The sequence below is a fragment of the Zootoca vivipara genome, chromosome 17 (assembly GCF_963506605.1).
Source record: "Zootoca vivipara chromosome 17, rZooViv1.1, whole genome shotgun sequence".
Lineage (NCBI taxonomy): Eukaryota > Metazoa > Chordata > Lepidosauria > Squamata > Lacertidae > Zootoca > Zootoca vivipara.
This window is the reverse complement of record NC_083292.1, coordinates 243577-508766: the sequence shown is the minus strand read 5'-3', so window position 1 is coordinate 508766 and position 265190 is coordinate 243577. Positions and strand designations below refer to the sequence as shown.

General features: G+C 49.6%; 7 protein-coding genes across 11 annotated transcripts in view; 3 read left to right on the top strand and 4 right to left on the bottom strand.

Annotated features, from left to right (window-relative positions):
• Positions 1-9247: 9247 nt before the first annotated feature.
• TPST2 (tyrosylprotein sulfotransferase 2) lies at positions 9248-25851 on the top strand. Its single transcript, XM_060269459.1, has 7 exons — positions 9248-9334; positions 20457-20547; positions 21239-22164; positions 23313-23511; positions 24248-24298; positions 24808-24856; positions 25099-25851. The coding sequence occupies exons 3-6, from the start codon at positions 21326-21328 to the stop codon at positions 24835-24837; spliced, it is 1119 nt and encodes a 372-aa protein (XP_060125442.1). The 5' UTR covers positions 9248-9334; positions 20457-20547; positions 21239-21325; the 3' UTR covers positions 24838-24856; positions 25099-25851.
• A 6669-nt stretch (positions 25852-32520) lies between these two features.
• On the top strand, positions 32521-51072 carry TFIP11 (tuftelin interacting protein 11). 3 transcript variants are annotated; one of them, XM_035097723.2, is made up of 14 exons: positions 32521-32638; positions 33669-33737; positions 37506-37724; positions 37984-38140; positions 38522-38678; positions 39658-39785; positions 40385-40537; positions 41714-42229; positions 43436-43542; positions 45310-45478; positions 47056-47299; positions 48325-48467; positions 49381-49546; positions 50472-51072. In XM_035097723.2, exons 3-14 carry the CDS (start codon positions 37519-37521, stop codon positions 50825-50827), a joined length of 2502 nt encoding a protein of 833 aa, XP_034953614.2. In that variant the 5' UTR covers positions 32521-32638; positions 33669-33737; positions 37506-37518; the 3' UTR covers positions 50828-51072. The 3 variants fall into 3 exon arrangements, with proteins under 3 accessions (XP_034953614.2, XP_034953615.2, XP_060125722.1); XM_035097724.2 differs by lacking the exon at positions 33669-33737 and having other exon boundaries at positions 32578-32638; XM_060269739.1 differs by lacking the exon at positions 32521-32638 and having other exon boundaries at positions 33173-33737.
• Positions 51073-51346: 274 nt separating this feature from the next.
• Positions 51347-55655, bottom strand: SRRD (SRR1 domain containing). Its single transcript, XM_035098732.2, has 7 exons — positions 55430-55655; positions 54333-54373; positions 53892-54163; positions 53713-53811; positions 53367-53518; positions 52830-52875; positions 51347-52110 (listed from the first exon to the last, which is right to left on the bottom strand). The coding sequence occupies exons 1-7, from the start codon at positions 55642-55644 to the stop codon at positions 51922-51924; spliced, it is 1014 nt and encodes a 337-aa protein (XP_034954623.2). The 5' UTR covers positions 55645-55655; the 3' UTR covers positions 51347-51921.
• Positions 55656-56043: 388 nt separating this feature from the next.
• HPS4 (HPS4 biogenesis of lysosomal organelles complex 3 subunit 2) lies at positions 56044-68673 on the top strand. 3 transcript variants are annotated; one of them, XM_035097726.2, is made up of 14 exons: positions 56044-56536; positions 56807-57333; positions 58131-58221; positions 58504-58647; positions 59175-59282; positions 59845-59961; positions 60064-60158; positions 60973-61045; positions 61857-61893; positions 64435-64531; positions 65179-65356; positions 66246-66378; positions 66668-66776; positions 67505-68377. In XM_035097726.2, the coding sequence occupies exons 2-14, from the start codon at positions 57293-57295 to the stop codon at positions 67620-67622; spliced, it is 1341 nt and encodes a 446-aa protein (XP_034953617.1). In that variant the 5' UTR covers positions 56044-56536; positions 56807-57292; the 3' UTR covers positions 67623-68377. The 3 variants fall into 3 exon arrangements, with proteins under 3 accessions (XP_034953617.1, XP_034953618.1, XP_034953616.1); XM_035097725.2 differs by lacking the exon at positions 67505-68377 and adding an exon at positions 68502-68673 and having other exon boundaries at positions 56045-56536; XM_035097727.2 differs by lacking the exons at positions 58131-58221; positions 67505-68377 and adding an exon at positions 68502-68673.
• Positions 68674-70297: 1624 nt separating this feature from the next.
• On the bottom strand, positions 70298-79000 carry ASPHD2 (aspartate beta-hydroxylase domain containing 2). The gene is made up of 4 exons (XM_035097728.2): positions 78877-79000; positions 73992-75332; positions 72216-72329; positions 70298-71400 (listed from the first exon to the last, which is right to left on the bottom strand). The coding sequence occupies exons 2-4, from the start codon at positions 74797-74799 to the stop codon at positions 71291-71293; spliced, it is 1032 nt and encodes a 343-aa protein (XP_034953619.1). The 5' UTR covers positions 74800-75332; positions 78877-79000; the 3' UTR covers positions 70298-71290.
• Positions 79001-96126: 17126 nt separating this feature from the next.
• On the bottom strand, positions 96127-199566 carry SEZ6L (seizure related 6 homolog like). The gene is made up of 17 exons (XM_035099185.2): positions 199385-199566; positions 146764-147459; positions 145619-145752; positions 131957-132149; positions 129417-129602; positions 129141-129306; positions 125913-126079; positions 117251-117445; positions 116246-116384; positions 105366-105562; positions 103206-103400; positions 102197-102388; positions 100979-101173; positions 100832-100864; positions 99247-99361; positions 98749-98851; positions 96127-97847 (listed from the first exon to the last, which is right to left on the bottom strand). Exons 1-17 carry the CDS (start codon positions 199458-199460, stop codon positions 97818-97820), a joined length of 3012 nt encoding a protein of 1003 aa, XP_034955076.1. The 5' UTR covers positions 199461-199566; the 3' UTR covers positions 96127-97817.
• A 39187-nt stretch (positions 199567-238753) lies between these two features.
• Positions 238754-265190, bottom strand: part of MYO18B (myosin XVIIIB) — a 248228-nt gene continuing 221791 nt past the window's right edge. The window contains exons 41-43 of the mRNA XM_060269663.1: positions 262822-262989; positions 242275-243557; positions 238754-238969 (exon numbers count right to left, since the gene is read on the bottom strand). Coding sequence (XP_060125646.1) covers positions 242276-243557; positions 262822-262989 — 1450 coding nt within the window. The 3' untranslated portion in view covers positions 238754-238969; position 242275. The remainder of the gene's footprint in view (positions 238970-242274; positions 243558-262821; positions 262990-265190) is intronic.

Below are 265190 nucleotides of genomic sequence, written 5' to 3'. Positions count from 1 at the left end.
CACCCTCTGCTAGCGTCTTATCTGCATTCCTTTCGGTGTCAGGGGGAGGGGGAGTAGGCAGCCGACTGCTCCCAGCTGTCTGAGAGAAATGTAAGCTTTCCTGCTGCTGGCTGCTTCCTACCGTAACTCATGCTGTGCCTGTCTCTCTACTTTGGGCAGATGTGTTCATGACAATATATTTAAAAAGTGCTGATCTGTTGTGGAACAACCCCCTTGAAGATTTGATGGAATAAAATGACAAAAAATCACATTTAATTATTTCAAAATAATGGATCAATGTGCCCCAATAGTGGGGCACATTGATCCTTCATTTGGGGCACATTGAGCCATTCCAATTTAAGAGCAAAGAAGGCATTTTTACTACACAGTATAAACTTCCAAAAGAGTTTCAAAAATATCTCAAAGTTCAGAGTCAGCATCACTTCAACTTGCACTCATTAAGTAAACATGGAAATGTTACCATCTTAGAAGCACGAGCAGTTCCTCCGAAGCAGAGTGGTTTAGGCAACAATTTTACAATATCCTCAAAAGGAATCAAAGCTTCAGAAGAGGGAGTGAACTTGGGCCACTCATTCACTTTGGACAGAACACGTTTTAGAAATTTTACAATGAAGTACCCATATTCATCAGTTCCGATAACTTCAGCAACATACAGTAATGGGAAACTGGTTTTTCCTAAAATCTTCATGATAACAAAGTTTCCCTCTTTAACTTATTTAACTATTGTTACGAGACATATACATTTATTAATTTACACATTTGAAGAATTGTAAACTAACAGAATATAACACAAAAACTAATAAACTATGAATGGTATTTTCCATGGGGTACATTGATCCATGCTCAATGTACCCCATTTCCAATTGGATCAATGTGCCCCACATCACCATTTAAGACATAAATCTATTTTAAGCAAAACAGGCTGGCAGCCATGACAAATATTTAGGACATACTACAGCTATCTTAACTATGATCACATAAATGAAAAGATATTTCAGCTACCTTTACAACTTTTAGAGCTGGTTGACAATACATATAATGGTTGACAATACATATAATTTTTTTACTAAAGCTTACCTAATTTAACAAATCTGGATTTTTGTTTAAACTTCTTTGAAAACCCAAACCCAAACACAATGACAGTATGTAGTATCACTGTTGTTGTTGTAGTGTTGCCACAAACTTTGTATAAAAGCTAAAGTACGGTTTTAAAATGGAAAGGATCAATGTGCCCCATGGCTCAACGTGCCCCACTTTCCCCTACTGTGTCCAGTTCTGGGCACCACAGTTCAAGAAGGATACTGACAAGCTGGAACGTGTCCAGAGGAGGGCAACCAAAATGGTCAAAGGCCTGGAAACAATGCCTTATGAGGAACGGCTTAGGGAGCTGGGCATGTTTAGCCGGGAGAAGAGAAGGTTAAGGGGTGATATGATAGTAGGGTTGCCAGGTCTGCTTCCAAAAAATAGCAGGCAAGCATGTCGGCTGAGCAAGCAGGATCAGCAGCGCTGGCAAGAAGCCACGCGGGCCATGCCGTGACTGGTGCTCCCCTTCGCCGACAAGCGCCGGAAGGTGGGCACTGCAGAGCAGAACAGGGTCCTAGTGCTCCTGCTCAGCTCGCTTACCTCCCTGCTCTCCCCTGAGCGGCGCGGCTGGCAGAGGGAAAAGGGAGGCTGCCGCGCAGCTCCCCCACTTCCTGGGGCGCCCCTCAGCGCCCCCTGAGCGCCCCGCACCACTAGAATCAATGGGCGAGCCGGCCCTGTGGGGAGGCTCTGTCCAGTTCCCCCGGCAGATTCCGGTGGGTGAGAGCCTGGCTTTCGAGGCCCGGCGTGGCTCTCGAGGCGGCGTGGATAGCAGTGGAGGGGTCTGGCGGAGGCGGCTTGGGGCCTGGCCTGGCTTTCGAGGCAGCGGAGGAGGTGGCAGAGCTGGGTTCAGGGCACAGGCTGACTCCGGAGACAACGGTGGTGGTGGTGGTGCGGTAGTGGCGGCGGGGCCCGGCCTGGCTCTCCTGTCGTTGCCGGAGTCGGCGGAGGTGACTTCGGGGCCTAGCCTAGCTTTCGAGGCCCAGCCTGGTGAGGGAGGAGGAGGAGGAGGAAGGGGTGGGTGGGGTGGGGTGATACTACACAAATGGCATCTGTTCCTTTGACTTCCACTGGAGGGCGCTATTATTTTTTCACAAAATCATGTTTTTACCTGTGACAGGTGTCACATCTGTGTAATCTAAGTTTATGCAAACACTCACATGTTGGACTGGAACGTTGTGTCCAAATTTGAATGTAATTGGTCAAGTGGTTTCGGACATGGACATCAGGAATCACAAGACAGAGAAACCAGTAGGAGAACACTTCAATCTCCCAGGACATTCTATACAAGATCTCAAAGTAGCTGTCTTATTACAGAAAAATTTCAGAAACAGACTGGAAAGAGAAGTTGCTGAATTGCAACTCATTACCAGGCTTAAAACCATGGAGAGACCAGGTCTGAATAAAGACATTGGATTCTTATCTGAAAAAGTATCTGAAAAAGTGTGCATGCACACAAAAGCTCATACCAATGACAAACTTAGTTGGTCTCTACGGTGCTGCTGGAAGGAATTTTTTTATTTTGTTTCAACTACGTCAGACCAAAACGGCTACCTACCTGTAACTAGAACATGGACATGTTACATTTATATACAGTATATATGTATATATAGATGTACGTGTTTGCCTCGTACATTTATGACCATTTATTATATATCAGAGACCTTAAAATTCTTATAACACAGGCCACCCAGGGCATGCAGAGTGCAGAGCTGCAACAGAGACCTTGTTCCAGCAGCTTTTCCAGGCCAGAACTGCAGGTGTCTGAGCTGGAGGCCAAGAAGCAAGGCCGGTGCTAGGATTTTTGGCGCCCTAGGCGAGATCACCTTCTGCCCCCCCCCGGCCTAGACAGCGGTTTTGCGAGAGGTGGACGGCGGGGGGACCAGGCAGCGGCGAGAAAGGGCTCCTTTCTCGCACTCGTCCCTCTCCCGCCACCTCTGCAGCTGACAGCAAGGACAGGACCCGGGGTTTGGAGAGGAGCAGCGAAGTGCTTCTCCGAACCCCGGGTGACAAGCAGCAGGCTGCGGAGCTGGAGGCGCGCAGCTGAGCCTGCCGCCTCCACCGCAGAGCCCCCGGCGCTGCGCCTCTGCCCGGCCGCCTCGTGCGCCCTTGCGGGGCTTTCTCTGGCAAGAGGGCGAGGCTGCACTCGGAGGACCCCCGGCCTGTCATCGCCACCGTTGTGACTGGGGAGGGGGGGTGCCACCGCCGCCCCCTCAGCTCTCCTCCTCGCGGCGTAAGCCATGGCGCCCAGGGGAGGGCAAAGGCGCCGGTGCCTGGGTCGCGGGGTGCGCGGGGTGCGCCTCTTCCTGGGCACACCTTGTGGAAAGGGAGCGAGCACCGGGGAGCGGGCTCATGGTGCTCTGGCGGCAGGGCGGCGCTGTCATTGCTGCGCAGGGCGCGCGCTCAGGTTTCCCCACCTGCTCCATCGTGCGGCGCGGCCCTGCGCCCCCTGCAGGGCATTGCAGGGAAGTGCCTCTGCAGCAAGCAGCAGCAGGAGGGAAAGCAGTGAGCAGCGGGTGAGCGGGGGGCGGGGGGCAGGCTGGCAGTGCCCCAGATGATGGCGCCCTAGGCAGCTGCCTAGCTCGCCTCTATGGACACTCCGGCCCTGCCAAGAAGACCTTGATTCCTGGGGAGTCCTTGCCTGAGGAGTCAAGCATTTTTCCATGTGGGCCAGGTTCCCATCAGGTGTTTAATGTGCTGCCTGTCCAACCTCAGTGTCAGAAACCCTGAGAGCTTTTAGCAGGGGGGTGCAGTGATCGTAAAGCCTTGACTAAAGTCTCTCCTCTCTGGAATGGTATGGGAAAATGTGCAAAACAGAGTGGAACCCTGGCAAACCTCACCCAGGAGACTGATTTAAAAAGCCCTGGGAAGGAGACCAGGAGAACAGGCTCTGGCATGTTTAGGAGTGGAAAAGCCTCCATCTCTAGGAGCTGAAAGATTAGTAGTATGCCCTCAGTTATTATTTGAGACGTTCCACATAGATGTGGAGAAATATTTCTTTGTCGTTGTTGTTGCTCTGCTGCTTTTTCAAGCTGTTTCTCTACTTGGAATGAGGCCCTTTTGACTTCTAAGTACTCTCAAGGGTTCTTGCATCTGTGGGTGTTGCCAGCGCCTGCTCTCCTCTGGCTCTTGTTCATTGCAGGGGCCTCTCGAAAAGCCCGGGGACCATAACTGACTGCCCATAGGAGTCAAATCCTGGGGGCTGAGGGGTCTTTGGCCCCCATAATAAAATATTTGAGACCCCCCCCCAATTGATGGGCATTGCTGTGTGCACACCGCATCATGTGGTCGATTATGCAGGGCGGGGCTTACCTGAAACCTCCCCTCCTCCACCCCCTGGAAAGATAGGGTCCAATTTAGTTTCTAATGCCAGGTTCAGGCAAGCTGTGGTGATGCCCACCAGCGTAAATGGGTTCATAAGAGAAATAGACCAGTCCATGGAATAGAAGCTTGTGAAAAGCAATCACCACAAGGCTGTGCACTCTTCCCAGTACAGGAGGCAGACGGACCTTGAATACCAGTTGCCTGGGGGGGCTCTGAAGACCACTTTTCTTCTTTGTCCAGCATTGAGGTCAATGGCCTTTCACCCTCCCTCAAGAAAAACAGAGTACAGTACCTGATCATTTAAAGTCCTCAGGGATCAGCCTGAGATGCAAACCGTGTGTGTGTGTGTGTGTGTGTGTGTGTGTGTGTGTGTGTGTGTGTTTGTTTGTTTATTTATTTATTTAAAAAACCTTCAGGTCTGATTGTGATGCTACAACTCAGGGCTCATCTACACTGATTTTTTGCCCTGCTCTTTCCAGGCACAAGTCTGTGCCTTAAAGGTCCATTTCCGAGCACCCTGCTCCCTCTCTTTTTTTCTTTTTCTTTTGCTCCAGAGCTTTCCCTGTGAAAACCTGCTTTTTAAAGCTCAATTGAAACAAACAGCAATCTTGGTTTTCTGCAATTGCTATTTGTTCCAGTTGAGAGCTAAAGAGTAGGTTTTCGCTGAGAAAGGTGTAGAGCAGGGGTCAGCAAACTTTTTCAGCAGGGGGCTGGTCCACTGTCCCTCAGACCTTGTGGGGGGCCGCACTAAATTTTGGGGAAAAAATATGAACGAATTCCTATGCCCCACAAATAACCCAGAGATGCATTTTAAATAAAAGGACATATTATACTCATGTAAAAACATGCTGATTCCCGGACCGTCCACAGGCCCGATTTAAAAGGCGATTGGGCCGCATCCGGCTCCCGGGCCTTATTTTGGGGACCCTGGTCCAGGGGAAGGGGCCAGTAAATTGTGGGGTTTGTTGCCACCCATGAGGCAGAAGGAAGACGAAGAGTCTGGGCAGTCAGAGATAGGAGAAGGGGAGGCAGGGGTAGAGTTGCACGAAGGTGCAGAGGGGGAAGAGACAGAGTCTGGCCATTAGAATCTCCTCCACCCCCTACCCCACTGTCTCCAAAGATGAGGAGGGGTTTAACATGGCAAGAGCTACACACGAGAAGTTGCCAGTTTCCTGTGCACACTATGCCAGAAGGGAGGGTTTAAATGTGCTGATGGAGCTGTTGGTCCAACTGCCTGGGTCAGAGCACAAGTATAAAAAAAAGATGCCTAGCTAGCTATTTAGCAGGAGCAGTGCATGTAATTCTTGCACCTTAGGAACTGATGTAGTCAAGTGCTTTGCCAATAAAGGAATAAACTTCCAATTGTGTATCTCAGTGGTTTTCAACCAGTGTGCCGTGGCCCCCTGGGGTGCCTTGAATGATGGTGAGGGGTGCTGTGGCCAACACTGGCCTCTAACCCTCTTTCTTTCCCTCCCTCCCTCCCTCCTCTGATGCCCTCTTGCATCTCTGCCTCCCAAAAGCTTGCACAGCTTGCAAAGCAGTGTTTTCCTCCACCATATGCAAACTGTGGATCTGTGTGGTAGTGAAGAGTTAGAAGTTGCACTGCGTGTGTTACTACTGTGTAACTTTTATACTGACAAAAGAACCAGATTTACCGGTATTAGTCTTTGGATTGTGTCCTTTGTGGGGAGATCTTTAGAATAGCATATGAAGTGGGGGTGGGTTCATGCATGACCCAAGACTGAGATTCAGCTCAAAAAGGATTAATTGGAACATCAAGAAGAGTAAGGATGGCAAACGGGGCACTCAGCCCACGCCTAAGGTACAAACTCTGTGCTATTTTTCTAGAAAAAGAAGTGCTGGAACTCACAACGATCGTCTTCCTTGCTCTCTTATAATGGCAACAGTGCCAACCTGAGAAGTGCTGGAACTAAGTTCCAGTTTTTATTGCTGCCATAAATACAATTCTGCCCCTTACAGTTTTCCCACAGTGATTTACAGCTAGGAATGACTTTGACAGAAGACCACAGGTATTTAGTAACAGATTTCCCTGTACAACACTGCAAAATTGTTATCCATACAGAGGGGCGGTGGGTTGGGTGCCCGCATCTTCCGCACTGCCCCAAACAGTCCATCCGCCACCTCTCCCTCAGCTGTAGGGTGGCTAAGTGGGAGGAGGCAGGCAGACGCCCCGGAGGCCCCACGGAGCGTCCTGCCTCCCGCCCCGCAAGCAGCTGGCCCCGTCCCCATGGGCAGCTGGCCCTACCCCTGGGTGCAGGGCACGCTCACCGCCCCAGGCGCCCAATCGGCTTGCTCCGCCGCTGAGGGCGGTCTCCCATTCAGGGGTTTGGATTGGGATTGCTGGATATTTCCAGTCCCACGTTTTACAAGGGAAGAAATCCCTATGAGCATGTTCATTATTTCACAGTACTAGACGTCTCCACACCTCTGCCAGACTAATATGGAGATAATACTTGCCTGTCCCCATAGAGGTTTTATAAAACTTTTCATTTTTAGAAAAGGGAAACTGGACTAGTCAGATCCACCAGTACTATTGAATAAAGTTGCTGTAATTCAAAGTGGTGTTCAAACCCAATGGAAACAACTAAATATTTGTTTATTTGTGTATTAGTTTATTTCAAATCTTGCTTGCTCATTCCTTTGGAACTGGCAGCTGGGGTGTTTATTTCCACATTTTGTATTCAATCTTTGCATAAGCTTACATCTCACAAAAAAGTGTCTTTTAAAGGTTGCAGAATCGCACTGGTATTTGAATGCATACTGCCTCCAAGCAGTTGCCAAATGTTCCAAACGACCAGTACCCTGGAGTTATGATTTGTGTTGTTCCGAGCGTTCAAAGCAAGCTGCATTCTAACTGCCTCAGAACTCCAAGGAGCAGTTGCTACGGCGCTCAGAGCAGCCTCACTCTTCTCTTACGTCAGACACTGGAAGAGAGAGACCTGGAGAAATTCCTTGCCCTGGAAAAAAACTGATTGAAGAACTGATTTATTTGACGTAGTTGCATATATGCAGCGCTCCTCAGTTCCCCACCAACATAGCAGAGTTTTCTCAGATAGGAACAAATAGACTTTTTAAAATTTCCTTTTGTCCTGCTGCACCAAACTTTCTTTCCAGGGTAGAATGCATAACTTTGGTGGGATCATGCCTGACATCACTATTAGCTCAAACTTTAGGAGATGTCCATATGATACTGTGCCTAAGTATCTAACGGTTATCTTTTGTCTGTGTTTTTCTCCAGCATGCATTCCATCGCAAGACTTCCTACTAGTGAAGCTGAAATTCCACCCCAGGGGCATCACGGCTCCTTCCCAGTCCGACTGCTGTGCAGGGTCTCCTGCATGCAACTAGGTGCCTTTGTCCTGGCTGTTCTGGGCTGCGTAATGAGCATCTGGTCATCTGCCAACCCTGAATGGAGAGTCTGGCAGGTCATGGGCAGCAACCAACAGGGCACTGTGGTCATTGGCATCTGGAGCTCCTGTTCCATGCAAAGCATTACAAAAGAGAAAATTAACACGGTATGCGTACGCTTAAATGATGAGGAGACCCTACCAGCTGAAATCCTCATGGCCCAGGACTTGATGCCCTTGGCCTCAGTTGCCAATGCAGCGACCGTTCTGTGCATGGCCTTTGCGCTATTTAAATACATATTTGAGCCGGGAAAAGCCGAGAATTTCATTGCTACCTTCTTTTCAATTGGAGCAATGATGATCTTTGGAGCGGGTACATGCGTACTTATTTCCATTTTGTGGAATCTTCGTTCTATATTAACAAACGAAGGAATTCAGTTTCCTGAGGTTTGGGGGGTGCCTCCCCTTCCAACAGAACAACGGGCTGGAATTTCTATCTATATTGGATTTATAGCGGCAGCTTCCCAGCTGATAAGTGGAACACTGGTTCTGGGTGAAAAATATTTTTGGAAAATGAGGGAAATAAACACTTCCAAGCAAAAAGTTGAAAATGACCCAGAAAGTGTTACAGACACTGAATACCCAAAACTGAGGATGAAGACTTGCAGGCAGTACTTCTCTCTTGAGTGTGAAGAAGAAAAACCCACTATTTGGTGGCGATACCAAAGTCATATTAAAATGGAAACCATGCCAGAGTCGTTAGGAATATGGCTAAGGAATGGTTCCAGGCCTGTGACTGGCTTTTTTAAAATAGTAGCATGGGACGTTGTGAATGTTTCTGTATCCCACCATAGGGTTAACTATAAATAGGGGGGAATAAATGAAAAGTATAAAACTGTTATATTTAGGTATTTATTTTATGCTATGTCTCTTTTAGCAATAAAAAGAATGTTATCTCATCGCACACTTATGCTGGAGTGCTTATTTCGCTGCAGATTCTACTGACAGTTTATTTAATATTTTTTATTAAATCTTCTACTTCCTTACATTTTAAGGCCTCCACCACTGTGGGGAAGTATGGTGTGTCCCTCTGCCACCATGGGGAGGCGTGGCAAGGTTTGCCGTAGCTGCAGATATATATCGGGATATATCGTGATATTTGGCGGTGATATATCGCAATGTTGAAAACCAGGTATCGCCCAGCCCTAATCCTGCTGAGTTCCTTGGAGGAAAAGGGGGGCTCTCCCGGCAGGCGGCTTGCCATCTTCCGAAGAGCAAAAAAGAGGAGTCCTTTGCCGACTTCTCCTTTCGGGACGACCCTCCCCGGGAAGAAGAGGGCCAAGGGACCCTGAAGCGGCGCCGCCCGTGGGCTCCCCGCGACGGAGGTTGGCCGGGCTGCCCGGCGGCGGCGGCGGGGGCGGGCGTGTTCCTGGTCCCGGTTGCGCGTGACGTGGGTCTCGGGGCGGGCAGCGGGAGGAGCGAAGGAGGCGCCGCCAAAGCCGCCCGCCGCCCAAGCCGCCCGCCCGCGCTCCTCTGGCCTCGCCCGGCGCCCCATCCCGGCGGTGAGTGCTCTGGGGTCCCTCGCAGAAGGGGAGTTTGGGAGGGAGGGGGCCGCCTGCCTGCCTGCCCGTCTCGTCCCGTCTCGTCCCGTCCCGTCCCGTCTCGCGGCTTCGGGCCCCGCAGGATCAGAACATGGCGGGGGCGAGATAGGAACCCCCGCGTCCCGCCAGCTCTGTCTGTTTGGCGAGGCACATGGCGGCCCTGATGGGGGAACTGTCCAGCAGCGGGGGGGGGAGCGGGAGGGGGCGCCTTGTGCGCGGAGAGATGCGCTGCCAGAAGTTGAGTCGAGAGCAGAGGCCTTTTGCCTGGTCAGGCCGGCCAAAGCCCCCCCCCCACCTTAGACCGTTTGGCATCTCCGACCTGGGGCGGGTGTGTGTGTGTGTGTGTGTGTGTGTGTGTGTGTGTGGCAGACACGACTGTGCTTCGCTCGAGCTGCTCCTACCCTCGAGGCTGTTGGTTCCTGCACTGGTGGGGATGCGATGCGGGGGGGGAGAACCCTGGAACCCAGTTGCTCTAGGCCCCCCTCCCCACCACACGGGTGTCCCTCCCCAACCTGGACACCTTCCCTCTCTCCTGCCTGGCCTTTGGCTTCCTCCTGAGCCCCCCAGCTTTGAGGAGAGTGGCTTGTGGGGCCAGGGGGATGGCTTGGACTCCCCCCTAGGGGTCTGGTGTGTGCAGCTTTCAGGCCCTGCTCTCATCCTGGGCTTTGTCCAGCTTGAAGAAGAGGGTTTTTCTCTGGCTACACAAATGAGGGCTCTTTGTGGGCTAGGAGCTTGCGGTGGCCTTATGTAGGCAACTTCCTCTCTCTCTTCCCCTGCAGTTGGGCAGGAACAGGGTGTGCTGCTGTGCAGCCTGAATGGGACATCCGACTTCCTGTGTGAGAGCATGAGGCTCCAGTCCCTTGTGGTGTGACAGCTGAAGGTGGTCGCCAATGCGCCAAGGGAGCGAAGGTTGCTTGTTTGTGCCCATGACCCTGAGGCCATTGCATGCTGCGGTCTCCCTGCTAGCTGATCAGCAGAGGGTGAGGAAAGTCACAGGACAATGGCCTGGGGCTAAAGGAGGAGCTCTGGCTGGAGCAGAGGTTCCTAACCCACCATGGCCAGCCAGGTGCCCCAGGGAGAAGCCCACCAACAGGGCTTCCCTCACCTGCTGGTCTCTCAGCACCTGCTCTTTCCCAGGTAGGCTGCCATTGTGGGTGGCAGGCATGGAGAGACCTCTCCTTTTCAGAAGCCACCCAAGGCAGAGCCACCAACACATCAAGTGACAGGGAGGCTCTGCTAGGTAATTCTGTGTAGGGGCACATGTTTTAAGGGCTAGGATACAGTTTTAAGCAGCTCTGGCTTCCCCCCCCCAATGATTTCTGGGAGCTGTGAAGGGTGCTGAGAGTTGTGAGGAGACCCCCATTCCCCTCCCAGAGCTACAATTTGCAGAGTGGTTTAACAGCCTCTCCCCCCTTCATAGGGAATTTTAGATGGCAAAATAGTGTTTAAGTAGCATTTTTGTAGTGTTATCCCAGTGCTTCAAATGTATGGCATGAAAGTGGCACGCCTCTGTCTTGAATTTCCATAGGATTGTGAGAGGGAGATAATCTCTCTCTCTCTCTCTCTCTCTCTCTCTCTCTCTCTCTCTCTCTCTCTCTCTCTCCCCATAGCTGCACTACAGGCAATTTAAATTTATTTTAAATTTAGGAGTGGACGGAGCAGCCGAGTAATTGGGCAATGACAATAAAGATTATATTATCTTAACACCATCTTTTTCTTTGCTAAGAAGTCCCAAATTCTTTTGTTTTCCCTTGAAGGCAAGGAGCTTTTTCAATGTTTCTTCCAGCTTTGCAATATCCTCTGTTTTGTTAGACTCTGGGATTATCTCTCTCTCTTTCTCTACCCCCCCCCCCCACCTCGCTCTGTTTCTTAAAACTATTTTCCATAACATAGTGTATATGGGACGTTTTGATTTCATAGCCAGTATGCTCACGATTAGCAATGTGCTCTATGAGAATTTGAATGAGAAAAACATTTTCCTTTCTACTCCATATCTCCAAATGATTTTCATTGTTTGGGACAATCCCATTAAACAAGAGCAGGTTAAATCTTATTATTTTTTCAACTTAAGAGTCATGATCCTAGTCATGATCCGTGGGTTCAGGGCAACCCAAGTGGCTGTGGTGGTGGAAATAAGTGCCTGACAAGCTGCTGTTGGTGAGGTGAGGGTGCTGCTGGGAGGAAATGGGGTACAGTATAGATCAGGCGTCAGCAACTTTTTCTGCCCGTGGGCCGGAGGATTCCATTTCCGGTGCTGGCTGCCCATTTCCAAAATGTCCACAGTACCAGTAATCGCTTCTGCATTTGCGTAGACGCAATTTCCGGTGTCGCTCGGCGAGTCGCCACGCTGGTTTCCGCAGCGCACGGGGGACTTGCCAAGCGGGTGGCTCGGTTGACGGGCGGCCCGTGGACCGGATAAACAGCCTCCATGGGCTGTATCCTGCCCATGGGCCGGAGGTTGCTGATGCCTGGTATAGATAAGTGGAGAGGAAGCAAACCCTGTGCCAGGATTGTACTTTCCTGATGAAAGATCATAGAATCATAGAATCATAGAGTTGGAAGAGACCACGAGGGCCATCCAGTCCAACCCCCTGCCAAGCAGGAAACACCATCAAAGCATTCCTGACAGATGGCTGTCAAGCCTCTGCTTAAAGACCTCCAAAGAAGGAGACTCCACCACACTCCTTGGCAGCAAATTCCACTGCCGAACAGCTCTTACTGTCAGGAAGTTCTTCCTAATGTTTAGGTGGAATTTTCTTTCTTGTAGTTTGAATCCGTTGCTCCGTGTCCGCTTCTCTGGAGCAGCAGAAAACAACCTTTCTCCCTCCTCTATATGACATCCTTTTATATATTTGAACATGGTTATCATATCACCCCTTAACCTTCTCTTCTCCAGGCTAAACATACCCAGCTCCCTAAGCCGTTCCTCATAAGGCATCATTTCCAGGCCTTTGACCATTTTGGTTGCCCTCTTCTGGACACGTTCCAGCTTATCAGTATCATTCTTGAACTGTGGTGCCCAGAACTGGACACAGTACTCCAGGTGAGGTCTGACCAGAGCAGAATACAGTGGTGCTATTACTTCCCTTGATCTAGATGCTATACTCCTATTGATGCAGCCCAGAATTGCATTGGCTTTTTTAGCTGCTGCATCACACTGCTGACTCATGTCAAGTTTGTGGTCTACCAAGACTCCTAGATCCTTTTCATATGTACTGCTCTCAAGCCAGGTGTCTCCCATCCTGTATTTGTGCCTTTCATTTTTTTTGCCCAAGTGTAGTACTTTACATTTCTCCTTGTTAAAATTCATCTTGTTTGCTTTGGCCCAGTTGTCTAATCTGTTAAGGTCATTCTGAAGTGTGATCCTGTCCTCTGGGGTGTTAGCCACCCCTCCCAATTTGGTGTCATCTGCAAACTTGCTCAGGATGCCCTCAAGCCCATCATCCAAGTCATTGATAAAGATGTTGAACAAGACTGGGCCCAAGACAGAACCCTGTGGCACCCCACTAGTCACTACTCTCCAGGATGAGGAGGAGCCATTGATGAGCACCCTTTGGGTTCGGTCAGTAAGCCAGTTACAAATCCACTGAATGGTAGCATTGTCTAGCCCACATTTTACCAGCTTCTTTACAAGAATATCATGGGGCACGTTGTCAAAGGCCTTGCTGAAATCAAGATAGGCTACATCCACAGCGTTCCCTTCATCTACCAGGATTGTAATTCTGTCAAAAAATGAGATCAGATTAGTCTGACATGACTTATTTTTCAGGAACCCATGCTGACTTTTAGTGATCACAGAGTTTCTTTCTAGGTGCTCACAGACTGTTTGCTTAATGATCTGCTCTAGAATCTTTCCTGGTATTGATGTCAGGCTGACTGGGCGGTAATTGTTTGGGTCCTCTCTTTTCCCCTTTTTGAAAATAGGGACAACATTTGCCCTCCTCCAGTCTGCTGGAACTTCGCCTGTTCTCCAGGAATTTTCAAAGATTATTGCCAGTGGTTCTGAAATCACCTCTGCCAGTTCTTTTAATACTCTTGGATGTAGTTCATCTGGCCCTGGAGACTTGAATACATCTAAACTAGCCAAGTATTCTTGTACTACCTCCTTACTTATTCTGGGCTGTGTTTCCCCTGCTGAATCATCTGCTCCATATTCTTCAGGTCGGGCGTTGTTTTCTTTCTTGGAGAAGACTGAGGCAAAGAAGGCATTGAGGAGTTCTGCCCTTTCTCTGTCCCCTGTTTGCATTTCACCATCTTCTCCTCTGAGTGACCCCACTGTTTCCTTGTTTTTCATTTTGCTACGGACATACCCATAAAAGCCCTTTTTGTTGCTTTTAACCTCTCTAGCGAGCCTGAGTTCATTCTGTGCTTTAGCTTTTCTGACTTTGTCTCTACACGTGCTGGCTATATGTTTGAATTCCTCTCTGGAGATTTCCCCCCTTTTCCATTTTTTGTACATATCCCTTTTAAATCTTAACTCAGTCAAAAGTTCTTTAGATAGCCAGCCTGGCTTCTTTAGGCACCTTCCATGTTTCCGTCTCATTGGTATTGCCTGAAGTTGTGCTTTTAATATCTCCCTTTTAACAAACTCCCAGATGCCTGGGACCTTCTCCTCTCCTGTCTTCACATCACCTGCCCCCCCCCCTTTGCTGTGATGCTGTTCCTCAATTCTGTGGCTGCCTTGTTTCAGGCCATGCTCTTGGCCCAGCCAGCCAATACAGCTTACAGGGTCTCCATTTCTGATGGAAACACTGTTAGCCCTGGGAGCTCCCAAAGCCTTCTGCTCTTTTTGTCTTTCAAAGAAGGTGAGGCTGTGACCTCAGCCCTACAGGGCGCAGGACACCCATCACTTTCATTTTAATTGCTGCTCTGAAACTTGCATCCTTTGGGAAACAGCCCTGTGCAACCCAGAATCTTGCTCCCTGGATTTTGACCGCTTGCCGTGCAAAAAGGGGCCGTGATGGGGGAGGAGCTGATGCTTTAGCTCCACGATGCTGCACTTCCTCTGCCTTGCGGATATGCTGTTTGGGCTTGGCTGGCTTCCAGAGGAAGCCTCTCTGAAGCTCTTCTGAGTGTGCAGCGCCTGCCTTGGCACTCTTGTACGGGAGGCCAGATAGCAAAAGTGGTGTCTTGGATGGAGTGAGCTCCATGAAGCCAGGGGGCTTGCGGAGAGTGAGTGAGCAGCTGGCGGGGGGGGGGGGCTGTGGTGGGGCAAGCCACTTGCACAGCAGACATGCCTGGCGGGGCCTCCCTGGCTTCATCTCAAGCTGTTCCATGTTGTCACTTGTGTGCCCAGGTGAGCAGGCAGGTGATGTGTTGCTGGGCTGGCACACTTGATAACAGCAGTTCAGCTTGCAACATTGCTCTTTTGTGAGGCCAGGCACCATGGAAATTCCAATAGCAAACTCTACACAACCATTTCCAATTGATGTAGAGTTATATTGCCCCAACTCTCTTGATAATGGGGGATTTAAATGCAATTGAGCCTCTGTTTGCATTTCTGCAATTTGCTCTAGTGATTTCAAAGCCTGGTTTTTGTCATAGATGGATACGGGCCTGAGGAGGTGGGGTGTCTTTGTATGCTGTGCTGCATTTTCCCAAACCTTCATAATCAGCAGTTGCACCAAATCCAAACTGTTCCACCAGTGAAACACTGTGAGCTTTGGAAAGCAACTCTTTGTTCACAAGGGATTTGGAATAACTGTTGTACTGTGGGTGGATTAAATGCTGCAGCATCAGCAGATTATCTCCTGAGCTTGTGTGATTTTTTGGTCATTTTGCAGTGGAAGAGACATGGCTTCCAGCAGAGACTCTTGGCTGCTGGACAGGAAGACGACTTTGCCCAATGTTCTGTCCATAACACAAGCAATAAGAAAACAGGGAATGACCTGCACACAGCAAGCAGGACTTTCAGCTTGTGTATTTATTTTTTAAGTAATGTACCGGTAGCAGCTTATTTGCAGGTGGATATTTTGAAACTCATGACCACTTTCTCTCTGGTGTCTCTTGGGAAGTCACCGATAGCCATGTGCCAGTGTTTTAATTGCCTGGGATAGTGATGGCCAATCTTGGTATTGTTCACCTGACCAGTTTTGTTGGGGGTTGGGATGCCTCCATCATGAAATCAGAGCTATCCACCAGTGAATGCTTCATAAATATGGAGCATGTGCATTTGCAGATGTGCATCAACTTATGGCAAACCCAGCCCAAGAGAGAGCTGCAACACTTGCACTAAGTGTGGACTCTCACACAGACTTACAAACAGAACTTGAAAATATTTTTGAGGAGGCCAGCAGGTGCCACATAAAATTGCTCTGGGGGCCAAAGCCAGGCCCTTTCCTGGTCCAGGTCTCCTATTTCTATGTCAGATTGGGTTCATGCCCATCCTCTGGCCAACTCCATCACTGGCAAAGTGCCACAATAGCTGGTTGTCCCAGTTCCACTGCAGCTGTGTTGGCATCCCTTCACCCTCATGCTTCCTCTTGGTGTTCCCTAATTTAGAGTCAAGGAGGGAAGCAGCAGGTATTGCTGCCCTCTCTGTCTCTGTCTGGCTGTAGCAGCGATGAAGGCATCAAAGAAAGGGCTCAACAGGTCACGGTGTGGCCTGCCCCATCCAAGGGTTGCAGCCCTGAAAATTAGCAGATACACTTACCTTTCCTCCACACTTTCCAGGCACAGCACACACTTTGAGGCTCCAGGTCTGAGTGCTCTTTTTTTTGCCCCAGAGCTTTCCACGTGAAAAACACAGAAATGGAGCAAATGGCAATCTTTGGAAAACCTGAATTGGTCTTTGTTGTGCTTCAGCTTCGGACAGTGGGTTTTTGAGGGGAAGGCTCCAAGGCAAAAGTGAGACCAAGGCTGGTTGATGGAGGGGGCAGGCTTGGTGGTGTGCAGAACAATTGCAATCGAAGGCAAGCTTCCTGCTGTCGTTTCCCACCCCACCCTGGGACACAAAACCTCAAAGTGCGGACCATGCAGGAAATGGTGAACTGAAGGAGGAGCTCCCCAGATAGCCCAGAGATGGAGAAGACGTTGGCCCTCTGTATGCTGTGAGACTTAACTCCCATCAGCCCCAGTCCAGAGGATGATGGGCGTTGTAGCCCATCAAGATCTGGAGAGCCACAATTGCTCAGCCCATCTGTAGGCCAGTTCCCATGGGGGTCCATAATGGGAGTTCATTGCCAACTGGTTTTTTCCTACCCTCTTTCTGTGAGTGGGAGGTAACTCTCATTGTTGGGTTTCTGCTCTGTGAAGTAGGACACTTGGAATATGCTGAGGAGGGGTCTCTGATGGGCTCGGATTAGACTTTAACTGTCCTCTCACTCCATAAGCCAAGAGGCCTTAACTTGGACCTTGCATGGCAAACACCTTGCCTGCATCATGGATGGTTCTCCTGTGGGCAGAGAGCAATTTCTCATCAGCAGATGCTCTGGGTTGCTGCCCACCCACCTTCGACTGGTGCCAGTAGTTTGGATTGCCTTGCATGTTGTTGGCTGGAGGGTGCTGCCTTGAAGCAGAAGGTTACAAAGGCAGGGCAGCCTGGAGCTTGGAGGGAAAGCTGTGCCCACAAAAAGTTCCAATCTTGATCTCCAGGAAGGACTGGAAACATATCCCGTCTGAAACGCTGGAGCCCCGGCCTCTGTCCTTGTAGACACTATGGAGCTAGGCAAGTCCAGGGATAATTGGTTATAAGGCAGTGAGGGCCTTTGGCCCTTTCCTGCTTGTGGGATCTCTGCCTTCCCTCAGCAATCCCAGAGTGCCTGGCCTCGTCTCATGGGGGGCAGAGCAAGTGGTGTATTCCACCTTCCAGGTTTACAAAGCAGGCCCCGCCGGCTGGTTGATGGAGGGGGCAGGCTTGGTGGTGTGCAGAACAATTGCAATCAAAGGCAAGCTTCCTGCTGTCGTTTCCCACCCCACCATCTCACTCGCTCCTTCTGGAACAGGAGACTTTTTATTAAAGGGAAAAAGCCTTGCACCAATTTATTACTTCCAAAATGCTCTGGAGTTTAAGCCGGATAATGAAATGCCCTTCCGATCACAAAAACTCCCCAAGGCAGTCCACAACTGAGTGCATTTGCACTCAGCAGCATCTGTTGAATCATTGCTGATTTTATTTAAACCTTGCTGACGAAGAAGCTGGCTTTTGTTCTGCCATCCCTGGTGAGGCGCTTTGTAGGAGTGGAAGGAGAACGTCCAAAGAGTCCTCTCCTATGAATATCTCTCTTGGCAGTGAGCTGCACGGCTCAGAATTTCCTTAGCAACATGCACATGTGACGGTTCTAGATTATCTCCATCCATTTGAACTACTTTTTGTGAAGTCTGTAAGGCCAGGGTTTAAGCAGATGGATTTGGAGACTTGCTGGACTGCACAGTCAGCCCTTCTGCTCCTCCAGCTCTTGGTAAAGGAGCCTAGTTGGGACGGATCTTGTGTTAATGTTCTCTCTTCCGGGAGGGGGGGGCAATTGCAGGAGAGAGTCAGCAAGAGCGAGCTTATGCTTTTCCACTTTCCCTAGTCTGCATCTTCTCCCAAGGAACTTGCCCACCTGCCCTTCTCCCCAGCTAAGCTCCATGATCAGAACCAAGGCCAGCCTGCAGGGCATGAGGGACTCAGAAACAGCAATTATGGGGGAGAATTGGTGGCAGGATGTAAGGTGACATACCTCTCCCTTTCTGCCCTCTGAGTCTCCCCTGAGTTGGGAACATAGCTCAGGGGCAGAACTTCCCAGGTTCATTTGGTAAGTAGGTTTAAGACTGCAGCCTCAGTTTATTTTTGTTTCTCTCTGTGTGTGTAACCAGGAAAGTGAAGTTGAATCACTCATGAGTGTGCATCAACTAAACATGTGAACTATCCCCTTAGAAAAGCATTGTGATCTGAGTTTCTGGGAGGAAATGAAATGCAGAGTAAATAAGCTAACATGTCTTCTGCTTTTTAACTTTTCTTAAGTTTCTTCCAGTGGTGGTGCAGGGCTGAACAATGCTCCCTGTGTAGCATTTGATCAGTGATGGCTGTTGCAAATACACAAGTCCTGTGTGTGTTTAAGTGTAAGTGAGTGCGTGAACTCACCCCAAAGATTGCCTTAGGACCCAAACTAGGTTCAGTGTCAAATGTTTCTTTGCAGCATGCAGGTTAAAATTGCTCCCCTGACGCTGCTGTTTGTATTGGGAAGAAAGCTCCCATGGGCACCAATTTTGTGTTTTTATATTGTAAACCACCCTGTGATCCTCAGATGAAGGGCAGTATAGAAAATATAATAATAATAATAATAATAATAATAATAATAATGCCCCAGTTGCATCTCTAGTTAAAAGGAGGAGCAAGGAAGCAGCAAGTGATGGGGAATTGGGAGTAGGGGATAGAGGGGGACACAACAGAAGGTGCCTTTGGGCAACTTTCCCCCCTGGGTCTTCCAGGGGGTCCCACCACTTTCCACCTGCGCCCTTTGTGCTTTTCTATGTGTTGTGGTTCTTGCCACCTTTGTCTGCTCAACCTGTGCAGGTCCCTTGAGAGCGAGGCTGTTAGCCAAGGCTTCCTTCTTTCTGAGCTGAACACATGCTTGGTTGCTGTCGCATTGGGACGACCTCCTGTGCTTCAGAGCGAGTTTGTTATCATCAAGATGCTGATGCTGCTTTGAAGATTGCCAGGCAGGCCATCAGGGTGCGAGTCTGGCCTTCGCCAAAATGGTGCCCTCCAGACACTTACTATGGCAGTTGGTTCAATGTATCTTTAGGAAATTAATAATAAGCCTTTGTTGAGCATTCCACTTTGATTTTTTTATTTATTAAATTTGTGTACCCCCATGCCCTTAGATCTCAGGGTGATTCACAACATAAAATGACAGTTAAAAACCCCCACTTTTGAGCATAATCCACATGTATTCCCAACATTTAGTGAAACAAACAACACCAAATGTAGCTGCTTTGTGCTATTCTAAACACAATGGCTAAGTGGATGAGAGTAGGTTTCTCAGAGCTTGCAAAGAGGAAGTTTTTACTTTGAACTGCTGACAGGCCTCCCCCCCCCCAGTCATATTATACATATTTGTGTGCGTGTGCGAATCTATAAATAAGAGGAGGGAAGGCTGCTCATGGCTGAAGCCCTTGAAGGGATGTTGATGTCCCTCGTTGTGCTTCCCTTTGTACAACATGGCTGCCCCAGGTTGCCATGGTGACAGGCTTATTCTGTGGGCTGCACATTTGAAGGGTCCCTTCTTTAAGATGGGGACAAGTCAGTGCCTGGCAACAGCACACTTTAACCTGGGGGAGCTTCCACCAAAAACATTTAGGTTGCCTTGGGCCATTTGGAGTGAATCTGTAGTTGTTAAAGATGATGAACCATTTAGACAATAGTTCTTTGCCTCCCGTTCTAACTCAAGTGGAAATTTGATGTGTGTTTTTAAAAACTGCCTCTTGTAAGATAAAGACACTTTATGCTACACTTTGCCACACATTGCTACTCCTTGGCCGGCCGCCTAGCATGTGGTAACATCCGCCTGGTCACTTGCCAAGCGACCGAGGGCATCATGGAGGAATCTGGCCTTCAGAATGACCTCTAGCGAGATGAGGGGCTCTTATCTCGTGTCCTTCTTCCAGCTCGAGAGAGAAATGATCACATAAACAGCAGCAGGGTATTGATGTCTCTTCGACTGGATGCATAATTTTCATAGCTGCCAAGTTTTCCCTTTTCTCGCGAGGAAGCCTATTCAGCATAAGGGAAAATCCCTTAAAAAAAGGGATAACTTGGCAGCTATGATAATTTTGTGGAACTGGGATGTGGAACCTCTGTAGCTCTCAGGATCTTGGGAGCTGCAGTCCTGCCAATCTTTGACGTCCTCCATCCCTGAACTACAGTGTTAAGCTATGTATAAATGGTTCAACAACATGGCTGCTTGTTTGCACACCCAGCGCTGCTTTTGTGTGGGCTTGTGTCATAACTGCATGTCTTGGGGTTGGGTGGAGGAGGAGCCCGGCTGACCACTGCTGAGAAACGGCACCCATGCTGCCGAGAAGGGGAATCTCTTGCTCCTTGTGGCTCCCTGCTCAGCAACTGACTGACCTTGTCCTTCTTCCCTTCCTCCCTCCCCAGCGCAGAGAATCTCTCTCCCGCCTGGGTGTTTTTGGAGAGCAAGGAGCAGCTAGCAAGCCAGCCAGCCGCAAAATGAACTTCCCAGACCAAGGTGAGCGCCTGGCCACCGTAATGGATGTGCTACCATGTGCTGGCAGTGGGCGCATGAATCTTTGATGGCTCTGCCGGCGTGTTCCCCCTGTTCTCCCCCCACCCCACATTTTGTGAGATTAATATTTGATTACGCTCAAAAGCTACCAGAAGCCATTTGGAGCTGGCTTGGTTATTGGCACAGAGGCCCAGCAGTGCATTGAGAGGGAGGCTGCTGTGCCGGGGGGGGGGCATTGGCTGTGAGCCAGAGGGCCTGGCTGGGCAGAGCTATTTGAGTGGGGGTCCCACTTTCTCACGCAGGAGGCTCTAGTCTTGGCTCAGACGGGGGCTCCAGGAGTGGTTTCCTCCAAGGGAACAGAGTTCAAGGGGTCTATCAGCAGTCAGCCTTGTAAGAACTGGATGAGGAGGAAGTCCAGAAGGTTCAAAGTGGTCGAGCACCTGCTTTGCATACAAAATGTCCCATGTTCAATTCTGGCATCTTCTGGTAGTACTGGGGGAAAATGCTCTTCTGAAAATGTGGATGGCCACTGCCAGTCAGTGTAGACAAAACTAAAGTAGATGGACCGCTACTAAGCAGTTTGGCTCCCCTGTTCTCCCCATAAAGTAATACAATGCAATGAAAATATTGAGCTAAATGCCCAAAGAACAAGTATCCATCGCTGTCTTGAATGGTTGGCTTCTGTCCTTTCCAGGGAGTCTGTGGCTTGGCCTTCCATCCTCCGAATGCTGAAAGTGGGGAGAGCACCTCCGGATCCTGGGCCCATGTGGATGGGGAGAGGATGCGGGTGACCATGAGGCGGGTGCTTATGGGGGTGGGCTTTGCCATTGCCCTGATGGTCTCTGCCCACCTGGGCCAACAGATGCTGCAATGCCAGCACATACTGGGCCAAGGCGCCAACCGGGGACTGATGCGCCCAGAGAACGAGGAGCTGGTGATGTTGGACTCCAACCGGGTGGAATACCGTTACAGCAAGGAGATGCCCCTGATCTTCATCGGTGGCGTCCCCCGGAGTGGGACTACACTGATGCGTGCCATGCTGGACGCTCACCCGGAGGTACGCTGTGGGGAGGAGACGCGCATCATCCCGCGCGTGCTAGCCATGCGCCAAGCCTGGTCCAAATCTGGCCGGGAGAAGATGCGCTTGGACGAGGCTGGGGTGACTGACCAAGTCTTGGATGCCGCCATGCAGGCCTTCATCCTGGAGGTGATTGCCAAGCACGGAGAGCCAGCCAGGTACCTCTGCAACAAAGACCCCTTCACGCTCAAGTCCTCCCTGTACCTCTCCCGCATCTTCCCAAACTCCAAGTTCCTCTTGATGGTGCGTGACGGCCGGGCCTCCGTCCACTCCATGATCACCAGGAAAGTCACCATTGCCGGCTTTGACCTCCGCAGCTACCGGGACTGCTTGATCAAGTGGAACAAAGCCATTGAGGTGATGCACTCCCAGTGCTTGGAGATTGGGCTCTCACGATGCCTCCCCATCTACTATGAGCAGCTTGTCCTGCACCCCCAGAAAACGATGCAGGCCATCATGGAATTCCTGGACATCGCCTGGAGCGATGCCGTCCTGCACCACGAGGAGCTGATTGGGAAGCCAGGCGGAGTCTCCCTTTCCAAGTGAGTGTCTGTGCTGCAGCCTCGCTGCAGTGCTTGGAATGTGGGGAGGAGATGTGTGCATTCCTGGCACACCGGCTGTCATCTCTGGAATTGTCACGCCTTAGTTCACACAAAATATGGGATAGGGTGCAGCTGAGTCTTAAGAGCATCTCCTTGCGTGCAGAAGATCCTAGGTTCCGTCTCTGCTGATGGCATCTCCAGAGAGGGCAGAGAAAGTCCCCCAGGTGGAACCCTGGAGAGCCGCCACCAGCCAGCAGAGGCAGCACTGAGTTAGATTTTGCAACGGATCATTAAAACGTGATTGGAGGGCTCTCCTGCCCATTGAGAATCTGGCATGGGAGGGACGGAGAGCTCCGTCTGTCTTCCAGGCAAGCTGCTTTGCTACAGCTGCAGGAGGGGGCTGCAAATTTAGCTCTGGTAACTGAAACTCGCACACAAGGAGCTGTGGGAGGCAAAGTCCCCCTCAAAGCCTCTCTGTATTGACTTACTTAATTTATATCCTACTTTTCCTCCAGCCCTGCTGCTTTTCTAGCTTCATAGCTGTTTCCCGTCCCTCCAGGGCTCTGTGTGGAGTTTATGATCTGACCTCCTCATCTGTTGCTAAACTCACTCAAGTGCTTATGGTAATTCACCTGGCCATTTTTCCTGGGTGCTTCCCTGCCTGGGACAGCGTCTTGCTTTGTAGAGCTGGGCTTCCTTGCAAACCAACTTTAAACTTCTATAGCTATGGGGATTAAGAGAGCCTTGTTGCAACAAGGGCACGTGGCTCAGCTGTGGACCAGAGACAGTGGTGATGACAGGAGGGTTCAGATAGTTAAGCACCTCCTATGAATGCAAGCTTGTTAAAATTAGCTCTTGCCTAAACCTATGCTAAAAACTTTTAAATTGAACTGATGAACTGCATTTAAAGCTTAAACTGAGCACTAGGCTTAAACTTCCGTTTGTACACTGAATGCTGTCCTGGCTCAATTGCTGTGGTCTTCTACGGTCATTGAGCAATGGCTGCAGTAATGAGAAGCAGATCAAGGGGCTCACAACGAAAACTAGGGACTTTGGAAGGTTGAAGAAATCAAGAGAGAATGGGAGCAGGTGCCACCCCTTGCCTCTCTGCTCTAGCCGGTTCTTACTGTTTTCTTGCCATTGTGCAGGATTGAGCGATCCACGGACCAGGTGATCAAGCCAGTGAACACAGAGGCCTTGACGAAGTGGCTGGGGCACATCCCAGCAGATGTGCTGCAGGACATGGCTCAGATTGCCCCCATGCTGGCCAGGCTGGGCTACGACCCCTATGCAAATCCACCCAACTATGGGAATCCAGACCCCCTGGTGATCAACAACACACACAGGGTGAGTGCCACTAAGCCTGTCATCCTTCAGGTGACAGGAGCTGGGTTGTGTGGTTTCCACCAGATCTGTGCCATGCGATAAAAGATCCTGCAGCAGATAAACTTGTCTGACTTTTAGCATTACTAAAGTTTGCCTTTATGGTGCAGCAGTTCAGTGATAATGAATTCTGCTCGAGAATGTGATTTTGTTAAAAAAGAGCACGAAGCCTTCATTGTTCAAGGAAAGGGAAACAACTAGTACAATATCAAAAAAGGCAGCAAAAGTTCTTACTCTCCTTAGGGCTGTAAGATAATGTTCTGGTGAAGATTTGTGATCAGATCTACTGTTTAAATAAATAAGTAATTAAGCAGCTGCTACGGCAGGGAAAGGTTTTCTGAATGTGATCAGAGCAGCCAAAGGTGTCTTCCTAGAGCTCAAGAAGAGCCTCTTGCCACTTTTCCCATTTCTCCAGTTCACTTCTTTTCCATTCTGTGATTTGCAGCATTTATTGTCCTAATTGCAGTCAGTCATTGCATTGCATAATATTGAATAGAATCCAGAATGGGCCAGCCTTATTGAGGATAGCCAGCTTCCCAACTGCACAGAGACATTCTGCAGGAGTAATCAATCACTCATGCCGTGGCCAAAGAGCAGCATTCAAAGTGGAGGTGGGCTCCGTGAGAGTTGAATGTGAAATCAGAGGTGTGGAAATATTGGGTGGGCAGGGGCCTCACCTGACCTTTTGCTCTTTGCGCAGGTTCTTAATGGGGATTTTAAAACGCCTGCCAATCTGAAAGGACACCTCCAGGTGAGTTCCCCTTTCCCAGTCACCTTTCTTCATCTGTTCTGCTCTATGCTTGTCCCCGCCCCCAAAGACCCAGGAATGTTTTGGGTCCTCCCTCCCAGGCCAGCTACTGAAGAGAAGCTGCAAATGTCCTCTTTCCCCCTTGCCTCGATCTTGAGGTTCTGCACTTTGGAACTGAATTGCAGCCATGTTTAGGGGATCATCTGGGACTCAGAAATGTTCTTCCCATGGAGATTCCTCTTCCCCTTCATTCTCTTCTAATTACAAATATTTGTAGAAAGAAAAGAAAAAAGCTCCATCATGGTCAAATGTATAATTCTTCACATTTTTAGGCAGCTTTGACTTTTTCTAATTGAGATATCAATTCTGCAGCACATGATATATAGAGGGTTGATTTAATATTTTGGCCAACCAACTTTGCTCCTCCTTGGCCAAGTCTAGAAAGGCAGAGTTCCCAGTGTAAAAAGAGCACAAATAATATGCTATTTTTTCTGCCTTGTGTCTTTTTGCAGGGTGCACAAAATACTACTGCTTTTCACTAACAAAGCTAGTGATTTCCAGGTACGTATTTGAGAAGGTGAGCAGATCTTTTTGCCAGGGTAGTAGAACTTATTTCTCTCAATTCTCAGCTTCCCTAAGTTTATAAAAATTAGGAGTGGGGGGATATGTTTGAAACCTTTGCCTTGTAATCCTAAACTTATATATTTTGGGTGGCAGCAGTGGCCTCAATATAATAAATATCAATACTTTGGCATTGAGTTCCAGGAGTAACTTTTTACTGCCTTCCTCTTTACCTCCTTTAGATGCAAATTGCTTCCCGTTGCTCTGAGGAGAAGAAAATTTGCAACCAGCAACAGTGGAGCTCTGTTATCCAAGCATATTGCTTGCTACTGATATTGCCAAATCAAGTGCTCTCCGTGAAACACTTTTTGTGTGTGTATGTGTGTGTGTGCGCATTTATTTGCCAGGTTTGGACAATTCTGACTCCCTTGTTTGAACACTCCCTGTGGTAAAAGGGTGAAATCTGTGGAAATAAAAGAGAACCACAAAGTATATTGGAGAAGATTTTATAGTGGTCTACTGGGGACCTTTTAAAAGTGTCTTGTAATTTTTGTTCTCTAATTTACAGACCTCAGATAGCTCCATTAATATAACCTCGTTAGAGCACTTTTGTCTTATAGGCAACAATCCCGAACTTGCCTCCTTTTAATTATCTCATTTGTAATTTACAAAAATGAAATAGATTTATTTATTAATTCTTAAATAAATATATGAGGCTGTCTCCTTCACATCTTGCCTTCCTTTATTTCACCTGCACTAAGAATGGTTCAGATACAGGATTAAAGTGCTGTAACCACAAAGCCACTCTTTACATAGAAGATTGTTCCTGTTGTCATCATATCGAAATTAACCCCCTCCCCAAATGTTTGTAGAAGAAGAAAAATGTGTGAATGTCTCTGTAGGCACAAGTGCCGGCACAGAACTGGGAATGATAGGCAGGGACATTTGTATAAAGCTAGAGCTGCAGGACTTGGTGACTTTCCTGGTTACTTTGAACTCCTCTTCTTACTTGCAGACATAGGGAGAGTGGGGCAGAGAGAGAGAGAGGGAGGGAGGGAGGGAGGGGGGCTCCAGACTAGGGTGGTCAGGAGGGCCATTTGTTAGGGGCCCAAAGCAGCCAAGGGCCCCTTGCTCTGAGAATGCTGCCCTTTCTACTTTGCACAAGGTACTAAGAAGCTCAGGTGCTGCCAAAGATTTGTGTGTCCTGGCTCTTCCAGGTTAAGAGGCCCACTCAAGGTGCTCTGGAGCCAGCATTGCCCAAGAAGGTGTGCACACATGGGGAGCACAGCCCTATTAAAAAGGGCAAAATAGTGCCGCTACATGGGGGTCACCACCACCAAAGGCTGTGCCAGCATGAAAGGTACTCCAATACACTAACACCATCCTCTCCCTGCACAGCTCTGCTTCTTTGCCACTGAACATGGGGTGGGGTGGGGTGGGGTGGGGGGATTCCCTCTGCAATGAGGGACAAACCCTACCAAGACCCCAAACGGCCTCTCCATCCCTTCCCATCCAGCAATCCCTCCTCACCCCCTTGCCTTCTACTATCCACCAGCGCACCTTGCTAAGCATCTCAGAAGTCTCTCCATGTCCCCTGTGTGATGCACCAAAGCAAGGGCTGCAGCTGTTTCATCCTTTAAGATCCTGCTGTGCCAATGCCAATATTTTTATGGCCTGCAGAGTGATGCCAGATTGAGCAGGAAATGTAGCACCAAGGCTTATCCATGTGATTCCCCCTCCCCCTCCCCCATCCCTGTGAATCCCCCAACTCTGTCCTGATCCATGACCTATTATGCCCCCTCTTCCCCCACCCCCGCTTATCCCTGTGATTTCCCACCTCTCCTCCCCCTAACCCCCCACTTACCCCTGTGACCCGTTAATTTTGCACACAATCACTCCCCCAATGCGAGTGTTCTGTAAAAGTTTGCCCTGTCCCAACCCTGACTCCCCTAACCACGTGTGATATGTGAAATAACACACGTTTATTCTACCGAAAGGCACGGCCCTGTAAAAGGCCCATATTCAGTTGATTCTATGTTGCGGCCTATTTGGGCCCCCCCAACCCCCCCCCACTGGGCAGGCCCCTAAATCCACTCAGCCTAGTCTGCAAAGCCAAGGCGAGATACTGTGAAGACTCACCCCACTCCTGCTCTGTCCCAATCTAAATTTTGCTCAACCCTTTCTCTCCCCTGCTGTATTCCCAACATTTTATCATCAATCTCTTTCTCTTTCTGCCCCCACCTGCTTCCTCCTCCCCCTCTCTCACTGGGGTAACAACCTTTTTGTTTTTCCCCTTGGGGGGGGGGGCTTTTGGATCGAGTCCCTTCCCTGTTCCACCCCTCCCACTGCTGAAACAGTGATTTCTTCTTCATCCTCTTCTGTCTCAAAAATCAGTTCTGTTGAATCAGCAATCTTCTCTCTTCCTTCAGGATTGCGGTTCTCTGTCATTTCCAGAATTTTTCCCAAAGTCAAATCACAGCATACGGCGTCTTCTAGTCCATCCCCTGGTCCTTCTTCATCTTCTCCCTCTTCTTCCTCTCTGAATTAATATGGATCCTCTGCTTCAAAATTCATTTCTATTAGTTCATCAGTCCTCCCATCCATGCTTGTTGCAACACCTTTGGGATTATGAATCTCCTCTGTCATTTCCAAAATTGTTATCAAAATCAAGTCCCACTGTGTACTGTTCTTCTCACAGTCCAGAACCTTCTCTTCCTTCCTGTTGATGCTTTCCGCCTCCATCCGTGGTATTGTTGTTGTCCTTATTTTATATTTTCCAAATATAAAAAGAATAAAGTCCCATCTGAACTGGATCCAACCTCTATTTCTTTACTTTTTCTCTTATTATTCAGTCTCAAATTCAACACTGAGTAGCCTTCAAGTCTATTTTTTAAAACTTCCTCTTTTGCTTATCTGCAGCTCTCAGTCTCAGTCTCATACAAACAAGCACATTCTTTTCTATTGTGATGTCATAAAGGTGGCTAGCCGATCCTTCCTTTGACCCGGCTCCAAGTTCACGGGGGTTTACCCTTGTCAGATCACAGTCTTTTGCAGAGATTTATACACACTTTATCTTTTCCCCTTACTCTGCATCAGGAAAAAGTTCTTAAAAGCAAATTTCTGGGCTTTCCCCAGCTTTACTGCATCGTCCATAACTCAAGTGGGGGGGGGCTGACTTCCCTTTTAAGCCTCCTCCCAGCGCCAATTATCCAGTCCAAATTCACAAATTTTAACTAACTTGGTCCAAATCTCTTCTTTTTAAGGGAAGAATCTGCTGCTTGCAGGCTGTAGGCTTGGAGCTTTGCTTCTTGGAGATAATGTTGGTGCTCAAAATGGCTCCCACGACTGCAACTCCGCTGGCTCTCGGGGCTCTTACGAGCTTACCGGGCAGCAGAGGAGTCACTCCTGGAGCTCCGCTGAGCTTTTTTGCCCCCGGGACGCTCTACCCGGGGTTCTACGGGGGTCCGTGTCGCCCCTGCGGAATTCCCCCCCTCGGAGCTCGAGGTTTCTGCGCCTCTCAGCCAGCGCGGCAGACCGGAAGGCGCTCATCTTGTGTTATTGGCCGAGGGAGCCAGCGTACAGCTTCCAGGTCATGTGGCCAGCATGACAAAGTTACTTCTGGCAAACCAGAGCAGCACACGGAAACGCCATTTACCTTCCCACTGGAGCGGTACCTATTTATCTACTTGCACTTTGACGTGCTTTCGAACCGCTAGGTTGGCAGGAGCTGGGACCGAACAACAGGAGCTCACCCCGTCGTGGGGATTCGAACCGCCAACCTTCTGATCGGCAAGCCCTAGGTTCTGTGGTTTAACTCATAGCACCACCCGCGTCCCTTCCAACATATATAAAAACATAATATAACATTGAAAATTAAAAAAAACCTTCCCTATGGAGGGCTGTCTTCAGATGGCTCAAGGTTTGGATAACTGCATACACTCCAACATTTCTCCCATGAAAATAGGGTCGTCCTAAGGAAAAGTGGGACATTCCGGGATAAAATAAGAAACTGGGACAGCTTCTGTAAATCTGGGGCTATCCCTGGAAATAGGGACACTGGGAGGGTCTGCAATGGCTGTGCACTTCCTCCAGTTTGCCTCTGGACACTAGTTCCTGGGAAATCACAAGTGGGGAGGGGGCTGCAGCTCTTGCACGCAGGCCCTGCTTGCCAGAAAAGACATCACCCCACGGCTGTGACTACCCCCCCTACCTATATATATATATATATATATATATATATATATATATATACACACACGCACACACACACACACACACTCACACTCACACACAGCACCGGGGGACTGGTGGTGGGGAAGGCAGGCAGGCAGGCAGGCGCTTGCTCTCTTGCCTGCCTGCATTCCCCACCGCCTGTCACACGAAGATCGGCGGCCGCTGCTTGCCGGGGCTTGTCAACCCCGGCAAACAGCGCCCGCCAATCTTCGGCTCTGTCCCCCGATGCGCTACGGCTCGGGGAAGCAGGCAGCTTCCCGGGCTGTTGCCGTCTCCCTGCCTGCTTCCCCAAACCAAAGCGTGTGGGGGACTGAGCCAAATTGCGGCGCGGGGGGGGGGGGCTTTTCGCCGTTTGCATTCCCCCCAGGGGGAGGCAAACGGCGGAAAACCCCACCACGCCGCACTTCGGCTCGGGGACTGGCTTGGCGGTGGGGGGAAGAAGGGGAGGAATTTCTCCCCTTCTTCCCGCCACCGCCAAGCCAGTCCGCAGCGGGGGCTTTTCGCCGTTTGCCTTCCCCCCGGGGGGAGGCAAACGGCGAAAAACCCCGCCGCGCCGCAATTTGGCTTGGGGACTGGCTTGGCGGTGGGGGGAAGACTTCCCGTCACCGCCAAGCCAGTCCGCAGCGGGGGCTTTTCGCCATTTGCCTTCCCCCCAGGGGGAGGCAAACGGCGAAAACCCCCGCCACGCCGCAATTCAGCTCGGGGACTGGCTTGGCGGTGGGGGGAAGACTTCCCGCCACCGCCAAGCCAGTCCGCAGCGGGGGCTTTTCGCCGTTTGCCTTCCCTCCAGGGGGAGGCAAACGGCGAAAAACCCCGCCGCGCCGCAATTCGGCTCCGGGACTGGCTTGTTGGTGGCAGGTCTTTCCGCCACCGCCAAGCCAGTCTGCAGCAGGGGCTTTTCGCCGTTTGCCTTCCCCCGAGGGGGAGGCAAACGGCGAAAAACCCCGCCGCGCCGCAATTCGGCTCCGGGACTGGCTTGGCAGTGGCGGGTCTTCCCGCCACCGCCAAGCCAGTCCGCAGCGGGGGCTTTTCGCCGTTTGCCTTCCCCCCAGGGGGAGGCAAACGGCGAAAAGCACCCGCCACGCTGCACTTCGACTCGGGGACTGGCTTGGCGGCGGCGGGAAAAAGGGAGGAATTCCTCCCCTTCTTCCCGCCGCCGCCAAGCCAAAGCCGGCTTCCCTCGGCGCCCGCTGCCGCTTTGGCTTCCTCGGGGAAGGCAAGCAGGCGGGCTGTCTGCCTGCTTGCGTTCGCCGAGGAAGCACCGTCCCATGCCGGCGGTGTGCGGCAAGGCTGCCGGGGGGGAGCGCTTCTCTCCCCCGCCGCCTCACCGCGCACCTCCAGCATGAGACTGGGCTTCGGAGCGGGGGTTGGCGGAGCGGCGGTTGTCTGACAGAGGGGTTGGGGGGGGAGCGCGCGCGTCCAATCCCTGTGTCCGCTTGTCTCTCCGTCCAATCCCTGTGTCCCTGGCGCACATGCGCAGTACCCCAGGGACACACGGGACACACTTGGACGCAGGGACAACTTGGACTTTATATATATAGATATGCTGACACCATCAAAATGTGGGGGGTCTTGTTCAGACAGCAGAAGAATTAGCTTAGAATGCTGTTTCCAATGCCCTCAGACTGGGACTTTTATTAAGTTTTTCATTCCATGGCCCAGTTTAGTATTGAAGAGCTACAAATATAAATGTAAAAAGTACTATTTGTGTGTGTTTGGGGTTCTTGCAGGAGACAAAAAAACCCAGCTTTTCACTCGTTGGGGAACTGATCTCCACTGTATCTGAGTACAGTGGTACCTCGAGTTACAAATGCCTCAGGTTACAAACGCTTCAGGTTACAAACTCCGCTAACCTGGAAGAGTTACCTCGAGTTGAGAACTTTGGCCCAGGATGAGAACGGAAATTGTGTACCTGCGGTGCAGCGGCAGCAAGAGAAAGCACGCCTCTAGTTCAGAAGTTTCAGGTTAAGAACGGACCTCCGGAATGAATTAAGTTCGTAACTAGAGGTACCACTGTACAGAAGCAGATTTTTCCACCTTTGCCTCCCCATCACAGCTCCAAACGTGCCCTGCCTGCAGAAGTGCCCCAAGGCATCATCTGCTCGATTTTTTCGATGAGGCAGTGCAAGGATTGCATTGCAATCTGCTTTCAAAAGTTGTTTTTGTTGTCAGTGGGAAGCTGAGCCAGGGGTGACACATATCTTCCTTTATGCTTTCTGCTCTCCAGAAATCTATTTCAAATTTATTAAAAAGAGGGTGTCAGGAATGAGCCTCCTGTTTTGCAACCCAGGGGGGTGGAAATTAATCAGTGGCTCAATTAATTCAGTTGCATTCAACATTGTATTCCAGGAGTAATGTTGGCTTCTTCTTTCCACACCCCGATGCAAATTGCTTCCAATCCCTTCAAGAAAATTTGCAAACCACAAAAATGGAAATCTATTAGAGTCAATTTGTCCAATCAGTGCCCTGCCTGCCTGCCTGCCTCTCTCTCCACTCCCCCCCCCCCCGGCCTTCCATAGTTTGGATTCCCAAAGACTGTCTGAAGATAGCATAATAGAAGAAAAATGTGTGTGCAACCTAGAACCTGTCTAGATCTTCAGGAAGAGCAGGTGCTATTCCCCAGTACATAATCAAGCTGGAAGGGGTTGACTCTCCCTCAAGGAACATTTTAAAGCAGAGGCTGGAGGGCCATCTGTCAGAGACTCTCTAACTATGCAATAGGATGGACTAGATCAGGCATCCCCAAACTGCGGCCCTCCAGATGTTTTGGACTACAATTCCCATCTTCCCCGACCACTGGTCCTGTTAGCTAGGGATCATGGGAGTTGTAGGCCAAAACATCTGGAGGGCCGCAGTTTGGGGATGCCTGGACTAGATGAACATACTTGGCAGCAATTACTAGCTAGGAAACTTTCTGGTGTTTATTTCATAAAATTTATATACCTCTTGATTGGAAAAAGAAAAATCTAAAAAGTGTTGTTGAAAGGAGGATTATAAACTTGGCCAAATAAACCAAAATCTACTGGCTCATTTATAAGTTACAGTATTCTAAACCCACAAGCCAGGCAAGTAAGAAGCATAAAAAGCCCACAAAACAAGGGGCTCGGTGGAGGGTTCGGGGGCCGCTTGTCTGCTCCTTCAGCTGGAGCCTTGCCTGCTTTGGCAAAGACTTCCCTCCCGGACACGCCTCTGGGACCCGCGTGCTGCCGGCGCCACGTGTGAATGGGAGTCTGCAAAGGTCTCGCCGCCAAAAACCAAACAAAAGCGGCCTCCGAATTGGGTAGCGGGCGGGGCACACACAGTCTGCCTTGGCAGCCCAATGCCCTGGAAGGAAGGGCATTCTGCCCATGGTCAGGGGCTCCTCTATCCCCCACTTTCTTTCCGAGAGGACTCCGTCCTCCGCCGGGACCACCGAGTCTGCGGGAAGGAGAGGCCTTTTCCCTCCCGGCGCCCTTCCTTCCGCCTCTATGGTTCCTGGTTCCGGCGGAAGCGTCCGGTTGCGCATGCGCGTCCCTTTCCCCAGGCCTAGGGCGAGAGGCGGGCGAGCCGGTGAGTGAGGTTGGGGTGGCCCGGAGCGGAAGGGGCCCGCCAGGCGCAGCCCCTCCCGAGGAGTCCCGGGTAGTCTGCCGCAGACTCCGAGGAGCGCCGCCCGCCCCCGGTGGTGCTGCGGAGGGAGGCCGACTGCCCCTGGTCGTGAAGGTTCAGCTGTGGCCCCGGGCTCCTGGAGGAGAGCCTCGCAGCAGCCGGATGAGGCCGGCATGCTATGTTTCCGGGGACCAGCCAGGCGCTCGCCATGGGAGAGCCGAGCGGAAGAGCCACTCTCCCGGGTCGCCATCCCCTTTTATTGATTTCCAGTTTTATACATTTCAATAATTTTACAATCATTTTAACATTTCAAAACTCGACTTCCTTCCCCCTCTTTCTGCGTTTCCTTAAATTTATTTTTAATATTTTCTGCATATTCCAAACTAATTTACTCATTTATTCATCTACTTTAAATACATACTCTTTTAAAACTGCAGGATATTACAGTAATCCTGCCAATGTTCTTATCTGTTTAGTTTGTTTGTAAATATTCAATAAACCAATTCTATTATTTTATAAAAGTTTATTATTTTGATTTCTTTTCCCCCGATTGGTTTTTGTATCCATTCTTCTTTTGCTGGGATTTCTTCTTTCCATTTTTGGGCAAGTAACATTCTTGCCGCTGTAGTCTCAGCAGTTTGGGTTTGTGTAGTTCTGTCCCTATAATTCCCAAAAGAAGGCTTCTGGTTGTTGTTTTTACAAGTTTGTTATTGTAAACATCTTTTTCAAGTCATTCTATATTGTTTCCCACGAAGCTTCAACCCTACTACAAGACCAGCACATATGATAAGAACCTGCCTGGTCACCATTGCTAGCCCTATCACTCTTTGTGAGTTTCCCCAGTCCTCTCCGGAGGCCATGCGAGTTAATGGCCACCGCTGCCTCCTACGGGAGGGAGTTCTGTCACTTAACAATGCACTTCCTTGGGTCTGTCCCAAATCTTCCAACGCTCACCTCACTTGTCATCATTATTATATTTCTTTGTTGCATTTAGACACCACCTTTCCTCTCAAGAGCTCAAGCTGATTCTCCCCCTCCTGGGTCCCCACAACAGCCCTGTGAGGTAAGCTTCGGATGCGGCAGTGACTCCCCCAAGATCACCCAGTGAGCTTTATGGCTAGTTGGGGGATTCAAACCCTGAGCTCCCAGGCCCTCGTCTTAACCCCAATGTCATGTGCCAAGAGAGGGAGAAGAGCCTCTATTCACTTACTCGTATCTTGTCATACCTCTTGCTAATCTTTTCTCTTAATTAAAAACTCCCAAAATTGGGGAGGCAAATATACCTTTAATCATTTTATATTGGGGTAATTGTAGGACTAAACAGGAGGGAGAGTGGCAGCAGCAAAGGTTAAGATTGTAGAGGAAGCTGGGGTAGAGGCAAGGTAGAATCATAGAGTTGGAAGAGACCACAAGGGCCATCCAGTCCAACCCCCTGCCAAGCAGGAAACACCATCAAAGCATTCCTGACATATGGCTGTCAGGCCTCCGCTTAAAGACCTCCAAAGAAGGAGACTCCACCACACTTATTGGCAGCAAATTCCACTGTTGAACAGCTCTTACTGTCAGGAAGTTCTTCCTAATGTTGAGGTGGAAACTTCTTTCTTGTAGTTTGAATCCATTGCTCCGTGTTCGCTTCTCTGGAGCAGCAGAAAACATCCTCTTCCCCCTCCTCTATAAGACATCTTTAATATATTTGAACATGGCTATCATATCACCCCTTAACCTTCTCTTCTCCAGGCTAAACATACCCAGCTCCCTAAGCCGTTCCTCATAAGGCATTGTTTCCAGGCCTTTGACCATTTTGGTTGCCCTCCTCTGGACATGTTCCAGCTTGTCCAAATCCTTCTTGAACTGTGGTGCCCAGAACTGGACACAGTACTCCAGGTGAGGTCTGACCAGAGCAGAATACAGTGGTACTATTACTTCCCTTGATCTAAATGCTATGCTCCTATCGATGCAGCCCAGAATTGCATTGGCTTTTTTAGCTGCTGCATCACACTGCTGACTCATGTCAAGTCTGTGGTCTACCAAGACTCCTAGGTCCTTTTCACATGTACTGCTCTCAAGCCAGGTGTCACCCATCCTGTATTTGTGCCTTTCATTTTTTTGCCCAAGTGTAGTACCTTACATTTCTCCTTGTTAAAATTCATCTTGTTTGCTTTGGCCCAGTTGTCTAATCTGTTAAGGTCATTTTGAAGTGTGATCCTGTCCTCTGGGGTGTTAGCCACCCCTCCCAATTTGGTGTCATCTGCAAACTTGCTCAGGATGCCCTCAAGTTCACCATCCAAGTCATTGATAAAGATGTTGAATAAGACTGGGCCCAAGACAAAACCCTCTGGCACCCCACTAGTCACTTCTCTCCAGGATGAAGAGGAGCCATTGATGAGCACCCTTTGGGTTCGGTCAGTCAGCCAGTTACAAATCCACTGAATGGTAGCATTGTCTAGCCCGCATTTTACCAGCTTCTTTACAAGAATATAATGGGGCACCTTGTCAAAGGCCTTGCTGAAATCAAAAAAGGCTATATCCACAGCGTTCCCTTCATCTACCAGGCTTGTAATTCTGTCAAAAATGAGATCAGATTAGTCTGGCATGACCTATTTTTGAGAAACCCATTCTGACTTTTAGTGATCACAGAGTTTCTTTCTAGGTGCTCACAGACTGTTTGCTTAATGATCTGCTCTAGAATCTTTCCTGGTATTGATGTCATGCTGACTGGGCGGTAATTGTTTGGGTCCTCTCTTTCCCCCTTTTTGAAAATAGGGACAACATTTGCCCTCCTCCGGTCTGCTGGAACTTCACCTGTTCTCCAGGAATTCTCAAAGATTACTGCCAGTGGTTCTGAAATCACCTCTGCCAGTTCTTTTAATACTCTTGGATGTAGTTCAACTGGCCCTGGAGGCTTGAATACATCTAAACTAGCAAAGTATTCTTGTATTACCTCCTTACTTATTCTGGGCTGTGTTTCCCCTGCTGAATCATCTGCTCCATATTCTTCAGGTTGGGCATTGTTTTCTTTCTTGGAGAAGACTGAGGCAAATAAGGTATTGAGGAGTTCTGCCCTTTCTCTACCCCCTGTTCGCATTTCACCATCTTCTTCTCTAAGTGACCCCACTGTTTCCTTGTTCTTCCTTTTGCTATGGACATACCCATAAAAGCCCTTTTTGTTGCTTTTAACCTCTCTAGCAAGCCCGAGTTCATTCTGTGCTTTAGCTTTTCTGACTTTGTCTCTACACGTGCTGGCTATTTGTTTGAATTCCTCTCTGGTGGTTTTCCCCTTTTTCCTTTTTTGGTACATATCCCTTTTAAATCTTAACTCAGTTAAAAGTTCTTTAGATAGCCACCCCGGCTTCTTTAGGCACCTTCCATGTTTCTGTCTCATTGGTATTGCCTGAAGTTGTGCTTTTAATATCTCCCTTTTAACAAACTCCTAACCATCATGAACTCTCTTCCTTTTTAGTATTTCTGTCCATGGGATTTCACCCAGCATTCCCCTAAGTTTTATGAAGTAGTTTTCTGAAGGTAGTTTGTGTGTGTGCCAGAAGACAGTATTTTGGGAGATGAGGGGCATCACATGGGCAGGGGATCACATGATAAACGGTATGGGAATTACAGAATAGGAATTGTAGAATAGACAATTTTCGTTCCTTGGTTCTGTAGCAATGCATGTTGGGAGAGAGCAATGCAGACCTGGCTTTTAAACACCAGCCTGTGCCTTCTCTACTCCCTCCAGTATGGTAGCTGTCTGTAGAGAATGTGTTAATTGTCTCTGGTCCTGAAAAGAGGCCCAAGTTTTATCCATTTCACTGATTTACATTTGAATGGCCGGGCTGTGGCATGTGATGGGAGGATGGACAATAGATCAAGAAATCTCTTTTCACCTGAAGGTCTGCTTTCCATCAATTAGGCTGGGAAGACTAGGGGAGTATTGGAGACATTCCAATACCCAATTAAGGTACCCAACTTTGGACAGCTGAGAGTTATGCCTCACACCTAACATCATTGGTGACAGCTAATGTAATATTTTCATTGGTTTAATTCCGGAACCCCTTGTGGGGTATTTTGGGATAAATATGGAACCTCCAGGAACAGAACTTTGCACTTTGCTAACCCTGCCATAGTTGCAACTATGATCTACTGACATAGAGCAACTATGCTTTTGTTATTATTTTCTATGATTGTAATCTTCCTAAGAAATGTGCACCAATATTTTAAGCTGTCTTGTTTTATATTTTAAATCCTGGAAAAGGAATGCCGTTGGGTCTTATGTGCTTTGTTGAGGGTGGAGGAACCAATCTAGTCCCTTTAAGCCATTTGGTCGCTTACCGCTTGTTTGAGTCCTGTTGGTGCCACAGTAATAGTGGGCCAGGGTCTGACAATATACCTTTTGGAAGTTAATCCTTCCGTAGGCTGCACAAGAGAGTGGGCCTGGGTTTGAGTTAAGGAAAACCAAACCGGTTGGATTCCTGTCTGCTTCATAAGAAGAGACTAAGAGCCTTTCAGCCTAGTAAAAGGCAGAGAGATTTCGCTTTCGGTCTCTCTTCCCAGGTGCAAGTGTGGGGGAGAATGGATGGTGGCAGCTTCTACTGAAGTTTGTTTTGTCTAAGTTTCACACATACGTGACTGGGTTTTGCTATTCCCACCAATCTGTCCGAAATCAGGAGAGAGGGTTGGGAGAAGCGACAGGTGCCACAACCTTACACATGAGGTGGGGAAAGGAAAGGTCAGAGGGAGAGAGCTAGGTCAGGGAGCAGGTTGAGGAGATTGGGAGTGTGCACAGGGAGCTTCCTGGGCTATTTCTTCATCTTCTGCTTCCTCTCCCCATACCTAGGCCAGTTTCCATCATGTCGCTGTCCCATTTGTACGGCAAAAATGACGCTGCTGCTGATGACGATGTGGAGATGGAGAAATTTGAGATCACCGACTGGGACCTTCAGAATGAGTTCAACCCCAACCGGCAGCGCCACTGGCAGACCAAGGAGGAGGCCACCTATGGCATGTGGGCTGAGCACGATTCTGATGATGAGAGGCCCAGCTTTGGGGGCAAACGGTACTGGTCCCCCAAGGAAGTGATCAGGAATGTTGTGATTAGTGAGGCTGTTCTCAAAAGTTCTGCACCCATTTCCAAACCCTTGATTAACACCTCCCTTGATAGTATATGTCAGCTTCTGATTATGCAATATTAACTTGACAATAGCATAGATATCATTCAACAGTGAATTTAATCGGGGAAGAGCTATCTCATGTCTAAATGCATTTTTTAAAACTACAGAAACATCTGTGAATAAATGTATTTTTTCTTAACCCAGGTCTAAAGATTACTCGGCGCCTGTTAACTTTATCAGTGCTGGGCTGAAGAAGCCAGCAGCTGATGAGATAACAGATGAAGATTCCGATGAGGATGAGAAGCCTCTGAAGCTGGAAGAAATCCCCCCCAAAGAGTTTCTGCCAAAGAAGTTAAAGACAGTGAGTTCTTAGTTAATTGGGCCATAAATCACTGCATTTTAATTGTAGTTCTGGAGTGTCTTAAAGAACCTCAGGAAGCACTAACGACAACAGGATGAACCACACAATCTGGATTTTGTTGGTGTGGAATGTGCACAGTCTCAACTATAAACACCCCAAATAGATGTCTGGACTGAGACACACCAGTGCTTTAGTAATACAGCTGTCAATACAGTCAGGCACTGGATGAACTCGGACAGGGGTCAGCAACCTTTTCCAGCAGGGGGCCGGTCCACTGTCCCTCAGACCTTGTGGGGGGCCAGACTATATTTTGGGGGGGATTGGGGCTTATTTTGCCTACCCACGAACTATGATATTTATTTCATCTTTGTGTTTTAACAGGGTGGCAATTTCAAACCAAGCCAGAAGGGCTTCATAGGAGGAACCAAATCTTTTATGGACTTTGGTAGCTGGGAGAGGCATACAAAAGGAATTGGGCAGAAACTTCTTCAAAAAATGGGCTACGTGCCTGGAAGGGGCCTTGGAAAGAATGCTCAAGGTATGGCCCAGCACCCCACTTGATTTGTTGTACAGGCTTTTAAGAAGACCACAGGAAAACAAAAACCAAGTTGGTATCTGCCTTTCTTTCTCCTTCAAGCAGAATCAGCCTATCAGTTAATTTTGATCTGTCTGTAAAACCGGCACAGAAGTTGTAAACCAGCCTTGCCCAACCTGACCTTCGGTTGTGCTGGCAGAGGCTGATGGGACTTGTAGTTAACACATCTGGAAGGCATTCAACAGTGGCTACTTGCAAAGATTCTGGTTAACAGATCCAGGATGAACAGCAGCACTCCTTTCCCAGAGTGCCACAGGGCTAGTTAACTACCTGGCCCTTTAAGACCAAGAGATGCAACCCCATCAGCTCTTTTTGATATGGGTGGGGAAATCTATTGGGGCAGGCTTTCTGAAAATAGAAGAGCAAACCTGGGCTCAAGCACAGGGAAGAGTAGAGCTGCTGCTGTGCTATTTTGCCTCCCTCTCCAGCTTAGCTGCAAACTATCCCGTTTTTCGTGGGAAACCCCCGGATTTTAATCCGTTTCCCGCTGTTCTCCCAAATGGAGAAAAATCTCAGATTTCCTACCTGCCAGGGAGCCTCCATTTTGGGTGCCGCTCCGCCCATGTGTGGGCACCGGAAATCGGGCAGAGCGGCACCGGAAGTCACTTCTACGCATGCTTGGCGGTCATCTTGGTGCTGGCCGCATGGCAGCTGCCGTCACCAAGATGGCCACCGCCATGCAGCAACCACCAAGATAGCTGCCGGGCATGTGTAGAAGCAACTTCCGGTGCCTCTCTGCCCGATTTCCGGTGCCCACACATGGGCGGAGCAGCCCCAGAAGTTGCTTCTACGCAACTCCCAGTGCCGCGCCACTGCTGATCCTGCATTTTTCAGCGGGAGACTTGGCAGGTATGCTCTCCAGGCAGCTCTGATCGTTCTGTGTTCTTATATTCACTTCACTAACAGCTGTGAATTTTTCTAGGTATCATCAACCCTATTGAAGCTAAGCAGAGGAAAGGCAAGGCAGCCATAGGGGCGTATGGCTCTGAGCGAACCACACAGTCCTTGCAGGACTTCCCTGTTGTTGACTCAGACGAAGAGGCAGAGGAGGTATTCCCCCACCCCAAGCCGTCCCTCTCCTCATCTCCCCCCCTCCCAATTCTCATTTCCACATTTTGGGACCTGTGTGGAAGAAATGTGGTGGTTTCTTACAATGGTGTTTACGTCCTAACGAAAACTGCCTTCTGCATTTGACTGTTGTATCTGGCTCTGTGTCTGAGAGCAGCTGTGATTCCTGCATTGCAGAGGGTTGGATTAGATGATGCCTTGGGTCCCTTCCAACTCTGCAATTCTGTGATTCTTTCTTCCCTTGGGAAACATTTAAACGGAGTTCTTGGAACCTGGATTCGCAGTTCATTTCTGTACACATAATCACTTATGTTAGCAACTGGTAGGACCGAGAGAGTTAAAGCCTTGCTTTTTGTTTTCAGGCATGTCCTGTAGAAGACCATATTGTGGACTAGGGCTAGGGTTGGTTGGTGCCTGTTGGCGCAGACCTTTAAAAGAGTGAACCCCCCCCCCTGGACATAGTCCACTGGCAATATTCCCTGCTCAGCCCCAGGCCAAGGAAAGGGTTTGGTGCTCTGCAGTCCCCAGTGGAGTGTTTCCTCCTCCATCTTGCACTTCTCCCATCTCTTCTTTCATCCCAGGAGTTCCAAAAGGAGCTCAGCCAGTGGCGGAAGGACCCAGGTGGGGGCAAGAAGAAGCCAAAGTACACCTACAAGACTGTGGAGGAACTGAAAGCCAAAGGCCGGGCTGGGAAGCAACTGTCGGCACCTCAGAAGGAGCTGGCACAAGTGAAGGTGAGGCTGATTGTCCAAAGGAAGGTGGGGCAGGTTTCAGGCTTAAGGTCAGAAAAACTTGGGAAGAGCCTGCTGGATAAGGCCAAGGGGGGCCCATGTAGTTCATCCTCTTCTCACAGTGGCCAACCAGCTGCATGTGGGAAACCCACAAGCAGGGTCCAAGCATGAGAGCCCTTGCTCCTCCTGCAGTTTCCAGAAACTGGTCTTTGGGAGCGTGGCTGCCTCTGACAGTGGAAGCAGAGCCGTCCTGGCTAGTTGGCTAGTAACTACCCAGAGCGCTCTCCTCCTGGCTCGTTCTCTGACCTTTGTCCTCAGCTAGGGGGAGCTTTGACTGTCTTGTAACAGGTCCCTCTGCTTAGGGAAATACAGAAGATGATGAGCCAGGGAAGCTTTTCTCCCAGGTTCAAGAGTTCTTTTCCCTTAATATTCCTCCATCGGTTTTAAGCCGATGACTGGCGTAACTTATTCTGGCCTGTTAGCTCTTGTGCCCTTTCATGCTGGCAAGTCCAAGCCTGCTTTTGTATGGTATGTAATGCTTGAAGAGCAACAGAGAGCTCTGCTGCATTCTGGAACAATTGCCTGGCTTGATTTAAACTGGAAAGAAAAGTCAAGAGCCCACGTGCTTCCTAGAAGCCCAAATCCTTGACATACAGAAGTACAGCTCTTAAAAATGGCCGCTTGGCATTGGGTGTCTGTGGTTAACTTTAATGTTGGCTCATGAGCCCTAGGGCTAAGTCCTCACCCTGTCCTCTGGAATAAATGGTGGTCAGCCCTTGGGTTTCCCAGGAGAAGAGGGCAGTGGTGGAGCCAAGGTCACACTGGGGTTAGTGGGGGTGCGGAGACATGCCCTGACCCTTGTGAACCATTCCCTTGGAGCCTGCACACAGTCCCATCACTGCAAATGGCAAAAAGTGTTGGGCCATTTGAAGATGCAAAGTAATTTTGCAGTGGACCAAACTTAGGTTTGCATCTGGAATATGCAAGCTTTCGAATTTGAATTGACTGGACTTTGAAAGGTTGCCTACTGCTTCAGCAGCCCAAATTGGCCCTCTGAAAAGTATTGTTTGACCCCCTTTGTATAGATTCTGCCCACCAGGACACCACAAAGCAGCACTTGCTGTTGGTTGAAAGTGGCCTTGTAACTTGTTGGGGTTTTTCTGTTTGCTTCTTTGGAAGGTGATTGACATGACCGGCCGGGAGCAGAAAGTCTATTACAGCTACAGCCAGATCAGCCAGAAGCACAACATCCCTGATGACAACCCCCAGCTGCCTCCACCGCTGGGCAAGGACTCCAAGGCGCAGGCCTTCAGTCTGCCCGAACTGGAGCACAACCTGCAGCTCCTCATTGACTTGACGGAGCAGGAGATCATCCAGAATGACCGGCAGCTGCAGTACGAGAGGGACATGGTGGTCAACCTGACCCATGAGATCGACAAGATGGCGGAGGTCCTGGAGCAGGAGGAGGCAGACACGCGCAACCTCAGCGAGGTCCTGGAGCTGGTGGAGGAGTGTGAGAGGCGGATGCAGCCCAACTGCAAGGACCCGCTGACCCTGCCTGAGTGCGCCAGGATCTTTGAGACCCTCCAGGACAAATACTACGAAGAGTATCGGATGTCCGACCGTGTCGACCTGGCTGTGGCCATTGTCTTCCCTCTCGTCAAGGACTACTTCAAAAACTGGGACCCTCTGAAGGTGGGCCGGGGGGGGGGGGGGAAGAGCAGCTCTCAGAGGCCAAGAGCAGCAAAAGGGCCATGCCAATTGGGTGGCCAAACACCCACATTTGCTGGCCAAGCTCAGTTTCCCAAACCCCAATTGTCCTTCTGCCTCTAAAGGGTTTCTTAATGACTTTTTCCTTGCTCTCCCTCCAAGGAGTTTAGCAGGGGAGTGTAAACAATTTATTCTTTTTATCCTCACAACCAGTGGCAGAGGAAGGGGTGTGTGGTGGGTGCAGTCTGCCCCGGGTGTCATCACTGGGGGGGGGGGTGACAAAATGACAAAAATACGAGTTTTTTTAATATAAAAAATAAATAAGCCAAGTTGCAGGGAACCAGGCAGAGGGCCTTCTTGGTAGTGGCGCCCGCCCTGTGGAACGCCTTCCCATCAGATGTCAAAGAGAAAAACAGCTACCAGATTTTTAGAAGACATCTGAAGGCAGCCCTGTTTAGGGAGGCTTTTAATCTTTAATCGATCATTTTATTCTTTTGTTGGAAGCCGCCCAGAGTGGCTGGGGAAACCCAGCCAGATGGGCGGGGTATAAATTATTATTATTATTATTGGGTTCACTAAACCTTTTAGCTCAGTCAACAAACGTAAAGAAATGTGGCTGGCACTGGGCGCATCGCAGGGGCCTGCACTTACCATGAGGCCTGCAGCGTGCCTGAGCCACACTTCTTTCCTGGGAGTGACATGGTGGCTTGAGTGCCTGCAGGCTCGGCGCTGCCTGAAATGTGGGGGGCTTGTGTCTGCCCACTGCCTCTCCCTCAGCCTCCCTACAGCTGAGGGGGAGGCTGCGGAGAGGCTCCACGCAGCGTGCCCTGCTCCCATGGGTGGCTCACCCTGTCCCCTAGCTATGTCGCTGCTCACAACAACCCTGTGAGGTAGGCCAGGCTGAGAGAGAGTGACTGGCGCATGGTCACCCTGTGAACTTTGTAAGTGCATCTCCCTAGCCAAGAGTCCTACACTCTGGCCATCACACCCCAAAAGCATCCAGGGTGAGGAAGAATGCCTTCCAAATAGAAAGCCTTCCGAATAAATCCAATAAGCCATGCCAGCCTTGGGGAAAGAGCTGTTCCCTTGCTCCAAATAGGACTTCCCCCTTTTTAGGTTGACTCTCAGTTGCCTTGTGCACCTAACACACTGCCTCTCCTCTCCTCTCCTCTCCTCTCCTCTCCTCTCCAGGATCACATGTATGGCACTGATATCCTAGCCAAGTGGAAGAGCTTGCTGGAAAACGACCAGTTGCTGTCCCACGGTGGGCAGGACCTCGCCTCGGATGCTTTTCACAGGTGAATGCAGCGCCTGTGCAGGTTTGGCAGGGAAGTTTCTCTCCAAGGGAGGAGGAGCCCTGTGCTGGTCAAACAGGCGTGGCTGCTAATCCCCTTTCTTCTTTAATGTTGCGGAGATTATTTTGCTAATAATAATTATACATTGCACTTGTTAGTTGCTTTTTTATAGATACAAAAAGGAACTCAAAATGGCTTACAAAAAAGGGAGCACATAAATTAAAGCCAACATGCATTCTTAATTATAAAAAGGCATTGAAGCAGGCCACATATATAAAAACCCTCCAAATCAAAGGCTGAAGGTAGGGTTGCCAGACTCAATAGAGGGCAGGACTTCTGTGCCTTTAATTGCCCCGCTCTCTATTGAGTCTGGAAACTTTAAAGAGAAACCAGCAGACCCTTTCTTTAATTTCCAAGCAAAGGGTCTGCTGGTTTCTCTTTAAGGTTTCCAGACTCAAAAGAGAGCAGGGCAATTAAAGGCACAGAAGTCCCGTCCTCTATTGAGTCTGGCAACCCTAGCTGAAGGCCTGATGGAAAAAAAGTGTTTTTTGCCTGGCACTTAAAAATACTGTAGATACAGGCAACTCCCACTATGTTGTCCAGTGCCAAATCTGGAAGTGACCCAAAAATATTATAAAAGATGTCACTAACAGGGCAGGGTGGAGGGGGGGCGGCGGCGGCGGAAAAGGGTGTTTCAGTTACACACAGTTTCCTACAAGCACACAATGACCCGGAACCCAACCCCCATGCAACTTGGGGGCTGCCTGTAGTGATGGTGCCAGGTGTGCCTCCCTGGGGAGACAATTCTATAATTGGGGAGCTACCACTGAGAATGAAACCCTTCCTGCCTCCCTCAGAGGAAACACATGGAGAAGGGCCTCGGGTGACTAACACAGGGTGCAGGTTGGTTCATGCAGGAGGGGGGGAGGCGGTGCTTGAGTTATTGGGGTCCTGAGCCACGAAAGGTTTCATAGGTCAAAGCCAGCGCCTTGAATTGCACTCAGAAGTGAATTGCAAGCCAGTTGTGCCAGAAGTGGTATTATGTGGTTCAGACTACCCCTGCACTGGTCAATAAAATTTTATTTCAGAATTTTTCAAATTTTATAAGCATCAGTTAAAAAGAAAAGCAAAACAATAAACTTATCCCTTTGGACTTCCTTCTCCCCCTTTTGTGGATCCTTATATTATAGTTTCTCCCCCTGCATCTTCTTAAAAATTCCAATTTTTACTGAATTTTTACTGTGCTGGTCAATAAGATGGCTGTTGATTTCTGCACCAGCTGCAGTTTCCAAATTGTCTTCAAAGGCAGCTACACACATCACGCATTGCAGCAATCTAACCTGAAGGTGACCACAGCATAGGCAACAACCTACTTCATCCTTGACGTCAGCCTTGCAGGCTGGGTCTGATGGGAGTTGGGAGTCCAGCGAAAGCTTTGGTGCAGCCCATGCCCCTCCTTTCTCTGGCTATATTGTAGTAACGCATAGGCTTGAAATCCAAAAGCCGATGACGTGGAAACGCATTTTGCTGCCTATGTACCCTTGAGTTTGTTCCACTTGCTCAGGCATGTGTACCTCATGAGAGAGATTTCAGACTTTCCCTAAGCCCGAGAGAGAAGCTGGGAAAAGAGGTTTTGAAGGCGCAGTAGCTGCATTTGCACTGTCCATCAAGGAAATCTCTTAAAGCACCCCTAGTTCCTACTGAAGAAGCAAAGCGGGTGGTTTGTATCTGCCCCTGGCACCGCTCAATTTTAGATTTTTAATCCTTCAGGTTGATGTGGGAGACTTGGATGCCGTACGTGCGGAACGTGGTAGCACAGTGGCAGCCCCGGAACTGCATCCCGATGGTGGACTTCCTAGACAGCTGGGGGCACATCATTCCTGTTTGGATCCTAGACAACATTCTGGACCAGCTGATCTGCCCCAAGTTGCAGAAAGAGGTAGATGAGGGGCTCTTGGGGCTGCTCTCAGGCGCAGTGGGTGTTGAAGCTTCAGCAGGGCTTGTTGCGCGGGGCAGGAGGCTTAATCAGAAAGCCCTTGTTCCGACGGAAGCATGGTGTAGAGCAGGCATCCCCAAACTTCGGCCCTCCAGATGTTTTGGACTGCAATTCCCATCATCCCTGACCACTGGTCCTCTTAGCTAGGGATCATGGGAGTTGTAGGCCAAAACATCTGGAGGGCTGCAGTTTGGGGATGCCTGGTGTAGAGGTTAGAGCAGGGGTCAGCAACCTTTTTCAGCCGTGGGCCAGTCCACTGTCCCTCAGACCATGTGGTGGGCCGGACTATATTTTGAGAAAAATAAGTAAATGAATTAATTCCTATGCCCCACAAATAACCCAGAGATGCATCTTATATATATATATAAATGTAAAAAGGGCATGTTTGTGTGTCCGGACTTTTCTCCGAAACTGCTGGACCGATTGAGTTCAAATTTGGAGACAACGTCACATGCCAATATGTGAGTGTTTATATGCACTTTGCGTAGGCAGATGACACACCTGTGTCAGGTAAAGGTTATTTTTTTGGGGGGGAACCTCAACACAGCGCCATCTATTGACTGCTTTACTTACAACATACCTCAGACTGCACAGACTGCTGGGGGCCTGATTCTGACGTCAGCCTAACCGCCAGCCACAGGCAAAGCAGGCCCTGCTGACGGCAGAGACAGGCCGAACCCCGCCGCGCCATCGGAGGCAGGCCGCCCCTCACCGCCTCTGGGTGCAGGAATTTTACAGAACACGCGTGGGTGGGGGAGTCAGGGTTAGTATGGGATGGGATTTTACAGAACACGCGTATTAGGGGGAATGAACAGATGGAGGGCGGAAACGGAGGGCGAAAGACAGCCCGGGAGGGAGACTGGCCCTCGCCGCTCCACACCTCCCACCACCGGGCGGCGAACAGGGTGTGGAGATGCTGAGGGGGCACACTCACTCCCTGGGGACAACAGAGGGAGGGGTGTCGCCTGCGTTGGGGGTGGGGGCAGGACGGGGTCGGGATGGCTCATGGTTCGGGACGGGGTGGGGGGAGTCACAGGGATGAGCCACAGCAACGTGTGGCCGGGCCAACTAGTTTTAAATAAAAGCACACATTCTACTCATGTAAAAACACCAGGCAGGCCCCACAAATAACCCAGAGATGCATTTTAAATAAAAGGACACACTCTACTCATGTAAAAACATGCTGATCCCTGGACCATCCACGGGCTGGATTAAGAAGGCGATTGGGCCGGATCCAGCCCCCAGGCCTTAGGTTGCCTACCCCTGGGTTAGAGGAACAGACTAGAACCTGGGAGACCCAGGTTCCAATCCCTATATGGCTGCAAAGCTCCCTGGGTGACCTTGGACCAATCACTGCCTCTCAGTCTGCCTACCTCACAGAGTTGTTGTGAAGGATTAAATGAGGGAGGAAAGAACTACATATGCCACCTTGAGCTCCTTGGAGAAAAAAGTGGGATAGAAAGGCAGTAAGTTAATGCCTCTGGGCGTTCTGTGATGCTTACCGCTACTCTTGCGTCAAGGTGGAAAGCTGGAACCCCCTGACAGACACGGTCCCCATCCACTCGTGGATCCACCCCTGGCTGCCCTTCATGCACACCCGGCTTGAACCGCTCTACTCGCCCATCCGCAACAAGCTGTCCAACGCCCTCCAGAAATGGCACCCCAGCGACTCCTCGGCCAAGCTGATCCTGCAGCCCTGGAAGGAGGTCTTCACACCAGGATCCTGGGAGGCCTTCATGATCAAGAACATTGTGCCCAAGCTGGGTGAGTTGGTCCCCCCCAGGGCTGCCTTTGCAGCAGAGCAGGAGGCGGGCGACTGGGGTTGGAGGCCTTGCAGGAAGCAGCCTTCTTCTAAAACAGACCACGGGTCCATTTAGCTCCGCATTGCCTGCACACACAGTGACTGGCTCTCCGGGATTTCAGGCAAGGCACATTTCCTGTCCTGCCTGGAGGCGGAGACGGGTTGAACCTGGACCTTCTCACATGCATAATGGGTGCCCTGCCTCTCAAGAAACCCTTCTGGGGTTAAGGAAGCAGGACTGTCCCACAGAAGCACATGCAAGAGGGGCAGAGACCAAAGCACAGGCATGCAGAGTTTGCACATGGCTTAAACTCACAATAATTTTTCCTGATCCAGTGATTTGGGTTTGTTTGTTTGTTTGTTTGGCTGGCAGGGTGTCGGTTTGAGGCAGGGTAGACAGTGGGGTCAGGCAGGTAGCAGCCTCCGGAGCTGATTTTGGCTCTGGAACACCTTTCCTATTGGCTTGCTGTCTTGCTGAGTTCCGTGCAGAGTTGATGCTTTGCAGCTGCCAGCTATACTCCATCCCCTTCTCCCCATTTGGGCTGCTCTTGGGGGCAGAAAATGTTTGGGGTTGGAGGCAGCATAACATAGATCAGCACAATGTTTTCTCCACTGTAGGAATCTAGGCCAGCCACCTCCAACCTGGCACTTCCCATTGTCCTCAGTCACCACAATTGTACTCTAGTGGGGTAGACGGAAAGTGCTTGGCTGGGGAAGGCTGGTCCAGCTGATGATCCGTGGCAGAGCTCAGGGGGAAGTGTATCCAAGTGAGGAAAGAACAGGGACTTCAGCAGTTGGAAGAGCTTTTGGGATCCTCACTAGAGAAAGTTGTTTCAACGTTTATCTTGGTTGCAGCTTTGCTGGTTTCCCTGAGGGGAGAACATCAATAATTTGGGGGTGGGGGTGGGGTGTGTGCACGTGAAGAAGCCCCTCTGCTCTCTAGGCTGAGCTGGTCTAAGGTTGCTGTCATCTCCACTTTCCTCCACAGGCTTGTGTCTGAATGAGCTGATGATCAACCCCCACCAGCAGCACATGGATTCCTTCTTCTGGGTGATGGACTGGGAAGGGATGATCTCCGTCTCTAGCCTGGTGGGGATCCTGGAGAAGCACTTCTTCCCCAAGTGGTTGCAGGTGTGTGACTCCAGCAGTGTCCGGCTGGGTTCAGCCCTGAGGTTACCACAAACAGCAGCGTTGGGTTTTGTGAACTTCCCTTCAGTTCCACTTTTGCTTAAGGGCAGCTGCAGGGAATAAGCAGTAAGGAATCCCCACCCTGCCCCCGATGCCCCTGCTGAAATAGATTGGAGCCCTGCAGCTTGCAGGCTCACCTGATTTATCTGTTTGCCACAAAAAAAACTATTATGACTGTTTTTGGAACAACAAGAAGAAGCGAAGTCCTCTCTTAAAGGCAGCTCTTCACCCATGTCTCACACAGAAGGGGCCTGGGAGCTTCCCTTTCCTCTCCCAGCCTCCCACCCTGGGAGGTCTTCCTTTCCTTGCCTCTCACACTGGGTCTTTCACCAGGCAGCCATCACCTTCATGCATATACAATCCAGAGTAGAGGAGTAGAGAGATGTGATAACCAAGATTTACAGCTTAGTTATCATTAATCACCACATGATTATCTTTGTCAAGGGACAGTTGACAAGAAACGTCTTGTGCCATCTTTCCTCCCTTTCCCTTCCTGCTCACCTGATCTCTCTGGACCTAATTGGTTTGCTGGCTCCTCTGCTCTCTGCTAGCAGCAGTGGACTGGTGTTGCTGGAACTTGTTTTCCCCCCCTTTTGAGCAGCGGCCCCCTTTACAGTTCCACGTGAACTGCCAGACTTCAGCAGGGGCTTGGCTGTGCTGCCCTCTCCTTTGGAAGTTGGGTGGCTTCTGGTTTTCCCTTGAAATTCTTGTCCCTGGATCAGAAATGCACCAGACGCTGCTTCCTCGTGAGCCTGTCCCGTCTGCAGCCCAAGTGAAGCCTTGAGCCCCTGATCTTGGGTGGGGTGGGGTGTTTGTGGCCTCGCTGCTGCTGACCCTCCTCCTCCTCCTCCTGCAGGTGTTGTGCTCCTGGCTCAGCAACAACCCCAATTACGAAGAGATCACCAAGTGGTACCTGGGCTGGAAGTCGATGTTCTCTGACCAGGTGCTGGCCCATCCCTCCATCAAGGAAAAATTCAACGAGGCTCTGGACATCATGAACAGAGCGGTTTCTTCCAGTGTCGGTGCGTGAGTGATGGTTGCCAACACAAATGTCGCATTGGAAACAATCACTCAAAACAATAGTGTCCCTTTTCATATAGGAGGGAAATGGAAGAGACTGAGGCTGAAGAACCCTGTAGAAGGGCCACGATTGTCACCAGCCTCAAGCGGCCATGGGGGAGGGTGGTTGTCCACATTTAGAGATCACTGTTTGGGCTACCCTTGCTTTGCACACTTACTCATGAGTAAATCCCACTGAATCGTCCTTCTGAAGAGACACACCATGTTTCTGCCCTATGAGCTCACCATCTTTCTTATACTGTACTCCTTTCCAGCTCTCCAGAGCAGTTGGTTCTCTTGCTCGTTGCCCCCATTTCAGAAGGTCTGCAATTCCTTACCTCCTCAAAATCAGCAAACAGTGGGAGAAGAAACAGGGGCTGCACTGAGAGTGTATAGTTTATTAAACTATGGAATTTGCTCCCCAGGAGGCCCTGATCTCCCCCAACTTGGATGGCTTTCAAGGAGGATTAGGCAGGTTCATGGAGGAGGAAAGGGTTATCAAAGGCTACCAGCCAGGATGTCTGTGCTCAGTTTCCCCCATCAGAGTCAGTGATGCTTCTGAATACCAGTTGCTAGAAGCTACAGGAGGGAGAGGGCTCTTGTGCATGGGTTCTCCTTGCGGGTTTCCCACTCGAGCATCTGATTGGCCACCGAGAACACAGGATGCTGGACCAGATGGGCCCACTTGGGCATGATCCAGCTGAGGGCTCCTCTTCTGCTTTTCGTCCCCTCACTCCACCTTTCCAGCTGGGAGAGCTCATTGTGGCAGCCTCGCAGGCTGTGTGACCCATGGCACCCTCTTCCCTTGGGCTCTGGCTGCGTGCTAGGAGGGCGCTGCAAAATTTTGCCAGCTGCCATATCATCTCTCTCCCTTTACTCCTCTGGCAGGTGGCTACATGCAACCCGGGGCCCGTGAGAACATTGCCTACCTCACACACACAGAACGCCGGAAGGACTTCCAGTACGAGGCGATGCAGGAGCGCCGGGAGGCTGAGAACATGGCACAGCGTGGGATCGGCATGGCTGCAGGCTCCGTGCCCATGAACTTCAAGGACCTCATCCAGACCAAGGCAGAGGAGCACAACATCGTCTTCATGCCAGTCATTGGAAAACGGCATGAAGGGAAGCAGCTCTACACATTTGGCCGCATCGTCATCTACATTGACCGGGGTGTGGTCTTTGTGCAGGGGGAGAAGACCTGGGTCCCCACCTCCCTGCAGAGCCTCATAGACATGGCAAAGTGAGGACAAGGTGCTGGGACTCGGGGCACAGCACTGCCATGCGGGTTGCCTTGCCTCATTCACTGGGGACCGGGAGGTGCAGGAAGGCAGTCCCTGAGTGGGATCTGCCCCAGTGTGTGGGGGGGTTGAGGGCTATTCTCAAACTCTCCTGCCAGGCTGCAGGAAGACCAGTGCATACCAAGAGGTGTCTAGCCCACCTGTATCTGGGGCTGGGGGCCAAGTACCACAACCACTAAATCTGATTGGAAGCCCCTCAGCTTTAGTGCACCTGAGCTTCCAATCAGTGCATCTAGAAAATGCTGAAGCCCTGAGACAGAATCAAAATGTCAACGTTTCCCCCCCCCCCCTTAAGAGCTGTTTTGAGATGCAGCAGCCAGAGTGAGACAGTAGTTCCAAGTGTGAGATCACAGCACTGTTGGTGCAGTTTGACCTGGCAGCAGTCGGGGCTTGCTCACATTGTTGAACAGGGGGAGTCAGAACAGGGGAGGAGATAACTATGGCAATAAGAAATGACCACAAAAGTTCAGTGTGTGTTGCTTTTAATTAAAAACATTATTGGAAATACAAGGTTTGTGGAGAAGTTTGGTTTTCTGAAAAGTTGCTGCATTAATCATGAAGCAGCAGCAGCAGCAGCAAGGAGTATGAATGGCTCTCTCCCTACTGGGCAGCTTGCCTAGCACCACCCGATCTCTGCCCCCTTTTCCATCCCATGAGGGAACTCTCATAGGAGGTACCGGACCAGAGTTGAACAGAGATGGTGGTGAAGCCCAGAAGCAGATGCTTGGGTTTGCCCCATTGATCCTCCCAAGCTCTGCCGCTCAGTGAGCAAGCGAGAGACACAAGGAGAGCTTTGGCACCTTGTGCATGCTGTGCATGTCTTGTTTGTCCCATGGAAATGCTATAGACTAGAGCCACACACAAATAGACAGTGTGGCTAATCTTCTGCTTTAGGGTGGGTGGGTGGGGGGGGGGGCGAGTAGCTTGACATGAACATGAACTCTTTGCAACACCAGAAGTAACTCAAGCCCCTCTCCAAAGAAGGAAACCCAGACCCGGCCCTGCACCTCCAGGCCATAGTCTCTGGAATGGGAACAATTTCATTTCTTGTTTCTGATGATCTCTGGCTGATCCTCATCTGGGTAAACTGGCGGCTCCTGGAGCTTCCAGATCTCTGGGGGAAGGTCCCTCAGTTTCTCCAGCGGAAAGCAGTGGACAGAGGTGTCGTTAAATATGTCCAAGTACCGAGGGTGAGAAGGAAGGGCTTCTTCATCTGTTGCTATTAAAACCTGGAAATGGTCAAGCACAGCAAAGAGGCAGTTAATGGGGGCGACTCGGCTACTGAACTGGCCCTTGAGAAGGGAGGAGAGCAACAGGCTCAGATCCACTGCTAGCTATTGCCACATTTATGAAAGCCCCTGCAGCAGATATTTTGACTCCTCAGAATTCATCCCCTATGGCTGTTGTCAGCACCTGACATCTCCCTCCAGGGTGGAAAGGTGAAGGGTGACAGGTCCTTAGCTTTTCCATTACCTATCTTAACCACTGATCTCAGTATTTGTGTGACATGCTTAAGTTTTACAGTGCCCAATAAGACTAAAATGGATGTGCCAATTCCAAAGCCCACTCACATCAAAGGCTACCCAAGCAACCCAGCAGGTTCCGTTTCTGCCGGTTCCAGAGCAGCTCCACTCTTGTGCAAGAGCTCTGCTGCTCCCTGACCTACCAGATGCCTGTTTTCCACTGAGTGGGGCTTGATAGAAGGGCAGTTTCAGCTTGTTTATGAGGAAGTTAGCTTGTAAAGAGAATTGCCTTTGAAGCTGGGTGCTCAGCTCTTGGAACACACTCTTGGAACCCAGCAAAAGCAAAGCTGCTTAGAACACAGCCAAGCGGGAATAAGGGAGAAGAACTGACAAGCGTGGATCCTGTTCCCCCGTTAGGAGCTGACACATTAAGGGCTTCTGCTGGATGGTGAACAGTCGCTGTTATTCAAGCAACAAAGCCGTACCTTTGCAATGTAACTGTAGTCCTTTTGGAATATCCTGCTCAGCACCCTAGAAGCAAAGGGCATTAGAAAACCATTGGCAGTTGCAATAAAAGGCAACACCACTGCCTACTAAGCAGAGGGTGCTGCTAAGCTAAGAACACCCAAAGGGTTTGCTGGGTCTGGCCAAAAGCTCATCTAATCCAGCATCCTGTTCCCACATGGACCAGCCACATGCCTGTGGGAAACTTGCAAGCCAGTTCAGAGCATAAGAGCGCTCTCCCTCTGGTGGGGAGAAGCATCCCTCCCTCCAACTGGAGGCAGAGCAAAGCCTTTCCCATTCTGTGGTTAAATGCCTTCAGAGACTACCGTACTTGCAAAAATTATTAGGAAATCACTGCAAAAAGGAGTTAAAATTTTCAAAACCCAGATTTTCTGGGGAAAACAAGTGGAAAATGCCAAATCTGTTCTTGTATAGACACTGGGAGATCCAGAGCAGCAGCAGCAAAGAGGCCCAGCCCTGCCTGCTCTTGGGCTGGGTGATGCAGAAGGGCCCCCTACCTGTCTTCAATGCCCTTGAAGCTGTTCCCTATGATGACCGTTTTGGAAAGGGCCTCTATGGACCAGTTGCTCCAGAGCAGGTTGTTATAGAGAGCTTTTCCACAGTGGACCATGTAGAAGATGGTAGGATTGTGGATGCAGCGTTTTCCCTCCTGGGTGCAAGGAAGAGTGGGGTGTTATCCTCCAAAACTGCAACCATCCCCCACCCCACAAGAACTAAAAGAGTTAAACAGCTGTGAACTTTGGGTATCAATCATTTTGAGAAAGGCCACAGTCCTCAGCTGTGTGTTCTGATCTCTGGACACGTTTCTCCCTGAGTTTGTGCTCCTCTCTCCCTGGAGCTCACCTCGTTCTCCAGGAGCACCGTGAGCCCAAGACGGGCAAGGACTTTGATTTCCAGCGTGGAAAAGACAGGGTCAAATATGTAACACATATCTTCAGGGATCTGCAAGGGGAGAGAGGGAATGTTGCCTGGGTGCTTCTGGCTAGCTCTGCTCCCAAGTCTGCCACAACTGTGACCCTCACCTTCAGCTTCTCAAGCAGCAGCAGGAGGAAGGCCAGCTGGTATCGCGCTTGGATGCAAGAGGAGAACTTCCCAATGCCATAACACACACACTGCAAGCCCTGGGCTCTGCTGCAGCTGGGCTCCTCCTGCAGCTGCAAGCTGGGCTCAAGAATTGACTCAGCTGGTGGTGTGAGCTGCAGCTTCTCAAAGGCAGAGAGGGCTTTCTCCACGGAAGGCCTGGTTGCCCCCTTCCCTGCTGCCGGGTGCTTGGGGAGGGATTTTAAGATGGTTCCTGAGCAAGGAAAGAGGGTGGAATATAGACTAATGCCACTTCAGCCATGGCTGCATCTTGCCTCCCCACCACCTTCACCCCTGGATAGATTTGCTTACAAACAGGCACAAATCCAGAGCTGTAGGTACAAAATAAAAATCCAAGGTCTCTCTTGAGACGCAAGACTTACCGAGGCTTGAATCCCAGAATTCTGAGCTCTGCAGTTCTGAACTGTCACAGAAAGGCAGGGAGAAGAGGAAGATGTTATTTTACGGAAGGTGGGATTTAGGGCTGGAAGGATCTTGTGGGATCAGCAGGCTGGACAAGTTGGACCCTTGGTCTGATCCAGTAATCCTCTTTATGATGGTTTTGAGGATAGTAGCAGAGACTTATCAGGATTTAATCCCAGAACCTGATTTAAATGCCAAGTGGATATGTGAAGTAATAAGGGGGCAGCATCCTTGAGCATACACAGGGTTCCCTGTTGGCCAACTGCAGCCAAATTGCCAACCCACATGTAACATAGAAGTCTTAAGTTGCTACTGGACAATTTTTTATTTTATTTATATATATTTCTACTGTAACTTAGAACAGATCACAGTTTGCCGTGTGGCATCCTTTGCCAACCTTTTCTGCAGCTGGTTTGGACTACAGTTCCCATCAGCTGCAGCTATCACAGCTGTGATGCTACAGGTGATGGAAAGACAATAAAGAGGATAATGGGAATTATCCTGAGGATAATGTGAATTGTAGTCCAAAACATCTGAGGAAAGCAGATCCACGAAGACCGACAGACCAAGGCGCCATTTCCAACAGCAGCCAGTCAGATACTTCACAGCTATGAGCCTCTGGGAAGCTCAGAAGCAGAGCAGGAATGCGGCACATTTTCCTTGGGATTTGCCCTGCAGCAGCTGGGCATTCAGAGGTAGTCTGCCCTTGCCCAGGGGAAACCTCAGGCCCACCTGGAAGCTGCATGTGGCCCTCTTGGCAGGCCGGGGCCGCACCTTCTCCTGCCCCCTCTCCTAAGGGCGAAAATGCCCCGGTTGCCCTCCTGCTGGGATCTCAGACTGGCTGGAATGCAGAAAGTCACAAGTCACGCCCACTGGCCCCGCCCGCTCCTAGCATGTGGCCCCCGAAAGCTCGTCCACGACGCAATGCGCCCCCCCCCCCGACTTAAAAACGTCCCCGCTCTCCCAAGAAGGGTTTCTGCTTTAGGGCTAATCGCCTCCCCCAGAAGCCTCCCGGCGGCCCACGAGGCTGCCCTTCTCCTCTGCCCCCGCCCCTCACCACGCCTCCCGCAGCCGCCGCCTCTGCCTTTCTCCCGCGTCCTCGGGGCTCTCGGCCTCCCCGCCGCCCCGTTCCTGTCTCCGCCGCAGGCGCCGCCGCCTCCTGCTCCCTCCCGGGGCGTCCCAGGCTTCGCCCGCTCGGCAGCGCTCCATGCAAAGCCAGGGGCGAGCGCAATTCCACCAGGAGGGTCCCTCCGCGGCACCCGTAGAGACCATAGAGGAAAGGCGCGCGACAGACACACCACTTCCGTTACCCTCACCCGCTCGGGAGCCGCCATATGCGGGGCACGAGAGACGCTACGACCACGACTCCGCAACGAACAGTGCACAATATATTGGGCTGGGAGGGCTCAGAGTTGGAGCCAGAGCAGAGGCATCCGGGCTCTGCGGGGAAAGCCCTCAGGGTTGCAGAGGCAACCCTTGGAGTGTCTCTGAGGGCGCCTTTGGTGCTAGCGGGCCCGCCTCTCTTTGGTCCTCTCCTTCCCCAAACCCGCCCATTCATTCCCTTTCTCCCCCGACCCCGTTCGATCGCAAACCGGATGTGTTCATTGCACATTTCGCGCTAGGCCTCGGTCCTCCCCCTTCTCTGAGCGTCACGTGCGGGCGGGGCCAGTCATGTGACCGTTGAGCGCGTGGCGGTGGAACGCGGAAGAGGCCGCGCCCCCTTGGCTGCTTCTCTCTCTGTCTCTCACGTTAGGGAAGTGGGCAGGCCTGGCCTCTGAGCATGGACAGAGCGCCTCTTTTCCCGCAGGGTGGGGGGCTGTTGGGAGGCGAGGGGATGGGGACTTCTGCGTTCTGCCGTCTCACACGCCGCCCTCTCCTCGCCGGACTTTAACTCGAGCGGGAGGGTCCTCGGTCTCTTCGCGGGGGAGTTTTCTCACACGGCCTGGGGGAGCCTCGTTCCTTGGGTTAGGCTGCAGAGGCGCCTCGCCGAGAGCCCGAGCGCCGGTGGAGAGTTGGGCCCCGTGAGCTGAATGGAATTGGGGCGGCCACTACACGCAAGCAGTTACTTGGCTGTGTTTCTTCTCGTTTCCTTTTAAAAATCTCGCCCTTCCTTCAAGACACAGTGCCGTGTTCAAGGGACAGGACCTCACAACAAATCTGCGAGGTAGGCTAGCCTTGTCCGATCTTTAAGCCATGTCAAGAATGCTTTGATGGTGTTTCCTGCTTGGCAGGGGGTTGGACTGGATGGCCCTTGTGGTCTCTTCTTACTCTATGATTCTATGATTCTAAGTCCTACTCTGACCCCCTTCAACACTGCACCATCCTGGCTCTCTTGTTAAAATTAGATGCTGTGCTCTTATCAGCTGCTGTGGGTCACATGACTTGGGCAGCAGACTTCATACCTTAATCCAGTTCTTGATTTTCTTGATTTTAGGGTGAAGGAAGCCACGCCTGGAGCAGGAATCACAAGACATTCCAGAGAGAGAGAGAGAGAGAGAAAGAGCTTCAAAGAATCTTGGTTTGGAGGCTTCAGCTAAAACGTTCTTCAGTCCCCAAACTGGCATCCAAATGGCTGCTGAGATGCTAAATAAGGTCTCTGTTGTTTCTCTTGTCCTGACTGACTGAGCATCCATATTTAGTGAACATCCACATTCCCTTGCTTTGGAGTGCTGATTTTTGGATGAATGTGCTTGGCATGAAAATGAGGCTGAGGGGGACTTGTTGGCATCAGCATCTGTAAGAAAGCCACCCATTGAGGGGATTGGGCCATCCCTATTCAGAACCCACTCAGGACCCAAGTATGTGATGGGTTCTTGGAGCTATCAACCACTTCCTGGAATATGAATCTAGTCCTCTTCTCCCTTGTTCTGATAAGCGCTTTATGAAGACAATGAGATGTGGTGAAGAGAATCTGAGTTAAATGGCGGACTGTGTGCAGTCTGAGCCAACCTCCAGGGCCTGGTAAGTACCATTACAGCATCCTGGGGGCTGCTTCCTACAATCTTTGGGTTTTTTTAAAAAGAGAAACAATTGAAACTCCAACATTGAGCAAATAAGAGTGAGAGTTTCAAGAAGGACACAAGGAAGTGTTTCTTTACACAGTGCATCATTAAACTGTGGAGTGTGCTACCACAAGATGTGATGGCCTCCAATATCAAATTCATGGAGGAGAAGGCTATCTGCAGCTACTTGCTGCAGTGATTGTCTGCTATCTCTGACATCAGAGGGAATATGGCCCTGAAGAAGTGTCAGCAGGGAATGGCAGCAGGAGATGACTCTACTGCTCAGTCTCCTGTCCTGCTTGTGGGTTTCCCAGGGGCATTTGGCCACTGTAAGAAACAGGATGCTGGACTGCATGGCTCTTGGGTTATGTCCTCCTTATTTAAATAAGGGTGGGCTGGTGGTTTCATTTGCTTTGTACTGGGGCAGTGCCCTTCCTTAGTTTCTGTGGCAGCTTCTTTTAGCCTTCTTCAGTCCCTGTGTGTTCCTTTGAGATGCAGGGAGCAGAGAAGTGAAGACTCTCTGACACACTTGAAACCCACCTCTTAAGAAGCGTCAAGGTCACCTGGAAAGTCAGTAGCTGTGCTTTGAATCTCTTCCCTTCTAAACATGCCTTCAAGAATTATGGAGTATAGCTTCCCCACATCACCATGTACAGATCCCCCTGGCCTGGGGAAAAACTAGGTTGCCCCCTGGAGAATATTGACTGCTCCCATGAGATGATGCATCCTGAACGCCAAGGCGCTGATGTTTTGCAGGTGGAACTACTTTTTCCTCTATGACGGCTCAAAGGTGAAGGAAGAAGGAGATCCTATGCAGGCTGGGATCTGCTATTTCAACCCCCGCCAGGTAGGGCTGGCTTATTTCCCCACAAAATTTGCATGCGTAGAATTTAATTTGCTCTCAGCTGGCCCCATAGCCCTCTCCTCCATCCCTCTGTGCTGGCAAACATTGTACTGTTTGCTCCTTGGGGCAGGGACCTAGTAAGACTGGGGGTAGAGCTCTGTACTGATGCAGTCGTTTGTCACTGGTGGTTTTGGCCGTTCATGCTCCAAGCTCGGCAGATCTCTGTAGCCTGGGATGTGACATGGCTAATCCATTTTGTGGCTCTTCATTCCCCACATCTCTCAGACTCCTCTGGATCATCAAGAGCTTCTGTGTGGGCAGATAGCTGGCATGGTTCGCTGCATGGAGGAGATTTTGGGCTCGCCACCTGGCCTCATACGGTTGAGGAAGCTCAAGCTCTCCGTGAAAGTGGATGGAAGCTACATCTGGGTGAGTCAGTGCAAGGCGCCACAGGTTGTTGCTGCTCTTCTGGGCACGGGAATAAAGCCCGAGGAAGGAATAAGGCTGGCGATGGTGAAATCTTGGAAGATGGGTGTGGGTGGGCAGGCAGGCTGCATGATGGGAAGCTGCTGCTAGCCATGCTAGCTGAATGGAACAGAGGCAGCCTACCTTGGAGTGCCAGTTGCCGGGAGCAGACATGGGAGAGGGCACTGGCCTGCCATCCCTGCTTGTGGGCTCCTTGGAGCTTCTGGGATGGAAGCAACATGTTCATCCAGGTGATTCTCCAGCTCTGTTCTTGTGCTCCTCTATATAACATAGGGAGCTCTTTGCTCTGATAGCTGAATGGAAGGCCCATGTTGTTCAGAGGCAGCCTTCCTCCTGAGGGCCACCGATTGCCCTCCCGCCTTGCTTGTGGGCTTCTCAGAGGGATGTTCTTGGCTGTCATAGGGGATCTGAGTGCCCTGATTAGATCCACGGGGCTCACCAAGAGTCTCCCTCCCTCCTCTCTGCCGCAGGTGCTGGGCTGCACTACTGACCTCCCTGACATCAGCTGCAGGCGGTTCCTGGAGCAGCTGGTGGGACTCTTCTGCTTCTACAATGGGCCTGTTCGCCAGGCTTACATGGTGATTGCTGGTCCAAGGGGACAACGGGGCCTTGCTGAGCAGATGCTGCCTTGACTCCCAGCCATTTCCCTCCTGTTTCCTGTTGTGTTCTGACCCCCAAGCCTTTGCCCACAGCCTTGAGCCACACCTCTTAGTCTTGCCTTGGCTGACCTGCAGGCTGGCCTGCTGCACCCTTCCATCCCATGTGGGGCTTCTCTAAGCAAAGGCTTTTGTGTGACCTGGAAGTTGTGTGGTTCTCTCAAGGCAATCCAGACCTACCTCTCCTCCCTACCCCCCAAATCCAAGATGCTCAGAGGCTGGCCGTGGGGGGAAAGCCCTTTGCAAGGGCTTGGGCACATTTCCACCTTGAGTGCTCCTTTTATTTGTCCTCCAGAACAGAGTCCTGATGTGCAAATCTGCTTCCCGGACTGAAATCTTGAGTCCTCTGGAATCCTAGGGACCTCTTCTCCTGTTTTGCTGCCCTGGCTTCTGTTGGACAGGTTCCTGCAGCCCATGAGCAGCCTGTAACTCACCCACCACGGATAAACTCTCCAGTGACGTGGCCTCTTGTGTCCTTTCCCAGGAACGTGCCCAGGAGGAGCTGGACCAGGCATGGGATCGCTACGTGGAGCACCTGCAGCAAAACACCACTGACCTACACCGGATCTTCAACTCCCTCTGGGCCTTGGACAAAACCAAAGTAACTTGCTGCAGACCTTGTTGCTTCTTTGGGGCTTCTCACCCCCCCTCCCCACAGGGTGGCAGGAAGGCCTGATGGCCTCATTTGTGCTCCTCTCTCCAGGTGGACCCTTTGCTCCTGCTGAAAGCAGCCCTCATCCTGCAGACCTGCCAGCGCACCCTCCATGTCCGGGCTGGATGCATTTCCTACCAGGGGCTGTGAGTATCATGGCTGAGGGCTTGTTGTGTGGACTCTCCTGCACTCTCCATTGGAGAAAGGCTGGAGCACCTGCTCTGCATGCAGAAGGTCCCCAGTTCAGTCCCTGGTGGCATCTCCAAGGTGGGCTGGAAAAAACAGTGCACAGCTGAATGGACTAAGGACCTGACTTGCTCCAGGTTAAATGAGCCCTTCATTCAGAAAGCTGAGGACTGGAAGCTTGGCTTTTTAGAGAAGGACTGTAGCTCAGTGCTGGAGCACCTGCTTTGCATCCCCAATAGCATCTGCTGGGAGAGAGACCCCCCCCCCCCTTGCCTAGAACCCTGGAGAGCCACTGCCAGCCAGTGTGGACAGTACTGTAATGAGGAAGGTGAATGCAAATGGCCTGACTTTGTCTAAGGCAGCCTCCTGCACTCCAGAGCAAGTGTGTTTGGGGCACATGTCGTTCAGCCCTGCTACTTGCTCTGTACTGTCCTCACATTTGTCCACAGAGGCCATAATCCACATTTTCACCCACTATTTTCTATGTCTGCTTCTATAGACTCACCCCTTGGGCCTCCCAGATGGTGAGATTGACAGGGTGACCAAAGGACTTGCCTGCATGCAGGGATCTGTCTTGTGGCTGGGCCCTGGGAAGGATTGGGCCACACAGCCCACTCCGGGTAAATCAAGCCACGACTGTCCGAATGTTTCTGAGCAGCATTGGCAGCTCTCCCTCGGTCACCTTGCTCAGCTGAGAGCCAGGAGGGAACACAGCACCCAGCCTCAAGAAACCAGTTAATACTTGTCATCTCTCCTTTCCCCATCCCTGCCCAGGGTTGTCAGCAGTCAGCTGCCGCCAGACCTCACTGCCCGAGTTCTGCTGCAGGAGGTGGATGTAGCCTCAGAGGTGAGCTTCAGCTCAGCCAAGGGAGGGGCAGGGGTGGCTCAGGGCTGGCTCAGCGCCCGAGGAAAACATAGTGCATGGGTTCCTTACTGAGCAAGGGTGGAATCTGAAAGCTAATGTTAAAAGTCAGGTTTCTGGTCCTCATGATTGCTGAAGAAAGTCTAAAAAGGCTTCACTAGATCTTCCCAGCTTCTCATGGCCTTCCTTACCCACCACCTGCCTCAAATGTCCAGGTTTTCTCTTGAGGCAACCACAGCCTCAGGAGGCAGGAATGGCCACCAACTGGGATGGCTTTAAAAGAGGATCAGACAGATCATGGAGGGGGGGGGAGGAAAGGGCTATCTGTGGCTCCTCGCCACAATGCTCAACCTGCACAGTTGGAGGTGAATTGCATTTGCTGGAAGCCATAGGAGGAGAGAGTTGCTCTTGTGCTCAGGTCCTGCTTCCTGGTTTGTGGCTTGCCACAGGCATCTGGCTGGCCACTCTGAGAACTAGATGGGCCTCCTTTGGCCTGATCCAGCAGGCCCCTCTTCTTCTTCTTCTTAAAATATTTTTTATTGGTTTTATATATAAACAAATAAACACATAAAACTTTGACCATAAACCACTGATTTCCGGATCTTGTAAAGTCAAAACTAAATCATCCGCAAAGGCTTTTAAGTCCAATAATACAGCATTGTGGTCAGAACAAGTTTTTGGGCAAACAGCAGGCTCTTCTTCTGTCCTTAACTCCAGTCTGGAACCCTTGCCGGCATCTGCCTTGGCTTTTTTATTATCAAGCTCACCCAGTGCCACTCTCTGCCTTCCCTTTCAGGGCGAGACGGGAAACGGGGCTCTGCTGCAGACTCAGGGTAAGTGTCGGGATGGAGGGGAGATTACCTTGGTGGGTGGGTCTGCCAGGGACTGCTTGCATGAGAGGCCACACGGAGCCCTCCTGCGTCTCTGGGTGCTGGGCCTTCATGCCCTTTCCTCTGGAGGTACATCACAGTGAGGGGGAAATGGCCCCCACATATGCTCAGAGGCTGAGCTCTGATGCCCACAACGTATTGCAGAGCAGACTCCTGCGGAGGCTGGTCTGCACCCAAAGGGTGCTCAGGTGGGGGGTTCGGAGAGGGCTGCATCTTTAGGCAGCAGGCATTGCGCCTTCTCCCATCTTGCAGATTCCTTGGCGCTACTCAGAGAGCTTCCCCCATCCCAGTTTTCCCCGGTGCTGGAGACCTTTGCATTCTCACCCCTCCGCTTGCTTGACCATGGAGGTCTTGACACATGGCTGGCTCCTAGACCTCCATGCTGCTCACCCTCTCCTCTCCCCGGAGTTGGTGGTTCACAAGGCCCTGCCTTGTTCACACAGTCTGGAGGCTGTTTAACGTAGGGTAGTGATCCCAAGGAAGGAATTTCAGGTGAGCTCAAGTCCATTCCCTGGCCGGCTGTTTTGCATTATCCTATGGAACAGCAAGGAAGCTTTGCTCTTGGTACGGTTTGTGGGATCTGCTGAAAAAAGAAAGCATCTCATCTGCAGGAGCCTTGTTGATTGTTCCCCAGGTTGGCGAGGCTCACTGGATCCTTTAGTGCCATTGGCCCAGACTCTCTGCCACTAGAAATTCAGCAGGCACCTTTGGTGCCAGGTTTTAAACACCTGCTGAAAACTTTTGTATTCTGGCAAACTTTTGTATTATGCCAGCAATTAACACATATTTTCACAACAGCTACTTGATGTCCATTTTTAACTTTTTATATGCTTTTATAGTGTTGTTTTATGAAATAGCAGTCTATAAGCATTTTTATAAATAAATATTAATAAAGTGACTTGACAAGATAAAATACCATGCATAAAACAATTAAATCCAGAAAATTTTAAACAATAAATTCAAAAATGCATTAAATGTGCACCAAATAACATACCGGTATTAACAGGGTTACTGTCTACCCAGCTCTGCTAAAAGAGGAGCAGTGCCTCAGGGGGCAACTGAATTACCGAAGGCCTGAGTAAAGAAAAAGGTCTTATCTTAGCCTGGCACCTAAAGCCTGATGATGATGATGATGGCGCCAGGCAGGTTTCCCTGGGAAGAGCATTCCATGAATGGGGCCACCACTGAAAAGGCCCTGGTCACCCTTCACTTGCCTGGTGAGGCTTCTCTGATGAAGAGGAGTGCAGGGTCTGAGCTGGTTCATATTGGAGACAGACAAAATTATCACTTTGTAGAACAGAATAACTTTTATTGCAGTAATCTTTGGACCATAGCAGTACAAAGGAAGGTGACAAAATTTAAGCCAGAAACAAAATTTAAATAAACTTATATTGAAAAAAAGAAAATAGTCAGTGCTTACTACTTAAAATTAGTAATTAGTAAAATTAGTGATTAATAGTAATAAATTTGAAAGGATTCATAGTACAGTGGTACCTCGCAAGATGAATGCATTGCGCAACGAAAAACTCGCTAGACGAAAGCGTCTAGCGATTCTTTGTTGTCTCGCAAGACGAAGCTTTCTATGGCCGTGTCTCGCAAGACAAAAAAAAAATTGCCGCTTTTTTTTTTTTTGCCCTCTGCCGTTTGTTTCCACAAGACAAAAAATTTCGTAAGGCGGCACAACCCGCGGAACGAATTATTTCTGCCTTGCGAGGTACCACTGTAAAGCATAAAATGTATTAAAAGCATTTGTCTCATAATATGCTTTACTCTTTTAATAAAAAAACTTCAAGTGTGTTTCTCATGTTTTCCGCTCTCCAGGGCAAGGCTACATGCCTTCCTGCTATGCAGAGAGCCTTTCCTCCCAAGGAGAAAACAGTGGCCTGTAGCAGGAAACCCAGCTTCCTTTTAGCACCCCAATTTTCATTTTCTTTAAAAGGGGATCAAAATAACAACCCCTAATATTCCCTCATTACGAGAAGCCAAGTTACAGGGAACCAGGCAGAGGGCCTTCTCGGTAGTGGCACCCACCCTGTGGAATGCCCTCCCACTAGAGGTCAAAGAGAACTATTACCAGACCTTTAGAAGGCATCTCAAGGCAGCCCTGTTTAGGGAAGCTTTTAATGTTTGATGGATTTCTGTATTTTAGAATTTGTTTTTTTGGAAGCCGCCCAGAGTGGCTGGGGGAACCTGGCCAGATGGGCGGGGTATAAATAATAAATTATTATTATTATTATTGTATCATCTGCATTCAAGGATATAATTCCCTAGAACTGCTTTCCCACAAAGCCGCCCTCTCTCTTGAGCTGCCTGATTTCATCATTGAATCCATTTTTCCAGTTTGTAATTGTGTGCAAGCCCTTTGATGCTCCAACATCATGGCTATCAGAAGGTACCCTTTGCATTGGGGCTGCGCTTTATAGGTCCAGTCTACCCAGGACTCGTTCTTCCTTTCCCTAAGAAGTACTCTGACCCCTTTTGCAGAGCCCCCTTTACCTCCAGGGGTCCGGATCACCCCTGTTTACCTTTGGGATGATGAAGCAGCCGCCCTCCGGGACTTCCCCGTGGAGTGGGTGAGCAGGTAAGACAGGAGCTGCTGTCCAAGGGCCTCTCGCCAGCCCTGGCTTGGGTTCCTCCTTTCCTCCTTTGCACCCTGGATCTGTTATGTGTGATCTGTCAGACAGGGAAGCCAGCAGGGAAGCCTTGCTGTTCAACACACTTCCATCTTTTTTTGTGAATCCCCTGAACCCCAACAGTATCCATCCCTGGGACTGTGAGTAAAGGCAGGGTATTTTCCTTGCTAAACTAGGGCTGCCCTGCAGGTCCTAACTTATTTATTTAAGAAAATGTTTATACTGCTTGATTGTAAGTAAACCTCTAAATAGCACAAAGCAAACACCTCCCCCCCCCCAGCTCCCTTGGAGGGCTTCCCTATTGAAAAGAGATTCAGAGGAGGAAGAAACTGTCTCTCTGAGGAAGCCCTGAGTGGGGCTGTTCCACATCCATTCCTTTACAAAAGGAGCATGTAGGTGACTCTGGAATCACTCCGCAGTCCTTGGATCTGGCGAAGGAGCAGAGGGAGTAGAAGGGGGCTTTCCCCGTCCCCAAGTGTGAAGAAGGGCTTCCTTTGGTCTGTCCCCAAATCACCTGCCAGCCACTTTTACTGGGGGATCCTGAGTTGGAGAATTACAGGAGAGAGAGAGAGGAGTCCCTTTCTCTTTCTCTCAGGTCCCAGGGAGGCCCAGGCAGCTGCAAAGACGGCCTGATTTCTGCTGGAGCAACTGGTGGGCCAGGTGGCACCACTTCGGTAAGGATGGTCTTGTATGTCCACCATGTTCGAGGCTTGGTGCTCTCCCTCCTGGCTGAAGAGCACTTTGCACACACCAAAACCTCCGTTGAGGATGTGGTAAGAGACTCTTTTGTTCATCTTGCTGCCAAAGGACCCCTGTCCCCCCCCCCCCTTGAGCCTTGGTTGCCACCAAGCAAAGTGGCTCAGCCTCTGGGGAGTGCCAGCCTGCAGCATGGCCTTCCTGCCAGCAGGGGGCCCTTGTCTCTCGCAGGATCCCTGTGGAGGAAGAGGAGAAGGGAGCTTTGCAAAGGGAGCTGAGTGGAGAAGCCAAGGGATTGCAAGGGCCCTTTTCCATGGCTCTCTGGCAGGGCTGATGGGAGGAGAGGGGGAGAGGGAGGAAATGTGGGACCTGCCTTATACCTAGTCAGACCACTGGACCAACTAGCTCAGTATCAATTGCTCTGACTGTCAGCTGCTCTTCAGGATTTCAGGCAGGGACATTCCCAGCCGTGCCCTAGAGGTGTTGCCAGGATTTGACCCTGGGAGCTTCTGCATGCCAGGGGTATGTTCTGAGCTGCAGTCCTTAGCCAGAGTAGGAACCCCCTTCCCCTGACATGGCTTTCTTATCGCTGTGCTCAAGTGGAAAGAGCGTGGTCAGAAGAGGGCTTTCACTACCCCCCTGCGATGCTACCCGTATAGAGCGGCCAGAAGGGATGGAGCCCAGCGACCTTCTGTCACTGAGTGTGCAGTCAGGTGCGCTCTGCTCTGGGATTCCTAGGTCAGCCTTCTTAGGAGTCGCAAGCTCTGCCTTGATCCCAAGGGTGTGGAGGAGGATGTTTTGGGGAGACGAGGCCAATGGGCATGGGGCTGGGGAAGCGTGTGGCCCTGCCGCGGCTCAGCAAGCGCTGTCCTGTGTGAGCTGGCCCTGGCCGGGTGTGGGACTGTTGTGGGCAGGGCAGGTGCCTTCCCCAGGCATACGGAGCTCATTTTCTCCCTTGGCCTGCAGTATCACAGCAGCCTGGCCTCCCTGAACGGCCTGGAGGTTCACCTGAAGGAGACCCTCCCAAAGGACAGCCTCTCCGCAGCCAAGGTCACCTACGGCTTTGCGCACTATGATGCCGTGCAGAAGGTTCTGGCCAGTAAGTGCTGAGGGGGCGGCTGGGGGGGAGGCTCAGAGAGAGCCTGCTCTGTGGGAGTCCGTGGCCAGGATCCGTCAAGCTGCTCTTAGGGACTCTTAGGTCCTTCTTGGCTTCCAGCTATTGCGGCAGTGTGGAAGGGACATGGGCAGAGGACCCCTGAATGCTGGAAGCTCTTATTCAACCCCCCAAGTCTTGCATTTCTGGTCCACATTGCATTGCCGAGGGTTGGACTTCCAGCTCTGCCGTTCTGAGATTCTAACCCCTGGCTCCTCCTTCCTTCATGTTGCAGCCAACTTCTTGCCTGCTAATAGCCCCCCGGACCGTTCCTTCCTGAGGGCAGCCAGCCTGATCCATGCCAATTTCCACCAGCTGCCCACGGCTTCAGAAATGATGGTCAGGTAAGACGAGGGAGGGGGAGGCCCCTGTGCGCGTGCAGAAGACAGACAGCGCTCCCACCTGGCTTTTCCTCCCGCCTGTGAGCCTCATGAGCATGCAGGGCAGGAATAAGCACGGGGGGCAGGTGGGCATGCAGAAGGAGCTGCCAGTTGTCTCTGGAGCCAGAATGGGATCTGGGCCTCAGAGTAAGGAGCAGCCCTTGGAAGGTTTAGAAGCAGCGTCTTTCTGCGGCGGCTGCTCAGGGGCTGTGAGAGCTGCTGGTTGGCTGGGCACCAGCAGGGCTCCTAATTGGCCAGGGAAGAAGGTGGTTTTGCTGCTGGGCCCTGGTCACTCAGGCGGAAGCAAGCTGTGACGCTGGCAAGCAGATGGTGGCGTTCCAGCAGGCAGAGCAAGGCAGCTTCCCTCCTGGCTCGAGGGCCCAAGGCCGCATTGGTCGCTTATTTCCACTCCTCATCAACTACTGCCCTGCACATGTGCTTCCCCCCCTCACCCCCCTTTCCTCTCAGCTGAAGGAAAGATAACAGCACACCAAATCCACACCCTGGTCTAACTAGAACAAATACTGTACATTTATGTTGAAAGGAAAGACTGCAAGCTTTGAAAGATTAGCCATGCCCATTAACCAGCCCAATCCCTGCTTGTTCATCACTTGCGTTGACCAAGCAAGTTGCTTGCTTTTTTCAGTTCTCCTTGAGGCTCCAGTTCATTATGCTTGTTTGTGTCTTTTCAGCAAAAGTGGGGTTTTCTTTTGCTTGCTGAAGAGGACCCCGCTGCCCCTCCTCCTCTTGCATTCAGCACAGCTGTTATTGTGCCCAAGCCATGGCCAGGCTTGCCTCTGCCACTCTTGACACCCAGTGTAGGCCTTCAAGAAGGCCAGCTGAGGCTCTCTTGCAAATCGCCAGAGAAATTCATGAGACTTAAGAGTCATTTTGCCCTCCGGCTGTTGCGGGACTCCCCCTGACCATTGGCCATGCTGGCATCCCCTGCAGAGCACCAGGTAGGGAAAGGCTCATGCTGGCTGCCTGTCTTTGGACTGAGCTTCCACCTTGCCGGGGGGGGGGGTGTCCCCCTATAAAACCACCTTTTACTGAGCAGTCTCCATCTGCAGGCGCATGTCTATCTCTGGAGAGTTACTTCACACAATCTGCATAAAAGTGCTTCTATGGGGATCCCAAGTGAAGCAGACAAGGTGTAACTTTCTTGCCTGAAAGAATGCTGATCAAAAAACAGCTGTTCTCTTTTGTGTGTCTCCTAAAAATCTGCTTATAATTGAATGGTGTCCTTTAAGTGCCTACTAGTGGTGTTCCAGAAAATAGAGATGACCTTGTTGGCTTCCAGTTTTCTCCTTGTTTTTTCTCTACACCATCTGTGATTTCATGAACCTTCATCTCCTCTCTCTCCCTATCACCTGTAAACTAAAAAGGTCCAGCAGATTTAGGCTTTCCTCACAGAGAAGTTTCTGCTGTGGAGGAGAGGGCAGCCAATGGCTCCTCTCCATGATGGCTCTGCTCTGCCTCCCCAGTTGGTGGAGAAGAGGGCTCTGGTGCTTGCAAGAAAGGGGCACCTGGCTGGCTGCTATGAAGATGCTGGACCTGGGGGGCGGGTGGGTGGGCATTGGCCTGATCCAGCAGGCTCTTCTTTAGACTTGATCCCTGTTTGTAGCAGCAGAACTGCCAGGATGGGGTCAAGCACCACCCCACTGGCACAGTTTGTGTCTCACCCCACAGGAACGCCTCGACTGCTGTGTACGCCTGTCGGAGTGCCGTCCAGGAGACCTATTTCCAGCAGGTGGGCTCCCCTCTGCGCAACTCAGGAATGCCCAACCCTCACGACAGCGCCTTTGGCCTGGCCAGCAAGGCGAAGCAGAAGCTGCTCAAGCATGGAGTGAACCTCCTCTGAGACCCTCCTTGCATGGGCTGCGATCCTCCGGAACTTCTTACAGCGTTACCAGAGTTTTTGTTGGTTCGGTTCCATGAAATGGGTTGAAGGTCGTCAGGACTTCAGAGCCCCACCGTGTGGCTGGAAGAAGCCCCATCAGCCAGGCCCTCAACCCAGACCCTCAGCAAGGCTTGGCCAAAGAGAGCAGCCGCTGCCTCACCGCCTCTCTGCCCCATCTCTCTCCCCCCTTGGCTCAGTTCTAGCTGGGAGAGCACACGGAGGCCCACCCCCACCTTGCCAAGGGACAAGATCACAGCTCCCCCCTTTCTTGGGAGAGCTCCTCTGAGGGAACATGTCCCTCCCAAAAGCACATCATTGGACGTGCGTCGTCTATGGACTCTTGCCTGCCTTTGGAGAGCTAGCTTCTCAGGAAAGATTTTGTTGCTCCTTGCCCTGCTCATTTTTTCTGTGGAGCTCAGTGTAGCTTCAAACCCCTTTATTGGAGGGCTTTTTCTAAACCAGGCCGCCCTCCCCTCTCCAAATTTGATGCCCTCCAGATGTTTCTGTCTTTGCTTTCTCTTGAAGGCTGTTTGATGCTTTAGATGAGCTCTGAAACTGGGGGGGGGGGGAAGCCTGGAGCTCCTCCCCCCTGGCAACTGAGCCTCCTGCTGTGTGCATGCACCCCCACCCCTGCCTGCAGGAGGCTCAGCTGTTGCCTTTTCAGCCTCCTCCCTGGGGCCTGCCTGGCTCTTGCACATGGGCACATTGACTCCTCCGCCAAACATGGCCCGCTGCACACACCCCTCGTGACGCTGGCCCACCTTCTTCATGGGCCCATGCATTCCTCTCCCCCTGCCTTCTGAGGTGGTGGGTCCGGCACTTTGGTACTCCTTCAGGGCAAGTGGGAACAGATGCACAGCTCTCAGCCAGTTCCGCTTTGTATCAAGTGTCCTGGATTGTGTCCCAGATGTTTGCGAAGGGAAAGCGAACAGCTGCCTTCCTTGAGAGGGTTTTTTTTGGAAGCTTGGAGCTCCCGCCATCTGCTCTGTAAGTCCCCCAGCACAGCAATAAAGTTGCCACCCAGAAAAGCCCCTCTTGTTCCTGCCCCACTGGCACCCCAGCCCCCCTCTCCTGCCAGAAGGCGAGTCACAAGAGCGCAGGGCTGTGGGTGGCTTGGTCTTGGGCCAGAAAGGGAGGCTTGCAAGAGCAACAAAGGCAGGGAACCAAAACAGCTTCTGCGCTGCTGCCTGCAGAGAAGGGCCACTTGCTGCCATCTGTGAGCGCCATATGCTGCTAGCAGCTGGTGGGAAGGCTGCCCCCCCCCACAGACTGGAAGGAGCACTTTGCAGAGGGAGCCTTGGGTCATGCTCCACCCTGGACCCACATGTTCAACCTGCACTTGCTCAAATGCACCACTTCTGAGACGGAATTCATAGTCCTGCCCTCCCTCCTTACAGCAAGTTCCTAGTCCTTATGGGGGTAAAGCATTGGAAGGAATCCCAAGGGCCACCCCACCCACCCAACCCCCTGCAATGCCCAGAGTCCTGCCAGGCCCAGCCAGCCCCCAAGGGCAAGAGGTGGAGGCCCTAAGGCAGCCTCCCCTGTGCTCACCTCAGCCAGGAGGGGCTCCACAGCCGCCTCCCACAAACCAACTGCATCTTTCAGCACAACTTCTTTTTATTGGATAGCCTTTGTGGTTTTCACCGGCACAAATATCCCCAGCCATAGCACAATGCACTTTAAGACTCCCTTCAGCCACTCTGATGGGAGGGGAGCATCAAATAAGTCTTCCTCTTCTGCCCCCACCCTGCACCTCCCAGATACATGACAGGCTGCTCAGCCTCCCCTTGGCAGCTGGGGGGGGGGTCCAGGAGGCCAACCCACCCCCCTCGACCTCTGCAGCCGCCTCTTCCTTGCAGGAAGGTGCAGCAAGTGCTCAAGGCCGGGACAGAAAGCAGCAGGGGCCAAAAGGAAGGAGAAGGCACAAAGGAAGCTGATGCAAAGCTTGAGAGAAAGGGGGGCTGGGGGTCCCACACCACTGCTCTATGCTTGGGGAAGGACAGTTTGTGCCCCCCCCACCCTCTGCTCTCACCTGCTGCACATAGAGATGTTGGAAGGGGCCTGTTTTCTTGCAGGTGGGGGGAAGAATGGACCCCAGGCCACCCAAGCCCCCATGAAAAGCTACAGCAAGAAGAGCCCCCGCCCACCTCTGAGTTAGACCAATTGGGGGTGCTTTACTTTAAAGATGACAAGGTGACACAGACATGGCTACATTCATCAATAACACCCAGGGTTGATAGCTTCTAAGGTCAGGACACTTCAAAACACAGTTAGCAACGTTAACACACTACAGTGGCACAGTGCCCAACCAGAGGAAAAGGGGGGGGGCAGGGGGGAGTGGGAAGGAGGACTTTGGGAGCCTCTCCCCCCCCCCAAAGCAAAGAATAGGAAAGCGAAAACTGCAAGGTGAGTTTCCACCACCAAAAACCTGGTGCAAAGGAGCTACACATGGAGTGTTTTGTGTGTGTGTGAGACCCTCGCACAGGCAGGCCAACTGGGGAGGGGGCTCCAAGCTCAGGGCCACCCCGCATGGCACCCTCTGCCTGCCCTCTAGCCTGCTGCACCCAAGGAAGCGGCGTCATCGTCCGGGAGCAAAGATGAAGTCAAGGGCCTGGCGCTCTGCAGCAGCGACATTCGGGTGCCAGAGGTCCACCATGAATACGGCTCGGGGTCCTTCCTCGGGGGCACCTGGAAGCAAGCAGTTCAGTGGGTGAGTTTGGTCACCAGGTCCCACCTCTCTTACTGCCATACCTTTAGGGCACTACGATGCCACCGTAAGCGGTTCTGGCAGAGCCTCATGACAACTCGGCACCCTTCACAAACTACAGCTCCCAGCCATGACAGTTTAATGAAGTCTCCTAGGGCTGTGAATGTATGATTGAATGCCCCCTCTGTAGCTCAAGGGAGGTACAGGAGCAGCAGCCCCAGGAAGGCCAGCTGGAACCACGATGTGTTTTCTGGGTCTTGCAGGACAAAGCTCTGGTCAGAGGATTGCTAGGATGCGCCCCCTTTGTGCTCTGCTGAAAAGGGTCCCCAGGTGAGTCCCCAGGATTCTGTGCACCCTGTGGTTAATCGGCATGCAAGAGGGAACAGGACTAGGGAGCACTTCACAGGACCATGCACTCAGGCCTGGTGTTATCTTTATTCTTTTAAAAAATCAAGCTGCCAGCCCTCAAGGCAGTGGGAAGAAACGCTTGAAAGTGTCTCCCTGCCCTCTATATTTCTCCCATGCTCATGTACACAAGTACCTTTTCCAACAACCTGAAATGTCAGACCTGCAGAAGCTGACTGCAAAGGTCAGAAGCTTCATGGGACGTACTGAGGCAGCGTTGCAAGGAGTCAGGCAGAGAGAGGGTTTTCCCTTCTCAGCTCTTGGGAATCAAGTGGAGCTAGGGGGACACACACACCTGTTTCCAGCAAAGCCCTCCCTCCCCAATCAGGCCCTTGGGGAAACCCCTCGGGGCCCACTCCAGCTTCTGGGTGTGTCGGGGCTCCAGACTTACCTCCATGGAATGCCGTGTGCAGGAACGAGTCGTCAAAGAGCAGGCAGCGCCCTTCCGCCCAGCACTGGGGCTCCCCTCCCACAACAAGCTCACAATTGCTGGGGGTCTTCAGTCCTGCAGGAAGAAAGAAGATGTATGATGGGCAGAGCCAAGGAGGAACGGCAACGGAAGCAGCCCAACACCAGCCAGCCAAAACATTTGCATCTCCTTGTTCCCTGAAGGTGGGTGGATTTTACAATCTCGCCCTCTACCTTTTGCAGTCCTGGGGGGCCTGCTACAGAGGGGCTGCTTTGCCAGGTTGGATCCAGAGCCCACCAGGTCTAGCGTACTCTTTCCGCCAGGAAGAGGTCTTGATGATCATCACCCTCTGCTATTATTATTAGGCACCTTTTTTCTTCCAAGGAGCTCAAGGTGGCCTATATGGCGCTCTGCATATCATTTAATCCCCACAACAACCCTGTGAGGAAGGCTAGACTGGCCCAAGGTCACCCAGTGAGTCATGGCTGACTGGGGTTTCAACCCCTGGTGTCCCCCAGGACCTAGTCCAGCTCTCCAACCACTACACCGCTTTGCCTCTCTGGCACCTGGGATGGCATCGGAACAGGGAGGCTTTGAATAGCCTGGCATGGCAACAGCCCCAGAGCTCTCCTTCACAAACCTGTCCAATCCTTTTTTCGACTCACCCCGCTAAGCCCAGTCCTACCTGGCTGAACAAGAGCAGCCGTTGTGGCACTTTTAATGGGAGGCAGGGAAGCATCCGCCAGGCTTCAGCCTCAGATTGGCCGGCCGGCTGGCCGGCTGGAAGCACGCAAGGCCCCCTCAGGGGTTGCTATGGCAGCAGCCCAGCCTGGCAGCACGAGTTGCACCCAGCAAACAATGAGAGCTGCGTTTGCTATTTGCTTGAAAGCAAGGCAGGGAGTGCAGTCAGGTGCAGACTTTTGCATGGAAAAAAGGAAAGGAAAGCACAGAATCCTGACATTGTAGAGTCTAGAAATGTAGGGGACCCCAAGGGGCACCTGGTCCAATGAAGGAAGACTCCTCTCTGCCGCCATCTCTAGCGCAGGAGACCTTTGGAGGGAGCCCATTCCCAAGACCCCCTTGCATTCCAAGTGTCTGTTCTAACTCTTAGGGGGCTGCCCATCAATTACTTGGGAAACAGAGGACATGAAAAGTAAAATCTTCACCCTGAAGAATTTGCAGAGGACCATTGACGTCTGGAGGAAACTCACGTCAGTTTTAAAGGACCTATAGAATTTATCCCTCCTTTAAGGAACAGATCCATGGACCACACCACCCTACAAAATATGGAGTGTGTGTGTGTGTGTGTGTGTGTGTGTGCACTTTGCACCTGTAAGGTGCAGGGCTCACACACCTCAAGAGAAAATCCACACACACACACACCCCCCCCGGAGGAGTAGTGAGGCTTCCTTTTCAGGACTCAACTTCTGCAAAGTCCACAGTAAGGCAGGGATGGGGTAGCTGTGGGGCCTCTCCAAATGCAGACCCCAAGGCCTGCCCTCTGACAGGCTGGCCGCTGGGAGCTGGAGTCCAGCAGCAGATGGAGGGCCAAAGGTCAGCCTCGCTTTCATGATGCTCCCCAGAGCTGCCCCCCAGAATCATTTGCCCCCCAGCAGGTAAGGGGGCTGAGCTGCCCTCCAAGCTGCTGTGCTTCCCCCCCCCCCCCCGGGACGGTTGCTCCATCTGTGCCCAGAGCCCCTGACTGCTAAGGGCCCAGTCAAAGGACGCTCTCCTGAAAGGTAAACTGAAGGGGCCTACCAAGGTGGCAGCGGATGCGGATGTTGGTTGGTCCGTAGTGCTCGGTGATAACGGCCCCCGGGGTCAGGAGGGAGATGCAGGCATTCCCAAAAACGTTGTTGCCAATGCAGGTGCGCAGGCTGCCCAGCAGGCGATAGGTCCGGGGGCACTTGCGGCAGTTCCGGGGCACGCAGGTGCCCTGGTTGACCAGGTAGAAGGTCAGCCACTCGCCACTGGGCGTGCTGTTGGCCTTCCAGCCCTGGGGCAAGTTGCAGTTGGAGAAGGCCTTATAGAGGGCCTCAAACTCGCAGGCAATGGTCTGGAAGTTGCGCTCCAGCAGCTCCACGTCGTGCTTCTGGGCATCGCGGGGGAAGTAGGGCATGGTGGGCAGGTCGGGCAGGAAGAAGACCTCTGGCTTCTGGATGGAGGGGCGGCTGCTGAGATAGCGGCCCTGCTCACGGATGCCCTTGCGGATGCGGCCCATCCCAGACCACGAGTAGCGCTTGGCGTACTCCTGCAGGTTGTGGTAGAGCTTCTGGTTCAGGCCGTCGCTGTGGGCGCAGCGGACACACTCCGGGGAGTGGCAGTGGGTGTAGCCGTTCTGCAGGCCATTGGTGTCCACCCCCTGCAGGAGAGAGTTCCCCAGGGTGTACGTCCGGGGCTGCTCCCGCCCAACGTGGTAGCAGTACCACACAAACATGGCCAGCAGGAAGGCCACGGTGCCCAGGGCGGTGGTGTCGCAGTCCCGCACAGACTGGATCCCACTGGCGATCAAGTCCCTCAGCCGGTCTAGAGACCCGCTCCATCCCGCCAGCCATTCCAGAGACATCTTGGGGCTGCAGAAGGGGCAGCGGGTTCTAGCACATGCAAGGGAGAGTCAGTTCTCAAGATCCCCACAGGCACCTCCACCACGCAGGCTGTCGGGGGCAAGTGGGGAGAGGCCAGCCATGGGCAAGCAGTGCCAGGGGGTCCCGGAGGGGGGAAGGCTGCATCTGTGGTGGCTCGCCAGCTCCGGCGTCAGGGCCGTAGACCCGGGAAAGCTTCAGGGGCAGCCATCCTGAAAGGCAGGTTGCCAGGATTCAAGAAGCCAGGGGCACAGCGGAGAAGCTGCTCAGCTCAGGCGCTGCCTTTCCACAGATCCGCCCCACATCGCTTCCGAGCCAATGGGCGCCATGGAGCCCCATGAGATCCGGGATCTGTGGAGCAACTTCACTTCTGCAATGCCGCCGTCACCCACATCAGAGTCCTCTGCTCTCTGGGGCTTCCTTCATTTGTTGCCCAGGTTAAAGAGATGGGCAAGTGGCGTCTGCTCCCTCCATAAGCGCCCAGTCCAGGTCCCAGTTTCTGCTCCCCTTGAAGGATCTGCAAGAAAACAGGAAGCAACATTGAGAAAACCGGTCCCTCTTGCTTCAGAGCCCCCTTGCCTGTCCAGCCTGTTTCCCACTTGTGTGTGGAGGCTGCAGAGGAGGAGGACTCCCAAAAGCAGGGAAGGTGGCTGTCCGGAGCGCTGCACACCCTGCGAGGCTCCAACTTCCAGCAGCCGGCCTGGCCAGTGACTCTGAGGGAAGATGGCAGTTGGAAAGCAGCAAAGTCTGAATTGCCCCTGGAGGCTTCCCATCTTGGCCCTTGTGCAGAATTGTGCCCCCCCCCTTCTCTCTCAAGTGGGATGCAGGCCAGAGTCTTCAAGGGAGGCCAACTGCACTGCATGGGCCCACCTTTCTTCTGTCCTGCCATCACCTTCTGGCACACAGAGCAAAGCTGAGATGAGCTCCCATGTGGCTCCAGAAGCAGCAACACCCCTCTGTTAAATAACAACAACCCACCCCCACATCTCCCATGTCATTTTGCCACCAGGGTTGGGCTACTGCAATTTTTTTAAAAAATATTTGTTTGCTGCATACTACCTTTCTCTCCATGGAGCTCCAGGTGTTGCACAGGGTTCTACTCCTCCTCCTCTTAATTCCTCACAACAACCCTGTGGGCTAGGCTAGGCTGAGAGAGACTGTGAGCGGCTCAAGGTCACCCAGTGAGCTTCATGGCCAAGTGGGGATTTGAACACTGGTCTCCCAGGCCCTAGCCTGACACTCTAACCACTAGACCACGCTGGCTCTCTAGGTGAGCAGGGTGCTCTAGCTGCACTGCTCCCAATCACTGGATGCCTCAAGCTGGGCCAGGAGCGGGGGGCGGGATGGGGTGGACCTGCAGGCTGGCTTCCCTCCCCCTCCCTCCCTCCCTCCCAGCCACCCCCTGTGCAGCTCCCAGAGATGGTTCTGCCGGCTTCGCTTGCCTGCCCTGTGCTCCATCTCTCTAGATTCGAATCAGCAGCACCAGACTCAGCCCTCCCACCCTCTCAGCAGGCACCTTCTCCACTCCCCCCCCCACGCATGCACATGTCAATCACCCTTGACAATGCGTCCCACCTACTCACCACAAACGCGGCAATTGGCACCTGAGTCAGCCGCCTGCCCCTTCTGGAGCGCTGCTGCAAACAGCATCAGCTCCCAGAGTGGTTCCATTTACTCTGCAAGGAAGGCCTGCTCCCCTGGCGGAAGTACCTTGCTGGGTCAGGCCGAGGGCCCATCCAGTCTGTACAGGGGCCAGGGAAACGTCAGCAGGAGGAGGCTGCCTTGCGCAGCACAGCTCTCCTTACCCAAAGCCAGACTCCCCTCAAAGAGCATTCAGGCTCAGCGCCCACCCGATTCACAAGGCTTCTCCTGCTTACCTGGCATGGCAGAGATTGCCTTGCTGTGCTGCGAAAAAGCAGAGGCAGACTTTGGGAGAGAACTTCTCCATTCCAAACCAGCCGGGAACAGAGGCAATATCCAGTGATCCCTTAGTACTTGGGCCATGCAGCCTAATTCCCCAGAAAGGGGGATGGGCCAGGACTCCCCCCAACCCAGGACCCTGTCCTGAGCAGAGGGCACACCTGGCAGAGTCCACCTCATGGAGAAATCCGGCCCCTGTTTTGCTGCTACCCTTCCACTGCTCCATTTAAACAGGGGGCTTTTGGAGCAGCCTCAGTGAGAGCAAAATGCAGGACGTGAGAGCCCACCACCACAGCATTTCTTCAACTCAAGCCCCAAATGATGGTCCTGAGACTTGGGAGACCCCCAGAGACTACTTGCCTGACCGTGTTCTGGATGCCCAGGCACTTGGTGAAGTTCCAGAATGAGCCCCACAGAAGTCCATGGGCGCTGCAAAAATAACCCCAATGAAATAAGGCAACTCACCCAATCCAACCAAGCAGGCAATATAAAGCTTCCTCATTGCTGGGAGACACCCGCCCCACATTACTTTGCTCCCCCGCCCCCGAAATTTAATCAACTCTGTCTCCATCTCCATGCTACAACACACCCTGAGGCCCCAAAGGAAAGTGAGCCAGAGTTGGGCTCACTTTCTGCTCATGCTGAGATCGCTGCAGCCTCCTGAGAGTTGGGTCCTGTGGCAAGACCCAGAGCCCTTTCCTTCCTGCCTCTGGCTGGCCCACCTTGGAGCCCAGGCCTGGTACTGGTGCTGAAAGGCTCGGGGAGACAGGGACACCAAGCAGGGGCCAGCGCTGCCACATGGCAAATGGAAGTGCAAAGACTGTGACACAGCAGCAAACCAGTTTATGATGGCATTTCCTGCCTCCAGTCTGGACGTGCCCCCCCCCCCCCGGACCTGCTCAGGCTGCTTTCAGCTTGTTTGCATGAACAGCCCTGGAATTGAGGGCAACAGGAAAGGGGGGGGGAAGAGGGGGGAAGAGGATCCATTTCCAAACTGCACTTGTATAGCACATTCCAAAGCGGCAAGCGGAGAAACTCCTAGGCAGGAAAAGATGTTATGTAAGGACTGAGGTGCAGAAGCAGCAGGAAAAGTGTCATGCACAGGAGGTGTAGGGGTGTGTGAAGCAAGAATATTGGGGGTGGGGTGGGGTGGAGAGCCCTCCCCTGCTCTCAAGGAATCTCCTGGCAGGCAAGGAGGGAAACCTCCCAGGATGATAAGCTGCTGGGGTGAAGCAGATGGTTCCTAAAGCATTGGAGAGCAGCCTAAGCCATCGCCTGTTAGGGCACCCAAGCCAAAGCAATTGCCCCAGGATCCCAGTCCGTGGGCCTGGGCTGCCTGGAGCACTTGGGGGCAGGCGATGGGGTGCCTGGAGGTCCTCTTCCCCACTTCTCCTGTCCTGTGGAGCCTTGGAGTGCCAGTAAGTCACTTTGCAGTGGGTACTCCTGAGCATGAGCAGAGGTGTTTAAGAGGAGCAACTCAGAGCGCCTCCCCCCGCTTCCCGCCCCCCCCATCAGCTCCTGTCCACATTCTCTGGAAGTCCAGGTTCAGTTGCAACGGCTGATAAGCCCAGAACACGTTTAAAGAGGGCCTCCAGAGCATGTGCAGAGTACTTTCCTGCCCTGCTCAGAGTCAGGAGGGGCACGGCTGTGAGTCGCTGGCCCGCTCGCTCCGGCTGGCCTGCCCTTCTTCACGGCCGCGTGGCTCCTCGCACCCACGGCCAAGCCCAACACCCCGCAGCCTCCGCGGGGCACCAGGCGTGGAAGCTCCTTAGGGCCCCAGGGGCTCGGCACGTGACGGGAGTCCCCCCCCCACTTGGCCCCGGGGGGCTCTCCGGCTTGCAAAGCCACAGAGTCGGCCGCTTGCCTGCCCCGGCGCCGGCGCCTCCCAAGGCCCAGCCAGCCCGAGATCGCGCGAAAGGGACCGCCTCCGAGCATGTGCAGAGCGCCGCCCTCCCGTCCCCAGGCGGGCGGGATCGGGGCCACGCGCTCTTGGCGGAGGCAGGGGACGCTTTTGCTGGCTGCGCCCGCCGCCCAGACCGGAGCGCCCGGCTCCCGCGCGAAGCCGAGGCGGGCGGGCCACCCAGGGAGACGCGCCTCGCCTGCCCTCCGGCGCCCACCTGCCCGCCCAGCGGCCCACCTACCTGATGCTGCTGCTTCCCGCTGACGCGCCCGCCCGGCCGGCCGTCCTCGGCGCTCCAGGCACGGCCAGGCTCTCCGGCGGCGGCGGCGGCGGCGGCGGCTCGGCAGCGCGGACCACAACTCCCAGCAGCCCGACGTAGGCGCCGCGCGGGAGGGGCCGCCGAGCCAGCGCCGCCCCAGCGGGAAGGAAGACCGCGCCGCTCAAAGCACCACAGGCGGGGCAGGCGGAGCGGCTGCCTTTGCTTTGCGAAAGGATCCTCTTCGCCATAATGTCACACTGCTTTTATTATTTGTCCCCCAGCCATCTGTATGGGCTATTTCCCCAGCCCCAGCCACTTTGCGCGGCTTCCAGCATCTAGGCGCGGGGAGGGCATTGCAGTGCACAGGGCGGGGCCATCACGGAGAAGGCCCTGTGCCTGGTTCCCTGCAGCCTCTCTCCTCCCAGGACAGAGCCACCGTCAGACCCTCGAGGTGGACCTCAGTGTCCGGCCTGGATGAGCGGGTCATAGGAGCCAACTCTAATATGCCTACAATCAAGTCACACTCAGGACTACGGTAATCACTCAGTGGCCTCAGAATAGATCCTGGGGGTCACAGGCCTACTGTTTGACAGTGGAATGGACTCTCTCAGAAGGTGATCGATTCTTCCTTACGAGATATTTTTAAGCAGATGTCGTATAGCCACCTCTCATGGATTCTTCCAGTGTGGTTCCTGCATTGCTTGGGGTTGGACCAGATGACTCTTGGGTCCCTTCCAACTCTACAATTCTCAGGTAAAGCGGACAAAGATTTCCAGGAGAGCAGGCTGAACTCCACCCCCACTGGCACGAGCCACCTACGGTCTCTTCCAAGTCTCTACAAAGTATGAAGGTGGAGTTACCCTTTCATGGGCTTCTGGCATGCTTGCCCTGTAATGGGGAACCCCAGGTCAGCCTGGCTCGTCCTCCTGCATGTTTCCCAGGGCTGCCTGCTCTTCTGGGGTCAGCCAGCTTGGCATCCCAAAGGCTTTTGGCTCCAGTCTGGTGAGCAATGAGTTAAGCCCTCTAGGAGATTAAACTTCCTGCTGCTTTTGTTGTATTTGCAGCCAAAGTGGGTCAGGCAGCTGAAATGCAGCAGGAATAAGATCCTCCTTGGCTACAGTTGGCTCTGCTAGTTGTGAGCTCTCCTCCTTGCAAGTTGAGGTCAGGCCTCCCCAAAGATACCTGATTCCTCCCAAATGCGTGTGTGAGATCAGCTCTGCCCCCATCTCCCTTTCCTAATAATTATTAAAAGGACTTTGGCTTTGAGCTGCTACCTGCCTTCCCTGGAAAGGACTCGCATGCCTTGTTAAATGCTGCTTCATGTTATATGCAAGAGGTACTGGGGGAAAGTGTGGTGTAGTGGTTACAGTGTTGGACTAGGACCCAGGAGACCAGGGTTCAGATCCCCAGTCGGCCATGAACTTTGGATGCCAGTCACTGCCTCTCTCAGCCTAACCTGCCACACAGGGTTGTTGTTGGGGAGGGGAAGAACTGTGTTTGCCACCTTGAGCTCTTCGGAGAAGAATCATAGAATGATAGAGTTGGAAGAGACCACAAGGGCCATCCAGTCCAACCCCCTGCCAAGCAGGAAACACCATCAAAGCATTCTTGACATATGCCTGTCAAGCCTCTGCTTAAAGACCTCCAAAGAAGGAGACTCCACCACACTCCTTGGTAGCAAATTCCACTGTCGAACAGCTCTTACTGTCAGGAAGTTCTTCCTAATGTTTAGGTGGAATCTTCTTTCTTGAAGTTTGAATCCATTGCTCCGTGTCCGCTTCTCTGGAGCAGCAGAAAACAATCTTTCTCCCTCCTCCATATGACATCCTTTCATAGGTGGGATAGAAATCCAATAAATGATGGAATGAATGAACAGAAGCTGCAATATGTAATATCAAACACTGGATGTTATGAGTCACAGGACCTTGCTTTTTGTGGTAAGACCGGGACCACAGGCAACAGAATAGACCAGGGGTTCCCAACAAAATTTTCTCGAGGACCCCTCATCGAGCCGCTATTGTGACAAGGACCCCCATTAATTCCTAATCCTAAAATTAAAAAGTGAGAGCCAAATTAAGAGTCTTTTTATATTTTATATTTATACGTTTTTTACAGTTACAACAGAGTACTCCATCAGTATACAGTTAGTTTTAATTTTCAGTTCTTAATGAGATGAACCACTTTTTAACCAACGGTCCATTTTTAACTACGCGAACTGTAGCTTCCGCGAAAAACAACGCTTTGTTTACAAACACTACTGTTTTGCAAAGAGGCAGCGCGCGCCAGGTAGGAGGGAGGGGAATGGAGAAGACAGGGTACCTGCGCAATAGCGCACAAATGAAGCTGACGCGCGCAAAGCTTCTTGGGGAGGTGAGCGTTAGTAGAATGTGCGCGCTGCCTCTTTGCAAAACAGTAGTGTTTGTAAAGCGCCACCTAACGGCATACAGCAGAACTACTGCCTAGTAATTCTAATTTTGCGCTAGACTCTGCTCATGCAGGAAGCGGCCAAAACAAAAAAATCTGTTATCATACAAAATATATTTAATATATTTTTTATTCTAATAGCATCTTGCGGACCCCTCTGGCATAGCTCGCGGACCCCTGGGGGTCCACGGACCACCTGTTGGGAACCACTGGAATAGACATTTTGCAGGGGATGCAAGAACGCAGAGCAATAAAGTTGTGTGGCATGATTTTGAGAGACACTATTGTGGCACTGTGGGTTAAACCACAGAGCCCTAGGGCTTGCCGATCAGAAGGTCAGCGGTTTGAATCCCCATGACTGGGTGAGCTCCCGTTGCTCGGTCCCAGCTCCTGCCAACCTAGCAGTTTGAAAGCACGTCAAAGTGCAAGCAGATAAATAGGTACTGCTACAGTAGGAAGGTAAACAGCGTTTCCGTGTGCTGCTCTGGTTCGACAGAAGCGGCTTTGTCATGCTGGCCACATGACCTGGAAGCTGTACGCCGGCTCCCTCGGCCAATAATGCGAGATGAGCGTGCAACCCCAGAGTCGGTCATGACTGTATGGACCTAATGGTCAGGGGTCCCTAAAGGGGTTGCGCCGCTCATCTTGCGTTATTGGCCGAGGGAGCTGGTGTACAGCTTCCAGGTCATGTGGCCAGCATGACTAAGCCCAGGGGTCCCCAGACTTACCCGGCTTTGGGCCGGAGGGCAGGGGAGTGTGCGCGCAGTGGGCCGGAGGGCGGGGGAGTGCGCGCCCGTGTGCACGCGCACACACACTTACTGGCGCGCTGGTGCGCTTCCAGGTCGGAAAATCGCCGAAAATCGTTTGTGCGCATGCGTATGGGCCTCCCCCGACCCGGAAGTGCACCGGAAATTACCTCTTCTGGGTCGGGAGAGGCCCATACGCATGCGCAGAAACGATTTTCGGCGCTTTTTTCCGATCTGGAAGTGCGCTGCCATGCTGCGCGCCGTAGGAGCAGTGGGCGGCGGGGGGCGTCACGGGCCGGATTGGGAGGCCAATTGGGCCGCATCATGCCCTCGGGCCATAGTCTGGGGACCCCTGACTAAGCCGCTTCTGGCAAACCAGAGCAGCACACAGAAGTGCTGTTTATCTTACCTATTTATCTACTTGCTAGGTGGGCAAGGAGCTGGGACCGAGCAATGGGAGCTCACCCCACCGTGGGGATTCGAACCGCCGACCTTCTGATCAGCAAGCCCTAGACCAGGCATCCCCAAACTGCGGCCCTCCAGATGTTTTGGCCTACAACTCCCATGATCCCTAGCTAACAGGACCAGTGGTCAGGGATGATGGGAATTGTAGTCCAAAACATTTGGAGGGCCGAAGTTTGGGGATGCCTGCCCTAGACTCTGTGGTTTAACCCACAGCGCCACCCACGTCCCACTACCTTTATTGTTGTGAAGGCCTGCTATTTCCTGAGATTCTCAGTTGTAGCAGATGAAACAGTAAGTATTTCTGTCATATAACAACTGTCTCTAGGTGCAAGATTCATGGAAGGAAGTGATGGGAATGTGGAATTCCCTTCTGCACACGAAGAGTTGCTTGGGTTTGTTTCCATCTCAGGCCAAACTGTAACATACTTTTACCTGCTTGTTCTGATTTTGGACCAGGTCTCAATAATGTTAGTTGGGCAAGGATAGGACGGTTGTTTAACTATGGCAGGAAAATCATAGAAATCATAAAACTGGAGAGTTGGAAGGGACCCAGAGGGTAAAAGAGAGTCTAACACCTTCCGAGGAAGACTGTTCACTGTCAAGCAGCTCCCTGCACCCCTAGAGGAAAAAGGTGGCATAGAAGTGCAATAAAATGAATAAACTATGAGCCCCCAAGGTAGTTATGAGGTCTTAAACACTGCTGAGAGGCCACTGCAGCTCCTGGGAAATGCACTGGAACCGAGGTCTAGGCGAGCACCAATTGCACATGATCATCAAGAGACGCGCGCACTGACTCCCTTTGCCCATATTTCCCACATGCAGCAGTTGCCCTTTAATAGCTCTAGAAGGAGGGTTATCTTGTGGCATGATCCAGCTTCCTGGCACTGGAGTGTGGGATCGTTTTAGTGGCGGGGGAAGAGATGTATGTGTGGGAGATCAGATCAGGGAGAGGAAACAGCAGCTGCCCTTGGGAGGAACAGGGATTGAGAAGCCCCCACCCATAGGTTGACTGGCCTGGCTGTGAAGACGCAGAGGACCCTCGTCTGGGAAGCAAATAAAAAAGGGCTTAGAAACGCCAACTGCCGGCCCCAAGAGCTGCAGCCAGGCTGTTGACTCGGGCTGGTTTTAGGGAGCAGGGACTCCCTTGGCTGCTGGTCTGTTTCCAGGCACAATTCAGAGAGCCCTCAGTCCAGGCCATCTGAAAGACCGTGTCCCCCCCCCCCCCCGTACAAAGCTGCCTGGGCTCTGAGATCTATGGGGGAAATACTGCCCCCCTCAAGGGCATGCTTGGTGTGGACAAAGGAGGGGGCCTTCTCAGCCAGGCAGCTTTGGAGCTCCCTCCGCCCTGAGAGAAGCCAGACTGTCTTCTTCCTTCAGTGCCCCAAGGCTTTGAATGAAAGGGCTGGTGCACTGCTGTTTTTATTATAAAGATTGGTATGGTTTTAACAGATTTTATATGTGTATATAGTTTTAATCTTATCAATGTTTAATTGCTTTTTAATTACTGTTCTTTCTATGTTTTTAGCTGTAAGCTGTCTTGAGTCCCATCAGGGGAAAAAGTGGGGTACTGACTGACTGACTGACTGACTGACTGACTAACTGAATGAAGCGGGGGACTCCACTTTGTGGGGTTCCTGAGTCAGGAATCCCTCTTTGGTGCGGCTCCACAGGGTTTGTCCTGGGGTTGGCATTCAGCTCTGAATTGCCATTGGTCACCTAAGCTTTGGTGAGTTGCTGGGTTTCTGGAGCTGGGCTCTTTGCAGGATGCCGTTCTCCGCTAGCAAAGGCTTCCCTTGTCCATGCATTCTTTGCCCCAAGAATACTGGAGAAACAGCCTTATCTCCTGCAAGCTCCTGTTCAGGCTGCCTCTCCCCCCCCCCAAAAAAAAATGCTCGACTGAAAGCAGAGGAAGCCTTGGGTAAGGGGGCAGTGGGGAGGAAAGGGGCTGGGCATTTTATACCTGAGGCCTTATTCTGAGTCAAAGCAGCATTTGTCAGTATTGCTGCTCCCACCCAGGAGGACTCCCCCCCCCTGCTCAGCACCTGAGGGCCCCAGTCCTGCCCCTCACCCCCTGGCCCAGGGCGGGGGCTGATGGGCTCTATAAAAGACTGCTCTTTTCTGTTTTGGGGTGTGGGAGTGGGAAGGAAGGAAATTAATCCTTTTGATTATGTTTATGTGTAAATCTTGTCATGTTGTAAGCCGCCTTGAGCATTGTTTTTAACTCTGGAAAGGCAGCATACAAATAAAAAAATGAAATGAAATGAAAAAAATTGCCTACACTGTCTGGTAGCAATGGCTCTTGGGGATTTCTGGCCGGAGTCTCTCTCTCCCAGCCCTCCCCGGAGATGCTGACCTTCTGCAGGCCAAGAGGATGCTCTTCCCCAACTCCAGTCCAGAGGAAGCCCCACTTCTGGACCACAGGGTTGCCAGATGTGCCTGGATGTGTTCCTATGTGTGTGCCAAGGGAGAAAAGCAGGGCTCTCCTGTGATGCCACCATCAAATTCACTGCCATTGTTTATTTTGCTGAAACTTATAAGAATTCTAAGGCCCCAAATATAAAATAAATGTTCATAAATGTACAAGGCAGACACCTACATAAGTATATAAACCACGTGTCTAAAATAGTACAGGAGAGCAATCCTGAAGCCATTTTGACTCTCCCAGTGACCTCAATGATTCCTTTGCAGTAAGGGAGGCAAATGGGGGAAACCTCCCCATTGTCTCTTTGCTCACAAACCCTGTCTGAAGGGCTTATTTGTGTATGAATAGGGTGAGGTGAGTCTATGACCTGGACTCAGAAACTGAGTATTTACCATCCCAAAAGAATGGCCAGGCTGCCCAGGTAGCCATTATTAGGTATCCTGACAAACAGGATTTCTGTGGGGAGGGGCACCTCTTTCTGTGATGTATGTATGATATTTTGGGGGGTGGTCTTGAGCTACAGGGTGGGCAATTTCAAAAGTATACAGTATAAGGGCTTGCACACCATTGTTTGGGGTTTCTCTCCTCCCTTCCTGTGTGTGTGGGGTGGGGTGGGGTGGGGGGACCCTTTTGCAACAGTTTAATAAAGATCATGCTTACTAGCTGCTTTGCTTCTCAATATTCTCTGGTTGGCCTCTGTTATTTTCTCCTTCTGATAGACGGGCTCTTGGATATCCCATAAGGAAAAATGAAACGGGGGGGGGGGGGGGATGCCACAGCAAATCACAGCACAACCAAGCACAACCAAACACAGTGGTACCTCTACTTACGAATAACTCTACCTACGAATGTTTCTACTTACGAATGGAGCTCCGTCCGCCATCTTGGATGCGGTTTATATAGGATTTTTTCTACTTACGAATTTTTAGATAGGGTTGCTTCTACTTACGAATTTTTTCTCCCAATGCATTCCTATGGGATTCGACTTACAATTTTTTTCAAGTTACAAATGTGCGTTCGGAACGCATTAAATTCGTAAGTAGAGGTACCACTGCAAAACCATTCTCAAAGGAAAAGAAGAGGCAGCCAAAGCCACAGAACATAAACTGACCAGCATAAAGAGTTTTCAATGCCTGGTCCCCAAAGATGGCCAGGAGGGGTCCAGGGGCTACAGCTAAAGGGAGGTCCAGTTCTACCTCCTTGCCAGCAGAGCATGGGAGATTCTACTGAACGCCTGAAGGAGCGGGCAGCTTGGCAGAGCAAGAGATTCTCCTTCTTCAGGTCTTTGGGTCCCCAGCCGTTGAGGCCTAGAAGCTGAGGCCTTGTGCCCTCAGGTGGCTTCTAGAAAGGGGAGACAAATCCACAGCTGAGAGATCTTTCTGTAGCTAAATGAGAGCCCTCTCCCAACCCAGGTGGCCTCCAGATCTTTTGCACTACAACTTACAACTCAGCACAGACCCACATCCCAGCAGGGTTCCAGATGTAGGAGACACAGCACTGACCCAGCCACCTGCCTTCTGGGCTTTGCTTGCCAGCCCCTCACAGCAGCGTCCAGTGGACTGGGGGCCGTTTTCTGTGGCCCAGAAGGCAGATCCAATACTGTAGTCTGACGAATTCAGGGTATGACCACAGGCCACAGAGAAATAGCCACAGAGAAAATGCTGGGTCCAACATGCAGGGGCAATATGCTTCTGAGCCCCAGGTTCCATGTGGGTCTGGGTGGGGGTGGGACAAACAGCGGGTGATGGCTGCTGCCTCTGGTGTCCTGCTGGGGGTCTCCATGGAGACACAGGGGGAATCTAAACACTGGACCCAATGGAGCCTCAGCCTAATTCATGGAGTTCTGAGACGCTTGCCATTAAGAGCATAAAGCAGGCTGAAGGGGCCGCTCTAGTCCAGCCTCCTGCTCTCACAGTGGCCAACCAGGTGTTCATTGTGGGAAACCTGCAAGCAGGATTCGAGCGCCGGAGCCCTCTCCCGTCCAGCGCTTTCCAGAAACTGGGGTTCAGAAGCGTCGCTGCCTCTGACTTTGGGGGCAGAGCACAGCCATCGTGGCCAAGAGCTATTGATAGCCTTAGCCTAGAATCATAGATTTCCCCAGTCCTCTTTTTAAGCCACCCCAGTTGGTGGACATCGCTGCCTCCTCGGCGCGTTCCCTGGTTTGACTCTGCGCTGCATGAAGAGGGACTTTCCTTTCTGTTTCCCAAATCTTCCAGCAGCCTGCTTCCTTGAATGCCCACGGCATAGACAGCAGAGGATGTGTGCATGCACGAGAGAGAGAGAGAGAGAGAGAGAGAGAGAGAGAGAGAGAGAGAGAGAGAGAGAGAGATTTCAACTTGCCAGGCACAGCTCCCTATGCTTCTGGGTGGTGGGGGCAGGGAAAGAGAGACTGAGAGAGGAAAAATGCAGTTTATTTCCTCTTATCCCCTGTGAGTTAGGAAGAGGATTAAGGGTACAGTAATTAGAAAAGGGACTTGTTTGGGAAGGCCTTTCTCTTTCCCTCTGGCAACACTGAACCCCAGCAAAGAAGCCACAGCCTCCCGATGCCTTTGCCTTCCGCAAGGTGGGGAACTTCGACATCATCCTCCCCAGCTTCACAGCAGCCTAGTTTCTAGTGGGGGAAATGGGTGTGGGGCCTGAAGCCCACTGGGGAGTGTGTCACCTGCCACATTTCCTGATCCTAGATCTGTAGAGGTTGGCTATAGTTATTCAGTGGTAGGTGGGAAGGGTCTTTCTGCACATGCTAAGAGAAGCTCTCTCTGGGACTATTGGTGTACTTCTAGTACAGTGGTACCTCTACTTACAAATAACTCTACTTACGAATTTTTCTACTTACAAATGGAGCTCCATCCGCCATCTTGGATGCGGTTTAGATAGAATTTTTTCTACTTACGAATTTTTAGATAGGGTTGCTTCGACTTACAATTTTTTCTCCCAATGCATTCCTATGGGATTCGACTTACAATTTTTTTCAACTTACAAATGTGTGTTCGGAACGCATTAAATTCGTAAGTAGAGGTACCACTGTATTCAGGCAGCCCTGACTGTTGGCAACTGTGTGACAGGCAGAAATTCATTAGGTGAAGCAAATCCCCCCCCCCTCCCGCAAAATCAGAGGAGTCAGATGCCAGGGAAAGAAGGGAAGCAACAGCTTCCACCAGTCAGGATTCCCTATCCAGCAAGAAGCCTGGCTGAAGAGGAGGCAAGTTAGTGTCCAGAGAAAAGGGATCTTCTAAATTCTCTCCACAGCTCCTGATAAGAGTCCTCCACTCACACTCAAAGGGTCAAGGGGATTAATTGTGGCATGCTGGCAACCCGTAGCCTGTGCTGTCGTAGTTTATCACAACTGGGGCAAGAGCTCCGACTATGTCCACTTCCGGGTGACAGCATGGAGATTGGGACCCCCCTCAGGCTGCAATTGACATGCTCCCAAACCGAGTGCCTGATGCCATCTGGTGGCTGTGGAGGGGTACAGCCACCAAGAATATCTCACCCCTTACAATCTTGATTTGGGGGGTAAAGGAGTGAAATATCCTTTGATATTTATAACAACAACAACAACAACAACAACAACAACAACAACAACAACAACAACAACAACAACAACAACAACAACATTATACCTGCTATCACAGGAGCGGCCTCTGAATAGCAGTTGCTGGAAAACACAGGCAGGGAGAAGGCTCTTAGGCCCTGCTCCTGCTTGCAGGCTTCCCATGGAGGCATCTGGCTGGCCAGGCTGAGAACAGGATTCGGGACCAGTTGGGGCCACTGGCCTGAGCCTGCAAGCTTGCCTTACCTTTTCATGACTGAGGGAGGGTATTCACAGGATAAATACTAAGTCCCCCTGGTGACATTTGGGGGGGGGTCATAAACATTTACTGTATTTGAAATTGCCAGGGAGAAACCTGGTTGAATGGAACTTCCTTGTTATAGAAGGATCTTGGCCATGGGGATGTCTCAAGGTAACAGCCACACAGAACCTCTCCTTCCATGCTAGCTGGGCTAAAGGGATGTGTGGCAATTGAGAAATGAGACTTTTAGCCTGTGGCACAGCCTTGGAGGGCCCCAAGGAAGAGGCCTCTTTGGCTGAGTTTGATGGCAAGGCAGCATCTAACCCCCCCCCCCCGCCTCCTCAGCACATCAGGCACAACTGCACCAGTGGAGACGTGCTCCAGTACACAACCCCTGATCCCTGGGGGTTGCCCCTCATGGCAGAGAGGTGATGGCCCAAGCAATGGGGTGGCCAGCAGCCCCCAGATTTCAGGCCAAAAAGAAGATGAGTCAAACAGATTTCAGTACCAGAGCCAGTGATCCTCCCAGCAGAGCCCTGCAGGAAGTGACGGATAATAGAAGCCCAGAATTGTAGAGCTGGAAGGGACCCCAAGAGTCATCTAGCCCAACTTCTTGCAATGCAGGAATCTCAGCTCAGGCATCCATGGCAGATGGCCACCCAACCTCAGTTTAAAAACCACCAGGGAAGGAAAGTCCACCATCAAATGAATTAATTCTGAATTAATTAGGTCCAACTAAGTGAAAAACTGTGGTTTATTTGAGTAAACGGGGGTTGTTATTATTTTCCTAAATACGGAATTTGGATTTTGAAAAAGATGACATATGATTCTATGTTCCAGCACAGAGCAACTGAAGGGCAGGGAGCTGCTGCTACAGAGATGGCGAGACTTGCAATGTTTCAACAGCCCCTGGAGTTCCCAGAGCCTAAGGGCAGTGGAAGCAGACTGCAGCTCCAGGGGTTCTTTTTTTAAGAGCAGGAGCAAATATATCCTCTGCCATAGCACCAGTCAGGGCAGTCGATGGCTCCTCTTTGTTCTGGCATATAAGAGAGGTGGAAAAGAGTGTTTATTATTAATAATAACAGTACTTAATTTGCCTGGTTGTTTACATTTCTACTTAAAAGCTGAATTTTGCATTTTGGTTGGCTGAAGGCGGCCTTTTGCAATAGCTCGGGGTGTTTTTCTGCAGTCAGAGGTCGGGTCAGCATCGCACAGGAGGAAGGCAGTCATGTGTTCAGTCTCTTCTGGAGGTGTGGTTGATGTGTGTGTCATGATGAGATCCTGCACTTCCAAATCTACTATTACACCTCTGGCCATAAGCTGACCACCAGTGCTCTGCAAGCTTCATTCAGCTGGCCTGTGGTATACCTGAAAAGTGCCATTGAAAACTGTTATGTACTGAGCTGAATCCTAGAACAATAGGATTCAGAAACAGCGGGAGCTACCCAATCCAACTCCAGGTGGAAGTGAATCCGCAACCTGATTGGCCTGCTGGAGCAGCCAATCAGGCGGCGGGCAGAAGTGAATCTGCTACCTGATTGGCCTGTAGGAGCAGCCAATCAGGCTGCAGGCAGAAGTCAATTCACAATATAATTGGCCCACAGGTGTAGCCCTGAAGTAGCCAATCACGCAAGGCCCATTGTGTAAATAATGTATATAAGCAGATGGTTTTGGGAAAAGAGCCATTCTTCTTCTCCTCTTCTCCTTGATGACTATGAGCTGAATAAAGAGCATGAAATTCACTCTCGACTCCGAGTACATTTCACTGGCGACGAGGATGGGATCCTGCTGAGCTGACCGCCACCACGCACTGCACCGCAGCACCGCCACCTGCTGCACCGCTGCATCGCACCGTGCATCCAGGCTTCAGCTCCAGGACCCAAGGAACCCAGAATGGCAACCGACAGCAGCTTCTCGCCATTCAAACCAGCATCAGGAGACTGGGAAGGGTACGCTGCCCGTTTCAACTTCCTCCTGCAAGCGAAAGAAGTCACCAACGATGCCATGAAGAGGGCGACATTCTTCAGCGTCTGTGGAGAGGAGACGTTTGAAATCGCCCGGGCTCTCCTTGCACCTAGAGATGTCGCTACCGTCTCGTACAAAACAATAATGGAACGGCTGAAGGAGCACTTCTCACCGCAGCCCTCGGTGGTAGCTTGCCGAAATGCCTTCTACGCAAAGCGGCAAGCCCCGGGGGAAACCATAACTGGGTTTGTGACCTCCCTCCGCCAAGCCGCCCGGCTATGCAACTTCTCAGAGTTGGAGAACATGCTTCGTGACCGCCTCGTCGGTGGCCTGAGGGACGAGATGTTGCAACGACGCCTCTACGCCAAAAAAGACCTCACGTTCCAGATTGCTCTGGAGGAAGCCCTGGCAACCGAAGCCGCCGAGAGGTCAACGCAAGAGGCACGACCGGCCCCGCCATCCCAACCGAGGGTCTACCACGAAGACCTCACCGACGAATCCGAATCTGACAGGGAGGAAGTACACCGAGTACAGCGGCGCACTCAAGCAGCACACACACCACAGCAGCCTCGACGAGAAGGAGGGAACTGTGCAAGCTGCGGGGAGAACCACGAGAGGAGGACCTGTCGTTTCCGCAGCGCAGAGTGCAGGCAGTGCAGAAAATTGGGACACATCGCCCGGGTGTGTCGGGCTCGACTCACCCGTCGACAAGCATCAGATGACCGACCCAGGAGCCCCAGGTCACACGGCACCATGCACCAAGGCAACTCGACGGAGATCACGGACTACCAGGTATTCCAGTTGCCCCATCCCAGCACAGAGAAAATTTATATAGAGGTACAGATAGAGGGAGCCCCATGCCGCATGGAGCTGGACACGGGTTCAACTCTATCCATAATCTCGGCCCGAACATTAAGGGAACTGTGCCCTAATGGGGGTCCCAAACTAAGGCCGGCCCCATTCACCCTCCGGGACTTCCAGAAACGTAAGGTCCCTACAATGGGGGTGGGGACCTTCAGGGTGCAATATCGAGGGCGAAAGCAACAATTGGACTTGCTGGTAGTTAAGGGCCCCTACGTTAGCTTACTGGGACTGGCATGGTTTGGACCTCTGGGGCTAGCCGTTACCGGGGTGAACCGCACTAGCTTACAAGTGGACGTGGACGCCATATGCAAAGAGTTTCCAGGGGTTTTTGATGGGGCATTGGGACGATATACAGGACCCCCCATTGCCCTACAGCTAGACCCCGCTGTACGACCCATCAGGCACAAGGCCCGCCGGGTCCCGTTCGCCCTGAAACCCCGCATAGACGAGGAATTGGACCGACTCGTGGAGCAAGGAGTGCTGGAGCCGGTGCCCAACGCCCCCTGGGAAACTCCAATTGTCACACCCGTCAAGCCTAACGGTTCGGTCCGCATCTGTGCAGACTACAAATGCACCATAAACAAGGCTCTCACGGCCCATGCATACCCAGTGCCAGTGGTCAGCCATGTCCTCGCCACCCTGGCTGGGTCAAAAATCTTTGGCAAACTGGACTTGGCCCAAGCGTATCAACAGTTGCCTGTGGACGAAGCCACAGCAGAGGCTCAGACGATTGTGACGCACAGAGGGGCATTCAGAGTAAAGCGGCTGCAATTTGGCGTTAGCGTGGCACCAGGCATATTCCAGAATCTAATGGACTCTCTCCTTAAAGGGATTCCTGGCGTCACCCCCTTCTTCGATGATGTACTGATCGCCGGGCCCACACCAGAGGAATTTGAGGACCGCCTCCGCTCCGTCCTGCACCGTTTCCAGACGGCGGGCCTCAAGGTGAAGCGGGAAAAGTGTTTACTGGGAGTGCCGCAGGTGGACTTTCTGGGATTTAAGGTGGACGCAGAAGGGGTCCATCCAACTGGTGACAAGGTACGGGCCATTTGTGAGGCCCCAGCGCCCAAGAGCAAGCCCGAACTTCAGTCATTCTTGGGACTATTGAACTTTTACCATGCCTTTCTTCCGCATAAGGCAGCGGTAGCGGAGCCCCTACACAGACTCCTAGATAAAAGGGCCCCTTGGGTGTGGGGCCAGCGACAAAGGGCCGCATTCCAGGCAGTCAAGGACTTGCTCGTCTCGAACTCGGTCTTGGCACACTTCGACGAGAGGCTGCCAGTGGTGCTGGCATGCGACGCCTCTCCCTATGGCATCGGCGCTGTCCTGGGACACCAACTCCCGGATGGAAGAGAGGTGCCGGTGGCATACTTCTCCCAGACGCTTGCTGCAGCCGAACGAAACTACTCACAGATTGACAAGGAGGGTCTGGCAATCGTGAAGGGCGTAAAAAAATTCCATGATTTCTTGTACGGGCGGCCCTTTACCATAGTGACTGACCACAAGCCGTTGCTTGGCCTGTTTGCCCCCGAGAAGCAGACCCCCCAAGTGTTGTCTCCACGTGTCCTCAGGTGGTCAATTTTCCTTGCCGGCTACCAGTATGCACTAATCCACCGCCCTGGGAAGGCGATGGGCCACGCAGACGCCCTCAGCAGGCTACCACTACCAGAAACAGGCCCCGACCCAGCGCCTGCGCAAGAGGTTATGACCCTGGAGCTGCTTCCCGACCGACCCATTCAGGCACAAGAAGTTGCGCACCATTCCACAAAAGATAGGGTCATCTCCCGGGTCCTGGACTGGGTGTGGCGAGGATGGCCCAGCAGCAGCCCCGGGCCAGAATTCGCTGGCTACACAAACCGCAAACATGAACTGTCGGCCCACAAGGGGTGCCTGTTATGGGGAAGCAGGGTTGTTGTTCCCCAGCCCCTCCGCAAAAGGGTCCTCACAGCCCTACACGAGACACACCCAGGGGTAGTGAGGATGAAGGCCCTTGCCAGGAGTTATGTGTGGTGGCCGGGGATTGACAGAGAGATAGAGGCCTGGGTCCAACACTGCCAGACCTGCCAAGAATCCCGCCCGGATCCCCCAAGGGCCCCAGTCCAGCCCTGGGAGTCCGCCCGACATCCATGGTCACGCTTGCACGTGGACTTCGCTGGCCCCTTCCAGGGAAAAACATTCTTCATAGTGGTGGATTCCTACACCAAATGGCTGGAGGTCGCACTGGTACCGTCCACTTCTACGGCGGCAGCCATCTGGGTACTACGTAAGCTTTTTGCAACCCACGGGCTCCCTGACACCCTCGTCTCGGACAATGGAACCGCATTCACGTCAGAGGAGTTCCAGACCTTCACAGCGCAGAACGCCATCCGCCACATCCGCTCAGCACCATTCCACCCTGCCACCAATGGCCAAGCGGAGCGCATGGTGCGGACCACCAAGGACAGCCTCCGCCGCATGACACAAGGGGACTGGGAATACCGCCTTGCCGCATTTCTTCTAGCACAGCACAGCACCCCAAGCACAACGACGGGCCGGAGCCCAGCTGAACTACTAATGGGCCGGCGCCTTGCAACTAGACTGGACCGACTTCACCCCGACAGAGCTCAGGATGAGGTAGTGGTGGGGAAAGGCAGGAACCCCCGGACATTTGTGGCCCAGGACGCAGTGTACGCAAAGAATTTTGGGGCAGGCCCAGCATGGGTACCCGCCACAGTCACCAAGGTGACCGGTCCCGTGTCGTACGAGGTACTAACGGAAGGGGGGCAATGTTGGCGCCGCCACTGCGACCAGCTACGGCGACGATTCCCAGGAGGAACCCGGGAGGAGAGCGGGACAGAGGGGTCCCAAGGGGACAGCAGGGCAGTGAGGCCTGTAGAGCGAGAGGGGTGGGCAGGGGAAGCAGAAGCAGAAGCAGTAGGCACAGAGGGGCGCCCCGAGGCTGGAAGGACACCGGAACCAGAGCCACAACCTAGTGGTTCAGTGGCGCCAGACCAGACAGCCCCGGCACAGCCAGCAGCCTCGGAACACGAGCCAGAACCAGAACCCCTGACCAAGGAACACCCCAGGCCACAACGCACACGGAGGCGGCCAGCAGACCTTGGGGACTACGAATGCAACTTCCCGGGCAGGACTGGAACTTAGAGGGGAGGGGTGTTATGTACTGAGCTGAATCCTAGAACAATAGGATTCAGAAACAGCGGGAGCTACCCAATCCAACTCCAGGTGGAAGTGAATCCGCAACCTGATTGGCCTGCTGGAGCAGCCAATCAGGCGGCGGGCAGAAGTGAATCTGCTACCTGATTGGCCTGTAGGAGCAGCCAATCAGGCTGCAGGCAGAAGTCAATTCACAATATAATTGGCCCACAGGTGTAGCCCTGAAGTAGCCAATCACGCAAGGCCCATTGTGTAAATAATGTATATAAGCAGATGGTTTTGGGAAAAGAGCCATTCTTCTTCTCCTCTTCTCCTTGATGACTATGAGCTGAATAAAGAGCATGAAATTCACTCTCGACTCCGAGTACATTTCAAAAACCATGCAAAGATGTGACCGTGGGTGCACAAGGGGGGAAAGGCGTTTGGGGTACAGACAAAGTGTGTGAGGCAAGTCATAAGAAAACTGAAGTGGATTGCAGTGAAATGAATATCTTCCCCTGCCAGGACGGGCAAAGTTCAGAGAAGGTCTAGCATGATTTCAAAGGATTGGATAGGCACATTTTGGGGAAAACACAAACAATTTGTCAAAGAGATGAAATAGTTTTGAATCCTCTCTTGAGAGGGATCCAGAAGTCTGATTTGAGCCCAATGACCTGAAATGCAGCAACTCTGCAGCCCCATTCCCACTTGCCCCTGGTTCTCCAACTTAAGTTGCACAGGGCACCCCAAGAGAAACAGCTTGGGAAGAAGCCTTCAATGCCTCCTGTGGCTCTTGCTTGTGGAAATTGACAGGCCCCCTCCTCACACCATTTAGAAAGAGGAAAGATTGGACTATGTGTAGCCATTATGCATGGCAGCTAAGAATGGATCCTCCCTCATTAGAGGGAGTCTACCTGAGGTGCCAGGGGACACAAACAGGATAAAAAGAGAAGCCTGGGGGGTTTTCCTCAGCATTTTCAGGGCAGTTGGAGACTATGGAAATGGGAAATGGATGTGTGGATGAACTGAGCAGGCAGATTTTGTCATATTCCCAATGCCAGGTAGCCAACTACACAGAAAGAAGTCCACACAATTTGGGTCCCATGCAGTAAGGAACCGCAGTGCTGGGATAACTATGCCTTAGGCATGTGCAGGGAGACTTGGGCTGCAGCTGGCACCTGCCAGTCAGAAATCCATCTGGGAGCCCATGGCGCTGCCACCCAGGCCATGTGGCAGCAGCACCCTCTGTGCTCCCAAACTCTGAGGCAGAGCAGTACAATTTCTATTAAGGTGACTTACACCAAGTTCTGCCACCTCCCATTGAAGTTTAAGCTTAAAAATATTTAATCCCAACAATTTTATAAAAAGAGACCTGTAAGAATGGAAACAGAAATCTGGGTACATTTTTTCTTTTTTTGGCACTTTCCCCCTCCCTCCTCTTACCACTGCAAATTACAAATAGACATTCTTCTTTTTTGCTGTAATTTTTTTTTGGGGGGGGGGGAGGAAAAAGTAAATTACTAAATAGCCCCAAACACCTTACTCTTGACAACTGCAGAGACGCACAAACCAGGTTTCTAAACTAAAACAGACGTTTAAAAAACATTGCCATGGTTACAGTTTCACCATTTTTACAAAGATGCCTCTCCAGTTACCCATTAATAACAGGGATGGTCTGAGAGGGGACAGGCTGGGTGGAGGTAGGAAGGGGCGGCCAAAGGGGCAGAGTTTCTCTGCAGTCCAACTAGTGCTCTTCCCATCTTCAGGTTCCTGTGGAAAGGCTGCAGGTTTGAGTTTCCTTTCTTTCCCCAATCGCCCAGGAGCAAAGGCAGCCCACACTGCAGGGCCTTCCGGTGGGGAGGGGAATCGGGGTGCATTTGCCCTGTGCCCCAAGGCAAGTGGTGTTTTGCAGACCACTCCTTTCTCCTGATCTAGCTCATCTAAAGCAGTTGTTCCAGGTGGCTTTAAAAAAAATAAGGCCCAACAGTGCAAAATCTCAATGATTCAGAATTGCAATGTTTCTCGCGCACAAACATGATGTATGAATGAGGGGGCTTTTGCTATACCCTGCTTTGCGAACTGAAGATGTTGGGGGACCAAACAGTTGCCAGTATGATCACCTGCCTGCTTCCTGTCATATTCCAGACAAAAAAGACTGGATGCAGCCCTCCATGTTCAGAAGCCACTAATCCAATACACCCACAGACCATTCCTTCACACGCCTTTCAGGGAGCCAAAAGAGTCACAATTTTCTTATGTTGTTGGCTCCAATGTGTGCACCAGAAACACCAAAACATGTCCAAAGAGCCTGGAACTGCCATTTTTGCCCTGAGGTACAGTAAAAGTTGGCAGGCAGCATACTTAAGCAGCAGCCACAGAATTCTTTAAAGGCAGGTAAGACCAGCTGGGAGTAATTCACCAATCTGCTGTCCAGCTTCCAGAGATATTTTTCTCTGCTTTCCCTAGCCAAGCCATCCCCTAGCTGGCCATTTTACACGGGTTCACATCCATGATTCAAGACAAAAATGGGATGAGATTTCAACACACGATTTTCATCATTTGGTCACTGTTGCTCTTCAGGCAGTCACCAGCGGCTTTCCAAGCTCCTCTACAAGTTGGCACCACTTTCTCTTCCAGCAGCTCAAACAGAGGAAAACACAGCACCAAGTTCCGGGGTTTTTTTTGGGGGGGGGGAGTGGCTGCCATGAGAAGAGATCCCTCTGCCCGCTGTCCTCCTGGCAAACAGCTGAACCTGGCGTTGCCCAGCTTGCTCAGGGACCCAAAGCAGCTTCATTTTTCAGTGACAGTAAGGAAAACCCCAACTCACAATACACAACGAATGCACCACAGTGTTATTTTTTATGCAGCCATACAGGAGGTTGCCTTGGTGAGCAAGGATTAGCTCCAGAGCCTGCAAATCCAGTGCAGCACCCAATCGTGATACTACCGGGAACATAACTGGAGAAGACTTCAAGATGGAGAGGAAGGTGGCAAAAGGAGAAGGAGCGACATGGTCAAGCTCTCAGCCAAACTCCACTGGACATTTATCACTTGAGCAGGTTCTGGGAGAAGAAATCAAGGCTGTGTCTGGAGAGTTCCACGAGGTCAGCTTCATATGGATACTTCATATTCTCGTGTTTCCTGGGGAAAGAAAGCAGACTGGTCAACGGCTGCCTTTGCCCCCAAAAGGGTGCCAGCTATGTCTTTTCAACAGGGGAAATTGCTTAGAGTTTCAGACACCTGGTCAGAACTATTTTATTTCAGGGGGCCTCTGCACTCTGATTACTTCTCAGGGGTTTTATTTTTTAAAACAACAACAACAACAACAACAACAACACCAAAAAAAATCATTGTTGGGCATAATGTTTTGTTGTTGTTGAGATTTTACATTCTTGAGGTTTTAAATTCATGTTAACTTCAAAAGGTTTGGGGCAGGCGGAAGGAGTCGCACAGCTTCACTCTCCATAAAAGGCAACCCCTTTAGGGTATGGCAGCTCCTCCATTGGCTGGCCTGCTCTGATGTCATGGTACATTCACAGACATGCTAAGCACGGAGAGAAAACTGCCTGCCATCGTTGACAGAATGCTGGCAACCAGGATGAGGGATGGGGACCCCTCACTGAAGGCTGAAAGAGAGGAAGGTGGTTGTGGACTGCTGCTGCTGCTGCTGCGGCAGATGCCATGAGTAGGACCACAGTCCGGAAGCAGGCAGTGAGGCTGGACATCATGCCTTGTTCTCAGACTACCAACTGCAAATAAACCCAAGTTGTAACCTTAGAAAGGGCAGCTCATTTCATCCAGTGACTCTGCTTCCCCTGTGGCCACTATGGAGAGGCTCAGAAACTACTCTGATGGCACATGGGGCAAGACAAGGGAGCATCATTGTGGTTCTTCGAGGCAGTTGAATGAGGACAACATTCAGGACTGTCCCGAGACATTTCACTGCCTCTGTCTGCCTCACAATTGCCTCCACGGGGACTTGTGTGTTCCACATGGAGCCAAATCAAGATGCTGCTTTCAATCCAGGAATCCGTCAACTCACCCCTGTCTCATAAATCGGGTTGTCAAACTCTGTCTCCACTGTGATCTGGCTATATGGGTGAGAGTACATGAGGGGCAGGCGCAGGCTGGAGTAGTAGCGGCACCTGAGAGTCGGGGAGAGAGAGACAGAAGAGTCAAGAGAGCAGAGTCCAAAGGGATCCACTGAGCAACACTTTCCAAGCCCTTCCAGCAGCACCTTTCATGGGAGATGATGCATTGATGGCCCAGGACATTGAGACCATTGGAAGGGGGCTGAACACCAGCTGCCCCAGGGCCCCTCCTCCCACCCCATTAGTTGCCCACAGATTGACATGTACCTCTCAGAGCACAGACTGCCCCAAATACAGAGCAGGGTGCTGAGGAAAGGTCCCGGAGAAGCCAAGAGCTACAGGTGGGCTGGCAGAAGCAGGCAAGCTGGCTCAGAAGCTGAGCCCTTTCCCAAACGCCCCAAACGCCTCCCAAACCAGAGAGGGCACCTGCCGCCCCCCTGCCTTCCTACCTGGTGATGTAGACGTATGCTCCCCCCAGCAGCAAGGAGACCACAAGCACTGGGATGAAGATGGCCAGCGCCATGTTCCCCCCTTCCAAGGATGTTTCTGCGGCAGCTTCGGCTACTGAAGAGAGAAGTGTCGGGGTGAGATCCTAGACAGGTAAGCACCTCATGGGATTCCCCAAGACTGACACCCCAAAGCACCCATTGGAAGCTGCAGAATGGAGATCAGCCTTGAAATGGATTTCCCTCCAAGGGCATTGCTAGGTGCTTAAGAGGCTTTGAACAGGCACAGGAAACAAATGGGTGTCCATGTTCCATGCAAAGTGTCCACACAAGCCGTCTGGGAGCAGCCTCATTCCAGGGGGGAATGCAAGCAAGGTGAGGGGTAAGGCTGCCTTCCAACTCTGCCCTTCTAGGACTGGCACCTGAGCGAGTGTGAGAGTTTCTGCAGCTCCACCCACCCTGGAGATGGATGGCTAACACTCAAGACAGATCTTCAGATATCAGAAGACAATCTTTCCCACCATTAGCTGGCACTGAAGAAACATTGACTGCCTGTTAAGCAACGGAGCTTTCCCCTGCAGAAAAGAGCCCTTCTCTCTTGCCCTCCATTTAGCCAGAGCAAAGTAGGCCTGCTCTCCAAGCCGGTTCCTGAATCCACAAGCTCAAGGATACAGTTCTGTCGGCCAGGAAGGCGGAGAAAACCCTGGTGGTAATTTCCAAGAGCAAACATCTTCTTTGCCATCTCCCTGACTCCTGCTTACTGGGCCATGGCTGGGAGAGTGTCAGCTGTCACCCATCCCAATGTAGGCAGGCTGTGAAGGAATGAGATCTTGTATGCATATTACATGGAATGCATATTTTCTGTGTTCGTTCATTGGGAATTAAAGGGTTACTTGGGAAACCTAGCAATTGCCCTGGGTCTGGAATCCACAGCTGCAGTCAGTCCATGGCAGGATATAAGGCATGCATATCTCAGAGGAGAGGCAAATTGAAAGCTCCCTGATTCTTTGATCCTGGGGCCTCTGCGAGGAGCATTTGATGGACAAGGAGATGCTATAAGAACAGGTGGCTGGCCAGGAGGCCAATGACTGGAGGACAGCAAAGGAGCTTGTGGAAGATTCTGTCTCTAGAACACATGAAGAGCCTGCTGGATCAGGCCAGTGGCCCATCTAGTCCAGTACCCTGTTCCTACAGTGGCCTGCCAGAGGTAAGCCTACATGCAGGATCCAAGCACAAGAGCACTCTCCCCACCTGTGGAGGCAGAGCACAGTCACGGCAGCTGGTAACCATTGAGAGCCATCTTTAGGGAAGTGGGAATCTTTGGGGAATGGGCTTAGAGATGGGCGCAAAGGACTGCATTTAATCTTTGCTCCCTTGCTCTGTTGGGGAATTTGCTGATTTCCTGTAATTTTTTATTTGCAATATCTTTTTCTTAAAAGGTCTTACTTTTTTTTTTTGCATCTTAATAAACTTTTTGTTTCCTAATGGATTTGCCAATAAAGCACACATGGCAGAAACTCCAAATGAAAACTAATCTGGGTCCTGTTGACTCTGGAACTCGGGGCATCCATGAAAATAGTCTGCTCACCTTCTAAGGCATGCTCAAAGCTGTCTTGATTCACTGAAAGAGAAAGGCAGGTAGGTTAGCTTGGGGCTGCTGGATCCAGGGGCTGCCCCAGAGAAGATGAGGCAAGCATCTGCACCCTGGCCCCTCTCTCTTTCCAGGGGAGAGTACCTTTGCAAACAGGGAGCGGCCCACTCCAGCGGGAGGGCTGACCCAGAATGCACTTGATGGTGACCTCTCCGATGAGCTCAAAACCCTCATAGCACATGAATGTCAGGGACTCCCCAGGCAGGTAAAGGCGCTTGTAGAGGATCTGGTATCCGTTTTCTGGTAGGCCTGGGTTCTCACAGGCGAGGGATTCTTCAGCTAGGAGGAAACACACAGAGGAGGAAGCCTATGAACATTCTTTCCCCCTCCAAATCAGGTCTGCATGAAGATTCTTTGGTTCAGGGTGCGTAGATTTATTTCTTGCACTTATCTCCCATCTGTGAGGCAGGTTAGGCTGAGAGAGGCAATGGCTGGCCCAAGGCTCATGGCGAAATGCGGGATTTGAACTCTGGTCTCCCAGGTCCTCATGCCACACTGCATGAGACAGAGAGTGTTTTTTCCCAGCAGCTCAAGCAAGACTGGCGCCACATAAGAAGTGCTGCTCTGCCCCTCCTGCCCCACAAATGTGTTAGAAGTATTGCTTTGCTACCTTCCCTGTGAAGAAAGAGGGTTTTCTCACAGCAAAGGCCACAAATTAACCTGTGGGCTTGGCGCACCTTTTGGCAGCTGTTTGCAGGTGTCAGCCAAGTGCTTCTCCACCTGTCTTTTGGAGGTTTCATCCAACTACTTGCTGGCAACAAATATTGATTGGATGCTATAATTTAGCTCAGTTCCTGGCATATCCAGGGGAAAAAGATTTCTGGCGCCATATTTGAAGATCACCATCTTCAAATATATGAAGGGCTGTCACACAGAAGACAGAGCAAGGGTACCCTTGAGGGTAGGGCCTAAAACCAATGGATTCAAATGACAAAAAAGGAAACACAGTATTTAAGCAGAGGTCATATGGCCATCTGCCAGGGATGCCTTAGCTGAGATTCCTGCATTGCTGGGGGTTGGATTAGATAACCCCAGTCCCCTCAAACTCTTCAATTTTATGATTCTAGATGATATGGAAGAGCCTTCTCCATCCGAGGCCCTGAAGAGAGCCCCTGCTGGTTAAAAGAGACCTTTTTGAGCCCAATCTATCAAACCTGGACCTGTTGAAGGCAGCTTCATATGGTATTTGTATTTATATTCAAATGCCAGCCACAGGGGTTGCAGTCCACCACAACTCAACCATGGCTTCTCATTTCCAGGAAGTGTGTGAGTTTTGCATTCAGAGGGGGGAGCCCAACGTACAAACACAGTGGGGCAGCCTTGAGGTCCAGATGGGCGTCCCCGTCTCCCGGCTGTAACAGGTCAGGAGAGAACTTCCTTCAAGAACGAAGCCCGGATTGCAGGTGTACTGGATTGTGGTCCCTACCAAGAGCACGGGGTCAGAAATCAAACGGGTTGAGTGCTCCACCTCCCCAGGGTCTGTGCAGTACATAACTAGAGGAAAGAAAGGAACAGAGTTAGATGAGAATCCATGGCAATAGTTGGTCTCTCTAGCTTGCAGTGTTGTAGGATGTGGAGGATTTCAGGTTTGAAATGCTTGGAGTCCTCATGAAAGCTTTGAAATCTGATGCCTTTTCACCCTTCAGTTTGAAAGGTTTCAAGTATTTGTGACCTCATTTAATGTTGTGGGGTGTGTAAGAACTGCCATTTATCTGTAGAGCTGTATTTTCAGGTTTTTATTGGTTGGGTTGCTATGCTTGCTAGGCTTCTGGACCTCGTGTGCTGAGAGGGCCTTGATAGTTATTTACTGCACCCCACATTTTCTCTCCAAGGAGTTCCAGGTGGCATACACAGTCCCCCTCCCCCATCTCATTTAATCCTCAGAGCAACCCTGCAAGGTAGGCTAGGCTGAGAGGCAGGGACCAGCACCCAAGGTCAACCAGCGAGTTCCATATGGCTGAGTGGGGATTCAAACCCTGGCCTCCCAGGTCCTATTCTGACACACTGGCCTTGACCTCCAAGCAAGGCAGAGGCCTTAAAAACTCCCTTTGGGCTGGTTCCTCTTGAGTCACCTGCTGCAAAAGGAGCTTTTAAGCTCTCCCCCTGGGCAGCTCCAAAGGACTTGGGCAAACCTCTGTGTAAGATGAGACCATACTATATAAACGGAGGGAGCCCCCTCAGCTCTGCTCTGTAAGGTGCAAGGCTCTCTCTTACATGGCAGATGCAGGGAGGGTTCCTCAAACCACAAGGAAAGACGTGTTAAGAGTCAGCACAGGTCACGCCACCCCTGCCTACATTGCGAGACCCATACTTTTCTCACAGAAGGGTGGGTCGCTGCTCCAGCTGAGGTCCCACTGGCAGGTGAGGGTGTCACTCCCGACAATGTCGTAGCCCGGGTCACACTGGTAGGTGATCTTGGCTTCACGAACAAGCTCTGTGTGAGATGTGGTCTTCCAGCCGTTCTGGATTTCAGGCAAGTCTGAACAGGAGTCATTCCGCGACACTTCTGTACCAGGAAAGCGAACTTGCAGTTAAGAAGCAGCTGGGTACACAGCTGGACTCTGCTCCTCAAGCACCTCAAATACCCCCTTGACAACTATTTGACAGCTGCAGGAAACATCAGGTTCTAGAGAAGCTGGAGGTGGAACTCTCAAAATCTGGGCTGCAGCAACCTGGGCTTCATCTGACAGAACATTTTGCCTCCTTTAAGGAGCTTGGATGGCACCGTCTCCAGAAGAGCTGCCCCTCTGATGGGATGCGCCCTGCTTAGAGCATTCTGTGACATCACAGAGAGCTTGCAACAGGGGTGCCAACTTGAATAAAATATGGGGGGGGCAAGCCCCACCCCACATAATCGATCACAAGATGCAGCACACACCATTTGAATGGCAATGCCCATCAACTCTGGCAGCCCCTCAAATATTTTAGGGGCCCCCGGAAGGGACCTTGGCCCTTAGGAGTTGACTCCTGTGGCTTGCAACACCCTCCCTGGTGAGAGGGAGGGGCAAAGTCAGAAGAGGCAGAAATCAGCGCTGTTGCTCTAAGGGAAATGGGAGGTAGGTTTGGCTGGAAGATGAAGGCCACGTGCCGGAGGGGTGGGGCTGGAGATGGAAAGGGCTCTATGCTGTCAAGGTCTTGAGGCTGCCAAGACCTTGAGAAGTGGGAAATGCAGATTTTTTTGGGGGGGGGGGAGGAGCAGGCTGACAAAGGCCCATAGGACCAGCCAGGGGAACTCTGGGTCTCAGTTTGCATAGGGCCAGAGAGCATGTGAGGACCATCAAGGTGCACCTGACCTCTGGTCACAGTGCCTGGGGAAGATGCAGGTCAGAGCCCAGAAACACAGCAGATTCCATGTCCCTGACTGAGGTGGGAGGAGTTCCAAGTCAAGGATTTGGCAGCAGCCCCCTAAATCAGCACTGTGGGTGGCCAGGCAGGATCCCAAGGGCCATGGATCAAGTTTGCACCACCATCCTCTGCGTTTTTGCTCTGGAGCAAGTCACCGTGTGTTTAGTGGGGCTTGCAGTCCCCCCCAATAAGCCTATCAGCGTTGCACAAGGCTGGCCTGCCTGCCTGCCGATCTCTATCTTTATCTATCTATCTATCTATCTATCTATCTATCTATCTATCTATCTATCTATCTATATCTAATCTATCATCTATCTATATCTATCATCTATCTATCTATCATCTATCATCTCTCTCTCTCTCTCTCTATCTATCTATCTATCTATCTATCTATCTATCTATCTATCTATCTGTCTATCATCTATCTATATCATCTATCTAATCTATCATCTCGGTCTACTGACAGAGTCATCTCAGGACACTTGCACATCACACAGTGAAAGCCCTTTGATAGTCACCTCCCAGAGCTACATGGTTTAGCAACCCACCCCTCTTCACAAGGAGCTCTGGGAATTGTAGCTTGGGTGTGTGTGTGTGGGGGGGAGTGTTGCCTAAGAAACTAGAGCTGCCAGAATTCTTGGGGAGGAACTGAAGCCATGACTGTTTAAAGTGTTATTGTGGCACTTTAAAGGGAGGGTGTGAAGGGGTTTCAGGCACAGAGAGGTCCCTTTCTCCATGGGCTCTTCCTGATCTTCTCCCATAGAGATGCAGGGAGTGGGCATTCTGTGCTCAGAGAAGCTGCTCTGCCACGCCCCCCCCAAGCACCCCAGGAAGACTTTCTTTCTCTCTCCTCCCCAGTTAAAGGACAAATGGGGGGAGCTGCCCCCAAACACATTTCCTTAAAGGTTAGAGAGCGGGGAGCAGGGAGCTGTTGCCCTTCCAATGTTGCTGAAATACACCTCCCAGCTCCCTCTCTGGCTGCGAAGGCTGAAAGCCTGGCGGGCCATGGGCTCCCCCCCCCATCTCCAGTGAGCCCCTGCATCTTGCGCAGTCAGCCCCTCCCCCAGCTTTGCCCTTTCCAGGCCAGGAGGTGGCGAGGCCTCTGAGCCCCCTTCCAGGCACCCACCAATGTAGTTCATGATAAATCCCTGCCCTTTCCCAAAGATGAGCCCAGCAGGGTCCGAGTGGAACTGGATGGTCAAGTCTGGCGTGGAGGAGTAGAGTTTCTGAGGTCCACTGCTGCCCAGGTACTGTCCCAAGATGTGGGCGCTGAGGTCTTCTCCATCATAGACAGTGAGGATATCGCTGTTGCTCAGGTTCAGACTGCTCCGGGGGACGGGGAATGGGTGGGCAGAGAAAAAGAGGGTCACCGTGAGAGGAGTCCTTCTGGATCATCTGGTCTGGGCTCCAACCTGCTTCCCACAGTGGCCAAGAAGCTTCCTCCAGGCAGCCCACAAAGCAGGACATCAAGCATTTGGCTAGGATAAACCAATATTCAGTGGTCTATTGCCTTTGAACTTGGAAACTCATGATTGGCTGCCATAGGGAGGAGCAGGAGGAGTGGCTGATAGACGTCCCTGCGGCGTATGTGTCTCAGCAACAGCAAGAACACCAAAGGAGCCATGCAGGCTCAGGCTCAAAGCCTCTCTGGCCCAGCATCCTGCTTACCACATAGGCCAGTCCAATGCTTTCAGGAAGTGCGCAGGCTGTGCATGAAGGAAGCCACTCTCCCTTGCTGTTACTCAGCCCCTCTGGATCAGACCAAAGGCCCATCTAGAGGTATATTTTGGAACATGCTCTATGCTTTTGATCATCATTGGTCTTAACTAGTTTTAATATTATATTTTTGAGTTGTTGTTATCCACTCAGGGACCTCAAAATGAAGAGTTGGAGAAGAAATCTAATCTAATCGTCTGTGTGCTTGCTTGATCTGCATGGCTCAGTTGGTAGCACATGAGACTCTTAAAGTTTTTAGTGTTTGATGTTGTAACTGTGTTTTTACTATTTTTGTAGGGAGCTGCCAAGACGGGTGGGCGGCTTATAAATAATAAAAATTAATAAAAACAACCATCACCACCATCCCAGGGATGCAGGTTCAAGCCCCAAGTTGGGCAAAAAGATTCCTGCATTGCAGGGGGTTGGACTGGATGACCCTTGTGGTCCCTTCCAACTCTACAATTCTATGATTTAGACATCTTAAGATACTGTAATCAAATCTTAGATGAAGAAACAGATTTTCTTCTATTTTTTGAAACAATTGGACTCCATTTGGACCCAGGATGGTGGACCAAACTTGTCAGAACAGGGGTTTTCTCTGTCTTGACCTTAGACTCTGGACTTTGCTTCTTGAGTTGCCCCTGTGTTTTGACTTTGGAATTCCTTTTTGGATTGCCCTGAGTGTGGACTTAGGGCAGCTGGGTCCCACAAACAGTAGTGAAGGCCACCAACCTGGATGGCTATAAAGGAGGATTAGAGAAATTAATGGTGCCTAAGGCAGATAGAAGTTATGACGCTGGAAGATGAGCCCCTCAGGTCGGAAGGCGTCCAACATGCTACTGAGGAAGAGCGGAGGACAAGTACAAGTAGATTCAGAGCTGATGAAGCGGCTGGGCCAAAGCCGAAAGGACGCTCAGTTGCGGATATGCCTGGAAGCGAAAGGAAAGTCCAATGCTTTAAAGAAAAATATTGCATAGGAACCTGGAATGTAAGAACCATGAATAATGGTAAGCTGGATGTGGTCAAAAATGAGATGGCAAGAATAAATATTGACACCCTGGGCATCAGTGAACTAAAATGGACGGGAATGGGTGAATTCAGTTCGGATGACTATCATATCTACTACTGTGGGCAAGAATCCCGTAAAAGAAATGGAGTGGCCCTCATAGTCAACAAAAGAGTAGCGAAAGCTGTACTGGGATGCAATCTCAAAAATGATAGAATGATCTCGATATGAATCCAAGGCAGACCTTTTAACATCACAGTAATCCAAGTTTATGCACCAACTTCCAGTGCTGAAGAAAGTGAAATTGACCAGTTCTATGAAGACTTACAACACCTTCTAGAAATGACACCAAAGAAGGATGTTCTTCTCATTACAGGGGATTGGAATGCTAAAGTAGGGAATCAAGAGATAAAAGGAACAACTGGCAAGTTTGGCCTTGGAGTTCAAAATGAAGCAGGGCAAAGGCTAATAGAGTTCTGTCAAGAGAACAAGCTGGTCATCACAAACACTCTTTTCCAACAACACAAGAGAGGACTCTACACATGGACATCACCAGGTGGGCAGCATCGAAATCAGATTGATTATATTCCCTGCAGCCAAAGATGGAGAAGCTCTATAATGTCAGCAAAAACAAGACCTGGAGCAGATTGTGGCTCAGATCACCAGCTTCTTACAGCAAAATTCCAGCTTAAACTGAAGAAAGTAGGAAAAACCACTGGGCCAGTAAGATACAATCTAAATCAAATCCCCTATGAATACACAGTGGAAGTGAGGAACTGGTTTAAGGATTTAGATTTGGTGGACAGAGTGCCTGAAGAACTATGGATGGAGGCTCATAACATTATACAGGAGACAGCAATGAAAACCATCCCAATGAAAAGGAAATGCAAGAAAGCAAAGTGGCTGTCCAATGAGGCCTTACAAATAGCGGGAGAGAGAAGGCAAGCAAAATGTGAGGGAGATAGTGAAAGATACAGGAAATTGAATGCAGGTTTTAAAAAAAATAGCAAGGAGAGACAAGAGGGCCTTCTTAAACGAGCAATGCAAAGAAATAGAGGAAAACAACAGAATGGGGAAAACCAGAGATCTGTTCAAGAAAATTGGAGATATGAAAGGAACATTTTATACAAAGATTACCATAATAAAGGACAAAAGTGGAAAGGACCTAACAGAAGCAGAAGACATCAAGAAGAGGTGGCAAGAATATACAGAGGAATTATACCAGAAAGATATGGAGGTCTCGTACACCCCAGGTAGTGTGGTTGCTGACCTTGAGCCAGACATCCTGGAGAGTGAAGTCAAATGGGCCTTAGAAAGCACTGCTAATAACAAGGCCAGTGGAAGTGATGATATTCCAGCTGAACTATTTAAAATTTTAAAAGATGATGCTGTCAAGGTGCTACACTCAATATGCCAGCAAGTTTGGAAAACTCAGCAGTGGCCAGAGGATTGGAGAAGATCAGTCTACATCCCAATCCCAAAGAAGGGCAGTGCCAAAGAATGCTCCAACTACTGCACAATTGCGCTCATTTCACATGCTAGCAAGGTTATGCTTAAAATTCTACATGCAGGCTTAGGCAGTATGTGGACCGAGAACTTCCAGAAGTGCAAGCTGGATTTCGAAGGGGCAGAGGAACTAGAGACCAAATTGCAAAATGCGCTGGATTATGGAGAAAGCTAGAGAGTTCCAGAAAAACATCTACTTCTGCTTCATTGACTATGCAAAAGCATTTGACTGTGTTGACCACAGCAAACTATGGCAAGCTCTTAAAGAAATAGGAGTGCCTGATCACCTCATCTGTCTCCTGAGAAATCTCTATGTGGGACAAGAAGCTACGGTTAGAACTGAATATGGAACAACTGATTGGTTCAATTGGGAAAGGAGTACGACAAGGCTGTATATTGTCTCCCTGATTTAACTTATATGAAGAATTCATCATGCGAAAGGCTGGACTGGAGGAATCCCAAACCGGAATTAAGATTGCCAGAAGAAATATCAACAACCTCAGATATGCTGATGACACAACCTTGATAGCAGAAAGTGAGGAGGAATTAAAGAACCTTTTAATGAGTGTGAAAGAGGAGAGTGCAAAATATGGTCTGAAGCTCAACATAAAAAAAACTAAGATCATGGCCACTGGTCCCATCACCTCCTGGCAAATAGAAGGGGAAGAAATGGAGGCTGTGAGAGATTTTACTTTCTTGGGTTCCATGATCACTGCAGATGGTAACAGCAGTCACGAAATTAAAAGACGCCTGCTTCTTGGGAGAAAAGCAATGACAAACCTAGACAGCATCTTAAAAAGCAGAGACATCACCTTGCCCACAAAGGTCCATATAGTTAAAGCTATGGTTTTCCCAGTTGTGATGTATGGAAGTGAGAGCTGGACCCCATAAAGAAGGCTGATCGCCGAAGAATTGGTGCTTTTGAATTTTGGTGCTGGAGGAGACTCTTGAGAGTCCCTTGGACTGCAAGAAGATCAAACCTCTCCATTCTGAAGGAAATCAGCCCTGAGTGCTCACTGGAAGGACAGATCCTGAAGCTGAGGCTCCAATACTTTGGCCACCTCATGAGAAGAGAAGACTCCCTGGAAAAGACCCTGATGTTGGGAAAGATGGAGGGCACTAGGAGAAGGGGACGACAGAGGACGAGATGGTTGGACAGTGTTCTCGAAGCTATGAACATGAGTTTGACCAAACTGCAGGAGGTAGTGCAAGACAGGAGTGCCTGGCGTGCTCTGGTCCATGGGGTCACGAAGAGTCGGACACGACTAAATGACTAAACAACAACAACAAGGCTGTCAATGGCTACTAGTCATGATAGCTATGTTCTGCCTCTGAATGTGCTTCTGGCAATTGCAAGTAGCGTGGGGGGGGAGCACTGCTGTTGCTCTGGGGTCCTTCTTGCAGGATTCCTGTGGGGAACTGGTTGGGAAGATGGTGATCAAGATGGGCCTTCGGCCTGATCCAGCAGGGTCTGCTGCTGCTCTTAGCAGGCTGCTGTTGATGTTTGGATGCCATTTTCAACCAAGGTGGTGGACTGAATCTTTTAAAACTGCAGTTTTTAAAGTTTTGGTTTCTTAGAGTTCCTGGGCAATGCTAGAGACTGCCAGTACTTTGTATGTTGACACTGGAAAGCAGATCTCAAGAAGTTTGAGCCCTGCTGTACATGGAGCCTGGAAATCAAGCACTGCAGTTTTCCAGAACAACTCAAAAGCTTGCCCAGACCTGTTTTGATCAGAGGCAGAAGTGGGATGCACATCCACATCACTAGGAGAAGTTGCTTTTACGAGACCCCTTGGCCCCCAGAGCTAGTTTGCCTCAGTGATAGACAAGCAGGAAAGAACTAAGCCAAATAGAATCATAGAATCATAGAGTTGGAAGAGACCACAAGGGCCATCCAGTCCAACCCCCTGCCAAGCAGGAAACACCATCAAAGCATTCCTGACAGATGGCTGTCAAGCCTCTGCTTAAAGACCTCCAAAGAAGGAGACTCCACCACACTCCTTGGCAGCAAATTCCACTGCCGAACAGCTCTTACTGTCAGGAAGTTCTTCCTAATGTTTAGGTGGAATTTTCTTTCTTGTAGTTTGAATCCGTTGCTCCGTGTCCGCTTCTCGGAGCATGGCTTTCAAAATGATGAAATCCAAAATGCAAAGCAAGACTGTTCCCCGAGGGCATGGGAAAATAAAGCACAGAGCAAAACAAACCCAGATGTTCCTGTGCCTTTAAAAGAAGTCAGATGCAAATGGGTTACAAATATCAAATAAATAAGTAAGTATGTATTCTGTTGTTTTATTCTTGCACTATGTTTTAGAAATATATATTTAATTTACAGGAAAATCAAGTTGTTACAATGCAATAGGATGAATGTATGTCTAAAGAAACCAATAAAAAGAATGAGAAGAAGAAGAAGAAGAAGAAGAAGAAGAAGAAGAAGAAGAAGAAGAAGAAGAAGAAGAAGAAGAAGAAGAAGAAGAGAGAGGAGGAGGAGGAGGAGGAGGAGGAGGAGGAGGAGGAGGAGGAGGAGGAGGAGGAGGAGGAGGAGAAGAACAGGAGTGGCAAGCAAAGCTCATGGCATGAAGGTCAATGAATCTCTGCATAGCGAGCAGATGGGACAATATCAGGAGCTGGTAACCCCTCACTGGTCTCACTTCTAAATTCAACACAGTAACAGAGCTTCTATTGGCCAGCAGAGGGTGCTGCTCTTCAATAAATTCAAACTTTCCCCTTCAACCCAGAGTAGATGGCAAATATTTGGGTGTGGGAGCAGGTGGAGTCAAGGAGAAACACCAGTCTGCCAGCCAGCCAGCCAGAAAAGAGACCCCTGCCAGGTTCTTGTGTCTTTAGCAGTAGGAATCAGCAGCAGCCCAAAGCACCCACAGTTATCCCCACCTGCTAATGTCTCTGCACACTAGATTGCGACTTCCAGAAGGCCACAGGGTTCTCAGTTCTGTTTAATAATGTTAAGGTCCTGATAGTGGTGGCAGGAGATGGGTGAGGGGTGAAGGAGAGATGCAGAAGCTGCATTAAAAAGTCCCCTGTGGGACTAGCAGAGCACCATCTAAGACATGGGTAGGCAAAGTGGTGCCCTCCAGATGTTGCTGGACTACAACTCCCATAATCCCAGGTGCCACTGGGGCTGATGAGAATAGGAATCCCAAGAACATTTGAGAACCATGTTGGCTACCCCTGGTCTAAGATGTAAATTGCACCAAACTGAGCTGTTCCACATCAGAAGAGAGAGCACTTGGAAGTCACTTGATGTGACGATCTCAAAATATCCCAAGGGCTTTCACATGGAAGATGAGCAAGCTTTGTTTTCTACTGCTCCAGAAGCAAGAACAGGAACCAATGGATTCAAATGATAAGAAAGGAGGTTCTGATGAAACATTAGGAATAACATTCTGACGGTTAGAGATGCTCGGCTGTGGAACAGGCTACCTTGGAAGCTGCTGGACCCTTCCTCATTGGATGGGCATCTGTTGGAGACTCTTTAGCTATGATTCCTGAATTTCAGGGGGCTGGACTAGATGACATTTGGGGTACCTTCCAACTCTACAAGTCTATGATTCTGTCTCCCTTGCATGGATTTCTGCCTTGCTCAGGTCGGCCCCCACTCCCTTCCTCAGCCCATACAGCTGCTGAGGCTCCCTCCTCATCCTTGGCTGTGTGCCAGCTCAGCTGGGAATTTGATTAAAGTTTTCTTTGGAAGCCACTTGGATAATCCCACTGGAAAGCTGACATTTTATAGTAAATCGTAGCTTCCTGTCAAAACACTGTTTTCATGGTGACATTTATGCTTGGTAACTCTGAGTACACACAGCCCCTTCTTTTCTCCTAAGAGCTGAGGAAAGCACAACTCTAATGGGTTCACACAGAGAGCAAAAGCCTTCTGCCTCTGAGGACTGCGCCAAATATGACGAACAGACTCTGCAGCCTGGAAAAGGACCTACTCTGGATTAGAAGGCTGACCAAAGATTTGGAGAGGGAAGGGTGGGTGGGATCTTCCTTCAAGCTTCCTCTTTGGATGTAAATTGCCCTCTTCTTAGTCTCAAATCACAGGTCAGCCAGAAAGGGTTGTGCTGCTGCTGCTGCTGCTGCCGCCCACACACCTGCCATCCACTACTGTTTGTGACCTGCAGAGCTGTGAAATTCAAAACCCCAAAGCCAGCAACTGGCATGTTATTGGCTCGAAGTGCAATGCCAAGAAGGCACCCTTGCAGGGGCAGGGCAAGTGGACCTGCTGCCCTTTGACTGTAGCTGGGAGCCACCATTGAGATGTGGTTGCCAGGCTGTTGTAGCAGTTGCAGACTCTTCAGAGGACGGGCTCAATATTGCATGTTAAATAAGCAAAAGGCCTGCAGTCTTGAACTGGGAAGCCCCTTTGGTCCCCTTGAAATCTCCAGGTGCTGCTTCCAGAGGTGGAAAGCCTGCAGCTCACACTGGCAACTTTTCCACAGTGTCCACATGACATCACTGGTATAAAAACGAGACCCTGTATCCCCCCCCCATTCCTTAATCCAGATTTTCCCTATCCATGACAAATCCAATGCATTATTTACAACAAACAAGCAGACAGACAGACAAACCCATGCTGTTGCTGGCAGCTCTTTTGCAATTATCTATGTGACCTGTTTGTGATACTAAGCCCCCATCTGGAGCCCCCCCCCCCAACTCTGGGGTGCCTTCATCTCCAGCAACTGATTCCCAAGGATAAAATGCAGTCGTCGGATGAATATTCCTAAATGGCAGCTTCGCTCAGAAATACACAAATAAATTGGGCCTCCTGTTACATGTTTAACTTATTAACATTTGAATCATAGTTAGATCCCACCCTTCCTCTATGAAATTCAGGGCAGTCTCCATAATTGTTTCCCCATTTCTTCCTCCCAATAAGCCTGCAGTGAGAGGGGTGGACCTTCATGGCTGGGGGTGGGCTGGGGCCTTTCCCCACCCATTTACCTCTCTGTTGAATGTTAGGAGGGCATAGGAAAATATCTGGTTGTCTGTCTCTGTACCTAGAGGAATAGGAATCACTGGCCAGTCAGGGCCAGACTCTGGTAATATGGTGCCCTGTGCAAGGACAACGCTGGGCAAGGACAACGCCCACTAAATGTTTCTTATTTTCACAATAATTCCTTTTGGTGCAGTTGCTTTTTATGGATCTTCTCAGTAGATACTCATATCAATATAGGGATGATGATGATCCTCCTCTGCTCAGTGCCCTGTGGGGGGGGGGGAGCTGCCCGCCATGCCCTGAGTCTGCTTCTGGGCCAGGGAGGCAGCTGTGCCGGCGTTGGTCTGCCAGGCCCTCCCTGGCGCAGAGGCCCTCTGTTTGCCTCCACGCTGCAGTCAGAAATCTCAGCTTGGTGTTAGATGTGGATCTAAGGCATGTGGATTTATTGGAAGACAAAGACCCATCAGGCTTAAATAAATGGAAGGTGGGTATTTACAAAGCCATCAGCGAGCTCAAGGGGTAAAGTAAGTTGTGGAACTAGCTCTTGCCTAAACCGCAAAGCGGCTTTTGCCAGGGGAATTTCTCTCTGATCCCTTTAAGCAAGTCAGAGGGAGGAGAGCGGCTGATGCTAAAGGAGCTGCTCCGTATGAATCTAGGCTGTCTGCCCTATTATCAGATGTGGGTTGCCTGCTGTACAGTAGCTACTTGGCGGCATTCTGTGCATGCTCAGAGATATTTGTTTTCTCCATCAGTTTCTAGTCTGCTGCCTCATCTTCCTCTCCTCCCCTTCCCCCCCCCACAAAAGACCATAGCAGCAGGCATATACTGGCAATTCCGTTTTTAAGCACCCCAATGATTCTGTAGGGAAGTCTAGACTGAGAGCCTGAGATTTGCTTTCCTGGCTTGAGAGGGTATTTGCACCTGGATCTTCCCTGGCTAATCTCAACCATCTCTCTGTTCCCCTGACTTGCTCCCCTGCTTTATCCTCCATTGCCAGACATCTCCCTCTCTCTCCACCCTCAACATGGGGAGGGAGGCTTTCATATGTGGAGGGGAAGAATCAGATGCCTTAGGGGACTTGCTCATTAGTGTGGGTCCTGGCAAGAGGGGGCAGGGGAGACAACAGCTTGGTCCCCGACATCTCGGCTTGAGCCTACAGGCCTGTCTCCTGCCCATCAGATGATCTTATTTAAGAGAGAGCCGGTTTGTGTCAGGGACTGGGCAGAGGAGGAGTGGTGGAGACGGCCTCCCCATCCTGACCTTTCCAGGGAGGAGGAAGAGGAAGACAGTGTGGATTTACAACAGGGGTTTAAAGGAGGTAGAAGCTCAGAGGCAGATGAGGGGGGAAACTGGGAAATCACAGGAGAGACAGAGCAACATCCTTCTGACACACTGTCATTAGAAAGCATTCCAGACCCTCCATCACCAAGAACCCAGTGAGCCTTAAAAGTAGGAGAGCAAAGAGCTCAAAGACAGAGGGCATGTAGCAGCCCCCGTAGAGGAGATGATGACCAATGAGGAAGTGGGAGTGAAGGGGAGTGGAGATTCACTCGGGACAACGCCATTATCCAAGAGGCTGGGGTCTATAGCCTCTCTCTGTAAAGATTAAAATAAAAAAGGACTGCAAGGAACTTTTCCTTGTCTTTATCACTGACAGCATCCTGACAGTTTGATTGTGGCATGTACAGTATGTGAGCATTCAACATTAAATGTGCTTAGATGGTTGAGATGCATTGAAATGTTTTCAGCTGGTTTTAAATGTTTTTAGTGTCATAGAAATTATAGGAAAAATAGAATTAAAATTTGAAATGTGTGTGAAAAAGGCTGAAAAAGTTGAAGGTTGGAATGTGAAGGTTGTGATTGTGGCCGAAGCATCTGAGAAGGACAGAATGAGACACATGCAAGAGCTGTTGTTATGACTGCTGAGGGCAAAGGAAGGAGGGAAAGATAAGAAAGCTGTGATGCCTTGTGATTAAACCAGTATAAGCTGGAAGATGGAAGTCCTGCCATACTAACTTCCGCTTTGCTTCCCTTTGCTTGTAAGTATATACATGTTTGTGCTTTTGTTATATTTGTGGTGCCACCTCTCAACTCCTTGCTGGCTGAGCTTGTGTTGCACTGGCCTTGCAACGCCTAAATAAACACCCTACTGGACTGACAATTGGACTCTGGCCATCCACAATTCAGGAGCAGCCACCGAAAGGGCTCTCTTGGGTCATCCCCAGCTGTGCCTCTGATGTGAATGGGACCAGAGAGAGAAGGTGCTCACCTGAGGATCTTAGCATATGGCAAAGCCATCAGTCAGGTAGCCTGGGCCTGAGCATCCCTATCCATTGTGTGGAGGATGCTCTATAGGGTCTGAGCAGGAGGTTTGGCTGCATCACAGAGAATGTCTGTATCCCTTTCCTTTCCTTGCCTGCTTACCTTTATCATATAGAACTGTAAGGTCAGAACGGACCCTGGGTGTTATCTAGTCCAACTGCACTTTCACCAAGGAACTGGCTAGAGATCATTTATTTTATTATTTACTAAACAATATTTATATATTGCTTGACTGTAGAAAAAGCCTCTAAGTGGTTTACAAAAATATAATATAAAACATCAACATGTCAAAAGCAAGTATTTAAAATTATTCAAAAGATAATGGCAGTGGTTAAAATTAGTGCAGCTTTGAAAGGTCCATTCTGCCATTTTGACTCAAAATGATAAAGAAGTGTTCAAATGCATAGTGAACAAGTGTCAGGCTGTATGATGAATCCCCTCAATGGAGCAATGCACACAGCTGAGAGAGGCACCCAGTCCAACAAGTAGGAAAACTACTCACAACTGGATGTCCAGGAAAATGCGCTTCTCCTCTCCGACGTGCACCCTCCAGACACAGTCCTCGCCCTCAGCGTAGGGCTCCGGCCAGTTGGGGGAAAGGATCACCCCTGCTCCGGTGGAGAGCTCCCCTCCGCACATTGCTGCAACATCAAGAGAGGCCGGCATTAAATGGTCAGAATGCAGCTCAGAGCCACTTGGGAAGGCCAGATCTGAGCCGCCTCTGCTGTCGTTTGCTAAGGAGTTGGACGTGGAGTCTGCTCAGCCTCTGCTGAGGATGAGATCTGCTCCTGGGGAACCAACAGGTAATGGCAGGCCTTGGTGGGACCCGGCTGCTGTGAGGTGAGTGAAGCAGAGGGCGGCTTGTTCTGGGCAAAGGACAGAAAGGCCACCTGGGAGCAGCACAAGAAGCAGAGGTGGTGCTGGACTGAGACCTGGGAGACCAGACAGTCTCAGCCTTACCTACCTCACAGAGTTGTTATGAGGGTAAAACGGGAAGAAGGAAAACCATGGATACATTGGCTAGGGTACAAATAATATCACCAACTCTCCAATCCCTGTAGTTTTGTACATTATTATTATTTTGCAAATTGTAAGGAGAGGGGTGAATCGATACATGACGCGCACATTGCACAGCAGCTGCCTACCCTGGTGGTTGGTCCTTCTGCTTTGGGGGGTGGGGGTGGGAAAGGGGCCCAAGAGTGATGGCTAGATGACCCATGTTGGCTGCTCAGCTGACTTTATGCCATTTTTAGTCTATCACATTGTACCCCACCCTGAGATCTACTGTGATGAAGGCTAGGCTATAAATATGCCTAGCAAACATGCAGAAATAACAAAAGGCCCCTGTGTGAATTGCCCCCTGCAACCACTGTCATGTCCATTTTCATCCTGGTGCAAAACAGAAAGCAAGCAAGAAAAAGTGTACATGCGTTTGTGAAAAAACACCCCCCAAGAACCGGTGAGTTGAAGCCCTGCAGTGCAGAGCTCTCCCGCTCTTTCCTCTCACCTTTGCACAGTGGCTCAGTGTCATTCCAGTAGGGCTCCCTGATGTTGATGCACTCAATGATGGCTGGTCCTTGCTCCAGAGAGTGGCCAGGTTCACAGGTGAACTCCACAATGGTCCCAAGGTTGTAGGTGGGATCAGAGGAGGTGAAGTTCCCATTCTGGATGTACGGCTCATAGCAGTGACCTTTCTCAAAAGCTTGAAGAGGAACAGAAGGACAGCCATTGTTTGCATGCACAACCCCCCACCTTCTCCCTCTGCCAGACTGGGCCCCCCTCTGATTCGATCAGGCTGTGCAATGCCAGGTCAATGATTCATAAGACCACTGCCATCCATGACTTGATCGTGGATGGAGGACTTGACCTGGCATGTGTAACGGAGACTTGGTTGGATGAAGCAGATGGGCCTGTTCTTGCTGCTGCTTGTCCACCAGGTTTCTCTTACGCACAGCAACCCAGGCCTTGTGGGCGGGGAGGGGGGGTTGCAGTAATTTTTTTAGGAAGTCATTAGTTTGCACCAGGTGTCCTATTGGGAAGACCCAGTTCTCTGAGTGCATGTTCTGGAAGTTGGGCAATAGGGGCAGTACAGGATTCCTTTTGGTGTACCGACCTCCCCGCTGTACCAAGGATTCCCTGCCTGAGCTGCTTCAGGTCACGGCGGATGTTCTCCTGGAGACACCTAGTTTGGTGGTCCTAGGGGATTTTAATATCCGTGCCGACACGACCTTACAAAGGTGCTGCTTGGGACTTCATGGAAAGCATGGCTTCCATGGGGCTGTCCCTGAATAAGTCTGGCCCAACTCATAGCCGCAGACATGCCTTGGACCTGGTGTTCACCTCTATGGATGTTGGTGATCTAAAAGCGAAAGTAACGAAGTGCCATGGTCAGATCACTACCTGGTGCAACTGGACTTCTCCGCGACCCTTCCCCTCTGCAGGGAGGTGGGACCTATTCGGATGGTCCGCCCCCACCACTTAATGGATCCAAATGGTTTCCAGAGAGTGGTAGGAGATGCTTTATTCCATGTTGATGGCCTTTCAGCCGATTCCCTGGTGGCCCACTGGAATGTGGAGTTAACTAGGGCTAGTGACTGTCTGGCTCCGAAGTGCCCTCTCCGATTGCATGGAGCCCGGATAGCCCCATGGTTTTCCACAGATCTGAGGGCAATGAAACAATTGCTGAGATGGCTAGAGTGTCGGTGGCGGATAACTCATTCTGAATCTGACCAGACATGGGTTAGAGCTCAGTGTAGAGCCTACCAAGTGGCAGTAGCGACGGCGAAGAAAACTTTCTTCACTGCCTCTATTGCATCTGCAGAAAACAGCAGCAGGAGACTCTTTCAGGTGGTTCACAGTTTAGTGGAACCACCTGCTACATCGGGGCCCAGTACGGGCCACATGATCTCCTGCAACGATTTTGCAAAGTTTTTTGCAGATAAAGTCGCTCAGATTCGGGAAGAGGTAGACTCCACCGTGGGAGCAGGGCCAGAGCAGGGGAGTGCTAGAGATCTGTCTAGTCAAGCTGCGTGGGATCAATTCCAATCTGTTACCTCCGAGGATGTGGACAGGATGCTTGGACGAGTGAAACCAACCACCTGTCTCCTTGATCCTTGCCCATCCTGGCTTATAAAAGCTAGCCGGGAAGGGCTGGGCAATGGGCTTTGTGGGTTGGTGAATGCTTCTCTCTGTGAGGGAGCCTTCCCAGACCCGCTAAAAGAGGCGGTTATTAAACCACTTCTTTAAAAACCATCTTTAGATGCGGCCAATATGGCCAACTATTGCCCAGTCTCAAATCTTCCATTCTTGTGCAAGGTGATTGAGCAAGTGGTTGCTGAACAACTGCAGGCACGCCTGGAAGAAGCGGACCATTTGGATCCCTTCCAGTCAGGATTCAGGCCTCATCATGGGACTGAAACCGCCTTGGTTGCGCTGGTTGATGATCTCTGGCAGACTAGGGACAAAGGTGAGAGCTGTTTCCTGGTCCTGCTGGATCTCTCAGCGGCTTTTGACACCATCGACCATAACATCCTTCTGGACCGTCTAGAGGGGTTGAGAGCTGGGGTCACTGTCATACAGTGGTTCCGCTCCTTCCTCCTGGGCCATGTTCAGAAAGTGGTAGTGGGGGGATGAGTGTTCAGACCCCTGGGCTCTCACTTGTGGGGTGCCTCAGGTTTCCGTCCTCTCCCCCATGCTTTTTAACATCTACATGCAGCTGCTGGGAGAGATCATCAGGGGGTTTGGGCTGGGTGTTCATCAGTATGCGGAAGATACCCAGCTCTACCTCTCTTTCAAATCAGAACCAGTGAAGGCGGTGAAGGTCCTGTGTGAGTACCTGGAGGCGGTTGGAGGATGGATGGTGGCTAAGAGATTGAGGTTGAATCCTGACAAGACAGAAGTACTGTTTTGGGGGGCACAGGAGACGGGCAGGTGTGGAGGACTCCCTGGTCCTGAATGGAGTAACTGTGTCCCTGAAGGACCAGGTGCGCAGCCTGGGAGTCATTTTGGACTCACAGCTGTCCATGGAGGCGCAGGTCAATTCTGTGTCCAGGGCAGCTTTTTATCAGCTCCATCTGGTACGCAGGCTGAGACCCTACCTGCCTGCAGACTATCTCGCCAGAGTGGTGCATGCTCTAGCTATCACTCACTTGGACTACTGCAATGCGTTCTACACGGGGCTACCTTTGAAGTTGACCTGGAAACTACAACTAATCCAGAATGCGGCAGCTAGACTGGTGACTGGAAGCAGCCGCCAAGACCACATAACACCAGCCTTCAAAGATCTACATTGGCTCCCAGTACGTTTCCAAGCACAATTCAAAGTGTTGGTGCTGACCTTTAAAGCCCTAAATGGCCTCGGTCCAGTATCCCTGAAGGAGTGTCTCCACCCCCATTGTTCTGCTCGGACACTGAGGTCCAGTACCGAGGGCCTTCTGGCGGTTCCCTCACTGCGAGAAGCCAAGTAACAGGGAACAAGGCAGAGGGCCTTCTCGATGGTGGCGCCCGCCCTGTGGAACACCCTCCCATCAGATGTCAAAGAGAAAAACAGCTACCAGATTTTTAGAAGACATCTGAAGGCAGCCTTGTTTAGAGAGGCTTTTAATGTTTAATTTATTATTTTATTTTATTTTTCTGTTGGAAGCCGCCCAGAGTGGCGGGGGAAACCCAGCCAGATGGGCGGGGTATAAATACCGTGTTTCTCATAAAATAAGACGTGCCTATAAAATAAGCCATGGCACGATTTTCATGCATTGAAAAAATATAAGACATTCCCCGAAAATAAGCCGTAGTGCTAAGTGCCGTTCTGGAGGGCCTCGCCAAAACACCCAGCAGCACATGCCGCGTGGAGCCCCGAGCAGCGCCGCACAGAGCGCCCCGAGCCGCAGGAGGAGGAGGAGGATTCAAAGTGCTACAGAGCACTGCTGGGTCCCGCTGGCTCGGGGTGCTCCGCGTGGCGCTGCTGGGCGCTTTGTCGGCGCTTCCGCGGGGCCATGAATCCTCCTCCTCCTGCAGCTCGGGGCGCTCTGCGCAGCGCTGCAGGGCGCTTTGTCGGCACTTCAGCGGGTCCTGCTGGCTCGGGGCTCCATGCGGCGCGTGCTGCTGGGCGCTTTGTCAGCGCTTGAGCAGCAGCAGCAACTTACCGGTAATTAAAATAAATAAATAAATAAAATAAGACACCCCCCGAAAATAAGCCATAGGCTTATTTTCTTGAGTAAAATAAATATAAGATGGTGTCTTATTTTATGAGAAACACGGGTAATAAATTATTATTATTATTATTATTATTATTATTATTATTATTATTATTATTATTCCCTTCTGTATTCTAGACAGAGAGAAAGAGGACAAGAGGAATAGTGAGATGCAGAGAGGCAGGAAGCACAACAAAGAACTTGTAAGAGCATGAGAAGAGCCTGGTGGATCAGGCCAAGGCCCCACCTAGTCCAGCATCCTGTTCTCACAGGGGCCAACCAGATGCTGAGCCCAACTGCCCCTCTCCCCTCATGAAACTTCCATCAAGTGGCATTCAGAAGCATCCCTGCCTCTGACTGTGGAGAGAGAGAGCAGAGCCATCCTGGCTAGGAACCCTTGGTAGCTTCATCCTACATGAATTTGTCTAATTCTCTTTTAAGGTCATCTAAGTTAGTGACCTGTGGGAGGAAGTTCCACATTTCTCTGTGCTGCATGAGGAAGTCCATTCTTTTAACTGTCCTGAATATTCCAGCTTTCAGCTTCATTGGATGTCTCTGAGTTCCAGTGTTATCTGAGAGGGAGAAAAACTTTCCTCCGTCCACCTTCTCCATGCCAGGCATAATTTTATCAGCTTCTATCCTATCACCTCTTGTGGGGGTGACATGGAGCCAATGCCTGAGGGTGAAGGAGAGGGGCTTGGCAGGTGGTTCTCAGTTTACCAGAAGAAGTAAGTTTCTGGAGCCTGTCTCCTCCACTGCCCATCCACCTGCTTTTCATTGTTGTTTTGCCCTCTTTGCTCCTGAGAGGCCAGAAAGCAGCTGAAAGGTGTTGTCTCCTTGCCCTTCTGGTTTCTTTCTTTCTCTCTCTCTTTTTTGAGATCATGTGCTGACCAGCTAGGCTGCGTTTTGACATGCCAGATTGAAAAAGCAGAAGTCCTTGCAAGTGTTGGCAGGGGAGGGGGCTGGAGAGTACTGCTGCCCCGTTAAATCTCCCCAGAGAGAGGCTGATCCATCTTTACTTCCCTGGGGAATGAGCTATTTTTCCTGTTCCATCCTAATTAAAATGAAGAGCTGGGATGCTCAGCTAGAGGCCTGCCTGGCCAAGAGTGAGCGCTGGGACCACAGACAGCCTCCATCCCTCAGAGCTACGCCTCCCTTGTCACTTTCATCAAGGGAGCTGGGTGGTGCTGATGCAGAAAACAGAAGCCAGGTTTGAACTGCAACTGTGCAAAGGATTTAGGTCCCCAGCTAAGGAGGGAAGCCTGTTTCTTCCTCACCTGCTTAGGAAGATCAAGAATTAAAGCCCCAGACCTCCCCCCCCAAAGCAGCCGCAATGTAGAATCTTGAAAGGCCTCCCTGGGGTGCTCTGTCCCTGCATATGGCATGATGCTTTGCTGTCTCCCCTCTCATACAGATTCTCCAATGTACACATTTATTTTTAGAGTAGCACATGCATTCCCCCGTCCTTGGAAAGGCACATCCTAGCAAGAGGGGCAGCTTTGGGCTGTTAAAAACTGGAGGAATCTGGTTTCACTCCCTGGTCCCGAGATTCGTAGCTTGCTATGGCCATTCTCTGTATTTCCAATTCCAGTCTTGGAGCGCCATGACTTTTTGCACATCTATACAAGAGAAGGAAGTATCAGTGGGCTTGGAGCAGCCCCAAGGTTTGCATAGGTACAAAAAAAGTGAGAGTAAAACAGCAGATTTGGTGGAGGCGGGGGAGGGCAAGGATTCTAAACAGCCCAGTGAGGACTGTGCATATTAGTGGCCACAGGATGCTGATTCAGGGAAGGGGCAGAAAACCAGAGCAGGGGCGGGGGGGGGGGCAGAGGAGAATCCTGAACATCTACACTTGCTGCAAAACCAGGACTTTTGTTAGGGGAGCAGAAACAATCTATCTGCAGTGTGATTGGTCAGTTCGTTAAGTATTTTTATTTATTTACTTGATCAGGGGGGGTCAGCTGCCCGCCCCCGGCCCCTCTGGCTACACCCATGTGCAGGTCCAGCTTGTTCAAATAACAAAGGATGAATGTAGACCACCTTTCTTCTTTCAGGCAGCTATCTCTGATTGGCATGACGCACGGGGATTTGGCAGTCACTGAAGGTTTAAAACAATATTTGTCCTTTCATATCTGAGGGATTTCTGGTGCTTGCATGTGAGAATCTATGCCACTCTAATTGATTTAGGGCTTTGCTTTGTCAGGATGCCTTTTGTGTGAGCAGGGAGGAATAAGGAGAGGACTAAATGCAATCTTAATCCTAACTGAGCAGGAGAGCAAAGAGCAAAGCATCATCCTCTCCCCAAACAAAGGATTTTATTTTATTTTTAAAAAGATGACTTCAATCTGCTCTACTGGTCAGTTTCTATATCTCACTTGTTCCCTGTTTCTGAGCGAAGCCTCCTTCCTTGCAGCCCCAAACCTTTTCTCCCTTCTACAGCATTTGCATCCAGCAGTGTTTGATCTGCCTTGACTATTCAGCCCCAAGTTGCAAAATACCTGCTGGAGAACAAGCGGTAACATCACACGCTGTGTTGGCAGGCGGTGTATTAATAAGGGCTGAGCTGGGATGATACGGAGATTGTGCAAAGACAGTGGAGTGTAGCAAGACAGATCCGCAAATGCAGAAGAACACATTTTCATGCCACGGGCTGCGGATTGCCTGACAAAGATGCAAAGAGAGTCGTGACTGCAACCCTGAGTCTTTTTTCTTTTAAAAAATCCCTCCTGACGCAAAGCCAGCACAGATTTCCCCCCACCCCAGAAAGTTCCTTGTACGTTGCCCAGAAACACTGCCCTCCCTCAGGTCCTGTTGTGGGCTTCTCCAGGGGCACCTGTTTGGCCACAGCCAGGACCGGATCCAGCAGCCAGTTCTCCATCTGCTCTTCATTCCCTGGTGAGGGGCTGCAATCAAGGAGATTTCTCTGCCTGGAAGGCAATTTCAAAATATAGTACAGTGGTGCCTCACTAGACGAAATTAATTCGTTCCACGGGTCAATTCGTGGAACAAATTTTTCGTCTAGCGAGTCCCAGTTTCCCATAGGAATGCATTGAAACCTAATCAATGCGTTCCTATAGGCTCTGGGGGACTGGCAGCAGCATGCAACGGGGCTTTGAAGGTCTCCGAAGCCCCGTCCGATGCCGGCTGTGTGCAAGGCGGCGGGGGGAGAAGCTCTCCTCTCCCAGCCACCGCCTTGCCTGCCTCCTGCGGGGGCGGGAGAAGGCAGGCGAGAGGCGGCAGCGGGAGAAGGTCTTCCCCGCCCCCGCCTCTCGCCCCACACCCCAGGCACAGAACGCAACTTTGGAGACCTCCGAAGTTGCGTTCCGTGTTGGGGGAGGCAGGCGAGAGGCGGCGGCGGGGGACGGAGCCGAATCGCAGCGGGCGCTGCTTGCCCCCGCCTGTCTTCCCCGAGCCAAGGGGAAGACAGGCAGGGGCAGCCGCCGCACCACCACATTTTAGCCCCGTCCCCCCTGGCAAAGGAAGATCAGCTGTCAGCTTCCCTCGCTGACAGCTGATCTTCCTTTGCCGCTTTCTATGGCCGCGCTTCGTAAGACGAAGCAGCGGTCATAGAAAATTTTGTCGTCTTACGAATGCCTTGCGCAACGCAAAACTCTTTTGTCTAGCGAGTTTTTTGTTGTGCGAGGCATTCGTAAGCGAGGCACCACTGTAACCCCTGACACCACCAATGTGACTGGAGATAAAGAGATACAGCATCCTATGTAGTTGCTTTGGATAATGCACTTGTCTTTTAGAATCTTATTTGGCCTTTCTAGCTTGCAACGGGATCCACTCTTGGCATTCAGTTTTGCACACAGAAAACCTGGAAGGGGGCAGGGAGGAGAACTGTTGTTCCCTACATTCCAGATTAGGAGCTGCCATTACAAGAGAGAGTGGATGGTGCCCCCCACTCCTGAGGTTTCCATGTCCAACCTGTGTCTCTGCACCTCTGCCTCTACCCAGCTGAATTTATATTGCATATGCATTCTGGGTTGATGTCCAAAATGCTCAACACTTCAATGACAGAAAAGTGGGACTTTGGGGGTTATCTAGCCCATCTCTCTGGTTCAGTGTAGGATCTGCAACTACAGCTCTCCCTAACAGACAGCTGCCTTAACCTCTAAGAACATGAGGCCAATGGTCCATCTAGTCCAGCACCCTGGTCACCCACGGGATGCCCCAAAGCAGCCACCCAGGGACAAGAGCCTCCTTCCCTCCTGTGGTTTTCAGCAACCAGGAGGCTGAAGCATTTCTGCCTGACTGTGGAGGCAGAGCAGAGCCCTCCTGGCTAGCAGTCCCTGATCTTCGTCTCCATTCATTGGTATAATTCTCTTTTAAAGCCATCCAAGCTGGTAGCCATCCCTGCCTCCTGGGGAGCGAGTTCCAGAGCATCACTATGCGCCTCCTCCTTCAACACGCACACACCTTTGCTTGCCACCCCCTCCCACCCCAGGCCCTCCAGATGTGGTCGGACTCCAGCTCCACTGGCTTGTGCCTGCTGGTCACGTTGGTTTGAGCTGCAGGGAGTTGTAGTCCAATCCCATCCGGAGAACACAGGTAGGGAAAGTGCCTCTGCCCTCTGGTCCTGCTGGTTGCCCTCTCCCACCCAGCCTGATAGCATCCTTCTTGAGCTAGGATCACTGGAACTGCCCACAAGGCTGCTTTTTTTGGGGGGGGGCTGTTGTTGTTTCAGCCAGATTTTGTGAGGGCCCAGGCTTCACCCCAGCAGGGCCTTCCTTACTGCCAGACCAACCGAGCTTTGTTCCCTTTATAACTGGACAGGCGAACCAGCCGTTTCCCCAGCGCCTGGCAAGTGTTGCAGTGAAAACTGCTGATGCCCCAAGGAGGCCAACTCTTGCCCGGGACATTACAACTAATGCCTGGATTTATTGCCTGAATCTATCGTGATCAGCAGGACTGCAAAGGGACTCCCTGCTGCATTTCCATCATCGTCAGAACCGCAAGTGGGGAGGGAATCACCTTCGAAGCGGATGTTGAACGTAGGGATGGCGCTGGGGTCCTCCGAGGCAAAGTCGATGCGTAAGGTGGTGCCCTCGCTGATCACCCCCTCGAAGGGGACGCTGTCGCTCTGGTGGGAGTTGTAGAGCACGGCCGAGTGGTTGCTGTCTCCGTTGTAGACCAGCATGCTGTGGGTGGGGGTGGGGTGGGGGGACGGGACAGCACAGGGTCAGGAAGGCCAGATCGAAAGTCCCAGGGATCCCTCCCAGAATCCTCTGTTGCCACCTGTCCCAGCTTGCCTAAGGCAGCTGCTTGCTTTCTGGGAATTGTCCCTCTTTTGCCTTTAGGGAAGAAAGAGTCTCCTAGGCGCCACTCTAAGAATATTTCCTACTCGCCTTTAAAAATCCCCCCTCCCCCCCCAGCGCCATGTGCCCTCAATAATAACATTACGATGAAAGGAAAGATCAAAGCGCCAGGAGAGGAGACATGAAAGCAATGAGATCCAGCAGAGCTAGAGCATCCCTGCACAGACACATCAAAGAGGAGGCAGGGATGCCTTCACCCAGTACACATTACCTGTTTGGTTTCCCTGGCCCTGCCCCCCCCCCCCAAAACCCACTCCAATTTATGAATCCTTTAAAAAGTGATCACTACAAGTCAGCATGGGTTTCTGAAAAATAGGTCATGTCAGAATAATCCAGTGATGAGCTTGGTGTGTCAAAGTTCGCCAAAACCCCCGAGCATAACTCGGGTGGTGTGTCACTTCGAGAAAAAACCCATAATTTCATGATATTTATAGTTTAAATAACAAAAATGTATAATTGTTTTCCCTTCAAAAAAAGGAAAAAGGGGAAAGACTATGCATGTCAGTGCTGACACACGTGTCATAGGTTCGCCATCACTGGACTAATCTGATCTCATTTTTTGACAGAATTACAAGCCTGGTAGATGAAGGGAATGCTGTGGATGTAGCCTATCTTGATTTCAGCAAGGCCTTTGACAAGGTGCCCCATGATATTCTTGTAAAGAAGCTGGTAAAATGCAGGCTAGACAATGCTACCATTGAGTGGATTTGTAACTGGCTGACTGACCGAACCCAAAGGATGCTCCTCAATGGCTCCTCCTCATCCTGGAGAGAAGTGACTAGTGGGGTGCCACAGGGTTCTGTCTTGGGCCCAGTCTTATTCAAAATCTTTATCAATGACTTGGATAATGGGCTTGAGGGCATCCTGATCAAGTTTGCAGACGACACCAAATTGGGAGGGGTGGCTAATACCCCACAGGATCACACTTCAAAATGACCTTAGCAGATTAGACAACTGGGCCAAAGCAAACAAGAAGAATTTTAACAAGGAGAAATGTAAAGTACTACACTTGGGCAACAAAAAAATATGAAAGGGACAAATACAGGATTGGAACCGGCTTCTGCAGCGCCGGGTGGAGCGCCTGAACCAGCGGCCTCACCTCCGCCTGACCTGGCCGAGGAAGCCTGCTGCCTCAGTGCCCGGAACCGGCGGCTGCTGCAGCGCCAAGCACTCGGAGAGCCCAGCAGTACCCTGAGCCAGCGGCCTGGCCTGGCCTCCGTAAGGTACCGTAATAAAAACCTAACAAAAAATTAAGACATCCCCTGAAAATAAGACACCTTGTGGGGTTTTTTTTGAGGAAAAAAGTTATAAGACGGTGTCTTAAAAAAGGGGAAACACGGTCTATGATTCTATGATTCTAACCAGTCATCTGAGCATGTGCAACAGTTGTCTCAAATGGAAACACCTCAGTTGAACTGTGAAGTGAATGCAGCTTATGTTTTCCATGCTCCCATCCAAATGGAAAACATAAGCTGCATTTTTCAAGAAACTACAGGATAGATATGGATTGTGGTTAACCTTGTGTGTATACATCTTCCAAAGCCAGTGGAGGGAGTCTGGGGGTTGCAGAGGAAGCAGCAATGTGTACTCTTGTCATGTGTGGGGAAGCGTCATAGCTCAGTGGCAGAGGGTCTGCTTTGCAAGCAGAGGGTCCCCAGTTCAATCCCTGGCCATCTCCAGGAAGAGTTGTGAGAGAGCCCTTCACGAAACCCTGGGGTGCTGCTGCCTGCCTGCCACTGTCGACAATTTTGGGCTTGTGGGCCTGATAGATGGGCTTGGTAAGTCCAATGCTTTCTCTGTTTCTCTAGTTCACATTTGGTTCAGCTCCCACCTCCATTAAAAAACAACAACAACTAAGAGCAGGGGATTACCATTAACAACTCTCTGTGAGCCCTTTTGCAGCTCTCTCCATCCCATAATTTTCCTCTTGGTGAATTGTCCCACCCTGCTCATTCCACTTGCCCCTGCTCCTGCGTGAAGACATTATTTTAGAAGGATTATACAAGCTGAAACTCTTTCTCCATGTATATGTTTACTGCAGTCACAAACAGATGTTTTACTCCTGGATTTCACTACAGCTCATAAAGTTGCTTTATTGCCCCTTACCAGACTGCATTTTCTAATGCTCCTTTAAACACAAGCGCTAGTTCCTTAAACAGCCTTGTGTGTTGCAGGAGGCCGCCTGTCGACTGGTGAGAGGCTTGGGGGTTCCAGCAGGATTGTTCTGGGGTTGGGAGGAGAACTTGGCTCTGGACATGTGGCTTCCAGGCTACCAGGACTGGCAGTCATGTAAGGAAGAGAGTGAACGGCCTTCCCTTCCCTTCCCTTCTGTCACAGGGGCAATTTTATCTATTAACTTCCTTACAACAACCCTGTGAGGTAGGTTAGGCTAAAGACTGGCCCAAAGTCACCTGGTCTCCCAGGTCCTGGTCTGGCACTCTAACCACTGCACCCCACTGCTTGCTGCCCCAGAGAGACAAGGAGTGCAGTCCACTTGAAGACCATGTTTGTTTGTCAGACATTTTCGCCAATACAATCCAACCTGCTTTTCTCTTCTCTTCCCAGACCTTTGGCGCAATCGGTCAGTGTGTCTGGCTGATAACCAGAAGGTTGGTGGTTCAATTACTGATTCTTTCGATTTATTTTCTTTGCTATGTTTGCACCTTTTTGTTGTTAATAAATAAACAGTTAAGGTAATTTCCCTGAATAACTCACCCATCAGAATAATTGGCAGGGGGCAGAATTTTGCAGACAGATCTGGAGTGGGGCCCAGTGGATTCGCACAGAAAATGGGCACATCTTAGGTGTTTCCCCTCCTTCCCCAGCACAACTCAGAGATCTCTGCACTCACTGAGCTGGAGCAGCAGCTGTAATGAGACCTCACCTTTGCTTGTCTCTCAGCAGGAGCCTCTCAAAATGCAGGTGGAGCTTCTGGTCCCCCTGGGTGCTGATGGTCCAGGTGCATAGCATGCTCTCAGTGTGATTCCTCCAATGAGTGGGGGCCAAGATGCGTCCGATGATGGCATTGTGCACTGTTCCTCCACAGGGTGCTAGAGATGCGGGGGGGGGGGGGGGAGAGACGGGGTGTGTGTGAGAGAGATCATCAGACAGTGACATCTTGCCCCCACGCCCCCATCCTTGCACTCCCAGCTCTGTATACCTGAGCAGATGGGTTCTGGGCTGCTCCAGTGGGGCTTGGAAGCATTAATGCAGGTCAGAACTTCTGGACCTTCCAGCTCATAGCCCAGGTGACAGTGGAAGTGTGCTGTGCCACCAGGATGCAGGCCCATGACAGTGACCTCCCCAGAATCTGGTCTCCGTGGGAAGCTGCAGCTCAGCATAAATACTGCAATGGAAGTAAACGGATGGGATTACAATCAGGCCCTGGAGGGATGTGGCATATCTAGGCTGCTGGGTTTTGCAAGACCGTGGTTGTTGAGATCCTGTCTCATGAATATCATCTGGCCAATGGCAAGAGAGAACTTAAGAACATAAGCAGAGCCTTCTGGATCAGGCCAGCACCCCAACTGGAAGGAATCCAAATGTTCTGTATCCTCCAGGCATGCCTGGAGTTGTTCAGCAACCACCCACTCAATTACCTTGCCCAAGAATGGAAAATTTGAGACTGGGCAATAATTGGCCATACTGTATTGGCCAGGTCCAAAGGTGGTTTTTTAATAAGCGCTTTAATAACCGCCTGTTTCAGCAGGTCTGTGAAGGCTCCCTCACAGAGAGAAGCATTCACCATCCTATGGAACCCATTGTCCAGCCTTTCCTAGATCACTTTTATGAGCAAGTTGCATACGATCAGTTTCAACTCCCAGGCCCACAAATATTAGTGCTTGGCCTCCACATGTCTCTCTCCTGTTTCTAAAAGCCAGAAGCTGCTCTCTGCTTCTTGAGCCAGGGAGGGAAATAAGAAAGGCAGGTGGATGGAGCTCTGCTCTAAGGGGACAGAAGGAACAATAAATTCCCTCCTTAGATTCTTGGAGCTGCTGCTGTTCAGCGCAGATGAGATCAAATTAGAGGAACCAGTGGTCTGACTCAGTGTAAACTATCTTCCTATGTTCCTCCACAAAGAACTTCTGGGATTCCTTGCTTATCAGGTGTTAGGCATTAAAATCCTAATTAAAAGCCCCCCTTTTTCTGAATGCCCCAAATATTTCTGGGGGAATTTGGGGGAAAGGGGGGTTGATATGGGTTATTGGGGAGGGTATTAATGTGGGAGAATAAATCAATTAAAGATTACTTCAATCTGAGATGCTTTGGGGGCTGCTGAAGAAGAGTTAACTGATTCAGAGAAGGCTCTGTTGGTTTCCAGCAGGCTAGCTCTCCGATGGTGAAGACCAGGCTTTTCAGAAAGCCATTAGATTAGTTATGCTGCTCATCATATTATGGGTTGCATCATAGTAACTACAGGTGCCCAGGACTCTGAGCTTTCATTCTTTCCCTCCACTGCCTGTTTTCAAAGTATGTCTCTACAGCGGGGGGCACACCCCTGGGAGGGGGCAGGGGGCAGAGGGAGCCCGCTCATACTCACTGACTCTCCTCCAACCTGCTCCCAGGTCAGACCTAACCCAGGAGCAGAGCTGCAGCTGGGCGCAAGGAAGCTGCCTTAGCAGCTCCCTTGCATGACTCTTCACTCTGCCCCGGGACAGGTCTGATCCGGGAGTGGAGCTGCAGCCAGGAATAAGGGAGCTGCTGAGGGAGCTCTCTCTCATGCGGTGCAGGCAAGGAGAGGGGTGGCAGCTCTGCTGCCAACTCTCCTCCACTCTGCCTCCCGGGTCAGACCTGACCTGGGAACAGAGCTGGTGCTGGGCGCACACTGGAGCCGGGCTCTGATAGCAGCTTGTTGTGGGGTGCCTGGTCAGGCCCTCGCCCCAAAATGGGGCTGGGGCAACACACACACCCAGCCCTCCACACTATGCCAGTGTGTCTCTAGTCATCCTAGAAAAAAAAAGTTATAAAACAAAATGTGCAGGCAACTTTCTGTGAAATGAGCCAGCCAGACTACTATCACCTGGCCGCGTTTTCCATGAAGTCAAATAAACAATGTGAAAAGTTGCAGAGAGACTTAACCATATTTCCTGTTGTGCAGGAGTGAAAGTCCAGGCACTCATTATGCATGCACCATAGCATTAACTTACTGTTCCACGGACCCTTGACCATTAGGTCCAGTTGTGACAGACTCTGGGGTTGCGGTGCTCATCTCATGTTATTGGCCGAGGGAGCCGGCGTACAGCTTCCAGGTCATGTGGCCAGAATGACTAAGTTGCTTCTGGCGAACCAGAGCAGCGCATGGAAATGCCGTTTACCTTCCCGCTGTAGCGGTACATATGTATCTACTTGCACTTTGACATGCTTTCGAACTGCTAGGCTGGCAGGAGCTGGGACCGAGCAACGGGAGCTCACCCTGTTGCGGGGATCCACAATCGGGATCAGCAGGAGAGACCTGACTTCCCCATGTAAGCAAGGGAGGAAAATCAGCAGACTGTGATTTTATGTAACATCCCCCTCATGGCAGCCATTTCATGACTGGTGCCGTCAGCATCCTCTCAAAATTCGATGGTCCAAAAAGGTTGGTGACACCCGCCTCCTCGCCAAATGCACAGTAGCTGCATAATCCAGGGCTTCCTCCTCACCTTGGCAGCCCCCCTGGGACAGGGAAGATGTTCTGCCCCTAACAAAAAGCCCCTGTACCTTGATAATGCAGCTGGAAAGTCCCAATCACGTCGTCTTGGAAGGTGCGGAAGAAGACCGAGATGGTATTGGTGGGGCTGCGTATGACTTGGCCCTCCACCAGGAGTGTCTGATTGGCCAGGACCATCAGCTGGTCATCATCTATGCCTCGGATGGACAGCACTTCCCCCTCGGAGAGGTTGACGCTTTTCACCTGTGTCCCAGGGAGGAAGAAAGAGCCCCATGAGATGCCCAGGATCGAGGGGAGGTTCGTCCCTTGGGTACCCCCCAATCTGCAGAATGTTCCCCCTCACACACAACAGGCAGTGACATTGCTCTCATATGGCACCAAGTCAAGATGTCGTTGGGCACTGATGTATTTTTAAAATAATTTTGTTCTAATTTTAATTTTCTAATGCACAAAAAGCAGCAACAATAAATAAGAAAGAGAAAGGGAAGAGATCAAAGCAAGAAAGGGAAAGGCATGGAATGGACAGACACAAGGAGAGAGGAGCCAGCAGGAGTACAGTATTCAAAAAAACATTGATGACATTTAATTCCATACAATTGTCCTTCATAAACATATTCTCTTAGAATGTTTTCCCAAAGCAATCCATGAGGAGACGACAGCTGCCAATCTCATTCCTTTACTACGATGGGTCCACTAAATGGATGCTAAACTTTAGAAAAGTTGTCCTTCATATCTGAATTGTGTAGGGACGTGGGTGGTGCTGTAGTCTAAACCACTGAGCCTAGGGCTTGCTGGTCGGAAGGTTGGTGGTTCGAATCTCTGCGACGAGGTGAGCTCCCATTGCCCGGTCCCAGCTCCTGCCAACCTAGCAGTTCAAAAGCATGCCAAAGTGCAAGTAGATAGTGCAAAGTGCAAAGTCTCCAGCGGGAAGGTAAACGGCGTTTCCGTGTGCTGCTTAGTCATGCTTGCCACATGACCCGGAAAAACTGTCTGCAGACAAATGTCGGCTCCCTTGGCCAGTAAAGTGAGATGAGCACCGCAACTCCAGAGTCATTTGCGACTGGACTTAACTGTCAGGGGTCCTTTACCTTTGCCTTCTGTGCGATCTCTGTCCATATCTTGATGGGTTTGCTGCTTGTTTTTATTGATTTATCTGTTTTTACAACATCCACTTGTAAGTAACTATCATTGAATAATAGGCTATAAACCTTTAAACAAACAGCTTAATAACCGGGGATGAGTGAATTTGTTCCTCTCAGTTTCTCCACCTGACAATCGATAGGCGTTTGTGTGTGCATTTCCTCTAGTATACACATTTGTCACAAGGTATACACAAAGCAATTTTCTTTAATATGAGGTTTCGCTAAGGCACATGTTTTTACCCACAGTTCCCCCTCCCCATGTGGGCTTGTATCATCAGATCAAGTTCATTGTTTTCAATGAATTAATTAAACTAAATAGTTTTTATTGGATTTTGAACAAATGTTCAATTGTTTTGAATGTAATTTTGTTCTGACCTTTCTTAATGGCTCATGCAAACTTCTATTCTGAATAGTATTTTTATAGGGCAGGGTGGAGGGTCCTGGGATGGGTTCATGGAACCAAGGGGGTGGTGTTCTGAGAAAGTTTGGGAACCACGGTTATAATGCATTCTGTATGAGGCTGCCCTTGAGAACAGTCCAGAAGCTTCAACTGCTACAAAACCCATCTGCCAGAATTTTAGTAGGATTCCCCAAAGGGTCCCATGTGACTTTCATTCTAAGGAGCTACAGGGGCTCCTGGTTCACTTCCAAGCACAGTTCAAAGGGCTGATGATTATATTTGAAAGTGCTAAACAAGTAACAGCCCAGGGCCCAAATACGTGAATCAACACCCTCTTCTTGAATCAATCTGCCTGTTCCGTACAATCGTAATGGCTCCTTCTTTGTGTTTCTCCTTGGGGAAAAGCAGATCAGCTGCATATTTCAGTTGTTTAGAGTGTGGTGCTGAGAATGCTGAGGTTGCAGGTTCTGTTCCTGTAAAGGGCAGCTGCATATTCCTGCATTGCAGGGGGTTGGACTAGATGATCCTCAGGGTCCCTTCCAACCCTTTGATTTTATGTACAAAAGAGTGAGGGGATCTTTTTTGCAGTGACATTCCCAACTTTGGGATGCCCTCCACAGGGACGTTGGCAAAGGGTCAATTAGTTCAGCCCCTTCATCAACACGCTGCCTTTCTATTTGCCTGGGCAGTTGTAATCATGGTATTGTTTTAGCTGATTGAATGTGTCTGATTCCTTTTAATTTCATGGTATAATTGGTTTTTGGAATTTTGAAGTTCATTTGTATACCACCCTGAAAATCTATTTGTGGATGAAGAGCAGTTTATAGGAATTTCTAAAACCTCCTATATACAGTATTTTGGAAAGGGCTTCTGTGTCCATCTGTCCTCTACAGGCTCCGCTGCCTCGCAAGGATTCCTGAGGTGAGGGCACCAGTTGTTGCTGATGTTTAGATGCCAACTGCCATTTTGAATCGAGACAGAAACAAGACTTTGCCCATCTCTCAAGATACCAGCACCCAACTCAGCATGGGGTTCAGGAGGCAGGCTGGGGGACTTAACCAATGTTTGGATGCTGAGCACCATTCTGATTTGAAATGGCAAATCAAAACATGACTTTGGCATGATTTCACCTGCTTTTTGATGTGATGGGTCTAAACTCACAAATTACATTATCCATTTAAAAATCACCCTATTTGTTGTTTTCTAAAAATTCCCAAGCAGTGCTGGGGACTCCCCACTAGGAAAGAAGCAAGCCAACCATCATGTTAGGAAGAGATGTATAACAGGAACCCGAAAAGAAGAAAAGAGGGAGAGAGAAACACCTTGGGCGCGCGCTGGACATCCTTTATGCTGTTTTGTCCCTGGGTTTCTACTGCTTGCATGGCCAGCCAGTCACCAGCTTAACTGGCCAGCTTAACTTGTCCTGCAGAGGTGTAGTCTGGAGTGCGCCCACAGGCACACAACTGTGTGTTTGTGTGTGCGTGTGTCTCCCGGTTGCCAGGTGATGAGATGTGACATGAGCAAGGCCAGGAGATGAGGCTGCCTTGTCAGCCTGCAGCAAATCCAAGACTTGTGGACAGATCCACAGTGACTGGGAAGTCAGCTCAAAGCCATCCTTCTGCCAAGAAGCAAGCCAGAAACTGGCAGCTTTCCCCAGACAATTTGTGAGGTGATGTCAAAGCAGAGCCATTTGTTAGCAGCTGAGCAGCCCTGCAGAAATGCAGGATGCTCCCTCTGGACCTCTCTTCTTAAGCCTCCTGGAAACTGCAGGGGATTTTTTTAAAAAAGGGAAGGGGCAGCGATGGAACAGAACAGAAAGAAAAGAAAACAGTGACAGTTTGGTTTGGAGCAAGAGAAGGCAGAATGTCCTTTGTGACACATTGCCTGGCTTCTCCAGCTCTTGGGAAAAGAAAACAGGGACATCCTTTTACAACTGGAACACGTCCATTTTTCCACCAACCCTCACTATCCAAGACCCCCCTCCCACCATTGCCAAACGATCTGACATTGGAACGGATCCTTTGGCCTTGGCCTGGTTTAACACGGAACTTGATTCCCTGGCTCAGCAGTTTGGAAGGCAGCCTACACCACAGCTGGGCCCTTCCACATATTCCACGGTTCATGAGGTTCATGGGGAGCAAGAATTTAGATGCATCTGCTGCTTTATTTTCTCAGTTCAGGCAGTCCAGGATCTTGGTCCCGGCTAGTCCCAGAAGGGCTCGGATGCCTCGCTGCAGCGTGCCTTCCAGCCAAGCCTCCCTCGTTCGCAGTCTGCACCCCCGGGGCCTGGGAGCTCAAGCATTCAGGGTGGGCAGCGGGGGGGGGAGTCTTTTTCTCGGCAAAGCTCCTTGCACGCTTCTGCTTCTGCTTCCTTGCAGGTTGCCTTCCCCCCGCCAAGGGAGGTATTCAACATCCATTCATCTGAGGAGGATCTTCTTCCAGAGGCAAACGCCGAAAAGGCAGTCACTCCAAAAACAAGGCCAAAAGGCGTTGGGAAGGTGACTATCTTCTCTTCTGGTATGTCTTCTGAGTATGAGAGTGACTTGGCCCTTGGCTTGTACTGGGGTCACGGGGAAGGGGCTTTGGGCCTTCCCAGGTGGGCATGGCTACGTAGGGCCAATACCCACAGGGCAACGTATGCTTTGCCTTTAGAATGCATCGATGGAGTACCGGTCAAGGACATTAAAGTCTCAACCAATACAGTAAGGGATTTAATTCAAGACTCCGGAAGTCTGCACCTCTGGATTTATTCATCCTTGGTGCATAAGGCCTTCACACTGGCGAGTGCTCAAGCTGCCATAGGCTACGCTGAGACCTTCCGCCGCAGGGCCTCTAAGATTCCTTCCACCTGTTGGGATCGGAAGGATCTCGATGTGTGGACTACTTGTGTGTTTCCACAGGCAAGAGGGAGCCTGTCCTCTTTCCCCACACCTTGAAGAATATTATCCATCATGGCCACCTTATGCTAAACTGAAACAGCCCAAACGTGACAACCTTTCCTCATAGGGAACTTGTTCCACCCCCTTGATAATTTGGAAGGCCCTTTTCTGAACTATTTCTGAATCTACTTTGCCCTCTGTGAGGGACAGGGGATATCGCGAAGTCCCTCCCCTCCTAAGTTCAAGCCAATCCCCGAGCACAGGGGGAAGCAGAGAGAGTTCCGATTCCAGTGGGGAAGCAGGAAGTCGTGTCCGAGGCTCAGGCAAGGTAGAGGAGCCAGGGTCCCAGGTGGGACAGGAAGGGGCGAATAAGGGCGGGAGACCCATCCCCCCAACTCCGGAATTACGCAGAAAGAGGAGGGGAAAGAGGATGGGTCTGCCAAAGCTTTTGTGTTGGAGAAAGACGCGCCAAAAGCCATTAGGAGGTTCTGAAACCGACTGACAACATCACTCCGTGTAAATAGCAATGACTTGAGCACTGTAAATACGCAGCACCAATAAAAGAATAAAATGCAGAGCTGCGTAGCGTCGTTACTCTGAAGTAGTCCACTCCGGCCACTGTGACAGCAACCTCCTAATCCTTTTTGGGCTACTTTGGAGTTGCCGGGATGAGCGTGTCAGAGGCGGAGAAATGGCGGCAGATCGCGGAGCAAGCCCAGCAAGAACTGCAGCAGCTGTCGCTGCAGGCGCAGGGGGAATTGAAGGCAGCTAAAGAGGAGACTAAGAAGGTCCAGGACGACCGGCTACAACTTGCGGAACAGGTGAGAGCGCTTCAGGAAAAAGAGCAGCAATTAAGGGCGGTGGCGGTAGACCTCCAAAACAAGCTGGATGCAGAGAAAAACAAGGCGGGAGGGGCACCCCAAGTCCAAGTGCTGCCAGGAAGGAGAGCCGGGACCCTAGTCAGCAAGTTCAATGGAGACCCGAGGGAATTTCAGGGCTTTGAGACTGAGATTGTGTATGCTCTTGAGCTGCACCACGATGAGTTCCCTGATGATGAGCACAGGGTAGCGTTTATTGTGGAGCACCTTACCGGGGCAGCCAGGGAGTGGCTAAGACCGTTAATTGCAACAAGGAATCCTTGCATGAAGAATGTCAAACTATTTCTAGAAGGTTTGAAAACGATGTATTCGTCCGATAGTCATATGGATCAGACTAAGGAGGAACTTCATAATTTACGCCAAGGAAATATGACAGTTCGCGCGTATTGGGCGAAATTCACCATGCTGGTGCACAGATTGGGGTGGGAACTTGAGTCCCCCCCAATGCGAGCGGCGTTCTACTTGGGGTTGCATGAGGAGGTGAAGGATGAGCTCTCGAGAGGTCCAAAGCCCAGTAATATGGATCAGCTGAGCAAAGCGGCTCTGGCGGTGGGGGTGAGACAGGAATCCCGGTGGAGCGACAAGCAAGCAACGCGCGCAAAGCGGGCTTGGTTCCCACGGTCGCAGGAGAAGCCACTCCCCCAACAACCCTTTCAAGCCACGCCTGGGGCCAGTCAGGACCAGGAACCCATGCAGATTGATAGCGCGCGCGCGCGGGCTTTTCAAACCCCAGCGGCGCCAAGACGCAAGGAGGGAAGGGGTGGGAATTGCTTTCTCTGCAACTCCCCCCAGCATCTCGTCAGAGACTGCCCACATCGCAGGGAGTGGCAAGGAAAGGCGGGAACGGTTGTGCCCTCCCCCACTGACGCAGCACCACAGCAGGGAAACGGGAAAGCCTGGCTGCAGGAGACAAGGGGCGGCAGCCAGGCACAGTCAGCAGACAACAGCCCCAGCCCACCCACCCGCACAGAGAGGAGCAGAGCCAGCCCACCCCTCCCAGAGCAGGAGTGGTTCTAGAAGTGACGCTCACGCTTCCAAATGGCTATCCCCTGACAGTCCTCGCCCTAATTGACAGTGGGGCGTCAGCGAACTTCTTCTCGAGAAACTTTGCAGAAGAGCACCAGATCCAGCTTCTGCAGCTGGATTTTCCTCTGCACGTGGCAACCATTGACGGCAGAGAGCTGCTGGGAGGGGCCATCACGCATCAACCCCCCCCCATGAGAATGACGGTTGGAAGGCACTCAGAGACACTGGCATTCAACGTCACCACCATCTCAGACCCCCCCATCGTTTTGGGCATGAGCTGGCTGGCGCGCCATGACCCCTCCATAAGTTGGCACCAGAGATGCATCACTTTTGGATTGGACTTTTGCCTGGAACATTGCATGCAGCACCAACCAGGGGAGGGGCCTCCGATAGCCACGGTGGCCACCATGCACGTCAAAGGGGGTGAAGCGATACCCAAGCCGTACTGGGACCTGCAGGAGGTCTTCAGCGAAGCGGAGTCCGACCACCTACCCCCACACAGGCCTTTTGACTGCCAGATCAACCTGGTGCCAGGGGCAACTATACCCCCAGCCAAGCTGTACGCCATGTCAGACCAGGAACTGGAGGATCTGCGCGCTTTCATCGACAAGAACCTCAAGCGGGGGTTCATCAGAGAAAGCAAGGCAGCAGGGGGCAGCCCGGTCTTCTGGGTGGACAAGAAAGACACGCAACAGCGCCGTCTTGTGGTGGATTTTAGACGGCTGAATTCAGTGACAGAGCCAGTGGCTTTCCCCATGCCCAGAGTGGATGATCTCCTGACAGCGGCACGCAGGGGCAAGATTTTCACCAAGCTAGACCTGAGGGGGGCGTACAACTTGATCAGGATCCGGGAAGGCGATGAATGGAAAACCACGATGTTCACGCCTCTGGGCTCTTTTGAATATCTGGTGATGCCCTTCGGGTTGCAAGGGGGCTCAGCATGCTTCCAGGCCTTCATGCACCACGTCCTGGGGTCCCTCCTCTTCAGGAAATGCTTGGTCTTCCTGGATGACATCCTTATTTACTCCAACGACCCAGTGCAGCACGTGAAAGATGTCAGGGAGGTGTTGCAGCGCCTGAAGGAGAACCACCTGTATGTGAAGCTGGAGAAGTGCAAGTTTCACACCAAGGAGGTGGACTTCCTGGGCTACAAGCTGTCAGACAAGGGGCTGGCGATGGACAAGGACAAGGTGCAGGCCATCCTGGACTGGCACAGCCCCAGGACTCGCAAAGATGCCCAACGCCTACTAGGCTTCGCCAACTTCTACAGGAAGTTCATCAAGAACTTCTCTCGCGTTACGGCTCCCATCACTGACTGCCTGAGAGGCAAGCAGAAGTTCAGGTGGACACCAGAGGCGCAAGCAGCGTTCGAAAGCCTCAAGAGGGTGTTCGCCTCAGACCAGAACCTGTTCCACATGGTTCAGGACGCGCCCCTGCGCGTGGAGACAGATGCTTCTGATAAAGCTGTGGGCGCCATTTTGTTGCAACTGGACGCCAACCGAGAGTGGAGACCCTGTGCCTTCTTCTCCAGGAAATTGACTCAGCCAGAGCGAAACTACACAGTGTTTGATCGGGAACTTCTGGCGATCCACGCTGCGTTCCAGCACTGGAGACACTTCCTGGTGGGCGCCAAGCACCCCATCCAGGTGTGCACAGACCACAAGAACCTGGAGTTCTGGAGAACTGCCAGGGTGCTCAACCAGCGGCAGATACGGTGGGCAGAGTTCTTCTCGAACTTCAACTTCTCCATACACTACATCCCGGGAGAGCAGAATGTCAGGGCGGATGCCCTCTCCCGCAAGCCAGAATACATGGAGGAGGAGGCGCCACCGGCACCCAGGCACATTTTCCCCCCGTCAGCATGGTCCTGCGGAGCAGCAGTGGTGAGCGAGGCAGAACTCACAGCACTGACGGCAGCGGATGAATTTGCCAACCGCATCTGCAGAGAACTGAGAAGGGGGGGGGAGCAGGCAAAAGACTTTGCAGAACGCAGGGGGCTGCTTTTCTACAAGGGTGCACTGTACCTGCCCACCACCCAGCTTAGACGTACGGTCCTCAAGCAGATGCACGACAACCCAACGGCGGGTCATTTTGGGAGGGACAAAACCACTCACCTAGTCATGAGACACTTCTGGTGGCCAGGGGTGCGGGAAGATGTTCGAGACTATGTACGGGGCTGTGACACCTGCCAGCGGGCAAAGGTGGTCAGAGCAGCGCCACCGGGATTGCTGGAGCCCTTAGCCACGCCACACAGGCCGTGGGAAGTGGTGTCCATGGACTTCATCACAGATCTGCCTTCTTCCAGGGGCAAGACCGCAGTGTTGGTGGTGGTGGACCTCATGTCCAAAATGTGCCACTTTATACCGTGTGCCAGGGCGGTCTCGGCAGAAGAGACAGCCAAACTGTTTGTGGATCACGTATTCAGACTGCATGGATTACCCTTAAGGGTTATTTCGGATCGTGGCCGCCAATTTGTTTCCAGGTTCTGGCGGCGGCTCATGAACCTCCTGCAGGTGGAGGTCAGCTTGTCGACGGCTAGACACCCGCAGACCAATGGACAGGCGGAGAGGGTCAACGCCATTCTGCAGCAGTACCTGAGATGCTACGTCAGCCAGAGGCAAACGGACTGGGTGGATCGCCTGCCACTGGCAGAATTTGCCTACAACAATGCGGTGCACGTCTCCACAGGGGTGTCGCCCTTTAAGGCCAATTACGGGCGTGACCTCAGATCTTTCCCTGAGAGGGAGGGGGAGGAGGAGGAGGAGGGCCCACAGGCTGAGGATTGGGCAGAGGAACTGGAGACGGTGCACCAGCAGCTCAGAGAACACTTGGAGAGAGCCAAGGAAGCGTACAAGAGGGGGGCAGATCGCCACAGGCGACCGGGGGAGGTCATTAGGGTGGGGGACAAAGTTTGGTTGTCCTCGGAGGGCCTTCCCATCAGAGGGCGATGCAAAAAGCTGGCGCCCAGAAGGTTGGGCCCCTTCACGGTCACGCAACAGGTCAACCCGGTGGCATACAGGCTGGCACTGCCAGAGGACATGAGGGTGCACCCAGTGTTTCATAGATCGCTGCTGTCACCGTACAGGGAAAGCAGCAGGCTCCGAGACAGCGAACAAACCCCTGAGGGAGGGGGGGAGAGGGAAGGCAGGGAGCAACTCAATGAGGCCACAGCCATCCTGGATTCAAGGTGGGGGGTGGGGGGCCTGGAGTACCTCATGGCATGGGAGGATGCTCCACCGTCCCAGAATGAATGGGTCCCAGCCACTCAGATACAGGAGGAATTCCTGGTAGAAGAATTTCACGCCCTTTTCCCCCATAGACCCAAGCCCTGGCACATGGAAAGGGAGGGGGAGGGGGAGGAAGCACGGGAGAGCAGTTCACCATGGCGCTGGGAAGCGGAGTTTGAGGAACCAGAGGATGAGGTATGGGTGTCACCGAGATCCACCCAGTCAGAGGAAGGAGCAGATTGGCAGAACATTTTTACCCCCACCAGCTCTGACGCCACAGACTTTTTGGGATTCCCGTCCTCCCAGGCGGAAGGGGGGGGCTTGCAGGACTGGGGGGAGGTGTTCACGCCAACGGGCTCGGAAAGCACTGAGTTCTTAGGCTTCCAGTCGTCACCGACACCTGGGGGGGACCTGGGGAGGGGTGAAGGAGAGCTTGGGAGGGGGGTGGATGTGAGGGACAGGGGATATCGCGAAGTCCCTCCCCTCCTAAGTTCAAGCCAATCCCCGAGCACAGGGGGAAGCAGAGAGAGTTCCGATTCCAGTGGGGAAGCAGGAAGTCGTGTCCGAGGCTCAGGCAAGGTAGAGGAGCCAGGGTCCCAGGTGGGACAGGAAGGGGCGAATAAGGGCGGGAGACCCATCCCCCCAACTCCGGAATTACGCAGAAAGAGGAGGGGAAAGAGGATGGGTCTGCCAAAGCTTTTGTGTTGGAGAAAGACGCGCCAAAAGCCATTAGGAGGTTCTGAAACCGACTGACAACATCACTCCGTGTAAATAGCAATGACTTGAGCACTGTAAATACGCAGCACCAATAAAAGAATAAAATGCAGAGCTGCGTAGCGTCGTTACTCTGAAGTAGTCCACTCCGGCCACTGTGACACCCTCTCATAGCATAATGTTGCAAAATGTGGATTCCTCCAAGACCCCTTTGGAGGTGAGGTGAGTATACTTCAAATGCTGCTTCCCTGGAGCTTTGCATTGTCTCCTTTTGCTCTCGGTCACTCTCCTAACCACTCCTTGGTCTGGAACCCCCCTTTCCCACAACTCGGCCAACATATTTGCTAAACTATCCACTATGAGCATCATAACAGAGGTGAGCTCCCCAGCATCCCCGAGAGATGGCACTTTCTTGCCCCATAAACACACACACACAGTTTAATACTGGTGAGAACCCAGCTCCTCATCCCTCTGAAGGGTCTCTCTGAAGCTCAAGGTGTTTCGGGTTAGTCTGTAACTAAGAAGATAAAAGGCAGAATGTACAGCAATTTTAACTCCCCTGAGATGGAGCCTCCCTTTTGTAAGAGAGAGGTGAGAGGAGGGGTCAGACAGCCTGCTTGAAATCCCTTTTTGCTCTGAATAATTGGCTACTCCAGACCAGAAACTCATCTCCCAATGAAATGGAGTTATTCAAAAGCATGGAAATGGCTTACAAAAATGTGTGGCTGATACTTTCCCAGCTCAAATTGTTTTGCAACATGGCCATTTGCAGATAGTATGGGGATTTGGGAAAGGGGGCTGCAAAGCACAGGGCCTTGAAAATGTCTGAGTAATAATACCTAAGAGGGACAGACACAACCCACCAGGAAGGTCTCCTGCACAACTTGCTCCCCCAGTTCTGGGTTCACCACTTAGCTTGCAAACCTTTTCAAATCCAACAAGTCACAAAATTAGAAGGAACCTCAAAGGTCATCTAGCCCCAACCCCCTGCTGTTGATTTACTACAAAGAATCAGAGTATCTCTCATGTCTCTATCTCCCCTTTTCGCTAAGAGTCCCAAACGCTGCAAGCATTCCTCATAGGGCAGTCACTGAGCCCCCTGGATCGCTTGGTGCCCCTTTCTCTTCTGAGCCTTTTCCAACTCTGCAAAATCCCTTTTGAGATTGGCGGCCAGAATCACACCATAGATTTGTTTAACGGCATGATTTTATTGGCATTTTATTTTTATTTTTATTTCCCACCCCTTTCCTAGTGGTCGGTCCAGCTCAGCCCAAGGGATACTCTTTGTGATGCTGTCGCTCATGATGGTGTGAAAGAAATCAAAGAAACCCGGTTTGCATTTTGCAAATGTCTCTTGCCTTGAGTGTTTGCTTCTGCCAAAGTGAGATAGATGTGGGGTCGGGGTCAGGTGGGGGCCCCTTTGAGAGAGCCACAGCCCTGACTCCCTCTGACACCGGCCACCTGCCTACCTCATGGAAGCAAATTTATCTTGCCCGCCTCTGCTGGGATCAGCTTAGTACTTTCCATTCCTTCCTTTCTTTTTATCCTTAAGCTGGAGGGATACAATAAGGGTGACCCCTGTAATCGCTGGGGAACTCTCACCACTAAACTCCACCAGATGTTGCTTTGCTCTGGCTGTGCAATCCACTGCACACACACACACACACACACACACACACACACACACACACCCCAGCCTCATTCGCTAGGGCTCCTGCCTCCATGCCCAGCTCTGGTGTCCCTCTCCTGGTGCTGTCCTGTCCCCAGAGCAAATGCTGACACAGAGTCCACCCCTGAGGTTGTTACATAAGTCCTTCCAGCTGCCTTCCATAGAATCCCTCATCTGCCAGTCCTGAGGGCACCCGGGAAGTTTGTGGAATTGATACATGGATGTCATGACCTGGGACCCAGGTGGATGTCATGGACCAGAAGTGTGTCAGAACCTACAGCACACACACACCAATGTTCACACCCTCTGTCATAGAGTACATCTCGTTTATTTTTGCTGCAGCTGCAGGCTGAAATGAATATGAACTCTTTCCACGGCGCTGCTGTCTTTATTTGGCTAGAGAGGGCTGGCGTATTTCCAGACCCCCTTTGTAGGGTAACAGAATTGCAGAACCTCTGTGCTCAGAGATCTGTGCTGGTTGCCCATCTGCTCCAGGCCAAGTTCAGGGTGTTACCATTACATGTCCTCCAACATTTGTCTGATGAAAATAGGGCTGTCCTAGTCTGTAATAACTTTTTTTTATACCCCTCCCATCTGACTGGGAGGCCCAGCCACTCTGGGCAGCTTCCAACATAAAAAACTATACAGGGCTGCCTTCAGATGCCTCCAGGATCAAATCAGAAACTGGGACGGCTTCTGTAAATCTGGGACTGTCCCTGGAAAATAGGGACACTTGGAGGGTCTGCCATTAATATATAAAGCCCTTAAGAACTTGGGACCAGTTTACCTGCGAGATCACCTCACCCCATGTACCATGCCCATTTGAATGCTTCAAACAGCAGAAGTAGCGCTGTTACAAAGGCTGCACAATCCCTGTTTTACATCTGTATGAATTTAATATTTTAGTGTGGCAACAACTTCCCTCTGGACTTCCCTGATCATTCACAGCACTCTTTCAATGCCTGCTAAGAGCATTTTTGTTTAGACAAGCCTACCCAGACATTTAGAACACTGATGCAAGTCTTACATTGTTGTTATTAATTCTTCTTAGGAATCATTTGATTGCTATCTTTTTTGTAAACTGCCTTTTTAAAGCAACCCAGCAGTGTACAATTTTTATGAAGCAAAAATGAAATGATAAAACCAGTCCAGTCCCCAATGGCAGCAGCATCTTCAGAGAACGCTGGGAGACACTCCCTGCCTGAAACCCTGAAGAGACCCTGTCAGTCCATGAGGACGAGACAGAGCAAGATGCACCAAGGGTCGCACTCAGTACATGGCAGTGTCCTGTGTTCCATGTAGCTCAGTATTGCCCACACTGACTTGCAGCCACTCTCCAGGGTTCCGGTCTGGCAGAAGGGCATTCCTACTTGAAGATGTTGGGGATTGAATCTGGGACCTTCTGCACTCTAAGCAGGTGCTGTACCACTCGGCCAGGCTCCCCTCCTGCAATTATTCTGTGCATTTGCTCCAACTGCCCCTACTAACCAGGCACAGCGGGTATTTTCTACTACCTACGTATGTATGTACACTGTTTAGTTTTACATGATAGTTTTCCAAATAACATTAATTTCAACAATGGGGGTGACGAAGGAAAGGCACTCTGCACATGATCAGAGGCACTCTGCTTAAGCATTGCTGCTTTGCATGGTTCAGAGCTTACGCAGAAAGCAGGACTTAAGGGCTCCAGCTCAAACGAAGTGCAGACCAGCTTTGACATTTGGGTCTGTGTTAGCACACTCCCACCCACCACCTGGGCCACTTCTTGCATGCCTACCTGCAGCTCCACCCCGTATCCAGTGTAGACAGTCACATTGTAGGTGCATTCCAGGAAACGGTTCCACGGCAGAGGTGGGTAGTCGGTTGAGTCAATGTATCCTTCTGGCTCGTAAAAATTCACGCCGCAGAGAACTGGAAGGAAACTCCATGTTAATCATAGACTGACCTGTCCCATAAAATCCATAACCAAATGTCCACTCATGTCTAGGCTATAACCAACCAGGCACTAATTCCCCTTAAAAGATTCATTTGTTTGTTGTCAATTGTTGTCAGGGCTAATGCCCTCCATAGAAACTTTCCAATTCTTACTAAAAAATTAAGTAAAAGCATAATGTGCTGGGGGGGGATGGGTTGGAGGCCTTGTCATTCCCCTCCCCTCTAAGAGCCAGACCGCTCTAGGTTGGGCCACTTAAATGCCCAAAGTAAAGGAGTGTTTAGTGGTGGGGAGGAGCCCATTGGGGATGGCAGGGCAGAGAAGGAGAAAGAGGCCGTGGTTTGCTTGGGTCCCTTCCATGTTGTGGGACAGACTACAGCCCAGGCCAGCCCAGAAACCAGCACCTGGAGGTCTACAGATTCCCCATCCCTGGCTGATGCTGACTGGCAGTGAGTGGCCCTCAAGGGTCTCAGGCAGAGGGTCTTTCCCAGACCTATGCAAAGCTGCTCCCCTTTGCTTTCTACAAGCAAAGCAATGATTCTGCTGGTGCTCTGTGGCCTCTGTCAAACGCGCATGGCTCCTCTCCCCTCCCCACCTGCTGTCCCAAAGGCCATTTAGCAAACGCACTGACCGCCTGGCAAGTCAGCTGTCTCCCACTGCCCTGCAGATTTGTGATAAAGCAGCAGCTGTGACCACTCCAACTCTTAGCAGAGGAGCGGGTAACAGGGTGCCCACCAGAGGTTGCTGGCCTCCAAGTCCCACCATCTCTGACCTTTCTTCACTGATGGGATTTGGAGTCCAGCATCCTCTGAAGGGAACCCCATGGGCAATCCCTGCTTCAGAGCATGGGAAGACAGAGGAATTTGGCAATGAGGGGGACTCCCCAGGGGGCACAGGCAGCCCCTGGAATGACTTTGGCCAACAACACCACTTTCCCTCCATACGGACTTCTGTCACAAAGGCATCATTGCAGAAGGGAGATGTCTTACTTGGAGTTTGCTCGGTGGTGATCACAGTGGTGGGGGTGATGGTGGGTGTGGGTGTGTCTCGGCTTTCCTTGGTTTCATCCTCTGGGCTCTTGACCGGAATCTGGGCTTCGCCCTCTGGAAAGGCAGCCACAAGTGGCTCTGTGGCTTTGGGGCCGCGAGAGGAAGTCTGTGGGATTGTCGGCTGCATTGTAAATGGTGAGATCTGGAACAGGGAGTAACTGGTCACCTCCCGGCTTCCTTTCGTGCTGCCCCACGAGGTCTGCTCTGGTGTTGTGGGCTTCTCCTTGTGAACTGTAGCCATCATGTCATTGTTGTCCCCCCAAGTGTGCAAGTGGTCTCTGGAAAAGGATGCCCTCGATGTTGGCAGGCTGGGCTGGGCAGCAACTGTGGTGGTTCTGAGCTTCTGATGTTTCCTGGCTGTGTTTCCTTGCTTGGAAGAGGATGGCTTCTTCTTGGAAGGTTGGATTGGTCTCGTGTTGGTGTAAGGGGGAGCTGTCAGTTTTGGGGACTCGTCCCTTTGTGAAGAGCCCTTCTTATTCATTGGGAAATCAAAGACGTCCTCTGTTGACTGAATGAGACTCTCAGGGGTAGGGTAACTTGACTCCATGTTCTCTCTTAGCAGTGTGTTGTTGGTGAACTCATCCGAGAGGTGTGGGGATGCCTTCAAAGAGTCCCTCTCCAATCCAGAGCGTATGCCTGTAACAGAAAGTCCAGAGAAAGAGACTTAAAAGCTCTGGTGTGCATTAGGTACATTTGCACTGAAGGGGGTTGGACTAGTTGCCCCTTGGGGTCCCTTCCAACTCTACAATTCTATGGCAGAGGCCAGGAACACTTTGCTCATCTCATAGGATCATAGACTAGTAGGGTTGGAAGGGACCCCAAGGGTCAACCAGTCTAGCCCTCTGCAATGCAGGAATAACAGAGTCTTTACTCCCCAGGTGAAGGTGGCTTTCTTCCAGACCTCTTGGCACCTGTAGCATTCCCAACTCAAATGTAGCTTCGCCAGCCTGGGGCCCTGCAGCTGTTTTAAGAGCACAACTCGCATCAGCCCTAACATCCTCTGCCTGGGTTGGTTGGGGCTGGTGGCAGCTGCAGGCCAAAACATCCGGAGAGAAAAGGCTACTTTTACCATCTTTTAAAAGATGGTGGGCATTGACTTTCACTCAAGCCCCACATGCTGAACCTACAGTACTCAGGTTAAGCAAAACCTTTGCAAGACAGTTGACTTGCAAACTAAGCTCAGGTGCTTGCATCAAAACCCGGAGCTCTTTAAAAGCTCTTTCTCTGTATAAAGATAGTGGGCATTTAGCTCAATGTGAAAATAATAATAATTTATATGCTTGGTAGGAGAGTGCAGTGTCCTCTTGGGTCAGGAAAACTTTGCCATCCAGCATCAGGAAACTGGCCGTGCAGGACTTGCTGTAGTGATGCAATGATCCAAAACAGGACTAAATGGGCCACAAGGTGTCACAGACAAGTCAATGGCTGTCTGCTTGGAACTGGTACCAGGAAAGACATCTGAAGGCAGCCCTGATTAGGGAAGTTTTATTCTGTTTTAGTCCTCTGTTGGGAGCCACCCAGAGTGGCTGGGGAAACCCAGCCAGATGGGTGGGGTAATAATAATAATAATAATAATAATAATAATAATAATAATAATAGCCTTTGCTCAGTCAGAGATTTTCCATGTCTGGCATACTAATGGGTAATTTATCTGCTGTCTTTAAAAAAAGCCCCTTCACCTGTGGTTTCACTTGGGGTTGAGGAGAAGTGCAACCTTCAAAAAGCAAATACAGAACCGCCACATGCACACACCAATCCACAAATATGACAAATCCCCTTTATAGGTCCTCCTGCATTTCAAGCCTCTCATTTCACCTCAACCCAAAGCAAAGAAGCCCACTTACTTTCACAGAAAATCTTAAATTGAGCGTGATTTGGCCAGTACGGGTTTAGCACTCTCCCCATGTAAGTGCCATCACACCAGAATGGCTAAATGGTTTTTTTGTGCTCTTCCTCTACAGTTCTAATGCCTTTGCTTGTGCTGCTATGGCAAATTCTTTTCCATAAAAGTCACTTCCATGGAGCACAGTGGGTGGGAAGAGAGCCCAGTGCCCCTCTTAGCTGCCCTGCCCTCAGTACAGAGAGGGAGCCAATAAGAAAGAGCAGCAGCGACAATGGCAGGCTGATGAGAAAAGTGGCAGTCCGCTGCCTTGCTGCCATAGCTCTCTTTCAGCACAAGGAAAATCTGGAAGGTCGGGGAAGTGTGCGTGGGTGATGGTGATGGGGCTGCTGGCATTTTTGCAGCTCTGAATGGGCTCCTGGGTTCCAAGAGCAATCTCCATGCTGGGTGCCTGCACCAACCTACGCACCACGTCAGAAAGCCCACACTAATGTTGCCAGGGGTGGATCTGAGTGGAATCCCCCCAACCGAGCAATGCTCTCAAGGGAACGCGACTGCAGGAACCCACTTGATGAAATAATTTCTGAGCTGGTTAGAATGGAAAAAACAAGGGAACTTGAATGTGCGCACATAAAGAAACTTTCCTTTTGAACCCTTTCAGACTCCTGTGCCTCCTTCACCTTATCACGTTCCTTTATCTTTGAAAGGAGGCAGAACAGGGGGGAGATGAATGAGCATGCAAGGCAGGAAAAGGCTGGCTTCAAAATGACACTCCCCACCTTGTGGCTTTGAGCTGTCTGTGCTCCGGAGTTTGGTGGGAACAAGCATCTTTCTCCACACACACACACACACACACACACACACCACTTGATTTCTTAAAAAAAAAAAAAAATCAACTCCAGCTGCAGGCTCTTAATTTCTTAAGTAAATCACTTGAATTGTTTAATCAAATTAGTTAATTCTCTCTAGGCCTAAACTCAGGACAGCACACTGAAAGGCAACTGTTCTTTCATTGCCGCAGACTTGGTGATTAAACTTTAAGAAAGGAGAGAACATATTTTGCAGGAGTTGCTGGGTAGCGATGATCAGTTTTGGTGAGGCATGGCACCCCCACCCCCAGTAAAACACCACAACCTCTGGAGCTTATGGAGAAATTTCACCATCCTGTCCCGTCCCCCACACACACTTTGGCCAATTGGATTTTATGGTAAGGAGATGACATTAAATAAATGTCTCTCAAAAAAGAACCAAGCAGATGCTGCTGCTGCTTCTCTTCTCACTTGCCTTCTGAGCTCTGTTATGGCAAGGGGGAGGCCTGGGGGAGGCCCAGGAGGGCTGGTGGGGTAAGCAGAGTGTCTGTGCTTTGGCTTGTCCTTGCCATCCTTGACCAGCAAGCAATCCATGGTTTTGGGAAGTTCCCTGAATGGAATAAGCTATTGACACCCACGTTGGAATCCTGTGAAATTCATGCATTGTGTCAGTTCATTGATTGGTGCTTTTCTGTTTGATGTTTTGAATGGGATTTATTCTCACTGTAAAATGATTGATGGCCAGAGAACATTTGGTGTTGCCCTGAGAAAGCAGCAAAGAATTGTTGAGTCCCCCGGATGGAGGGGACTGAGCAGCAGATCTTGCTGGGTGCTGGTGTCACTGGCAGGCAGCAGAAGCATTTCTTGGCTGAGTATGAAAACCTCAGCGCCTGCCTGTGTGGTCTGGACCTTTTCCAAAGCTGCAGGCAGGTGTTCAATCTCTCCCCGCTGTAAACAGAAGGAAGAGGTTGCCATTTCTTTGGTAAAAGTGGCTTCATCTCATTATTCTTAAGAACTAAATCATCATCTTGTTGCAATTAATTACATATACACCAGGCAAGGATGGGAGTGATAATCAGGAAGGCAGGAAACGCTGATGGAATTGGCAGATTCCCTGCAAGGCAGTCAGCTGAAGGATTTGTGGCGCATTAACAAACACACAGAGAATTGCCAAAATCTCTCTGAAATTTGCAAGATGGAGACATTTCTGTGGCCAGCAGAAGTGACTAGGACCAAGGGAGCTTTGCAATCGCTTATCCTGCTTATTCTAGCATACCCACAATTTAAGATGGGAGATAAATTCATTCGGCAAATTTGTACTTCCCGAATAAATACGTAAACAGAAATGCCTGTTTCTGTTGTGAGTTCCCAAACCGCCCAAATGCCTTGTCCATCCAAAGGATGCAGACAAATATGCCTGTGTTAGAGGAAAGTGTTCTGGTGAAAATAATGCACAGAATTGAAATTAAGGAAAACTGGAATGTCTTTATACACAAAAATGTGTGCAGATGTTTATGTGAACTCTTCTTCTTCTTTGGAATTTTTTTTTTGCCTGAATTAGGCCAATGGCTCATCCTGTTCTCACAGCGGTCACCCAGGTGCTTGTAGGAATCCCACAAGCAGCACCTAGGCACATGAGTCATCTCTCCTCCTGAGGTTTCCAGCAGCTGGCATTCAGAGGCCTTGCTAAGATCAGCTGTGGTCGTGTAGAACATGGTGCCCGTGCAATTTCCAACCCGACAGGCAGAATTTCAGTGGCAAGAACAGAGAAGCCCACTGGTGTGTGTGTCATTCCTAATGACTGGGTAATGTGTAAGGAGCCCATCACAGGGAGGGATGGAGAGGCACAGTCTTTTGCTGCTGTTGATCCTCTTGGATTTTCTAGATGGCTCTGATCCACTGAGGAGCACTGTGAGGAATGAGCTCTGGAAACCCATTACCCTGAAATTGAGCTATTTCTTAGGAATGTAAGAAGCTGTTAAGGGAAATAAATGGCTCCTTTCACTAGTTTGCTTTCAGTAAATGGCTCAGCCAAAGAAATAGGCAGCTCCTGCTGCATTTGACCAAAACTGATGATGGGAGATGGCAGCTCTGGGTCTAGCAGGAGGGGGAGCTAGAGGGAGTTGGGAGAAGCCACCTCCTCATCCCATGCCAAAAACAATTCCTCCCTACAACTTTCCAGGTGGACCAGATTTCCTCCTCTTGGGGTACAATGCCTGGGTCAGGTAAAAGGGGGCCTATCTAGTCCAGAATCCTGTTCTCACAGTAGCCAACGATGCAAAGCTTGCCACCAATCAGTCCTGGTCTTCCTCTGAACAGACCCATTGAAAGGAATGGGCATGGCTACCTTTGGTCCATTTATTTCAAGGGGTCAGCCTCTGGGTCACATTAGCACTGGATACCACCCAATATAGAGTCATCATGACTGATAGCAACTGAGAGCCTCCTCCTCCTCCTCCTCCGATTGGCCTAATCACATTTTAAAGGCACCTGTGTTGGGGGCCATCCCTACATCATGCGCCATAGTAACTCAGAAGCGCAGCTGCAGTGCTGAGAGCAAGGAAACCTTGATTCTGTATCCACCTCCCACCTCTGTGCAGGGTCTGTCATGGAGGAATCTTGCAATGACAGAGCCAGGCTACATTTCTCCAGCAAATCCAGCAGAGGGGAGCCCTTCGCTCCCTCCGGTCCTGAGGCAGTCTGTTCCGCAGCCAAACAGTCCTTACCCTTAAGATGTTTCTCTGAATCTTTCATCAGAATTGCTGTCATCAGAATTGCAGAATTGCCATTTCTGTCAAGTTGTCCTAGTCCTGCTCTCTGAAGTGACCAAGAAGTCTGCTCCATCTTCTGTCTGACAGTCTGCAGGGACGCCTTGCTTTTGAGTTGAGCATGGTAATGCTGGGGCTATCCAAAGTATCTGTAGGGCACCAGGTCTGCAAAGGCTGCATTAAATCATCACCTCCATGTTGTTTGGAGGTAACATGCAGCTTGGAAGCTTAGCCAAGTCAGGTTACTCAGGGCCAGGGTTCTGGTATTCATTTACAAAGCCCTGAGCAACTTAGGTCCCAGGGAACCCTTGCATGCATCCCAGCTTGATCACTAAGATCAGCCGCAGGAGCATTGCTGGTTGTTCCCTGATTGGTGAGGCTCACCCGATAACTATAAGAAACTGAGCTTGAAGTGACATCGGCCCAGTCCTGTGGAACTCTTCTCACTGGAGATTCAGCATGCACCTTCTGTGCCAACTTTTAAATGCCTGCTGAAAACTTTTCTATTCCCCCAGGCCTACACAGGAAATCAGGAGCACATCCTTCCACAATGGTTAACTGGTGTCATGTTCCCCCTGTATAGACACAGTGGGGTAAAAACATTTAAATAAGTAAGTAAATAAATAAATAAATAAATAGGGCCCTTGACCCAGGATGTAATTACGCTGAGACTCTGAGCTTGGAAAACAAGAAAGCTAAGTTTATTAAAGGAAATACATACTTGGTCGGAAAGATCCTATTACAGTCTAACAATGGTGGAGCTGCGACGAAACCATGCCTGCTCTTTATTCTCAGCAGGAGAGACACAGAAAGGATCTCCTCTCCTGGATCTCTTAGGGTGGGAGGCTGGGGGAAGATCCTTTCTATTTTCTATTTTTCTTTTTAGTTTTGCTCTTTTTTACTTTTTAAATTTAGATTAGGTTTGCTTTTGTTAAATTTTATGCTGAAAACGTGTAATAAAATTGATCGACCATGGGGGGGGCAAATATGTCTTCTCTCCCAAGTGAGCAAGGAGGAGGAAGACAAGGAAATGAGGTCAGCAGCTCTAGAAGTCCCTCCCTCTAGCTCTACCCTTCCATGCAGACACATCAACCTACAGGTTGCATCCCAACACAACCACGGTTTCTGCCATTCACTCTGAGTGCATTAACCAGGAGTTCCCAAACTAAGGCCCGGGGCCCGGATGCGGCCCAATCACCTTCTAAATCCGGCCTGCGGACGGTCCGGGAATCAGCATGTTTTTACATGAGCAGAATGTGTCCTTTTATTTAACATGCATCTCTGGGTTATGTGCGGGGTCTGCCTGGTGTTTTTACATGAGTAGAATGTGTCCTTTTATTTAAAATGCATCTCTGGGTTATTTGTAGGGCATAGGAATTCGTTCATTTTTTTCCCTTCAAAATATAGTCCAGCCCCCCCCAAGGTCTGAGGAACAGTGGACCAGCCCCCTGCTGAAAAAGTTTGCTGACCCCTGGCATTAACACTAATTGTGCTAATTGTGCAGCACTGAAGTCCACCAAACGCAGTGTTTCCCAACCAGTGTGCCTCCAGATGTTTTGGGTCTACAACTCCCATCATTCCTGACCACTGGTCTTGCTAGCTAGGGATGATGGGAGTTGTAGTCCCAAAACATCTGGAGGCACACTGGTTGAGAAACACTGCACCAAAGGGTTGGAATGAGATGGAATAACACAATAAAGAAAGAAAACTTTTTCTCCCCCTTTGCTTACCTCAGCCTGTGAGGTTTGTTTGCTATGTGCATTCAAGTCATTTTCAAAATCCTTTAATGAACCAATTTATGAGAAAGGAGGGGGGATTAAAATTTATTTCTGAAAAGCAGAGTGTTCCCCCCACCTACCCACTCAGGGGAGGTAAAAACGCTTCCCAAGATTGTTATTTAAAATGGTTGCTGGCATTTAAAATAATATGACTAATTTCTCATTAGCTCCTTTGCTAGAAAGCACTGGATGATCTGCCTCTTCAACAAGGCATGAAATGAAAAATGTAGCACCACAAACCCATAATGAGATCCATTCAAACCCCTTAATTTCCTAAAGGCGGTCTTGTTTGTTGACTCTGCAGGATGAACTTGAATCATATTAAAGCCAGAAAGAGTGGCTCCCCCATTTGCCAACACCCCCACCTCAACTCCATGAGGATCCAAGAAGGGGCCTCCACATTTTGCTGCCTGAGGTGGGGCAGCCAAGAAGGACTCCCCCATCTTCCCAGCCCCCCAGGCCACGAGGTCAGCCCACAGGCCCACCTTGCTCAACATTCCCTTCCCCAGGCTGGTTGTCTTCTACCTCGCTAGCCTTCCCCAGCCGGAGCCCCCCCCCCTGCAAGCCCACCGGTAGGGCATGAAAGCGACAGCCCTCAATCTCTCCCCTTAACCCCTAAGATGTCCTGCTGGGTCCAAGGCACAGCAAGCCCAGCAGCTGATGGGAAGCTCCCAAGCAGGACAAGAACTCAGCAGCCCCCCCCCCCACTTGTGGCTGGGAGCTGCTGGGAGCTTTATTTGCTGTGACAATTGCGACATCCCTTTAAGAAACCACCTGCCTCCTGGCAAACTGTAATGGTGCTGGGTTGCTTTCTCACGAGTAACATGCTCCAACTCTGTAAATGGTTTTTTACACTTTTATTATATACAGTGGTGCCTTGACTTACGAATTTAATCTGTCCCGAAGGCACCTTCGTAGGTCGAAAAATCCGTAACTCGAAAAGCGCCATTGGAAATGCGATTTCCCATAGGAATGCATTGGAAACGGAAAAATTCGTAAGTCGAAGCAACCCTATCTAAAAATTCTTAAGTAAAAAAAACCCTATCTAAAACCGCCACGGTTTCCGTTCGGGTGTCGAGAAATTCGTAAGCGTGCGGCCATTTGGCCCATTCGTACGTTGAAAAATTCGGTTGTCAAGTTGTTCGTAAGTCGAGGTACCACTGTACATACGTACAAGACAGAGCATCAAAGTGCATGACCGTTCAGTCCGAGTCAGAATCTGGAAGTGCTGCACAGGGGAACTTTCTCCAGCAAAACACCCTCGGTGCCCCCAGTCTCCTCCTCTCCTCACGGTGCTTCTCCCCCCTACACTGCTGGGGTGATGGGGCTGGTGGAGCACCTTCCCCCCTTGAGCTGCTCAGCTGTAGCCCCTGGAGCCTCCCCTTCCGCAGCACTCTGGTCTGACCCTCCAGACCTTCCCTGCTGACACCTTGTACTCTCAGCATCCCGAAGCTCCTCCGCCTGAGGAAGCCTTGGCACCACCCTCTCAGTCTCAGCATCCTGAAGCACCTGGTACCACCTTTCCAGGCTCTCTGCTGGCTCCTGGAGGTCCACTAACACAAACCCTCTGAGATTGGCAGAGGAGGCCCTCTTGGTTGTTCCGCCACCCTCAGAAGCTTGGGGGTTGGAGGCTCAAGGGAATAAGAGGGCTTTCTCTGTGATGGCCCCTAAGCTTGGGAAATCCTTCCCTAGAAAGTTACATCTGGAACTCTCATTGTAGAGGGAATGCTGAAAGTGTACCTCTGTACCTCAACCCTCTCAAGATGTGTGTTTTCAAGACCTGCCTTATTTCTGAGATTATTTCAAACTGCTTTTAATATTGGGCTTTGTGTTATTGCATGCCCTGGGACCTTACAGTGAAGAGTGAACAGCAGCAGCAGCAGCAGCAGCATCTTATGGGAGTGAAGGCCACAATTTAACTCTGCTATGTGTCGAAGTCCTTCGTTTTGTCTCTCCTGAATTTTCCAACAACATTCTTTGGCTACAGAGGGTAGGACCCAAACCAATGGATTCTGATGGTAAGAAAGGTGATTCTGACTAAACTCTGGGAAGAATTTTCTGAGGGCAACAGTCATTGGGCAGTGGAACAGACTCCCTCTGCAGGTGGGGGACTCTCCTTCACTAGAGCAGTGTTTCTCAACCTTTTTTGGGCCACGGCACACTTGTTCCGTGAAAAAAATCACGAGGCACAGCACCATTAAAAAAGTTAAAAAATTTAACTCTGTGCCGCCCTATATTATAATTATGACTGTAAGAAACACTTGTGTTGTGCATTGGTGGCCGCCAGGCTCGTTTGCACTGAGCTTTGGGAAAGAGGAGGAGAAATATGAGAAATATTGTTTTCCGGTGGGTCCCGCCAGGCACGTGACAATGCAAATCGCCCTTCTCGTCGCCGCATGTCGCGGCACACCAGCCAGCGTCTCGCGGCACACTAGTGTGCCGCGGAACAGCGGTTGAGAAACGCTGCACTAGAGGACAAAAATGTATCAATACAGGATGGAATGGAATAAATAAAAAAATTGTCCAGTAGCACCTTAGAGACCAACTAAGCTTTCATGCGTGTTCCGTCCTCACTCCACTGCCTTATGGCCTATGCGCATTGCGCAGCTCAACGTGCAGATCAACCTCCCTGTTCTCCATTAAGCAGACGATTTAGAAATCTTGACTGTATTGAAGGAACAAGGATGAGGTAAAACTAGAAGGCAATAGAAGTACATACAATAAGTATATTGTATACGTGGGGCTACCTTTGAAGGTGACCCGGAAACTACAACTAATCCAGAATGTGGCAGCTAGACTGGTGACTGGGAGCGGCCGCCGGGACCACATAACCCCGGTCTTGAAAATATTATTATTATTATTATTATTATTATTATTATTATTATTATTATATCTAACAAACAACGATCCAAACATCATTACGTTACTACATGTTAACTGCAGGCAAGACAAGAGATTACCAATGATGCAATCACAACAGGCAGAAACTCCAAACATGTAGTAGAGAAATCCTGACTCATGGGGATCCTCCTCTTTCTTCACCATCTAGAATACAGGATGGTGCATTTTACATTGAAATACGGGTCAAGAACCCAGGGGGTGCATGCCCCAACCAGTTCCATTGTGTACTTGCCAGGCTTGTAAAGGTAAAGGTAAAGGGGCCCCTGACCATCAGGTCCAGTTGTGTCCGACTCTGGGGTTGCGGCGCTCATCTCGCTCTATAGGCCAAGGGAGCCAGTGTTTGTCCGCAGACAGCCCACAGGTCATGTGGCCAGTATGACAAAGCTGCTTCTGGTGAACCAGAGCAGCGCACGGAAACACCATTTACCTTCCTGCCGGAGCGGTCCCTATTTATCTACTTGCACTTTGATGTGCTTTCGAACTGCTAGGTGGGCAGGAGCTGGGACCAAGCAACACTCCGTTGCAGGGATTCGAACCGCCGACCTTCTGATGGGCAAGCCCTAGACTCTATGGTTTAACCCATAGCGCCACCTGGGTCCCAGGCTTGAGGAAGGCTGAAATGGCACAAGTCTGTCGGTAGTTCATTCTCTCTCTCTTCCTCTCCCTCTCCCTTTTCAGTAAAGAATCCCAAGCTGTTTTGGAACAAGCTTATCTGATCTATACCCTGAACAGGCCTTTAAAACAATGTTTAAATAAAGAAAACAACTTGCAAGGTTAAACCCAATACGCAAAGGCACACAAAGGACTCATTAGATTTTAATATGTGTGTCAAGGTAGAAGGCTTTGGGGGACACATCACAGCTTTTCAGCTAGTCTGGAAAGATGGTGTTGGAAATCATGAGTGTGTGAAGCCGATTGTGATTATGATTATGATTATTTTTAAAAAGGGGGGGTCGCTGTGCAGGATGAGGTACACAAAGTGAATATGTTTGCAGATGACACCCTCTTATTTTTACAAAATCCAATAACAGCCCTCAAGCCACCTAAGCACCAGTTAGAAATGTATCACAGGGTAGCAGGATTGCAAATCAGCTATTCTAAATCCGTGCTCCTTCCTATCAATTTAGATGACACTACAAGAGACTGGTTACTAGTTAACTCTCCATGTGCCACACGGAGGATTTAAGTACTTAGGTATTAACTTCACGGCAGACACAAGAAAACTGAGACACAGAAATAAAATAATAATAATAATAATAATCATAATAATAATCATAATAATAATATATTTATTCCCCAGCCAATCTGGGTGACTCCCAACCAAATATTACAAACACAACTATTGGGGACTGTAGAAAGGCAATGACAAACCTAGACAACATCTTAAAAAGCAGAGACATCACCTTGCCAACAAAGGTCCATATAGTTAAAGCTATGGTTCCCCCAGTAGTGATGTATGGAAGTGAGAGCTGGACCATGAAGAAGGCTGATCGCCGAAGAATTGATGCTTTTGAATTATGGTGCTGGAGGAGACTCTTGAGAGTCCCATGGACTGCTAGAAGATCAAACCTATCCATTCTGAAGGAAATCAGCCCTGAGTGCTCACTGGAAGGACAGATCCTGAAGCTGAGGCTACAGTATTTTGGCCACCTCATGAGAAGAGAAGACTCCCTGGAAAAGACCCTGATGTTGGGAAAGATGGAGGGCACAAGGAGAAGGGGACGACAGAGGACGAGATGGTTGGACAGTGTTCTTGAACCTGCAAACATGAGTTTGACCAAATTGCGGGAGGCAGTGGAAGACAGGAGTGCCTGGCGTGCTCTGGTCCATGGGGTCACGAAGAGTCGGACACGACTAAACAACAACAACAACAACAACAACAACAACAACAACAAGAAAGGCATTCAGCAAGCACTTAGGAAATGGAAATATCTCAGCCTTAAAGGTAAAGGTAAAGGGACCCCTGACCATTAGGTCCAGTCGTGACTGTCTCTGGAGTTGCGGTGCTCATCTCGCGTTATTGGCTGAGGGAGCCGGCGTACAGCTTCCGGGTCATGTGGCCAGCATGACAAAGCCGCTTCTGGCGAACCAGAGCAGGACACAGAAACGCCGTTTACCTTCCCAATGCAATTCTGGGCTGCATCAATAGGAGTATAGCATCTAGATCAAGGGAAGTAATAGTAGCACTGTATTCTGCTCTGGTCAGACCTCACCTGGAGTACTGTGTCCAGTTCTGGGCACCACAGTTCAAGAAGGATACTGACAAACTGGAACGTGTCCAGAGGAGGGCAACCAAAATGGTCAAAGGCCTGGAAAAGATGCCTTATGAGGAACGGCTTAGGGAGCTGAGTATGTTTAGCCCAGAGAAGAGAAGGCATCCTAGGCATGCACAGAGGCGATTTTTGGCAGCACTTGGCAAGTGAGCGAGCAGCCAGCCGCCGAGCGAAGCATTTTACAGGGAGGCGGCCGGCTGCTCGCTCGCTTGCCGGGGGGGGGGGGGGGAGGCAAGCGGAGTCTCACTAGCCAACAGAGAGGGAGAGGAGCTGCTTCCTTGGAAATCCGGTAAATTTACGAGGTATTTAACAAACTGGGGTCATGGCGGTAAACGGATTTAAATCCGGGGGTTTTCCACCAAAAACGGGAGGGTTGACAGCTATTTGACCTTCTGATCAGCAAGCCCTAGGCTCTGTGGTTTAACCCACAGCTGTGGCCAAATTCTTACTATTATTTTTCAAGTTTTGCCTATTCCCACCCCTCCTATTCAGCTAAACAGATGGCAAAACAAACTGAACACATTTTTGTCAGGAGGCAAAAAATCTAGAATATGCAACAAAAGTCTCTTCAAACATAGAACAAAAGGAGGGATGAAAATGCCTAACTTAATCTTATACTATGCTGCTTTTCAAATCAAATCCTTGATCCCATTGCTCAGGGGAAGAACAGAGGACCCTTGGGTCCAACTCAAGGTGGTCCCTCCCACACCTTTTGTTACCTTTGTCCTTGGAGGAGGTAAGGAAAATAGATCATCCATTTACTAGATCAGTACAGATGGTGTGCAGAACATGGAGCAAAACATTGGCCCCTGACCCTTCACCACTGGTCCCATTCCTGGCTCATTCAGCTTTCAGACATACAGATAAATATCAAGAGTTCAAGGATTGGGAAGATATCGTAGGCATTTACACAATCCGTAACCTGCTTCCCAGAGGGAAAGCAATTTCCCAAGAGGAACTGCAAGGTAAATTAAAAGGCATTCATACTGGAGAATTTTAAGCATGTGTGGTGAAGTTAGCTTTTTGTTGGTTCCATCCATGTGGCCCAGATTTACCCCTGTGGAGATCATGGGGGATGTGGAGGTGTCAGGAACCCAGCCTCCGGCTCAATAACACAGAGGGTGTAGTTAATTAGAAGAATGATTTATTGCCCTAGTACACAGATAACTCTGGCAGGCATTAACCCAGCTGCCGCCACCATGAATTATAATGACTCTTCTGAAGAGTCTCTCCTCTTCCGCCAACTTAAATGGAATGTATGGCCCTTACTGGTACGTTTCTGATTCCACCTCTTATCATACACCCTCCCCCAGCGACAACTCCGTGGGCTCATTGGATCCCCTCCAACTTCTTCCTGAGAAGACAGTCAATCTTCTCTTCTTTGCCTTTTTCCTCTCCCTGAGAGACCTGGCTGAGATCCTGCTCGGCTGAGAAGTTGGCCCTCGGCTAGGCTCCTTTTTTCTGGTAGATAACCATATCTCTTCCTGCCTACTTCCTTCACTGGAAGCTGGCTGGGCTGGCTCATTCATGACAGGAGGCTTCCGAGGAGGCCAAGGCGGAGGCTTCAAAAGAGGGGGAAAGGCTACAGTAGACTGAGCTCCACAGACATGAAGGTGTCTTCATCTGCCAGGGAAAGGAAGATGGTACCTTGGGGAGTCTGTTTACAGAGAGAAGAGGGTTTCTGAGGACAAGGGCACACTGAAGGTGGAATGCTGCACCTGGAAGCCCTTCTGCTCCAGGCTGGCTGCTTCCATCTCGCTTTTCAGGCTGAGAGAGCCAGTGTTTGTCCGCAGACAGCTTTCCAGGTCATGTGGCCAGCATGACTAAGCTGCTTCTGCTGCAACGGGACATCTACTGAGTGCCAGGGTGCATGGAAACACCATTTACCTTCCCACCACAGCAGTACCGATTTCTCTACTTCTACTGGCATGCTTTCGAACTGGTAGATTGGCAGGAGCTGGGACAGAGCAAGGGGGGCTCACCCTGTTGCAGGGATTCGAACGGCTGGCCATCTGATCAGCAATCCCAAGAGGCTCAGTGGTTTAGATCACAGTGCCAACCACATCCCTACAATTAGCAATAGCTCAACACTGGAAGAACCAGACTGAAATACCCCATAACATATGGGGAAATAATATCTGGGATACAGCAATATCTGAGCATCTCACCAGACACAGGAGGGCAATTAAAAGCCTAACAAATAGAGATACCTTCCAAGAAATGTGGACCCCTTTTGTTAACTATGCTAATGACAAAAATCATGACCATTCAATATTCTCTGTGGAAAGGTTACATTAAGTAATATGTTTGAACACTGAATGTGTAAGTTTATGTCTAGAGTCAATAGATAGAACAAACTCCATTAGATGTACTGCTGGATAAGTGTTTAATGGTTCTTGTATTTGTATTTGTTTAAAAACCAATACAAAATAGTTTTAGTTTTTTAAATGTGCTGCTTGGAAAAGTGCTTTCTTTTCTCTGTCCTGTCCACATGTTCCAACATTAGAATGACACAGCTGTTCTTCAGTCCTGCCACAGGGCTTGCAGTGTTCCTTCTTCGTCAGGCTGCCTTGCCTAAATTTGGCACGTCCTCCTCCGACTCCTTCCTTCTACAGTATCTGTCCCCAAGCAACACACTTGTTTCTCTTCCTCTTAATTCAGCCTCCCCCACCTCCATTTGTATTCAACTTGCACAGTCGCCTGCAGAGAAACACATTAGGAGGCAAAAAGGCTTGCATCTCTAATGTGTTGGGAGCCCCTCTCTCCATGTGTCTGACTGCAATTCAGGTGAAGGGGTGATCTTAAGCTGAGGTGGGGGCAAGATTTATAAGCAGAGGAAGTTCAGGGAATGTGTGCATACAGAGGAAGGGCAAACCATGGGCAGGGAGGGAGGTAAAGGAGTTAGTTAGTCAATAAATACACCATGAATAAACGGAAGAAACGGAGCAGGAAGACTACTGTAGCCCACCCAGGAGGGACATAGATAAGTGAGGCACAAAAATAGACTCCGGAGGTGGGAGGGCCATGGAAGTGTGCAAATATTTGTGGGCTGCAAATTCTGCCCTCCCCACATTCTTCACCCCACAGCCTATTCCCCATGTTATATAGTTAAAGAACAGCAAGCATGTGACTAAGCTTCAGTTTTGCGACCTCAGGGTTTGAGAAGGCCCAAGGCAAGACCCCCTCCATGGGTACCCCCAGCTAGGGTCGCCAGACCTCCAGGCCTGACTGGAAGTCTCCAGGTTTGCCTGGACCCCTCCAGGTGGCAGCGGAAGGGCTTGAATCTCTAGGTGGGCCAGAGTGCCTTGAGGAGGAGGAGGAGGAGGAGGAGGAGGAGGAGGAGGAGGAGGAGGAGGAGGAGGAGGAGGAGGAGGACATGGGTAGGCAAACTAAGGCCCGGGGCCCAGATCCGGACCAATTACCTTCTAAATCCAGCCCATGGACGGTCTGGGAATCAGCATGTTGTACATGAGTAGAATGTGTCCTTTTATTTAAAATGCATCTCTGGGTTATTTGTGGGGCATAGGAATTCGTTCATTCTTTTTTTAAAAAAAATATAATCTGGCCCCCCACAAGGTCTGAGGGACAGTGGACCGGCCCCCTGCAGAAAAAGTTTGCTGACCCCTGCTCTAAGAGGAGGTAAAGAGCAATGAAATTCATGAGCATCTACAATATGCTGGGCTGGAAGTAGACTTTGCACTTATAATGATGCATAGAGGCAGTGTGGCATAGTAGTTAGTGCAGGGTTCATCAACCTTTTTGGAGCAGTCAGCACATTTTTGAGTGTGTGTGTGTGTGTGTGTGTGTGTGTGTGTGTGTGTGTGTGTTGAGAGTACCCATGACAAAATTTCTGCTATGGGGAAAGGCTTGCCATGGCATAAAAGGGCTTCCATGGGGAGAATGGCATCTTAGAGAGACAGCCAACCTCGACAGCCTTATGCTTGCCATGGGAAGGCAGCTAAGAACATGAGAAGAGTTTGCTGGATCAGCACAATAGCCCTCTAGTCCAGCATCCTATTCTCCCAGGTGCCCACAAGCGAAGCCCACAAGTTTCAATCCCCACAGGTGAAACCATGGAAAGTCACTGCCAGCGAATTTTGAGAAAAGACAAAAAGAAAAATCATACAAAGTTAGAGCATACGCGGACGATTTGATAGTAACAACTGAAAGCCCAAAACAAAGTATTCCAGCAGCTATAGAAACGATTAACAAATTTGGAAGATTGGCAGGATTTAAAATAAACTACAAAAAACGAACTTATTAGTTTAAAAATATGAGACCTGAGGAGAAAAAATATTTACAAGAAACTACAGGTTTGGAGATTAAGAATAAAGTAAAATACTTGGGAATTTGGATATCCACACAATGTATTAATTTGTACCAGGATAACTATATACAAACATGGACCAAGATAAAGAACATGGAAACTTGGAATAGACTCCATCTCTCCCTTTGGGGCAGGATCTCAGTAGTTAAAATGAATATTTTACCAAAAATGATCTTCCTGTTTCAAACCATTCCCATACTAGGAGGAATGAAATGCTTTAAAAATTGGAGGAAAGACATCACCAGATTCATTTGGAGTGGAAGAAACCCAAGAATTAAACATCAAATACTTATAGACCAAAGGGAGAGGGGAGGTTTTGCCCTACCTGAATTAGAACTCTACCACACGCCACTGGGCTAATATGGATCAAAGACTGGATTACTTTAAGAGATATGGATGTGCTAGACCTAGAGGGTTTTGATAACTGCTACGGCTGGCACGCATATCTAATTTACGAAAAGGTGGGGGTACACAAGGGATTTTTGAATCACATTATAAGAAAATTGTTATATAAGATCTAGGTAAAATACAAAGGAATATTAAAACCAAAGATCCCTTTGTGGACCTCACCGACAGAAGCCCTGGCTGTTAAAAAGAAAAATATGAAGGGAGACAGGACCACTTATAGACAGCTGCTAGAAGAAATTAATGATAATTTAATTGAAGATATTAGAAGATATCTGACAGACTGGCTGCCATATTGTCAAAAGGGTGTGTGCCATGAGAGCTGCCTTCCCTGGTGCATGGAGGGTGCTGTCCCATCTCCAGTGCTGAAGTGAAAACCATCTGCCAACCTGGTTTCCGTGCACCCAGGGGGACACCCTGTCTAGGGCAGCCAAATGCATGTGCTGGCCAAATGGAGCACCCTCTTCTTATTACCTTTCTCCATTTCAGTGCCAATTAAATTTACATAATGTCACTGGCTACTCCCCAGCCTTTCAGGCTGGCTTTGATTCCCCCATGAAAACAGCAGGAAATAACTATATGCTGGATTTCCACCCCAAATTTCATCACTTTAGTCTCATAATTTTCTAGGTAAAGGGAGCTGCCAATGGATATTTTCTGGAATCAAATGACATGGAAATGAGAATTAAGGACCTGGCAGAGACCAGAGTTCGAATCCCCACTCAGCCACAAAGTTTATTGAGTGTGACCTTGGCTAGTCACTGCCTTTCAGGCTAGCCTACCTCACAAGGTTGTTGCAGGGATTAGATTATCCATATGCTCTGCTTAGCCTACTTCACAGGTAAAGGTAAAGGGACCCTTGACCGTTAGGTCCAGTCACGGACAACTCTGGGGTTGCGGCGCTCATCTTGCTTTACTGGCCGAGGGAGCCGGCATACAGCTTCTGGGTCATGTGGCCAGCAGGACAAAGCCGCTTCTGGCCAGAGCAGCGGACGAAAATGCCGTTTACCTTCCCGCCAGAGCGGTACCTATTTATCTACTTGCACTTTGACATGCTTTTGAACTGCTAGGTTGGCAGGAGACGTCACAGGTAGAGTTGGTATATTTTGAAGAGCAAAAAAGAGGACACATTTGCCTACTACTTTTAACTATGGATCATTATGACAACTCTTCCCCATGAAAAAGAGAACATGTGGCAACCTTAGTTAGGGTGAGGATAAAATTGAGAAAGAGGGAAGGACCAATCTTCTTGGAGGAAGGATAAACTAAAACTAGAACTGCCTTAAAATCATAGAATTGTAGTTCTGGAAGGGATCATCTAGTCCAACCCTCTGCCATGCAGGAATCTTTTAGACCAACGTGGGACTCAAACCTGCAGCCCTGCAATTAAGAATCTACTGGTAATGCTCTACTAACTGAGGTATTCTTGTTGGATCATACCTAGACTATCCCTGAGTTTTCAACTGGAGCCAGTCAAATGCCTCTGAAAATAAATAAGAGAGAAAGAGAGAGAACCTCCCTCCCACTGCTACTGCTTTGTCTCAGCAGATGCCACTTGAAGATAGACTACTTCTGAGCATGGATGTTCCATTTAGCTGTTGACAGAGCCTTGAAGAGGGCATCTATCTCCCACCCAGGCACTAATAAGACCCAAGCTAAGCTCAGATCATCCTCTGGGCTCACAGTCTTCAAAATGCATCTGCTGCTTTCTCCCTGGGTTTCTTGTTTCCATTGTCTATTTAACAAACACACAGAAGTCTTTCAAAAGTTGAAATGCAGAATGAAGACTTAGAATTAGATGAACAATGAACAGCAATTCTAAAAGCAGCAAGGAAAGCAGACAACAGCAGTCAAATTAATAGCAGAGCAGATTAGTAGACATTCAATTTGAAACAAAGAAGTCTTTAAGATATCTTATTGACTGAGGATTTTTCTTTTGTTTTACAAACTGACAGTTTCCAAAAAGTGCTCTTCTCTCTCTCTCTCTCTCTCTCTCTCTCTCTCTCTCTCTCTCTCTCTCTCTCTCTCTCTCTCTCTCTCTCTCTCTCTCCTCTCTCCCCTTTCCCCTGCCAACCCTTCCTCATCCTGGAGCCCTCCAGGATAAGGTTGAACTGCAACCAAGGGTAAATTAATAACTTTAGAGGTTCTAATCAATGAAAAGATGGTGGTGTCCTCCCCATATGTAATTCAAAATGAAAACAACTTTTAAAAATCCAAATCACACACTATTTTTTGTGTATACATACATACATACATACATACATACATACATACATACATACATACATACATGGGGTGTTTAGGGTGTTAGGGGAGAGGCAATACTTTGGGGGGGCCATGCCATGCCATGCTCCTTCTGGGATTGTTTGCCCGCCTTTGCACCCCACTCTGCACTCAGCTGCCACCTGTGGCTCCTAGAAGCTGCCAGCCTGCAAGAGCAGCTACAATCCTGGTGTTATAGGAATTCTAAGTCTCACCATAGCTGCCAAGTTTTCCCTTTTCTCGCGAGGAAGCCTATTCAGCATAAGGGAAAATCCCTTTAAAAAAGGGATAACTTGGCAGCTATGAGTCTCACATATATATAAATCGTATGTTCATAAATCTACAAGGCAAATACATACATAAGTATATAAACCACATGTCTGAAATAGTACAAGAGAGCAATCCTGAAGCCATTTTGACTCTTCCAGTGACCTCAAATAATTCTCTGCCGTGAGGAAGGAAATGGGAAAAGCCTCCCGATTGTCTCTTTCCTCACAAATCCTGTCTTAAGGGTGTATTTGTGCTTGAAGAGGGTGAGCCTCTGACCTGGATTCAAGAAGTATTTAGTATCTCAAAAGGAATGGCCAGCCCCCCAGGTAAAGCAATCAAGTGACCGTTATCAGTATCCTACCAGACAGGATTTCTGTCTGTGATGTATTTCTGCTGTAACCCGCCTCCTTCTGTGATGCATGAATGATATTTGGGGGGGGGGCGGTCTTGAGGTACAGGCTGGGCAGTTTCAAAAATCTATATAAGGGCTTGCGCACTATTGTTCTGGGTTCCTCCTCCCTCCTGCTTGTGGTGAGTGAGCACCCTTGCTTCTCAATATTCTCTGGTTGGCCTTTGTTATTTTCTCCTACAAATAGGGAACCTATGTAAGGACTCTATACGGGCTCTATACCCTATGTATAAGGCGTATAGGAGCAGTTTTTTCCTGTAACACTGGGAACAGCTTTGACTGGCTGGCTAAACCAGGGGAAGGAAGCCTCAGACCCTCAGGTACAGCAGCATAGCTAGACGCTTGGGCAAGGTGAGCTGGCCATGGGGGCAGAGCGAGCCAGGGCAGGGCCTGTTGCACAGAGCCTCCATGGAGTCCCCCCGCCGTAGGGTGGCTGAGGGGAAGGTGGCAGAGAGACGCAAGCTCCACGCTGCCATTTCAAGCAGCACAGAACCTGCAGGCACCCAAGCCACAGCCCCACGCCCAGGAGAGACATGTGGCTTGGGCGTGCTGCAGCCCCCTGGCAAGTGCCACCCTTCGCGGTGTGTCCCCCCCCCCCAGCTACAGCTCTGCTCAGTGATTGAGGGACTTCCCCTGCAAATGAAGACAGGCTCTGGTGGATGGAGCAGATGGGACAAAAGTGGGTCCAACGGTCTAGAACAGGGGTCAGCAACCCTTTTCAGCCATGGGCTGGTCCACCGTCCCTCAGAAAATGTGGTGGGCCGGACTATATATTTTTTTGGGGGGGGGGAGTGAATGAATTCCTATGCCCCACAAATAACCCAGAGATGCATTTTAAATAAAAGCACACGTTCTACTCATGTAAAAACATGCTGATTCCTGGACTGTTGGCGGGCCGGATTGAGAAGGCGATTAGGCCTTAGGTTGCCTACTCCTGGTCTAGAATGAGGTTTCTGCCCATGCTTTTAAGAGAAGTGAGGGGCTGGTGGGGCTCATCCACATGGGAAGGGAGCTGTCAGAGAATACTCTGAAGATGCGGATTAGGAAAGGCAGGGAGATCAGCTTCTAACAGAAGAGAAGGGGGTCTACCGTATTAACCCCCCTTGCTTTCAGCATTTCCAGAAGCAGAGAGACAGGCAGACACAGAGCTACCTAGCTTGGAGATAGTTGCTGAGCAGCCAGAAGGGAGGGAGCAGCTGGGCAAAACCCCTCCCTCCCCCCAAACTCGGAGGTACGAGAGTGTCAGAGAACAAAAGAGATGCAGGGGGGGGGGACATCCTGTTGGCATGCTTCTTGCTGCGGAAGTGGGGGGGGAGGAGTCAGAGTGAGCAATGTCTATCCTTGAGAGAGATGCCAATCTGTGTTCACAACATGATACTGTAATAAAAAGACTATAAATCTACCAGATGCTCATTAATTCTTATTGGTGAGCTTCCAGAAGGGAGAGGGGAACTCCCGCACTTGACAGGAGCCCATTGAGGAGAAGGGAAACTGATTCTAAACCTCTGTTGCCTGGTGATATCTTTGGGGGAAGAAAAGGCTTAGGAACAAACCCTACCCAGAGCTGGCGTGGAGTCCCTGCCTTGTACACTTCCTTCTGGCAACTCCTGCAGCCAAGCTGGTGCCCAACACATTGCTCTAGCTTTTCTTTGGGCCACATCAGTCTTGTCATCTTCAACCTTAGCCCATTTCAGTGACTGATCTGAAGATACCCAGGGAGCCCCAGGTTATGCAAGATTCAGACACATCCCTCCTTTGCCCAAGCCCTGTACTGTATTACATCAGCTCCTCACATACTTATTTATTTCATAAAATTTATACACCATTGGATTAAAAAAACCCCCAAAGGAGTTTACAAAAAGGAATAAAACAATGTTATTGCTACAAACAATGGAAAACAACTTTTGTTAAACATTTGAAAAAATTAAGAAGAAAAAAATTAAGAGGACCTAAACCAATGTTTTTTTAATGGATGTTTTAGCTGAGATTCCTGCATTGCAGGGGTTGGACTAGATGACCCTTGGGTCCCTTCCAGCTCTACTATTCTATTATTTTATTATTCTTGTTTGTGAAGTCCAGAAACTGGTATCCTAAGGAACCCATGATTCTATACACTAATAGTTTAATTTCTTACCAAAGTGGAACAAGTATTCTGTGGCACCTGTAGCAGTGCCAGTTCCTCAAATCACAAGGGGTTGAGTGGGTGTGTTTGGGGTCAGGCAGTATTGCAATTAAATTCATCTCATCATGTATGGATGAGTTGTGCAGGTGCCCAGGGTGCCCACAGTTTCCTGCACAGGAGTGAAGTTGTGGGTGTCAAAAGTTGCACAAAGCAGCCCTTAGCAGATCCAAGAACTCCCTGTTCTCTGTGTTTCCGCTCAGCTGGCTTTTCGTTCTGAGCTCCTGGCTTGTTTTTTTCTCTGCCTCTATCAAAAATCTCAGCATGTGCTTTGATGCAAGAAATTTAATATTTTGGCAGGTTCTTTGGAGGCAAATGGAGTCGGGGACAGCCAGGACATTTTACTGCTTAAATGGTCTTTTGGAGCAGTTCTCTGGGTTAGACCTTTAGGTGAAAGCAGCTTCTGGAATAGAATATATTTAGCTACATTACTTTTAAACATATATATACAGTATATATATATATATCCCTTTAGCTTCTACGTAGCAAGACTACAAGGATAAACTCCCATGTGCAGGATGAATTTTAGTTGGTAAGGCTTGAGGATGTGGACAAGGTGCTTGGAACAGCCAGGGCAACCACTTGCCCCTTGTGGCTATAAAAAACCAGCAGGACAATTGGTCGGGTCGGAGAAAGGGTGATTCCTGCCTGCTTGAAGGAGGCAGTGGTAAAACCACTCCTTAAGAAACCCTCACTAGGCTCAGAAAATCTAAGTAACTACTGGCCAGTTTCTGATCTTCCCCTCTTGGGCAAGGTTCATGGACCATACCCAGGTGTTCTTGTAGGAAACAGATTTTCTAGAACCATTTCAATTGGGATTTAGGCTGGGATTTCTGGCGAGGCAAAATGGTGGGCGCCACGACAGTGAGCAGCTCCTGAAGCCAGCCAGAACCAACTGTGCTACCAGGCTGGCTCTGGGCTGCTGAGACTGCCGGTGCCGGTGCCGCTACCAAAGGGGAACCAGGGGAAACCGGTGCGTCAACTGAGGGAGCCGCTGACGCACACACCCCGGCGCAACCCAAATTGAGCTAGGAGCAAGAGTGTCCATCCACCTGGCCAACTACCCAGCGGAGCTCCGGGGCCCAGAAAACCCTGGAGCCAATGCAAAAAGAAAGGAGAAAGGGGAAATGAAAAGGAGGAGAGAGAAAGAAGAAGGGAAAAAAGAAAGGAGCCGCAACCTTGACCTTGCCGCCACCGCCAAGGAGAGGTAGGAGAGCCGAGGAGACACGTGGCCGAGCCCAGGCCCCACCTGAGCCTACCTACCCGGCGGCTAGCGCTCCAAGAGCAGGCTGGGGCCCAGAGGAAGACCGTGCGACAGAGACCACACAAGAGATTTCTCTCTCTCTCTCTCAACTTTTTTTCTCTTTTCAATTTTTTTTTAAATTTTTTTAAAGGGGCCACTGCCGCTGCAGCCACCTTTTACTTACATATATAAAACTTTACAATATCCCCATTTTATTGTATTTTTTTAACTATTGTTATTATTATTAGTTTATTTTCTACCTCAAATTCTTCTCTTAAAACTTAAAGTAGCAGTGCCCAGAAGAGAGCCATGAATCAGCATAGGCCATTCCCTGGGACTGCCACTTCACCCCAGACTCTCTGTTCTATTTTCCTTATTTTTTCCTTATTTTCTTTATTTTATTTTATTTTTACTTTTCATTTTCATTTTTTAAATAAGGAAAAATAGGAGAATAACAAAAAATCTGAATCCCTTTTTATTTTGTAAGTTAGTTTGTTTTTGAGGAGGGGATCCTTCCTCCCAGGGCCGTCTCAACCATGTCGGGCGCCCTGGCACCGTGGTGCGGAGATCGCTCCGGCGCCCCCGCTCCGCCCCATTTCTTGTCCCAGCTGGCGGGCGGGCGCGCCACCCAGCCTACCCCTAGAGCCGGCCTGCTTCCTCCCCCCCCACCATCTCACTACTATCAAAATCCACCTTTAAAACAAAACTTTTCTCCATATCATTGCTATTGCTATTGCTACCTTTCCCTTCCTCCCCCCTTCCCTCCATTCTCTCTTTCTTCCCCCCTCCTTCTCTCCTTCCCCCTCTCCTTTTTTCTTTTTCTTATTCTCTTTAAAGAGAACGCATACACACTGTTAAATCTTCATAAATGTACCAAGCAAACACATACATAAATGTATAGACCACATGCCTGAGACCCACAGGAAAAGTCCTGAAACCATTTGTCTCTTCCAAATTGACCTCAAATATTTCTCTGCAAGGTCGAAGTAAATGGGGAGCCTCTCCATTTTCTCTTTGCTCACAAATCCTGTCTCAAGAGCACAGTTAAGATATGAATAGGGTGAGCCTGTGAACTGTGACCTGCATTCAATAATAAAATGAAAACGGGACAACAAAACTACAGTGGTACCTCGGTTTAAGTACATAATTGGTTCCGGAAGTCTGTACTTAACCTGAAGTGAACTTTCCCATTGAAAGTAATGGAAAGTGGATTAATCCGTTCCAGACGCTCCGCGGAGTACTTAACCTGAAAATACTCAAATTGAGGCGTACTTAAACTGAGGTATGACTGAACTTACATTGTACCATGACCTGACCTCCAAAGTGGAAACGCTAAAGAACAAGAACCAAATAAAAGAAAAAATAATAGAGCAGCACTGAGAAGAAAAGACCTGTGAATAATCAATTGGCTGAACTGGAAAGCCACCTGGAAAGAATAGAAACAGAAAAAGAAATCACAGAAGCGACCGGACAATGCAAAGCAGCACAGCCAAGCACCAAACACAGAATAGTTGCGCTGAACATACACCCCAAGACACCAGACCAACCTCAACCAGTTCAACCAAACCAACACATCCTTGATGGGCAACCCTGCAGCAACAACAACCACAACTGAACGAAGCAACCGGAAAACACCTCAAACTGACGGACTGGTGAACCCTCTTTCCCTTTTTCCTCTCCCCCAGGCCATAAATATATGTAACACCATCAATACCCCCCCAGCCCCACACCTCCACAGAGATCCCCATCCCAACACCAGTGCAGACAACTTCAAATCACATTCCCCATCACCCAACAACCCACAAGCCACACTTTCAGCGCCCCCCTACTCCATACTAAGTAAAATAACTCTTCCAATCTCAATAAAACAACCCAAAAACACTGCATAAGACACACAGACATTTCCCCTTACTTTTTAGGAGGAAAAAAGTGTGTCTTATGGAGCGAAAAATACCATACTTGCTACAACCTACCCCCCCACTCTTTAACCCAAATCTAATTCTAACCCCCCTACTCCCCCACCCACCACACTCTAGGTCAGTGCAAGCCCATTGGTTCGATAGACAACACAAGGTGAGAGACACAGGGCAACCCAAAAGGGTTGGCAGGGAATCACCCTACATAGTAGATAAGCAAGACGGCCAGCTTAAAAGCAATTACATTAAATGTGAGGGGGTTGGGAAACCCCATCAAAAGAAAATGCACCACCTCATATATAAACACCATGAAACCACACATCCCCTTCCTACAAGAAATACACAACTCCTGAGAGACCCCCACTTCAGTCAACAATGGGTTGCACCTGGCTCAGGGAAGGCCCGAGGAGTAGCCATAATACTGTACTTAGTAGAGACCTGAACTTCAAAACCACAACAGTCCTAAAAGACAAAAGAGGGAGATTCATTTTCGCTAAGAGGACACCAGATGGCAAAATTAAACTGACAACCAGCTCCATATATGCCCCAAACTCAAAACAGCAAGAATTCATCCAGAAAACACTAAACAAGTTCCTCTCCTTCTCCAAAGGGGAAGCAATCCTAGGAGGTGACCTCAATCTAAATATGAAAGGCATATCCCTGAAAGACATCCACCCTACAACCCCCTGGGCAACCTTCCTCCGAAGGGAACCCCTAACAACTAGGGACTCCTACAAGTTACTAAAAATGCTAAAAAAACAGGGGGCTCTATGACTTTTGGGGTGAACAAAACCCAGGAGACACCACATTCCAATCCAGACACCATGGCACAGTGTCCAGACTGGACAGCATTCTGCTCACACAAGGTCTGATCCCCTCAGTGGAATCAACGAACATAGGTAACATTAAAACCACAGATCACGCCCCAGTAGAAGTCACCGTCAAAATAGGGGAGGGAACGCAAACCACCCCATCATGGTCCTTCAGTCCCATCCTCCCAGAAGTTCTGAGAGTTTAGTTTGTCATCACACTGTAGTTTTGAGCCCCACCTGTCAGTGGCCGTGTGAATTTCAGCCTGACAACATCCTTAGGAAAATAGGTACAGTATTGGGAGAAATATATACAGAGCAAAGTTGGTTCCTGAAAAGGTTTGTCCCATTTACAGTGGTGCTTCACTAAACGAAATTAATTCATTCCACGGGTCAATTCTAGCGAGTCCCGGTTTTCCATAGGAATGCATTGAAACTTAATCAATGCGTTCCTATGGGCTCCGAGGGACTGGCGGCAGGGAAGGCAGGCAGGCAGGCGCTTGCTCTCTTGCCTGCCTGCCTTCCCCACCACCTGTCACACAAAGATTGGCAGGCGCTTACTTGCTGGGCTTGTCAACCCCGGCAAACAGCGCCCGCCGATCTTCCGCTCTGTCCCCTGATGCGCTACGGCTCGGGGAAGCAGCCAGGGAGATGGCAACAGCCCGCAGCTTCCCGGGCTCTTGCCATCTCCCTGCCTGCTTCCCCGAGCTGAAGCGCCCGGGGGACGGAGCTGAATTGCAGCGCGGAGGGGGGGGGTTCGCCGTTTGCCTTCCCCGAGCTAAGGGGGAGGCAAACGGCAAAAAGCCCCCGCCACGCCGCAATTCGGCTCCGGGACTGGCTTGGCAGTGGCAGGAAGAAGGGGAGGAATTCCTCCCCTTCTTCCCACCACCGCCAAGCCAGTCCGCAGCGGGGGCTTTTCGCCGTTTGCCTTCCCCCCAGGGGGAGGCAAATGGCGAAAACCCCCGCCGCGCCATACTTCAGCTTGGGGACTGGCTTGGCGGCAGCGGGAAGGAGGGGAGGAATTCCTCCCCGCCACCGCCAAGCCAGTCCTGGAGCTGAATTGCGGCATGGCGGGGGCTTTTCGCCGTTTGTCTCCCCCTTAGCTCGGGGAAGGCAAACGGTGAAAAAACCCCCCCCACGCCAAAATTTGGCTCCGTCCCCTGGGCACTTCAGCTCAGGGAAGCAGGCAGGGAGACGGCAACAGCCCGCAGCTTCCCGGGCTGTTGCCATCTCCCTGCCTGCCTGCCTTCCCCAAGCAGCGCCCGCCAATCCCCGATGTGTCTGGGGGGAAGCGGAGGAAAGATCCTGCGCTCTCCCCCCCATCCTGCCTGTCACACAGCGGGGATCCTACGGGGCTTGAGGCATTTGGCTCTGTCGGGTGGGCGGAGGGAGAAGCGGAGGATCGGATCGGTCCTTCGCTTCTCCCTCCCCCCACCCGACAGAGCCGAACTACGGCGGTGCGGGGGATTTTCGCCGCCTGCCTTCCCCAAGCCAAGGGGAAGGCAGGCGGCAAAAAGCCCTGGCAATTTCTCGCTACATGGTAGACTTTGCTGTCGGAGGTTCATTTTTCTATGGCCACGCTTCGCAAGATGAAGCGGCAGCCATAGAAAACCTCGTCGTCTTACAAGGCAACCTTTGATCGCAAAATCCATTCGTCTAGCGAAAAATTCGTCTTACAGGGCATTCGTTAAGTGAGGCACACTGTATTTGTTTATTTTACTTTAAATTATTTACGGTACAGTCAAACCTCGGTTTACACCTACCGGTACCTCGGCGAGTGGCCACCACGGACCCTGAAGTGTTTACATCCAGGTTCCGTGGCGTCTGATGCGCAGATGCAATTGGTGCTTCGCGCACGCGCAGAAGCATGCCTTCGGCGAGCGACCGCCTCCGCAGAACGGAATGCGGTCACAAACCGAGGTACCACTGTATATACATTGCCTTTCACCAAGAAAGACTACAAGGCATTTCTGAGTTGCAACCTTTCCCACAGCAGAAACCGATAACTTCAAGCTCTGAACGGGAGCCCCATGCAAGTGTTTTATGTAAAAAGATATTTTCTCTCTCTCAATCTCTTCATTAAGATTTCAGAAGCTGATAACATTACGAGGCGTGCAAAGTAATTTCTGAAAGTTAAAACAATTAAGATGGCGTCACATTCTTCCTTTTGATAAATGCAGCCCACTGTATTTCAGGGGAGATGATTGCCTCCGTGACCTCTGCTTTATTATTCAATTCAATTGGTCTTAATTATATTAGAATTATATATTAATTATATTAGGCCTTTAGAAGGGGAAAGAACACCTTTGGAATGGAAATGGCAGGTGCTCTGCTCTAAGAACTGCAAGCGGAACAGTGAGAGCCTGGTGGCCCCATGGCAGCAGCTGAACCAGTGGTGAGATGCCAGGCACAGTCCAGCTCCTGTTTCACACAGTGACCAACAAGTTGTCTCTAAGAAGCCCAGAACCAGGCGTTGTCCAGATCAAGGGAAGTCATAGTCCCGCTCTGTTTCGCCTTGGTCAGACCACACCTGGAGCCCTGTGCCCTGTTCTGGAATTTGCTGCCAAGAAGTGTGGTGGAGTCTCCTTCTTTGGAGGTCTTTAAGCGGAGGCTTGACAGGCATATGTCAAGAATGCTTTGATGGTGTTTCCTGCTTGGCAAGGGGTTGGACTGGATGGCCCTTGTGGTCTCTTCCAACTCTATGATTCTATGATTCTGGGACCATAGTTTAAGGAGGGTATTGATATGCCAGCCACCTGTCAGGGATTCTTGAGCTGTAATTCTTGCATGACAGGGGTTTGGACTAGATGACCCTTGGGGCCTCTTCCAACCTACAATTCTACTATTTTATGATTCTTGTTTGTGAAGTCCAGAAACTGGTTTGCTAAGGCGTGCCACTGCTAATCCTGGAGATAGCCCATAGCCATCATGACTAGCAGTGACTGACAGCCTTAGATTCCTTGACTTTTAAGATTATCCAAGTATCTTGCCATCACAACATCTTATGGTAGCAAAGTTACCTGGAATTACATGGAGGTGAGTGTTGTGGATGAAGTCCACCTGCTTTCTCCACCAGGTATCCCTACCTTAGATTACTCTTGACTTAAATGCTGCTAATGGAGGGGCAAGAAGCAGGAATTGGTCTTAATTATATTAGAAAGGCTAATGATAGGCCTTTATGTCAGCAGCTTGCTCCACCTTTGCTGTAGCAAACATTTGTGACCTCTCCTGCTGCCTTTCCTTTATATTTTCTCTCCTGCTTGGCTCCCTTCAGCCCCTCCTCCCTTTAGCCCCTCCACAAACCTTGCCCCCTCCCCCAATTCCAATTATTTCACCTTGTTATCCTCAAGGAGACCTTTGGTTCATGATCATTAATATCAGACCTGGCACGTCTAGGTCATTGCTTGATCAGATTTAATACTCTCCTGTCCCAGAATACCCAGCTCCATTTCCTGACTTGGCTCCCTCTCAAAGCAGCTGACTCATGTAAGCACAGGAGTTTTTCCTTGTAAAATGACCACAGAACAAATGGGGGGGGGAACTTTCTCCCCAACAGGACTATGACGTATTTCTTGCTGCTCAGATTTGACACGCTCACAGGACTGCTGTAGTCCGACTCAAGACATCCCTCATTTCCCTTTATAGAAACACAATCTTCATATCAGATTAGAGATTATTGGCCAACCCATCATAAAACTGGATGTAGTAGTTGCTTTGGTATCTTTATTCCTATATCCTCACCATGATCCTCAACCATAAAGCTCCTATGAGGCACCTTGATCTGTCTCCTCCCCTCCCTGTGATGCTACATTATCTTCAAGGGGAAGAAGGGACAATTCACAAGCGAAAATGGTTCTGCACACTTTTCCAGAAAGCCACTTCCCCATCATCAAAGCAGCCCCAGGGAACGCCTGACAAGCAACACAATATATTCAGGGAACCCTAATTAAGTCATGTCATGTCACATCATGTCTAATTTGACTCTCAATCTTAACTGACATCTGAGAACTGTGTTTGGTGGACCCAAGTTCAAACCTTCCGCCTCAGTTCTCAATTTTTCAATCTTTTAGGGGCCAACTTTGCAGGTTTTTGCAAAGTTAAATGGGATGATTCACTTTAAACGTTTCAAAAAGTGATGTGCAAAAATAATGCTGGGGTCAAATAGCCTGTGAAACTATTTCTCTTGGATTCAATTAGTTCTTAGCTCAAGGCTGCCATCCTATGCAGTGTTACCCAGAGAAAGCCTAACTCTGTGGTTTTCAACCAGTGTGCCATAATGAATTAAGTTCTTAACCCGAGGTACACTGTATTTTATTTTATTTGATTATTATTGGTATCAATAATCACTCTTGTCACAAGGGAGCTCTTGAAAGGAAGTCAGACTAAGCATTCTGATCCATCTGCACACTTGGCTTGCACACTTCCTGCCTGCTCCCTTCAGCAGCCCAGGTTTTACCAGTCCACAGTTTCCAGCAGAGCTGGCTCACAGAGAGATGGGAAGGAGGAGCATTGCTTTCCAAGTGTCTCAGCATGTAACAAGCCAGTGAATTAGAAAGACTTGTGGGGGGTCCCAGCTGGGCCCCCTCCCGAACTTGAACGGTTTGTGCTCTGTGGCAGCAAAGAGAAGCTCCTCTTTGTCACTGCTGCTGCAGGTAACTTTGGAGAGCTGATATTTCTCTTAAACTATTCCTCTTTCACAGCTGTTCTTTAAATCACTTTTAATTACATTTGTTAAATTAAAATTATAATCAGCATGGGAAAAGACTGAACAGAGCATGGGAGGGGGTTGTCTTCTGCCTCTCTTATAATCCTAGGCCTAGAGGGTTGCCCAAAATGCTCAATGAAATGGACAGATGGTGGCTGAAATGCTTTGTGGCACAAAACGCCTTTAGCTTTTGAAACTCACTGCCACAAGTCTTAATTTTTTAAAAAAGGACTGGACAAATTCATAGAAGAGAGGTGTGTCTACAAAAGACTATTAATTAGTGATGTTTGACAAATCCATTCCTTACAAATCCCAAGATGAATCTGAATTTTGCTATGCAGTTCTTGTACCAAGAAATAAATACCAAAGTGCATATTAAACAGATGCACTTTAGGATAAAATATGTTTAAGAAATTTGAGAGCAAACACCTTAAACATATATTTTATAGACAAAGTTTTGTGTAGATTGCAGATTACTGCAGAAACAGGGCAGGCTTCTACGAACATGTGTGAAACTGCTCCATCCCAATTATTTGCTATTTGGACCCTTATGCTCTCAAGATTTCCCCCTTGGACTGGGCTCAGGCATCCTCTAAAGGCCCACAGCCTCCCTAGTCATACCCAGTCATATGGGTACAAAACTCCCCTTAAAATTTTAAAACCCAGCAAATGTAACTGTTGCAAACTGCTTCATATTAATTTTTTAAAAAAACCTTTGGATTGTTAGCCCCCAGCTCTAGTGTAGCAGAAGTAATGAACAGCACATTCATCATTTTACAAGCACATCCAGAAAAAACTGCCGGCATGCCTTGTCCAAACCACCCTCTCCCCCCCCCCCCGATTGCCGAATGCATTTTGACATGGGAGTCTTTCTTGGCAGCATAAAATTAGAAATAATATGCAGAGTGAAATCAAGCGGAGCTGATCATCCGTCACTCAATGGGTAGATGAGAAGCTTACTGGGTATGAGAATGTCTCAGAACTTTATCTTCCCAGAAAGCCTTTATCCTCAAAGAAAGATGACAATGAAGAGATCCTTCTCCTTCCCCTCCCCCCAAGAATCCCAGTCTATAGCCTCCTACCTCCCTTGCTTGGGATTTCACAGATTCACAGAAATCCCAAAGTCCATCTAGTTCAACCCCCAGAAATGCAGGAATCGTAGCTAAACAACCCTGGCTGGTGGCCATCCAACTTTTGCTTAAAAACCTCCAAGGAAGGGATAATCCACCACCTTCCTGACTCTGTTATTCGGAGGGAGCCCCATTCTACTGTCAAACAGCTCTTACCCTCAAAAGGTTATGCCTAATGTTTAGCTGGAATCTCTGTTCTTGTCATTTGAATCCTCTGGAGCATCAGAAAGCAATTTCACAACCCTTTCAGGTATCTGAAGATGGTTATATGTCTCCTCTCAGCTGATCTGATCCCACAGTTCCTCCTCACCTCAAAATTTAGCATGACATTTCCCCTAAGACAAGTTTCTTCCCAAAAGCCACAAAAACACAGGGCACCCTGTAGTCAATATGTATTTTTTTCTGGTAGGAAGGCATGGCTGGGGCCAGGCCAAGGCATTTGTGCACCTGAGGTATGTTCCCACCAGAGAAGAAAGGGTGAGTGAAGATCTGCACCAGGAACAAGGGGGGGGGAGATCAACAGGAGATCAACAGGCACCACCTATTCACCAGGAAGCTCTGTGGAAGCAGCATTGGGAAGGGACTGTGGAGGAGACAGCGGAGACAGCCTCCAAGGAGGAGGCTGTGGCAGGTGATGCATTGCATGGAGGCCACAGCTGCTGCTCCTGTGGATCCTGCTATCAGAGGCAGCTGCCTCACTTTATCTCATGAGTGGGCTGGCGTTGGCTGGTGCTCTCCTGGAAGGTGCTGGGAAGCAGCACCACTGCTGCTCTCCCCTGGAACACCACAGCCAGGAAAGAAACATGGGAAGACCCTTCAGCTGAATCAGGCCAATCGGACACGTGGTCCAGCGTTCTTGTGGTGGCCAACCAGCACCCCGTTCCCACTCTAGCCTGACGCCCTTAGGTATGACTGAAGCAGGAAGGTAAGCTCTGGAACTCCCTCCCATAGGAGGAAGTGATGGTCACCAACCTGGCTTTAAAAGAGGATTAGACAAATTTGTGGAGCAGGAGAGGGTGACCAACAGCTACCAGCTATGCTGGCTATGCTCTGCCTCCGTGGTTTTAAGTAGCAATGCTTCTGTATCCCAGTTTCTGGAAACTATGTAGATGCAGGGGGTGGTCTTATGATTGGTCCTGTTTGATGGCTTTCCAAAAGAGGCATCTGATGAGTCACTGGGAGAACAGGATGCTGGCTGTCAGGAGCTGGCTGGCTTGAGAAAAGAGGTAATTACAGAAGATTTATTGCAGACAAGCAATTAGCCTCTGACCGCTCTCTCTGAGCGACCATCTATCACAATCAAGTTGACTCTTCTGAAGAACACGTCCGGCTACTGCAGAATATCCTGAACCTCCTCCCCTTACATTTCTGGGTTCATCTGTCTTGGACTTTCTCCATTCACCTAGTTCTGGGACTGATGGGGTCATCCACCTCCTCTTCCAGTGAGGAAATTCCCTCCCTCCCTTGTGCCGTGAGGGACTATAACTCCTCAGAGAGCTGGCTCCCATCCAGCCCACCTTCCCTATGTTGATAAGCTGCATTTCTTCCAGCTTCAGAGGGAGGAGGAGGCGTCAGCCCACTATTTCCAGCTGTCTGAGAACTCTGCAAGACTCTCCCATCTGCTGCTGCTGCTGCTGCCTGCCTGCTTTCTAGCTGAGGCTGACCTTCTTGGTTTTGGGCTGTCGTGTCCATGACGATGGGTCATTGACTTGACCCAGCTGAAGGCTCTTCTGAGGTTCTTGTGTCTGTCCCATTGGCAGTGCATGCCAGTCCAGTTGTCTGGGCCTCTGGGGAATTGTGGTGTGTGTGTGTGTGTGTGTGTGTGTGTGTGTGTGTGTGTGTGTGTCTTTTAACATAGTTATGAAACCTGGAGTCAGCAGACACAGGTGTTTGACCACATCCACAGTATAAAGCACCTTTAAAGCTCATGGCTTCTCCCCTCCACATCCTTGGGAACTGCAGTCTATTAAGGGTGCTTGGAACTGTAGGGTGCAGGGGGGGGGGAACTGAGTTCCCACTTTTGACACAGGCCAAGAGGGAAAGTGCATTTATTTTTATAGATGCTTTTGGAAATGTTTGGGTTTCACCCTGGGTAGCCTTGATCAAAGAGATTCTGAAAATGATTCTGAATGTTGTAAAGAGACTGGAAAGAGCTAAATAAATAAAGGAGCTTGCCTCAGGGGGAACAAGGCCTGTCATAAAAACAACAACAATATATTAAATGGTTGCCGTGTCTCCAAGGTTTGTGGCTGGCTTGCCAGGGTTTTTCTCCTGCTCTCCAGAATGGTGAGATGTAACATTGCATTTCTGTTTGAATTGTGCCAAGTGCTTCTCCATTTGCAGCTATACATATTAATGAACATATGCAGATTTCATGCAAATCTGTGTCTTGGTTTTTTGGAGACACCTTCCCTCTTTTCTGAGCAATGCACCAGTGGCTCTTGCCTCCTTTAGTCCCAGCCTCTCTCTTGTGTTCAGCGTGATCCTTCTGCACTTTATTTCCTACCTCCCAGTGGCCCACAATGCCCTCTTGCCTTCCGGACAGCTTCTGAAATCTTCTGACAACTGCCCACACCTTCCCACCAGCACCCTAGTCACACCCACTCCATCTCTCCCATAAAGATATGAGGCTGGATATCCCACTAAAGGGCCCCTCCCACAAGGTAGGCCTTATGGTTCTCTCTGCCCTGGCGATCATATAACCCTAGGCTTCTAGAGTTGGAAGGGACCTCAAGGTTCATCTAGTCCAACCTCTTGCAATGCAGGAATCACAGCTTGAATAAGAGAATAATAGAATTGTAGAGTTGGAATAGAATCCCAACCCTCAGCAATGCAGGAGTCCTTTGCCCAATGTGGGACTCGAACCCACAGCCTTGATGTAATGAAAACATCTGCCCCAAGAGTTTGGAAGCAGTCAGACAGCTTCAAGCAGTGCCCCTCTCCCTCCTCCTGCACCAGAATGGAATGTAGATATGGTGTCAACAGAGAGGGAGAGCGAGAGAAGTCAGCTCGCTCAAGAAGCACAGACAGTCTCGGGAAGCAGGCGGGGAAGCTGTTCCTCATCGGAAGAGAAGGCAATAGATTCCCTGAGCCCAAAGAGTAGATGTATGGGAAAGGTCTTAGACAGAAAACAAACCTGGAAGCGTAAGGGTCATAGGTTCAGGATATTCTGCAGATAGGGTTGCCAGACTCAATAGGGGACAGGACAGGACTTCTGTGCCTTTAATTGCCCTGCTTGCTTTTGAGTCTGGAAACCTTAAAGAGAAACCAGCAGACCCTTTCTTTAATTTCCAAGCAAAGGGTCTGCTGGTTTCTCTTTAAGGTTTCCAGACTCAAAAGAGAGCAGGGCAATTAAAGGCACAGAAGTCCTGTCCTCTATTGAGTCTGGCAACCCTATCTGCAAAGCCCGGAAAAATTCCCCAGAAGGGTCAACTGACTCATAGGCCACAGACGATCCGAGGCTGTTTGTATTGCAATAAATCTTCAAGCTAATTACGACTTGCGTGTTACCAAGACGTGTTACCAAGACGTCAGGCCTGGGGTCCTGACAGCTGAGATGGGGAGTCTCATGTTCTTCAAAGGGCAGCCCTGACAGAGGGCCACACAACCTCTGCTTAAAAAACCTCCAAGGAAGAAGAGCTCACCAACTTCCAAGAACTTTGTTCTTCCTTAGAATCGCCTTTCTTGTAATTTGAATCCCTTGCTATGGGGACTACCCTCCATGCATCCATCTTGTGACATGCTCCACTCTTAATTATTCCTTCACCTGTTCCATGGCTCAGCTCTAGAGTTGAAAGTTTCAGGCGAAAACCTGGGCTTTAATGATTTGTTCAGAATTTTAACACAGAATATTATTTTGCTGCACTCAAATGTTCTCAGCTGGACTGTTGTGTTGTCTGCACTGTAAGAAGGAAGTAGATAGATTGCAATGGGTTCAAGGGGGGGACAGGAAAGATGGTCAGGAAAGGATGAAGAAATCAATTATGTGTAGTTTGGATACTGCTCACTTCAGATCCCTGAAGGGCCGTCAAATGAACTTTAGTTACAAGAGGGTATAGATTTTGGTTGAACATTTGGAGAAACATCTTGACTATAAGAGCTGCTTAATAATTGATGCAGTTGCCTAGACTCGACTGATGGTCTTTCTCCCCCCCCCCCTCCCAGTCTTCTTCCTGTGGAAGATGAACAGCCATCTGTTAGAAATGCTCCAGGCCTGGATTTCCAGAACCCAGCAGCGGGTTTAACTACCGGTAGATGTCCTCCAAGACCCATTCCAAGTCCATGCTTCTGGTCAGCTGCATTCTTCTAGATCAGCCTTTGCCAACACAGCACCCTCCAGCATTTGGGGTTTTTTAGTTTAGAGAAAAGGTGAGGAAGAGGTGATGTGATAAAAGTTTATAAAATGATGCATGACATGGATAGAGGAAAGCTTTTCTCCCTCTCTCATAAACCTAGAACCCATGGGCGCCCAATGAAACTGAAGGTTGGAAGACAGATTAAATAAAGTCCTTCTTCATGCAAGCACATAAACTATAGAACTCCCTCCCATAGGAGGCAGGGATGGCCCCCAACGTGGGTGGCTTTAAAAAAGGATTGGGCAAATTTAGGGAGGATCAGGCTCTGAATGGCTACGAGCCACAATGGCTCTGGTCTCCCCCCTTGGTCTGAGGCAGCAGTGCTTCTGAATCCCAGTTGCTGGGAGTCCCAGGGGGGGCGAAGGCTCTTGTGCCTGGCTCCTGCTTCCTGCTTCCCCACAACCCATGGTGAAAACAGGATATTACTCCGTTCCAGCAGTTTCTGTTGAGTGATTTATTGCATTTGCAGCCTACTCTTTTCCCCAAGGGGCTCAAAGAAGGCAATGACTGGCCTCACGTCACCTAGGGAGTTTCATGGCTAAGTGGGGATTTAAATCCTGACCTCTCCCAGGTCCTGCTCTGACCCTCAAACCCCACACTGGTTCCCTTTTGGCAACTCCCCTATGTCCCAGCCAGCATGGCTCCATGACATCAGGGCTGATGGGAGTTGTAGTCTGAAGCACCTGAAGGTCACCAGGTTGAGGGACGCTGTGCTACATCACACTGGCAGGGGGATGCCAGGTAACCAAAGTCCTTCAGTTAACTTTCCCATGCTACCCAAAGCTGCTGCCACATCAGATTTTGCTGCCATTGATTTGGCGTTGCAAAGTGTTAGTGGGGATGCCCAGGAGCAAACCCTTCCAAACTGTTGTCTTGCATTTTGACAGGTCTGTAAAGAAATTAATTGTGCTTGAGCGATTCATACTCCTACTACATTTAATCAAAACCTTCTTCCCACAATCTAGAACGTACTGATTAGAATGTACTGGGCTATCAGTCCTCCAGCCATGTAAAAAGTGGATGATAAATAGCCTGGGAGGAGGATGAGAAGAAAGGGAAGGGGGTGGACGGATCTGAACAAATCTGGCAGAAGAATGCATGTGCAGGTTTGCATTTGGCAGAGTTCCCTGCATCTAGGCCTAGGGGACACTTTGAGAGGAACGCCAATCCTCATTCCATGTCAGTCTTCCTTTTTGAATTTGTACACAGAGCTCCCGAGTTTGTTCTTTGCTGAAAGGCAACACTGTCTGCTCTCTAATTCAACAAGAGGGATGACTCAAGGTTAGATGTTCCCAGAGCTGCCATGAATGGAAGGAGGCAGAGCATTTCCAGCTTGGTTTGGGGATTCTGTTCTTTGCTGCTTGTTCTACAAACACAGGCAAGTCTGCAGTGAAGGAAGGAAAGCCAAAAGTAAGGGAAGGCTGGTGATGGTGGGATGCAAAAGCTCTTCCTCAAGGAACTGAAAGAGTCAAAATGCCCACTTTATTCCCCATACTGTGAGCTTTGCGGGACTGGAAACCGCCAAAGAGGGAAAGGAGTGAAGGAGCGGCAAAGAGACAAAGGCACCCTGAAGCAAATTAGTGCCAGATCCCCAAACTAAGGGCTTGTCAGAGGGGCCACTTAGAATAATTGACTCATAGAGCTGGAAGGGATCAAAGGGACATCTAGTCCAAACCCACGTAATGCAGGAACCATAGCTAATCACTTAATTCAGATCTACAGAAGAGAGAGGGTTAATATCACATTTGTATACGAGTGATACAATTGAGTTCTCTGGGCAGCTTTCGGACCATTAAAAACCTAAATAGCATTTAAATGATTAGAGAAAAGCTTTTGGGAATGGGTGAGAAGGACCCTTCAGTGGATGTCCAGCTCCCACCCCTGTGCCAGGGAACAGCTGCCAGGGATTGTGGGATCTGGAGTCTAGCGCCACCCAGGAGGCCACCACTCTTGGATACAAGATGCTTCCGGACAGGACCTTAATTTGCAAGTGGGTTATCTGAGATATCATAAATGAGCTACTGGCAAGAGGTGCTTTTATTATTGGATTTTCCATGGAAAGGGTAACTCTAGATTTAAAGGGGAGATATTGGTAATAATAATAATAATAATAATAATAATAATAATAATAATAATAATAATAATAATAAATTTTATGCCACTGGTATCACATGAATGCTTCGCCCCTGAAATCTGTATCCATGTGGGATTAAAGGCCTTGTCTAAGTGCACCTATCATCAAGATCAAAGGGGAACAAGGGCCTCTGAAAGCATCTCTTCATCTGCCAATGTGTTTTCTGCCCTCAGCTTCTTTAAGGAGGAAGGGAGGAATATACATTTAATAACTAAATGATAAACTATGACCTAATGGTGAGGGGTCCCTTTACCTTTACCTAAGTTGATGGAAGAGGAAGTTGTTTTAAGCTGCATTAAACCCTTGGGCCATCTAACTCAGTCTAGTCTACTCTGACTGCCAGCAGCTCAGCAGGGTTTCAAGCAGGTGTCCTCCTGCAGAAAAGGTGGATCTTTCCAGAAAGCCACAGGCTTCCCTGCAGTGGGTCATTGCCAGGTCAGGCAGGTCGACTGCCTCTAGTCAGAATGCACCACGTGTCCATCTTCCCAACCTGTTACAGTGGAACCTCGGTTTACAAATGCAATCCGTTCCACGGAGGCGTTTGTAAACAGAGGCATTCGATCCCCGAAGGCACACTTTTGCGCATGCGCGAAGCGCAGATAGAGCGCTTCTGCGCATGTGCAAGCTGGGCAGAAGTGATCTGCGCATCCGACTCTGCGGAACCCGGATGTAAACACTTCCGGTTCCATGGTGTTCGTAAATGGAGGCATTCATAAACAGAGGTAGTTTATGATCCAATCAGGATTCCCTTAACCCTCCCAGGGGACCAATGATTAAAGACCAAAACCATAAATCACTTGTCAACTATTCACCACAGCTGGGCAACAGCTGATTAACAACCATCCGTTTGGGTCACTCCCTACCTTCCCAGATCCAATGCAATTAAGGGAAGAGGAGAAAAGCTTATCTTAAAGGAGCGCCAGACACAAAAGCCAGGCACCTTCCCAAAATGCCAACCTTGGCTTCTCTCCCCAAACTGAACAGGGACCCAAAGTTAAGCTTTTTGCAAAATCCCTCTTGCACTACAGACTCTAACCAGTCAGCAAGCCATTTTACTGCTGTGCAGACCTCAGTAAGGAAACGTTTAACTCTGCAACTAAACTAAAGTATATTATAAACGTTCCTACAGTTTTGAAGGGAAGGGCTGCATCTCAGTGGTATAGCATCTGCTTTGCATGCAGACGGTCCCTGGCATCTCCCAGTGTCCCCTCTCTAAAACCCTGGAGAGCTGCTGCCAGTCAGTGCAAATAACCCTGAGCTAGATGGCCCATTGGCCTGACTCTGCATAAGGCAACTTCCCATGTTCCTCCTCTTGAAGTTCCAAAGGCCAAGCCAGGGGGGTTGGTGTGCCTGATGGGAAGAAAGAGGCATGGACGGGCAAGTTCTGGATTAGTCTGATTCAAAACAACTTCCCAGATCTAAGCCAGCATTTACCAACTAGGAGTTTTGGACTACAAATCCCATCATCCCCAGATAGCATGATTCAAAGGTTTTGGAACACAATTTATGAAAAGTTAAAGAGGATGTTAAACTGTACATTTGAAAAGACCCCAGAGTTGTTCTTACTAAGCATGGTACCCGAGGGTATGCCCAAAGACGGGAGGAACATCTTATTATACGCGGTAGTAGCGGCAAGGACTCTTATAGCACAGAGATGGAAAGGGGAGGAGACTCCGACAGTACGGGACTGGCAAAATAAATTAATAGAGTACATGAACTTAGCAAAGATGACAGCCTTTATAAGAAACACCCCAAAACAAAAAATCCAAAGTGAATGGAAACTACTAGAGGAATATTTAATAAAGGAGGGTTTAAAATCGGAGTTGGTGATATGCTTAAATTAAAAGCCATACAAAGAGACAACACACATTAGGTAAAAGCAGGTAAAGTTACCCGGAAGTGGCCGGGGATGAAAGTTGGAATATAACAAGTAAAGGGAAGATTATATTACAAGATACCAGTATACAGACAATCGGAAGTACTCCTGTTTTTGTTTTTATTCTTATGTGTATCTGTATTTTTCATTTTCTGTATCTTTTTTGTTTTTGTTTTTTATATTATGTTTGATAGCAGATGTATTTACTAGATTTTTGAGTTAGTATATATATGCATGTGTGTACATATATATATATATATACAGCTTTTTGTTATTATGTTTGGAATTATGATTTTTGTATGCATGGATGGGTTTATGCTTAAGTTTGAGTTTTGGTTTATGTAAACTTATGTATAATGATTTTCCTTATTTTTCTTTTTATGTTCACGGCTTTTTTGGTTTTTCTTTTTTGCCTTTTTCCGGTTCTTTTCCGGCTCTTTTGTGTCTTCCTTTAATATGTAATTTTGAAATAAAGTATTTTAAAATTTAAAACAAAAACAAAAAAACAGATAGCATGATTCTCTTGCCTGGAGCTGATGGAGTTTGTATTCCAAACTATCTAGAGGGCAACTAGGGTGGTGTGAGAAATACAGAATCATATAATGTTTGGACAGTTAAAGAAACATCACATAATTTAACACAGGCATCCCCAAACTGCAGCCCTCCAGATGTTTTGGCCTACAACTCCCATGATCCCTAGCTAACAGGACCAGTGGTCAGGGAAGATGGGAATTGTAGTCCAAAACATCTGGAGGGCCGAAGTTTGGGGATGCCTGATTTAACATAATTTTATTTTTTTCAGCACCATTCCAAGGTGTCACCTTGCTCTGAGGCTTTGAGAGAGCAACCAGCCTGGCAGAGTGGCAAGGCTACATCTCCTCTCTTTGGTTCCATACTTGCAGCCTAACAATTACAGCTCGTCCAGCTATTAAATCCTGGTTGTGGAGGAGGAGGAGGAGAAAAATCAAAAGCACATGGTATTGCATGGGGCTCAAGAGGGAACTTTTCAGCTTTTGTTTTTTGTTTTTGCACAGCAGCTTCAAAACAGGAGCAGTCTATCTGAAATGCCAAGATCTTGGACTTTCAAGAGCTATTTTTTTTGCAACAGGGCTCAGCTGCTCTTGATTCTCCCTGGCAGCTGTGGATAGCACTTGCAACAGCAAGAAGCTAGTGCTTCATAATCTCTGGGGCCAAGACCTCCATGACTGACTTTCAGAAGAGTCGCTCTTGGGGCATACACAAGCTTCATCTTAGCAGCCTGCTTTTTCTGATCTGCAGCTGAAGGGGAAAGGCTCTTAGTCCTCATGCAGCACCTGCACTTATTTCTCACTCTGAGTCCCGATTTGTAATGCAGTTTTGTGGCCCTTCATCATGAAACAGCCCTTTCCTCCTTTCTTTAACAGCAGCTTAACCCTGATCCAAGACGAGAAGCGATGCAGCTTCCAGGGCACTCCACCCACCCCTCCCCTTCCCAGGCAGCACCTGGAGCCCTTGGAAACAAGGTTCATTAACCCACAAGGCAAAAACCATCCGGATTCAATTCTGAGCGCGTTTTCTATTTCTCCTCTCATCTTCCTGCTTATTAACTGCAGAGTGAGATTCTCTGTGGGCCTCTGTCTTGAGCGCTTGCTTTAATAGACTCCGCGGCATTTGCTCTTGCATAGGCTGCTCCGTAATGGGGAGGAGGCCAGCCAGATGAATTGGAGAGCAAAACTCATCCGTCGCCTCGCTGGCTGCATGTCAGGGGCACTGCCAATTCCCTCTTGGCTCCTCTGCCATGCAGAGACCTCCTTTTTGTGTTAATTGCTTCGGATGCTGCAAAGCTCCATGTCAGATCTCTCTTGGAGGCAGAGCACTGGGTTTCAGTGGGTCAAATGATACTCCAGAGTCCAGCTCCTGTAGATGAGCAGGCAGTGAAAGAATGAAAGGTCTTTCAGAGGGACCAGCTGCACCTACCGGTAAACCTCTGCCATCGAGGGTGTTTTCAAAAGACAAGAGCCACGCTCTTACTTTTAAAGAATACTGTATGCTTTGATAGCAAAATGCTCATCGCTTAGGTGGGTGTTGTGTGGTGAGACAAGGGAAAGTATACCTTGGAGATCTTTCTGCTTCGGTTACCGTACATTAGCCAATACTGTACTCACAAATGATAAATGAAAATGATTTAAAAGTATGTGTGAGGGTTGGCCTAATACTTTTCCTGTTTCTTCGTCACACTAAGAGTGCAAGAGAACGCTGGGATTGTTGGGGGAATTGGATTGCATGGCTATAGATAGAAATAAACTAAGAGAAGCAGCCATTGTAAGTTTGAATGAATGCTGCTTATTTATTTGGAGTGTGGGTGTTGGTAGCATGGGAGTAGGGCTGCCAGGGTGATAGCCCATGGCACATTTTGGGGGGAGGGGGCTGGCAGGGCAGCATGAGGAGGATGCAACAGCCATGCACCCTTTGACCCCAGCCTCGCAAAGCCTGGCTTTGTGTTGGAGGCAAGAGCTGGGCTAGCTGGGCATATTATCATAGAGCTGGAAGGGACCCTGAGGGACATCTAGACCAATCCTCTGCAATGCTGGAATCACAGCTCTAGTCCTCCTTACTTATTTGGGCAGACAGATTTATTCGGTATCTGAAGCAGTGTGCATGCACACGAAAGCTCATACCAACGACAAACTTAGTTGGTCTCTAAGGTGCTACTGGAATGAATTTTTTTATTTTGTTTTGACTACGCAAGACCAACATGGCTACCTACCTGTAACTAGATTTATTTCTGGCACTCAGAAAGGGGGCAGGGGTAAAACTGGTGGGTTCTGGAAAGATTAATTAATTGACAAGCCTGGCAGATTCTGACTGGTTTTGAGAAAACCAATTACTCCCCCCTCTTCAGAACAAGCTTTTACATTGCACATTGATGGAAGAGGTAAAGTTCTTGGGGATGACTGAGCACTGGGCGCTTTATTTTAATGCCTTATCCACATCAAACTTTTATTTTATTGTGATAATGTAATTAGGTTTTCAGAATTTCACGCTGATTAAACAAAGCTACCTCCAGTGCACCCCTGGCACCTATTACTGCCATATCTTTCCCAGCTTCACACCTGTGAACAGGTGAGGTCTTAGGCTCTTCTGCTTCATTTCACAAAAGGTCTGCCTTTAGTTGTAGCCTGCTTCTTGGGACCAGCTACCCCACAGTAAAGTCAGCACAGCTTTAGACAGGCTGTTAAAACTCTTTTTATTCGCAATTAATCCTAGTCTCCTTTGATAAAAAAATATTTTTTTCTTGTTAATCTTTTTTTATTATGTTCTAATTTTTTAAGTTAAATTCTGTTGTTTTTTAATTTATCAAATTTTGCTTTGCAAATCATTTCTAGCAGATTTGTAATAATAATAATAATATATTATTATTATTATTATTATTATTATTATTATTATTATTATTATTTATACCCCACCTATCTAGCTGGGTTTCCCCACCCATGCTGGGCGGCTTTCAGCAGAACATTAAAAACAGAATAAAACTTCAAACATTAAAATTTTCCCTAAACAGATGTCTTCTAAAAGTCGGATGGGAGGTTGTTCTACAGGGTGGGCGCCGCTACCAAGAAGGCCCTCTGCCTGATTCCCTGTAACTTCACATCTCGCAGTGAGGGAACTGCCAGAAGGCCCTCGGAGATGGACCTCCATGTCTGGGCTGAATGGGGGGGGGGACATAGCTGCCAAGTTCTCCCTTTTTTAAGGGAATTTCCATTATGCTGAATAAGCTTCCTTGTGAGAAAAGGGAAAACTTGGCAGCTATGGGGGGGAGATGCTTCAAGGCTACTGGACCGAGGCCGTTTAGGGCTTTAAAGGTCAGCACCAACACTTTGAATTGTGCTTGGAAACATACTGGGAGCCAATGTAGGTCTTTCAGGACCGGTCTTATGTGGCCTTGGTGGTCACTCCCAGTCACCAGTCTAGCTGCCGCATTCTGGATTAGTTGTAGTTTCCAAGTCACCTTCAAAGGTAGCCCCACGGAGAGCGCATTGCAGTGGTCCAAGCGAAAGATAACTAGAGCATGCACCACTCTGGTGAGGCAGTCCACCAGCAGGTAGGGTCTCAGCCTGCGTACCAGATGGAGCTGATAGACAGCTGCCCTGGACACAGAATTGACCTGTGCCTCCATGGACATCTGTGAGTCCAAAATGACTCCCAGGCTGCGCACCTCGTCCTTCAGGGGCACAGTTACCCCATTCAGGACCAGGGAGTCCTCCACACCTGCCCGCCTCCTGTCCCCCACAAACAGTACTTCTGTCTTGTCAGGATTCAACCTCAATCTGTTAGCCGCCATCCATCCTCCAACCGCCTCCAGACACTCACACAGGACCTTCACCGCCTTCACTGGTTCTGATTTGAAAGAGAGGTAGAGCTGGGTATCATCCGCATACTGATGAACACCCAGCCCAAACCCCCTGATGATCTCTCCCAGCGGCTGCATGTAGATGTTAAAAAGCATGGGGGAGAGGACAGAGCCCTGAGGCACCCCACAAGTGAGAGCCCAGGGGTCTGAACACTCATCCCCCACCACCACTTTCTGGAAAGCAAGGTGAACTGACCTGCACAAACAGGCCATAAACCAAAGGAAATCACTGCTTCTGATTTAAAGGCATTGCTGGAAATCCCAGGGAGAAAGTAGAGGCTTGTGATGATCTCATTGCAACCTGCAGTGGGCGGGTGAGTTTGATGCTGAAATCTAAACTGTCCCAGCCATGCTCATAGCAAGAACTTTCTACAAACCACCCCGACAAACAAAGAATTCAGTGCCCAGAGGCAAGCTAAACCAGAGGGCTAATTCCTTCACTGATACACCATCATCACAGGTTGGGGAGTTTTGGGGGGGATGTAGAAGGATTATTGAGGGGACCCTGAAGGAGGGGGCAATACCACTCAACTTGTAGCTAAGACACTTTCTGTAGAATTTAAATTACAGTGGTTTACTTAAAGTGTTAAGTCCCAAAGAAAATCCAGGTGCAGAAATAAGATGAGAAGCTAGATGGGTGAAGTCTCGTTGCAGTTTTCCCATCCCTAGGGCAGACCAATGGGGGCCCATCAAGTTCCGCACCCTCTTCTCACAGTGGCCAACCAGGTATCTGTAGGAAACCAGCAAGCAGCCCCTGAACACAAGAGGAGCTCTCTCCCCACCTTTAGTTTCCAGTAACTGATAGTCAGAAGCATCACGGAGCACGGCCATCCTGGCTAGTAGCCATGGACAGGCCTCTCCTCTGCCATGAAATGACCCCATTCTCTTTCAAAGCCTTCTGAGCTGGTGGACCTCACAGCCTTCTGTGGGGGCAAGATCCAACTGTGCACTGCCTGAATAAATCCTTTCTTTTCTCTGTCCTGAACCTTCCAGCATTCAGCTTCATGGGATGCCCACAAGTTCTAGTATTACGAGAGAGGGAGGAAAACTTTTCTCTCTCTCTGCATTCTCCATCCCATGCCTAATTTTATGGACTTCTAACATGTCACCTCTTACTCACCTCTTCTCTAAACTAAAAAGCCCTAAACGGAGAAAAGAGGTTCTTAGTGTTTGTTTTGCTCTTGTTTTTATTTTGTATTTTATGTGGTGAACTTTCCTGAGATCTAAACGGCCTCAGCCCTGTATACCTGAAGGAGCATCTCCACCCCCATCACTCAGCCCGGACACTGAGATCAAACACTGAGGGTCTCCTGGAAGTTCTCTCAGTGTGAGAAGTGAGGTTACAGAGAACCAGGAAGAGGGTCTTCTTGGTAGTGGGGTAGTGGCACCCTCCCTGTGGAATGCCCTTCCGTCAGATGTCAAGGAGATGAGTAACTATACAACCATTAGAAGATATCTAAAGGCAGCCCTGTATAGGGAAGCTTTTTAAGGTTTTAAGGTTTTATTATGTTTTTACATATGCTGGAAGTTGTCCAGAGTTGCTGGGGCTACCCAGGGTGGGGTACAAATAAATTACTACTGCTACTATGTAGTACTAGACTACGCTGTAGTCTAAACAACAGAGCCTAGGGCTTTCCGATCATAAGGTCAGCGGTTCGAATCCCTGCGACGGGGTGAGCTCCCATTGCTCAGTCCCTGCTCCTGCCAACCTACCAGTTTGAAAGCACGTCAAAGTGCAAGTAGATAAATAGGTACCGCTCCGGCGGGAAGGTAAACAGCGTTTCCGTGCGCTGCTCTGGTTCTCCAGAAGCGGCTTAGTCATGCTGGCCACATGACCTGGAAGCTGTACGCCAGCACCCTCGGCCAATAAAGCGAGATGAGCTCCGCAACCCCAGAGTCATCCACGACTGTACCTAATGGTCAGGGGTCCCTTTACCTTTACTACTACTACTGATGAAGAACAGATGATGATGATGATGATGATGATGATGATGATGATGATGGAGTGTCTCTATCCCAGGCATCCCCAAACTTCAGCCCTCCATATGTTTTGGACTACAATCCCATCATCCCTGACCACTGGTCCTGTTAGCTACGGATCATGGGAGTTGTAGGCCAAAACATCTAGAGGGCGGCAGTTTGGGGATGCCTGCTCTATCCTCTTGATCGTTTTAGTTGCCCTTTCTTGAACCTTTTCCAGCTCCACAATATTCTTTTTGAGGATATTGCCAATGAATGTGTCCCACCTCAGAACGTCCCATGAAACCCCAAACCCTCTTTTGCCATGGTGGAATGAGAGTGTCCATGGAAGAAGGAGCTCCAGATGTCCAACACAAGTGACAGAAGCAACACGCAGAAGCAGGGAGAAAAGCCACAAGAAACGTGACCTATGACAGCAACATCCAGGACAGAAGCACCTCTTTGAAGCCCCTTCCCAAATGGGAGATTCAGGTGACCACATAGGGATGCTTGCTGGCTTCCAGTTGGTCCCATGATGGGACTCTGAAGAGCTGGGCACTCAGCAGCCTGGCATCTTGCAATACCAGTGAAAAGTGATGCTGGCTTCCATCTCAAAATAGTCTCTTTCCAAATGAACTTGCAGGCTGTTGCAGCTTGCAAAGGAACAGGGAGACAGCATGCCTGTCACAAGCTCACCGCAAGTAAGGGAGCTCATGCCAGCTAGCATAGTTTCTGTGCAAAGAAAATGTGCCCCCTGGCACATCTTCTGCCAACCCCGCAGCTCCAGTAGTCCTCTTTGCACAGGGGCTGGAGGACTGAGCAAAAGATCCTCTTGTGGGATGTGAAACACAAGAGCAGTCAAGTACAACATCCCTAGAGTGGACATAGAAAGGGGATGTCTGCACCAGCCAGTCGGAACTTCCTATTTCTCCTGAGCTGGGACAGACTTCCTCTGCATGTATCTAGAGATAGGTGTGGCTTCACCTGTCTTCATGCAAGCAACATCTGCTTAGCCTAAGATGCCCTCTTGGCTTCCAGCCAAGAGAGGACAAAGGAGGTATCTCCTTCTGAGATGGTTTCCAAGTGTATATTACTTTTTATAAGCTAAAGCCTGCCTTCTGGGACCATATTTGTGAACAGGATGATGTGAGTAAACTCTTTTTATACTTTTACAGAAGACTGTGTTGTGTCTTATCTTTTAGGAGGGAATAAAGGGGAAAATACCAGGACAATATTATTATAGAGGTTTTAGCGAACCTGAGCAAACGCATCCACCGTCGTGAGTTTAAAAGGGGAATGTTACTCTGCTAATTTGTGAAACTTGTTAACACAAGTTGGAATAAGATATAATCAAATAATATATCCTCTTCTGCATCCCTGAACATTCCCACACCTCTGCCCCAGATTTCCTTGATAATCCAAGGGATCCGCCCAGAGGAAGGTTGCTTTGCCTGGGGGCTTAAATATTGCTTGCTTTATACTGAGTTTGAGAAAAAGAGGCTTGCTGGAAGACCTGTGGCACAGAGTGGGGTGGGGGTGGGGAATGTGTTCAGAGCATTTGTGGAGCTGTTGATCAACAGGTCCTATCGATAGTTGCCTTGGGATGTTATTCCCAAAGTATGAAGGCGCAGAGATGAGTTGGAAAGGACTCAAAAGGTAATCTAATCCACCCCCTGCAATGTAGGACTCACAGTTACAGAATTCACAGCAAAGTTTCTCCTGGCAGCATTTGTGGGCAGATACTTTCTATCCCTAGATAAAACTACCTGCAGGTAGAAATGTAGCTGCTGGGATCACTCCAGCCACATCAGGGGCTCTTTTGCAGAGACAGTTTACAAGCCTGAATGATCATGGCGGGGAAAGTACATGGCCCTCTCACATGGGGGGGGGGTACTCTAGGCTATTGTGAGGAGGTGCCCCAGCAATGACCACTCCCAATTTTGACCTCTCCTCCTTCATCTTTTCTTTTTTTACCAAAAGAAAACAACAACAACAACAACAATAATAATAATAATAATTTATTTATTTATTTATACCCCGCCCATCTGGCTGGGTTTCCCCAGCCACTCTGGGCGGCTTCCAACAGAAAATTGGAACAGTAGAAGTTACCAGATTTTTTTCAATGAATCCGGGGACACTTTTTTTTTTTTTTGAAGCTGAGTAGCAACAGGGAGTCAGTAGTGAGGATGGTGAGGCAAAAGACCCTGGGCCCAAGCACACATGCATATTGTAGAAAGGTGCAAAGCCCTTCTTTTGCACCCTGTGAAACATGTATTGGCGGCCGCCAGGCTCGTTTGCACTGAGCTTTGGGAAAGAGGAGGAGAAATATTGCTTTCCGGCGGGTTAGTGTTGATTATTGGCGGCCGCCAGGCACGTGGCAATGCAAATCGCCCTTCTCTTCGCCGCACGTCGCGGCACACCAGCCAGCATCTCGCGGCACACTAGTGTGCCGCGGAACAGTAGTTGAGAAACGCTGACCTACAGGACCGCCTCTCCTGGTATGCCCCGCAGAGGACCTTAAGGTCCACAAACAACAATACTCTGGAGATCCCGAGCCATAAGGTGGCTAGATTGGCCTCTACTAGGGCCAGGGCCTTTTCAGTATTGGCCCCAACTTGGTGGAACGCTCTTTCACAGGAGACCAGGGCCCTGCGGGATTTGTCATCTTTCCGCAGGGCCTGCAAGACAGAGCTGTTCTGCATGGCCTTTGGGTTGGACTTAGTCTGACCTCTGTGTTTTCCTCCCTCATGGCTTGGATTTATGGACTACTTAAAATCAGGCTGCATTTTAAATTTTAATACTGTGTTTTAATCTGTATTTTAATCAATTGCTTTTTATGTTTTATTGTAATTTTTTTGGTGTGAGCCGCCCTGAGCCCGGTTTTGACTGGGGAGGGCGGGGTATAAATAAAAATTTATTATTATTATTACATGAAAGAGGGGTAGATCTGAAGACACAGGTTCAAATTTCACCCATTAAGTATTTGGAGGAGTTGCCCCTTTCAGCTCAAAGAGAAGGGCAGTGGAGGAGGGGAAGATAAATGTGCAACAACAGGAGTAGGCAGTCCTTTTTTCTGAGGGTACTCAAGAGTGCACAGCACCCACACGCCTTTCCACTATACTCCAACAACTTCACGGTGTCTACCAACACCTTTAAAAATGCAGCACTAGGAGTAAGAAACCAACTTGATTATTCAATGCCAATCTGAATAAAATATTGGGGGGCCCAAGTAAGCCCTGCCCTGCATAATTGACCACCTGATGCAATACATGGATACCATTTGAATGACAATGCCCATCAACTTTGGGGGGGTTCAAATATTTTATGGGGGGTATGGACCCTTCAGCCCCCAGGAGTTGGCTCCTATGTCAGTGCATTTGTAGAGAGAGGGCCCCCATTTTACCCCCTTGCATTTGAATTGCATTCAGATCATGGCTGCCACCTCCTACAACACCCCTCTCCATGGATTCCCCATCAGCCTAGTAGAGTCTAGCCTGAAGAAGAGTTATGGAGGACTAAAAAGTCTGTAACATTTTGGAGTTTACTCTAACAAAGGTCATTGCCCTATTATGGATTTTGGATTCCCTCTCCCTTTGCTTTTCATCTTGTTAGGAATATCTGCTTCCTCTGTCTTTCTCTATTTGGCCAGAGAGTGATGGGGAGAGTGGAAATGATTGTGGTTGACACACTTCAGAGAGCTTGGCGGGACAGGACAGGACAGGACAGAAGATGGTTTTACTTATTTAATTTTGAAATTGGGCTCAGTAAACCTTTCTAAAGGAAGAAAAACAATATAGCCTTAACATAAGCCCTGCTTTGTGACCCTAGACCAGGGGTCAGCAACCTTTTTCAGCCGTGGGCCGGTCCACTGTCCCTCAGACCATGTGGTGGGCTGGAATATATTTTGGGGAAAGAAATGAACGAATTCCTATACCCCACAAATAACCCAGAGATGCATTCTAAATAAAAGCGCACATTCTACTCATGTAAAAACACACTGATTCCCAGACCATCCGCAGACTGCATTGAGAAGGCGATTGGGCCGCATCTGACCCCTGGGCCTTAGGTTGCCTACCCCTGCCCTAGACCATTGGTCTATCTTGCTCTGTATTGTCTACACTGACTGGCAGGGGCTCTACAGCTTTTCAGGCCCGGCTCTCTCTCTCCCAGCCTTACCTGTAGATACTGCCAGGGATTGAACCGAGGACCTCCAGCATGCAAGGAAGATGCTCTGGCTTGAGGAGCCTCCCCTCCAGCAGCCCAACTGGGACAGCCACCCTGGGCCCACAGAGAACCTCTCTCAAAAGGCAGGCTGCTCTCCTTTTTTGGAAAACACCCACAAAGAGCCAGAAACTAGTCTGATTAAAAGAGCAAAAAAAGGGGGGGCTGCCGGGAATCCCGAGTGTACCCAAGTGAAGAGCAGGCCCAGGAGCGAGCCACCCCCGTCCGCGCCAGCCTTGCGTGGCATGAGATGGGACCGTCCGCGGGGGCGCCGGGCAGGAGCGAGCCTGGGATGGAGAAAGGGAAGGAGGGAAGGAAGGAAGGAAGGAAGGAAGGAAGCCAGCCAGCCAGCCAGCCAGCCAGCCAGCCAGCCAGCCAGCCAGCCGCCACGGATCTGTTCTGCTTCCTGGCGGCGCCCCGCGTCTCATGGAAGCCCCGAGCGGGTTGTTCCGAGAGGGCATCGCGCGAGCCATTGGTCTCCAGCGTGTCAGTGATGGAGGCGGGAGAGGAGAAGGAGAGCCTGGCCGGAGCCTTGAGCTTGGAGGCATCATCTAAGGAAGTTTCCTGGCTGAGGGCGGCTTGGTGCGTTTCTCGTGCGGTGGCGAGCGCGGCCCTCCTCCTCACCCCCAAGCATCATGTGGCCTGGAGTCCCGCGGACGGCAGAGGAGAGAGCGAGAGCCCAGCGCTCGGTGGGGCTGCAAGAAGGCAATCGGCGACTCGGCGGCCCACACTTCCGCGGGAGGCAGCCCGCCCCACTGAAATCAAAGCCAACCTGCTTGGGATGGAGCGGAAAGTGGGGGCGAGACTTGGACCCGTCCCCAGCGCTGCTTCTGCTCAGCGGTAGATAGTCCGCCTTGCAAGCAGAAGGTCCGCGTTTCAATCCCCAGCACCTACGGGCTCAGGTGGGAAAGGCTCCTGCCTGAAATCCCGGAGAGCCGCTGCCAGTCAGTGTAGGCAATACTGAGCTAGATGGACCCACGGTCGGTCTACTTGGTAAAAGTCAGGTTCCGACGTTCAAACCAGCCCCGTCTCCAGCTGCTTCTGAGGTACCGAATAAGGGAGGAGGGACTTCAGACCAGAGACATCCTCACTTTTAAGAGCCAAGTGCAGAAGTGATGGAGGGAGGGGGGTTGCTGCGCCCACTGCACGCCTCCCCCCCCCAGGGGAACCCCAGCAAAGTTGTTCCCAGAAGCTGCTCAGGATTCTGTCCGGCCTCTGTCCCGCCGCGGGCAGCGGACACACGTTCGCACACACAGACGCAAACGCGGGCGCCTCCGCCGCGCGACCACTCTGCCTCTTCCCCCAGTTTATCCCTCGCTTATCCCAGTTAAAAAGACAGATAGGGGGTGGGGGGGCAATAACACCCCCACCCACTCCCATTGCACCGTGTTGCAAGTTTGAGCGCCAGCTTGCAAGGCGGGGGGGGGGGCGAAGCTCCTGCGGGCAGGTAGCGGCGAGTGACTCCCGAAAACACCCCTCCCAGCACAGCGCTGCTCCCCAATGGCAACGGCACGTCCCCCTTCCTCGGGGAGAAAGACCGAGCAGAGAAGCGGGACCCCCCCCCCTTCCAAGCCGCCCTTCTTCCTGGTTCGCAGGTCCTACCTTGGGGGCGCCTGGCCGCGTTGGTGCCCAGCAGGAGGAAGAGGAGGAGCAGGGCGAGCCCTTGGGGGGCCGGCATGGTGCTGGGTCCCGGTCCCGGTCTGGTTCGAGCTGCTGCCCAGCCCAGCGGACCGCTCCCTCTCTTCCCAGCCTGGCTCGGTAGTGGCGGCGGCGGCAGCGACGAAGTCCCTCCTTTGCAAATCCGCGCTGGAGCTGCGAGGGGAGGGGGGAAGGAGGGAGAGAAGGGAGGAGGGGGAGGGGGAGGGGGAGGGGATGATCAGGGCTGGCGAACTGCACCGCCTTTTGCCCCCCCCCCCCCCAAACAGGAAAATACCCCACCCGCCGCTCAATGAGAGGCTCCAAGATGTAATTGCAACCCACGACCCTCTTCTCCCAGTGCCAGGATGCACAATTGAAGAGCAGGGGAAGCAGCAGCAGCCCAGGAGCGCCTCTGAGCACGTGCAGAGTGCCCTTTCCTCTTGAATCATGGCAGGAGACTTAAATCCTCCACGAAGTTTCCTTTTGTCAGCCCGAAGCGTCTCTGGAACCTCGTAAGACCTCCCCCCCCCCATGTCCACACATCCCTCCTTCCTATTGATCGCCAGATCTTCTCACGCTCCGCAAAGCTCTGTACATCTCAGGAAAGGACGCGTGAGCCCCGTCCGTCCCCCATGGACCTTCAGCGGAGACCCTCTCCGGCCACCCGCCACTCAGGGAAATCCAGGCTCGGTCCCACCCAACCCAACCCACTCGCTTCCCCGCCTGCATATCCCAGTCCAAAGCATTCAGTCAACATCGAGGCGCTGCTAAAACTCCCGAATGTCCTCTGCGCGAGGACCCGAGCAGCAATCTTGGGACCCCACCTGCCTAGCCCCCCAAACTTAGCCTAGCCCCCCCGCCCGCCCCCAGAGCGCTTACTCTGCATCTGCAACCAGGTTGAACCCTTCAAAGGCCTCGAAAGGGGGGGGGGGTGAACCCATGACCCTGAGATTAAGAGTCTAATGCTCTACCGACCAGACGCTATTACATATGACACCAACCAGCTCGCCGCCCTTTTGCACACACACTCAGAGAGAGAGAGAGAGAGAGAGAGAGAGAGAGAGAGAGAGAGAGAGAGGTCTGACAATCCAGGATAAATGCTGCAGGTCTTTTACAACCCAGGCATTACCCCAACTGTTTGATCGATATGATCTAGATAGACAACTTCATGGAGGCAGGGATGCTTCTGAATCCCAGTTGCTGGAAGTCACAGGAGGGGAGGAGGCTGCTCTTGTGCTTGGATCCTGCTTGTGGGATTCCTAGGGGCACCTGGTTGGCCCCTGTGAGAAGAGGAGGCTGGACTAGGTGGGCCCCATTGGCCTGATCCAGCCTCATGGAATCTGCTTTTTCCAACATGGTGCTCCAAAGTGGGACTACAGATCCCACCAGTCCCGCCAGCACTGGACTCTGCTGGTTGGGGCTGATAGAAGCTGTGTCCAAGAGATCTGGAGGGCACCAGGTTGGGGAAGACTGGCACAGATCCTGCCATGTCTGTTTCAGGGCTGTGTTGGCTCCTACACTATGATAATAGGTGTGAAAGCAAATCCCTCAACAATGTGCTCTGACATGTATGATAATGGTAGCTATGCTGGCATTGCTGTCTAAACCTACTGGATTAAAAAGAAGCAGCATCAATTATGCTGACTTTGGTTACCTCAGCAACAGTCATCACAAAGCAGTATCACCCAGGATGTCAATATAAAAGATGAGTCAAGAGAAGAGACAGCTGAGCTGTTTCCCAGGCAGGGAGGGATTCCCTGTTCTTGGGTTTCAGCAAAAGTGTGTGGCTCTTGCACTCTGCAAATGGTGGAGGAAGAAGTACGGCCGCAGGTCTACATGCTCAAAATCAGGTGCATTGCTAGGTATATAAAGGACTTAGGGAGCAGGTCCATGGTGCATATTTGCATCTAATTTGCATGTGCTAATTTGTATGTATAGGTACTGCTGGGCAAAGTTAATGGGGCTGTGACCTGGGAATCAACAGCACTGCTCTTTGCATCCCAAGATGTTGGTTTTTTAAAACGTAAGATCAGGGCAGGCTCCATGATCTGCTGGACACCTGGCTACACCCAAACGGTGCCACATAATACTCATTCTGCATTTGGCCCATCCAGACATGGAGAAAGCGGATGTTTTTAGCTTATTGTTGATTTTACCTTTTGAATGTTTTAAAGAGTTGTTCTTACTGATCATTTTATTGTTTTCATTGCCAGGCTCTCTGAAAGTTTGTATCCGTTCATGTGAACCTGCTCAGGTTCTGAGATCTTTGGGGAAGGAAGGCCCTTCTCTTGATCTTGCCACTCTCTTGGGCACATTTGGTGGGGAAGGGCCTTCTTGGTGGCTGCTCCCAGGCAACTTGGGAACTCCCTCCAAAGAGAAGCTAGACTGGCCCCCTTCTTGCTGTGTTTCCACCGGCAGTGACATCAATATCTTCCTCTTCCAAGAGGCCTTGGATAACTGATTGCATTTAGTGTGGCGCCTGTTGCCATGCTGTTTTTGTTGTAATTATCCGTGTGTGTGTGTGTGTGTGTGTGTGTGTGTGTGTGTGTGTGTGTGTAATTTGTGTTTAATTGCTTGTTTCCCCCCTCTATGTTTAGCTGTTTTTATTTTATCTGTAAGCCACCTTGAGCCCTGATCTGATGAAAAAGTGTTGTTATTGTTGTTGTTGTTGTTACTACTACTACATTCTATGTATCAACCTCTTTGGGGCTTAAAAAATTAATTTTATGAAATAAGTAAATGATGCAAATAAATTTGCAGTGCGGCCACAGCAGCTGGCCAGTTGTGTGCAGAGCCCAGGCAGCCCCGTTCTTCTCCACACGCCAGCCAGCCTCTGCCTGCTCTTGGAGACACGTCATGCCTCCATCAAGCAGCAGCTCTTCTCTGTGCTGCAGGGGCTCTGCGTGTCCTTCACTAAATTCCCTGCTGACTCAACTGGGAGGACAGAGCAACACAGAGAGAGAGGAAATCGATAGCTGGGATGCAGCAAAAGATGGGCTTTGTTGTCCCATTTTCTGTAGGCCAAATTGTCTTGCTGAGGAAAGCGCTTGGGATTTGCCAAAGGACTGATGCAGACATCCTGCCAGGGTTGCTGCTGCCATCTCAACATCTCTTTTCTGTTAACCCACTGTAAAATAAAATAAAATGAAATAAAACCTCTCCTTTCACTCCAGTACTTCTTATGTTGCTCATTCATATCCTGTAAACAAGTAAAAATAATAGAGGTAACAGTATTTTATTTTGTTTTAAGAGCAGAAAACATGAATGTCACTGTAGCAAAGACACATTGCATCTCTTAAGCTAGGGATGGGGAACCTTTTCCAACCTGAGGGCCACCTTCTCTTCTAGGTGACTTTTTAAGGGCCAAATGCTGGCAGTGGGTGGGGTCAGAGGCAAAAGTGGGTGGAGGAAAGAAGTATGCTCATTTCTACACACATGGTGGCCTCCCTTTCTAGCCTCCATCCAGCGAGAAGCACAATCTGAGTTCCAGGATCCAGTTATGGGGAAGGACTGCATGTGTCCTAGTGGCAGAGTGTCTGCCTTGCATGCAGAAGGTCTCGGGTTTAATCCCTGGTGTCTCCAGGGAGGGCTGGGAAAAGCTCCTGTTGGAAACCCTGGAAAGATTATACCAATCAGAGTAGACAGGACAGGACAGAGCAAGAGAGGCCTGTGCTCTGACTTGGGACAGAGAGCTTCCTGTGTTCCTTTTCTTGCCAAGCAGCAACTCTCAGGAGAGTACATAGAGGAAGGCCAGGGAGGAGTTGAGCTTAGGAGGAGTCGTGAGCCAGATAGAAATGGGGAGGGGGGCACAGTGAAATTTTCCATCAAGCCAATAAAGAGCCCCAACATCATCAAAGAAGCCTGCTAAAGTTTCTCAGAGAACTTACATCTGTGTAAGTCTACTGCAGCAAAAACATCAAAGAAGACCTTAACACCAGGTGGGGGGGGGGATGCCAAGTTTGGGGACCTGATAATAAATCTGCATCTGATGAAGTAGACTGTAGTCCAGGAAAGCTGATGCTATACCGTAATAAATGTGCTAATCTTTAAAGTGCAACAATACTCCTGATGGTTTTTGCTGCCGGAATGAGTCTCTTGGCATTGGCCTGCATCCTGGCTTCACTTGATTGGCCTACAGGCTTGCCTTCAAAGTGAAAAGATGGATGAATTTCTCTCTTGGGGAGCATTGTGGCCTCAAGTTGGGAGCAGGATCTCAGAGTGAATTCTTATTACCAGGTTGTGGTTCAGGGAATGATGCAACATGCAATGATCCATCTAGTTCTCTCTCATTTGCCCCATTTGCCCAAGAGATGCCTTGCATGCTCTATGCTCCATACCTCCAACAGGAGCTTCTGAGACCCACCTTGCACAGCAGGATGTGCCTTGATAGCACTTTAAGTTTTGTGCCACTTTTGCAGGAAATGTATTTTTTTTGTGCATTCTGCAATTTCCATTTTGGGCTGTGCATGTCCCTGACAGTTCCCCATGTTTTCTCCAGCATGATCTAGTCTAGGTTAGAACTGGGTCACTAGACTCCCACCCCACTCACTGAGGATGCTTGCTGACCTCTGGGCCCAGCTTGTGACCACTTTCCATCAGATTTCACTATGGTTCCCCTCCTCCCTCTTTATTATCTTCTCTCTGGCATTGTGTGAGTTACACTTTTCTTTTTAAGAACATCTTGCTTTGTTCTTTTCTCTTGTTTTGAGTAGTGATGCCATTTTGTTTTTCCTTTCCCGAAGAAATCCATAGTCTTGAACACATGTTTCCTGGCTCTCTGCTCTGTGACTGCATATTTTCAGAGCTCCTGATGACTCAGCTGATTCACCTGTAAAAGGCCTGACAAGAAATCAAACATGGTGCTTGTAAGTTTTCAACGGGACTGCCTCTAGATCACCACCTTGCTTTAAGAAACCCTTTAAGGCCTACCTCTCCTTTCCCCACCAAAGTGTGCATGAAGCAGGCAGAGTGCACTTGACTCCTCTTTCCTTTCATTTCTAACTTAAAGCTTCTGAACTATTCCTTTGCAGTGGATGCAGAAGCCAGTCCAAGAACTCTGCAACTGCACAGCAGCCCCCAAGAATGTCGCAGGATTCAACCCAATAAGTCTCATCCACCAGGCAGTGCTGGACAGAGTCTGCACCCCTGTTCTCAGTGTCCCCATCTTCTTTCTGCAGGATCCCCAATGACTGTTGCACACTGTAGGTTCCTGTAGCTCAGTCTATTCTGCATGCAGCTCTCCAGGGTTCAGACCGAAGCCTTTCCCAACCCTTCCAACAAATGCAGCTGGGCACTGCCCTGTTCAGCCACCAAGCTCCGCCCATGAGGTCTCCCATTCTGGTTTTCTCCACCTGGATAAAGAAATGAATTCCGTGGGTGAACATCCATGGCCCTGCCCTTTGTGACAAAGGCAAATAAGATGAAAAAGACTTTGCATGTGGGGAAGGTCTTTTGACAGATCTGTATCTATCTCTCTATCTCTCTATCCAGCTTAGGCCAAGGCTATCTGAAAGACTGTATTCCCTCACACAAACCTGCCTAGGCATTGAGATTTTTTTATTGGGGGGCGGCCTTCTTTTAGCCCTGCCACTCTCACAGGGATGCTTGGTGGGGCAGAGGAGAGGACCTTCTTAGTGAGCTGCTCCTTCCTTGGAGAAGCCAGACGGCCTCCCTCTTTGCTGTCCTGCTGCTGTCAGGGGAAGACCTTCTTGTTCCAACAGGCTTTGGGGAATCAACTGCTTTTCAGGAAAGGGCTGCTGCAGTGCTGTTTTCGCTGTGATTACCTATATTTTAAGCAGATTATATATCTATCTATTAATGTTTAATTGTTTTTTAATGATTTCCCCGATGTTTTTAGTTGTTCTTATTTTTTTCTGTAAGCTGCCTTGAATCTCTGTCAGGAAAAATGGTGGGGTATATTATATTTATTCCCCCCCATTTTCCCCCTTGATGGGACTCAAGGCAGCTTACAGAAAAACTCAACAAACACACAAGATGTAACCGGCTGTGCTCTTATATAAATAAAATTCACTATATCATATCAAATAACTTACAGAGTTCAACGGAAATAACTCAAAGTTCAACAGAGTAAGCAGAAGACCCAGTAGATCAGTTCATTCACGAGATCAGTTCATTCACGAGATCCATACATGTACTACTGTCTATTCCACCTGTGTCTTTGTATGTTCATAAAGTCCAGACAATCCACATGGGAGCTTATACAGTTCCACAGAATCCTTTCACAGTGTCTAGACAAGGATTTCCAGAATATTGGCCTTGTTTTGCCGTCCTGGGCTTCATCAGTTGTACAAGTTCAAAGTAATGCAAATAAATACAATGTCGTCTCACACATTTTAAGAGGAAGAATATTATAAATACTATAAACAACTGTACATACCATATGTGATGTAATAAGATTGAGGATCTTATGGCATAGTAGTAGTTGCAATAAACAGCAACTGTTGCAATGCGGGGTTATACATGGGAACATATATACAAACTCATACACAATTATAATCAATTTCAATCTCCAGATCTAAGGTAATAGCAAGCGACAGATACAAAATTTCTTTCTTAAAGTGACCCATATGGCCCACAGAAGTAAAACAAACTTGGTCCATGCTCAGGTGCTGTGCATATAAACATTAGTACAAACTCATAAAAAGCAACTATAATCAAACCATAAACTATACAGGTGTATAAATAAATGTTCACATGTATAACACCTGAGTATAGATGAAGTTTGTTTTACTTCTGCTGTGCTATATGGGTCACTTTAAGAAAGAAATTTTGTATCTGTGGATTGCCAAGACCTGTAACTGAAATCAATACTGTGCCTGTCCATATAACCCCCATAGCTGCCAAGTTATCCCTTTTTTACAGGGATTTTCCCTTATGCTGAATAGGCTTCCTCGCGAGAAAAGGGAAAACTTGGCAGCTATGATAACCCCACATTGCAACAGGGTTATATGGACATAAACAATGTACAGTTGTTTATAGTATTTATATTATTCTTCCTAACAAGGGCATTACATTTGTAAAAAAAAATATGAAAAGAAAGTTCCTGCCAAACCTTTGAAAAGCTGACATTTCTCCGTGCTGCTCAAGGGACGCTGCAGAGCAATTAAACAGCTTCCGCAGCCTGAGGATGTTGGAGGAAAAGGAAAAGGAAAAGGAAAAGGAAAGAAAGACATGAGATGAAAACATAGAGACACAGACTTAAAAAGAATATGAAGAAGTTTGGAGTGACCCCGCCTGCTGCAAGTGCATGTTGGGTACATCTTGCTGGATCACCTCCATCACTGTCTAACAGGCTACCAAACAAGACAAGGTCTGTGTGCTGGCTTGGCTGTTGGAAAATGGCTACATGCCAGGATTCTTTCTCCTGCTTTTTTGCTGAAGGACAGCAAAATGGCTGCCTGTCAGGGTGTTCTAGTGTCAATTTGCATATGGAGTTTGTTAAGAAGAGGTTTTGTGTGTAATGCAAGTTTTGTTAGGGAGTTGGGCCAACAGAAGCACCAGTCCCAGTAACAGCACATCTTCCTGACCTGCACATGTCCCTGGAAGGAGACCTGCCCTGGAAGGGGATTTTAGAAATGTGGGATGTTTATCACAGTCAAACCAACATTTCATGTTTTTTCCAGACAGGCACATGAAGGGGCTGAGGCTCACAGAACTTGCTAGAGAGAACTCTGTGAGATCACTTTCCTCATGTACAGTGACAGGAAGAGGTGTCACTATCTATGTTCCTCCCTGCCTGGGCACACTGCCTTCCATCATGTCCATAATTTGAGAATATCTGTAATTCTGAGCTCAAACTCAGACTCCATTTTAAAGCCAGACTTAGTATGTCTTGGTAACTCAATTACTGTAGTATTTTAAGCCTGCCTGCACCATGCTGCTGTAGGCTATCTGTTACTGTGGCACCCAGAACTGAACACAGCACTCCAGGTGAGAACTGACTGAGGCAGAAGAGAGCAGTACTATGAGTTCCCTTGATCAGGACATTATATTTTTGTGGATGCAGCCTAGAATAGCATTCACCTTTTTTGCTGCTGCATCACACTGATGGCTCATGTGAAGTCACGACCTATTTATACACAGGCCATCTTTAGGTTGCAGGGGAAGCAGGAACTTTCTTTTCAGGAAGTCTCACTGCTCCACCAGCTCAGCACCCAAGATGGTACAGAGACAGGGGTGGTGCTGTGGTTAAGAGTGCTGGACTAGGGCCTGGGAGAGACCGGGGTTTAAATGTCCCACTTGGGCATGAAGCTCAGTGACCACCTCTCTCAATCTAGCTTCTGACAGGGAGAGTTGTCTGGCAGTAGAACAGACTACCGGGGGGACTCTCCTTCCTTGGAAGTTTTTTACACAGAGGTGGTGATTCCTGCATTGCAGGGCATTGGACTAGATGACCCCTTGGGATACCTTCCCACTCTACAAATCTATGATTCTATGAAATGCAGCAAAGCATCCAGGAAGAATAATCTTCTTCTCAGAGCTCTGCACTTGTGCTCTCAATCTCCCCTATTCCTGTACCCCAAAATCAGCAGGCCAAAAATCCAAATGTTCCACACTGAGGATAACATTTCTGCAGATTGGGAGCAATTAATTTAACACTCATTTTGATGCATGTTGAATTTGCACAATGTTCTGCCTGTAAAACGTGGAACTGCCTCCATGATCAAGTGTGCCCTTTGGTGCACAAGTATTGACCCCATGTAGCCTGCTAGCAGATGATTGCTCTGATGCTCCCTCTGTGGGCTTTTCATCTGGGTCCAGGGTGAAAGCAGCCTTCTCTCCTGAAGTGTGACTTTGTATGGTTGGCTGAGCCCACCCCTGAAAGCCAACATTAGCAGTACATCCCTGAACAAGCAAATTATGGGTGAGACATTCCCCGCCCCCTCCTACAAATAGGCTGGAGGTTTAGTGCTGCTTATTTCAGGCAAATTCCGGCTCTTGCAACTTTATTTGTTTATGTATAAGGGCTGTGTGTGTGTGGCGTTGGAGGTGCTAAAACAGCAGGCTCTGTGCTGCCTCCGTGGTTTCAAACTGGGACAAGCTGGGCTTTTGCCCTCCTCTCCTCTTTCTCTTCCTCAGTTTTCAAACACAAACTGGCAGCCGACCCACAAAGTCTTGGCTGATGTCCGTTCCTATTAGCATGGGTTGTAAATCTCTCTGTTCAATGAAAAAGTGTGTTGTAGTGCCAATTTGAGGCAAAGTGCCCATATGAAGGAGATTGAAAGCATCAATTCCTTTTAGTAAAATGAGAAAGGGGGGGGGAGAGAAAGAATACATTGTTTTCAAGTGAAACGGGCAAATCTATCATCTTTATGGAATTCTAAATTTGGGTTTGTTTCATCATTCCCCTGCTCCCCTTTCCGTTGACATATCAGCAAATAACATTTCCCTGAGCCTTCCACTTGAGTCTTCAGTGGTAAGGATGGAGGCAGTGGCCGTGGTGGCGATGGGGGCTTTCTCACAAAAAATTGCTGTCTCTCTCTAGGTGTGACGCACACAGGCAGCACCACCAGGCTGCTTTTGAATGCTGCCTTGTGTCTGGGGCTGCAAATGCAAGAAGACCACTCGGCAGTCCCACTGTTACCATGGCAACCCCATCACTAGGTGAAATGGCAATTAAGAGGACATGCACCTGTCTTGGCAATGCAATGCAAACAAGCCATGCCTGCTGTTAAAACTAGGGCACCTTCCCCCATCTCCCCAGCCCACCCCCCTGCTATCACTGCTATCTCTTTCACAGCATTAAGAAAACAACCACTACCCAGGAATGGAGACAGAACAACTCTTCAACTGGAGGTGGGGAAAGAGAAGAGGGATGTGCTATTATTCAGAAGAATCAAAGAAGGGAGGGGATTTTGCTTTCTCTTTTCCTTCAGAGTTCCTTGATGGTGGAAAGGAGAAAAAGACCGGACCCTAGAACCGCAGGGCATCCTGAGAAACAAACCCAGTGGTGGGGCAGCCCCTGGCTTCATCCTGCAAGAATCGCCCCACCTTCCCATGGTTGCACGGATGGGTGGGGATCCAAAAGTGTGGTGAAGACAGCAGGTGTTGACTTGGAGGGACACTTTTCAAATAACTAAATATATTGACATCTCATTCGTTTTTGTTTTTTAAAACAAAAATATTCCACACATTATACCCTGCCTTCTCAGCCCACTTCTAAACTCCCACTTCCAGACAACAGACACTGTAATTGGGAATACTGTCAACATAAAATTGCTTTGACTCTGCCTCCTGATTTCAAAGTCTCTTTCCCAATCAAATATGACACTTTCAGATGTGGGCAATTAATCCTGGTTGTGAGTCCTCATCCTTGTCTGGAGAGAGAGGCTGTGGCTCCATCTTCCACAGAGTTCATTACATGCATTATCTACACGAACCATCACCAACCGGCAGATGCTTTGGACTAAAATTCTCATCAGCCACAGCCAGCATAGCATAGCCATGACTTCACTGTCCCTCCAGGGTTTCAGACACGCCACATTCCCAACCCTACCAGAAGAGAGGCAGTGTGGCATAGTGGTCAGAGTGTCAGACTCCGACATAGCTGCCAAGTTATCCCTTTTTTAAAGGGATTTTCCATTATGCTGAATAGGCTTCCTCGCGAGAAAAGGGAAAACTTGGCAGCTATGGACTCCGACCTGGGCGAGACTAGGGTTCCAATTTCCACTCGGCCATGAAGCTCCCGGGTGGCTTTGGGCCTGTCACTGCTTTTCAACCTAACCTACCTCACAGGGATGTTGGGGGGGGATTAAATGAGGAGGAGGAGAGCCATGTGCTTGAGCTCCTTGGAGAAAAGGGTGAGATAGAAATGAATAAATGAAAAAAGTAAGATGCTGTTGGGAATTGATCCTGGAATCTGCATGCACAGCAGGTCCTCCGCCACTGACCTTTCCTCTTGCTGCCCGTCTCTTTCTCTACATTCAGAAAGCATCCGAGTGTGGTAGGTACATTCATTCATTCACACACAGAGAGAGACACACACACAACTCCTGCCATCCCTTCCCCAGGTCTAAGCAGATAGCACAAACAGTCGCCTGGAGAACTGCTTCATGCTACCCCCATGTCTGAGCAGTGAGAGAGTCCAGGCTGCCTGACCTTCGATTTCCTTGGAATGAAGGTCAGTAGACACTGTGGTGTCATAGAACTGTGGTGCTGGAAGGGGCCCAAAGGTTCAGCTAGCCCAACCCCCTGCATTGCAGCCAGGCAATCCTGCTTTGCCATTGTGTGTCCTAAGGAGCCCCAAATCCAGCACAGAGCAAGACAGGCTTCTCTGTGTCCAGCTTCCAGCATCAGCCCAGACTTTCTCCCATACACAGCCCTCCACCCTTTACCTATTGCTCTCCATCGAAGGATGAGGTTGCATCCAGCCAGGGGAAGTGCAAAAGCCCCCACCCCCCATTTCATAAACTCTGTAGAGTTGGAAGGATCCCTGAGGGTCTTTGTAGTTCAATGCTCTGTAATGGAGGAATCTCAACTACATCATACATGACAGTTGGCCAGCCAACCTCAGTTTATAAACCTCCAAGGAGGAGTCTGCTCCATTGCTAAGCAGCTATTGCTGTCAGAAAGTGCTTCCTGACAGCAAGAATGTTCTTTCTTGTAACTTGAAGCCATGGGTTCGAGTCCTACCCTCCAGAGCAGGAGAAAACAAGCTTCTTCCTTCTTCCATGTGGCAGCCCTTGAGATATTTGAAGATGGCTCTCATATCTCCTCTCAGTCTCCTCTTTACCAGGCTAAACCTACCCAGCTCCTTCAACCGCTCCTCATAAGGTTTGGTCTAGAGACCATGGGTAGGCAAACTAAAGCCCAGGGGCCAGATCTGGCCCAAACACCGTCTAAATCCGGCTCATGGATGGTCCGGGAATCAGCGTGTTTTTACATGAGTAGAATGTGTCCTTTTATTTAAAATGCAGCTCTGGGTTATTTGTGGGGCATAGGAATTCGTTCGTTCCCCCCCCCCCACACACACAATGTAGTCCTCCCCCCCCCCAAGGTCTGAGGGACAGTGGACTGCCCCCCTGCTGAAAAAGTTTGCTGACCCCTGGAAACCTTTGATCATCTTGGTGCCCTCCTTTGCACACCTTCAGGGGCGTAGCCAGGATGAAAATCAGGGGGGCCAAGGGGCAGGGCCAAGGGGCGGGGGAGGGGCCACAGCGGGGCAAGGAAAGCTCCCTTCTCCCTTGCCAGCTTTCCCTCCTCCCGCCCCAGCAATCACGGAGGGGGTGGAGGGGATCAGAGCAGCCCGATTTCGGCTGCTCCGACCCCCTCCTCCCCCTCCGCAATCGGCAGGGGCGAGGGGGAGCCAGGATCAGCCCAAAATCGGGCTGCTCCGACTCCCTCCTCCCCCTCCGCGATCGGCAGGGGCGAGGGGGAGCCAGGATCAGCCTGAAATCGGGCTGCTCCGATCCCCTCCTCCCCCTCTGCAATCGCCGGGGCAGGTGGAGGGAAAGCCCCAGAGCCGCGCAAAGCGTTTGGCTGGCTTTCCCTCCGCCCGCCCCACAGCCAGCCGGCTAGAAGGGACGTCTCCCTTCTCCCTTGCTGGCTGTGGGGCGGGCGGAGGGAAAGCCAGCCAAACGCTTTGCGCGGCTCTGGGGCTTTCTTTCCACCCACCCCACAGCCAGCCAGGGAGAAGGGAGACGGCACCGGGCGGGCAGCAGGGCAGGCTGGGCAGCGGCCCTGCTTCTGGGGGGGGCAATTGCCCCCTCCTGCCCCCTGCCTACGCCCATGCACACCTTCCAGCTTGTCAACATCCTTCTTAAATTGGGGTGCCCAGATATTGGACACAGGACTCCAGGTGTGGTCTGACAATGGCAGCAGAGCAACTTCTTTCTAAAGTTAAATTGCAGTACTGTACTTAACTGGCTGGCCAAAGCCATTGCCTTCCAAAGAAACTTGTCCAAACAGTTCAGAAGAGTTTGGATTTGATATCCCGCTTTATCACTACCCGAAGGAGTCTCAAAGCGGCTAGCAATCTCCTCTTCCCTTCCTCCCCCACAACAAACACTCTGTGAGGTGAGTGGGGCTGAGAGACTTCAGAGAAGTGTGACTAGCCCAAGGTCACCCAGCAGCTGCATGTGGAGGAGCGGAGACACGAACCCGGCTTCCCAGATTACGAGTCTACCGCTCTTAACCACTACACCACACTGGCTCTCAGGGACCTCTTCTGCTACATTCTAAGCCTCCTTGATACAGAATCACAAGCCACTGGTATCATCCAGACTAACCCCCACCCAAACTCATAATAATATTTTAAAAGGATCAGTCAAGGATGGGTGACACCTGGCTTGTACATGTAAAAAGGATCTAGGAGTCTTGGTAGACCACAAACTTGACATGAGTCAGCAGTGTGATGCAGCAGCTAAAAAAGCCAATGCAATTCTGGGCTGCATCAATAGGAGTATAGTGTCTAGATCAAGGGAAGTAATACTACCAGTGTATTCTGCTCTGGTCAGACCTCACCTGGAGTACTGTGTCCAGTTCTGGGCACCACAGTTCAAGAAGGATACTGACAAGCTGGAACGTGTCCAGAAGAGGGCAACCAAAATGGTCAAAGGCCTGGAAACGATGCCTCATGAGGAACGGCTTAGGGAGCTGGGTATGTTTAGCCTGGAGAAGAGAAGGTTAAGGGGTGATATGATAGCCATGTTCAAATATATCAAAGGATGTCATATAGAGGGGGGTGAAAGGTTGTTTTCTGCTGCTCCAGAGAAGCGGACACGGAGCAATGGATTCAAACTACAAGAAAGAAGATTCCACTTCAACATTAGGAAGAACCTCCTGACAGTAAGAGCTGTTTGGCAGTGGAATTTGCTGCCAAGGAGTGTGGTGGAGTCTCCTTCTTTGGAGGTCTTTAAGCAGAGGCTTGACAGGCATATGTCAGGAATGCTTTGATGGTGTTTCCTGCTTGGCAGGGGGTTGGACTGGATGGCCCTTGTGGTCTCTTCCAACTCTATGATTCTATTCTAAGAGCATAAGCTGCAAGACACACACACACACACACACACACACACACACACACACACCCCTGCTGGGAGAGAGGTGCTTCTGCTCTGTGGCATGAAGGTGAGCTCCTCCTGCTCTGGCAGTTGCAGCTCCTGCTCCTTTCTGCTCCACAGCCAGCTAAGCCAGACTCCTCTGCACTTCAAATCCCCACACGTCCATCCCTTGTCCTTAAGAGCCCTTGACTTGTAAGGCCAGGCTTGCAAGTCTCCATCCTGGGCTAAATCCCCTAGGCTTCTCTCTCTCTCTCCCGCCTCTCCTCCATTCATTCTCCTGCTGCTCTCCCACATTTCTGTGAAGCATTCCCCTCAGGCAGCGGAAGTGCCAGAGGTGGCCCTCCAGTCGTGCCAGCCCACTGCTTCTGCTCCCGATGGCGAGAGGGAGGAATTCCAGTGCTCCATGTTGCTCTTTGTCTCCCTACCTCCTGTGCAGAGAAGCCAAGCTGCAGTGCTTTGCAGTAGGCGGCAACTGCAGTTTCAGAGGTGAATTGGGATGGTTACCCCTGGTTCACACAACACCCCTGTTGCATCTGTGAAAACAACTGGTAGAACCGTCACAAAATAGGTGGCAGCATTTATTTATTTATTTATTGATTGATTGATTTATTTGCCCACCTTTTTCTCCAAGGAACTCAAGATGATGAACATGGTTTCTTATTTAACCCCCCACAACAACCCTGGTTGGGGTAGGGCCCAGAGTGAGTGACTGGCCCAAGGCTACCCAGTGAATGTCAGGGCTGGGTGACTCTTTGGTGCCTGGTCTCTCTCCCCAGTCCTAGTCTGACACTCTTAACTGCTACCTCACACTGTCCAAAATGCACAGCTGGGAGGAGATGAGATAGAGTCATCAAATTGGAAGAGACCACAAGTATAATGGAGCCCATGACCCCAAGATTAAGAGTCTGATATCAGAGCACACTGGTACCCTGCTTCCCAGGCACGTGACGCACCAGCCTGGTTTGCTCAAACAGAGCCAAGCTGCACCAAGGACCCTGGGAGGGAGCAGCAGCTGGAAGTGACCACTTTGCTTGGCCTCATCAGACTTTCTGTCAAAGAGGAAAAGGAGGTCAACCCAGAGCAGGAGAACCATGCAGGAGAACCATGGCACGAGGCAGCCTGTGCCAGCAAATGGAATTGTGGAAGGGAAGGAGGGCTTCAGTGGAGTGTTTCTCAAGCAGGGTTGACCTGAAGTCTCCAGGTTTGCCCAGGGCCAGGGAGAGGGCTTGAATCTCCAGGTAGGTGGCAGCACCATACTCATTCATTCATTTATTTTTAAAAAGGAAGAATTAACAATTAGCTTAACAATCTTTTGAAGTGAAGTGGAGACTGGAAGGGTCATTTCAGGGGGGAGTGGGGGAGTCTGCCTCGGTGGCAGAAAGGGAGGAAATGCTGAATTCGGGCATTTCCCAATCCCCTTCCAGCACTTTCCCCATTCTGCCTCCAGGCACGCCCCTCCCCCGCTCTTCCAACTGGGAACCCTAGGAATGAGAGCTCCTTCCCCACCCAGGCTCCCTAAGCAGGTGAGGATCTCATTACTTCAGCAGGAACTGGGAGCACCCACTTTGCCCAAGGCTTCTTTCTTCATTTCCAGCCAGTGACACCATACCTTCCAACATTTCTCCAATAAAAATAGGGATGTCCTATTCCATCATCAATACTCCCCCCCCAATACTTTGGCCACCTCATGAGAAGAGAAGACTCCCTGGAAAAGACCCTGATGTTGGGAAAGATGGAGGGCACAAGGAAAAGGGGGACGACAGATGACGAAATGGGTGGACAGTGTTCTTGAAGCCATCAACATAAGTCTGACCAAACTGTGGGAGGCAGTGCAAGACAGGAGTGCCTGGCGTGCTCTAGTCCATGGGGTCATGAAGAGTCATCACCACCACCATCATCATGTTACTATTTATACCCTGTCCATCTGAATGGGCTGCCCCAGCCACTCTGGGCAGCTTCCAACATACCTTGGTTGTCAAACGGCTTGTCTCCTGAACAAATCAGTTCCTGAACGCTGTAAACCCGGATGTGAGTGTTCAGGTTTGTGAACGTTTTTCAGAAGCCAAACATCCAACACAGCTTCCACAGCTTCTGATTGACTGCAGGAAGCTCCTTTAGCCAATCAGAAGCCGCTCCTTGGTTTTCAAACCATACCGGAAGTCGAACGGACTCCTGGAATGGATTAAGTTCAACAACCAAGGTACCACTGTATATAAAAACATAATTAAATATTTAAAAAACTTCCCTATACGGGATTGCCTTCAGACAGCTTGGGAGCTGAATAACCCCACACCCTTCCACATTTCTCCAATGATAATAGGGACATCTTAAGGGAAAGCGGGACATTCTGGAATCAAATCAGAAACTGGGACAGCATCTCTAATTCAAGGACGTCCCTGGAAAATACGGACATTTGGAGGGTCTGTGGCACATCAGCTCACTTTGTCCTTTCTGTTTGACTGACACACTTAATGATATCAACAGGGTCCCTGTTCTCAGGGTCTGGCCTGTTTCTGACCTCCCAACCTGAGTTCTGAGGCCACACTCTGCTTCCAGGAGTACATTTGTCTGAGACAGAAGAGAGGCCTTTGGATTCACTGCTGCACACAGAACTCTTTGGAGAGTCCTGTTCAGCCCCCTCTGCTCAAGGTACCTGTCAGAGGGTCGTCGTGGCTACTCTAGAGTAACTCCGCTTGAGTCCAGTTTGTCTTTAAAGAATTTTATTGTGCATAGTATTTACAGTGCAGAGACAGCTTAAAACATGACCTCTCAGTACAAAGCAGAATCCGGCAATGGCGTCCGTCCCTTCTTACGCCAGCAAAGTAGTCGGGGGCACCCCAAAATGCCTCCCCCTTGACCTGCGTTGCGGTGCTCTCCTTAACTCTTGTGCCGGAAGGAGCGATGCCCTCTCAGCCTCCTCCTGGTCAAGGCGGTGGAAGGGCTCTCCAGCATCCTTGAGCCCTTGCCCGCATCTCTCCTCCCCTGAGCTTTCCCATTGTTCCGCACGCTGGTTTCTCTCTCCCTCCGAGTCTTTCCCCTCCTCCCTGGCTGCTTCAGACCCACTGCTGCTCCCTGTGCTTGGCGAGGGGGGCATTAGGATGATGGGGGCTGGCTCCCTTACAGTACCCCTTGCCAAACAGGGCGCCTTCCTGGGACTATAACTCCCACCAGCTTCTGCCTACATGCAGCCATTGAATGTCAGCCACTCTGCAGCCTCGAGGCCTATGGACTTTGCAGCATCTTCTACATCTGGGAATTGATTGAGAAATGCAGGATGCAGAATACACCAGAAGGAACAACCACAGACCCAAGCAGAGAATTTAATCGCTTGCATTATCAGCTTAATTGTTCTGGCAAGTGAGCAGCTTCCCAAACCTCTGTGGTAATTGTCTGTAAAACCTCCTCCTCCTCTTTTCTAAAAATATAGTTGCTCCAAGCAGGATGCCGTCATCCAAGTGTCTCTTTATGCATTGCAGAGGGAAAAGCAGGAGGTCTGAATGACCACGGAAGCAGTGGGGGAGGGGTGGGAACCCGAAACTTCAGCAGGTGCTCCCAACAAGTTGGGGGGCTCCCAGTAGCACACCCGGGGTGTGTGTGCTTAGCTCAGGAATGTAGCTCAGGGCTTCCCCTCCTAGCAGCCCCAGCAGGGCCAATGGTCAAGAGATTCTATGAGTCATGGTTCACAACCTCTGTAGCCACAGGTTGCCCATCCCTGTGGGGGGTGAGGGGCAGTGGCGGAGGAAGCCACTCGGGCACCCAGAGCGGCAAACATGATGTGCACCTGGGGGCAAGGTGTCACTACGTAGCAACGCTGCACAAGCGCTGTACATACCGGTAGTGGTTTACCGGCGGTGCCACTCCAGCACCATACAGACAGTGCTGGGATCCTCTGCTTGCAGCTGCAGCTGCGATCTGAGAATCCTCCACATGTGGCTGTGGCAGTGTGATGGGTGCCAGACCCCCCCCCCCAGTATGTGCAGGGAGGGGTGGTGATGTCAATCATGACACCAGAGGAAATGGGGAACCAAGCTCTGCCCCCAAATAATTAGTGGGGTTGAAGGTGGCAATGGATACAACGTTAGAGTGTTGAACAAGTACCCAGGACAGACCAGGGTTCAAATTTCCCCTCAGCCATGAAGCTCACTGGGTGGTTGGGAGCAGTGGCACCAGCTTGCCCCCAGGCCGCACCCCACTTTGTGGATGCCTTGTCCCCTCATTCCAAATGTTGTGGGAGCCACAGCACACCTGACACCTATGGCTCGGACAGTCACTGCCTCTCAGCCTAACCTACCTCACAGGATTGTTGTGAGGATAAAAGGAGGAGAGAGACCCTCATGGATGCCATCTTGAGCTCCTTGGTTAATAATAATAATAATAATAATAATAATAATAATAATAATAATAAATGTGTTTGAAAGCCAGGAGATTTCAGCATAAAGTCTTTACACTTAAAAGTTGATGGCAGATGCCATCACTCTACCGTGTTTCCCCCTTTTTAAGACACCGTCTTATAACTTTTTTTCCTCAAAAAAACACAAGGTGTCTTATTTTCAGGGGATGTCTTAATTTTTTATTAGGTTTTTATTACAGTCCGGTACCTTACTGGCTCTGGGTGCTGCCATCCACCCCATCGCTAACATGGGAGCCGAGGGGCACGAAATCGAGGCAGGAGAGCGGGGGGGGGGGGGAGAGAGATGAGAGAGACGCGAAGCAGGTCGTCTGAAAGATGCCTCTGTACGCCCTGTCCCGTGAGGGGAAACGAGACCCGTGTCCACACCTTGTCCACACCACCGAAACACGCATTCATAAGGGGCGGCAGCTCGAGGAGCTAAACTTCCTTTCCCGCTTGAGCGCGCACGGAGGCGGGCGAGGGTGCGCGCATGGACCCCCTTTGGGATTCCTCTGCGCCCTTAAACTCAGGAGGTCGAGTAGCCAGCCAGCCAGCCCCCGCGCGCGCTACATCTCTGAGGAAACACGCTTTTTTTACACTGATACACTGAAGTCCCGCGGAGTTACCCCAGGAGGAGGCGCCGGCGGTGGCACCCTGACTCCAGAGGGAACGGGGCGAGTTCATCGTGGCCCACCCGACGAGCACCCCCGTGGGTTTTTTTGGGCAAAGCAGCGGCGGCGGCGGTGCCTGAGGCACAGCTAGCAGCGCCGTAGCTGCACTCCCTGAGGCACTCCCGCCTCCCCACCCCGGGCCGTTTCCATTAGCGGGCGGAGCAAGGTGGGTGTTCCCTCGCTTGCTCCTCGCCGCCCTTCTCCCTCCAGGCATCGGCAAGGCCGCCTGTCAATCAGCTGGCAACTCGCCCGCGGAAGGGGCCAGCAGTGCTCCCTCCGCCGTCCATCGCGTGGGCCTTGGCCCAAGCAGCCCACGACGTTCTGGTGGCACAGAAGGGGCCAGCAGTGCTCCCGCCACCATCTGTCGCCCCGGTGGCGCGGAAGGGCCTGCAGGCCTCCCGCCGCCGCTCTGCCTCGGCGCGGAATGGGCCAGCAGCGCTCCCGTCGCCATCCGTCGCCCCGGCGGCGTGGAAGGGCCCACAGGACTCCCACCGCCGCTCAGCTTTGGGCCATGCAGCCCACTACGCTCCGGCAGCACGGAAGGGGCTAGCAGGCCTCCCGACACCAAGGGGTTTCCCCATCCAGGCGCTCCGCCGGAGTGGAAAAAAGTCCTGGGAAGAGGGGGGGGGAGTCCTCCTAGCGCGGCTTGCCTGGCGACGCGCTCAATTCATGCACCCCACTCCCACCTGGTCTCAAGCCTCTCTGAGGCTCTAAAGGAAAGCAACAAGGTATGCCTTATTTTCGGGGTATGTCTTAAATTTCGCAAATACTTAAAACTCCTGCCATGGCTTACTTTATGACTACGTCTTAAAAAAGGGGAAACACGGATATTTTATTGATCTATGGTTTTCACATATCCTGTCTTTACCCAGGGGTGAAAGGGGTGCAGGGCACCCCGGGGTCGAATTCTGGGAGGCGCCAGGTGCCTGCCGCTGAAACCACCTAAGTGTCTTGTATTGAGCTGCTATGTGGCAGCGGGGTCAGCAGCACCTTTGACACGATTGATCTCGCATCGCCTGCCTGCCTGCCTTCTCCCATTCATTCGTGGTGGGCGTTGTGAGGTGCCGGCATGAGGGGTGGCTGCTGGCTTTATTTTGGGGGAGTCTTTGATTTGGCCACCGGGAGGAGGAGGAGGCACCAGAATCTTGGAAGGAAAGGCAGTGGTGGCAAGGGTGCCAGAGCGAGAGGTGCTGAGGGGTGGCCACCTGCCTGGACGCGTGCTGAGGCTCGGCTTGTGCACCTCCCCACCCAAGAGTAGCGCTATGGCTGGGGATGGGCTTGGCTGAGGCACTGGTAGCGCAAGCAGCAGCGGGAGCTCCCCGGAGCCCCGGCTTGCCCACTGTTAGCCATGGCAGATGGTGGCAGCAGCTCCAGTAGCTACTACTCGGGAGGAGGAGGAGGCGGCAGCAAGATGATCAGAACCAGCAGCGACCTGAAGTGGACTCTTCCTCGGCGCCTGCCCAGGCGATCAATGCAGTCATCATCAACAACTAAATTTGGGGGCGCTGGGTGGATCTTTGAACCCCGGCGCCACATATGCTAAAGACCCCCCTGCAAAAGTGACGTGTGTCTTATCTCCCTGCCCACACAGCCACCTCTGCTTTTGGTTTGACCAAGACTCTTGGGAGGATGCAACATCCTTTCACCTTTCTTGCTAGGAGTGCAGGAGCTGGGAAGGATAAAAGCTCAGCATTTCCCTTTAGCTCTTTGCCACAGCAACGCTAGCCCTGCCTGGTTGCCTCTGGCCTCTTGCTCCTTGTTCCTTGGACCCTTGCCTTGCCGACGCCTTGATCCTCGACCCTTGGACCCTTGCCTTGCCAGCGCCTTGCTCCTTGACTCCCAGACCTTTGCCTCCGCCTGGCTCCTTGACCCTGCGACTGCCTGCTGCTGGACCCTCAGCCCTGCACCTGTTCCTGCTTCTACACCACCATCTTGCCTCTGGTCCTGACGTCCTCAGCCAGGGCTTCAACCGCCCGCCAACTGGACCGTGATTATTAGGTCCAGTCGCGGACGACTCTGGGGTTGCGGAGCTCAACTTGCTCTATAGGCCGAGGGAGCTGGTGTTTGTCTGCACACTAGAGAGCAGGTCTTCCTTGGGGTTGAGTGGGGCAAGAAGTAAACGACTCAGACCCATGTCTAGAAAGCATGGGTCAAGTGGGAAAGAGCTTGGACCTGTGCTTTCTAGACTCAGGACAAGTGCCCAAAGCTCTGACTTCATATAAGGTACCTAACTTTAAGTTATTAAAGTTAACTTTCATCCAGGGTGTGGGGAGAGTGTTGGAGAGTAATCTCCACTCAGCCATTGGGCCACTCACTGACTCTCAGCCTAACGTCCCTCACAGAAGCTGCAGGGTCTCCGTGCTAACATGGCTTTATTCCATCGGTCTGAATCAGATGGCTCAGGGTCATTTGTGGGTTTGCACCCAACATTGGGCAAAGGATTCCTGCATTGCAGGCAGTTGGACTTGATGACCCTCTTGATCCCTTCCAAGTCTACAATTTTATGATTCTAGGAATCATCTCTTGCCCCATGTTCTGCATGTGTTCATTTTAACTTTGTGGCCTTTTCCTCCACATCGTTAACTTTTGATCTGGCCTGCTTGGTGCCTGAGGGTGAGGCCTGATAGGCTTCATAAGAATTGCTGCTGCTGCTGCCCAGCAAGGACTGGGGTATTTTGGGGAAAGTTTTGTCAGGAGTTTTTGCTGTTATTTATATTAATTTTTTGTATCTTTATCTTTATGTGGAAATTGTTCAGTTTGGTTATGTTTCTATGTGTTTTATTTATTTTTATGACTACTTTGCTATGTTTGTAACTATGTAAACCTTTTCATACAATAAGCCGCCTTGAGCATTGTTTTAACTGTAGAAAGGCGGCATACAAATAAAATAATGAGGATGATGATCTTTACCAGCATTAGTTTTTCTGTCTTTTAATGCTATTCTTAACATTGCAAGCTTTATGGCATGTTGTGTTGCTACTTGCACTTATGATGTTCCTGTTTCACAGTCCAGTTCTTTGCTCCATGACACATCACAGGCAATATGCACATATTATAGAAGAATCATAGAATCATAGAGTTGGAAGAGACCACAAGGGCCATCCAGTCCAACCCCCTGCCAAGCAGGAAACACCATCAAAGCATTCTTGACATATGCCTGTCAAGCCTCTGCTTAAAGACCTCCAGAGAAGGAGACTCCACCACACTCCTTGGCAGCAAATTCCACTGTCGAACAGCTCTTACTGTCAGGAAGTTCTTCCTAATGTTTAGGTGGAATCTTCTTTCTTGTTTGAATCCATTGCTCTGTGTCCGCTTCTCTGGAGCAGCAGAAAACAACCTTTCACCCCCTCTATATGACATCCTTTTATATATTTGAACATGGCTATCATATCACCCCTTAACCATCTCTTCTCCAGGCTAAACATATCCAGCTCCCTAAGCCGTTCCTCATAAGACATTGACCATTTTGGTTGCCCTCTTCTGGACACGTTCCAGCTTGTCAGTATCCTTCTTGAAATGTGGTGCCCAGAACTGGACACAGTACTCCAGGTGAGGTCTGACCAGAGCAGAATACAGTGGTACTATTACTTCCCTTGATCTAGACGCTATACTCCTATTGATGCAGCCCAGAATTGCATTGGCTTTTTTAGCTGCTTCATCATCATTGTTCATCACTGAACACTTTAGTTTTCAAATACAGTGGTACCTCTGGTTATGAGCTTATTTCATTCCAGAGGTCGTTTCTTAACCAGAAACCATTCTTAACCTGAGGTACCACTTCAGCTAATGGGGCCTCCCGCTGCTGCTGCACAATTTCTGTTCTTATCCTGAGGTAAATTTCTTCACCTGAGGTACTACTTCCAGGTTAGCGGAGCTTGTAACCCGAGGTGTTTGTAACCTGAGGTACCACTGTATAAGGAAATATTGTTGTTTTTATTATGAAGCTGGGTTTTCCTAAGGCAATAAATAAATAAATAAATAAATAAATAAATAATGAATAAAAGGAGGTTTTCGTTGTAAAGGGGAAAACGCAACAACAATGATTTTTTTTGGCTTTTTGGCTTTTGGAGCTCTGCCAACAGGCAGGCAGTGCTGCAGACAGAAGCTAGGCATAGGAATAACTCTCCACATCACTGCTAAGCAAAGCCGGGCAATTTTTGTCTCCGCCAGAAACCCTTTGGCAAGAGGGCTTGGCTTGGCTCCGTTCCTCCCAGTGATGCTCATTCTTCACCCCATTGCTAAGCCCTGTGACAGATTACCTCATTAAGCCAGGTGTGTTGCATAGTGCAGGGACAAATGGCGTGGCAATTTCTTGCAGGCTTGGCAAGAATGATACAAGACACATTTTCTCCTTGGAAAAGAACCGGGATTGCTCATGGCCCATCCCCAATCCTGGAGAGACAAAAATGGACCGTTTCCTGTGTGAGTTGCATCCTAAGTAGTTGAGGGACGTGGGCAGTGTTGTGGTCTAAACCACTGAGCCTCTTGGGCTTGCTAATTGGAAGGTCAGCAGTTTGAATCCCCGTGACGGGGTGAGCTCCCATTGCTCTGTCCCAATTCCTGCCAACCTAGCAGTTCGAAAGCATCCCAGTGCAAGTAGATAAATAAATGTGAGGGGAAGGTAAACAGTGTTTCCGTGTGCTCTGGCTTCCATCGCGGCACTGGCGGAGTAAGAGGAGTGTAGTGGGAGCACACCACCCCACCCCCAGCAGCGCAATCCAGTGGGGTGCCAACGCGGCTGGCTCCCCACCCGCGCTGGGCACCACACCCCCACAGGCTGCATACCACGCCTGCTCTCTGCCCCCCCGGTGCCAGAGCATGATGCCCCATTGCAGCAGAAGCATTCTGCTGGCCACATGACCCAGAAAGCTGTCTGTGGACAAATGGCAGCTCCCTCAGCCTGAAAAGCGAGATGAGCGCTGCACCCCATAGTGGCCTTGGACTAGGGGTCCTTTACCTTTGCCTAAGTGGTTATAAGTCTGGAATGAGGAAATCACCTCCTCTTACCTTTAATGCACTTTCCGATAAGATGACCCCTGCTGGATCAGGCCCTTTGAGTCCAGCACCCTGTTCTCACAGTGGCCAACCACTGCCCATTATGGGAAGATCACAAGGAGGATCCATTCACAACATCCCTCCACCCTCCTGCAGTTTCCAGCAACTGGGATTCAGAAGCATCACTGCCTCCGATCGGAGGAGGCAGAGCAGAGCCATTGTGGCCAGTGAGTGACCATTGATCATCCTCACCACCATGCATTGGTGGTATAGCATGGGTTGCCAGCATCGGGGGCCATGTGGAGGGCAGGTGGGAGGGAGGGAAGCAGACGGAGTAGGCATGTGCATTCAACTGCCCAGGAGACCACAGCCACAGAGATAAGGAAAGACAAGTCATTCCATTGTCTGGAGACATCACTTCCTGGCTCGCATGGAGAAGCTGTTTTCAACAGAACCCAGAGACAGAAGCAACCAGCTGTATCTAGGCAGCACCGGGCGTTGAAATTTTGTGCCCCCAACAATTTTGCACTTGGGGCAACTGCCCTTGTGGCCCCCTCATGCTATGCCTCTTTTAAAGCCATCTAGGTTGCTGGCCATCATTGCCTCCTGTGGGAGGGAGTTCCATGGTTTCACTTAACAATAAGCTGTGTGATAATCTTCTCCTGATTCATTTAATGTTCACAAGTTTTGGTGACTTATTTCATTTGACAACAGTCTGGTCAGAGCAACTTATGAGGAAAATTTTTATCGTCATGGTAGAACTCATGCTTTGCATGCAGAATGTCCCAGGATCGCACCCACCCACCCACACCCACCCACATAACAGCACCTCCATTTAAAAAGAGATCAGAAGGCAGCAGGTATTGGGAAAGGCTCTTCTCGCCTGAGATCCATACATAGAACACAGATATTGCAACAGCCAAATTTCCTTTTGCAGTCCAGATAGAGATTTTGTACCTCTGAATTCAAAACATAAGAAAAAAAGCCCCACAGATAGCAAAGAAATATACTGCGTCTCTCATCCTTTGGAGACACAGATTTACCGGTATGTGTTGCTCTTTTTTGCAATGGTCAAATGTCTGTAGGCTCTTGTACGAAAATAAGAGTTGCAGTTTCTGTAGCCCTTTCCATTGCTGAACTATGGAAATCCTGTCCGCTGCCAGTCTCCAAGTCAATAGTTCCTTAGATGAAAAGACATTTGTAAGCTTGTCCCACAGATTTAACACTCTCCTTGTTCTGAGCATCCCAGTTTTTAAAAAGGGATCCAGGAGAAGGGCCACAACACATTTTGACCCAGAGAAAAAGTCCTTTGTGGGGTGTGTGAGTGTTGTTATTTGTATTAATTTTCTGTATCTTTGTTTCTTTATTTTAGATCTTCTTATGATTTATTTGGAAATTGTTCAATTTGGTTGTGTAGCTTTTGATATGTTTATTTATTGCTTAGATATGTTTGTAATTATGTAATTTTTCTCATGTTGTAAGCCACCTTGAACATGGTTTGAACTATGGAAATGTGGCGTATAAATGAAATGATGTGTGCTGTGACAATGGATTTCTAATGCATTTCCTTCCTGCCTCCCCCCCCCCCCCCGGAGCTTAGCTGCAGACCTCAAGTTGTCCTAACTTGGTCTCACTGGGAGCAAACCAGCTGGTCCCTACTACTGACTCCCCATTGCTTCCCCATTGCACAAACCATCCCAGCTCAGGGGTCCCAGTTCAGACTGGAAGATCAGATAAAGCTCAGAGGTGAGAGGAAATTTCCCTTGCTGGTGAGAATGATGGATTAGCCATGATGTTTTATTCATGGGAATGGAATAAATGCATTATGGCTTTTAATTAAAAAACACCAGATGAAAGAGTGTCTTGGGTTTTTAATGAGGGGGATTTCAAACATTGTAATGTGTTGTTGTTGCCAGGAAGAGAAATGAACTCCACATGACCGAATTTTTTTTGGGGGGGGGGCATCAGATGCAGGACTGGAACACATTGATTGGTTGATGGGTTTTCACCCTCAGATTTAGCAACGGGGGAAGAGGGAGAGGAGGACCTCCACGTGAGGTCTAGTGGGCCTTTTCTGCAATGGCCCTCCATTTGTGGAATGCTCTCTCCAGGGAGGCTCCCCATGCGCCTTTATTATATAGGATTTTAGGTGCCAGGCAACAATGTTCCTCTTCAACCAGCCCTGGGCTGATTAATATTCTATAGCCTTTTAAATGTGCCTGTTTTGCTGTTTTTGTTTTAATTGTTTACTTGTGTTTTTATCTTGTGTTTTATTCTGTGAACCACCCTGAGATCTTGTGATGAAGGGTGGTATATAAATTTTAACAACAACAACAACAACAACAACAGGGTCTATCTGGAGATAGTCTGAGCGCCCACTGGGCCACCATCTGCTTCAGGGTGACCAAGCTGGGAATTCAACAGAAAGTTATATTGGGGCTCATCTACACCTTAGCTTAATGTAGAATATGTACTACCTAGTATTTTTCGCTCCATAACACACAGTTTTTTCGTCAAGAGTAAGGAGAAATCTCTCTGTGTGTTATGGAGCAAATGCCATGGCTCCAGCAGCGGGAATCCCTCGGCTGCCACTCTCTCCACCAGAGCCATTTAGAAACAGGGAGAGGGGGGTGAAAACAAGTGCATAGCAGCTGATAGCCAAGCTGATCAGCAAGCCAGAAAAGGGACGCTTGCAAGAAAGGAGGCTGCCTGGGAGAGGGGAGGTAAAAGCACATGGATCCTCAGGATTTTTGCATTGGATCACCCCAAATTCACAATCAGATCACATAGCATGTCAATGGCTATAGCCTGCACACACAAAAATCACGCATCCACTGCTTCGTAGGGCCGCAATGGCGCAAAAAAACGTGGTTACAAAGCCACAGATCCACATGGATCCTCAGGATTTTTGCATTGGGTCACCCCAAATTCACTGTCAAATCACGTATCATGTCTGTGGCCACAGCATGAACCACAAAAATCATACATCCACTGTTTCATTCAGAATTTTTTCTTTCCTGGTTTTCCTCCTCTAAAAACTAAGTGCGTGTTATGGGTTGGGCAGCCTTTTGAGCCTGGTGTGTCAAAATTCGCCAAAAAACCGAGCATAACTCGGGTGGGGTGTCACTTTGAGAAAAAAACCCCATAATTTCACGATATTTATATTTTAAATAACAAAAATGTATAATTGTTTCCCCTTAAAAAAAGGAAAAAGGGGAGGAAAAAATTATTAAAGCTTTTTTAAAAATAAAAATTAAAAAAATATTTAAAAAGGGGGGGAAATAAGGCAAAACCCAGAGGTCTTTCCCAGTGGGACTCTGGGCTCAGGCCTTCCTCCAACGGGTCTGCCGCTGGGGAGGTGGGCTCGGGTTGGGCCTGTGCTGGGGCTTCCTTTTTCCTCCTCTGGCCTCTGGAGTGCCTCGAGGCTGTCTGTCAGGTTTGCGGGGTGGGGGTGGGGTCCGGCAGCTCCCTGGTTGCTGCACTGGTGGCCCCCAGTGTCTGGGCGGCAGTGACGGTTTTGGTGGCTCAAGAGCCTGTCCAGCAGCTCCTGCAGCGCTGGTCACTTTCAGGAGCTCCGTGGCTCTGTGCCGACCGCCATCTGTGCCTCGCCGGAAGTCACAAGGCCCCCAGAGATGCGTCACCTGCGGCAGTCCGCCACCGGCCGGAAGTGAGATCTCGGCATGAGGCTGCGTGTCACTGAAAATGGCTATGCGTGTCAGTGCTGACATGCGTATCATAGCTTCACCATCACTGGGTTAGGTATTTGTTTTATTCCATTTACAGCTAACCTCCCAGCCCCTCCCAAGGAACTCAGGGGGGCCATCCTCAAACCTTGTGGTAGTGAGTTTCATAAATCTTGTGTTGTGTGAAGAAGGACTTGAGCAGTAAACTTTGGATAGGGAAACAATTTCCTTGCATAGCCTTGAGCTCCATTGTTATGGAGGGGAGGTGGAAACAGAGCACCCCATGCACAACAGGTGAAGGTCAGGGGTGTGGGAAGGCGGTGGTCCCTGCCTCCAGAACACGCACCACGCCCCTACGGGCGGCACGTCACGCCCCCAGAATGCATGCCAGCTCTCCGCCCCCAGTGCCGGAGCATGAAGCTCTGACACCGGTAAAGGGGCCCCTGACCATTAGGTCCAGTCGCGGACGACTCTGGGGTTACAGCACGCATCTCGCTCTATAAGCCAAGGGAGCGGCGTTTGTCCGCAGTCAGTTTCTGGGTCATGTGGCCAGCATGACTAAGCTGCTTCTGGTGAACCAGAGCAGCGCACGGAAACGCCGTTTACCTTCCCGCCGGAGCGGTACCTATTTATCTACTTGCACTTTGAAAGGCACAAATACAGGATGGGAGACACCTGGCTTGAGAGCAGTACATGTGAAAAGGATCTAGGAGTCTTGGTAGACCACAAACTTGACATGAGTCAGCAGTGTGATGCAGCAGCTAAAAAAGCCAATGCAATTCTGGGCTGCATCAATAGGAGTATAGCATCTAGATCAAGGGAAGTAATAGTACCACTGTATTCTGCTCTGGTCAGACCTCACCTGGAGTACTGTGTCCAGTTCTGGGCACCACAGTTCAAGAAGGATACTGATAAGCTGGAACGTGTCCAGAAGAGGGCAACCAAAATGGTCAAAGGCCTGGAAACGATGCCTTATGAGGAACGGCTTAGGGAGCTGGGTATGTTTAGCCTGGAGAAGAGAAGGTTAAGGGGTGATATGATAACCATGTTCAAATATATAAAAGGATGTCATATAGAGGAGGGAGAAAGGTTGTTTTCTGCTGCTCCAGAGAAGCGGACACGGAGCAACGGATTCAAACTACAAGAAAGAAAATTCCACCTAAACATTAGGAAGAACTTCCTGACAGTAAGAGCTGTTCGGCAGTGGAATTTGCTGCCAAGGAGTGTGGTGGAGTCTCCTTCTTTGGAGGTCTTTAAGCAGAGGCTTGACAGCCATCTGTCAGGAATGCTTTGATGGTGTTTCCTGCTTGGCAGGGGGTTGGACTGGATGGCCCTCGTGGTCTCTTCCAACTCTATGATTCTATGATTCTATGATTCTATGCTTTTGAACTGCGAGGTGGGCAGGAGCTGAGACCGAACAACGGGAGCTCACCCCATCGCGGGGATTCAAACTGCCGACCTTCTGATCGGCAGGCCCTAGGCTCAGTGGTTTAGACCACAGCGCCACCTGCGTCCCGCTAAGGTAAAGGTAAAGGTGCCCCTGACTATTAGGTCCAGTCGCGGACGACTCTGGGGTTGCGGAGCTCAACTTGCTCTATAGGCCGAGGGAGCTGGTGTTTGTCTGCACACCTTCCGATCGGCAAGCCCTAGGCTCTGTGGTTTAGATCAAAGCACCGCCCTTGTCAGCAGACAGAGATGTTGGCAAATAAGAGTGCAAACCTACTCCCCCCTGCTTCTGTGCTTTGGATTGGGCCCCTGTTTGAGTCGCTTCAGTGAGGGAGGGGCTCGCCTCATCCAAAGCAATAACTGGAAAAACAGTTATTCTGTTGATGCACTGGGAAAGAAAGCAGGGAGCAAGGGATGGAGAGAGAGAGGTAGAATATTGCCTAGGCCAGAAACGCCATTGTTCCACACTTCTCCTACAAGTAGGATCCATGTTCTGCTGGAACATGAGGAGGAGGGAGAAAGGTTGTTTCCTGCTGCTCCAGAGAAGCGGACATGGAGCAATGGATTCAAACTACAAGAAAGGAGATTCCACCTAAACATTAGGAAGAACTTCCTGACAGTAAGAGCTGTTCGGCAGTGGAATTTGCTACCAAGGAGTGTGGTGGAGTCTCCTTCTTTGGAGGTCTTTAAGCAGAGGCTTGACAGAATCTGTCAGGAATGCTTTGATGGTGTTTCCTCCTTGGCAGGGACTGGATGGCCCTTGTGGTCTCTTCCAGCTCTTTGATTCTATAATTCTATCCACAGACCTGTGTGACAGAATAACAATACATAAACTTCCCAGGCTGTTTCTCCTACGCATTGCTGACAGGAAAGAGAGCAAGTGCAATTATTTCTATTTTTAAAAGCTCAGGAGGCGTCAGGGAGCATCTTGAACAAGTTCCTATAAACAAGGGAGTGTGCGGGTGGGACAGAGAGAAGAGTGGCCACTTGCTTTTGTGCTTGTGTCTTCCTTAATTGTGTCAGTGGATCCAGAGGGTCTGGAACTCCATGAAAGGGAAGACAGAAAAAAGACCGCAGCTGGCTGCTGTGTCAACCGTGGTGAACCCAGGTCTGGGGCCCTGAATGCTGCTCTCTGGGCCTCTTCGTCTGGCTCTCAGACTCTTCCCAGTCCCACGGCCACTGCTCCACCTTCAATCCGTCTAGAACAGGCATCCCCAAACTGCGGCCCTCCAGATGTTTTGGCCTAACAGGACCAGTGGTCAGGGATGATAGGAATTGTAGTCCAAAACATCTGGAGGGCCGAAGTTGGGGATGCCTGGTCTAGAAGAAGGAACATGGAGCCCTGTTTTCTCGTTTCACCCAAACAGGCGCCTCTCTCAGAATCCCTGTTTTTGCACAGGGGGTGGGGATCTCACTTAGCGGGAGAGGCCAAGGGCATCATCCTATAGAATCAGAGAATTGTAGAGTTGAAGTCATCATCCAGCCCCCTGCAATGCAGAAACACAGCTAAAGAATCTTGAAAGATATGAAGCAGCAACACAGGACAGTTTCTCTGAGGATACTCCAAGTCCTACTTCTTTTTTCCTGGTAGCTAACCCTCATCCTCCAGGCATCTGCCAAGTTGACTTGAAGGAAGTTTCTGTGTCACTTGATCCATCCACCAAGGAAGACCTTGAACCACAGCAGTCCTGCCAAATCTCACATGTGGTGAGGAAGCATTTTTGCAAATTCCCATTCCAGGATAAATTTCATTTCATATCATTTTCCTCAAGGGAGGGGTGAGAAGTGCCAAATCTGCCTCCACCTCTCTGAAATGGGTTGGCCCAAACAATGCCAGCTGCGGTACACTCAGTTTCTCCCCTTGCAAACTGCATTATTTATTCTGAAGAAATGTGCTTACAATAGCAAAAAGTGATTCACTTAATTGAAAGCACAGCCAGCATCTTAATACAGCCAGCTATAAAGAAGATGTAAATGTTGTTGTTGTTGTTTAGTCGTTTAGTCATGTCCGACTCTTCGTGACCCCATGGACCAGAGCACGCCAGGCGCTCCTGTCTTCCACTGCCTCCCACAGTTTGGTCAAACTCATGTTCGTAGCTTCGAGAACACTGTCCAACCATCTCCTCCTCTGTCGTCCCCTTCTCCTTGTGCCCTCAATCTTTCCCAACATCAGGGTCTTTTCCAGGGAGTCTTCTCTTCTCATGAGGTGGCCAAAGTATTGGAGCCTCAGCTTCAGGATCTGTCCTTCCAGTGAGCACTTAGGGCTGATTTCCGTCAGAATGGAGAGGTTTGATCTTCTTGCAGTCCATGGGACTCTCAAGAGTCTCCTCCAGCACCATAATTCAAAAAATATGTAAATACACACATTTAAACAGGAAGTGGGAAGCTTAATCTTGGGAGAAGGGCTCAATTGGGTTGAGTGACTCCCGAACACACCAAACAGATACAAGCCTGGTGCTGCCCATCAGACGAAAGGTTCACCCACAGAGACCAGGCAGGTCTAGGATGCCATCATGCCAGGCTTGTTTGTCAACAGAAGCTGCTATTCAGAGACAGGAGGCTGCCGTGGGGAGCAGGATTCACAGAGGCAGTAGATCCAGCTGTGGTCACCTCCTTGGAAGCCGGGTTTGCTTCCTCCTTATTAAATATAATTGTTCAATTGACATTGAAAGTAATTGCAAAGAAGGAGGCAAATAGAGGCACCTGACATTGCTGGCAATTGAATGTGTATTGACATGGGTTTTTCCATTATAGCATCCTGAAGCTCTCTCTCGAGCCTGACTCAGAGCACATGAAAGAGATAGGATCACATGCTTTATGTCCATTTATCCATAAATCTGACATCAGGAACCAGAAGACAGAAAAACCAGTAGGAGAACACTTCAATCTCCCAGGACATTCTATACAAGATCTCAAAGTAGCTGTCTTACTACAAAAGAATTTCAGAAATAGACTGGAAAGAGAAGTTGCTGAATTACAACTTATCACCAAGCTCAAAACCATGGAGGGACCTGGTTTGAACAGAGATATCGGATTCTTATCTCATTATACATGATAAGCGATCTTCAGCCATCTCAACCCTTGCTTTTTCATGCAAAACCATTTGCAGTCGTTTTCGGTCATCAACAGCTATCAGTCAGTCAATCACCCATTTCCACCACCCTTCTGAGTAATCCCCCCTCCCCATCCCCACCCCTCCCCACCCCTTCTCTACATAAGTGCCTGGGGACTCCCATTTCACTGTATCTGAAGAAGTGTGCATGCACACGAAAGCTCATACCAAAATAAAAACTTAGTTGGTCTTTAAGGTGCTACTGAAAGAATTTTTTTATTTTACCTCGACCCAGACCAACACGGCTACCTACCTTTAACCTTCCTTGGAGTAAATAGCCTTGGGCTGGAAGGCAGGTTAAGGGCCTCTGTGTGTCTCTGCTTTTTGGTCTCTTAGATTATTTCATAATTTGTAAAAAGCTGAGCCTGTGCTGGATACACACAATATATTGTATGTGACAAAATCACTAATTTTTTTGTTCTCTTTTGAAGGAAGTTCTGCAAGGAAAGTTTTGAAAAACATATATGGGTCTGGACAATTTTTGTTCCAAAAGGAGTCTCATGCATCTGATTGCTTCATGCTGCAAAATATGAATATTGGCAATGCTCCTCAGCCCTGCCCCCTCTACAGTGGCCTCTTGGTGCTGTTGGCCCCTCTCACCTTTGCTCCTGACGTAGACCTTCACTCTTCTTCCCTGATGGAAGGGTAGGAAGGCGGGGTAGGCAGTACCATTTTTGCCATGGAGACAAATAGAGGCACCTGACAATTTCACGTTCCCCTACACGCCCAATTTTGCACATTGTCCCATCCCATGTTTTTCAGAAACTGACATTCAGGGGCTCACTGCCTTTGATCATGGAGGGACAGCACAGCCATCTTGGCAAGTAACTATTGATCGACTGAATTTCTATAATCTTCTTGTAGAACCATCCTTCGTTGGCAACAACTGTATCTTGTGAGAGCAAGTTTAACTATGTGCTGTGCAAAGAAGTACTGTACTTTCTTTTGTCGGTCCTGAATTGTCCAACACTCCAATGGCTTCCTGGGGTGTCCCTGAATTCTTGTGTCATCAGAAAGGGAGAAAAACTTTTCTCTCTCCAGTTTTTCTGCACCATGTATACACTTCTACCATGTTCCTCTTACCTTTTCTCTAAAATAAAATGCCTCCCCAATAAATGGAGAGTTCCTCCATTTGCTTGATCCCTTTGGTTGCTCTTTTCTGAACACAATATCCTTTTTGAGATGAGATGACCAGAGCTGCATACAGTATTCCAAACACTACAGATTTATTGACATTATTCTATTGACAATTTTATTCTCAATTCCTTTCATAATGATCCCTAGCATGGAATTTACCTTCCTCACAGCTGTTGCACACAGGGGACCACAGACCCCATGCATTTATGTGAAATTAAGACTTCTTTTTTCTCCTGATGTGCATCACTTTACAGGGAATTGTGCTTGCCATTTTACTCAGCTTGGAAAGATTCTTTTGGAACTCATTGCAATCCTGTTTTCATTTTAACACTTTTGTTTATAAAATTTGGGCCGCAGGATTGAAGTTCCCCATCCCTGCCTTAGGCCAGGATTTTTTGCCCTGGGATTTTTTGGCCCGGGATTTTTTGCCCTGGGATTTTTTGGCCCAGAGGGGTACCCTTGAGGCTACCAGCCTGCGTGCACAATGGGTGTGGGACTTTGACTGGGCCTTTGACCTGGGTGAAAATGAGCCTTGTTTCACCCCTGCCTTATGAACTAAAGTTAGGTGCCAAGTATTTGTATAACTGAAAAGCTTACGTGTCCAAAGGATTACCGGTGAGAAAACCTGCCCCCAGGACTTCATAACAGTCCGGTCAGACTTAGTGGGGACCAGCTGGACGGATTACTAGCAAAGGAAAAAGAGATATAACCCAAAGGTGGATAGCAAGAACCAGAGGTCTTTTGCTTAAGCAGGCTAAACTCCCTTAGAATCCATATCGGCAGAGCAGATCACTCCAGAGGATTTAGCTGGATCAAGGAGCTTGGTTAATTTATATTTTTTAAGTCATATCACATCTGGACTAATTTGTTATTCAAATCTGTGGCATTAAAACCCTCTGGCTTTGTCTGTGTCTCTGCAGCACCAGATGGGAATGGCAAGGGGCTTAGGTGCTTGATGCTGGGCTCAAGCGGATTGTGGCAAGAAAGGGAGGGAGAGGGCAACTGGTTCATCCAAAGTTCTCCAGGTCATTTCCAGTGAGGGCAGCAAGAGTCACAGCAACTGCCTAGACATGTCTACTCACAAGAAAATCCCACACCTAATTATATTTAATTATTTAATGGGTTAGATTAAATTAATTTCAAGAACTGAATTGATTAAAAATAAATTTAAAGCCAGTTGTGATTTGAGCCAGTTGTGACTGCCTACTTAGCTTTTCACAAAGTACCTCAGCAAAGACTCCTGAGTAAGCCTGACGTACTTTTTGGACTCAAGCACTTTTCAGTGCCAGCCAGAACAGTCACCAGCTGCCACAAACATTCTGCAGGTCCTGAAAGCTTGCAGTTATTTTCTGGGCTGTTTTCAGAAACTTTTAGAAAATATGTTTTCTTCTTATTTATTTCTGCAAGCCTGTGGAGCCCCCCCCCCGCCCCACCCTGAATATTTAAATACAATGCTCTGATTTTGGGGGTATTTTGTTTTTAAACTTAACTACACTGTTAGTTGTATGTATGTATGCTTATGTATGTAAATGAACATAATATAAAATCAGGAATGACATCTGATTTTGTTGTCAAAACACACATCCTTAAATATGCAGAAGTTTTAAAGAAATGGTGCTTCTGCATCCCAGGAGACTGTTATCTTACAAGAGAATGTTCCATTGCCTCTTCTGAGCTGCTGACTGCCCTCTTATAATTTTACCAATTACAATGGCAATTGGTTGCTTTAAACAAAATACATGTGCTGGAGCATTTTATAATCAATAAAAAAATACAATTGTTCCTCTCACCAATTCTCATTGACTAAACATCCTCACCCTATTTTTATATCTTGGCCTCTGTTTACCCATCAGGCAATCACCATCCCTCTCAGCCTTGATTTATGCCTCTCACCCAGAGCTTTGATCAGGTCCTTTGATGTTTTATGTAACATCCTCTGCATCGCCAGAGAAATGAGCAGAGACTATTTAAAGTTTAATCAGATTATATTGGCTTTCCCAGCTCAGGACCATAGATCAATCAAGGTCTACCACTAGGGGCTCTCACAATGGGTGCTCATGCAAAAAAATAAAAATAAAAATCCCTGGCCATTGGCACGCTCATATTTTGAGAGAACTTTGCACAGCACACAGCATATCAGGAACCAACCTGTTGTTTTCAGATGATGACGATGATGATAATAATAATAATAATAATGATAATTTATTATTTATACCCCGCCCATCTGGCTGGGTTTCCCCAGCCACTCTGGGCGACTTCCAACAGAAAAATACAATACAATAATCTATTAAACATTAAAAGCCTCCCCAAACAGGGCTGCCTTCAGATGTCTTATAAAAATCTGGTAGCTGTTTTTCTCTTTGACATGTGATGGGAGGGCGTTCCACAGGGCGGGCGCCACTACCGAGAAGGCCCTCTGCCTGGTTCCCTGCAACTTGGCTTCTCGCAACGAGGGAACTTCAGTATCCGGGCAGAACAATGGGGGTGGAGACGCTCCTTCAGGTATACTGGACCGAGGCCATTTAGGGCTTTAAAGATCAGCACCAACACCAAAGTGTGCTTGGAAACGTACTGGGAGCCTTTCAAGATCTTTCAAGACCGGTGTTATGTGGTCTCGGCGGCCGCTCCCGCATTCTGGATTAGTTGTAGTTTCCGGGTCACCTTCAAAGGTAGCCCCACATACAGCACATTGCAGTAGTCCAAGCGAGAGATGACTAGAGCATGCACCACTCTGACGAAACAGTCTGCAGGCAGGTAGGGTCTCAGCCTGCGTACCAGATGGAGCTGATAGCCCTGGACACAGAATTGACCTGCGCCTCCATGGACAACTGTGAGTCCGAAATGTGCCTTCAGGGGCACAGTTACCCCATTCAGGACCAGGGAGTCCTCCACACCTGCTCGCTGATAACTGATTTGGCAAAGATATACAGGGGGGGGATGGATGTGAAAGCATTTGCGGTTGCCAAGGGAAAGGAAGTTTGTTTGGCTCACAGCCATATTAACCATGTCAATGTCATTGGCCTGAGGGTGTTAGAGGTGCACCTGCCCACAGACAGGAAATCTACAATGACAGGAAATCTACAATCCATTTTTCTTCTGGCCCCTGTTCTTGCAATTTACTGTTTATTTTGGGTTGTTTAAGAGGGCATGTAGTTGGTGTTGTGCTAACCATGATATTTGTGTGTCTTCTAGTTTATCCTGTATTTCTTGTGTTGTCCAAGGTTTGTTATTTTTTATAAAAGTCTATTGGGCGATATAATCCTTTGGTCTGCCAGGTTTTTATCTGGAGTTTTTGTCACAACAGATCTGAGACACATACTGCATAAAATTATTATTTCAAAATTGTTGTTCGTGCATCTTTTCTCCTCAAGGGTTTCAAGAGGTGAAGATGATGGTTTAGCATACACATGTTAGGAAAAGAATTGCGTCAGATGGCTTCCTCCCTGCCCCCCCCCCCGGGGCACATTTCCCACATAGCTCTTGACACGTCCTCTTAGGCCGCAATCTTAGATGCATTTTCCTGGGAGCTGAACCAACTGAACACAAAGAGACCTTCTTCCGAGTCTCAGTGTATGCGATTGTTTTAGAAGTGCAAAAGCATTCAGTTTGTAACAGAAGCATTAATTCTGTAAGTTTCTTGTGAGTACACGGTCTATGTAAATAATAAGAATAATAGTATCTCCTGCTTATTCAGAAAAAAATATATGTTTCACTCAGGCTGCAGGTCATCTTATCAGATGATGAGTTCTGTGTCTTTGTAAGAATAGACTATTCATCCAATTGCTCAAGTGATGTACAGCCAAGTCCCAATCTGCCGAATGCCCATATGTGCTTTTGAAAACAAGTGACACAGGGACTGCTGCTGTCACTGTCTGTGTGATTCTTGCTTTTGATCCAGCTGCTGGCGTCTTGCTTCTGGGGGAAATGCTTTAGGGAAGGATGGATTTTGCATATCCACAACCTCAGTCCTGAAAACAGCCCCATAAGCTCAACTAAAGGATGCCTCTCCACTGATCCCTGGAGGTGGGCCTGAACAGATGCCCGGCTTTTCTCAGTGCTCTAGATTTAGTGAGCTTCTTGAGAAATCCCAGGCATGCTTTGGCTTCTGCTCTAATGCCAGCAGAATTGCTGCAGCCCGGATGGATCTGTCCGTCTGTCCCACCCCCACCCCACCCCACCCCACCCCCGCCAGTTCTGCCAAGCTGAGCTTGTGGAAGCCTCTCCCTGCTGCAATGTATTTTCTTATTCAATCTGACTGGAGCAATATTCTGGCCTGATGTGTATGGGATCAGGCAGGCAATTGTTCTTCTGCAGAGAGAATAAGCAAAAGAAAGGTAAGGAGGATTCTCCAGCGAGTCAGGGTGATGGATTGTGTGTGTGTGTGTGTTTCATTGCTTACTGTGGCATTATATAACACACACACAGTCTGCAACATTTCAGCAGGACTGCAAATCAGGACGGTCCAATGAGGAAGCAGCATTATACTGAATAAAACCATCTAACTCAGTACTGTCAACACTGACTGGCAGCAGCTCTCCAAAGGTTTCAGGCAGAAAGATCTAGGCCCCTGCTGGGTAGGAAGGGCATTTCTCTGGGGCCCCAGACAGTCGGTAAAGGTAAAGGACCTTTGGACAGTTAGGTCCAGTCAAACTCATCTCACTTCAGCCCAAGGCAGCCGGAATTTGTCTGCAAACAGCTTTCTGGGTCATGTGGGCAGCATGACTAAAGGGCTCCTGGTGCAATGAGACACCATGACAAGTGCCAGGGAGCATGGAAACCTATTTATGTACTTGCACTGGCATGTTTTCGAACTGCTAGGTTGGCAGGAGCTGGGACAGAGCAACGGGAGCTCACCCCGTTGCACAGACTTGAACTGCTGACCTTCTGATCGGCAAGCCCAAGAAGCTCAGTGCGGAAGCCAGCATGATGTAGTGGTTAAGAGCAGTGGAACTGGGTTTGCTCCTCCACATGCAGCTGCTGGGTGACCTTGGGCTAGTCACACTTCTCTGAAATCTCTCAGCCCCACTCACCTCACAGAGTGTTTGTTGTGGGAGGGAAAGGAAAGGAGAATGTTAGCCGCTTTGAGACTCATTCGGGTAGCGATAAAGTGGGATATCAATTCCAAACAGTGGCATTCCTACCACAGCTGGTACCAGGGGCGGCGCCTGTGCAGCGCAGCACAGCGCAGCGTGCAGAATGTGCATGTGTGGCATCCCGTGCATGCGCACTCCACACGGGGGCAGGGGGCATGCGCAGTATGCGCGGGGCGGCTCGCTAGAGGCACCCTGCTCTGCCCAACTCAGGGAGGGAGGGAAGAGCGAGGCAGTGGCCCATCACCTCCCCAGCCCAGCGAGCTTCACCCGCACGCGACCCCGCCCCGTTGGCCACTGTTGAGTGGCGGGTGGCAGCCAGCAGCCTCAGGGCGGCCTCTCCACAATGGCAGCCGCGACGGCCATCGTCGGTGGAGGTGCAGAGGGGCTAGGGGACGCTGCTCCCCGCAGAGTGGAGCATGGGGCGGGCCACCCCCCACTGCGACACCCCTGATTCCAAACTCTTCTTCTTCTTTGACCACAGTGCCACCCACTCCAGTGGCTGGTGATGCATGTCGCTCACTGGCAGAACATCTGCTTTACCTGCAGAAGGTCCCGGGTTCAATCTCCAGCATTTCCAGGAAGAGCTGGGCAAGAACCCTGCCTGGCACCTTGCACAGCTGCTGACAGTCAGTGTGGGCAGGACCAGTGGCATGACTCAGTATAATGCAGTTGCCTATGTTTCTATTATGTCATGTCCATGGTTAGCTCATCCAAATAGGGTTTTTCAGAGCATGAAGGTTCCCTGAAGCTACCTTGAGCACAGACAGGAAAGAGGGAGGAGGAAAAACTCAGATGCAAGAAGCAAAATGTTTTATTTTGTATAAATCAAAGAGAGAGCACCAAAGGGCAGTGTCTTGCTGCAGCCCACTTCTCTTACATGCACACAAGTGTTGTTGTGCCTCCAAAGCAGGTGAGGAAGCCAGAGGCTGGAAGTGACAAGGATGCTTACAGATCCACCTTGGATGATGATGATGATGATGATGATTCAGACCAAAGCTTGGCTCCTGCAGAGAGGGAGGAGAGGGGGAGGGAGGGGGGAATGTAGATCCCAGAAATACTGAATTGAAATTTATTCACATTTGCCAGCACCTCTTTCTAATTTAAAGACTCGGTTCCCTCCCTGTTTCTGTCCATCTCATTTTGAAAATCTGATCTCCCACCTTCATTGGGATTCAGCCCTAATGTTGCAACCATCATCTTAGGTGAACTTTCCAAGATGTGCGCTTCCACAAGAAAAGCCAAATGTTCAAAGCCATCTCAGGTCCCCTGAGATGAATTTCTTAACTGGCTCTTAATGAGATCATCTGCCTGCAAGAGGAAACTACAATTGATATTAGGAAGAGAGGAATTTGACAGAGTAGAGCAAAGTGGATGCCCTCCAGATGTTTTTGACATCAGCCCCAACCAGCAATGATTTTGACATCGTGGCCAGAGCACTAGCAGTTATAGTCCTGCCCTGTCAAGTTTTGGGCATCACATTTCAAGAATGTATCAACCAACCCCGATGTATCAAGAGACAGGATGCCAGGAAGGTGGAGAGTCTGGAAACCAAGTCCCATGAAAGAGCTGTGCAGGTGGCTTAAGAGTATGAGCAGCTGTGAGCCAATGGCAGGTGGCCTTAGGGAGGCTTGTTCTGAGTGGAAATTGCCGCAAGGAAGCTGATTTCTTCTAGGCATGAGGAAAACCTGCTAACAGGAGGAGTTTCTTGGCAGGCATTTAAGCAGAGGCCGGGCAGCTATCTGTTAAGCAGGTTGAGCTGGATGACCTCCCAAGGTCCCACCCAGATCCAAAATGCTATGGATTAGGAGGCGGGTGGCTGAAAATATTTTAAAGCTATCCACTCCAGTTGCCTTGCCTTTCACATTTCATCTGGGGTGAAATGCCAAGGACACAGGAGCTGCACCGTCCAGATTGAAATGGAGGGAGCTTACAGCAGCTGGCGGGTTTGAATGACTGCCTAAAGCCAGCTTTGTGTGTTGTATTGTGCTATCTCACTCATAAGACCTGCTGTTCTGCTCCCCCCCCCAATATCTGCAGATTCTTCAAAGCTTATGTAGCACCATAGTTCCCTGCATTTTAAGGGGGCCGGAAGCATTGGAAAATGTACATGCCAACTTCACCTGTAGAGTATATTTTGTTTTTGCATTTTTTTAAAAAAGAAAAATCCCTCCAAACCTGCTTTAGGCTTACACCTTTGGGGCAACAGATTCCAGGGCTGAGAGTAAGTCCAAAGTTTCCATCTCCTCTCCACTAAAACCCCAGTTCCCTGCAACTGACTTCAAACAAAAGACACACACACACACACACACACACACACACACACACACACACGGCTCCCTCAGTTATGTAGATGGTGTTTCCTATAAAGAAATGTTTTATTAACACATCCAAGCTGCCTGGTGTTGCTTCAGCAGTTTTGATCACAGCAGGACCTGTGAAAATGTCCTCCAAAGCCAGCCACCTTGCAAAATGCTTTCTAATCTGTTTTAAGCACTCAACTGCAGCAGTGGGGTTTCTGTCTGGGAGCTGGAGCTCCAACCCAAGTTGGAGAAATAAATCCTCATGGCAGACAAGGCCAAGAAATGGAAACATTTCAAGCTGGTGGGCACTTTGAGCAAAAAAACCCAAACCAACTCCAATGCGACAGAAGCCAAGGCTTTCCCATATGAAGCTTTGTGTGTACAGAAGATGTGTACATCTATTTATGTGCACATTGACTTATATGGCTACCCCCACCCCAGTCTTCAGGCCTGCAGGGAAGAGCTATAAAAATGTGAATTTTGAAACTAAGTCAAAAATTCCCATGGAACTGCATCCACACAAAAAGTATAAAGTAGGTAGAGCCCGCTGGATCAGGCCAATGGGGGCCCATCAGGCCCAACATCCTCTTCTCACAGGGCCAATTGTGGAGCAAAAGAGCTCTTTCCCACCCTGTGGCAACTGGCAGTCAGAAATATTCCTGCCTCCAACTATGGAGGAAGAGCATAGACTCCTTTGTGACCTTCGCTAGTCCTCTTCTCCTCCATCAATTTGTCTAATCCTCTTTTAAAGCCGTCTAGGTTGGGGGCCATCATGGCCTCCCGTGGGAGGGAGTTTCCTAGTTTAACTATATGCTGCGTGAATAAGTATTTTATTTTCTCTGTCTTAATCTTCAAATGTTCAGCTTCATTCACATTAAAAAATTCAGGCCAAACCAGAAGATCTTGCAGCACTTCTTAGAAAATGCTCTGGCTTTGGAGCTGTGGAGAAACTACAGAGACTCTGGCTGGGTACACACTCATTCAAAGCACCTTCTTTCTATCCAAGAATCCTGGGCACTGTAGCTTGTTATGTGGTTGTGGGAATTGCAGCTATGTCAAGGGTAAACTATAGTGCCCATAATTCTTTGAAAGGAAGACGGTGCTTTGAATAATGGCATAGTGTGGATGCAGCCATTGCCCCCTTGGTGCACAGATGGTGCAGGCCAAGAAAATCACTCCGTAAAGAATGCAATTGGGCACATGAAGGACCTGGAGATAGTAATCAATAGTTGCACCAATCCGATCACTTGGCTTTGACACAAGTCAACCCTTATTAGAAGGAAAACTGGTCTCCAGAATCCACTCATCACTCCTTTACTAAAAGGACAGAGGAATGCAAACCTGCTGTCCAGGTGGCTCCTGGCTGGAAGTTGTTTGGGAAAGTCTACAAAAAGAAAACCTATCGAAAGACTCTAAAGTAATTCAGTAGAAGTCTGCTTCCTCAGTGAGGAAGTGCAAAGAAGGGAGAAAGAGCCTCGCCTCGCCTCCCCAACCTCAACCAAGCCCAGCTGAGCAAGTAGCCTCTCCTGGGGCAGGGCTGTAAGAACAGCAGAAGCAGCTGGGAAGGGGAAAGAGGAGTTCAGGGAGGGGGAAGTGGTTTTGTGGGTCTTTGTTGCTCAATCTGATCCTTTTACATGGTTTTGTATGTATTGTGGTATTTTATGCATTGTGACTTGCAGTCATTTTTATTTATCATAGTTTAGTAATCATTTATTGTAACAGTTAAGAGTGAATTTCTGTTTAATTATTATTTGCTGGTGCTTTGAGAGTTAATTTTACTGCGTACTACTATATTCTAACAGATTGTTGAATATTACTTTATTTGATATAAGTCATTCTATTTTAAAGTTATGTTTTATTGTGACTTTTTGTATTGGATCAGATTATTATAAGGTTTGTTCCTTAGAATTTATATTGCCCTAAACTGCCTTGTAGAGGCAGTTTATAGAATATAGAAACAAATTAAAAGTGAAATAAAAAAAAGGAAATGAAAGATGCCCGCACTTTACCTTAGTCTTTTCCTAGGTATTTCATCATGATACTGTTTACATCATCTTCCTTCCCCTCGGCCTCAGACCGCCGGTCATCTTTTGCGCCCTCAGGGTTTCTGTTCCCAACACATCCTTCTCCTTCCAGCCTCTGGATCCTTGGCCGACTCTTGATGCTGTCGGCACTTTTGAAAGACACAACTGAGCCAGAAGATGAAGACGAGTCAGAGAGGTTTCCAGGGTCCTCTTTGGGTTTGGGACTTGGTGATAAAGTGGCCTTTATCTCAGAGAGGAAAGTGTGGTTGGGGGAGACTTGGTCTTCAAAACGGACACTCATGGGCCTCTGGCCTTCTCTCCTCTCTTTGGGACCTCTGGCCAGGCTGCTGGTCGACTGGGCTTTCCGGATGGCTGGAAGGAAGTCATCCAAGTCATCATTCATTTTCCTCTCATAGCTTAGAGTTGGTATTTTCCAAGAGAGTGGATCAGTTTCCTTTCCCTCACTTGGAACATCACCAAATCTTCTGTTCTGAAAGACCAGAGGTTCTTTTCCTAGATCCGTGTCTGTCATTTCTTCCAGGGATGCCTCCAGGCAACTTCTCCATGGCTTAAGTCGCAAAGTGCTGAACATTTCTCCACCCAGGTCTGGGGAGCTGAGCTTTGAGTAGGTGTCATCTATGTTCTGAATGAGAGAGTCATAGGACCCAAACTTGGAGACCCTTTTCAGAGCTGGGGAGAGGTTTGGCTGTGCCATGCTCTCAGATGAGATGCTCCTCAAACTAGAGGAGCGGACCAGGCCAGCTCGAGCACTTTCACCAATTCCCTCCAGAGTTACTGGGAGATCTTCATCATCTTTCAAAGTCTTGCATCTTCTAAGGGACGAGGCTCCCGTTGTTTGGTAAATAGGCAAAGAGGAGGCATCATCTAACACTAAATTCCCTGGCTCTTTGTCCTTCAGTCGTTTTCTTCGCAGCTCTTCAACATATTCAGAAAGTGCAGAGGAGGAGCGTGACAACTTGTCTTCTGCTGTCCCCCCCACAGAAGGGGACAAAGGACTTGATAACATCTCTTCTGCCACTGCTGGAGAGGACATCCTTCTCATAATGGATGGAGACACAGCTCCTAACTTTTGGAGAGTGAAAAACTCCTCATTTGAAGTGGGTTCCCCATATTCTCGTCTTTGGGTACCAAAGGAACGGCTTTGATCAGCTTTGCCGAAATCAGCACCCCCTGCACTCTTTCCATATCCCCTTCTTTCTGCACCTAAGGGAGACAGCGGCTGGCTTGTTTCTTGATCCTTGTTTATCCTGGGACAAAAGGTGAAACAACAGTCACTGAGCAAAGCATTACATGGGACTATTGTCTTCAACATCCATAATTAATTTTTAAAACTAAAAAAGAAAAGAAGTTTTTATTGAATGGCTTCATATCACATTTACAAATTCACTATGGAGTGATCCAGACTTAGTCCGGTAACTTAAGACCTACTGAACCCAAGATGCACATGAAAAACCATTGGACAAATAGCTGAGGCTATCCTACCTTTCAGTGCTTTGAATCCTCACAATCCAAATACATGTACAGAATTCTCAGAGGAAGCCTAATTTTTAAATTTAATATTTACATTGGAAATGGCTCTTGGTGTCTGCAGTTTGTTCCTTGTGTTGTAGAAAGTAATTTCTAACATCATTAAGCTAATCACAAATGCTGAATTATTTATTTGACATATTTATATCCTGCCTTATGAGTGAACTCAGATCTTCAATTAGAATAGCTATGAAAAAGAGTGCCAGAGTTGGAGAAAAAGCTTCCCGTCCCTTTTGGGCATTTTATTTATTAAAAATGTACCTCCTTTTCAAGTCTCAAGGAATATTGTATTCTAAAAAAACACACCCAGCTAAGCAAATATTTATTTTATTAATTTTTGTAATTTCTATACCGCTTTATATTTTTAATAGAAACCTCAAAGCGGTGTACAGCATATTAAATCAATAAATCAATAAAATAATAGCCGGGCGATGTTCCTCCGGCCTCATGAGGAGCCTCTTCAGAAAGGGCCTTGAGGGGGCGGCCCCCATGCCTCACAAAACCAGCAAGAAGGTAAAACACTGACCAAGGGCTTTGTGACCAAGTTGCAGCAACTCAGAGAAGCCCCAGAAAGTGAATGGAAACAGGAGCACCCTGCATAACTCATGGAAGAAGATGGCAGACATTTGTGGACGGAGATGGGGGAGATGTTGGGTTTGGTTTGCTGGCTTGCTCTTCCTGAAGCAGTATGTGAACCAAAACATGACTAGACTTCAAAATTCCCAATTCTCTGAATTTTGAGATGCAATTCTTCTGCCCCATATACATAGTTTGTACACAAATGTGTATATTACGGGAAGTGTGTATAAAAAGGATATATTAGTGAAAGTTACATAAAAAATGAATTGTATTACTATAACCTTCTTGCAAGAATATACATGTATTAGTTAAAATTGCATACAACATACAACAAATCTCAAGAGGATTTTTTTTTTTAAAAAAATGCAACAGACTGCTAGTAATTAGGAGGCAATTCCTTCCTTCCTTCCTTCCTTCCTTCCTTCCTTCCTTCCTTCCTTCCTTCCTTCCTTCCTTCCTTCCTTCCTTCCTTCGTCAATTCCTTTTGTGAACCCCTCAGATTTATGAAAAATTGTGTAACTGTTTCATCTTCTCTTGCTGAGTCTTATGTTGCATCTGATTTTAGTGCTTCTTTGTTATTTTATTTGTATGGAAATTTTTCCCTTTCTGGACATCTTTTTTTTAATGCAACCTGATGCAAAAATGTGACAAACTGAACTTCAGACTGGAAAAATTGAGAGAAACCAAAACAAGCTGACTTCTCTGTCCCTTCTTCTCAGGTGGCGCAATGTTTCAGTGTGTCTGGCTGTTAACCAGAAAGTTGGTGGTTTGAGCCCAACCAGGGACAGCTGCGGACATGGATGTAGCCGGGGGCAGCGGTCCCCCAATTCAAGTAAATATCTGACCAATTGCATCACAGCTGCCCCCCGCTAACATAAAACCTGCCCTCCCGCCCATAAATCCTGGCTATGCCCATGGCTGTGGACAGGATTCTTGCATTGCAGGTGGTTAGACTATATGACCCCCAGGTCTCTGCAACTCTACAATTCTATGATTCTAAGTATGGTTGGGGTGCGTGGAAATCTTCTAAGCATTCAATGGTATGCTGGAGGTATTTAGGGTGCTGGCTAGCTTGGAATCTTACAGAGAGCATTTCCTGATACTTGATGTGCCCAAAGGTCTACACAGCAGCGTGATGTGATGAGCAATGCCCAGGGAACATGGGGCCCCCAGGGAATCTCTCTCCTACATCTCTCCTAGAGATGTCAAGGCCCCGTGTGGGGGTGGGTATGAAATTCAGGGGGGAAACCCCTTTTTCATTTCCCCCCTCCACGTTTTGGGGCTTCCCCTCTGAAAACTGTTGTTTGGGTGGGATTATGAAATATTAGATATTATGATGAGCAGCAAAGTCAGTCCTCCGGGAATATGCAGGTAACCTTGGAAGAGACAGCACTTGGAAGAATCCAAACCAAGCCTATGAAGAGGCGTGTAGTGGTGATAGGGGATTCCCTACTGAGGGGTACAGAAGCAGTGATCTGTGGGCCTGACAAGATGTCTCGAGAGGTGTGCTGTCTCCCCGGGGCCAGGATCAAAGATGTAACAGAATGGCTGCAAGGAATCATAAAACCCACCGACAAATACCCCTTCCTTTTGGTCCATGTGGAAACCAATGATACTGCAAGCCATAGCCTCCAGAAGATCAAAAGTGATTATGAGGCTCTGGGCAGGAAGTTGAAGCAATTAAATGCACAAATTGTCAACGACATGGCCCAGGGAGAGAGGGAAAAATAGGGGAACAACTGGCTTCGCAAATGGTGCAAACAGGAATGGTTTGGATTCTTAGATCACGGTCTGCAGTTTCTTGAAGATGGACTTCTGGCAAATGATGGGCTGCACCTCACAAGGGTTGGAAGGAATGTTTTTGCCATGAAACTCAAAAACCTCATCAGGAGGGCTTTAAACTGACTTATGTGGGGGAGGGAGACAGTGGTCCTGAAGGTAGGAGTCTATCAAATGCTGAAGATGATCATCCAAATGTCAAGGACCAAATGGAGCAAACAGCATGCAGACCTAGTGGCGGGAGGAAGATATCCTTAAATAAGAGATATGGGGGAATGATCAATGGTCTTCAATGTCTATATACTAATGCACAGAGCATGGGAAATAAACAAGATGAACTTGAGCTCTTGGTACAGCAAACTAAATACGACATAATAGGCATCACTGAAACCTGGTGGGATGAGTCTCATGATTGGAATGTAGTAATAGAGGGATACAATCTATTTAAGAGAAATAGACCAAACAGGAAAGGAGGAGGAGGAGCGTTATATGTCAGGGATGTGTATACCTGTGAAGAGATCCAGGATTTAAAACTTCAAAGCCAAGTTGAGTGTATCTGGGTCAAAATTAAGGGAGAGAAAAATAACAGTGATCTCATTGTGGGAGTTTACTATAGATCCCCCAAGCCAAACTGAGGACACAGATGATGCCTTCCTGGAACTGATGGCCAAGCATTCAAAAGGAAGTGAGATAGTAGTAATGGGGGATTTCAACTATCCTGATATTTGTTGGATGTCAAACTCAGCCAAGAGCATATGGTCGAACAGATTCCTCACTGGCCTTGCAGACAATTTCATTGTCCAGAAAGTGGGAGAAGCAACAAGAGGATCAGCCATTTTAGATCTGGTCCTAACCAATAGTGATGACCTGGTTAGTGGGGTAGAAGTGGCAGGATCATTAGGTGGGACTGACCATGCTCTTCTGGAGCAACCAAGCATACTAAGACTCAAATCCTAGACTTTAAGAAAGCCGACTTCAGAAAACTTAGAGAAACGCTGGGTGAAATCCCATGGACAGTAACTTCGGGCAATACCAATGAGACGGAAACATGGAAGGTGCCTAAAGAAGCCAGGGTGGCTATCTAAAGAACTTTTAACTGAGTTAAGATTTAAAAGGGATATGTACCAAAAAAAGGAAAAAGGGGAAAACCACCAGAGAGGAATTCAAACAAATAGCCAGCACGTGTAGAGACAAAGTCAGAAAAGCTAAAGCACAGAATGAACTCAGGCTTGCTAGAGAGGTTAAAAGCAACAAAGAGGGCTTTTATGGGTATGTCCGTAGCAAAAGGAAGAACAGGGAAACAGTGGGGTCACTTAGGGGAGAAGATGGTGAAATGCGAACAGGGGACAGAGAAAGGGCAGAACTCCTCAATACCTTATTTGCCTCAGTCTTCTCCAAGAAAGAAAACAATGCCCAACCTGAAGAATATGGAGCAGATGATTCAGCAGGGGAAACACAGCCCAGAATAAGTAAGGAGGTAATACAAGAATACTTGGCTAATTTAGATGTATCCAAGTCTCCAGGGCCAGATGAACTACATCCAAGAGTATTAAAAGAACTGGCAGAGGTGATTTCAGAACCACTGGCAATAATCTTTGAGAATTCCTGGAGAACAGGCGAAGTCCCAGCAGACTGGAGGAGGACAAATGTTGTCCCTATTTTCAAAAAGGGGGAAAGAGAGGACCCAAACAATTATCGCCCAGTCAGCCTGACATCAATACCAGGAGAGTTTCTAGAGCAGATCATTAAGCAAATGGTCTGTGAGCACCTAGAAAGGAACGCTGTGATCACTAAAAGTCAGCATGGTCAGAAAAATAAGTCTGAACGTGTCCAGAAGAGGGCAACCAAAATGGTCAAAGGCCTGGAAACGATGCCTTATGAGGAACGGCTTAGGGAGCTGGGTATGTTTAGCCTGGAGAAGAGAAGGTGAAGGGGTGATATGATAGCCATGTTCAAATATATTAAAGGATGTCATATAGAGGAGGGTAAAAGGTTGTCTTCTGCTGCTCCAGAGGAGCAGACACGGAGCAATGGATTCAAACTACAAGAAAGAAGATTCCACCTAAACATTAGGAAGAACTTCCTGACAGTAAGAACTGTTCGACAGTGGAATTTGCTGCCAAGAAGTGTGGTGGAGTCTCCTTCTTTGGAGGTCTTTAAGCGGAGGCTTGACAGCCATATGTCAAGAATGCTTTGATGGTGTTTCCTGCTTGGCAAGGGGTTGGACTGGATGGCCCATGTGGTCTCTTCCAACTCTATGATTCTATGATTCTATGAAATATTTAGAATGTTGAATAATAATAATAATAATTTATACCCCACCCATCTGGCTGGGTTTCCCCAGCCACTCTGGGCAGCTTCCAACAAAACATTAAAATGCACTAATTCATGAAATATTAAAAGCTTCCCTAAACAGGGAAAATAAAACAAGTAACAATGTGACTTTCAATAGGTAAGGAGTACTTTTACAAATATTGCATTTTTTCAATGTTTATGACAATTTCAATTTCCCCCCAAACAAAGGATAAAATATACCCCCCCACACACACCATGGTATCAAAATTTCTGGAGCCGGTACACCTTTAGGCAAGGCAGAGGCAATTGGGAAGTTTCAGTCAGCTGCAGGGGTGCCAATTTGAATAAAATATTAGGGGGTGGAGGTAAGTCCCACCCTGCATAATCAACCACATGACGCAGTGCACACACATCATTTGAATGGGAATGCCCATCAACTTTGTGGGGACCCAGCTCCCTCAAATATTTTATTGTGGGTGCCAAAGCCCCCATGGCCCCTAGGAGTTGGTTCCTATGATCAGCTGAGCTGTGTAAGGAGATGAGGATTTCCTCCTGCAATTTCTGCACAGCGAGAGAAGTTTGGGCCAAGGCCTTTGTTGACAGGACATTTTTGCTGCCTTTTGCCTCTTGCTAAATTCAAAACATGAACACTAAAGGTAAAGGTAAAGGGGCCCCTGACCATCAGGTCCACTCGTGTCCGACTCTGGGGTTGCGGCGCTCATCTCGCTCTATAGGCCGAGGGAGCTGGCGTTTGTCTGCAGACAGCTTCCGGGTCATGTGGCCAGCATGACAAAGCTGCTTTTGGTGAACCAGACCAGCACACGGAAACGCCGTTTACCTTCCCGCCAGAGCGGTCCCTATTTCGAACTGCTTTCGAACTGCTAGGTGGGCAGGAGCTGGGACCGAGCAACGGGAGCTCACCCCGTTGCAGGGATTCGAACCGCCGACCTTCTGATCAGCAAGCCCTAGACTCTGTGGTTTAACCCACAGCGCCACCTGGGTTTGGGCCAAGGCCTTTGTTGACAGGACATTTTTGCTGCCTTTTGCCTCTTGCTAAATTGAAAACATGGACACTGCCCCCCCAATAAAAGATCACTCTTCTGTGTTTGCAGGAAAGTGGGCTGGCCTATCCTCTCCTTTGTATCAACTTTTTAATATGGAAGATGCTCTCAAACCATTCCCCCATTCCCCCGAACAAGCGCTTTGCTGCTTTGGAGAGGAGCCTCAATCCAGAAATTCAGGTGTTAAAGATTTAGCCTTGACAGTAATCAACACTTCTAGCTACAGAGAAGAGATGTAGTTGCCATAGCAACCTTATGGCACTCTGCAATCTAACAGACAATGCTGGGCACATTGAGACCCAGCAGGGTTGACCTGGAAGAAAATTTACATGCGGAAACCTCTTGAGACAACACAAAGACACACATGCACAGGGAAACGAATCTGGCTCAGCAAAGGGAAGAATAAGCAAACAGATGGGGACATTCCCCTCTGGATGCACAGCAAACAAGAGGCATTTCTTGGGCACCATAGTGGCAAGAAGCACCCAACGATGAAAAGAACCCAGTTGGTTTGTGGTTTAGGTAAGAGCACCCTACTCGACCAGATTTATTAAATCCAGGAGTATCCTGCTCGATTAATCCACTGACCAGATCATTCATGGATTCCTTTATCAAACCCACAGGGATGCTACAACTTTCTTCTTCTTCTTCTTCTTCTTCTTCTTCTTCTTCTTCTTCTTCTTCTTCTTCTTCTTCTTCTTCTTCTTCTTCTTCTTCTTCTTCTTCAGATGTGGGCTTAAAAAGCCATGCAGTTCTTTATCATGCAGAAATGGATGAGCTGCAATCCTTGGATGTGCAGGTGTCATCTTTGCATTTGGATCATGCTCCAGAAACCCCTTGCTCAAAAATCCCGCCATGCTTGTCAAGGTATATGTGGAGCAACCTGGGAGGAGGGCATCTATGAGGTGCAGGTGGAGAATGACTTCTGCTGCATCTCAGGTATGCATAAAGCATGCCCAGCATCAAACGCTCAGCAGACTCAGTTATGCTATTATGAAGAGCCGTTGAAGAGGATTAGCTGAAAGCCAGCACCCAAAAAATGGTCTCCTCCGTGTGAAAATGGGTATAAGGCTTCCTACGGACTTCTCTCATTTCAGGCATGCTCCTTGCAACAGCCTAGAATGAGAAATGCTTTTGGAACGCCTGCCTTCTGTGCCAGCCGTTGTGATCATAGGCCCTGAGTTTCTGCAAGAGGTGTCCAGGCCACTTCCATCTTGCTGCAGACAAGAGGTTCAGCCATGCAAGGACTCCACATGCTCTGGAGCCTGGGCAAGGCATGTGTGTGCAGTGCATCTTCTGCCCATCAAAGCATGCATTGCAGACTCCTTTACACCTCTGTTGCCTTAGTAAGTAGTTCAGGCCTCATCAGATCCAAGGCAGAGCAGGGAGATGAGTGGGTCTATTCCTCCCCACTCAGCTTGTCAATGGTAGTATTCTCAGAGCTAACTGGAGACTTCACTAAGCAAAGAGAAAGATGCTCTTCTTTGCTGCTCACAAGTAATCTCAAAAACTTCTCAAAGGCAGGCTGTTTGCTTCAGACCAACACAAACAAACTATGAGGGGTACGCACACCCACCCACCCTTGAGCACAGCACCCATCTGTGCCCCTTGTGACAAAAAGCCTGCTTCCCTTGATCACCTCTGGGACCCAACGAAGAGAGTCATGAACCCAGACAGAAGCCACCATTAGAAAGTGGGCCCAGCATCATGCAGCATCCATTCCTTGGACCCCACACCTTAAGGTGAGACAGAACACAAGAAGAATCCTGGCAGATCAAGTCAATGGCTCATCTAGCTCAGTATCCCGTTCTCACAGAGGCTGACCCACAAGCAGGACCCGAGCACAAGAGCAGCACTCTCCCCTCCTGTGGATTCCAGCAACTCATAATCAGAAGGATCGCCACCTCTGATCATGGCCCCTCCAGTGCTCAGGTAAGGGCAAGGTAAGGTGAAGCCACAAGGCCTGCCAGAAGATGGATCGGTTTGTTCAGCTGGTTGATTAGCTGTAGTTGGGCTCCAATTTCAACCAGCCCCAACCAGCATAGCCAATAGTCAGGAATGATGTACGTTGGAGACTAGAAACATCTGGAGGACCCCAGGTTGCCTACCCACCATTTCAGCTCCTTTCCTGGTCCAGGTGACTTTAAGCTCCCCACTGCTCTTGCAAGCACAAGATTCCAGGCCAGGCAGGAGGCCACCCCACCCCCCACAGAGCTGCCTTGCTAGGGTCTGTGCTTGGAAATATCTCCAGGCAGTTGCTAAGGGAGACAAGGAGTGGCTGGGAAGATGGTGTAGGAAGCCCCCGAAGGAGGGAAGGCAGGGATGTGCTGCTCTGAGAAGCAGCAATGGTGAAGCTGTGCATTGAGCAGTGGTATCTGGATACCCTTTTCAAAAGCCTCCGTGGGAGAGAAGGAATGAATTATGACTGCAGAGCCCATCCAACCCTTCCACCTGAAATCCATGGGTTCCTGGGGTGAAACTGTGATGCAATAATGAAATGGAGCTCACTGCATTTCTCTCCACCCTGCAGAGCTCCCTCATAACAAGGTAGCACAGGAGGGCTGCCAGGCAGCTGCCAGCTAGTGGCTTCATCTGATAGGGAGGCAGAAAAGGAGGGAGGGAGGGAGGCACTGTGGCGAAAGCTTGGCAGCTCTTCTTTGCAGAAACAGCTTCTCTTCCTGGTGAATTAGTTTGTGGACCACCTGTGGTTTGAAGCTGCCCTAACCCCTGTCAAGGAAGGACATAACTCAGTGGCAGAGTATCTGCCTTGCATGTAGACAGTCCTAGGTTCAATCCTTGGCATCTCCAGGTAGGGGTGGAAGAGGCTCCGTCTGAAACCCTGGAGAGCTCCTGCCAGTCAATGTAGACCAGAGGTTTTCAACCTTTTTGAGTCCAGCGCTCCCTTGACCAAAAACATTATTTCTGCAGCTCCCCTGTGGGATACTTGCTTTCAAAGGTTTAAAGGATAGGGGGGAAGGGAGGTGTCAGTGTGCTTGCAAATCCCTTTGGAAGCTGCCTCCTGCTGCTCCTTTAAACCTCTGAAATTGGAGATTTAAGGAGCAATGTGGAGAGGGAGACATGCTTTCCACTGAATGGAAATGGCTCCCCACTCCTTGATCAAGGCACAAAGCTGTCTCCAAAGGGCTTTCAATCAGCCCAGCTCTGCGGTTTGAAGCACAGTATCATCAGAGGCCACCCTGATGTTAAGTTTGGTCCACCAAGGGGAGGGGAGATGACTATCTGGCTCACTGGCCAGGAAAGGTTCCCCACTTTTGCCTCCCAGGATGCCGTGAGAGGTGTTGATGGAGACCCTGGGGTAGCTGGCTGAACTGCCATTGTGACATAGGGTGGGTGGGCAGGCAGGTGGAGGCATGTAAAAGGGCACTTAAAAAGAGCCTGCGGGATCAGACCAATGGCCCATCTAGTCCAGCATCCTGTTCTCAGAGGCCACCCAAATGCCCACAAGAAATGGACATGCAGGAATCTAGCACAAGCGCACTCCCTTCTCCCGGGGTTTCCACCCACTGGGACTGAGAAGCTTGGCCAACATGGCCAGTAGCCTGACCCTCCACAAAACAGCCCAATCTTTTAAAGCCATCCAAGCTGGTGGCCACCTCTGGTTCCTCTGGGAGGGAGCTCTAGCCTTCTGCTTGCTGGTGGCTATGCTGCTCTTGTCCTCAGAAAGGAGGAGGTGGGGAATGGAGAAATCTGCCCCCTGAAGCAGGCCTAGGTCAGGGGGTAGTAAAGAAAGGAAGGGGAGAAATGAGAGTGGAAATGGGCAGAGATTAGGAGGGGGCAGAGAGCCAGGGACTTCAAGGCAAGGAGAGTTTATGCTGATTTCAAATAAATGCATCCTTGAGCTTAAGGTGGCAAGTGTGTTCAGAATTCTTGCTTTCCATTGGAGCTGTGTTATATTGAAGGGGGGAATGTTTCTCTGCTCAACCGAGTGACACTTCCTCTCCCCCCCCTCTCTTTCTGCACATTGTCATTACATCGTGTCTCCACCCCATGCAGAATCATGGCTCATCTCCTTTTGTCTCTGGACATGCACTATGCTTCAATTTAAGTACAGATATTATTCCATAAATTATTTCAACTAGCATAAACGTAATCACCCTAATTGCTGTGTAATCTTCGTTAATTACTGTTGTATGTCATTTGCTTTGGTGCAGATTGCTCACTACAAAAAATCTGTTTGGCTTAAGGATGCTTTTGCATTCTCCCATTAGATCTAGCTTGCACTTAAAAGGGAGGAATTGGGGTGGGTGGGTGTGCAAAAGCCTTGTTTTGTATGGAGACAAAGTTGTTAAGCATGAGCACACTGTAAGGATCATTAAAGGACACAAGATTAGCCTTACTGGATCCTAAATAAGCACATCTACTTGGTAAATTCACAGTGCTTGGGTCATGACCACTGCAGTTCTCAAGAAGGTCGTAGGTAATGCAACATGGATGTTTGCTTATCCTTGCCTTAGACAAGCCCTTCTTAAGGAGAGCTGGAAAATGGAACCAAGTCAAGGGAGAAGCTGGCACTCAATGTCAGAGCACAGCTGTGCATTTGGAATGTCCCAGGTTCAATCCCCAACAGCACCTCTAATTTATCCGGAACACATTTATAGACCTGAGGTCTGGAAGTGCTGTTGCCAGTCAGAGTACACCACAGTGGTCCTATGTGGCACCTCCCTATCACGTCACTGAAATAATAACTTGATAACCAGGAGTGCAGGCATTCATATCACCAGCACCCACTTCCCAACAGTGGCCTCCTTTATCGCACAAAGAGCTTCTTAGGATCAGTAATCCTTACAATGACCCTGTAAGGCAGGTTGGTAGCATGCGGATGGCGTGCCTGATGCTGCCACCCAGTGAGAAGCCAATGGACTTGGACTGGCTCAGCTGGACTCAGAATGGTCAGGCTCCAGAGGAGGAGCTGGTCCCTTAAATGGCAGCCGCCTCACACCTGGAGTCCATTTGGGGAGGCGCAGGTCCCACCCCCCTTGACTATTGGCCATGCTGATTGGGAGTGATGGGAGTTGGAGTCCAAGAAGATCTGGAGAACACCAGGTTAAAAACTTAAGGACATAAGAAGGGCCTGCTGGATGAGGCCACTGGTCCATGTCATTCAGCATCCTGTTCTCACAGTGGCTAGCCAGATGCCCGTGGGAAGCCCATAAGTGGGAGCTGAGCACAAGAGCAGTCCTCTCCCCTCCAGCATCACAGGCAGAGCAGGGATGGATCAAGACCTTTAGAGGCCCTAAGCACGTAAAATATTTTGGTGCCACTGTATACAGTATATCTAATTCAAAATATAAACAAATTTTATTTTTTTGAAATGAAACAAAACCTACAGTAAAATGGAAAATAATGTTTGTTTTTGTATAAAGGTAAAGGTAAAGGGACCCCTGACCATTAGGTCCAGTCGTGACTGACTCTGGGGTTGCGCGCTCATCTCGCATTATTGGCCGAGGGAGCCGGCGTATAGCTTCCAGGTCATGTGGCCAGCATGACAAAGCCGCTTCTGGCAAACCAGAGCAGCACATGGAAACACTGTTTACCTTCCCGCTGTAGCGGTTCCTATTTATCTACTTGCATTTTGACATGCTTTCGAACTGCTAGGTTGGCAGGAGCTGGGACCAAGCAACGGGAGCTCACCCCGTCACAGGGATTCGAACCGCCGACCTTCTGATCAGCAAGCCCTAGACTCAGTGGTTTAACCACAGCGCCACCTGGGTCCCCCAGGTTTTTGTATACTTCTACTTTATATTTGAATTTTTCTCCTATTTTTCTAATTGCAAAATCTTTGATCAGATCCTCAAAACTAATCTTAGGTAATACATCTGCTTCTATACTTTGTAGGGATACGGCACCCTGCCTTGTTGCATAGTTGTTCTGTTGGAGTCTTTAATATACTTCAACTGAGAAGATGAACACCTAGCTGAGCAATTTGTGACCATTAACGTTAAAAATCTGGCAATAGAAAGGACTTCTGATTTGCTGCCATCACTGCACGGCAAGGATTGCCTCGGACTCCAAGGTCCCTAGCGCTGCGGAGAAAGGGGTAAGCTACATGAGCGATGTGGCTACCCGGAAAAACCTCAGATAGGGCTTTATGAGGACATGGTCATCCAGCAGTGCCCCGTAAAGTCCCCTTCACTGCCCGGTTAGCCCGTTAGAGCAACCGAGAGCAGCCTGAGTGGGGATGGAGCCTTGGATTGATTCGCTCCCTCTGCAGACGTGAAGCTCCGTGCCAACGGAAAATGAGCAGCAGATACCTCCAAAACATTAAGATTTGCCTGTAAGTAATCTCAAGATTTGTCTATTGGGAAAGAATTTGGCAAAAGGAAGTGGATTTAAAAACGGAGGTCGATCCCTTCCACACTGAGTGGCTCATGACGCAGCTAATTTGCCGGCAGCCATGACCACGGAGTGAAATTTATAATCCTCAAAAAGAAGAAAATTTGACCTCCCTTAGTGGCAGGACTAAGGGAAGAAAGCATAAAGAATTGGAACCTGCAAGAATTTTCTTTAGATTCGCAAAAGGAACAAACTCCCTGTAACCTGGAGACGGGAACCGGGAGCGGTCTTAGAGATGAATAATGAATTTAAAAAGTTGTATTTTCATAATTATTTGGAAGCTCTATATTTTGGGATAAAAATGGACTCAGAAAGGATGGGACGGGGAAGTCAGAATTGGTTATAATTATGGGATATTAATTAGATTGAGTATTTTTTCTTTTTCTTTTTTGTTCTGAATTTTTTTTCTTATTTTTGTATTAGCAATGTAAAATTGTTTTTTCTTTTATTCTGTATGATATATATATATATATATATATATATATATATATATATATATATATATATATAATCAGGCAATAGAAAATTTCTGTGGTGCCCCTTCCCTTGATGCCCTAAGCACTTGCTTATTTTGCTTAATGCCTAATCTCCTCTATGAATTTTGCTGGTCCTCGTTTAAAGCCATCAAAGTTGGTGGCCATCACGGCCTCTTATGGGACCGAGTTCCATAGTTTAATTATGTTCTGCATTAAGAAGTTCCTTCTTTTAGAAGGACTTCCTTTTCGCTCTCCTGAGACAGATGTCCATGAATTCTAGTGTTATGAAAGGAGAAAAATATTTCTCTTTCCATTTTCTACATGCCACTTTTTACATGCCTTTGCTCTGAACTGAAAAGCCCCAAATGCTCCAGCCTTTCCTCATAGGCAAGTCATTCCATTCCTTTGATAATTTTGGTCAGCCTTTTCTGAACCTTTTCCAACTCTACAATATCCTTTTTGCGGTAAGGTGACCAGAGCTGTCCCCAATACTCCACCTGTGGTGGCACCACAGAGAGTAATTGGAGGGCATCAGCATGGGGAAGGGAACATGTGATCCAGCCAGGGTGGGGGCTAATGATGCACAGAAGCCAGCACAGCCAGCAGATAAATGTGGCAATAGATCCACAGATAGGGTTGCCAGACTCAATAGAGGACAGGGCTTCTGTGCCTTTAATTGCCCTGCTCTCTTTTGAGTCTGGAAACCTTAAAGAGAAACCAGCAGACCCTTTGTTTCATTTCCAAGCACAGAAGGCACAGAAGTCCTGTCCTCTATTGAGTCTGGCAACCCTATCCACAGAATGTGACTATGAGGGAAACTCACGAGTCCATAAAATGGGAGGCCTAATGTCTTGTGCAGGGTTGTTGTCAAGATGACATGGTGCGGGAGGGTGGGCCATGCATGCTGCCTTGAGCTTCTTGGGTTGTGAGAGGGAACTTAGACAAATTTGAGGTCCAAGGCCTCAAGGCTTGGGCATATGTACCCTGGTCCTCGGAGGGCCACCAGCCAGCCAGCCTCCCTTCATCTTGTTTCCCTCTCCTCTAAGAAGCTCACATTTTTGCCTCCCCATCAAAAAGTACTCCTCACTCCTCTCTGGCAGCAACAGGCAGAGCATATGGTGCAAACTCTCAAATACATTGCATTATCTCTTTAGATTATCTCTGGAGAACACATCAAGGCACATTATCTCACTTGAAGTAGGGTGTTTTGATGTGGCATCTTTCATCTAACATTTGACTCATTCCAGTCTAGCAGCAGCCACCTTCCTCAGCTGGATGCTGTGTGACCTTAAGTCCTGCACACATCACCTTTGACTTTCCCATGGGTCGAGATCCAGCCTCTTGCAATGCTCTGTACACACACACACCTCTGGCTTGCGCTGCGCTGTGTGTTCTTTTAAGGTCTGCTGCAGTGCATTGAAACTAATGACACAACAGCAGCAACCGTGATGGAGACCTCTTCATGTCAGACTCTTCGGGCTTGAATTTGGCTCTTTATTCTTTCATGTCTCTAGGAACAAGATGCTGTAGGAGCCAGGCATTAAAAGAAGGGGTTAATTTCCTTCATGAGCACAAATCACCCCATGATGTTCTGATGGAGAAGCCTTTTAAAACCAGCCAAGCTGGTGTCCATCCCAACTTCTGTACCAAATCCCAGAGTTTAACTATGTGTGGTGTGAGGAAGACCTTTGGACTCTCTTGAATCTTCTAGCGTTTAGCTTCATTTATCTTCATTTGAAAAGGAATATGGGAAGGTGCCTGATACAGAGTCAGACCCTGCTCCGTCCAGCTCAAGACTGTCTAACTGCAAAAGGCAGTGGCTATGCAGGGTCTGAAGTAGGGATTTTTCCACACCTTGTCTGAAGATATGAACATGAGAATTTTAAAAGAGCCTCCTGGATCAGGCCAATGCCCCCTCTAGTGCAGCATCCTGTTCTCACAGGGGCCAACCAGATGCCTGTGGGACCTGAGCATGAGAGCAACCCTCTCCCTGGCTGCATAGCCATCATGGTTAGCAGCCACTGGCAGATGTCTCCTCCATTAATATGTCTAATCCTCTTTTAAAGTCATCCAAGCAGATGGCCATCACTGCCTCCTACAGGAGGGAGTTCCACAGTTCTAACTACCTTGAGATGTTTTGCCTGCAGAGTATGTGCTCTACCACTAAGCCATCATCCTCCACAAAGATAACTGTGGATTTCATGAGATCCCCAAACTGGCTACCTCACTTTGCTTAATGGTCAGGTTGCTCTCCCTGCTTGTCAAAGTATTTCACTCTCTTCTTCTCCAGGCGGATGAACCGTGCTAGCTTCAGATGAGTAGCAAAAGTCCACAGGTGCCAGCTGGTGGCTCCCCTCCCCTCCACTGAAGTTGACAAACTACACTACAGGTTGGAAGGTGGCATAAGCCCTCACAAGGAGCACATGCAAGTTCTTTAGCTGACAACGCTATTTTCCAAATGCTCTAATATTCTCTGTGTTACGCAAACTTTGCAAAACTACCCAGAACTCTGCAGAGTTTCATGGCACAGCACGTACAGTACCGGGAACTAATAAAGGGGCATTGTTGCTTGGCTAAATCCAGGAGAAATGCTTGAGATTGATTCCCTGCTCCTTCCACTGCCCCTCCCTGCCAGTGACACGCACAAACACACACACACACAGCCAAAATTATGTTTGCTGGAGAGAAACGAAAGCAAACAATCAATAAGCACTACACTGTTTGATGCTGTTTTAGGACAACTGCTCCCTCTCGTAAACCCCACACCCGGCTTGGTGCCAGACTTCAGGGGACCCTCAGCACAGGGTGCTAAAGCCCCTCCCCCCCGTTCCCCAACACACACACACCAACACTCTGTGGCTGGTGCAGGGATTTTCTTTCTGCTGCTGCTGCAGAAAAAAAAGGTGGAAAAAGGACGCATGATTGAGGGGTATAAAATTATGCAGGGCATGGGCAAAGTGACTAGGGAGACATTTTTCTCCCTCACTCAGAACATGAAAACTTGGAAACATCCAACAAAGCTGATTCTGGACCAGCACAGACTTTCTTTAGTCTGTCCTGAATCAATGTATTTCTTCATGCAGCGCATGGCTAAACTGTGGGGTTTGGTAACGGAAGATGTTATGAGCACCACTAGCATGGATGGCTTTCAATGAGCACTGGGTAAACACATGGAGCCTGTCAATGGCCACTCGTCATGATGGCTGTGTGCCACTTCCAGTACCATAGGCAGTGGTCACCAGCGAGGTGCATCCTGCTGCATTTGGGTCCTGCATTTGGTTGACCACTGTGAGAACAGGATGTTAGACTAGGTGGCCCCCTTGCAGGACTCTTATGTGCTCTCATGCCATGGCCGTAGCAGAAACATCATTTACTGCTGGGCCCCCAGGTGGCCTTTTAGCCAGGGGCCCAGCTACCAATCTGGCGGAGCACAGATTTTTGAGGGGCTGCAAAGCAGGCACACACACCATGCAGGCACCCCCAGCATAGCCTACCACTCCTCTCCCGGCATCAGAGGAACTAACACACACGGAGAGGGGCATTGGGTCAGGGTGTGCTGGGGGCACCGGCGTGGGGGCAGCTGGTTCATGCCCGCCAAGTGCCACACTGGCTGGTCAGTCTCCCCCCTGTGCAGGCGAGCAGGTGGCACAGCGTGGCCCTGCTTGGCTCCAGTGCTGTGCGGGATCGTTCCAGCGATGTCAGTGGCGAGGGCTGGGGTGCCATGGTGGCCTGCTTCACCCTCCATGCACACACACCCGGCGCATGCGTGCGCACCCTCCAGAGTACATGCACCTGCCCTGGGCACCGTGAGCTCATGCAATGCGACTGCTGGATCTTTATGGCAGCATTTTCCCAATGGTCAATTCTTTAAAAATGAAGACTGTTTTTCACAGAGAGGTGCATGTTGAGCAGAGGGGGGATTCATCTTTGCACCTGGTGCTGATTGTTTTTAAACTGCAACTCTTTCCTCCATTCAAGCTCATTCCCTGCCACCACCAGCACTCATGTTCCAAAGGCATGTTTAGTCCTGAAAATACCCACCTAGGAATCTGAGGGCAGGGAGAGATAATCTGGAAGGCGGATGAGCTGGAGCACAAGAATAGTCAATGGTTAAAGGGCTAAGTGCATCCTTACTGCAACAACTCCTCTGTTGAAATCTCAATCTTCCCCCCACCTCGTATTAGCAGTGCTGTTTAAAAAATGGCATTTGAGGGGCTGCTGCTTTGGGGGGGGACTGTGGGTCTTGCTAAGTGATTTTCCTGCTTTGGAGCCTTTGAAACAGAGGGAAATCCCTAGAGGAGAATCACCTGCATACATTCAAGACGTTTGTTCCCTGAAAGGACCTGCAGACCTTTATTAGAGCTGAATATCAGCAAGCGACCCACGTTGTGAGTAAATGCCATTGCTTGGAACTGGTCTTTGAAAAATTAAAGTTGAAGAGACCTCTAAATATTTGACATTTGCGAGAGAGAGAGAGAGAGAGAGAGAGAGAGAGAGAGAGAGAGAGAGAGAGATTTTATATCTGGTTTGCTTCTCTTCCAGAATGACAGGGATTAGGAAGATGATCCGTGGAGTAAATAAACAAATGAAGGCAGACTTTGTTCAAAGCTGCAGCTACTGGCTGCTGAGCAGCCTTCCAAGTCAGCCTGAAAGAATGGAAGGATCCCTCGGCTGGATCAGGCCAAAGGCCCATGATGATGATGATGATACTTTTATTGTCGATGTACAACCTGTGTACAATGAAATTAACCAATCCTCCCCCCTCCCCCGAACACTCAATCTCATTGCACTCTGTGTGCTTGTGTTGGTGCTGACCTTTAAAGCCCTAAATGGCCTTGGTCCAGTATACCTGAAGGAGCGTCTCCACCCCCATCGTTCTGCCCGGACACTGAGGTCCAGTACCAAGGGCCTTCTGGCGGTTCCCTCATTGCGAGAAGCCAAGTTGCAGGGAACCAGGCAGAGGACCTTCTTGGTGGTGGCACCCGCCCTGTGGAACGCCCTCCCATCACATGTCAAAGAGAAAAACAGCTACCAGATTTTTAGAAGAGATCTGAAGGCAGCCCTGTTTAGGGAGGCTTTTAATGTTTAATAGATTATTTTATTTCATTTTTCTGTTGGAAGCCGCCCAGAGTGGCTGGGGAAACGCAGTCAGATGGGCGGGGTATGAATAATAATAATAATAATAATAATAATAATAATAATTATCATCATCATCATCATTACCCCAAAAGTCAGTTGCACTATATTATTTTCCATTAAGCCGCCAAACAGCCCAAGGATAGAAACTGTTTTTTAGCCTGTTGGTATGACTGATTTTGAATCCCCACAACGGGGTGAGCTCCCGTTGTTTGGTCCCAGCTCCTGCCAACATAGCAGTTGGAAAGCACGTCAAGTGCAAGTAGATAAATAGGTACCGCTCTGGCGGGAGGGTAAATGGCGTTTCCCTGTGCTGCTCTGGTTCCACATGACCCGGAAAAACTGTCTGCGGACAAACGCCGGCTCCCACGGTCAGTAAAGTGAGATGAACACCACAACCCAAGAGTTGTCCGCGACTGGACCTAATTGTCAGGGGTCCCTTATCTTTACCTTTATTCTCTAGGCACCATGTAGATACTTTTTGAACCTTCCCCCTGTACGCTGATTCATCTCCACCTGTAATTAGACCCATTATGGTAGTATCACCTGGTCTGTGACTGTAAATAAAATTGAATTGAATGGTATTATCATCTGCAAACTTAATAATTGCAGTAGATGGATCAGATGAAATACAATTGAGTTCACACAATGGGTCAGACAGAGGCAAGGCCAGAGCACAGCAGCAGTCCCCAGGATCTGGGATCCAGCAGCACGTTGGCCCTGATTTTGGAGGCTCTCTCTACCCCTCCCCTCTCTGCTAGCCAGGGTGGGAGGGATGGTTGCCAGCTCCAACCCACAGAGAGAAGGTCCATCCTTTGTATCAGAGAGAGGGGCTGGATAGCATTGCCAGAATTTACACAGCCCCCACTGCCCTGCTCAGCACACCAGGGGACTGGCTCCTCAGCAACTAAATAAATAAAAAAGCTCTCTCAAGTTAAAAAGATCACACATAAAGTGTTGCAATTTTTAATTACAGTACTATATAAGGTAAACACCAGGGGGAGGAGGGGAGCTGGAGTTTGCTCACTGACAGCTCTAGATTACAATTCAGGGCTAGAATCGCCCTAATTAGTATGCCTTTGGGAAGGGAAGGTGATGTCTTAAAATGCAGCAAGCTCACAGGGCCTCCATTTTCCAGATCACGCTACAGTCATAGGAGTCAGGTCAGGTCTGGATTGTCCCAAGTTGGGGCTGATCTGAATTTGATCCGGGGGGTGGACATGCACAGCCCTAGTTTCTACAAACCTGTTGCATTGCGCAGAACAGAAGACACCCCTATTTGTACACTTAAGAATGAGTCTCACCTCAGGCTCTTGGTGCCACGGTTGTCCATGGTTTGCCTGGAGAGGCTTCCTGCCAGACTGGTACCCGATGGAGAGGGCCCTGCTGATGCCAAACTGGACCACGATTTGATGCTTTCTTCAGGCTCCAAGTTCAAGCTCATGGTTGACCCCAGACTCAGCTGACTCTCGCTGTAAGTGGGAGAACACAGAAGGGTTGTTGTGAAGCTCAATGGGCAAGGAGAGAGGCCTTTGCCCACTGGATGCCCTCTGGGTGTTTTTTGACTACAACTACAATCAGCTGTAGCCACCATGGGTTGTGGGGCAGTCCATGCACGCCATCCTGAATTGCCTGGAGGAAGGGTGAGTACTTTAAATGGCAAAACAGAAGATTAAACAGAAGATTAAATTGCAAAACAGAAGATGTTTTTGATTGTCCACCCCCAAATCTGGAATGCCTTCCTGTCATATGTTAAACTGTTGACAACTCAGATGGGTTTTCAGCACTCACTAAAAACTTCCTTACTTTGGATAAATTTGATGGGCTACTCACTTTCACAAGATTGATTCTAAGGTTGGTTGTTCTACAAAAGAGGATTTTGGTTTATTATGCATGATTTTTATATATTTTGTACTCAACCCTATAATTTATTTAGCAGGAAGACACTAAAAGCTGCAAGAATAAATAATTTTGGAGCAGATTATTGTGTGTGAGCGAAAACTGTGAGCTCAGTTATGGTATGGAAAGCAAACTCCCAAAGTAAGAACATCAGAAGAACCTGATAGATCAGGCCCATGGCCCAGATAGTCCACTGTCCTGTTCTTACGGTGGCCAACCAGATGCCTGTGGGGAGGCCCAAAGCAGGGCCTAAGCCCAAGAGCAGCCCTCTCCCACACCCCACGATTTCTGATATTCGGATGTAGGGCTACCTCCACTGCTAGTAGCCATGGACAGCCCTCTCCACCTCCATGAATTTGTCTAATCCTCTTTAAAACCATCTAAATTGGTGGCTGTCACTTCTTCCTGTGGGAGTGAGTTCCATAGTTTAAATCTGTGCTGTGTGAAGAAAAATGTTTTTTTAAAAAGGTAAAAGGGCCCCTGACCATCAGGTCCAGTCGTGTCCGACTCTGGGGTTGCGGTGCTCATCTCGCTCTATAGGCCGAGGGAGCCGGCGTTTGTCCACAGACAGCTTCCGGGTCATGTGGCCAGCATGACAAAGCTGCTTCTCGCGAACCAGAGCAGCGCACGGAAACGCCGTTTACCTTCCCGCCGGAACGGTCCCTATTTATCTACTTGCGCTTTTGATGTGCTTTCGAACTGCTAGGTGGGCAGGAGCTGGGACCGAACAACGGGAGCTCACCCCGTTGCAGGGATTTGAACCACCGACCTTCTGATCAGCAAGCCCTAGACTCTCTGGTTTAACCCACAGCGCCTTTACCTGTCCTAAATTGTGAGGGACAGGGGATATCGCGAAGTCCCTCCCCTCCTGAGTTCAAGCCCGTCCCCGAGCAAAGGGGAAAGCAGGGAGAGTTCCGATTCCAGTGGGGAAGCAGGAAGTCGTGTCCGAGGCTCAGGCAAGGTAGAGGAGCCAGGGTCCCAGGTGGGACAGGAAGGGGCAAGCAAGGGGGGAAGACCCATCCCTCCAACTCCAGAATTACGCAGGAAGAGGAGGGGCAAGAGGATGGGTCTGCCAAAGCTTTTGTGTTGGAGAAAGACGCGCCAAAAGCCATTAGGAGGTTCTGAAACCGACTGACAACATCGCTCCGTGTAAATAGCAATGACTTGAGCACTGTAAATACGCAGCACCAATAAAAGAATAAAATGCAGAGCTGCGTAGCGTCGTTACTCTGAAGTAGTCCACTCCGGCCACTGTGACAGCAACCTCCTAATCATTTTTGGGCTACTTCGGAGTTGCCGGGATGAGCGTGTCCGAGGCGGAGAAGTGGCGGCAGATCGCTGAGCAAGCCCAGCTAGAACTGCAACAGCTGTCGCTGCAGGCGCAGGGAGAATTGAAGGCAGCTAAAGAGGAGACTAAGAAGGTCCAGGACGACCGGCTACAACTTGCGGAACAGGTGAGAGAGCTCCAGGAAAAAGAGCAGCATTTAAGGGCGGTGGCGGTAGACCTCCAAAACAAGCTGGATGCAGAGAAAAACAAGGCGGGAGGGGCTCCCCAAGTCCAAGTGCTGCCAGGAAGGAGAGCAGGGACCCTTGTAAGCAAGTTCAATGGAGACCCGAAGGAGTTTCAGGGCTTTGAGACTGAGATCGTGTATGCTCTTGAGCTGCACCAGAATGAGTTCCCCGATGATGAGCACAGAGTAGCGTTTATTGTGGAACATCTCACCGGAGCAGCCAGGGAGTGGCTAAGACCATTAATCGCAACCAAGAATCCTTG

What these genes read in the sequence shown, in the direction of transcription:
- TPST2 (XM_060269459.1), top strand. Translation starts at nt 21,326, where the DNA reads ATGCGGGTGACCATGAGGCGGGTGCTTATGGGGGTGGGCTTTGCCATT. An exon ending in GGCGGAGTCTCCCTTTCCAA is followed by an intron (nt 22,165 to 23,312) that starts GTGAGTGTCTGT and finishes GCCATTGTGCAG; the next exon opens with GATTGAGCGATCCACGGACC. An exon ending in TGATCAACAACACACACAGG is followed by an intron (nt 23,512 to 24,247) that starts GTGAGTGCCACT and finishes CTCTTTGCGCAG; the next exon opens with GTTCTTAATGGGGATTTTAA.
- TFIP11 (XM_035097723.2), top strand. Translation starts at nt 37,519, where the DNA reads ATGTCGCTGTCCCATTTGTACGGCAAAAATGACGCTGCTGCTGATGAC. An exon ending in CCTTGGAAAGAATGCTCAAG is followed by an intron (nt 38,679 to 39,657) that starts GTATGGCCCAGC and finishes GAATTTTTCTAG; the next exon opens with GTATCATCAACCCTATTGAA. An exon ending in AAAACTGGGACCCTCTGAAG is followed by an intron (nt 42,230 to 43,435) that starts GTGGGCCGGGGG and finishes TCTCCTCTCCAG; the next exon opens with GATCACATGTATGGCACTGA.
- SRRD (XM_035098732.2), bottom strand. Translation starts at nt 55,644, where the DNA reads ATGGTCTCTACGGGTGCCGCGGAGGGACCCTCCTGGTGGAATTGCGCT. An exon ending in TGCTGCTTGAGAAGCTGAAG is followed by an intron (nt 53,812 to 53,891) that starts GTGAGGGTCACA and finishes CTCCCCTTGCAG; the next exon opens with ATCCCTGAAGATATGTGTTA. An exon ending in ACTACAGTTACATTGCAAAG is followed by an intron (nt 52,111 to 52,829) that starts GTACGGCTTTGT and finishes GACCATTTCCAG; the next exon opens with GTTTTAATAGCAACAGATGA.
- HPS4 (XM_035097725.2), top strand. Translation starts at nt 57,293, where the DNA reads ATGGCGGACTGTGTGCAGTCTGAGCCAACCTCCAGGGCCTG. An exon ending in GCTATTTCAACCCCCGCCAG is followed by an intron (nt 58,222 to 58,503) that starts GTAGGGCTGGCT and finishes CACATCTCTCAG; the next exon opens with ACTCCTCTGGATCATCAAGA. An exon ending in TGCATTTCCTACCAGGGGCT is followed by an intron (nt 60,159 to 60,972) that starts GTGAGTATCATG and finishes ATCCCTGCCCAG; the next exon opens with GGTTGTCAGCAGTCAGCTGC.
- ASPHD2 (XM_035097728.2), bottom strand. Translation starts at nt 74,799, where the DNA reads ATGTCTCTGGAATGGCTGGCGGGATGGAGCGGGTCTCTAGACCGGCTG. An exon ending in CCGCATCCGCTGCCACCTTG is followed by an intron (nt 72,330 to 73,991) that starts GTAGGCCCCTTC and finishes TTCTTCCTGCAG; the next exon opens with GACTGAAGACCCCCAGCAAT. An exon ending in GCACACGGCATTCCATGGAG is followed by an intron (nt 71,401 to 72,215) that starts GTAAGTCTGGAG and finishes GCTTGCTTCCAG; the next exon opens with GTGCCCCCGAGGAAGGACCC.
- SEZ6L (XM_035099185.2), bottom strand. Translation starts at nt 199,460, where the DNA reads ATGCCGGCCCCCCAAGGGCTCGCCCTGCTCCTCCTCTTCCTCCTGCTG. An exon ending in GATACGGGGTGGAGCTGCAG is followed by an intron (nt 132,150 to 145,618) that starts GTAGGCATGCAA and finishes CCTGGGACACAG; the next exon opens with GTGAAAAGCGTCAACCTCTC. An exon ending in CCCAGAACCCATCTGCTCAG is followed by an intron (nt 129,307 to 129,416) that starts GTATACAGAGCT and finishes CCGCATCTCTAG; the next exon opens with CACCCTGTGGAGGAACAGTG.